The sequence below is a fragment of the Schistocerca gregaria genome, chromosome 2 (assembly GCF_023897955.1).
Source record: "Schistocerca gregaria isolate iqSchGreg1 chromosome 2, iqSchGreg1.2, whole genome shotgun sequence".
In the NCBI taxonomy this organism is placed as follows: Eukaryota; Metazoa; Arthropoda; class Insecta; order Orthoptera; family Acrididae; genus Schistocerca; species Schistocerca gregaria.
The window spans coordinates 197,725,958-198,014,315 of NC_064921.1; the positions used below are offsets into that span (position 1 = coordinate 197,725,958).

A 288,358-nucleotide genomic window follows, 5' to 3' on the forward strand; every position below is an offset into this window, starting at 1 on the left:
GCTTCGGGCCTTGAAACCTCTTCCCGCGTCTTGGACGTCCTTCTCGGCTGGAGGAGGTCGTTGTGGCCCGACTACGAATTGGACACTGCCGGTTCAGCCATCGCCATCTGCTGAGGGCTGCGGTGGCGCCGTTCTGTCTGTGTGGGCAATTGCTGACGGTCCACCGCATTTTAACGTCCTGTCTGGATTTTACTACACTGCGTCTTGATCTTGGCCTGCCATGTACTCTGGATGCCATTTTAGCGGATGACCCAGGAGCTGCTGCTCGCGTTCTTCATTTTATGAACTTGACACGCCTGTCTAAGGACGTTTGATTATGCTGTTGCTTTTTAATCCTATGCCTGTTAATACATCTTTTATAGTGTTGTCCCTTTTAGTTGCTGTTTTAACCTTGTGCTTCGCGGTGTATTCCTAACTTAGTCCGGGCGCTAATGACCATTGTAGTTGTGCGCCCTAAAACCACAAAAAAAAAAAGATATATTTAGTGTTTGTGTCATATATGTTGCACTTTTACCATCAGCACAAAGTATACATGTGGTGGAGATGGACTGTGTGAGGAAGAGGACGTCCATACATTTGTTTCATAACCTGTCACCTCCACCCTATCGAGTAACCGAGAAGAAAGTAAATAGAGTTAACTTGTGTACAATCAGTATTAGAGTCTTAGAAAATTGTGAGAATTTTAAAAATAATTTAGTTTCGTGACTGAAACACAGTTAAAGCTTTTGGCTTTTACCCCTCCAGAGGTAATTAATCCCAGGTTGGGAACCACTGCTTTGGATTCTTACAGCCAACTGTTGTCTACAATTATTTACCTCCAAATAATTCACAATAGAAATACAATAACTTTTTTCATAACTCAGTATTAACTGCGACTTTCTGGAGAACCATGCTTGCAGAAAATTTTCGTCTTCTTTCCATCAAGTTGAGACATCAAAAAATCTTTGGGTTCATGTGTACCTAACCACTTAATTTCTAGCTTCTCTTTGAAGTTTGATAAATTAAATGGCATTTTTAGTAAGCAATGTAGGCCTACTTTATTAATTTTAAAAGAGTATTTGAGTTTCAACCACACATCTCCCTAATATAGAACATAATGAGTAATGTCTCTGTTTGCTGTTTGTGACTTTTCTCATTGACAAATGGCTATAAAGGGGAAATGAGTGCAGTAAGCCACATGACACCGACTACAGGTTAGTGTGTTAAATGATGCAGGTGAAAATTCGGGCTGAGGGCCCAAGCCAACTGGCACCAAATGCTGTGTGGACGTGAACAGGTGGGAGAGTGGTAACGTGACAGACAGTAGGGTACGCTGGGTTGCGGAGGGGGGGGGGGGGGGGGAAGAGGGCTATGCGTTAGCTGGTTTGCCCCCTGGGCCACAGGTGGCCCTAAATTATGCATCAGCAAGGGGCGAGGTGGAGAAAGGAAAACAGCTTGGTCATGTCACTAAGAGAGCAAGTTTGGAAGCCTGGAGCTCAAGTTTGGAAGCCTGGAGCTCAAGCTACCTAACAGTGACCCTTAGTATTAGCTGAATGGGGTGGGGAAGGAAAAAAGATTCATCACATTGGAGCTTATGCTCGGGAGGGGTGAGGGTAGAGTAGTGGCAAGACCTAGCCCAGCTACTGGCAGCTCAGAGTATGGTGGAGTCGGGTACCTCTGGCCCTAAAAATGAGGCACCCTGCTAGCAATTTTACTTACTATTTTCTGTTTGCCTGTCAGTGTCTCAATGTTTCAGTGAGTGGTCACCTTTCTCCTAACCTATACAGTCGAATTTTATATGTGTGTCTCTGCCGCTCAGTACCTACTCTATGTGGTGAGCAGTAGTCTACCCTACTTCATGTCATTACTTGCAGTAAATTATTTTTAGTGTGTATTGAGCAGCATTAACTTAAAGTCTGTCTCTCACTTGGGAGCTTTAGGATTCCTATTCTTTTCTAGCCATTCAGATTCAATTTTTCTGCTGCTTCTACAAACAAGTGAAGCCATACACTGGATCTTTTCATTTGAAAAGGAAACAGACAGTTTAATTCTCAATACAGATGCATTAGATTCAGTTGTGCAGACAACTGCATAAGCTGCCAACAGACATTAGTTTTAAAAGTACAGCTTACAAAATACATGTTATTAAATTGATTAGAGCATAAAAAGTAGTAGTACTGCTGATGGTATCTCTAGTAGAATATTGAAATATTGTGTTCCTGTGATGGGGTTAACTGTAAGTTGTCTTTGTGATCAGTCAAGGACTCGTGGCACATTTACTGACATTCTTGAATATGCTATAGAAACACCCATATAAAAAAACGGAGATTAGCAACCCACTTGTAATTACAGACCTGTTCAGTGCTTCCAGTCTTCAAAAATGTATGAGAAAGTTGCCTCATTCAACTAAGCCAAACTTTTTAACTACCAGTCAATTTTACTTTCATAAAGGATTCTCACAGCTGTGCAAAACATCATCAGTGAAGAGCATATTTCACCAATGCAGTTGCTTGTGACACCAAATACAACCCAACTTCGAACATGACCCCCCCTGAATAATGGTGGACACTTTCTCCATATCTGGGTCTCCTCCTTAATTTAGTGATGCATGCTGTACTCAGTAAAACAGGTATTTTCTCCAAATATGTCTGCACCTCAGAGATATAGTCTACAACATATTTCATTGGCAGAGGTGAGCTGTCTGTTCATAGAACTGCAACAGATAGATGTTGGAAGTTAGCCCTTAAAGATGATTGAGATGGAAGATTCTTGTTATTTTTAAGGGTCAGCTTGCCTTTTTCAATAAAAGCTGATTGACTATACTGAAATGTGTCAGCTACGTATTTGACTTTTTGCTAGTGTTCAGCATCATCCAGAGCCAAGAAACAGGTGCACCAAGGCTATTTCTTTAAAGGGCTGAATGCAGGTAGAAGCTTTCAGAAATACTTTCTTAACATAGGAAATGATACTGTTACCTCAGTAAAATTATTTCTGGTTTCCTCTATAGACGGTATAGGACATGGGGAAGGCAGCTGCTATGGATCACTCTGGACTAGAATTCTGTCTGTATTGATCGCACTTCAAACATAGAGGTAGCATAGTATGTCATGAACAGCAAAAAGTTCTCACCCCTATGTTCTCATGGCCATAGGATTGTAGAGCATCCCTGACAGTGTCGGGCACAATATTGTGACTTGTCTGCTCCAATTCTTTACAAAGGAGTATGTGAGATTTACCTGGTGCAACAGAATCTAAGTTCCCACGACGACATTAGTTATAAATCTGCCGCAGCTGTTACTGCTCTTGTCTACTGAAAATCAAATTTAATGGTTGCCAATGTCTGTTTTTGTATCAGCAATTTCGTTTTTATACAACTGTTTCAAATAATTTTTACACATTGTCGACTCATCTGGTATACTGCGGCCACTGAAGTTTAAAAGGAGGGTGCTTTAGCACATTCCATGGTACATTAACTGATACTAAAGACTCATATAAGTCTATATTAGGGCTATCCACATCACTACTTGTCATAGAGAAAACTGAAGGCTGAATCTGAATCTGTTGTTTGCTCTACTTTCTAGTGACGCTTGTAAAATGAGCTACAAATCTTTGTGATAAAGCAAATATGACTTTAGCCCACCTGGCTAACCGTGCAGTCTAACGCACTGCTTCCCCAGCACGAGTCCGCTCAGAGGATTAGTGTCGAGGTCCGGTGTGCCAGCCAGCAGGTGGATAGTTTGTAAGGCAGTTTTCCATCTGCTTCTGCGAAGGCTAGCTGGTTCCCCTTATTCTGCCTCATTTACACTATGTAGGCAATTGCTGCGCAAACACTGTCTCCACCTACATAATTACTCTACCACACAAACATTATGGGGTATAGGACTTTCCGGGGGAGGGGGTGGGGGGGATGACCACTGTTGGCCAAACTACTCAATAACCTTGGGTTCAGTGTAGGGTGGTGGTGGGATTGGTGGAGTGCTGTGACCTGTTGTGAACCACTGAGGTCTATAGCAGGATGAAGCCTCTCCATCATTTCTAGGTCCCTGATTTAATACATAATACACACAAATATCTTTCTATCATGGCTTACCTAAAATTAAAACATACAAACACCAAGAACATTTTTTTTTTTCAGGTAACTTCAACAACATCAATCTATTTGCAGAAATGCATGATACAGACTTTGCTGTCTTACAGTACATTCATTCACTACCATTTTTGACTACGGATCATCTTCACAGTGCTAGCACAAAACCGGAACAAAGTGAAAACTGTAAAACTCTAAACACATTACATTTTCATGAGAATTATCCGTCAGAAAAATTAAGTGTACTTACGAAAAATATTCATTGTAACAATTTCAAATGGCCTACATGCAATTTGACCAGAAAATTGTACACCATTGCTGACTTGAAGGCATATGAAAATTTATACTTAGTGCCATAATAAAGGGTTAACCAATCAGAAAAAGATGTTGAAAACATAAAAACCTATAAGATTAGTAACTGCACAGCAACAATGCTCAGGCAGAACAAGAACCAGTTGCCTAAAATGCAAGAGTTAAATGCTGTGATACAAAGTCAAACATCATAGGTCAAAGAACAAGTTACGAAGTATGTGTACACAATAGTATAGCCACAAGAGATATACACGCACTCACATTACAGTAAAAGAAATACAGTAACATAAGATACATTTGTACATGACTTTTTAATGTTCTATACAATATTATGTAATTTAATAGTCACATATTATTATTATAATTGTCTCATGATAAAAAGAAACCAATCATTTGGTGAAAACTACCACATATGAAAATATGCATCTATATGTACAATATTATGTAACATCACATTCACATGATGCTATTGTAATGTCACATCACATTATAATGTCACATGAGAGAAACAAACTGGCCATTTGGTAAGAACTACAACATATGAAAATATATGTAGACATAAGAGACAATCCAATTGCCAGCAGCAGCAAAACAATTTGAATGTCATACCCATATCAGAGGTTCGAGAATACAAATAGTGTAACCAAATGAGGAACTGCATACAACAACAATTTGGTGAGAACTACAACATGAGAAAAATATACGTAGACATGTAATGTTGAAACATTATGCGAGACAATACCACTAAAAACAAAGAGCATAAAAGCAAAACAGCCGGAACAATTCCAACACTGAGTTCATATCAGTTTCGCGTTTGGGTCAGTAGATAACATGCCATTTATGTTAATGTCAGGGACACCTGTTGGGGTCTGGTGCCCAAAAAGACGTCAGATCTTCGTCCAGACTTGGGAGGGTGAAGTATTGCACCCAATGGTCTACATGTACCTCTCCCGTACCTCTCCCAACACTCCTGTTTGCATTGTTTTATAAGCTGGTGAACATAAGCACAGAACCTAGAGGCTGTTAGGTGCTCTAGAGAAGGGTGCTGCTTATGTCGCTGTAGAGCTTGCCAATGCTCCTTAATTGCCTTCGCGGCTTCTGGCGACCACCAAAGGACTGTCTTTCACTGCAGACACCCTAAAGAACGAGGGATGGCGTTTTGCGCTGCAGAAATGATTGTTGTAGTAACCTGTTCAACGACAATGTCGATGATGCCATGTGAGGGAGATTCAGCAGCAACAGCAGAGGTGAAAGTTTCCCAGTCCGCCTTGTTTAAAGCCCATCTGGGCAGGCGTCCATGGGCCTGATGCTGGGGAAGTGACAGGAAGATGGAGAAGTGGTCCCTACCACACAGGTCGTCATGTGCTCTCCAGTGTATAGATGGGAGAAGGCCAGGACTGCAAACCAAGAAATCAATGGCCAAATATGTGCCATGTGCCTCACTGAAATGTAGGGGGTACCTATATTTAAGAGGCAGAGGTCGAGTTGTGACGGTAAATTTTCCACCTCTCTACCTCGGCCAGTAAGCATGGCGCCACCCCACCACACAAGGAGTTATGGGCGTTAGAATGTCCCAAAAGCAGGAAAGGTTTAGGGAGTTGATCAATCAGTGCAGCTAATATGTTCAGGTGTACTGCACCATCTAGAGGAAGATATACATTGCAGACAGTTATTTGCTCTCCTGACAACCACAGCGTCAAGAGGGGTTTGAAGGGGCACAGGTTCACTACATACTCAGTTCAGGACATAGACGCAAACTCCACCCAAAACTCTGTTATAATCGCTACAGTTCCTGTAATATCCCTCATAGCCACAGAGGGCAGGGGCCCGCATTGCCGGGGACCAGGTTTCTTGGAGGGCAATGCAGAAAGCAGGTGTAAAGCTTAACAGTTGCTGTAGCTCAGCCAGGTGGTGGAAAAAACTGCTGCAATTCCACTGTAGGATTACATGATTGTGAGACTGGGAAGGCATGAAACACTCAAAGAGGTACTCTACACCTCAGGGTCACCTGCTGCCACCGGTACCTGTGCGATCAACATCTGTTGTGTCCGAGGGCCTAGCAAAATATAAGTCCTCAGCGGGTGCCAGAATCTCCACCACATCCTCAGACACAGAGCTTGTAGGTAGTGGTGGTGTGGGTGCCACCGCAGTGTCTTGGTCCTTGGGGTTTTTTTTTCTCTTTAGGTTTCTGTCATTGCTCCTTAGGTTTGTCAAGCTGGAAGGGCTTCACTGATTCAGTCTCAGGGACTGAGAGGGACCATGAAGCCCTACAACCAGCTACCTGTGGTTGCTTCAGCCACTGGAGGGTGTCAGCTTTGCCATTGGTAGGAACCTGGGAAGGGAGTGACCCAAGGGATCCCTTCCTGGCAAGAGGAGCCGCTCCAGCTGAGAAGTGGGGACTGACACCCCCGATAGTTGGGGGGTGTTGCTCCTGCAGTAGGTTGTGCAGGAGCAACAGAGAGGGAAGTACCTCCCACCATCAAGGGGGCAGGTGGAATCTGATGGCTCTAAGAGCCAACTGTACGCAGTGGAATGGAAGATGGTAGAACCATTGTCGTAGCAACTGTGTAGGTTGACATGATATGCACAGGCTGAAGCCTCTCATATATTCTCTTAGCCTCAGTGTAGGTCAGTTGGTCTCGGGTCTTGTATTACATTATTTTTCTTTCCCCCACCCCTTAGCAAACAAGCTAAGAAGTCCATTACAGTCAACAGCGCAGAAAGCACAGAGGATGGAGGAAAATGCACCCAGGAGGATGACCTCTCACAACAGCTGGAGAGTGAACAGAAGTGCAGATCAACGTCAACGAAGGATGCAAGAGCTCTCAGCACATGATAAACACTATGCACCATGTAAGGGATTCTTCCCCAATTGGCTCACTCTTCGAGAAAATTTTGAAAAATGGAGGTCGAACCCTACTGGGGACCATCACTTAAATGCCAAAACAAGTGATTGTCCTTTTAGTCACCTCTTATGACAGGCAGGAATAACTTGGCCCTATTCTAACCCCTGGACCCGCAGGGGGTAGGGGGCTGGGAGAAGTTTGAGGATACACACAGTGTAACAATTTGATACACCAAAAGTAAAATCATTCTAATTGTGCCATTGTTTTTGTTGTGGTCATCAGTCCTGAGACTGATTTGGTGCAGCTCTCCATGCTACTCTATCCTGTGCAAGCTGCTTCATCTCCCAGTACCTACCGCACCCTATATCCTTCTGAATCTGCTTTGTGTATTCATCTCTTGGTCTCCCTCTTTCCCTCTTCGATTTTTACCCTCCACACTGCCCTCCAGTACTAAATTGGTGTTTCCTTGATGTCTCAGAACATGTCCTACCAACCGATCCCTTCTTCTAGTCAAGTTGTGCCACAAACTCTTCTTCTCCCCAATTCTATTCAATACCTCCTCATTAGTTATATGATCTTCTCATCTATCTAATCTTCAGTATTCTTCTGTAGCACCAATTTTTGAGAAAGCTTCTGTTCTCTTCTTGTCTAAACTATTTATCATCCATGTTTCACTTACATACATGGCTACACTCCATACACATACTTTCATAAACAACTTCCTAACACTTAAGTCAATACTCTATGTTAACAAATTTCCCTTCTTCAGAAATGCTTTCCTGCCATTGCCAGTCTACATTTTATATCCTCTCTACTTCGACCATCATCAGTTATTTTGCTTCCCAAATAGCAAAACTCCTTTACTACTTTAAGTGTCGCATTTACTAATTCAATTCCCTCAGCATCACCCGACTCAATTGTGTCATACAAAACTGTAATTATTTATTTATTGTACTGCAACATGTGTGATTTGACATATCAATCAGTAATCAGTTTTATTGAACTAAGTACCATTAATCTTAAAACTGGCATATGCCCAAAACGCCTTATATTAGTCTAGAGCAGCAATAAGAAAAATCTATCACTGAATTTAACTACCAGGAAATATGTACGCATTTGTCACTGTAACAAAATGACCCTAGTTGAGAAATTATTCCTGCACCATAAAAGTATAAGAGCTTAAAAAGGGGGGGGGGGGGGGGGGGATGTGAGTAATACGATATCTATATCTCCATGGCCTATCCCTTACTTATGCTGGCCACACAAACTGCAGCCAGTCCTCAGCCTCACTTATTCCTGCCTTCCACACCTTCCTGTCAGCTGCATCTTCATCTCCCAGACCCAGTATCTTCATGTCTTGTACGGTATTATCCTTCCATCTCATTACCAGGCGTCTTAGTGGTCTCGTACCTTCAGTTCCACCATCCATCACTCCCTTTATTAATGTGTCATCTCTCCTCCTCACATGTCTGTACCACCTCAGTCTTTCAGTTTTTGCACTCGCTATTATGTCAGGTAGTGTGTATAACTGTCTTTAGTTCTCTGTTTTTCCTTATTCTCCAGTGTTCATTTTCTTTCACTGATTCCTATATTTTTCTCAGAACTTTATTTTCAAAAGTGATGAGCTTTTTTTCTGTTTTCTTTTTCTTGCCAGGGTCCGTGTCTCACTTGCGTAGCACACTATTGGTTTTAATGATAGCTCAGGATATTCTTATTTTTGCCTTCCTAGATAGTAACTTAATCTTATGATGTTACATATAGCTCCTAGACATCTTCCCCTAGCTTGAATTCTCATTACAATCTCTTGTTCAATAAGATTTTGTTCATTGATGTTGATAACGAGGTACATGGCTCGAGGCTCCTGTATTGTTAGATTCCTGATTGTTAGATGGTTTGGTCCTAATTGAATTCTTCTTCCTGTTACCATGAACTTTATTTTATTTTCATTTATGCTTGGACCTACTTTCTTAGCTTCTTCCATCAGTACAGTTCCCATTTTCTCCAGATCTTCCATGCTCTTTCCTATCGTCCCAACATCATCCTGAAAGCCAGAATATTTATAGTTTCCTCTACGGGGACTCCTGCACATTCTTGTGTTGCTCTCATCATGGTGCTGTTGAGTTCCAAACTCAACACGACTGGTGATATAATATCTCTCTGTCTCATTCCTGTTTTTACCTCAGATGTTTCTGAGAACTCCTCCTGTCTTTCACTCTACACTTTGATTCCAGCACACACATTTTAGTATCCCATATTCTGCCATTATCCTACAATCTCCTCTCTCACTATGCTGTCATATGCTTTATTGAAGTCTGTCCCCTGGTATATATATTGCTTAATATTTGTAAAATGCATATGATCCCCTTGTAGTATTAGGTACCTAATGACAATATGAAACACACATTAAAAGTAATTAAAACATTTGTACATCATGAAAATCCAAACATTTAAAAAACAGATGTTAGGATGAGGTGAAGTCCATGGCATAACTAATGGCAAGCAATGATCAGCCAGAAATTATGACCATAGACCTACTATCAATATAAATCCCTCCAGGCAATACCAGCATCACATGGTGTGGAATGACTGCTAGTAAGACACACGCAAAGTGAATGCAGTATTAGTGATCATGCTGTCTGTGCATAAAATGGGGAAGGCATGCAATCTATCTGAGTTTCACTGAGGGCAGATTGTAATGACCCAGAGGGCCAGCATGGACATTTCGGCAGCAGAAAGAGTTGGTGGGTGTTTGAGGAGTACTGTGGTGAGTGTCTTCAACATGTTCTGATGAATAACGATACCTTCATCATCATATGATGGGAAGGTGTGAATCTGTCATCCTCCAGGGGAAAAGCTCTGTGACACCTATACTATGGGACAGAGACAAGCCGGCAGCAGCTCACAAAAAATCCTTCATAATATTAAGTGTATATCGAGCACCCGCAGATAACTTTAATATGTTTGTAAACCACCTTGAAGCTGTACTGGCACATTTAACAATCAAAAACAAAGAAATAGTGGTTGCTGGTGATTTCAATGTAGATTTCCTTAGAGACTCTCCCAATAAGAATTTGTTTGAGTTAGTAACACTATCATTCAACTTAAGTACCACTGTAAAGTTGCCCACTAGGGTAACCAAAGGCTCACAAACAGCCGTTGATAATATCTTTATAGAAAAGTCCAATGAACAAAATTATATTACAAAACCAATAGTCAATGGCCTCTCAGACCATGACATGCAGTTCCTTCTGTTAAATGTTAATACTGTACAGGATATAAAATCTGTTAAATCTGAGCTCAAGGGGGTAATCAATAAGCCAAAAATTGATTATTTGAAGACACTCCTCAGAGACATTCACTGGACTGGTGTTTACAGTGTTCAGGTCATAAATGAAAAATATAATGCTTTTGCTAATAAAGTGCTTACTTTATTCAAACAATGTGTTCCCCCAAAACTTACCAAGGTTAGAGTAAAGTCTACAAAGAAGCCATGGATTACTCAAGGAATAAGGGTATCTTATAAAACAAAAAGAAAACTCTACCTGTCAATCCGAAACAGCTCCGATGTTGATGCTATAGCACATTACAAGAAATACTGCAAAATATGAAAGACTGTAATACGGACATCAAATCAAATATATTACAAGGAAAAGATAGTCATATCAGATAACAAAATAAATACAGTATAGGATATAGTGAAGGAGGAGACTGGTAGAGACAGACATGAAGAGGGGCAAATAGCATTAAGAGTAACTGATACATTGGGTGACATATGTGTATAGTGTTGCAGAACTTTTTAACAAACATTTTATAATTGTTACTGAAAATATGGGTTTGTCAGGTTCTGCAGATGCTGCTATGGAATACCTCAGACCAGACGTTTCAAGTAACTTCCGTAATATTAATTTGACTCTCACTACCCCAGCTGAAATAATGTCCATCATAAAATCTTTAAAATCATAGAAAAAGTAATGTATAATTGGCTGTATAACCATCTTATCTCAAATAACATATTCTCAAAGTCACAGTTCAGATTTCTAAAGGGTTCTGATACTGAGAAGGCTATCTACACCTACAGTGAAAATGTGCTTAATTCATTAGACAAAAAATTGCAGGCAACTGGTATATTTTATGATCTGTCAAAGGCATTTGACTATGTAAATCACAATATCCTTTTAAGTAAATTCTAATATTATAGTGTAACAGGAAATGCTGCAATTCAAATCTTATACCTCTGGAAGGAAAAAAAGGGTGTTATTAGGAAAGAGACATGTATCAAGCTATCAGGCATCATCCAACTGGGAACTAATGACGTACGGAGTTCAACAAGGTTCCATTTTAGGGCCCTTACTTTTTCTTGTGTACATCAATGACGTTCCATTGGTAACATTATTGGATGCCAAGTTCGTTTTGTTTGCTGATGGTGGTGGCACATGTCGGCACTAATGATGTGTGTCGCTTTGGATCTGAGGAAATTCTCTCTGGATTCCAGCGGCTATCTGATTTGGTGAAGGCTGCCGGTCTTGCTTACGAGATGAAGGCAGAGCTCACCATCTGCAGCATCGTTGACAGAACCGACTGCGGACCTTTGGTGCAGAGCCGGGTGGAGGATCTCAATCAGAGGCTCAGACGGTTTTGCGACCCTATTAGCTGCAGATTCCTTGACTTGCGCCATAGGGTGGTGGGATTTCGGGTTCCGCTGAATAGGTCACGAGTTCACTACACTCAGCTGGTGGCTACACGGGTAGCGGAGGCTGTGTGGCGTGGACTGGGCGATTTTTTAGGTTAGAAGGCCTCGGGAAAGTGCGGGATGGGCTGCAATGTAAAAGGGTGCTTGGCAATTACAGGACGTGCTTGGATCAAGGAACAGTCGGAATTGCTTGGATCAAGGAACAGTCAGAATTATAGTTGTAAATTGTTGAAGTTGCGCTGGAAAAGTCCCTGAGCTTCAAGCGCTAATAGAAAGCACAGAAGCTGATATCGTTATAGGTACAGAAAGCTGGCTAAAGCCTGAAATAAGTTCTGCAGAAATTTTTACAAATTCTCAGACAGTGTTCAGGAAAGATAGATTAGGCAGAATTGGTGGTGGAGTGTTTGTGTCTGTCAGTAGTGGTTTATCTTGTAGTGAAGTCGAAGTAGATACTCCGTGTGAATTGGTATGGGTGGAGGTTATACTTAACAGCCGAATTAAGTTAATAATTGGCTCCTTCTACCGACCCCCAGACTCCGATGATACAGTTGCGGAACAGTTCAGAGAAAGTTTGAGTCTCATAACAAATAAATACCCCATTCATACGGTTATAGTTGGTGGGGACTTCAACCTACCCTCGGTATGTTGGCAAAAATACTTGTTCAAAACCGGTGGTAGGCAGAAAACGTCTTCCGAGATTGTCCTAAATGCTTTCTCCGAAAATTATTTCGAGCAGTTAGTCCACGAACCCACGCGAATTGTAAATGGTTGCGAAAACACACTTGACCTCTTAGCCACAAACAATACAGAGCTGATAGACAGCATCATGACTGATACAGGGATTAGTGATCACAAGGTCGTTGTAGCTAGGCTCAATACCATTCCAAATCCATCAGAAACAAACGCAAAATAATTTTATTTAAAAAAGCGGATAAAGTGCCACTAGAAGCCTTCCTAAAAGACAATTTCCATTCCTTCCGAACTGACTATGCGAATGTAGACGAGATGTGGCTCAAATTCAAAGATATAGTAGCAACAGCAATTGAGATATTCATACCTCATAAATTGGTAAGAGATGGAACGGATCCCCCGTGGTACACAACAAAGGTCCGAACACTGTTGCAGAGGAAACGGAAAAAGCATGCGAAGTTCAGAAGAACGTGAAATCCCGAAGATGGGCTAAAATTTACAGATGCGCGAAATTTGGCACGTACTTCGATGCGAGATGTCTTTAATAGGTTCCACAACGAAACATTGTCTCGAAATTTGGTAAAAAATCCGAAGAAATTCTGGTTGTATGTAAAGTACACAAGCGGCAAGACGCAGTCAATACCTTCGCTGCGCAGTGCCGATGGTACTGTTATCGACGACTGTGCCGCTAAAGCGGAGTTATTGAACGCAGTTTTCCGAAATTCCTTCACCAGGGAAGACGAATGGAATATTCCAGAATTTGAAACACGAACATCTGCTAGCATGAGTTTCTTAGAAGTAGATACCTTAGGGGTTGCGAAGCAACTCAAATCGCTTGATACGGGCAAGTCTTCAGGTCCAGCTTGTATACCGATTAGGTTCCTTTCAGATTACGCTGATACTATAGCTCCCTACTTAGCACTCGTATACAACCGCTCGCTCACCGATAGATCTGTACCTACAGATTGGAAAATTGCGCAGGTCGCACCAGTGTTCAAGAAGGGTAGTAGGAGTAATCCATTTAACTACAGACCTATATCATTGACGTCGGTTTGCAGTAGGGTTTTGGAGCATATACTGTATTCAAACATTATGAATCACCTAGAAGGGAACGATCTATTGACACGTAATCAGCATGGCTTCAGAAAACATCGCTCTTGTGCAACGCAGCTAGCTCTTTATTTGCACGAAGTAATGGCCGCTATCGACAGGGGATCTCAAGTTGATTCCGTATTTCTAGATTTCCGGAAAGCTTTTGACACCGTTCCTCACAAGCGACTTCTAATCAAGCTGCGGAGCTATGGGGTCTCGTCTCAGTCGTGCGACTGGATTCGTGATTTCCTGTCAGGAATGTCGCAGTTCATAGTAATAGACGGCAAATCATCGAGTAAAACTGAAGTGATATCAGGTGTTCCCCAGGGAAGCGTCCTGGGACCTCTGCTGTTCCTGATCTATATAATTGACCTGGGTGACAATCTGAGCAGTTCTCTTAGACTGTTCGCAGATGATGCTGTAATTTACCGTCTAGTAAGGTCATCCGAAGACCAGTATCAGCTGCAAAGCGATTTAGAAAAGATTGCTGTATGGTGTGTCAGGTGGCAGTTGATGGTAAATAACGAAAAGTGTGAGATGATCCACATGAGTTCCAAAAGAAATCCGTTGGAATTCGATTACTCGATAAATAGTACAATGCTCAAGGCTGTCAATTCAACTAAGTACCTGGGTGTTAAAATTACGAACAACTTCAGTTGGAAGGACCACATAGATAATATTGTCGGGAAGAGCCAAAGGTTGCGTTTCATTGGCAGGACACTTAGAAGATGCAACAAGTCCACTAAAGAGACAGCTTACACTACACTCGTTCGTCCTCTGTTAGAATGTTGCTGCGCGGTGTGGGATTCTTACCAGGTGGGATTGATGGAGGACATCGAAAGGGTGCAAAAAAGGGCAGCTCGTTTTGTATTATCACGTTATAGGGGAGAGAGTGTGGCAGATATGATACACGAGTTGGGATGGAAGTCATTATAGCATAGACTTTTTCGTCGCGGCGAGACCTTTTTACGAAATTTCAGTCACCAACTTTCTCTTCCGAATGCGAAAATATTTTGTTGAGCCCAACCTACATAGGTAGGAATGATCATCAAAATAAAATAAGAGAAATCAGAGCTCGAACAGAAAGGTTTAAGTGTTCGTTTTTCCCGCTCGCTGTTCGGGAGTGGAATAGTAGAGAGATAGTATGATTGTGGTTCGATGAACCCTCTGCCAAGCACTTAAATGTCAATTGCAGAGTAGTCATGTAGATGTAGATGACACAAACATTGCAATAAATAGCAAATCAAGTGTAGTCTTAGAAAGATCGGCTAATAAAATATTTGTGGACATTAATCACTGGTTCCTAGCCAATTCTTTGTCACTAAACTTTGAAAAAACACACTACATGCAGTTCAGAACTGTAAGGGTTGTCCCACGGGTATATGTCTAACATAGGATGACAAGCAGATAGAAGAAGTGGACAGTGTTAAATTCTTGTGATTACAGCTTGATAATAAATTCAACTGGGAGGAGCACACCACAAAACTGCTGAAGTACCTTAACAAATCTCTATTTGCAATGCGAATTGTGTCAAATATAGGGGATGTAAAAATGAAAAAGCTGGCATTCTATGCTTACTTTCATTCCATAATGTCATATGGGATTATTTTTTGGGGTAATTCATCAAGTCGAGCTAAAGTTTTCCGGGCACAAAAACATGCAGTAAGAGTTATATGTGGTGTGAATTCAAGATCATCCTGCAGAAGCCTATTTAGGGAACTAGGGATACTAACTACTGCTTCCCAATATATTTATTCCTTAATGAAATTTGTCATTAAAAATATATCACATTTTGAAACCAACTTCTCAATTGATGGAATCAATATTAGAAATAAGAATAATCTTCACAAGGATTTAAAGTCACTTAGTCTTGCACAAAAAGGTGTGCATTATTCAGAAACACACATTTTCAGTAACTTGCCAGCAGCCACAAAAAGCTTAACAACCAATGAAATTCAGTTTAAAAGAAGCCTAAAGGATTTACTGGTGACCAACTCCTCCTACTCAATTGATGAATTTCTCAGTAGAACCAACTGATTTGTGTGTATATATAATTCCGCACAATTTCAGTGCAGTAATGTGTTCATTGTAAATAAGTGTGTGTGTGTGTGTGTGTGTGTGGGTGCGTACGTGCGTGTGTGTGTGTGTGTGTGCGTGCGTGCGTGCGTGCGTGTGTGTGTGCGTGCGTGCGCGGTCTATTACACATTTATTACCTTATAAATAAATTTTTAAAAAATCATTTTAAATTCATTGCTTTAGTATGTGTAAAATTATTATTCCATATAGTGTTCATTAAAACAATGATCATTCCACTTGGGACCTGTGGAATGGTATATTAGCTTATTTGTTTGAGTTGTAAATGTTTGTCATGTATTATTGTGTTTCTGACATGTTCTACATCCTGGAGGACCTCCTCACTATGGATGAATTGGAATGAAAGTAAATCTAATCTAATCTATGCTCTGGAGAACTTTCATGTGGGCATCCGTGGGTCCAGAGGACCTCATGCAAGGCGCCATGGCCAGCCAAGGAATATTGTAGACTGTTTGCAGGCTGCACATACACCTCCATGGCAATCATGTTTCCCAGCAGAAGTGATATCTGTGAACAAGATAATGCACTATGTCACAAGGCCTGGAGAGTGATGGAGTGGTTCGAAGAACTCAGTGATGAGTTCCAGTTGATGTGCTACCCCCCCCCCCCCCCCCCCTCCCACCCAACTTGCTAGATCTGAATCCTATTGAACACGTCTTGGACGTGATTGAATGTGGTGTCAGAGCTCATTGTCCCCCTTCACAGAATTAACGGGAATTAGGAGAGTTGAGTGTGCAGATGTGGTGCAAATTCCCTCCAGTGAACCAACCAAGGTCCCATTGCCTCAATACCACAATGGGCCTCCACTGTTATACAAGCCAAAAGTGGACATCCTGGCTATTAGGTAGGTGATCATAATGGCCTGGCTGATCTGTGTATATATTCTTAATCATTTGCAACTGGCATGCACAATCTTTCAAGTATTAGGTTCTGAATAACAGAAATGGTACATATTGAACACTGTAGTATCTCTGCCTGTATAAGATGTAGTGAACAACTCCTCTCTGCAGTATCTTGTAGTATCTCAGCCCGAATAAGATTTAGTCAAAAAATCCTCTCGTAACACATTATGAGAGTACCATTTAAATATGAAATTGAAAGTAGGGATGAAACATCAACATTTACTGCTGAAAACAAGGGTGGAGGGGAGGGGGGGGGGGGGGGGAAGAAATGAACTGGAAATGTGCCTACCTGTCCAAGCAATATCTAAGTAGAAGCTATCAGCAGCTGACAATGATGTGACATTGTGGGGGGTGCGGGGAGGAGTCACTTTATATATTTTTAATTTATGTAGCATATAAATGTAAAAATTTAACTAAGTTGGGAGGGGAGTGTCCAGGGTAGGAGGAGTTAAGAACACAACAACTACTATGGTTTAATCATATTAAGTAACTTACACAAATTGTACATCAGTATGCAATCACTGTACTTATAATATTGCCACTAATACAGCATAGAACACACTGGATGGCAATAATAAAACACAGATCATTAATATGAGATACTACTCTTTAAGAACTATTGACGTAAAGACATACTATCAAAATTGTATAATTAAAAAAATGTAAGGTGGGTGAAAAAGGGAGGGGGACAGGAAATGTAAATTTTAAAAAATATATTTGGGTCATCTTGGACATCTATACATGGTGACTGGTCAGTGACTGTGTTGTTTATTTAGCATTGATCTTGGTCTGAATAGAATTCTGGATATGATGTTGGGAGACTTTCTTGGAGTCTTCTTGTCATTGCTTGTTCTTGTGCTTTGATGTCCCTTTCTTGTCTGAAGTGTAATTTTTCTTTAATCAATCTGGAGCACTATTCTTCTGTTACATCTATGTTATCTCCAACACCGAGTTGTTCAGCTGTATCCTGTGTAGTCCTGCTTGCATTTTCTGGCTCTGTCCTGATGTTCTGGTCTGGCATAGAGGAATATGGACTCGACACTTGCATGTGGAGCCCTGGCTCCTCATCGTTCCTTGAGCTTTTTTCTGAGACCCATGAGTCTCCAATTGGTTTCATGCAGTTCACAATAAATTCCTCTCCTGTGTCAAGGATATATTCCAGTCTCTGTCTTCCTCTACAATTTTTACCCTCTACAGCTCCCTCGGTAAAATGGAAGTCATTCCCTGATGTCTTAACAGCTGTCCTATCATCCTGTCCCTTCTCCTTCTCACTATTCTCCACATATTCCTGTACTCTCCAATTCTGCACAGAACCTCCTGATTCCTTACCTTATCAGACCACATAATTTTCAGCATTCGTCTGTAGCACTACATCTCAAATGCTTCAATTCTCTTCTGTTGTGGTTTTCTACAGTCCAAGTGTCACCAACATACGATGCTGTGCTCAAAACGTACATTCTCAAAAATTTCATCGTTGAGCTATCTATCCTAAATGTGTGGCTAACGCACACAATTTCGTCTGTTCTATGGCGGCCCCGCCAGTCATGATAATTCTGATGATGCTGGTTCTGATAATCACCGATGAACAAGCTGAAACTCTTGCCTTAATAGTTATTAGATGAGGTAACTATATTGTTATTGAGACTATAGAGGTACTTAGCAGAATTTCAAGGCAACTGGGCAAGTGGAACTGGTTCAATATGGAGTTGTAATATTGACCTAAGCTATGGTTACTTGACCGCTAAGGGTTATCTTCAGTCCAAAACGGAAGAACAGGTTTGGTCTGTTGCCAGAGACATGCGGATGAGAGAGTTAGTAGTAGTGCTGGGCAGGAAATCGCTTATCTGTTAGAAATCACAGTGACTGAGAAGTCACAGATATCACAATAACAACTTTATAAAATCTAACTGCGATTTCAGTCACAGTTAGCAGTCGCAAGTAGCATTTCACATTCAACGCCGTGAGCCATCTGCTGGCCGAATTCCATACTGCTTTCTGCGATTTCAGTGCAAAGTCGCAACTAAGAGTCGCAAGTAGCAACTAAAAAGCGCAGTTAGCAGTGCCATCTGTTGAGCAAAGTTCATACTACGCTATTCGCTACCGAGTCAAACTGCGATTTCTGTAACAAATCGCAACTAAGAGTCGCAAGTAGCAAACTGAAAAGCGCATTTAACATTCTTTTCCTACTGCCATCTGTTGAGCGACGGACGTACTTCGTTATGAGAGCCTTGTGCCTCACGAGATCGATATAGTGTGTGTGCACATTAAGGGCTCATTTTTATAGTGGTACAAGTCCATTTTTGTTCATTTTGAGATACAGAGTCGTAAAGTTAAATGAGCGCTGAAAAATCTGCAGTTGAGATACCAGAAATATTCAAGCATTGGCTTCTTGCTAGAGATGAACCTTTATTTATGTTTGTTTAGATCATTAATTTCAGAATCATTATAGTCAGAAAAGTGGAGGTAATGGACTTGTACCACTATTGAAATAAGCCCTTCATATTATATGACGACATGCACATTTAGCATCAGTTATAGTTGGTCAAACACAGCTGTGACTCTGAATGTATTATAATTAATAAGAAGCAACATTGCCTTTTTCTCCTGAAAATATCAAGTAACGTAACAAATGTGTTTGATTATGCTTCCAATATGACCGTTTTGGTTAATACTCCACATGCCTACAGGACTTTGCAATGTTAACATCTGTATAAGAGTAGTTAAATGAAAACAGTGTTAGTGAGTCATATGAATGCCTCACTTTTGTTCCGACACAGTTCCGTTTTACACCTGGTGTTCTACATGGCAACTTCACACACAATTTTTTTTTTTTTTTGGCGACACTACAACCACCAACATAAGAAAGCTTTTCCTGTATTACTTTCAAGTAATGCACTTAATCTATTCCTGATTTAGCTCTAAGATCTGTACTTCCCACTTTCATATCAACAGCCTCAAAATGCGACCTCGGGCTATGTTGTTAGAGATCAGTGTCACACCAAAATTCGGACGATAGCCGGGGGGTGGGGGTGAGGGGGAGGGGGCATGTCACTCTTCAACAAGTGTTTGCCAATAAATAAGTGGCGGAAAATGTACGGGAATAGGACGGCTTAAGATGTGGAAAATAGAGTACATTGCTAATATTTGAGGTAATGAAAGCCACTCAATGGGGTATATTTCACATTTGCGAGAACGATCTCGCTGAAGTAATTAACTCCATGACGAAAACGGTCTAAAGAGCAGTGGGCAATTTCCGCAGAACTGTTGACAATGATATTTTGAGTTATCACTTTACTGAGTGAGTGAAATGTAGTTCAGGTACCTGTGAACATAACAATATTTAGAATTCATTTTCTAAACATGAACTATTATGGTACTGTATGGCTACTTACATATAAATTACACTATTAATATTTTCACAGTTGTTTCTTTAATACATAATTAAAGCCAACGAAAGAACAAACGTAAAACATACTTACTAATGACAGGTTTGTTGAGATGCAGTTTTCTGTGTGGACAGATGTAACTTTTTCATACGGTGCTAAGTCGCAGAAATCGCAGGAGTCACGGAAATCGCAGAAGTAGTAGACCTAGGTTCCTTAACTGCGACAAATCACAGTTAAGAATAACAGATACTGAAAAGTAGCATTCACAGAAATCACTGATATCGGAAAATCGCGGTTTAGCCCATCACTAGTTAGTAGTATGATTTTCCGATAGGTAGCACCTGTGTCTTTAGTATAGATAGGTTAGTTAGTTCATATTCTGGCCACCAGAGGCTCTGTTCTGGTTCGTTTGTTACAGTGAAAAATTGTTTCCTTTACTCCTCAACTTTCGTCTGTAAGAGCACACCATCAAAGGATAGATTGCTGGTAAGCGATCTTTTTTTCACATTTCACACTTCACACCTTTTACAATTTTATCCATAGTCGGTCTAATATTTTTATAAAGTAAACCATATGAACACATTGAGGTAAAAACTTGTTAACATGACATGCAAAAGTGGGCCACTTGAGCCCATTGTTTTTTCTTGTGCTTGGGTTTAAGTAACCCCAAATCAAATTTCTAACTTACAAATGAGATATTACTGTGGGCTCAAATTGTCCATAAAATACTTTAATTTGCAAAACTAGATAACTGTTCGTAAAATATTGAACACCAAAGTCACCAAACACATATCAAGTGCTACACACAACCAAAATTTTACCAAATGGGAGGAGCTTGGAAGCAATGCTTCAAATAGGACTGACTGTTATTTTTTTTTTAAAAAAAAGCATGAAGTAGTGGCAAAGGAGATTAAAAATGGCATTGAATTCTTGCCAGAATGATTAATACAATAAGATTCCAGGCAAAACAAAATTTTGCGCTACTTAGCCACAGGGAAGATGATACCAGAGCCTATAGAGGCAACTTTTTAGAACTGGAGGAAAAAAAAAAAACCAACCGAAGGTATTAGTGAGATGATACTGAGTAAGCTCGACTCTGATGGACTTGTCATTATGAATTGTAGAGGGGAAGCTTACGATAATGCTGCTGCAATGGGCGGAAGACAGACAGGTGTGCAGCAACGAATGAAATAGATCAGTCCTAATGCAGATGAACCTAGTTTGCTTTCATGTGGCTTCGGTAGGGCTGATTTTAGTAACTTATTTCGTCACATTGGATCATTGTTATGCTTCTTTTCAATGTCCTCACACCAATGGAATCTTCTGATTGCTGCTGCAGGCAAGAGTTCGAAGAAGATGCTGGAATGCAGGAGGCAATGAAGTAATCATTACACTAAATCATTACAAAGAAATGTTGACAACGCTAGAAAAGCTAACAGAAATAGACGAAAGCCTGAACTCACAAACGGACGCAGGTATTTTGCTAGTCGCGATACAATCATTTTCGTTTCTACATTTCTTGGGTTGCTGGCAACTGATGCTGCGTGAAGTGAATGGTCCCCATAATTATTTGCAAACAGAGGGTCTTACCTCATATTAGTGGGCTCAGAAAGTAAATGCCTTACAGAAGATGTTGAAAGAGAAACGAAAGGATTTTGTTGGTGAGGCTATAAGTTGGCTAAAAGCATGTGTGAAGAACTTGGCATTTCTGTTGAACTTCCAAGACGGACTAGGAGGAAATACTTTTCTGGCGACGGAAGTAGAGATGAAGACTTTTTGTGCGAAGACAATTTAAAACGAGAACTTGTTTCTTCATTAGAGAGAGTAGCTGCTGAAATTCGAGACAGGTTGCACCAGCTCCAAAATTTGGACCAAAATATGTCTTCTTAAGACCTGCAATAGTGCTGGGCGTCGATGATGGCAAATGCAGCCAAGGTACTCATAGAGAAGAGTTTGAGTGTGTGCGTCTACGAGCTTTCGCAGGTACAACAGACTGTGAGGAAATTATTGTTTCCTGCCCATTGGGTTTATAATGGTTTAGCTTTGAGGCCAAACTTACAGAAGGGTTACCCAATAGTTATAATGCTGTGAATGTGCCTCACAATTTCTGTAAGAAGTTGTAAGAGAACATTCTCTGAATTGAAATCGATCAAAAGTTATTTAAGATCTGCATTGTTCACGTAAGATTAACAAATGTAGCTATTTAGAAAATTTAACAAGAGGTCAAATTGACATCGACGAATGTATCATAGAGTTAGCGTTGCAAAAGACACACACTATAAAACTTTAATTTGAAAAAGACGTTTTATTGGGAATCCATTTGAAATAGTGACAGACTATAAAAGATCTTTTTTCTTTTCAATTCTTTTTCTGCATTTTACAACAGGTAAATTACTGATTCTGTGAATGCCAAGACTTCATGCTGATCCTGGATACATGTTTAGAGTTGTTCATGTATTTGAGGTTCATTGTGAATACTTCCTGCAGTTTACGAAGTGAAGTAACGTCTTACATGCTCACGTCGCGTATCCTTTCTTTAGAGGAAACACAGTCACTTATAGATATCCTAGAAAATTAAAAGGTGTGATTATAATGTTTCATTCAGACACATTTACGTTCAAGCTCATTTTTTAATTTTCTGTTGCTCTATAAACACATCTTACTTCTGAATATACCCTAATTCAAATGGAAGTCAGATCGCTAGATATTCATTCTTGACTCAGAATTTATTGCTAAAAGGTGAATATTTTCATGGTATTTTCACTATGGGATATTATTCATGTATTCAGTTTATTTAAAAACAGGAGTAGGAGGCGTTAAGACTTTAAAATGTATTTGCAGAATACAGACTGTGAAGATCTATACAACACATTTGGTGATAGCGAGAAATGTAATGTATTCCATAATATAGCCTACGCTTGTCTATACAAGCGTTCCAAAACAAGTTTAATACATTTCATTCCGTTTAAAATCTTGAACATGGCTGCCAACACCATTTGTAAAGCGGTAGTATTGGAAAGAATGAAGGAATCGGCCAACCCGTTGCGTAACATAGGGCTAGGTTTCGATAGTTATGAATTTTTTTTTCCCCAGAAGAAGATTGAACCAGCTAGAAATTACACATTGGTTTATAGGAGTGCACACACACACACACACACACACACACACACACACACACACACACACACACACACACACACACACACACACACACACACACACACACACACACAAAAAGCGCACGTGCGCGTTATATAAAGCGTTGGAAAGCTACGTTAGAATAAAGCCGCTTGTCTCTTGTCAAGTCAAAGTTCACCTCAGAATCAACAGAATATCAGATATTCAGATAAAAACAACGTTAAGTTTACAGACAAAACTTGTCAACTGACGAAAGTACTAAGCTCGTAAGTTAAGTAACTTCTGCGTAGAGCAGTGCTGCCAGCTTTAAAAAACCCAAGTCGCTAGATTCAATATCAAAAGTCGCTAGAAAGTCGCTAAAACTGATTTTACTAGGGATGTACTGAAAATTTCGTGCCAGTGGGGGAGGGTAATAAAAATTGTCTCATACATAATTGCTATATTGTCTTAATTAAATGACACATCGCTTATAACAACATACACATAAAATACGCTAACATTTAATTAAACATGTTATCATAATTGATGCCACACATAAATTGTTGTTTCAATCACAGTAATCAAATATACTAGAAATATACAACTATATTTGTAACAACAGAAAGCAAGAAATCAAATTAGGTTACAAAATATATACATACCAGTATGTGAGCTATTCATCGTCATCACTCAGAAGATCGAATAACTCTTCTGTTTCATGCTCTGACAGAACTGTAGTTGATGTAAAGGGTTGAACGTCACTCAAAAGATGATGTTGCAGTTCGACTGGTTTTGTCACAAAAGAGTAACTTTAGTTCATTCCAATAAGCTCCAATACGTCTGACGGTATGTCAAAAGATGCACAGTCTTTATTTTGTTTCTTCAGCTGGTCTCTCAATATGATCAAAGCATTGATTGTCTTTAACGATAATCTGTTGTTTAGCTTTTATAATGTTCATAAAACTGAATATTCTTTCCACTTCTGCATTTGAATGTGGTAGGCATAGAACAGTCATTGCTAGCTGTGAAATCAAAGAAAAATGATTCTCCCCTGCGGCATTTTTATACTGCAAAACCTCACTCTGAAATCGAACGGTGTTAGTAGTGTTATTCCATCTAATGAAGTTGATATTATGCCATTCTTGCAGCATACCGTCTATGAAATCGCCACTAAAACCCATTTCTTTGGCTACATCCGCTACAGCATTATTTTTATTCACTTTTAGTGTTTCTTCAACATTTAGCATTGACTTTTTTTTCAGGATCGTAACGTTACTTGGCAGTCTTCGTTGAATTTCTTTTATGAGTTCCAGACTAAACTGAATGCATCTCTTCAAATTAACTTTATTTTCTGCAGACAAACTTGACTCAGACAATTTCTGTTCAAACATAAAGCCAAGTTTCGGATTTGTGTACATACATTCGCTCGGAACTGGTGTTGTCAACAAATCAACAGTTGGAAAAACTATGTTTTGTCCGAGTGACTGCATGAGAAATACAAGTGTATCTAGTAATTTAGTGGGGTCATTGTCTTCTCCTTCAAAAGCTTTTATTGCTATTTGTATGTCTTTTAAAGCATGTTTAAGGTAAAACATGTAAAGATGGTTTGAGTCGTCACAATACATCTTGTACAAAAGATCGGCAGTGTAACAATTGTCTTGATTTCTTGCATCTGCAGTTTCTACTACAGCGAGTTTGAGAAATGCTGATCTAATAGTTTGGTTGTTTACACTATAGTACTGTATAACGATACCTAGCATTTTAGATATTGATACATCTGTGGATTCATCTATTAGTACACTGTATTTTTGGTTAGCTAGATCTTCAACCAATGATTGTGTAAAATATGGAGCCAAAACTTCAGTTATAATGTTAGTGCACTTTGTACGATTTAATTGCACGTTTTTAGCGCTCTCATCACCGGAAAACACCTTCTTGCACAGTATACCTAAATGATCTACAGCTAAAATAGAACAATGTTCGGCAATAAATAAAGAAAGGGCGCCTTTCGCTCAGCTTGCTATTCTAACTGTAGTTTTCGGAACAATTTTCAGAGGTAAGGTGGTTTGTGTTTTTTTTTAATCTGTTTTTATTTATGCTTAATAGTTTAGAATGCTTTATAATATCACACAATTTAGCATAAAACTCTGTTGCACGTACTTGACATCTTGCCTTGGATAAGTCTCCAATGAATGGTTTCAGCCACTCATTAAATTCAGGTTCTGCTTCCCACGCATCCCGATATATTTGACCGCACTGATTCTTTTTCTGTGGTATATCCATTATGTAATCCACCACGACATAAGTTTCACCAATTTATAAGCACTGAAAATACATTAAAACTCAGGCGAACTAGAGGTCATGAAACAATGTACTCGCTCTGTAACTCGATATCAGTCCTATGGTTCATTGTTTAAAACGTAATAATATCTGAGATACCCCCCACCGAATTGTTCTTGCGTTACCACTGTGCATGTGGTAATAATTTGACTGCGAGTTAACATTTTGAAAAATTAGAGGTTGCCGGACAGAAATGTATTTTATTGTACTTAATATTACGTATGTTTTTTGTCAATTCGAAAAATAAAGGGAGTTCAAAAGTTGAAGAATTATAGATCGATACGCTATCGGCGATAACAGGTTAGTGGGTAATGAATAATGAATTATTGTATAGTCAAGCTTTTCTTACTCTGTAGGCAATTCCCACATTCAGGTTTAGTAAACGCTTAACAATCCTACATGATCTGCTAAGAACTTAATTTAACTTAGTAAATCTAGAACAAAGTCAGTGTAGTACCCATTCTATAGTTAAAGTCTTAGTTTTGTTAATGAAAATACTGGCCCAAAATAGTTTTGATTTGTACTTCAAAAGTCGTCAGTACTCCAAAAGTCGCCAGATAAGTCGCTAAAAAGTTTTTTTTGTCGCTAAGACGAAGGCAAAAGTCGCCATTTCTAGCTACAAAGTCGCTAAATTGACATCACTGGCGTAGAGTGCACTACGTGTGTTCTGCGCAAGCAATGTGCAAAAGCATGCTGAGCGCTTACATAAAGTGAACTGGCAGAAACTGCACGTGACTGGGAGTGAATAATCGTACCAAGTGGCTTATATCTAAAAATTTACGAAGTAATGCTTAATAAACAAATATTGTAAGCCTACCTTTAACAGTGCAATCTAGTACACGATATATTTTACATATTAAATTAAGTTATTTAAAAGCCATTGTCGTAAAGTACGTTACAACAGAAATTCTATAAGAAGCATAACTTCGTTAGAACAATTACAGGCACAATGCATAATTCTTTTTTTTTATCTAGGAACAGAGACTGTTGCTTCAAGAATATGAAAAGTAGTACGTAGTTACCAAATTGATTTAGACTGTAAACAAACACTCTGATGATGTAAAATAAAACATGACATCTAAAAGAGTTATCCGTATTGGATGACTTTAATTATGGTGTGACAACTGGACTGTACTCTAAACATATATTGCTGCATAAGTGACATAAGAGAGTGTGTTTGAGGAAAATGACATCCTCCACACAGAATGCGCAGTTTCTAAACAGCTGTTAGGGCCAAGAGTAAGGAGAACTTGAAGCCACCAACGTATTACTGAGCTGCAGTTGTTCATTCATGGTAATACTGCAGTACGTTCATACTTGCTGTCACTTCCTGGATAACTATTCGTTACTATTATTTTCATCCTAACGTCACGAAAAGTTTACAAGTCAAGGTAGACCCTTGTAAATTGTAGAATTCTCCTGATCCCAACTAATCCTGGTTTAACTGGATCCAGCCCAACAGATAGTGGTAAGCCAACGAACTGGAGTGTGGCTGACCATATGCAGACTAGGTGGGCCTCGTCTAATGGGCAGTAGAAATGCCTGCTGAGGTCATATTGACAAGAGATTATTATGGTCTTAATATACGTAAAAGTATTCCCCAAACTTAAATCACAGCAGCATAATTTATTTCTGTGAAAGCCCATTCCATGTAGGTTCAGATGTTACAATTTATTTACTCTTAATGGATGAATGTATGTATTTCTTTGTTGAAACTGTCTTAAATACATATTTTCCTTTGCTGTTATGAACAAATCGCACAAATAAGTCATATAAATAATCTTCGAAAACGATTTGTTCACCACAATGGAAAGAGTAGAAGACACACACAAAATTATGTTCCTATCTTCTTTTGATAAGCACTTACCAAATATTTAAGTGCTGCACTAAAGGAAATTAGTATAAAAGCAGGGATACCACGAAAGTAGTTTACAGTGTCTGGAACAACATGTATCGAGTTTATTATGAAGGTAGTAGATACATGTAAGACATAAACAATCGCGACGGAATTACATAATTTCTTTCGTAATACGAGTAACAAAATAAGGCTTAGCATCTCTTGGATGTAAATTGGCGTAACGCTCCTCACTGTCGTGTCGTATTATTGCATTGTTACTATTTTTTCCAAACTCTGTTCTTCTTAATTACTCCAGAAATTCTCTTCGGCATTGGTTTGGTTAAGGTTTGTAGCTCTTGCAGTGAAACTGTCCCTCACTCTTCTCATATCACTCATTCCAGCTTACACACGGCCTCTAATTATCTTCTATCGTAATAAACACCTCTTGGAAATATTCCCAAAAGGCTTTTCATGGGTCTCAAATCAGGGGTACGTGTAGGCTTGGGCAGTTCATCGATGTCTTTATCTTCATAACACTTTTTGGTTGTACCATAAACATGCACAATATATCTTGTTGAAACATTAGGATTTCGTCCCTTAGGTTGTCATAAATTCTAACCACTTCCGTCTCCAACATCTCAGTGTACCTGTTACAGTTCATTCTAGTGTCCAGTCAAGTAATACATGATTCACCTTTAGCGCAGAAGGCTGCTTAAGTCATAACTCTTCTGCCACCAAAATTTCTGCCATTGTTACCTGCTGTTCTGTTCCCAGATCACACCAACAACGTTGTAATTCATCCAGCCCATCAAAAACTGAACTTCTTGTCACCAGTGAAGGTCACCTTATTCCATTCTGAAGTCCATGATATATATTTTTAAACAAGTTTCAATCTAGCCTGTTTATGTTTTGGTGTTATTGCAGGTTTCTGCAGTAGTTTCTTGAATGCTAGATATTTGTTATGTCACAAAATTTGCCGTAGATGCCTGACAGTTACTGGCAACTGTAAATTAGCAACAAGTTGAAAAGGATAATGGTTTGTGGTCCTTGCTTTGCCCAAAAGTAACCGTTTCCATGCGTCAGATAATTTTCTACTCTGCCCATGTTTTCCTCTCTGTACATGTCATGCACCCAGTCTAACGAAATTGTCAATCACTGCACTTCAGTGGTTCAACTTCTTGGCGATCTGACGATTAGAGACTTTCATTTGATTGTACACATTGACTTTTGCTTTCTTATTACATGAGAATTGTTTTCAGCGTGGAATTGTCACTTACACTATTAAGAAGTCTCGTAACCGGTTGGCCCTGGCTAGTATTAGTACGCAATCTGCCTGCATATAATAACAATAAAGAATGAAAGGAAATTTTCCGTCATCACAATTGATTAATTAAGTCCCCTGCAACTATAAAAGCTACGAAACAATAAAGCACAAGTGTAACTGTTCTGTGTATGGAAGCGTGATTCAACGTACATGTATCTGGCACAGTTCTTCCTCAATACGACAAGATATTTTAGACACCATTTACAATGAACTAATTGAAAAACCAGAAATACTATAATTGCACGTAGAAACCAGAAATACAAGTCTAATACATGAACACGAGCCAGATGCTTTGTTGACTGAACCTGTGACCAAGAAGCATTGTCATTGAGGAAATGTGAAATAATTTTTTTTTTTTAGCTCCATATATATTGACGAAAAATACACTGTGATCATTGCAACATCTTCCAGCTATACATTACACCAACCGAACAGCATCTACTGTCCCAACAGAACAACAACTGCACACGACATCCTCTCAACAAGTACATCCCACAGCAACCTCTCAAGTACTACTGTCCCAGTGGAGGCGGCGGAATAATAATTTTTGGCGCAATCCCTGTCGCTCTGACTCAGTGTAGCCACCTTTCAAAATATCCAACCGACAATGTCAATTTTCCTAGAAATACCCATACCTTTATGCTGATTTCCACTACTGTATCCTGTCCTGTGAATCCTGTCTCCTGTGCAGAAAGTTCAGGATCTAACATTAGTCATCCACTTACTGGATTTTCAATGGTAGATCTAGGCGACCTGTACAGGGTTAATGGGGACTAAGGAGGACTCGGGGTGCTACACCAGTACCTCTATTCAACAAGTTCGAGGTGCTGAAACAGAAATTGAGCCAGTGGGACTCACTTCACTGGTTTTGGGGAAAGCTGTTTTGTCCAGTGTCAAGAGGTAGCAAACGCAGAAGCGTAAGGATCTGTTAATCGTCGGCAGTTCAAACATATGATGAACGATGGCGTCTCTTAAACTGCGGTCACAGTAGCACCGATGCCAGCCTATTCCGCCGACGGCCGATCTTTTCAAATAAGTGCGCCACTATGAGCGCGGTCACACTATAGCCAATCTCATTGCATGAACGTATAGACTTCGAACGATAATCAGTGAAATTCAGATGTTTATTTTCCTCAGTCACATCAACCGACGTTCTCACATACGTACTATGGGAAACTTGTGAGTTTGAATCAAGAAAGAGTGAGTATATGGCATCCCGAGGATAAAAATATCATAATCGTGATATAGTTAGGAATCTGTGGACCGAAAGTGCAGGTTTAGCGGAAACCACAAGTAGGCAAAATCGTTATCGGAAATCATAGGTGTGAATTATAATCCCACAAAATATATCGTTCAAGTGAGAAGGCTGATGTATCTTATGCTTAAAGTTACTGTGCTGATTCGCTTTATGGTTGTGGTAGGTGGGCATTTGCTGTCTACACATTGTTGTTGTTGTTGTTGTTGTTGTTGTTGTTGTTGTTGTTGTGGTGGTGGTGGTGGTGGTCTTCAGTCCTGAGACTGGTTTGATGCAGCTCTCCACACTACTCTATCCTGTGCAAGCTTCTTCATCTCCCAGTACCTACTGCAACCTACATCCTTCTGAATCTGCTTAGTGTATTCATCTCTTGGTCTCCCTCTACAATTTTTACCCTCCACACTGCCCTCCAATACTAAATTTGTTATCCCTTAATGCCTTAGAACATGTTCTACCAACCGATCCCTTCTTCTAGTGAAGTTGTGCCACAAACTTCTCTTCTCCCCAATCCTGTTCAGTACCTCCTCATTAGTTATGTTATCTACCCATCTAATCTCCAGCATTCTTCTGTAGCACCACATTGCGAAAGCTTCTATTCTCTTCTTGTCCAAACTATTTATCGTCCATCTTTCACTTCCATACATGGCTACACTCGATACATATACTTTCAGAAACGACTTCCTGACCCTTAAATCTATACCCGATGTTAACAAATTTCTCTTCTTCAGAAACGCTTTCCTTGCCATTGCCAGTCTACATTTTATATCCTCTCTACTTCGACCATCATCAGTTATTTTGCTCCCCAAATAGAAAAACTCCTTTACTACTTTAAGTGTCTCAGTTCCTAATCTAATTCCCGCAGCATCACCCGACTTAATTCGACTACATTCCATTATCCTTTTTTTTCTTTTGTTGATGTTCATCTCATATCCTCCTTTCAAGGCAACGTCCATTCCGTAAAAGTGCTCTTCCAAGTCCTTTGCTGTCTCTGACAGAATTACAATGTCATTGGCGAACCTCAAAGTTTTTATTTCTTCTCCATGGATTTTAATACCTACTCCGAATTTTTCTTTTGTTTCCTTTACTGCTTGCTCAATATACGGATTGAATAACATCGGGGAGAGGGTACAACTCTGCCTCACTCCCTTCCCAACCACTGCTTCCCTTTCATGTCCCTCGACTCTTAAAACTGCCATCTGGTTTCTGTACAAATTGTAAATAGCCCTTCGCTCCCTGTATTTTACTCCTGCCACCTTCAGAATTTGAAAGAGAGTATTCCAGTCAACATTGTCAAAAGCTTTCTCTGAGTCTACAAATGATAGAAACGTAGGTTTGCCTTTTCTTAATCTAGCTTCTAAAATAAGTCGTAGGGTCAGTATTGCCTCACGTGTTCCAGTGTTTGTACGGAATCCAAACTGATCTTCCCCAAGGTTGGCTTCTACCAGTTTTTCCATTCGTCTGTAAAGAATTCGCGTTAGTGTTTTGCAGCCGTGACTTATTAAACTGATAGTTCCGTAATTTTCACATCTGTCAACGCCTGCTTTCTTTGGGATTGGAATTATTATATTCTTCTTGAAGTGTGAGGGTATTTCGCCTGTCTCATACATTTTGATCACCAGATGGTAGAGTTTTGTCAGGACTGGCTCTCCCAAGGTCGTCAGTAGTTCTAATGGAATGTTGTCTATTCCCAGGGCCTTGTTTCAACTCAGGTCTTTCAGTGCTCTGTCAAACTCTTCACGCAGTATCATATTTCCCATTTCATCTTCATCTACATCCTCTTCCATTACCATAATATTGTCCTCAAGTACATCGCCCTTGTATAGATTCTCTGTATACTCTTTCCACCTTTCTGCTTTCCCTTCTTTGCTTAGAACTGGGTTTCCATCTGAGTTCTTGATATTCATACAAGTGGTTCTCTTTTCTCCAAAGTTCTCTTTAATTTTCCTGTAGGCAGTATCTATCTTACTTCTAGTGAGATAAGCCTCTATATCCTTACATTTGTCCTCTATCCATGCCTGCTTAGCCATTTTGCACTTCCTGTCGATCTCATTTTTGAGACGTTTGTATTCCTTTTTCCTGCTTCATTTACTGCATTTTTATATTTTCTCCTTTCGTCAATTAAATTCAATATTTCTTCTGTCACCCAAGGATTTCTATTAGCCCTCGTCTTTTTACCTACTTGAACCTCTGCTGCCTTCACTACTTCATCCCTCAAAGCTATCCATTCTTCTTCTACTGTATTTCTTTCCCCCATTCTTGTGAATTGTTCCCTTATGTTCTCCCTGAAACTCTGTACAACCTCTGGTTTAGTCAGTTTATCCAGGTCCAATCTCCTTAAATTCCCACCTTTTTGCAGTTTCTTCAAATTATTACTATTGTTTACTGGCCTTTTCATGCCAGAAGGGCGGTGATTCTGTTACATGAAGCAGTTTGCAAATGTGGGTATTACGCTTGTCCACTTTCAGTGCTTTAAGTGTTCGGAGTATAAATCTAAACTTTATCTTTCATGCATATGATAACTGACAGAGATTGAAAATTAGTTAACGTATGTCTGCACAAGTCCAAATAAATTCAGCAGAACATCGTGTTTGTAATCTTGGTTTTCAGGGCCACCACTAATTATCTTGAGTATGTAAAGCCGAAGACTCATACGTGAAACAGTATCAGATAACGAAAGCTTATTTCGAGTACTTATAGAGGTGCGATATGAGCTCTGTTAAGAAATCCGATACGCCCATTGAAGATGCACAGTTCTAGCTCAACTGAAACTAGATGTGATACTTCGGTATTTGAAATCTGGCGATTGCATCTTTCCAATATTTTGGTGTACACAATGTTCTGAAAAGTACAATTTCAGAGTTTTAGTGTTATATGTTGGATTCTATTTACGATGCCCTGAAGACTAATTTAAAAGCTATTATCTTCAGTCTCGCATCCCAAATACTGTGAAATGCTACATTTATTCAATGCCGCATTTTGAAGGCATGTTTTGTGCAAGTGCAATAAAAAGACACTGTGATATAAATAATTTCCTTTATTGAAAGCTACACTCAGTCTGAAATAATACTGGCACCAGAATCCTTGTTACTTTCTTTCTCAAATTCGCTAAGCAACTGTTTAAAGAGCTCTGAAGTTTTCAGTACTAGAATCTGATTATCTGAATATTCTGCCAGTATTGCACTAATTTTCAATATTGTTACAATAAAGTAAGCTGCTGTGAAATCACAAATCTGTCTTTCATTAATTAAATAATACTTGCTTACTCTCACACAAATTTTATCCATGCATCATATAGCAGAAAACAGCATCTACTTTCACCATGTAACTGAACCTTTATTTGTTCATAACCTCATTGGCAAAACCGGTATACTCTGAAGTCGCACATCATACCACTGTCGTATAATAAATCATATTTGGAACGTGTTTGGGAGAGATACTTAATGCAGTGTATCATTGAAACTACATATTTTCGTAATAAACAGGGTTTACTATTAAAAAATAAAGAACGGTATGTTTGCTTCAAAGGTAGTGGTTCCTTCTGATGCTACTCGATAGTGGGAGAAGGAAAGCAGTGTCACAAAGTTAAAGCGTTTTTTTTAACTTTTGCGGCAATGCTTCATCTCATATATTCCCTTCACTTCCCTTGTCTGGTAGTTTCAATAACTGACGACGCTGCACAGTACCAATACTCGTCACGTTCTTTTAAGACAGATGTACTTTTAAGACAGATGTAGCTTATTTACAGACATTAGCCATATTTAAAAAACTGAAACGCCACACTGCAGTACTCATCTCCAAGCACAGAAGTGTCGTTCTATCCACCCCACCCTTGGAGTTTAAAATCTAACCTACTTCATACACAGAATAGACTCTGGCCAACCTACCCTTCTTGACCCTGCCATGAACTGACAGAGGAATCGAAACACCATTGATAAGCTGTCTACTAATGTTATCGAGCTACCTCTGGCGATGGTATCTGACGACAATAGTCGGTGGCACTGTGTATGTAGTCTTGGAGAAATGGCAGCAAGGCACCAGAAACGGCACCAGGTATACTCAGTGCGTATGCCTGGGGGCCTCATTCAACATATTTAAGAGGCTATTCCAGCAGTCATTGAGGGAACAGTGTGCAACCAACTGCAGATTGTGGTACATGATGAAACAAACTATCCCTGTCGTCTGGGCTCCAAGATCATACTTGGACCATTCCACTGACTGGCAGCAAAGTGTAGGAAAACCAGCCTTGCGCACTGAGTTTCAATGAAGTTCACAATTTGCAGCATTGTCCCCAAAGCTGACCATGGCCCCCTTGGTTCTTACTCAAATAGAAGAATTGAACCAGAGACTTCGAAGGTTCTGTGACAAGCTCAGCTGCGACTTCCTGGACTTGTACCATAGGATTTAGAACTATAGGGCCCTGTTAAGTTAGTAAGGGGGGCAATACACATCAGAGACTTCTATCCAGATAGCTGGAGGGCGTATAAGATATCCTGCGAAACATAACTAAATGCCTACTCTGAAAACTAGCTATAACAGATAGTTTGGAACTCCATTCATGAAGGGAATACACTGGATCTAATGGCAACAAAAAGGCCTGACCTCTTTGAGGACGTTCACATCAAAACTGGTGTCAGTGTCTCAGTTGGAATTGGCCAACTCGTACAAAGTGGTTAGCACACTGGACTCGCTTTCAGAGGATGACGGTTCAAACCCGCATCCAGCCATCCTTATTTAGGTTTTCCGTGATTTCCGAAATCGCTACAGGCAAATGCCAGAATGGTTCCCTTAAAAGGGCTCAGCAGATTTAGTTCTCCATCCTGCCCGAATCTAAGCTTCTCCATCTCTAAAGATCCCGTTGTCGATGGGACATTAAAAACTAATCTTCTTCTCCTCCCATACCAAATAGAACTAACAGCAGACATTTAACGTATACAGATAAGAGCAGCACGCATAGTCACAGATTTGTGATTCTTGAAGTTTTCCCGGCATACTGAATGTTTAATGAGATTTCGGGATTGCAGCCAGATCACATTGACTTCTTGCCACGATATTTCGGTTGGCAATCGTCCAGCCATCTTCAGGTGAGTGTCCATGTGTCCATCACTGGAGACTGCAAGTTCCTGGAGTCCAGTTTATAGCAAAAAATTGGCGCGTAAACGCATGCGCATTGCCTCTGTCACAGGAGCGTCATCTATCTAAATCCGCGCCCTGTGGAGCTACTGTTCTATCTGGGGAGTGCAGGCGCATGCGTAAAGGTGAAAACGACATGTCCGCCCTCTGTCGGAATGCGCGCCCACGTCGCTAAAAACAGACGTCAGATGTCACCAGACGTGCCATTATGAAAAAATCTTTGAAAAACTTCCTTCATACTTTAGAGAGATAAACAATACGAATACTTTAAAAAAGTCTCTTAAAACATTTTTGGTAGAATACTGTCACTATAGTATAAATATCACGTGCATAGCAGAATAACCCAAAATTGGCATAGTTATAGTAAACTGACTAGCCACGATCACAGTATACGGGACTGCTGGAAGCGAAAATTGGACTCACCTGGTCCTTGGCGCATTCAGTTCTGGAAATTAAACCATTATTGTTTACCGTACTATATTATTGCTTTTCGTCGCTTAATTGTCGTCCTCGTATCTACTTTTTATTGATCGCCAATGAGTAGATTCTGGTTCAGTTTTTTGTCTATGATTATGTATAGATGTTTACTTAATGTGAACTCTGAGTCTGCAGGAAATTGCTGAAACGTTCACTGGCGTGGGAATGAAAGAAATCATACATGACTGGATGAAAAGTAATTCCGAAGATGAATTCAGTGTGATATCCAGTATCTGCAAGGATTATTTGTATTCTGAAAGTATGCAATTAAAAAAATCCAAAAAAATTAATGCCTGACGAAAAAAATGTATCGCAAAAAACGACGTCCGACAATTGACAGTTCTGCGTAGCGCTTCTAGATGCTTGGGTATGTGCTTAAAACGCAAGTGACTGAGGGAATTGAAGAAACTGTATCTTACATACTTTCGTTCACTTCAGCAGACGTGTGGTGATGGGTACAAACCACCAGGAAGAGAGACGCAACTCTTCGATAAATTTAAATAAAAAGTAATGTTTCTTTGTTGAAACATTCATTGATAATGCGTCTCCAGTTATTAATCTTTTGAAACTAACCAAAATACATATTTAATGCCAGAAGTAAGAATAATTTATATTTAAATAAATAAATACATAAATTCTGAAAATACTTCATTTTGGAAATATACTTTTTATTCACCTATCCCTGAAATAAGTTACATTGTTTGTCTCTAAATAAATTGGCAACTTTAGTCATGGTTCATGAAAAAAACTGGTGATTTTTCAAACTGGGGAACAATCAAGAATGCGGTGCCGCAAGGTTCGGTCTTCAATCCTCTGCTGTTCTTAATATATATTAATGACTTGCCATTCTATATTCATGAAGATGCAAAGCTGGTACTTTTTGCCAATGATACAAGTATAGCTGTCACACCCAACACACATGAATTAAGTGGTGAAATTGTAAACGATGTTTTTCAGAAAATCATTAAGTGGTTCTCTGCAAATGGGCTCTCATTAAACTTTGACAAAACACAGTATATACAGTTCCACACAGTAAATGGAATGACACCATTAATAAATATAGACTTGGATCAGAAATCGGTAGCTAAGGTAGAATAATCAAAATTTCTAGGTGTATGCACTGATGAGGGGTTGAACTGGAAAAAACACACTGGGGATCTGCTGAAACGTTTGAGTTCAGCTACTTATGCTATTAGGGTCATTGCAAATTTTGGCGATATACATCTGAGTAAATTAGCTTACCACGTCTATTTTCATTCTCTGCTTTCGTATGGCATCATATTCTGGGGTAACTCATTATTGAGTAAAAGACTGTTCATTGCACAAAACCGTGTAATCAGTATAATTTTTGGAGCTCATCTAAGATCATCCTGCAGACACTTATTTGAAGAGCTAGAAATATTCACTTGTAGCCTCACAATATATATATTCACTTATGAAATTTGTTATTAACAATCCGAACGAATTCAAAAGTAATAGCAGTGTACATGGCTAGAACACTAGGAGAAAGGATGGTCTTCACTACTCAAGGTTAAATCTAACTTTGGCTCAGAAGGGGATAGATTACGCTGCCACAAAAGTCTTTGGTCACTTACCTAATAGCATCATAAGTCTGACAGATAGCCATATAGCATTTAAAAGGAAATTAAAAGATTTTCTTAATGGCAACTCCTTCTACTCATTAAATGAATTTTTGGATATAGTAAGTGGGTAATTTCCCATCCACCACCGCAAAAAAAGAAAAAAATTGAGTGTCATGTAATATTTATATTTTGTCTAATGTAATATCTTGTCTAGACACCTTTTATTCACCTGACACGTTCCACATCATTACGAAGTGTCGTATTCATGATCTATGGAACGAGTACTAATCTAATCTAATTTAATCTAACCAAAAATAGAAAAAGTATATAAGTGAACTTACTCAAATCCGTAAAGTGAGTGAATACATTGGTTTAGCTGACGTGGCCTCTGAGACTAATTTCATTGGACAGAGAAAAGCGACTGAACGAAAAACCAATCGACTGACCACTGCTAATTTTGTTTACAATCTTCCCTGTTGGGAAATACTGAGTTCCCTGGCCTGGAAGCCAATGATCATCCCTTTTTTTGCAGTTTGCATGAATCATTCGCTTCACCACGGCAACAGTTAACGAATGCGTAGAGACAGTCTGTCAGTCTTTTCACTTTATTAGTTCGCGTCAAATAACACACGTCATGAAATACGAACTGTAGACGCCACATATAAGATGCTGCCTTAAAAGTGTCGCTCGACTATTTAAAGCCGATGACTGAACTACTTCTTCCAGACCCTAGTCTGAACAGCACCAGCTTACTGTGTTTGTTTGGCGAGGATATGGTAACTCAGTTATGTAAACAGTAAGATGGTCTCTGTTATACTTAGCACACTATATCACTCGTGCGTGGTGCAGTGACTGATGGGGTCAAGCGCGGACGACACAAGGTCGGTTGCTCATTACGATAACTGCTGGCCACTCCCGAGCCATTCATAGTTTGTGGCCGGCAGCATAGGAACAGCTCCTCTGAAGCCGTTGCTGTGCAGTCTGCGACGCAACGCGTTTAGCTGATATTCGGGCCTCTTCGCTCTACCATGACTGTAAGTAAACACCGCTTTGCAAACATTGTGTCAGCGCTATGGGAGACAAGCTGTCAAAGAGATTTGTTGCTTTCGATATGTACACAGTACAACATGACTGCGGTAATTTTTGTTTTTGTGCCAATGAATGTTTTGTTAACAGGTCTCCCTCCTTTCAGAGAGTCTGTTAAGAACTTTCCTGGATGTTTCTATGCGTAATTATCTGGTGATATTGTTTTTCTGTTAGACCTTAAGCCAATAAATGATAATGGTACATGCTAAGAAAATTTATGAACAGAGCACCTTCATCTGTATATTTTCGTCTGTACAGGATGCACGTGCTATGAGTGAAAAATATACCTACGCACTTGTACTCATAAAGTTTTTTTATAAAGTACAAAAATTGCAAAATCACAAATGGCATCTTATTTCTGGAGCATATAAAGTTTCGGATAACGAACCAAAACTATGTAACGATACTGATATTCTGGATTTAGGAGGATGTCTGCGGACTGATTTTGGAACAGCGTAAATATGTAGGAAAATCTGAACACTTTTAAGGAGCTAAAAACTGAAGTATATTATGTGAGCAAATCGTCGTTATAAATAAAAGTCACGGCTCTACGGGAAGTAATCCTACTCGTGCTAAATAACTTAAAAACTTTTAACTACGATGCAAATGGGAATCATAATCAGCTTTCAGATAGACCGTAGGCATATTCCACTTTTTCCGTTAGTGATGCTTTTTCCTGTTGTGTTTCTTCGTGCCTCATTGTTTGGAATTTCATGTTTTCTGGTCTATAAAACATTAATTGCAATCAAAGTAGTAGACTGATGCGATGTGTTATGTTTAAGCATGTTCTGTTTTCCTGTAGTTTACAGTAGATCGTGTTTCGGATCGTTATTTTGTAGTGAGTTAAGACTATTTTGTGAAACTATTTTAGCTCCACTTTTACTTTAGCCTAGTCACTGCACATCCTTTTCTATTATGCATACAATGAAATATTGAATTATGATAACACTTGCAGATTCCCCAACAAGAACTGAAACTCTTTCCAGAATTAGGTTTGGAGCTGAAGAAACTGAATTCCTTTTGTTGTTAATTTTCTTCTTACCAATACCTCACAAACCTATTACAGTAACCTGTAGGCAATATCTAATTTGTATTTTTGCAAGACTTGAGTGTTTCTGTGGTCAAGCTCAAACGCCGAAATCTGCAGCTGTTGGAATACTTTTCTGTCACTGTGTAACACTATAGATTTATACAGACATACTATGAATGTTGAAGAGGTCATCTATAGGCTAATGTGGGAAATAGCTTGACTATCGTTATTTGAATGACTTCACTTTGGGGGACGATAAGTGTTGTGGGATTATTCGAATTCATTCGTCTGATTATGTAAATGTAAACTAGTTTCCCACTACATCACGCATAAAGCACATTGAGTGTAAGTACTAGAGTACTACAATCTTTTTTCCTGGCCTCTTAACTTTTCAAAATCAACAGTGTTCCCACTCCACTTGCAAGCGATGTAGTATAGCTTCGCGGCTCTGGATAGAAGATGTGTTCTGGGAGACTTCAAATATCAGTTCGGCCATCCTCTATGTAAAAAAGATGGCCAGTACTTCCTTCGTCTCCAAAGTCATTCGACTACTGTAAAACGTAGAACCCTAATCAGAGTTATGGTAGTGACGGGGACCATCTGTGGTAGAGGATATGCCGAATGTTTCGAGTAATACGTGAAACTTGTACGTGAGTGCTGCGTATTTTAACCACAGTAGTTCTTTGTTTACAACTGCAGTAATTACATCGCTTTTCACGTGCCAGAGACGGGAAAGGGGAAAATTGTTTTCACGTTTGTTCCTGCCTACGTAAACAGTTTCTCTCTGGACATGGATTCTTACTCAGATCGTTTATTTCCCTGCGCCCATTAAACGTTGTAGGAATTTGTAGTAAAATTTAAAACACTGATCAAATGACTTGGCAGATAACACCGGCAGCTCTGCAGCTCTTCGCTGGCGACGTGACTGGGAGCTGTGTACAGTGAAATTGCGTCACTAGGCAACTGTTGAGAAATACAGGAAAACCTAATCAGCAGTTGGTGCAAAGACTGACGGCTGATCCTTAACATAACCAAATGAAATGTGTTGTGCTTTTACGTGCGAGAAGGTATTACAACTTTGCCGAGCAATCAATACCATACGACTATTGCCAAACTGAGACTCCCTAAATGAGTTCGCTTGATCGAGTTTGCAATTGATCTACTTGATCAACGAAATGTAGGCATCACAAAAGTACAAGCGACTAAAAATATCTTTTCACCCTCTATGTTCAATAGACAACGAACTTGTCATTTTATCCTCCTGTGTCATTTCAGGTCCACGTAGCGCAACGTTTGTACTTCCGCTTTATTAAACATTGTCCAGCGAGAACTTACTGCGGACTGTTAGATGTTTAAAACAGAACGGAAACTTGTTGGGGATCAAGGAAATTCTTGAGATTAATATCTCTATCTCCCGCGTCATTTCTGTCTAATACATCCGTCTTTTTTATGTTGTAACACTGAGATGGGTACCACTAAGTAGTTCAAGGTGTATGTAAACCACAACTTCAGCTGCTGTTAAATGACAGATAATATGGTCGTTTACAAATACTTTAAAGTGCTAACCGCCGTGGTAAACCGATCGAGAAACTGCATAATTTCAGTAAACAATTTCATTGGTTCAGATTAAGCAACGTGTACAATTTTCACTGAAAAACACTTTGAGATATGGAAGTCTAGAGCAGTTAACCAATGTAAAAATGAAGCTAGGTAATTAATAATGTCATTTGGGTTCGCAATAGTTTAATTCTACTATATTCTGTTTTTATCCCGTCGACTTGCGCTACAATGGCAAACTTAATGCACCAGCTTACAAGGGGAAGCTACGACGGCCGGATCACGGATTTACTTCACACTTTGTGCACGTTTAATAGCCCGTTGGGTCAACATAATGTGCAGGTGATAAGGCGTATTACATAGACGATTTCGGGAAAACTGCTACAGATATTTCACACATCAGTGATGTACCGGTGTGTCGCGACGTTGAGCAGTAGATTGCGGCGGCCATGTGGTTAGCGTCGTAGCTTCGTAATCGACGGTTCTCCAGATAAGAGACCCATTCATCCTTTTTTTTAATTATATTTTTTTCAACACTAATCATGATGGCCGAAATATAGAGGATATAAAATGTAGATTGGCTATGGCAAGGAAAGCGTTTCTGAAGAAACATAGAGTATAGATTTAAGTCTCAGGAAGTCGTTTCTGAAAGTATTTGTATAGAGTGTAGCTATGTATGGAAGTGAAACATGGACGATAAATAGTTTGGACAAGAAGAGAATAGAAGCTTTCACAATGTGGTGCTACAGAAGAATGCTGGAGATTAGATGGGTAGATAACATAACTAATGAGGAGGTATTGAACAGGATTGGGGAGAAGAGAAGTTTGTGGCACAACTTGACCCGAAGAAGGGATCGGTTGGTAGGACATGTCCTGAGGCATCAAGGGATCACAAATTTAGCATTGGAGGGCAGCGTGGAGGGTAAAAATCGTAGAGGGAGACCAAGAGATGAATACACTAAGCAGATCAGAAGGGTGTAGGTTGCAGTAGGTACTGGGAGATGACGAAGCTTGCACAGGATAGAGTAGCATGGAGAGCTGCATCATACCAGTCTCTGGACTGAAGACCAGCCTTTAAATCGGCCGCGGTCCGGTAGTATACGTCGGACCCGCGTGTCGCCACTATCAGTGATTGCAGACCGAGCGCCGCCACGCGGCAAGTCTAGAGAGACTTCCTAGCACTCGCCCCAGTTGTACAGCCGACTTTGCTAGCGATGGTTCACTGACTTCTACGCTCTCATTTGCCGAGACGATAGTTAGCATAGCCTTCAGCTACGTTATTTGCTACGACCTAGCAACGCGCCATGATCAGTTTCTATTGATATTGTCAATCATGTACCGTCAAGAGCGACGTTCGTCATTAATGGATTAAAGTTAAGTATTCCACCAGCTACGTCTGTTTTTCTCAATTCTAATTCCCTTGCCATGTTCCAGACCTCACGCCAGCCTGCGTGAGCTAAAACGCGTGCATTTCGGCCTCCTTTAGTTATACGGTTGGCTCTCCTGCCAACCACAACAAGAACTGTGCGTACAAAGCAACTACAGTTAGTAGTGGATAGACATCTGGACCAGATGAGCACCGTCAGATTCTACAGAGATGATGCGAAAGAATTTGTTCCCTTTCTAGCAGCAGTACGTCCTGGTTCGATGGTGCAATGAAGTGCACCTAATGACGGAAATAGTGCAGGTCATCCTCATTTTCAAGAAGAGTCATAGGACATACACTCCTGGAAATTGAAATAATAGCACCGTGAATTCATTGTCCCAGGAAGGGGAAACTTTATTGACACATTCCTGGGGTCAGATACATCACATGATCACACTGACAGAACCACAGGCACATAGACACAGGAAACAGAGCATGCACAATGTCGGCACTAGTACAGTGTATATCCACCTTTCGCAGCAATGCAGGCTGCTATTCTCCCATGGAGACGATCGTAGAGATGCTGGATGTAGTCCTGTGGAACGGCTTGCCATGCCATTTCCACCTGGCGCCTCAGTTGGACCAGCGTTCGTGCTGGACGTGCAGACCGCGTGAGACGACGCTTCATCCAGTCCCAAACATGCTCAATGGGGGACAGATCAGGAGATCTTGCTGGCCAGGGTAGTTGACTTACACCTTCTAGAGCACGTTGGGTGGCACGGGATACATGCGGACGTGCATTGTCCTGTTGGAACAGCAAGTTCCCTTGCCGGTCTAGGAATGGTAGAACGATGGGTTCGATGACGGTTTGGATGTACCGTGCACTATTCAGTGCCCCCTCGACGATCACCAGAGGTGTACGGCCAGTGTAGGAGATCGCTCCCCACACCATGATGCTGGGTGTTGGCCCTGTGAGCCTCGGTCGTATGCAGTCCTGATTGTGGCGCTCACCTGCACGGCGCCAAACACGCATACGACCATCATTGGCACCAAGGCAGAAGCGACTCTCATCGCTGAAGACGACACGTCTCCATTCGTCCCTCCATTCACGCCTGTCGCGACACCACTGGAGGCGGGCTGCACGATGTTGGGGCGTGAGCAGAAGACGGCCTAACGGTGTGCGGGACCGTAGCCCAGCTTCATGGAGACGGTTGCGAATGGTCCTCGCCGATACCCCAGGAGCAACAGTGTCCCTAATTTGCTGGGAAGTGGCGGTGCTCCCTAATTTGCTGGGAAGTGGCGGTGCGGTCCCCTACGGCACTGCGTAGGATCCTACGGTCTTGGCGTGCATCCGTGTGTCGCTGCGGTCCGGTCCCAGGTCGACAGCACGTGCACCTTCCGCCGACCACTGGCGACAACATCGATGTACTGTGGAGACCTCACGCCCCACGTGTTGAGCAATTCGGCGGTACGTCCACCCGGCCTCCCGCATGCCCACTATACGCCCTCGCTCAAAGTCCGTCAACTAAACATACGGTTCACGTCCACGCTCGCGCGGCATGCTACCAGTGTTAAAGACTGCGATGGAGCTCCGTATGCCACGGCAAACTGGCTGACACTGACGGCGGCGGTGCACAAATGCTGCGCAGCTAGCGCCATTCGACGGCCAACACCGCGGTTCCTGGTGTGTCCGCTGTGCCGTGCGTGTGATCATTGCTTGTACAGCCCTCTCGCAGTGTCCGGAGCAAGTATGGTGGGTCTGACACACCGGTGTCAATGTGTTCTTTTTTCCATTTCCAGGAGTGTATTTATAAGCCTAAATTGTTCACGTCATTCTGTCGCAGAATTATGGAACGTGTTTTATGCTCGTGTATTATGACGGTTTTGGAGAATTAAAATCTCCTTTACGAAAACCAACTTGGATTCCGCAAACAGAGATCTTGCGAGACTCAGCTTGATCTTTTCTTCCATGAGATCCACAGGGTTATGGACAACGACGCTCGAGTTGATGCATGCTCCGTAACTTCACGATGGCATTTACCACAGCCCCACACTGCCGTTTAGTGAACAAAATACGAGATTACCCAGTACCGGACCAGATTTGTGACTGGTTTCAAGACTTCCTTGCTGACATAACTCAGCACGTCACTCTCGCCGGAACAATATTGAGTGATTTAAAGGTAAATTCAGGAGTAAAGTGTGATAGGACCATTACTGTTTACACTCTGTATGAATGCCTTAATAAATAAAGTTGGAAGTGCCAGAAGGCTGTTCGCAGAGAGATGCTGCGTGGCAACGACAGAAAACTGTAGCGATCTGCACGAAGGCTAACTTTATTGGTGAATAGTGCAGGGATTGGCAGTTGACCCTCAACGTAAATAAATATAACATATTGCGCACATATAGAAGAATTCAACTATTGAACAATTACGTGGAAAGTACCTCCTGTAAAGTATCTAGAAGCGACCTAAGTTGAATGATCACACAAAACAGGTACCACGAAAAGCAGATTCCAGACTGAGATTCGTAGGAACAATCTAAAAGAAATGTTATTCATTCAAGAAAGCAGTTGCTTACAAAGCACTTGTTCGACTGATTCTTGGATATAGTTAATCAAAAAATGGCTCTGAGCACTATGGGACTTAACTTCTGAGGTCATCAGTCCCCTAGAACTTACAACTACTTAAACCTAACTAACCTAAGGACAGCACACACATCCATGCCCGAGGCAGGATTCGAACCTGCGACTGTAGCAGTTCCAGACTGTAGCGCCTAGAACCGCTCGGCCACCACAGCCAGCTATTGTTAATCAGTCTGGGGCACTTACCGGGTTGGATTAATAGAAGAGATAGAGGAGATCAACCGAAGGGCAGCACGTTTCGTTACGGGATTGTTTGTCCAGCGTGAGAGCGATACGGGGATGTCCAACAAACTCCAGCGGCAGACCACAAGAGGCTTTGTACATTTTGGAGAAGTTTACTTGAAATTCCGAGAGTGCATATTCTGGGAAGAGTCGGACAACAGAGTCTTGACAGATTAAAAATGTATCCCGACAGAGATTCGAACTCGATACCTTTGCCTTTCTAGAAAAATCTAAAGTTTGAAGGTAGAAGAAAGGCTGTAAGGAGAGGTCGTGAGTAGCAGTAGCAGCTCAGTCATTAGAGCAAAAATACCAAGTTCGAGTCTCGGTGCGACACGTAATTTTAATCTGCCAGAAGTTTCGTATCGGCGCATAATCGTCTGCAGAGTCAAAATTTTCGTTCAGCATAGTAATTTCTCCCATATATGTCTCGCGAAATGACCACAACGAGAAAATTAGAGCTAATATAGAGGCATATCTACAATCATTCTTCCCAAAACAATTCGCGAATGGAACTGTGAAGAGGAGGGTGGCGGAGGTGGCGGGAAATCAGTAAGTGGTACCAGAAGTAGCGTCCGCCACACAACGTCAGGTGGCTTGCGGAGCACAGATGTAGAGTCAGTTTTTTACGATAGCTGAAGCCCCAGAATTAAAACGACCAGTATTTTATTTGAACGAACCGTGGTTTCATACACACTAAGCTGTGATTAAATGTTGCAGAGTGATAGTGTGGGAAGAGTTTTATCAAATAGCAGTGCCGGTCGACGTTTCATTGTTGTAAATGCAGAGTTTCATTTCGTGTTCACTTCTGCTGTGTGGCTATAACAGGAGCACGTCGGATTATCTTGTAGGAACGGAGAGGAAAAATATTAAAATTACGTAAAGACAAAGAAAGTCGAACTTTTGGCATTAACTAAGGAGCGCCAACACTCTTCTGTTTATTCAATTGAGAAAATTTTGCAGGAAAAAGGTTCCCGTCCTACTTTATTATACCATCTATACCTAAATGTTATAGAACTGGTCTGGAATCTTACAATAATAAACTTTCCTGAGACTGAGAAGCTTATATCCGCAAATCAGCATCGTTTTACAAAGCATCGCTAGTGAGAAACCCAGCTTGCTCTTTTCTCATACAATATATTGAGAACTATGGATGAAGAGCAACAAGCTAGATTCCGTATTTCTAGATTTCGGGAAAGCATTTTACACGGCGACCCATTGCAGCCTATTAACGAAGGTATGAGCATATGGAACAAGTTCACAGATGTGTGAGTGGCTCAATGACTACTTAAATAATAGAACCTAATCTGGTGTTCTCGACGGCGAGTGTTCATCAGAGAAAAGGGTGTCATCAGAAGTGCCCAGGAAAGTACAATAGGACTGCTGGCGTTCTCTACATGCATAAATTATTTGGCGGATAGGGTGAGCAGCAATCTGCGGTTGTTTGCTGATGATGCCCTAGTGTATGGGAAGGTGTCGAAACTGATTGACTGTGGGAAGACACAAGACGACTTAGACAAAATTTCCAGTTGGTGTCATGAATGGCAGCTAGCCCTAAATTTGGAAAAATATAAGTTAATGCGGATGAGTAAGAAGATTCGTTCTATTTGCGAGTGGAACAGGGAGGGAAATGGCAAGTACCGTAGTGGTACAGGGTACCCTCCTCCACGCACCGTACGGTGACTTGCGGAGTACTATGTAGATGTAAATGGAATAAGATCGGTAGTCGTAATACATAAAGTATCTCGCTCCCTAACAAGACAAAACAACAGGTTATGTGTGTGCTACTAATAAATAAATGCCATATCACCTAACCTGATGCCAGCTTTCTAACGAAAAAGTTTCTTCGGTGACTTGAGTATCAGTTTCTCTGCTTTTGTATTCAAGCCGCTTCAGAAGACTTCACAAGATTGAAGGGCTCTCCTTCCAGACCTTACCACCGGAGGAAAAGTTGAAGTGGGCTGTACATAATCATTTCATCTATCCTGGCCGTTCTGAAACACTCAGTTTCAGTGAAGAAAATGACAGGCAGCTTAGTACTCGGCTCCCAAAATCTTATGTTTTGCACGTGTTCCAAATTGCATGCAGTCACCAAAGGACGTAGCCAGGATATTGTCAAACTGGGCCTTCAATGCAGCTCTTTTCATTTAACATTGAGGCTGCATCTCTGTAGGAATTGGAATCTGTCAGGAAATGATCTAGTACTGATAGTACATATTTTTCCTTTAATTGTGCATGTTTAATCATTTGATAGTGCATGAATGCTCGCATACATTAAGATTTAATTCCTGACTTCAGTTATTACGGCGTTACAAGAGTTTTAATAGGTTCTAGGCGAAAGGGGGAAGTGAGGAATGCACTGCGCAGTCGGCTCGGAAATATTCAAGCAGTCAGCTGAAAAAATCTTTTCCTGGATGACTAGATTGGGCGATATTATGCCATTTGAGCTATTAAAGATAGGATTTTTGGGAAACTTTTTGAAAGAAATGCAACCATCGCGTTTGGGCGATATTTTTGTTGATCAACGCGGTTTTTGGACGACACTGGAAAATCCAAGAGTATTTTTATACACTGATTTTAATTTAACGTTGTTTGTAATGATGTTCATTGCTCCGCTGCCTTGTGAAGTGCTGAAAATTACAACCCCAAAGTTCTACTAGTCTCCAAAAAAGGATTCCAGTGCTAACGTTAAACTGCAGCATATAGTTAGACTGTTATAGCAGTGCAGACATGCTGTATTTTCAACTTACAATAACGCTAGGATCGGTTTTCCACTTCTTTCTTTTCTCATTAGAAACTATCACAACAACAAGCAGCTCAAAAACAATAAATGGGTGCACTTACATTAAATTTTCCAGCAATCAACAGCTCAACATATTAACGAAACACGTGAGTTAGAGCAAGACAACAATGTAGGCCTACAGTAGTTGGTCTTTGCTAAAGTAGGGATGGACGATTGCCGACAGTGCTATTGACATGTCGATAGTTTAAAATATCGATGGCTATGGTTATTATCGAAAGTGCTTATCCACTTTTTCGCCGTATAATTGAAAATCAAAATATGTTTCAGTTTAACTGCACGGCAACAGGTCGTGCATGATTTCATTTTGGTAATGTCCGGAACTCCCAGAGACCCCTTTCGCTACGTCCTTGAGTCACGCCTTGTTGCCAGGAAACCTTCAGCTTTTCCTTTTCGTTTTGCATTGTTTGCTTTGGAAGTCTGCTGTGTTCTTGAAGGTAGCTTCTGTTTTAAAAGTGCACGTTCTTTCACACCAGGTTTACAGGGTTGTTGTTTCCGTAACTTTCAATGTAATTTTTTGTTTGCAACAGTCGCTAGACCACGCGGTCAATTTGCTTTCATTGTTGCCACAGGAGTGATACTTAGACGGACAAGGAAACTGAAAATATGACAAAATCATTCGCCACATTTACAAACCAAAGGTTTGAGGCAGAGGCCATAATTTTTGCTTCATTGTATTTTATCGAATGACCGGTAGAAATGAGAAATGCAGTGCTCAGAGCACACACACACACACACACACACACACACACACACACACAGAGAGAGAGAGAGAGAGAGAGAGAGAGAGAGGGGGATACGATCCCACGCCCGTTTTTTTTTTTCCCCTAAATGCATGGCCATCTGGCGCACTCTGTTCCGCCACGTCCTGCATATACCATAAATCTGGACCAAACCGGTATGGTAAGTAGGCGCGGTCGTCTTTCACGTTCTCGTGTCTACCGTTGCGAAACCTTAACGCAGCAATACCAATGCGTTGCGTTTTCCATAACGCTCGTTACCATACGGTGGGGGGGGGGGGGGGGGGGGGGGGGTACTTAAGCCCGCCCAAATTTTTTTAAAATACAAAATTCGTTGTTGCTGACTTACATTAACAACACTTTTTAAACGGGCACTGATGCGTATAAGTAGGGCCCGGAACCTGAAAATGTCATTTAGGGCACTCTTAGCAATATCATTGCACTTCGAAAGATGTGTACCACCAAGGGGTGTGGGGAAGAGGGTACATTAAAAAAACTTTTAAGACGCAAATTTCGTTATCTGTTTCTTACTTTTACTCGCAACATACTTTTTAAAGAGATATTGATGTATAAGTAAAGCCCTGAACGTGAAAATATGACATTCTTTAGGGAAATTGACTTCTACTACCAAGACTTAATATTTTGGATTAATTAACTAAACACACACAGTTTTTTGTCTTGTTTCTCAAATTTTATTATGGCTGTTGCACAACCTAGGCTTCTGGTTATAAGAACATTTTCAAGTGCAGGCAAAAAAAAGTGTTCACTTGATTTACAATATTTCAACAAGAATCTACAGCTGATTAAATTAAAATGTTTTTCGATTAAGTTTATCTGAAAAATTTGAAACATTTATGGAATCTGTACGAATAATTCACTACAGAGAATAAATATTTTACTTTAAAACTTCGAAAGGTTGGCATGAAGTATGCCCATGGTGCTGCGAGAGTTAAATTCCGTAAAATCGTGCGGATAAATCACCGCCAGATGACCATAGATCCTGCTTCTCCAACTGGGTCTGGACGACTGCCCTCAAAGGGGGAAAAGATGGCTTGAGCTCACTGCCTTTTATAAGTACGGTCGACTGAACCAGGGATTTCTGTCAGTCGGTTACTAAGGATTCTCAACAGTTCGAAATAAAATTGTTGATTCGTATATGCTACCTTAAAAGAAGAAGTGCACTGAAACGCCGATTAAAATGATAAGTTACAATAAATTTTTGGTTGCCCAACAATCTTTATTACCAAAAGTGATTGATTGCCCTTCCCGTACGATGAGGCAAGTATCAATTTTTGTAACTGTGCATCGAACATTTACAATAAACACACAAATGGCACACCAGTCTCGTAGGAAATGGCCTCCTATTTTCACTGCTGCTATACAAATTTAAGTATCTCTAATACAGTTTGAATTATGGGCGAACTACGGAAAATTCTAATCAATTAATGAAAATTGGTAATTAAACATGGGAAACTTACGATCTAAATGTTGTTGACGATTTGTGCTTATGTTGTCGCTACATGCCGCCGTCCTATACGTTTATCTGTCTTGTGTAGTGAATGACGCTGACTTCAACTAAACCTCTGATTCGATCGCCTCTCATTGGCTAAATCAGTGATATATATAAACATGTAAATAGCTAACTCGATTTCTCTCGATGAACGCTTTCGTGTTGTAGTTCGATGTTTTCTTTGGTTAAGTTGTTATAAATGTTCCGGTTATCATGGATAGTGTAAAAAGTTGGTACAAATCCCTTCTAGGCCCAGTAACTAATTGGATACATTACCTGCACAGCCAATCTGTGTAACAGAAGAAGTGCTTGCTGAGCTCTCGAAGTTGGCGTATCGCACTCTGTTGTAAGTTTTCAGGTTTACGCTATGTAGGACGACCAGATTTCAGAGAGAGAAAACCGGAACACTTGTGTTTATACATAACTTCATCACTACACTTAACGCTCACCTTTCTCGTCAGTTATTGCGATATTTTGAAATCGATAATAGGTCTATGCCGGAGCAGCTGAAAACCTACCTTCGATTTTGTGAATTGTAAAGGAAAACGTACGTACATACATTACATAAAAATAAAATTCTTTTCTTCAGAAATAACAAACACTCATGTAGGTTACACTTTTTATAGTAATAGTCAGGATATATTTTCTGCACTGATTAGTCATTTACTAGGTACTTAGCATGGTTTGCTAAACATAAAAATGATATAATATCAGTTATCAGATACAAATTGTGCACTTCATATTAAAATTTAAGATTTCAGTCTGTTAGAAAAGCGTGCAAACATAACAATATTCAATAAACACTGCTAACACATGCCACATTGCTGACATTCTCCACAAAATTAACTTCTGTACGAAACTTGCTGGCAGATTAAAACTGTGTGCCGGACCAAGACTCGAACTCGGGTCGTTTGCCTTTCGCGGGCCAGTGCTCTACCAACTGAGCTACCCAAGCATACCCCATCCTTACAGCTTTACTTATGCCAGTACCTTGTCTCCTACCTTCCAAACATTACAGAAACTCAGTTGGTAGAGCACTTGCCCGCGAAAGGCAAACGACCAGAGTTCGAGTCTCGGTCCGGCACTCAGTTTTAATCTGCTAGGAAGTTTCATATCAGTGCACACTCCGCTGCAGAGTGAAATCTCATTCTGGGGCTTCTGTACGGCTGTAGTCCTGTTAGGAGAAATGGTTTAAGTAAAGTATACTCCTTTGTACCTCCCCTGGTTTTGTTTTTACTTGTCTTGAGGACCATAAAGTGGAAGATCGGCGAGTTAGAGACGGGAGTACGTACTATACGCTTTTCTTTTCAATGCATATCTTACCCTTTCTATAGGCATAAGGCGAGTTCAACCAAATGCGGTAGGCCTATAAGCTGTGAAAATATATATTTCTATAACGTTCTACTTCTAGGAAACTTGTTTTTCTCAAATACTTAATTAAATGAAAAATATTATTGCACGAATTTTGTTTCTCGACTAAAAACCGCGGCAGTTATGTTCCGAATCATTTACTCGGGACACCAGGACATTTACGTGAAATCCGGACTCTCCCGGCAAAACTAGGCCATGTGGTCAATCCAACGTTACGCTTACGCAAATTTCTATAATGCTGGCTACTTGTTGTGATAAGTTCAACTTCCCTCACCTCTGGACCTGGCCAAGTTTGACAACTCCACGTGAGCCGAGCTGCTCTCGCCTCATGCACACCAACTTACTCAGCCTTTCGCCAAACATCAGAGCCGCCGTGTGGCCAGCGAAAGCGCTGCGGCGTGCCAAACAGGCAGCTGCACTCAAACAAAACAAATCACATCAGGGCTCTTTGCTATCTGTCGTGTGATAAGAACTTGATTCACCAGCCACCAACCATATCATACGGGGTACCAATTACTCGCAGGCAGAACTGGAACACCACCAGACTGTGTTTCCAGAAAACGGATAAAATCTCAGCAGATGTAGGGAACACTACAAACACACAAAAGGCGTACTACCTATTCCTTGTTAAAACAGGGCAAAAATTGGTTGTCAGTTTATCATAAGCTTTGAAGAGACGCTGTGCCAAGACATGATTTCTGTTCTGGATTGAAGTTATTTCTGTACACTGTACAAAAAGTTGTGCCAGGGTGACAAGTTGCAGGATCATAGTGCAGTTAGGCCAGTTTTACCCACATTTCCGTTTCTGAAAAAGGACCCCATGTGAAAAAAGCTTTTTAGGATGTACACTACGCTATAGATGTAGCTGAAATTTGGCAGAAGTTCATGCGTGCTCGTTGGGAATATTCTTTACAAATTTTAACAAAACTGAATATAGTCAAGCTGGGACGCCAGTGTGAACTCAATATGGTGATAGAACAACTTAATCTTTTAAGATATGTAGGAGGCTGTACTGACAGCTGTTGAACAGTCATGCTTGCACCAATGATACCTGGATTCTGAGGCAATTCTCAGCTTTTCGTGACAGCTGACTGGTGTGGCAAAGGCTGATAGCCTTAACATTGTCCTCATAATTGAATATGGTCATCTGATTGAGAGATATTCCGAATACTTTAAATGGAGCTCTTTTGTTTCTTTGATGATCTCAGGCACACACATTCTTACCTGTACTGTTGGGTGGAGAACTGTAAGGACTGGCTCCATAGGTGACACACGCACTAGTCAGAAAGCAGATACCCAACTTACTAGATTGCATGTTGTGGGCACTTGAGGACTGTTTGTTGTTGTTGTTGTTGTTGTTGTTGTGGTCTTCAGTCCTGAGACTGGTTTGATGCAGCTCTCCATGCTACTCTATCCTGTGCAAGCTTCTTCATCTCCCAGTACTTACTGCAACCTACATTCCTCTGAATCTGCTTAGTGTATTCATCTCTTGGTCTCCCTCTACGATTTTTACCCTACACGCTGCCCTCCAATGCTAAATTTGTGATCCCTTGATGCCTCAAAACATGTCCTACCAACCGGTCCCTTCTTTTTGTCAAGTTGTGCCGCAAACTCCTCTTCTCCCCAATTCTATTCAATATCTCCTCATTAGTTATGTGATCTACCCATCAGCACCACATTTCGAAAGCTTCTATTCTCTTCTTGTCCAAACTAGTTATCGTCCATGTTTCACTTCTATACAAGGCTACACTCCATACAAATACTTTTAGAAACGACTTCCTGACACTTAAATCTATACTCGATGTTAACATATTTCTCTTCTTCAGAATCGCTTTCCTTGCCATTGCCAGTCTACATTTTATATCATCTCTACTTCGACCATCATCAGTTATTTTACTCCCTAAATAGCAAAACTCCTTTACTACTTTAAGTGTCTCAGTTCCTAATCTAATTCCTGCAGCATCACCCGACTTAATTCGACTACATTCCATTATCCTTTTTTTTTCTTTTGTTGATGTTCATCTCATATCCTCCTTTCAAGGCAACGTCCATTCCGTAAAAGTGCTCTTCCAAGTCCTTTGCTGTCTCTGACAGAATTACAATGTCATTGGCGAACCTCAAAGTTTTTATTTCTTCTCCATGGATTTTAATACCTACTCCGAATTTTTCTTTTGTTTCCTTTACTGCTTGCTCAATATACGGATTGAATAACATCGGGGAGAGGGTACAACTCTGCCTCACTCCCTTCCCAACCACTGCTTCCCTTTCATGCCCCTCGACTCTTATAACTGCCATCTGGTTTCTGTACAAATTATAAATAGCCTTTCGCTCCCTGTATTTTACCCCTGCCACCTTTAGAATTTTAAAGAGAGTATTCCAGTCAACATTGTCAAAAGCTTTCTCTAAGTCTACAAATGCTAGAAACGTAGGTTTGCCTTTTCTTAATCTTTCTTCTAAGATAAGTCGTAAGGTTAGTATTGCCTCACGTGTTCCACTGTTTGTACGGAATCCAAACTGATCTTCCCCAAGGTCGGCTTCTACCAGTTTTTCCATTCATCTGTAAAGAATTTGCGTTAGTATTTTGCAGCTGTGACTTATTAAACTGATAGTTCGGTAATTTTCACATCTGTCAACACCTGCTTTCTTTGGGATTGGAATTATTATACCCTTCCTGAAGTCTGAGGATATTTCGCCTGTCTCATACATCTTACTCACCAGATGGTAGATTTTTGTCATGACTGGCTCTCCTAAGGCCGTCAGTAGTTTTGATGGAATGTTGTCTACTCCCGGGGCCTTGTTTCGACTCAGGTCTTTCAGTGCTCTGTCAAACTCTTCACGCAGTATCTTATCTCCCATTTCGTCTTCATCTACATCCTCTTTCATTTCCATAATATTGTCCTCAAGTACATCGCCCATGTATAAACTCTATATACTCCTTCCACCTTTCCGCCTTCCCTTCTTTGCTTATAACTGGGTTTCCATCTGAGCTCTTGATGTTCATACAAGTGGTTCTCATCTCTCCAAAGGTCTCTTTAATTTTCCTGTAGGCAGTATCTATCTTACACCTAGTGAGATAAGCCTCTACATCCTTACATTTGTCCTCTAGCCATCCCTGCTTAGCCATTTTGCACTTCCTGTCGATCTCATTTTTGAGACGTTTGTATTCCTTTTTGCCTGCTTCGTTTACTGTGTTTTTATATTGTCTCCATTCATCAATTAAATTCAATATTTCTTCTGTTACCCAAGGATTTCTATTAGCCCTCGTCTTTTTACCTACTTGATCGTCTGCTGCCTTCACTGCTTCATCTCTCAAAGCTACCCATTCTTCTTCTACTGTATTTCTTTCCCCCTATTCCTGTCAATTGTTCCCTTATGCTCTCCCTGAAACACTCTACAACCTCTGGTTCTTTCAGTCTATCCAGGTCCCATCTCCTTAATTTAGCACCTTTTTGTAGTTTCTTCAGTTTTATCTACAGTTCATAACCAATAGATTGTGGTCAGAGTCCACATCTGCCCCTGGAAATGTCTTACAATTTAAAACTTGATTCCTAAATCTCTGTCTTACCATTATGTAATCTATCTGATACCTTTTAGTATCTCTAGGATTCTTCCATGTATACAACCTTGTTTTATGATTCTTGAACCAAGTATTAGCTATGATGAAGTTATGCTCTGTGCAAAATTCTACCAGACGGCTTCCTCTTTCATTTCTGCCCCCCAAATCCATATTCACCTACTATGTTTCCTTCTCTCCCTTTTCCTACTGACGAATTCCAGTCACCCATGACTATTAAATTTTCGTCTCCCTTCACTACCTGAATAATTTCTTTTATCTCATCATACATTTCATCAATTTCTTCATCATCTGCAGAGCTAGTTGGCATATAAACTTGTACTACTGTATTACGTGTGGGCTTCGTATCTATCTTGGCCACAATAATGCGTTCACTATGCTGTTTGTAGTAGCTTACCCGCATTCCTATTTTCCTATTCATTATTAAACCTACTCCTGCATTACCCCTATTTGATTTTGTGTTTATAACCCTGTAGTCACCTGACTAGAAGTCTTGTTCCTCCTGCCACCAAACTTCACTAATTCCCACTATATCTAACTTTAACCTATCCATTCCCCTTTTTAAATTTTCTAACCTACCTGCCCGATTAAGGGATCTGACATTCCACGCTCCGATCTGTAGAACCCCAGTTTTCTTTCTCCTGATAACGACGTCCTCTTGAGTAGTCCCTGCCCGGAGATCTGAATGGGGGACTATTTTACCTCCGGAATATTTTACTCTAGAGGACGCCATCATCATTTAATCATACAGTAAAGCTACATGCCCTCGGGAAAAATGACGGCTGTAGTTTCCCCTTGCTTTCAGCCGTTCGCAGTACCAGCACCGCAAGTCCGTTTTGGTTAATGTTACAAGGCCAGATCAGTCAATCATCCAGACTGTTGCCCATGCAACTACTGAAAAGGCTGCTGCCCCTCTTCAGGAACCACACGTTTGTCTGGCCTCTCAACAGATACGACTCCGTTATGGTTGCACCTATGGTACGGCCATCTGTATCGGTGAGGCACGCAAGCCTCCCCACCAATGGCAAGGTCCATGGTTCATGGGGGGAAGGAGGACTGTTTAGGCTAGAAAAACTCCTCGGTAGGATAGATAGGACACAATTGGGGAAAGAGTGAATCACCTATAGTTGTTATAGATGCAGATAAATACCTTAATAGAAAAAAATGAATAAAAATGTTAAATCCACATAATCATTCGAGGAAGGATGCAAAATTACTCTCACTAAATGCATTGTTTCCCAGAACCTCATAATTGGATAAGTACTGATTACCTTAATAACTTTATTTCAGGAATCTGAAGACATGATAACCAGATGGAGAAAGAGCTGGACCGTGTATAAAAATATTTAACTCTTTTACATTATTGTGCTCAACTGAGGGGTATGACTGAACTTATTTTGCTTATGAATGTTCTGTCTCTTCATTTTCTCCCTAAAGTTTCTCTTTGAATTTCTGTTCTTGTCTGGTTATTTCCAGTTCTCCATTTGTTTTCAAACTGATAATTTTCCACAAGTCTTCTGAATATAGATCCAGGCTGAAATAAGTCACGTACGATTTCAGTGTCAAACAGCTGATTCTTCCTAAGATTCAAGGAGATGACAAGACTCAGAATTCAATTTGTCAGTCAGGCATCATTCATTGTGCACATGTAACCTTAAAATATTAATTGTTTCTTCCTTAGAGGGTCAGAAACTGTTTTCAATGTGCTGATATATTCCCTTTGAGATTACTTTTGAAATTCTACTAATTCTTTAGAACTTTTTTAGTGCTGCCACAGGCATGACAACACCATAGATTAGTCATTATCAGCATGAATGTAACTATACTAGCTGACAGTGAGTTGACTACAAGTTGGGGATCTGAATCCTAGAAGAGGGAATGAATCTCAGCGTACAATACAATCTGTGGGAAGCAGGGAGTTTGAACACCATGTTGAGAACAAGCATAGAGGAGCACTCAAAAGCAACCAGTGCAAGTGACTGGCAGCTGAGCACATGTAAACAGGGCACTGCATGAGGTGAAGGCTTGGTACATGGGCATTGGAATCATCATTATAACTCCTGTGCCAGGCCTATCACCACCTGCAGACAAACACCTTGGTCAGCAGCTCTAGCTATGCCACACATCCTCTGTGACAGCGATCTATACTATGCTGCTGTGATAACGATGCCAACTTCTCTGCATCTATCTCAATGTTTGCTTGTGGGGATCCTAAATTCCTTCCATGTTCAAATTCCATGGGCTCCACAGCAGTAGATGTAAGAGCCATACCCACTGCCAACCTATTCTAAGGTCAAAGGTGGGACAGCAGAGAGCACAATGGGGAGGGGGGAGTGGCAGTTGGTGAGCACACTGGCTCACCTGAGAGTTTCCTCTGGAACAATACCTTGACTGACCCCATCATCTAGCTGGCTCGGAGATGGCAGTGTCGAAGGTCGAACAGATTTAAGGTGCACCTGATTGGAATGACAGATCACCTATTTCCACATATTTCCAACCTTTGTGGTACACCACTACACCCAGCAGCTACCCATGTTGCCAGCTACCACAACATGGCTGGTCGTGACAGTCAAGGGAATGCGAGTAAGGTTGCAATAAATCCAAATGATCCTGCAGCTGACGCGCATGCAAATATTCCACCAGACTACACCCTTCAGCCATTGTCACCTGGCACATGGCCAGGAAATTTGACATTGAATCATGCTGAGACAAGATGGACATGTACTTCTTTATTTGGGTGTTGAATGTACACATCAAGCACTCCAACTCAGAATTAGCTGCAGGGAACTGGATGGTAGTCAGCTGCTGGATACTATTGGGAATTCCAAAGTTTTCAAACTCTCGTGATGCAAATTGCTGACCATTATCATATGAGGGTCTGAGGGGAGCCCTAGATTACAAAACCGAGCAACAACCTATGAAAAGTTACCCCTGACATAGTGGTTGATTTACCACAGGTTCAATCACTTCTTGTGTGGAAACATGCTTTGTGTCAGACTCAGACATCATGAAGTCCCTACCCATCAAATAAAAATACAACAGAAGAAAAATAACACAAACAACAACATTAAGGGCAACTGTACACTTACAAATTATTTCTAACTTTTATGCTTAATCATAAGCCATCTTCATTCAGTGCACTGTTTAGCAAAATGGCCATAGTGACAGCACATGTGACACTTAAATGGTGCTGACTGCACATGAGAGCACTATGGCCTAATAGGTTACACTTTGTGCACCTCACCAGGTGCATTTCTGCAAAATCCTCTCTAGTGTTCCCCCACAACTGTGACAGATGAGTGGGTTCCTCAGGCCTCACATACTTCATCCTCAGGCTCCTATGGCTGTATGTTTCTCCCAACCATTCCCCTTGCACAAGAAATAATAGCAGGAAAAACAATCAGTCCACTCACCCCACGTCTATTCTTGATGCTGCAAGTTGGGACTGGTGATGTTTCCCTTGGACCAGCCATCTGTGGCACAACACTTCTGGCACCACTTTTACAGATCAGAGTTGGATGACCTCTAGAATAAGTGGTGGAGCTTGGTAGCTAGTGGTCAGGACGACTTCCAGTTAGCCACCGTAGGCATAGTTGCAGTGGTATGGTAGGTGGATATGAGGTGGTTGTCTGACATCTAGTCATACAGACAGCAATTTCATACACTCATTTATTCTGGATCACTGAAGACAACAGTGCTGGAGTTGGGCATCGCCCTGGATGAGTCCCAGTGGTGCTGGTTGTAGTGAGGAGCCTCAGCTGCATGGTCAGCCATGAAATAAACAGGCCCTTAGGGGAAGCATACCTTCTCAACAGTGTGGTGGTGAGGAACTACTAAGTAAAGGCCCTGGCCCTGCTGATAGGCAGTAGTGGTGGTCCACGGGCAGCCACGAGTGCTGCTGTGTTGGCACATCCCTTGCAGCACAATGTGCCAAGGCATGCAAGTAGTCTATAGCACTGATGGATGCATCAGCATCATGCATCAGTAAAGAGTGCCTGCGCAGGCAGTGATGGACAGGAGCAAGATTTGCCCACATAGGTGATGCTGGATGGCAACAACATTTGTCCATACATGCAGTGAACATGAGCTCACACAGGCAATGATGGCTGGGTGGGTAGGTTGCCCAGGCATGAACGATCGTTCCTGAAGGTAGGTGGCCAAATGGAAATTAGCCAGAATGTGGCTGGCCAGCTGGGAGGTAACACGTCAGCAGCACTCGGACTTAGTGCCGATACCAGGCCTGCAGCTAGAGGAGACAGTGTCTGTTAGTGGCAGCTTGTTGATCCATGTTTTAGTAATGTCAGTTATAGTCTTCCCATCCTACCAGGCTCCTGTCAGTGACTGATGAAACCTTTCTGAAATTGGTGATACATGTGCAAGCCTGATATGCTACTGTTTCTGAAATGGCAGCACTTTTGTGCTCTGTGACAAGAGCACCAAGGCACAACTGTAGAGTTACCACGACATCTTTGCCCCAGCATTTCTGTTGTCAGCAACTTCATAGCTCTTCCTGTGTAGTAACTTAGCCCTTTAGGAATGGTTTTTACAGTGTCAGCATAATCTGCTTACAGCATCTTACACAAAAGCACCTAACTAGTTTCATATTGTGGCTCTTTTCATCATCCTGGTGTGACTTCCTGTGCAAAGTTGGCCTGAGAGAGGTAGAATGGAGGTAATGTTTTCTGAGATGGATATTAGGTTTTAATGTGCTGAATGTAGAATTTAGTTGTATAAGACTAAATGCAGATAATACCACAACTGTTAGCTTATATAGATCTGCAGTTCAAGCAAAGACATTTTTTGAAGGACATGAGCTACTGTTGGGGAAAATAGTAAAATCTGAAAGAAAAGTCATTTTCTGTACAACTTTCAACATAGAAATGGCAAACTTTGATGAATATGTTACAACAACATTTTTAGTGGCTTGAGATCACTAAACTTGTATTGTACAAGCTACAGCCAACACAGAATAATGCTTGCTTTACAAGGGGTACGCATGAACAATTGTTGAAGTCACACACATCAGTCGACAGCAAGACTAGTGCTACATGGATAAGAGAGAACAAGATGAATAATTTTTTTATTTATTGACAGATTAGATAATGTTGGTTGGAATTTTGTATACAATATGCATCTTTGGAAGAGAGGTTTTTAAGCAGCTTGTGATAATTTTCTGAAAAACTCACTGAGTTATAATATTAATGTTATAATCATTAATCAAAAGCAACACAAAGTATAAACTGAAAAGCAAAAGATTAAATTGATTTACAGATGAGCTGGCTATCATTAGGGAGATGCTCATACTGTACAGAATTCTTGTAAACCTGGTCCCAAGCTGAATGACACTACTTATAGACCTTTTTTTTTTTTTTTTTTTTTTAAAAAAAAAAAAAAAAAAAAAAGGCTGACTCCTAGCTGCCAAAAACTTCACTTTGGAATATTACATAGAAGGTGCTCCCAACAAATGCAAAGCTGTGTGGGATATTATCAGTCTAGAAAATTCCCAAACCAACACAGTATTTGGCTCAGAAGAAGGGAATGATTATTTTCTGAAATCAGTGACTGAGCCACATAGGAGGGATGCCTACTATTGGAGAGTTATCACCCACAATGAATTATAAAAACTGTGTCAAGGTTTTCTAACTCCAAAAGTATTTACTGTTATTGGTTCTCAATTTATGTACATAATTTAAAAAGAGATACATTTTCTGCGTCAACCTCTTACTTCATTTTTAACACATTTTTCATGACTTGTTCAAAACTACTTTAAAAAACGAGATAAACATCTGCCTCAAAACTAATGACCAATTACTACTGTTTCTGTTTTTTCCAAACCTTTTGATTCTCTTATGTACAACCAACTAAATAAGTATTCCAAAAATCTTGATCTCTCCAATAGTTAGTTTCCATTCCAATGTGGGGAAAATACTAACACTGTTGTCACTGTAGTCATTAACAAGGTGTTAACTGTATTTGAAAATAAGGATTTGGTATCTCTTGTAATCTGATCTCATAAGCCTATGACTAAGAACTCTTTAAAACCCTGCTTGCCAAACTGGAATTTTATGGCATACACACCCTAACTTTACATACACAACCTAACTTTAGTGGTAATCAGGACATATTTAACAAACAGGAGACAGTTTGTCTCAGGTAAAAATACATGCTCTTCATTGCAGGAAGTTCCACTGAAGTGCTGCAGGGCTCGATCCATGTTCCATTTCTGTTCATCATTGCAGTTAATGAATTACCTTAAAGAATAGGAGCTAATCCAGTTGTGTGTTATGCAGATAAAATAACACTGCTCCACACAGCCCCTATACCATGGAAATTCATCAGGCAACTCAGGAAAATAAGAATTAACATGAAATTGATTTTCTTCTAATGAACTCCTTTGTTATCCTGATAAAACACAGGAACTAATTCTGATGTTAAATAAAACTGTAGAAAGTATAACAGTAAAATTGTTAGGCTTTCACAATTACTCAAAATTAAATTGAGGTGGGACATGCTAGGCATGTCTGTGTCAGAATGGCAGGAGTGTACTACCTCATGTGAAAGCTCACAGATGCAGTTACTAATGAGTATCTGAATATGGCATATTCTGACATTTTCCAGAGACACATTTCCTACAGCATACTGATATGGCAACATACCTGTTGTGCCAGTGAAAAAAAATCAGAATAATGAGCAAAGTAAATCCTAAGGAACATTATCAAGCTCCAGATAATGATTATTGTTAACATTCACATTTATACAGGACTGCTTTATCAAAAGCATCTTGCCCCTCAGGTGACTCGCCACTCTTTGGTGAGTACATGCTTGGTTACCACAGGACCCCAGCTTTTGCAGCACTACTTCCTCTTTTCTGTGCTGCAAACCTCCTCTGATCTTCCATCAGCTGGGCTTTTCAGTGCAGACTCTGCCTGGACTTGGTTTATGATTTTATTCTTGATTTCTGGTTTCACTCTCAGCCCTATCTTCACCTTCCATTAATGATTATGTGGTCCACATTATTGGATTTGACCTGCCATCTTTTCCAAATTTTACAGAAGTGCTTGTCATGCAGGGAAGGTCATCCAATGTGGTGTATACTCCACCTCTATGCCCTTCTATCCTGGCACCCTTCCTTCCTGTCGTCATACACGCAAACCCCAGAACAGTAGCCATCCCATTGTCTGAGGGTCATCAAATACCTGTATGGCAATAGCCCCCTGACCATGCAGGGATCGCACAGTTGGTGCCTACGTTGCACACTCCATGCGTATGCCATGGTGTATATGTCCATCACGACTAGGGCACGGGGCCTCCTGGCAAAGGATTACTGGCCAAGTAGCCATTGCTGTGGCTGAATGGCACCCTCTTCAGTATGGGTGGCACCATGGTGGATAGTTTGCACTTGAAGGGAATTAATCCTTCTCCCACTGGTGGTCACACAGCCACTGCAGGCTCTTCACATGGATGCAATGAAGTGTGATCCCAATGTGCTCCCTCCACTGGGCACACTATGGGAGGAACGCAGGACAAGATGACAAGGTGCAAAATCCCCCCCCTCCCCCAATAGCTAATCTGTATCTGTACTGACAGGGACATCTTTCTTGCCACAAAGACTTTATCTGTTGTTGAACACATTGAGGACAAATGCAGGGAATTTGTAGCCATCTCTAAGATGAAGAGCGGTTTCCTCCTGATTAAAATATCATCTCCTGCCTAGTCACAGGTGCTATGCTCTAGTGAAAAGTTGACTGACATTCCTATGACTGTCATTCAGCACAAGAGTCTTAATATGGTCCAGGGGATCATCTTTCACCATGATCTTCTTTTTCAATCTGATGATGAATTGCGGATCTGTGTAGAGTGATGGGGTGTGCACTTCATCCATCTCGTCCATAGGGAACCAAGGGAAAATAGAGTTGCGACCAGGACCTTCATCTTGGCTTTTGAGGGTGATACATTGCCTGAGAAGGTCAAGGTGATGGTCTACCAGTTTGACAAGAAACCCCATGTGTTCCTCCTCCTATGAGATGCTTCAGCTGTCTGAAGTTCAGACATATGTCTTCCCATTGCACAGCCATCCCTGTCTGCAGGGATTGTGGACATCATCTGCACGCGAACCTTCCTTGTGCCCCTCCCCCCATCTGTGTAAACTGTAGTGAGCTCCACTCACCCTGCTCAGCAGATTGCTCCATTTTTGAGTGTGAAAAGAAAATCCAAGAGTATAAGACCCTGGACAAGCTCACATATCAAGAGGCTAGTTCATGGTCTAGTGGCTAGTGTTGCTGCCTCTGGATCATTGGGTCCCGGGTTCGATTCTTGGTCGTGTTGGGGATTTTCTCTGGCCGGGGACTGGGTGTTTGTGTTGTCTTCATCATTTCAACATCATCATCATTCATGAAAATGACTAGATTGGACTGTGTAGAACATTCGACTGTGTAATAATTGGGACTTTGTACGGGTGCTGATGGCCACGCAGTTGAGTACCCCACAAACCATACATCATCATCATCATCATCATCATCATCATCATCATCATCATCATCAACAAGAGGCCAGGGAAAGTATGAGCATCTTAATGCCACACAAATGACTCAGTCTTATGTTACAGCTGCTAACGTACCTATCAATGGTGCTTTCCTCTGTTGTGTCTCTTACAGTGAGCTCTCAGAATTATTTGCTAATACCTGTCTCACACGTGGTTGGGGGGTCCTTCTGGTGCTTCCACCACACCGCTGACACTTCAGGAACATTGCCTCCCCACCTGCCAGAAACACCAGTCTTCATCCCCCAGCCAGAGGCACCTCATCCTCCTCTGGCATCTCTAGCTAGGGAGAGATCCATTGGTACTCTTTCTTCCATGGCTCCTGCTGGTCCACAGCCAGATGGCAGCAGGTGGCTGAAGGAACCGAAGACTGCTGGCCATTGTACTTCTCATTCTTCTTCTGTCCCTGAAACCAGTTCAGAGGAACCTTCTCAATCTTCATTATATATAAAGTGATACATCTTTGAAGGATATGGCTGTTCAGGTAAGGGTTCATCAGGATTTTACCATCGGTAATTTTTATTTCCCTTCCGACAATGCTGTGTCCCGTTGTTGTAATGAATGCATAACTCTCTCAGCTTCCTCCATCTTTCCTACTCATGGGCAATTTGAGTGGCCATAACGCTTTCTACATCTACATCTACATCTACATTGTTACTCTGCAATTCACACTTAAGTGCCTCACAGAGGGTTCATTGAACCATTTTCATACTACTTCTCTGCCATTCCACTCTGGAATGGCGCTTGGGAAAAAGAAACACCTAAATCTTTCTGTTCAAGCTCTGATTTCTCTTATTTTATTATGATGATCATTTCTCCCTACGTAGATGGGTGTCAACAAAATATTTACGCATTCGGAAGAGAAAGTTGGTGATTGAAATTTTGTAAATAGAACTCACTGCAAAGAAAACTGCATTTGTTTCAGTGACTGCTACCCCACCTTGTGTATCATATCAGTGACACTATCACCCCTATTGCATGATAACACAAAATGAGCTGCCCTTCTTTGCACTTTTTCGATGTCCTCCGTCAGCCCTTCCTGGTAAGTATCCCATAATTCGCAGCAATATTCCAGCAGAGGACAGACAAGTGTAATATAGGCTGTCTCTTTCATGGGTTTGTCACATCTTCTAAGTGTTCTTTGTGGAGTGGTACAATGTTCACTGGCTGTGATAAAGACATCAAGTCGTTACTGGTATAGCTTAATCTTTTTCTCTTGAACTCTGGTGCCACCACACACTTCAGTGTGGCACACAGAACTTATTCAACCATTGATCTCTCCTTTTGTGGCCTGGTCTCCTGAGATCTATCCACTTGGGAGTCGTTGATGACCTTTGTGGTAGTGACCTCTTCCCAATATTATGGTCCCTCCTTCAGCACTATTCCTCTGCAGGATGCCAACCCAGATGTGTTCTCTGTAATGCTGACGGAGGTGGTTTCACCACTGCTCCCCACAACAAGGGAGTTTTGATGTTGTTGTTCAGAAAACAATGGCAGCAATTCTTTTGGCCCCTCTTCCTGGGGATCCCACTGTTGGTGGACCCCAGAGATCTCTGGAGCCATTGGAAAATGTAGGCAGGCTCTCCAATGCCATAAGTAGCACCCTTCACTGGAGCATCTCATTGCCTTTAAGTGACTCTGTGCCAGTGTCTGCTATCTCATAAAATGATGAAGTAAGAATCCTTGGAATGGTACATTTCCACAATTGGGTCACATACCTCTCCATCACAAGTATGGGCAAAAATCAGACACCTTTACAGCTTCCAGTACCCTGTAGGTGTACCATGTATTTCTTTAGATGGTGCTGTTTATACAGATCCTGACACTGTTGCTGAACATTTTGCTGAGAATTATGTTCACGCATTTTAATCTGAGAACTACCATGCCGCCTTTTGGCTCATTATGCAGTGAGTTGAGCGAATGCATTTATCTTTTACTGCCTGCCACCTGGAGCCACATAATGCTTCATTCAGTGAATGGGAACTCTCCAGTGCCCTAGCTCACTGGCCTGATATGGCTCCAGGACCAGACCACATCCACAAAAAAATGAAATAATCATGTTGCATTGATGGCTCAGAGGCCCCATCTGGGGAAGTCCGGCTGCCGGGTTGCAAGTCTTATTACAGGCTATGCCACATTGGGCAACTTGCACACCATTGGAGATGAGATGATAATGAGGACAATACAACAGTCAGTCCACGAGCAGAGAAAATCTCTAACTTGGCTGGGAATCAAACCCAGGCCCCCTGCATGGTAGGCAAACATGTTACCCCTCAGCTAAGCACATGGACACCACATCCACAACCAAATGCTGAGACATTTATCAGTAGACTGTCAGTGTCCCATCCTTGCCCCCTTTAATTGGATCTGAAATGAGGATGAGTTCCTGTCTCAGTGGCGAGAAATCGCAATAATTCTGGCACTGAAACTGCATAAGAACATGCTAGATGGATAGTTATCGCTCAGTCAGCCTTGCTGACATTCTCTGTAAGTTCTTTGGATGGATGGTAGGCAAGCCGCCATGTTGGCTCCTTGAGTCTCAGGGCCTTTTGGCTGCATCTCAGGTAGGTTTTCCCAAAGACTGCTCCACTACTGATAATTTGGTTCAGCTGGAGTCCACCATCTGGACAGCCATTACATGCTGTCAGCACCTCATAGATATCTTTTCAACTTACAGAAGGCTTCTGACACGACAAGGTGTCACCACATCTTCACTATGGTCTTCGGGGTTCACTCCCAATTTTTATCCAGAACTTCCTGTCACACCATACGTTCTGGGTCGGGGGCACCGATTTATATAAAATATTGGGGGTGCCCATACTGGGGGTCATGCCCTGGAAAATTTTCTAAATTTTTGATGAAAAATAGTGTGTTTTAAATTTTTTTAAGCATTTTAGAGTCATATGATAAACATTAGAACTCCAAAAAATGGACTCTCGATAACTCAACACTCCGGGAAACTCAACAAGCCTGATACATGTTTTTGCTTTGAAAAAAGAAACAAAACATAAACACGCATGGTATTTTCATAAAAAGCTAATTTACTTTACAGTAACAATCATGCTCTTAGACTATTACAGAGCAGTGAATATATAGCTTGGAAAAGACTGAAATTATAGTGAAATAGATCCTCAACTATCATTAAAGGAATAAAACATAAAATATTGCTGTTGCACAATAACAGCACTTTGATTAATAAGTGAAATAGCAAATTTAAGCTTACTTTGATAAGGCTCAGGGTTCATTAACTAAAAACAATATCTCAGAGTTAATGCTTTAATACAGTTAATAAAGTTAATACAGTGTGCCTAATACTTTCATCCAAAAAGTATGTAAATAGCGGGTTTTAGTTGGGTCTTAAACCCTAAAAATATTTAAGTATTTGAAAAGAACTGATACAGTACTATAGTAATACGGTACTAAACTGGTACTAATATTTCAAAACTGAAAATTTAACGTTATGTATGTTTTTAATTCTCTATTTTATAAAGATTTTTGATATTGCTCTAAATGCCATTACTAGAGCTAGAGTGTCTTTAGAAAGGTGCAAATGTCGACCGTCTGACTGTATTACTGAATGTGAAGTCATTGATGACTGGTCTGATATCCAATTCATCCAAAAAATTTCATTGAGCGAGGTGGCACAGTGGCTAGCCAACTGGACTCGCATTCGGGAGGACGACTGTTCAATCCCGCATCCAGCCATCCTGATTTAGGTTTTCCACGATTTCCCTAAATTGCTCCAGGCAAATGCTGGGATGGTTCCTTTGAAAGGGGATGGCCAACTTCCTTTCCTAATCCAATGAGACTGATAACCTTGCTGTCTGGTCTCCTCCCCCAAAACAACTCAACAAAAAACATTTCCGTGGGCATGAAAAACAACCAAGTTGTTCAATCGCTTCTGTCCCTTTGTTGATCGGAGATATGACTTCAGACGTCTAAGGTCACTAAATGAATGTTCGGCTGTTGCTGTCGTGATTGGAACTACTTGGAGAAGCTTAATGCACTACATTACCTCACATAACATTTCTCCAAATGCATGCTCTTGTGTAATGTATGTTCTTACATCATGCATGTTTTTTAAGACCAGTTGTTTTTTATTAGTGATATCGGCTAACATATTCAAGTGTAAGCGCAGCCTCTCAATGTCTAGGTCATTTTTGAAAAACTCAGTTGATTTTTACAAATTTGTTTAACCTCTGTTAACTGAAAGCAAGCACCCTTGTTCAACAGCAGTGACCTGTGTGAGTCCAGTAGAAGCAAACCGCTCAGTAATGCAAGATTCAATGTAAATAGCTTAGTATTTAGTATTCCTTTGGGGTTTTGAAAGTGTGCGGTAAGCTGGCTTTGTTATTTTCATACTTCTTTGGTATACTTTGATTCTAAGAAAGCTAAGCATCATCAACTTGTGAAGGGTTTTCTTTTAAACACAATACCCAAAAGTGTTCCAAACTATCATACCTTCCATTCAATATACAAATCATGCCCTCATATATGTTTTCCAGATCAGCAGCACTTGGATGAGGGCATTGAATTTTTTCATTGACATCCTCTACTGGGTTCATTGCATGGCGATAAAGACATAAAAAGACATAAGTCTTCAATTGTAACATTGACTCGAAGTAACACACACGTTTGTAACCTGTCTCTGTTTTGTCCTCTGCAGAAAATATTTCAAAAAACTCTAGAAGTTCTTCAAAGTTTTCAAAATTCTGAAGATACTAGAAGCTTACATGATCTATCAAGTTGGGCAAAGGGGTCATATACCAGTTTGGTCATTATTGCTCTCACAGCGTATGCTTCTGAAAAGTCCCATCATTTTGTTGGATTCCCTTACGGTGTTTATTAAGTTCGTGGCTAAAGTTATAATATCTCTCATAGACGTAAGATGGTGGAGAATGTCTACAATTGCCAAGTATAAACCGTGAGCAGTGCAGTGCACATAACGTGCTTTTGTTTGTTTCATCAACCATAAAAGAAAAATGTTCACTCTTCTTGAATGGAGCCAATACCTTTCTCAACAGAGACTTTGCTGTTAGATCAATGATCTCCTTTTGAATATCATGGGGTGTCCACTTATACCCTGAAAGCCGTAACCTATCTTTAAACTCAGGTATGTCATTCTTTTGGAGTACCAACAATTGAAAAAAAAATTGAGTTTACATCTTCATGCCCCCTAATTGCTAGTCCTTGTCAGCATAGAAATTGCACGGAAGTAAAAATTGTCTCAAGAGCTAAACGGCCTTTCTTCATATCACTATCTAACTGTTCATTCAACTGGAAGGCCACACATTGGTTAGTGATAGAATTTAGTTTCAGAACACCTTCTTTATGCGTAAATGTATTTTCATGAATACGGAATTTTTCCAAAGCCTTTTTCCAGTTAGAAAACCCCACAGAAGTAAATGAAAATTCTTTTTTGCAGAAACTTTTAAGAGATTTTTAGCAGCTGCTTCTTTCCAAGTGTTGCAAAAAACTTTTTTGGTAGATGTTTTATATTCTAGCCACGTATATTTGATCAACCAAGACTTCTGAAATGATCTTCCCTCACTGGATTGTCCAGGTTTTGGCTGTGAACTGTTCTTGCCTGAAGATGACGAAGCGATTGATGACACAGTAATTGTTGGAGGTTGACTTATAGTACCATCAACTTCTAAGTGCACCTTTTTGGTAACAATTTATCCATTTGCAAACTTAATTCGCAATACTCTAACAGACTAAAGTAAAGGAATAAAATATAGTCATATAAAATAGTCCACTAGACACTAAAGTCGGAATACTACACATCTGCTGCATGCACTGAATGAGACTAACCACAGTGAACGACTGTGGCAGCAGTGTGGGCTTTATATAACCACAAAGTTGTAATGTCTCTAAGCGTTAAGTTGACATGAGGCGGAGGGCTCCAGGCTCTTCTGCACCAGACCTTTTGATGTCACTGCGGCCACAGCACTGGTCCGCCAGCACCAGACTTTACGCAGAGGTTTGTGCACTGGGACAAATTCTAAGTGTGCCCACAGGACTGTAACACTATCATGATTCACACCATTCATTTTCAGTTAACCTGCTTACTATCATAACTCATTACGCAATGTATTTTAAAAGGTAACTATCGTCACACAAGGAAAATAAAAAAATCTAACATAATTTTGTGATTTTACAAAGCATAATATAACTAATAATTTTCCTAAGTTATTGGGGGAGGGGGGGGGGGGCACTCTGCTCCTCACCTGCCGAAAAAATTTTTTGAGGGGCTTGGGCCCCCTCAGGCCCCATGGAGTCAGTGTCCGTGTTCTGTATTAAAGTGGCTACTTCACTCAGTACCTCCCCAAACCCCAAATCCAAGAAAATGGGGACCTGTAGGGCTCTGTACTGAGCATACCCCTCTTTCTGGTTGCCATTAATGGTCTAATGGAGGGTGTGGAATCTTTGACACTGCCCTTGCTATATGCTGATGATTTTGCATTTATTATTGATCCCATAGTATGGTTGTTGCTAAGTGTTGCCTACAGGGCACCATACAAAAGGTGCATTTGGGGACACTCTCCAGTGGCTTTCGCTTTTCATGTCACACACTTTTGTCACCATCATATTGCCCACCCATACCCAGAGCTTTACCTAGACTACCTTCTTGTAGTTGAGACACATCACTCTCTGGGACTCATCATTGTTTACCAGTTGAAGCAGCTTCCCCTCTTTCACCAACTTATGTGAAAGTGCTGGTGACACCTCAATACACTTCACTGCCTCAGCAGCGCTAGCTGGGATGCAGATCACTCTACCCTTTTGTGGCTCTACAAAGCCCTGCTTTTGTCCCGTCTTGATTATGGGAGTCTTGCATATGGTTCAGCATCACCCTCAGCTTTGTGGATACTGGATCCTATTCATCATTGTGGGCTCTGACTTGTGACAGGGGCTTTCCAAACTGGCCCTGTGAACAGCTTGCTACCTGTGAACAGCCTGCTAATAGAGGCTGAAATCCCTCCATTACCTATCACACGGCAAGAACAGCTGCTGAATAATACTATACATGTTAGTAGCTTCCCTGAACATCCCAATTACAATGTCCTTTTCCCTGTAAGGGAGCTCCTCCTCACACAATGGCCACCCAGAACTAGGTTTACAATTGCTGAACGCCTCCAGTGTCTCTGTTTGAAACTTCACTTCCTCCACTATCGCCTCTGGTCAGAGAGGCATCATGTCCACCCCCATGGCTTGTACCTCAACCTTGGTTTTGTCTCAAAGTCTCCTTTGGTCCAAAAGATGCCATAGGCCACGTGATTTTTTGTTGCCTGTTCTTGAGAAGTATGTGGGTTCAGAAGTGGTGTTCACTGATGGCTCAACAGTCGATGGAAGAACAGGCTTTGCATACACATGTGCATGGTGCAGTGAATTCCACTCTGCGTCAGATGGCTGCAGTGTCTTTACTGCTGAATTAATGGCCATTAAACTAGCCCTTAGCCATGTTTCTTGCACTGGCAATAATATCCTAATCTGTAGTGACCCCTTTAGCAGCCTGCTGGCCATAGACCAGTGCTTCTCTCCTCACCCACTAGTTATGACTACCCTGGCTCTTGTCTCTGACCTCCATCAATCTGGACAGCTAGTTGTTTTCATTTGGAGCCCAGGTCATGTTGAAATTTTGAAAATGAATGAGCTGACTCTGGAAATGGGGTCCCAGAACCGTACCTTTGTTTGTTTATACACCATTGCTGGGATTATTGAACTCAGAATGATCTGCCCTAATCTCTCCAAACAAACTGAGGACAATTAAGGAGACCACAATCCCGTGGCAGTCTACCTTGCATACTCCTTGCAGGGAATTTGTCCTCTGTCAACTCCTCATTGGCCACACTTGGCTGACCCCTGGCCACATTCTGCACCATGAGGGTCTCTCTCTCTGTCGATGCACAGCCCGACTGACGATGGCCCACTTAGTCATAGACTGCTCTAATTTGGCTGCTTGGAGGTGCATGTTAGTCTTCCTGACAAGCTATGTCTGTTGCTAGCAGAGGACGCCAAATCGGCTCTACTGATGTTAGATATTTTCCCATGAAGGTGGTTTTTATTCATCCATGTTAAGTAGGGATTTTTGGCCTTCGATGATAACTCCTGGTTTGCCACTTGATGGATGAAGGGACTGATGACCTTGCACCTTAGTTCCTTTCACTTCAAACCAACAAATCACAGGTACCTTAAGTTAATTCAACACCAGAGAAAATTTTCACCTTCACAGCCCTAGAGGCAAACTGGAATTTGATGTATTGAGACACGCTTGACAAAGACTGTGGACTCGCATAAAATAATATTCCTAAACTTTTTTTAGTAAGCTTCCAATATCGGTCCTTGCCCCATAATGTTTACAGAGTTAATATTTGTGACAGGTTACTGAAACACCCATTTATAAAATTGTGGGATAGAAGAACTATTGATATAAACATTATCGGTGTTCATTTAAGAATATTTTTAAAAAGGGGAATAGAGATTTTTAGAACTTCCCTGTAAAAATTAATATATTGTATATTAATGTGAAAACCTATTTCACTGTAAGTGGTCAATGGTTAAATGGAAAACGTAATACCATACTTCATTTCATCTCCATTCTTCAGATATTTAGAAAATATTTTTTTCTGAAAAGTGGCAGAAACTGGTAAAGTTTGGGTTAGCTTTTTCCTATTCCTACCTCTGACCTCGGTATTCCATGTCCCATCTCCATTGTTTTCGTGAATTTTTTTCTGACCAAATCAAGAGAATATGCTTGATCAGATTATTTTGTATGTGTGTGTGTGTGTGTGTGTGTGTGTGTGCATGAACGCGTGTAGCCCTTACAGACATCCTACACAAAACAAATACAGCAGAAAGAGCTGTGAGAGTGATAAAAAGTTGAGGAATCAAGAGTGGTGATGGCAACAGGTTGTTTTGACTTGGATAATCTATACATATGAAATGGGTGGGTCAGTTCAACGTCTATAAAGAATACATGGCAAATATTCTTTCACTGCAGGTTTTTGGATATAACATAATTTGCTTTTGCTTAATATGAATTCTCAGACCTACTTTTCAAAGCAGAATGACATCCTTTGAACCAGTTGTTGGTGAATTTTGCCATAGGAGGGGTGAACAATAGCTAATTTACCAACAGACATTTTTTTGTGCTCCTGACACTAATAGACGTGTAGTTTATAGCTGCTTCATTTAACTGATTTGTAGTTTTGAATATGAGTGTGACTTAAAACTTATTTTATTTCCTCTTGTTACACTATGAAAATTTTTCCGGAGGTTTACTTTATTTTTACAAACTGTAACATACTGCCAGTAAGTGCAGAACTATTGATACTGTATACTTGAAGACTTGCAGCAAAAACTGAGATTGGGAGGATAAGATCTATAGTTGCTAAGCATTTTGTTTCTCTGTTACAGGTATAGCTTTTTTTTAATGGTCAGCTTGTACTACTTTTGGTCCTAACAAATTTATTACGTATTGTATTGGAACATATAAAAAATTCTCTTTAATTATAAATTTCCAACTTATGAATCATTCAAGCCATTTGTTTTTTTATATAGTTTAAAACTGTGGTTATATAACAACTTTGTTATTGCTTATACATTTTCTCTTCTTTTTCATTACTGAACTATCAGTCACATTACTAGGTAACTCACAATAATCACTAACATGTCAATTTTAAAATTACAGTTAAAATTGAAACTTTAACTTTTCAATTAAAAATGTGATTTTATAGTTCACTAGAAACATAATAGCTCAAGCACACCTGGCGATTGCTACAGTAAGTCTGTCAAGTAACTGTGGTAGTGTAGACAGGCATGTAACAAACCCACGTAAAAACCAAACAAGTGTACACAAGGGAACAAGACAGGAAGCAAAAATATGAGTGCCAAAGTTGTGGACACACCTTAGCATCTGAGTGATAATCTGCTGATGTTTAAAATTATCACATTTACCTGGTAATTAAATGTCTGTCCAATATGGTATGAATTTTAAGTGTCAACAGCCTTCTCAGATTTGTGTGCATTATAAATATGGTATTACTGAATTAATTATATGGCATTCATGTCATTCTGGTTTTTCAAGAGCGGTTCAGTCTTATGATCAGTGCATTGAAATTATTTCTCCAACTTTTAGATCATTATTTCCTGCAGAAATGTGTTTGTAGAACATGGGTGGAATATAGAAAATGTGAATGAAGATTAAGGTGTAAGAGGAAGAGCAGGGATGAGAAATGAAAAATGCAGATTGAGAGACAGTAGGTGGAGTGTAAATGCCAAAATAGATGAGATAGTGGTTCAGTTGCATGCAAAGACTGCATTTAACTTTATACACAGTCCAGTCACATTAGTGTGACCACCTGTCAAGAGCCTAAACAACAATCTTGTGCAGAGTGAACGTGTAGGAAGAGAGCCAGTAAGATCCTGGAATGTACTAACAGGGATGTGGAGCCATGCTGACTCCAGTGCCATGGCTAGCTGCACTAGATTTCTTTGATGGGGATCCATGGAATGAACAGCCCAAGCATCGAGGTCCCACAGATTCTCAATTGGATTTAAATTTGGTGGCCAGAGGAGTATGGTAAACTCATACTGATGCTCTTCAAACCACACACGTACACTGCAAGCTATTTAACATAATCCATTGTGCTGCTAGTAGATGCAATTATGCCAAGGAAAAATCAAACTGCATATAGGGGTGGATATGGTCCCAAGGATAGTTGTGTACTCATGTTGATCCATTGTGTCTTTCAGAATGGCAAAATCACCCAGGAAAACCCACAAAAAGATTCCCCAGACTGTAACACTCCCTCCTCCAGCCTGGACCCATCTCACGATTGTTGCAGGGTTGTACATGCCAACGACCATCTGTCTGACAGAGCATAACATATGATACTTCTGAAGAAGTCACTTTTGCCACTCAGTGGATGTCCAGTTGCGGTACTGGCAGAATTCTGGCCTTTGTCACTGATGAGCAATCGCCATAGGTGCATGAATCAAGCAACTGGTGCAAGGCCCATATGCAGTAATGTTCACTGAACAGGCACTATTGGTAGCCCCTTGGTTCATGTGGGTGCTCAGTTGCTTGACAGTTGCATGTCTATTTGCCTGTTCTCATCCCTGCAGCTGTCATTCACAACTGACCTCTATGGCCCTTAGAGCAGTACAGTTGCCGTGGTGCAGGTTTTGGTATACTGCAACCGCTGTGACCAGTGAACAGTTAACAGGCTTAGCCATTGCATAAATGCAGCCATCCTTGGCTTGAAAGCTGCTGATCATGTTCCTTTTAGATGTCAGATGCGCTCCATTGTCCGTTTCTGCATTATGACAATGACTGTACCGTTTCCCACATTTCTGTGGCACGCTTTATATACCCTCTACTGCCAGTGCTGCCATCTACCATCTGTGAGTGTTATTGCATGTTGATGTCTCACAAAGGCAGTGGTCACACAAATGTGATGGATCATGTATATACACAGAGCAGAAAGATATAAGTACAGGAACTATCAGGTGAAGGTGTGGGATAGCGGGTGCTGCGCTTTAGTAAGGAAGAAATGAATGAGAAATTGAGGGTGTTTTAAATAGAGAGAGAGAGAGAGAGAGAGAGAATGAGAATGCAGTGTGGGAAGAATCATTGCTTAAATACCTCTGTGCGTACTGTAATAGTCTAATCGTGTCTTCCTGGTTTCTATTGGAGCAATAAGTAGGAGGTTTTAGTATATTTCTGCATTCGTCATTTAATACTGGTCCTTGAAAAGTAAGCTTTCACAGGATAGTTGATACCTGCCATCAACTGTATACTAGTTTATGCTTTTTTAGAATCTCCATGTGTTCTTCCATGGTTCAAACAAATCTTTCTTGTTTTATACAATTTTTATGTTATTAATCATGACTCCATGTGTGTCACCATATCAGGTTATGATCACAATTGAGTAAATTATCCTGCTACAAACACTTTTTTACAATTTTGTAAGGTTATCTGTTGGTGTAAATTAGAAATTTGTTTTTGTACTCATGGTAAGAAAGTAAGACTATGCAAGTATTTACTTGTTTGCCTCATATTTGTTACAGACTACAATGGATCCTGGAAAGAAGCTGATCAACTCAGTAGACAGTTGTGTTGATGACATGCTGAAGGGACTTGTTTCTTGTCACCCAGGACTGGATCTGCATGAGAAGAGGAGAGTAGTACTTGTAAAAGAGGTATATTAGGAAGAAAAAGTGTTTGACTACCTCTGTATAACACTCTATCTTTACAGGAGCTGTTTTATTCAGTTAATGAATTTATAATAATAATAATAATAATAACAATAATAATAATAATAATAATAATAAGGCCTGGGAAAAGAATAGGCCTATGGTATGTTCTGCCAGTCATAAAAGGTGACAAAAAGAACAAACCACTGATAGGGCTAACCCCCCTTTTAGTGTGATTAGTTGGTTCAGGACAGAACTAATGAAGCCTTGGACAAGGGCTGTCATAGTTGGGGATGACGCTTGAAACTTTTGCCCGTCCACAATGGTAATGACACTGCAAGCCACATGGAAAATGATTTAAATCCAAATAGAGGTGTTTTGCAGGATATGCTTCCTGCAACCACTCTAGAAGGAAAACAAAGACAGAGGATGAGATGGTCAGATGAAGTTAACCGACACCCCATGTTCTGTTATTAACAAGCAACAAACATAGAAACCAACACAACTGTATAAAGATCACAAGTATACACAACATTTATTACCAGATACCCAGAATTAAAATTTTTAACAGAACAATGACTAGCTGATCAGATCTGTGTAATAATCAAAAATAACAGGATACCCCAGTCTGAATTAGAAAACATCAAACAACAAGTACAACAAATACTGGAACAAAATAATGTGCAATCAGAAGAAGAAGAAAATACAGCAATGGACTCAAACATCCCAGAGCAAACAAACAAAGAACAACACGCATCAGTTAAACAATCAGAGGAAAACGAAATCTTAAGACAGACACCAGAACAAGCACAAATAGGACACGAAGTGACACATATAGAATACAAAGACACAAATACAGACATTAGATCATTCTTGCATAGATCATCAAATAACCCACATGTTGAAACAACAATAACAACTATCAACACAGTCATACACAACAAAATAAATGAAAATACAACAATGGAAGAGTTACACCTACTGGTTTATATAGGAGCGCTCACTACACTAAATATACACACTAGGCAGAGATCAGAACCAACCAACACACAGAAGAAACCCACAAAGCCAGCATGGCAACACAGGCTACAGATCAGAATAGAAAAACTGAGAAAAGACATCGGACAGCTAACACAATTTATAAGAAATGAAATATCAGACAAAAAACGAAAAAGGTTAGGTAAAATCTCACAACAAGAACTGATAGAGCAATTAGATGAAAAGAAGCAGAAATTACAAGCATTGGCCAAACGACTTAGAAGATACAAAAACAGTGAAAATAGAAGGAAACAAAACCAAACATTCAACACAAACCAAAAGAAATTTTACCACACACATTTTAACACACACATTAAAATAGACAATCCACCAAAAATAACAGACATGGAACACTTATGGAGCAACATATGGTCAAACCCAGTACAACATAACAGGCATGCACGGTGGATACAAGCAGAAATGGACACATACAAGATGATATCACAAATGCCTGAAGTGATAATTTTGCAACATGAAGTCACCCGAACAATTAATTCTATCCACAATTGGAAAGCCCCTGGAAAAGATAAAATAGTAAATTTGTGGCTAAAGAAGTTCACCTCAACACATTCACATCTAACTAAATTATTTAACATGGATATAATACAGGGAAACATTCCACGTGGGAAAAATATATCTAAAAACAAAGATGATGTGACTTACCAAACAAAAGCACTGGCAGGTCGTTAGACGAACAAACAAACAGAAACATACACACAAAATTCAGGCATTCGCAACCAACGGTTGCTTCATCAGGAAAGAGGGAAGGAGAGGGAAAGACAAAAGGATGTGTGTTTTAAGGGAGAGGGTAAGGAGTCATTCCAATCCTGGAAGCGGAAAGACTTACCTTAGGGGGAAAAAAGGACAGGTATACACTCGCACACACACCCATATCCATCCGCACATACAAAGACACCCTAAGGTAAGTCTTTCCACTCCCGTGTATGTTTGTTTGGCGTCTATCGACCTGCCAGTGCTTTCGTTTGGTAAGTCACATCATCTTTGTTTTTAGATATACCGTATTTTCTCGAATCTAAGCCACACTTGAATCTAAGCTGCACCTGAAATTTGAGACTCGAAATTCAAGGGGAGAGAAAAGTTTTAGGCCGCACCTCCAAATCGAAACAAAGTTGGTCCATTTTAATATGAGACTCCATTTAGGTCGAATGAATGACGATACAGCTACAGTAGTTTGGTTTGAGTCGTAAGCTTAGCAGTTAAGTTTTACCAGGTAGCCATTGCTATGCGTCAGACGCTCCATCCATATTTATATGGGTACCCTTCCTTTTTCACGTGCTTTGTCTGGTTTGAATTGATTGCTTATTTTTCTTTGATCTCATAAGTGTCGTTTTCTTTGTTATAGGTGTTAACGTCACTCTAAGCTAAAAATGTATTACTGTACTGTGTCATGCATTGTTTGTCGCATTCTGATAATAAGTGTTTACGGCCTGTCGCCGCTCACGGCATAGCTTTCAATGAGAAAAAAAGAGAGAGGAATTGTCTCATGAGCGAAACAATGGCAAGAGACTGCTATTTATTGTTACTTACACTGCTGGTTTCTTTGATAATGATCAACAAGAACCAAATAACAGTCTGCGTATGATAGAAGATGTTCTGAACAAGAGTTCAGCGAAAAATTTTCTCCGTTTGAAAATATTTGCTGACGCCTCTTTAGCACATTACGTTCTGCACAGAAATTAGTCATCTTAGATTTAAAAATCTAGTCAATTGCCATGCTTAATTTCTGACTGTATCACTATCAGGTATAAGAATAATACGAATATAAACATGACATGATATGTATATTCTTCCGCGTTTGCAGTTGTCTCACTCTAGTTTCTTAGTTTATTAGGCAGACAGGATTTAAATGAGATAGCAGCAAACATGAAAGAATACATGGCAAAATGTTTATATTCGTATTATTCTTATGGTGAAGAGAATACTGCATCTGATTCACAATTCATAAAAGTTCCTATTAGCAAGCATCTCTTCTCACAGGTAGGAAAAAATTCAGAATGTAGAGTTGGCCATACTGACAAACATCCCAAACAGTCTTGCCACTCGGATTTTTGTAGTACATTGAAATGCTGCTACATTCAAAGATGAACAATACGGAATTTGTATTTACTTCATTGGATAATGTATGAAAATGCAGTGGTCGAAACTCGAGGTGGAGAAAAAAGTTCGTCTTCCACCTTTTTTTTAAAATTTATTTACTGATGCAGAGGTTTTGGCGCCAGCAATTATCTTTGTGCCTGCAAAGCAAGCCTGTGTAGTGCTACGTATATTCGACGGCAGAAGTTAGTTGTGGGGGCACCTACCAACATTTTTCAGAACTTCCGCTTACTTTGCACTCTATTTTAAGCTGCAGGTGGTTTTTTGGATCACAAAAACCGGAAAAAAGTGTGGCTTAGATTCGAGTAAATACGGTAAATTATTTAACAGTTACATTGCAGACCAATACACAGTCCCTGATACGCTTACACAAGGAATAACTTATCTGAAACCTAAAGATCAAGAGACACAGCAAACCCAGCAAAATATCGCACCATAACATGCCTACCAACAATATACAAAACATTAACTTCAGTCATTACACAGAAATTAATGACACATACAACACTGAACAAAATTATAACTGAAGAACAAAAAGGCTGCTGCAAAGGAGCACGAGGATGTAAAGGGCAACTGATAATAGATGCAGAGGTGACATATCAAGCTAAAATGAAACAAAGGTCGCTATACTACGCATACATTGGTTACCAAAAAGGTTTTGATAGTGTACCCCACTCATGGTTAATACAAATATTGGAAATATACAAAGTACATCCTAAACTGATACAGTTCCTAAACATAGTAATGAAAAATTGGAAAACCACACTTATATCCAAACAAATTCAAATAATATCACATCACAGCCAATACAGATTAAGCATGGAATATACCAAGGAGACTCATTAAGTCCTTTCTGGTTCTGCCTTGCTGTGAACCCACTATCCAACATGATAAATAATACAAATTATGGATATAATATTACTGGAACATACCACCACAAAATCACAAATTTGCTGTACATGGATGATCTAAAACTACTGGCAGCAACAAATCAACAACTCAACCAATTACTAAAGAGTGAGAATATTAGCATCAGGAAAAGCTTCAAGGCCACCATAATCTGCTTGATTGCCCCACACAACAGAAAGTGTGAGCCAAGTACTACCTCCAAACACTGCCTGTACATCACAGGTAAAGTTCAGATGCAGGCCACGAAACACATTCGGGCCTCCAATTAACTGCTGCTTATTAAATTGACCAGCAATGATATAAATACGGCTTTTGGAACAGACAAATGTAAGAAAATTAGCATAGTCAAGGGAAAACACACTAAACAAGGAGATAACCACAGCGACTGCATAGAAGCAATGGAAAAAAACAGATGCCTATAAATATCTAGGATACAGGCAAAAAATAGGAATAGATAATACAAATACTAAAGAAGAACTAAAAGAAAAATATAGACAAAGACTAACAAAAATACTGAAAACAGAATTGACAGCAAGAAACAAGACAAAAGCTATAAATACTTATGCTATACCAATATTGACCTACTCTTTTGGAGTAGTGAAATGGAGTAACACAGATCTAGAAGCACTCAACACACTTACATGATAACAATGCCACAAATATAGAATACATCACATACATTCAGCAACAGAAAATTTCACATTAAGCAGAAAGGAAAGAGGAAGGGGATTTATCAACATAAATAATCTACATTATGGACAGGTAGATAATTTAAGAAAATTATTTATAGAACGAGCAGAAACTAGCAAAATACACAAAGCAATCACTCATATAAATACATTGGCTACACCATTGCAATTTCATAACCACTTCTACAACTCTTTAGATCACATAACATCAACAGATACGAAGAAAGTAAATTGGAAAAAGAAAACACTACATGGCAAGCACCCGTATCATCTAACACAGCCGCACAGCGATCAAAACACATCCAACACATGGCTAAGAAAAGGCAATATATACAGTGAGATGGAAGGATTCACGATTGCAATACAGAATCAAACAATAAACACCAGATATTACAGCAAGCATATTATTAAAGATCCCAATACCACAACAGATAAATGCAGACTTTGCAAACAACAAACAGAAACAGTAGATCACATCACAAGTGGATGTACAATACCAGCAAATACAGAATACACCAGAAGACATGACAATGTAGCAAAAATAATACATCAACAACTTGCCATAAAATATCAACTAATAAAACAACACATTCCCACATACAAGTATACACCACAAAATGTACTGGAGAATGATGAATACAAATTATACTGGAACAGAGCCATTATAACAGATAAAACAACACCACATAACAAACTTGACATCATACTCACCAATTAAAAGAAGAAATTAACACAACTAATCGAATATCTATACCCAATACAACAAATATACAGAAGATAACAGGAGAAAAAATTGAAAAATACATCCAACTGGCTGAGGAAGTCAAGGACATGTGGCATCAGGATAAAGTTGACATTATACCAATTATACTATCAACTACAAGAGTCATACCACACAATATCCACCAGTACATGAATGCAATACAGCTACATACAAATGTATATATACAACTACAGAAATCTGTAATTATTGATACATGTTCAATTACCCGAAAGTTCCTAAATGCAATGTAACATATACCGTACAGTTAAAAGGAAGTCACGCTTGATCAAGGTCTGCATCACTTTCCATTTTTAACCAGACACAACGTCTGAGAAAGGAAAGTAATAATAATAATAATAATAATAAGAAGAAGAAGAAGAAGAAGAAGACCCAAAATCAGAATATACGTATAGGTATCGGGTGATCATGATTAAAGTGGAGGTCGAATGTGGGTTGTAATTATCATATGGCAGCAAAACTTGGTAGATATTCTAATATGTTAATGCAGAACTGATTTGCTCTGGAACAATATTAGTTCCAATTTTGGCCCTCAAGTGCAAATCTGATGCTGTGAATGCAAGAAAGACATAGAGAAACATTTCCATGTGTAATGGATTAGAAACATGACATGGGCAGGAAAGGTCAAACAAGTGAGAAAGGTATAAAGTTGATTTAATTATTAACTGCCACTTACACTATTTGTTCAATATGAAGACCAGAGTTGTTGACAAAATGCTATAAAGTGCACAATTTTCAACTGGTGGCCAAAATTGGAACTAATTTTTGCCAGCATAAATTGGTTCTGCATTACTGCATTAGCATATCAACTGAGTTTCACTGCTATAAAATAATTACAGCCCACACAGGACCTCCCTGAATAGCTGCCCTTTAATTATAGTCAGTCAGTACATTCATTTAAAGAAATTAGCATGCTCTCTTATGAAATTTTATTGTGGATGATGATGTCCTTGTTATGGTATGACCCTATATTATAATATAAAATACACTGTGGCGCCGATGAGGTCGACACCAGTATCGATCTGAGCATCATCTTTGAAATAAGAAAAATATTATCTTTGTACAGTCCTGCAATCCAGTTCTTTGTAAGCCTTACTTGTGTAAAGAGGTGAATAAATGAACTCCTGATTATAAGGTGTTGTTTGGTGTATCTCACCCGAGCATCCACCTCACTGGTGACCCCTAGTTCTAACGTCTTCTGTTTTCGCCATTTTACTGTGTCCGTGGCCTCTGCATTGGTTATTTTCGAGTGTGTTACATCAATACAACATTCAAACAATGGCTTTGGCTCAACGCCTAACGCTGGATTTTGTGATCGACATGCATCCTGTTGCGGGCAATGTACACCTGCCAGGACTGCAACACGATGCCTCTCACTCATCGATTACGCCGATTTCGCTGGATGTTTTCGTGCCTGCAACAATAAGTGAGGTTAGGAGTGTGCATGACTCCGGCTATCAGATGCCTTTGTTCCCACCACATGTGCCCTCCGTCATCGATGGTGCAGTTACCTCTTATGGATCTCTGTGCAGTGCAGGATCAATGCCGACTTCTACAAATGCTTAATTGGATAACCTGTCACTGCCAGGACAATGGTTTGCCATGCTGCAATCCATGCAGTACCATGCAGATTCCTGCCACGTGGCCGGAACTACTTTGTTCACAGGTCAACCTCCTCAGCATCCGACCACACCCGCACCTGCCTCAGTTCAGCATCAGCACATGCCTTCCTGCTTCAATACCTCGGCATGCAATGGCTTGTTATCTGTGCCTGACCTTCATCTCCGTCCTACTGCTACGCCTCAGTGTTTTGTGCCACGACATTCACCTTATCCGCACACCGTTTTGAGTGAAGTGACTATGAACAGTGAACATTCACACATTCCACCCAATGTTCGACATCATTTTCCTCACTGTGCTTCTCGACAGCCCCCAGCTCCGTGGCCTCCCTGCAACACTGGTGGCTCTGACTCTGATCGCACATAGAGTTTTCCGCAGACTGGCATGCGTTTTCAAATTTTGAACTTTTTCTCACCTGTTGGCTCCCCCTCCGCCGGCTCCAGTCGATCGTCCACAACCGCAATTGACACATTACGGTGTCTCACCCGCGACGGGTCACACTCAACCACAACGTGTTACCTTCACGCTTCCACCCGACCAGCCATCGTTGCTACATACCCTGGAGAGACACTCTCCTGGAGTACTGCAGCAACAACAGCTCGTTTCAGGCAGTACCCAAATGAATTCAACTCACCCTGTTCTTCCGAACGTTCTACAATGCTTGCCGACAAACCTTCACAACTTTGGAGATGGCTACGGGCCCTGGTCAGCAATGATATACTCTCTGATACAGCTCTCCTCGCCATCTGGACAGATAAACTACCTCCCCATATCCGCTTTGCTCTGGCTCAAAGGTCTCCCAAACCTGTCAAGCAATGAATGACAATTGCTGACAAACTACATGATGCATCACTGCTCTATTTCGCCAGCCACCTACCTGGCAAGTCTCAGGTTCAGGCTCCTCGTCCCACACCCGTACACAGCCGGGGCTGCACTGTACCGACTGTTCTGCTCACTCCGGGACGCAGTATACAAACAGCTGGTACGTCACCGGCTCCACCCTTGGTCACGCCCCCTCCTGCAACCGAACCAGCTGTGGCCACTGAACCTCAGCCACCGCCTCTGGCAACAAACTTTCCACAGGAAATGCAGCCGCACTACCCATACTGTTACTTCCACACACGGTTTGGTGAGGCGGCACGGAACTACAGACCACCCTGCTGCTTCTCAAATGCAAATCACAGGTAGGTCCGGGTGCTGCCTGCTGTGCACAACATGACAGGCACCCCCCAATGCTCCATTCTGCCTGGGAACAATCGGATAATTACGGACTACTTTAAGACATTTTGTTGGGATACTTTACCCTAGTGGACACAGGTGCCAATGTTTCGCTGCTGCCTACGTCCTTAGTGTCGTTGAACATCCGCCCTCATCATACTTCACTGCAAGTTGCGAATTCTACTAACTGCAATGCTTGGATTCAACCTCCCACGTCATCTCACTCCCTGCAAACTGCAAACTTGAGTGGACATTTTTAATGTGAAATATTGAGGAACCTGTACTAGGCATTGACTTCTTGCGACACCACAAACTTTCACTGGACCTAGTATGAAACACTGTGTTTCATTACCCATCCAAAACTCATTTCCCCTGTACACCGTCGAGCAAACCCCCCATGACATGTCGGTCTGGGCTCATCTCATCTGTACATGCTCGGCTCAGTCGACGACGTTACAAGAAACAACGCACAAGTGCATGGTTGAGCTTGGAAACGTCGCTCGCCTATGCAAGGAAAACTTCGAGCCCTCCCTCTGGCTCCATGAAACTCAGTTCCAGCTATCCGATGCAGCAAAGTAATTACAGACACTGCAGCAAGGACAAAGCAAGGTCAGTAAGTGTGTCAGCAATCGAGTCTCCGTGTGCTTACCTCCCGCTACCCCTCGCAACTGTGCTATCAAGTCTACCATAATTTGTACTGACAGTTCCACAGGACTACACCCCCCTAACACAGCAGCATTTGAAACACAAGTGCACATGCACGATGAGCGTCACGTAGCGGGTCAGCAACTGGAAGCAGTTAATTCCATAAATTATCTGGGAGTACGCATTAGGAGTGATTTGAAATGGAATGATCATATAAAGTTGATTGTCGGTAAAGCAGATGCCAGAATGAGATTCATTGGAAGAATCCTAAGGAAATGCAATCCGAAAACAAAGGAATTGGTTACAGTACACTTGTTCGCCCACTGCTTGAATACTGCTCAGCAGTGTGGGATCTGTACCAGATAGGGTTGATAGAAGAGATGGCGAAGATCCAGTGGAGAGCAGTGCGCTTCGTTACATGATCATTTAGTAATCGCGAAAGCGTTATGGAGATGATAGATAAACTCCAGTGGAAGACTCTGCAGGAGAGACACTCAGTAGCTCGGTACGGGCTTTTGTTAAAGTTTCGAGAACATACCTTCACCAAAGAGTCAAGCAGTATATTGCTCCCTCCTACGTATATCTCGCGAAGAGACCATACCAACAATCCTTCTTTCCACGAACAATACGAGACTGGAATAGAAGGGAGAACTGATAGAGGTACTCAGGGTACCCTCTGCCACACACCATCAGGTGGCGAGTATGGACGTAGATGTAGATGTAGATGTAGATGTAGATGTAGATGTAGATGTAGATGTATTCCCATACTGACAGCTCCTTCCCCTCCCCTCACGGGCAGCACCTCAAACTATGCAACTTTGGCTCCTGCATGCCACCATGTGACCGCCACTGACAACATAAACAGTGCACTCACATCTAGCGCTTCGCCCACAACCGTGCTGCCACAGGCCGCGCCCTCGGACAATGGACTCACCAACGCTTCACAAGCTCTACCGAGCTCACCCAACCACAGTGTCAGTGCTTCGGGCCAGCGGCCATTATGTTATGTTGACTCCTGGAACACTTCGCTGCCTTGGCTCCCGTCAGATCCACCAAGTGGCTCCAACCTCGCCTTGCCGCGCACTCGGACAATGGACTCACTAACGCTTCACAAGCTCTACCGAGCTCATCCAACCATAGTGTCAGTGCTTCGGGCCAGCGGCCATTATGTCATGTTGACTCCTGGGACACTTCGATGCGTTGGCTCCAGTCAGATCCACCAAGTGGCTCCAACCTCGCCTTGCCTGCCCCACCTGCCTCACATTGTAAACAAACCGCCTCCTGTGCCACCAGCAACATTTCCGTTGTCACCAATGGCACGGTTCACAAGCTTCGCCTCACGCCAGGCACCCTGATCTCCAGTAAACCATGTCAACTTTGTCCTGAGCACCTCTCTGACCTTAAAAAGCAGATTTCTGAACTTCTAAGCTCTGGCGTCATTGAACCCTCTGGTCTACGTTACCATCGACTAAACGTATGAACAATTATGGACACCTACCCCATACCTAACATTGCTGACTTTACCAGTTCCCTCGCAGGTGCAACCACGTTCTCTGTCATTGATTGCAAACTGGCCTACCACCAGATCCCCATGGCTCCTGAAGACATCGAGAAGGCAACAATCACCACCCCAATCGGGTTATTTAAGTTTCGATTCATGCCCTTCGATCTGAAAAACGCAACCCAGACCTGGCACCGCTTCATCAACGAAGTGCTATTTGGACTAAAATTCTGCTTTGCATATCTTGATGACATTCTTGTGTTCAGCTCCTCCATCGAGGACAACATTCGACATGTGCAAACTATTATGGACACTCTTATGGCAGCAGGCATCGAGACCAACCAGGACATATTGCAGCTACATCAACCCGCTGTCACTTTTCTTGGTTTCCGGGTCTCTGCCGACAGCATTTCATCGCACCCTGACATAGTACAAACAATACTAAACCTACCCAGACCTTCATGATTCAAAGAGCTCTGGCGCTTTCTGGGGACGGTTAATTATTATCGCCATCATCTGCCTCGGGCTGCGGAGATTCAGGCTCCACTGACGACACCTTAGCAGGCACCAAGACTTCCGGATCTCAGCCCATTCCATGGATCCCTGCTATGACTGACTCTTTCACTGCTCTCAGAAATCTTCTTGCCGAGGCCTGCACCATTGCGCATCATCATCCCAATGTGCAGCTTTTCATCACCACAGATGTGAGCAATATTGCCACAAGTGCTGTCCTTAGCCATACAGTCTACGCCCAAACCTCGCCTCTGCAGTTCTTCTCGCGCAAGCCCACCAATACACAACAGAAATATTCCGCGTTTGACAGGGAGTTGCTTGTGGTCTACAAAGTGATCAAGCATTTTAAGAGTGACGTGAGGGATGTCCATTTTATATTTTAACAGACCACAAACCCCTGGCTGCAGCCATTTCAAACCCACCAGCTGAATCGCCTCCTCGCTGTTTCAGATACATGGACGTCATATCTGAGTTCACCACCGATGTCAGACACATAAAGGGTGCTGACAATATTGTTGCTGATTTCCTTTCACGATTCGACGCCGTTCATTCGCTGTTGGACCTCTCTGAACTGCCTAACCTCCAACCCACTGACGAGGACACACAAAACCTGATTTCAGACTCTACCACTTTACTACACTTCATCCGCACCACCTTCCCTGGCATTTCTTGTGATATCTGGCGTGACAACAGTATGGGCACATTATGCCCCCTCATTCCAACCATTCTCCGTCAAGCTGTCTTCAACGAACTGCATAATTTAGCCCACCCCGGTGTTTGTGCGTCTGCCCACCTCGTAGTGGAGTGCTTTGTGTGGAGAAATGTCAACAAGGACTCACAGCAATGGGCACGCTCCTGCGTTGCGTGCAATTGCTGCAAAGAACACAAGCACACTTCACCCCCCCCCCACACGTTTTCGATCCCTCCTGGGCGTTTCCAGCATATTCACATGTATCGACCGAACAACTCGCTGGGTCGAGGCTGTCCCCCTCCCCAATATCACCGCAGAAACTGTTGCTTGATCTTTCATCGAGTCATGGGTATCATGTTTCGGATGTCCAGCTATCCAGCTATCATCACGACTGACCAGGGCACGCAATTTGAGTCAGCCCTGTGGAACGAGATTTGTAACATTTGCGGCATCCGGCACATCCATACCACAGCATATGAACCGCAAAGTAACAGGCTAGTCGAGTGCTGGCATTGCACTTTCAAGGTGGCTCTTTGATGCCATGACTCTCTTTGGATGGAGGCCCTTCCCATTGTGCTGCTCAGCATTCATGCAGTCTTTAAGGAAGACCTGAAACGCACGACAGCCAAGTTCGTAAGCGGCCAGAACATTTTCCTCCCTGGCAAACTTGTGAGCTCTTCTGCTTCTCTCCCTCAGTCTGACTTACCTTCATTTGTGGGCTGCGTCAGATGCCACTTCATCAACCTCCACATCCCTCTGCCCGCCAGCCAACCCCCATATACCGGCCCGTACAGAATTCTCCGATGCTCATCCAACACCTATGACATCCAGACAAAAGATTCAGCCGTTACAGTCTCTCTCAACAGACTTAAGCCTGCTCATGTCGAGCCCGCTTCTACCCCCCTTCTGGCCACGACCACACCACTCACTGTCGTGGGGTCATGACGCTCCGACCACTCCCTCCATGTTGGACTTACTCACTCAGTCGAGTGACTTCCAGCTCCAATTGTCGAGCTCTTCTCTGACCTTCACCTCTACTCAGGTCTCACGCAGTCTGTCGAGTGATCACATGCTGCCCACGTCGAGCTTACCTACGATCATGCCCTGGCCGCTGGGCCCTTCTCCAGCCCCTTTGACCTCTCCCCCGTCACTTGCCTCACCCTGTCGAGGTTTTCTCTCGCCCCCCCCCCCCTCCCCCCATCTTGAACGTGCCCTTGCTTGAGGTGTTTGTGCATTTCCCCCTGGACATAATCCAAGGCATCTCTATAATACTACATGATGACACACTGTTCATTGTGTGTTTCCCTTCATCTGGTGCTCGTGACACAACCTCTGCCATTCCCTGCCACCTGGTAAAATGTGTTCCCCTCTCGCCCGACATCGACCTGGACATGCTTCGGGGGGGGGGGGGGGGGGGGGGGGGGGGGTCTACAGAAGTGATATAGAATGTGATTCAGTTGCCCCTAACAGTGGGTTTTATGCAACCCACAATGTATTTAAAACCAAATGTGAGATTTTTATATCTCTCACTTGCTTAGCAGAAACTGTTAGTCTTACAGAAAAATTAACAGGACCTTTTTGTAGTAAATTTAATGTAGTTAAATTTTATATTGGGATATGTTCCATTGGAGGCCAGAGTTGTAGAGTTATTCAAGAAAAACGCATTTGAAAGCCTTTTTTTAAAAAAAAAATTCTCTTGAATAATTCGAAAACAGCATTCTCTAAATTTCCTACAAAAAGCTCCTGTTCATTTTTTTTTTTTGCTTTACGACTAACACTGTGCGTGTAGTGAGCGAGAAAATACGAATATCTTGAACGTGGTATTTGAAGGCAGATTCCATAAAACACATTGGTAGGGGTAGCTGAATCACCCTGTGAAGGATGCTGTAATATATTTCTTGCTTCCTCACCTAATATATTTACATCTGTGTACATACTTTAGAAACCACTGTGAAATGCATGGAAGAGGAAGTTTAACATTGTACTACATATTAAAGTTCTGCCCATTCCAATAGTATATGGAACATGGGAAAGATTGCATAAATGTCTGTGTGTGCACTATAGTTACTCCAACATTGTCTTTGTGAACCCAAGGGGAATGATATTTTGGGGGCTGATGTATATTCATAGAGTCTTCACTTAATACTGGTTCTTAAAACTTGGTAAGTAGACTTACATAGGATAACTGTCATTTACATTAAAATATCTGCCAATTTAGGTTTTCCATCACTTCCATGATGTTCTTCCATGGGTCAGACAAAGGAGATACTAACTGTGCTGCCATTCCTAATACAGATTCCTCACTTTTTAATCCTATTTGGTATGGTTCTCACACACTTGATAAATACTCTAAAATGGGACCCATAAGTGTTTTTTAAGCAGTGTCTTTTGTAGGCTGATTGCCTTTTTCCTCTGTTCTGTCAATGAACTGAAGGCTGCCATCTGCTTTACAATGACTCAGCCTTTGTGGTCATTCCATTTCATATTGATACCAATTGTTAGACCCAGTTACATGTCTGGTATGACTGATTCCAGTTGTGGCTCACTGATATTGCAGTCATGGGGTAGGCCTGCTACAGTCATGGATTCAGTGAAATGCATAATTTTACACTGTTGCACATTCATACCAAGTTGACAAACTTTGCAAAACTTTGAAATCTTATTAGTATCTGTCTGAATATTTGTGCCACTTTTTTCAGGCAATAATTCATAGTAGACAACAGTATCACTGAAAAAGTCAAGGGCTGCTATTCATATGTTTGCCATGTCATTAATGTACAATAAGGTTTGCAATGCACTTCCCTGATGTGTGCTTGAAGTTAGTTCTACATCTGTTGATCACTCTCAGTCCATCATAGTGTGCTGTGTCAGCCCTAACAAAAAACCTTCAGTCTGGTCACAAGTATTGTTTGATACCCATAGGAACATACTTTTTAAAAAAATAAACATTGGTGTGGTCAGCTTTTTGGAAGTGAAGAAATACTGTATTTACTTCATTTCATTGTCTTAATCTGTGGCTTTCTTCAATCACAACTAAACTGTGATCTGAGTCTGTATCTGCCCATGGGTACACCCTACAATCCAATATCTGATTTTGGAATCTCTGTCTGATCATGACGTAATCTAACTGAAATCTTCCTCTATCTACTGACCTTTCCTAAGTATACCTCCTCCTCTTGTGATTCTTGAACAGCATATTTGCTAGTATTGGTTGAAATTTATTGCAGAACTCAATTAGTTTTTCTCCTCACTCATTCCTACTACAAAGTCCACATTCCTCCATAACCCTTTCTTCTACTCCTTCCCCTAAAACTGCATTCCAGTCCTCCATGACTCTTAGATTTTCATCTCCCTTTACATACTGAATTACCAGTTCAGTACATGTGTGGCTTGTGGTGTTGGCATGTATACCTGAACTATAATTGTTTTGTTGGTTTGTTGTCAGTTCTGATGATAATAACCCTATCACTGAACTGTTCACAATAACTCACTTCCTTCACATTCATAACGAATCCTAATCCCATTCTAGCATTTTTAGCTTTAATGTTGATACTCTTCTGACCGGAAACCCTTGTCTTCTTTCCATTTCACTTCACTGACCCCACTATATCTAGATTGAGCCGTAGCATTTCTCTTTTCAAATGTTCCAACTTCCCTACCATGTTGAAACTTCTGACATTCAATGTTCCAACTCGTAGAATATATTCTTAAAAACATAGTAATACCAGTTATATGATATATCATCTGCAACAAAAAATATCACTTACAGCTTGAAAATACTATGATATTGTGATTTTTCTTTTTTTACTTTTCAGTGGGAACAAAGAGGAAATAAAGTTGCTCTGGTCTCTGGAGGAGGTTCAGGACATGAGCCATTCAGTGCTGGTGAGTGCTGAAAGGGATACTACTAATATGGGTAGTTTTCATAAAAAAGGTATGGCCTCCTGTTCTCAGCCAAACAGAATATGGAATTATAGTATAATGTGTTACAGAAGAACGAAATTCTGTGTTACAAATGGAGATAAAAAAATAACTGAAATCAAAAAATGCATGTGTGAAATCTTATGGAACTTAACTGCTAAGGTCATCAGTCCCTAAGCTTACACACTACTTAACCTAAATTATCTAAATTATCTTAAGGACAAACACACACACACACACACACACACACACACACACACACACACACATGCCCGAGGGAGGACTTGAACCTCCGCCAGGACCAGCTGCACAGTCCATGACTGAAGCACCTTAGACCGCTTGGCTAATCCCGCGCGGCAACTGAAATCATCAGATTAACTCAAACCATAGAGTTAATTCATTTAAAGGAAGTGGTATGGTTTTAAAATTTTTTCCAGTGTAAAACTGTATTAAAGTATTCTTGTTTTATGACTAATGTCTGTTTACTGCTTATCTCTTTTTCCTGTGTGTGTGTAGAATTGATAAGGTGTGGAAGTAGCAGACATGAGACATCCATTGTCTAGTATATAATTAACACACAAAATATTGTTTGCATTTGTTTTCTGTGCTCATGTGTATTGCATGACTTGTCCAAATCATTGAAAAATATATGAAAAATATGTTAACAAGATCAGTGCATATAATACTTATTGATGCCCCATTGTATTTAGGTAGATCATTCAGGTGTTGGCTGGCATTATAGAGTGTAATAATCTTATTATATTAAAATATTCAGGAAACAGGAAGTGTCTGTTTCACATTCCAGTCATTTAGATACAGTATTGGTGTTGCTCTGATCCAACATTATTCAAAGATGATTGTTGACATTTTACTGAGAAATGTAGTCACTGCAATGTATGCCTGAACAGTGGTATAGTGATAGATCCTTCTTGACAAAATATACTAACAGCCTTCTGCAGCATCTAAAACTTCCTACGCATTTCCTTCATGGGACAACTATATCGAATAGTATCTTGTTACATTTCTGGACAGTACTGTACAATAATCAGATAAAGTTATGAAAGCATACAATAGAAAACTCTTACCATCTTAAAATAAAATTGTATACAGTGAGAGCGTAAGGATTTTAACTATCTTCCCTCATGTAGTAGCAACAGAACATAGCAGAACATTGTTAGTATTACCTCATTGGTGCTATAAGCAGGTTATCCTCTTAATTAACAAACTGCATGTCGAATAGGCTCAAAGCTTTTCATGTTTTTTGCACATGCAGGAAGACCAATATACACAGTTTGGTTTGTTCCATATTTTCTATTGGGTAATACAAGTTTATAACTGCATTAACTAAAAATTTTCTTCATCATGAGTTCATTTATTTTTGAGGATTGAAGGGAAGCATGTGAATGTGTAGAGAGAATACTAACAAATTTCCAGTCAAGTTGAAAATTCCATTTTCATGTACATCATTTCAACAACTGATCATTCAAATTTGTCACGTACTGCAACAGATGATCTAATGTTTGCTTGCTGCCTTAATTTCAGTCAGCCTTTGTTAAGTATACCGCTTTTGCTGTATGACCTTTATAGTACACTTTTATTTTGAGTGCCCACCCAAGCAATGTATGTAATGTTTGTTTGGTCTTCTTGCTTCTGCCAAATTAGATGTTAAAGGTATTTATGAATGAAATGTCTCATCTCATCCCTTGATTGAACTGAAACAAAGAGTAATGTATCTGTCCTGCATGGGCTTGATCGCTAAAAATATCCATAGAATCATAACAGAATAGGACATCCTGCATCTACACCTACATCTACACTCCACAAACCACATTATGGTGTACTGCAGAGGGTACCATTGTCTTTTTCACCCTTTCCTGTTACATTCACAAATGGTACATTTGAGGAACGGCTGTTGATAAACCTCCATATGTGCTCTTATTGTTCTAATTTCTTGTTGTGATCATTTCACAAGATGTAGGTGGGTGGAAGTAATATGTTTGCCAACTCTTCTTTGAATATCCTGTGTATTTCACTCAGTCAACAAAAATAAAAAATTGGCTTTGCAATGTTAAAGATGATATAAGCCTCTACAAGCTGGTTTTAGGCTGCAGTCTGTGCCAACATGAACTGTTGTATATGAAATAGACAATTAGAACAGTTCAGGAGAGATGCAAATAAATCAATCATGCATTTGACTGAAACAGCAAAATTAATTAGCAGTCAACAACTACTGGGTTATGGGTAATAATTAAATGAGATACTAGGAGAGCTATCTCATGGTGCAAGCTTGATGTTCTTATGGGAATAAAATTAAGGAATACATCAAAATAAAGTTACAGGAAAAGTAATAAAAAGGGGTGCCAGTTTTTTTTTTAAGAAAAAAGAGGGCTGGATTTCACCACCCAGTTACTTAACATCTCTCTCAGCACTTATTCATTAGGACTGCAAACAGATGGTGCATGCACATGTAATGGAAAACAGTGAAGATGCAGAAAAAAATAAATGTGTGTCAATGGGCATGCCAAGTAACTAAAGATGAACTCGGCCACAAACAAGAATACAAAACCAATCATACATAGGTGTCAGATGAAATATGTAACTAGATTGAGGATTTCTTGGTAGGGAGGACAAAACATGTTATCTTGGATGGACAGTCATTGACAGAGGTAAAAATAGCTTCAGGTGTGCCCCAGAGAAGTGTGTTGGGTCCCTTGTTGTTGACACTGTATATTAATGATATTACAGGCAATATTAATAGCTACCTCAGACTTTTCACAGATTATGCAGTTATCCACAAAAAAGTACAGTCTGAGTAAATTTGTACAAATATGCAGTCAGAGCTTGATAATATTTCAAAGTGGTGCAATGGTCTGTAGCATGCTTCAAATGTTTAAAAATGTAAAATTATGCAGTACATAAAATTAAAAAAAAAAAAGTATCCTGTGAATATAATATCAGTGACTCACAGGTAGAATATGTGAACTCATACAAATAGCTCATGCGACCCAGCCTAGAATATTGCTCAAGTGTGTGGGATCTGTACAGAATATGACTGGCAGGGCATATTGAATGTATATGGAGAAGGGCAGCCCGAAAGGTCTTGATTGGTTTATTTGATCCATGGGACTGTGTCACTGAGATGTTGAAAGAACTCAACTGGCAGACTTTTGAAGGTAGACAGAAGCTGTCACGAGAAAGAACTCAACTGGCAGACTTTGTAGGTAGACAGAAGCTGTCACGAGAAAGAACTCAACTGGCAGACTTTGAAGGTAGACAGAAGCTGTCACGAGAAAGAACTCAACTGGCAGCCTTTGTAGGTAGACAGAAGCTGTCATGAGAAAGAACTCAACTGGCAGACTTTGAAGGCAGACAGAAGCTGTCATGAGAAAGACATCTGACAAAGTTTCGAGAAATGGCTTTAAATGATGACTCTATGAAGATGTTAGAACTCCCTAGATTTTACTCCCTTAGGAATTGCGAGGATAAGATTAGATTAATTAAAACATGCACAGATACATTTAAACAATCATTTTTCCCACATTGTGTATGAGAATAAAAAGGGAAAAAGCCCTAACAACTGGGGCAGAGGGATGTACCCTCTGCTATGCACTCCAATGTGGTTTGTAGATTCAGATTCAGATTCTTTATTGGTCATTCAGCATTATTACATGCAATAGACTTCGTCAGTTCACTTAACCTAATATTTTTATTAAATATATTTAACACATTTAACTTAAGTTGATATTGGGTATTTCTAAAAATTCTTCTATTGAATAGAATGGGTTCATTAACAAGAAGCTGTGTAGCTTTTCCTTAAATAATTTGATTGGCATGCTTGTGGCATATTTGTACAATTTGTTATATATTTTAATTGACATGTACTTATGGCTCTTGTTTGTTTTTGCTAATCTATTCTGTGGCAAGATCAGAGAAGTACAGTTTCTTGTATTGTAGTCATGTCTTTGATTCATTACACTTAAATTAGGTAGTTCCACAAGTATGAAGTTAACACTATCAAGAATATATAGATTAATAACTGTTAAAATTCTATATTTAATGAACAATGGTTTACAATGTGTCCTATTATCTACCTTTGCTATTACTCTGATTGCTTTCTTCTGGATCACCAAAATTTCATTTATTTTTTTGCTATTTCCCCAGAGCATTAGCCCATACCTTAAAACAGACTGAAAAAAAGCAAAGTACGCTGTCCTTACATATTCCGATGTCACACAGAACATCAGCCTCTTCAACAGGTATATAACTCTTGACAGCCTAACTGCTATGTGTTCTGCATGAGAGTCCAATGTTAGTTTGTTGTCCAGGATTATACCTAAAAATTTTGCACTTTGTTTTTCTATTTTTGTAGTCTTTGATAGACTGAACCACATGTTCTGGGTCTTTGTCTCATTTAATAGTAGCCCATTTGCATTAAACCATGATGTTGCATTTTCTTTTGCCAAATTCATACTGCTTACAAGTTTATCAAAATCATGGTTTACAGACAGCAGAGTTGTATCATCTGCATACATATATGTCTTTACATTAATATTTGCCGGTAGGTCATTTATATGTATGAGGAATAGAAGTGGTCCTAATTTAGATCCCTGTGGCACTCCGTGTTGAACCTCAAGTGTGTTTGACACATTACTTCCTGAGCTTGCCACTTGCTTCCTATTATTAAGGTATGATTTGACGAGTTTTAAACTTTTGCCACATATTCCATAATATTCGAGTTTAGAGAGTAAAACAGAGTGGTCAACACAGTCAAAGGCCTTGCTCAGGTCACATAAGGTTACCTGTATGTGAGCCTGGTCCTCAAATGCTGCTAAAATGTCACTCACTAAGAGTTCTATGGCATGTATGGTTGACCTTCCTTTCCTGTAACCAAACTGTGATGTACTCAGCATATCATTTAGTTCTAGGTACTCATAGATCTGCTGATACATTATGCCTTCAAAGACTTTGGCTAGTGTTGGAATTAGTGAAATTGGCCTGTAGTTAGCAGGCTCAGCTTTGCTTCCCTTCTTAAAGATTGGAGTCACCTTGGATAGTTTGAGAGAATCAGGAAAGACCCCTTCTCTAAGACACAAGTTTATAGAATATGTTAATGGTGCTGCAATGTAAGGTATTACTTCTTTCAGTAAATTGTTTGACATATCATAAATATCTGTACTATGTGAATTTTTCATTTCTTTGACAATTTTGATAACTTCGTCTTGACATACTTCTTTAAGGTGTTTCAATGAAGGTCCGGCCTGATTATGATTTCGGTTTGCAGTCTTAAGATAATCTATATGCGTCACATTGGGTTTACTGATCAAGTTTTTTATTTCATCTGCACAGCCTACAAAATATTTGTTGAATGTATCTACTGGTATTGGGACTGTCTCATCAAAGTTTCTTATTTGTCCTTTAACAGTCTTAATTATTGTCCAGGCAGTTTTGCACTGGTTTCTACTACTTTTTATGAGATTAGTGTTGTATCTTTGTTTAGCCAATTGTAGCTCTTTCTTATACAATTTTTTTGCGTTGATTTCAAGATCCTTAATTTCTTTAGAATTAATTACTTTGCCTAGGCGCTTTAACAGCATTAGCTTATTTTTTAGAGTCTCCAACTCTTTCGTGTACCACATTTTACCCTTTCTTGTTTTGTGATATTTCTTTGGTACAAGATGAGCTTTTAAAACCCCTATTAAGTAATTGTGGAATGTTTCATACACTAACTGCGCATTAGAGCCACATGTTTGAAATAATTTGTCCCAGTTAGTTATGTTTAGTTGGTGTGTTAGTTTTCCGAGATTGTTTTTTGTTAGTATAAAGGTATTGCATTTTGATATTTTTTGTGTGGCCTTGTTCCCATTCCTTTTCATAATATGTCTTAATTCTACTGTTAGGATAGAGTGGTCAGAGAAAGCAAATTCCTTTACATTGGTGGAGTAAATATCACGAGTACAGTTGACAAAAGCATTGTCCAGGCACGCTTTTAGTCTTGTCGGTTCAGAATTTACATGATGGAAGTTGTGCTGCCTTAGCATGTTTAGTAACTTATTTACACTTGGTTTGTTACATGTTACATCAAAGCCTGAATTAAAGTCTCCCCCAATTATAGTTACATATTGTTTCCACTTTGTTATGTGGCAGAGTATACTGTCTAACTTATCTAAGAAAGTTTTTTCATCTGAGTCAGGGGTATGGTATATACATACTAAGATAAGTTTCATTACATCACATATGATTCCAGCAATTTCAAAGTGTTTCTCTTCACATGCCCAACTAAGATCTAGTGGTCTAAACTCTATTTCCTTTGAAACGAAGATAACAGTACCTCCTTTGCGGTACTGAGATCTGCAAAAACTGTTTCCATGTTTATAGCCTTCTAGTACATAGTATTCAATTTGTCCTGGTTTAAGCCAATGTTCAGATAAACATAGGAAGGAGTACTTATTACATGGCATTGGCCTCCTCCAGTATTTCAACTTTACTTTCAAGACCCTGCATGTTTAAGAATATGATACTACTGTTACTTATCTGTGAGTTTGTAAGCAGTTTTTTCACATTTTTGTCTTCTTTTTGGCTTGAAACCATAAAAAATTATCACTAAGTGGCACAGATGTATTTTTCCTTTGGCTCCTCCTTAAGCTGCACTGTACTGCTACTGTTGCTTCCTTTTCCCTGAGTAGAGATGTAGATGTAGAACTGTTTAGATTGGAACTCTCTCTCCAACATATTCACCTTTTACACCTTTTCCCCTCCACTTTTGTCTCTTCTCTCTCCCTGTACCTACATCTCTTTTTGTTGTGCCTTCTGTACTCTTTTCATCTTGTTGTGCACCACGGAGTCATCTGCCCAAAGACCAGCCTCTCTCTCACTATCCCCTTCTTATGTTCTTCAGCTTCAAGCATGGTAACAGTACAATGGATGCTAAGTGAATTAGTGTTCTTAGTGTTCAGTGTTGTTACTGAGCCTGGTAAGGCATATAAGCAGCATGAACAGTGTCAGATGTTGAGTGAAGGATGCAGAGATGCTGCATAATAATGTGAGACAACAAAAATTATCAGCACATGACAAGCTTTAAAAGGGGTCTCATTGTGGGTCTATTGGGTCAGTTGAGGGCAGGCTCCATCATCATCATCAAGGTTCTGGATGGCCACATGTGACCACCACAAGAGATGATCACAGTGTTGTGAACCAAGTCCATCATACTCCTTCACATATGTGCCTGTCATTTGAGAACAAGCAAAGAATTCCCTTTAACATTATGTGTCATCCTGCACCACTGGTCATAGACTAGCAGTAGCCAGACTAAAAAATTACTGAGTGAGAGGGTGCAGTGATTAGCAGACTGCACTCGTATTTGGGAGGATGATGGTTCAAACCCACATCTGGCCATCCTGATTTAGGTTTTCCATGATTTACCTAAATCTCTTCAGGATGGTTCCATTGAAACGGCATGGCTGACTTCCTTCCCCTTTCTCCCCTAATCCAATGGGACTGATGATCTTGCTGTTTGGTTCCCTCCACAAAATCAACCAACCAACCAACTATAGAATTACTGTCCCATGTGTTGGCTGCCCTTAACACCACAACACTAACAGTTGCATTTGGAGTGGTGGTATCACTGCTGAAGAATGGCATAATATTGTGTTCAGTGATGAATCACAGTTCTGCTCTATCCTGGTGACCATTGTCAAAGAATATAGGGAGATCCTGGGGAGAGGTCCCATTCTTCCAATGTATTGGAGTGGCAATCGCACCATGATGTGGGGAGCCATCACATGATTTCAGGACGTAACGAGTTGTGATTGAGGGAACTCTGTCTGTGTAACTATGTGTCATGGGCATCCTGATTCCTTGAATGTTACCTCTTATGAGACAGTGTGATGGTGCCATTTTTCAGAAGCAGAATGCTTGTCTCTAAGTGGCATGTGTGTCTATGAACTGTCTACATGACGTTGCAGTACTCCCATGGCCAACAAGATCCCCAGGTCTGTCCCTGATAGAAAATGTGTCGATCTAGCTTGGACATCAACTCCATTCCAGCACCAGTATCCAGGATATCAAGGACCAGTTAAACAGTTGCAAGCCAGCTTTTTTCAGGAGAGGCTACTGAGGTCTTATGTCACTATTATCAACCAAATCAATGCATGTATCCATGTCCGAGTGGGGGGTGGGAAGTTGTATTGTCTTACTATTAAATGATCTCATACTACCTAGTTCTTTGTAAATTTGATTTAACCTTGTAATCACTAAACTAATATCACATATGCTTTCACTCCTTGAAGTTTCATTTTGATTTCTCCTCTCCTTCTGAGTAATACACCTTTTTGTCAGGTATTGTAGTTTATGGAATACTTAGGTTCGTGAATGTAAATTCTACATAACTCTAATATTTGTATCAGATACTTTCTTGTTTAGTCAGTATAACAGTGGTCTGTCTAAAGTGAAAATCCAACAATATTATGAAAAGGATAGGTGCTACTCACTATATAGTGGAGATGCTGAGTCGCAGATGGGCACAACAACAAGACTGTCAGAAAGTGGGCTTTCGGCCAACAAGGCGTTTGTCGGAAATATTAGGAGAAAAACAGCTACTTTGAAAACAGCCACTGTTGCTGGTTATAATTTGTTGTCAATATGCTTTACAGAAGTTGCCAATTGTGGCTGCTTTTGGCTGTAAATGTGTAACTTAACTCGGTCTACTTCTCTGAAAACTCTCCTACATGATAGGGCTTATGGAACATAGAGTGCGAGTGAGTGATTGAGTGAACATGATAAGAAAATGAATGAGTGAACATGATGTGCAAATTAACGAATCTGTACTGATTCTTTATTTGAAGTAAGTAAAGCCTATAACAACATTTAAAGAGAGAATTGTCATTTTTTCACAGGTTATGTTGGTGAAGGTATGCTGACAGCAGTATCAGCTGGTTCAGTATTTGCATCTCCACCTGCTTCTAGTGTCTTGCATGCTATAAAGTGTGTCAGTGTTAACAATACAGGTGAGTGTTATGACATATAAATGAAAATCCATTGCACAAAGTAATGCAAAGACTGCTTTTTCAAATTTCACAAATGTCTCCAGTGTTCACTTTCAATCCACATAAACTTTTGCAGACTTTCAAACAAGTAACAAAACTGTGAAGTGCAGGATCAAATGATCATGACTTGAGGTAAAATAATACACTGTTAATAACATGTGAATCCCAAACAGTGGTTTTTAATCTTTTAGATAAAAAGTACTGTTTTACTCAGAAACGAACTACATAGCTGTATATAGTTTTCCTTCATTTACATATAACACCGAGTGTCCTAAAGCCAGAACACATTATCTTTGGAAGAAGACATGGTGCCACATTACTTCTGTTGATGCTGAGTTACATGTATTCTCTGCCATTGCCATGTACCTGCCATGCCACTGTCACATCACTTTTCACACAGCTTTGGTGGGTGCTCTGCCTTAGATCTTCTGGTCACAAACAGTATGAACTTTTTGATCCAGTTTATGTAGAACAAGGAAGCATCAATGATCACAAATGTAAATAAAAATGTAAAGAAAGGCAGGAAGATATTTCTACTTAGTGAATGTGACAGGAAGCAGATTCAGAATACCTTAGCAGCCTTTGAGGAAAGTTGAAGATGCATTGGGGCATGCTGTTAATGGATCCCCTCATCGCCCTGATCTTCACTGTATCTTCAAGCTGATACATGTCACCTTCCAGCTTAGCATGAATAGCCCATTCCATCTCAGATCCTGAAAGTTGGTCTGCTGAGCTAGCCCACCTCAGTCACCTTTGATGAAATGGTTGTAGTTAAAGTGACAGATCATGCATGTTACACTGTCAATGAACTGTGAATTGGGAGAGTTATTGAAAGAATGAGGTGGCACCTAAATCTGTGGTCATTTGGCTTATACAGGTAGCATTTCTAAGAGGATTAATCATATTCTCCAGAAACACAGCGTGAAATGTGTTTTTCGACCATCATCTAACATTTGGATCCTTTTAGCGTCTGTAAAGGATAATCTTGGTTTGTGTTATATTAGTGTGCGCTATATTCATTGCTGTTGTGGCATTACATACATTAGTCAGACTATCAAGACCATGAAGGACTGGTAAATTGTGCGTTTAAGTGTCACACAGGCTTGCAACAGCCAGCCAAATCTGCTATTGCAGAAAGTTGCCTTGGCACATGTCATCCTATGGAATGTAAAACACAGATATTTTGGCATACATTTCCAGCTAATGGAGTAGTGTTATTAAGGTAGCAGCTGGCGTTAAACTAGCAAGTGACTTTATAAATAAAGATGGGGTTACTGTTTCAATTTTGCTTGTAATCTTGATTTTTTACCTGGTCAAAGAACAGAATAGAGGTAATGCTACTTGCTTGTCAGCTGGTAATTAATATTCACTATTTGTGTGTGCTGTGTGTGTGTGTGTGTGTGTGTGTGTGTGTGTGTGTGTGTGTGTGTGTGTGTGTATGTGTATGTGTCAGAGAGAGAGAGAGAGAGAGAGAGAGAGAGAGAGAGAGAGAGAGAGATTCATCTAAATTGTTAATTTGTAGCCATTCAGTCACTGAAAAAATATAGTTTTTGTGAAACTGTTGACATTTTCCTCAACATAGAGAGATACTATGAAAGGAATCAACAGAATACTCAAATAACTAACTCCAATTATGTAATTTTCAGGTGGAGTTTTGGTGATAATTCCAAATTATACAGGTGATTGCTTGAACTTTGGACTAGCTGTGGAATGGGCTAGAAAGAGGGAAATTAAGGTATTTCCGTTAAGAAGTCTTACTGTTGAGTTCCAGTAATATAATGCTTATATAGTATTGATAATTTCTGATAAATTATTAAATTAACTACTGATAATTAAAGGGGAGGGAGAGAACGATACCCAGAGATAGGGCACAGTGTTCTAGTCTTGTCAGAAGCAACTTTGCTGTGTCACATGCCCTCATTTCATGAGCTACAGAGAACTTTGGAAACTGGCTATCTCGAAGTCAAGCAACACTGTACAAGCTCCAATTTCTAGATTTAGATACTGAAATAGATTTTTGACTGCTTGTTATGATGCATGAACTGGTATTGTTCCATGTACACTTGTTATTAGTATGTTTGTCTCCAAAAGTTCTGTGTCATATACTGATATTCATGACATACTCTTCACATTACTTAAATAATGACAAATGTAATGTAGCTTCAACCATTTTAACCCTTATCCATGAAGATGGTCCATGACTGAAACTGGTTGATATTTCTGTTTAAAATAAAAGCAGCTGATGGTCAAACATGCATTTTATACACTCTGGAATAGGCTGAATTGTCAACAGCAAAGTCACCATGACAACCAAATTGTGCAACAGGGTCATCTTACTGGTGAAATGGAGGGCTCTTGGAGCTGCAGCCACAAAAGAGAGCTCTCTTCTGTTCACAATCTCTGCCCAGAGCATACGATAAGTGGCTTGGACTTCTTTACATTTTCACTTTCATTCTCAAGAAAATAAATCAATATGGTTGCTTTTTCCTAAACATGGGTGTATGTTATTTTCAAGTCTGCATCACTTTTAAATGCTACCTGCACACCTGCCCACCAAGTGGATGTACATCCAGCCAAACAATATATGTTATTGAAATGTAGGTTTAGTTTTTTGAATTCTTGAGCTACAGGCAGTGGTAAGTTGGAAGAGGACACCAAAAATGCTTCTCAACTAGGGAACTAAAATACCTAGAGCTGATGATGACTATTACGGAAATTCATAGATACACATTATATGTAGTAAAACACACCAACAACAAAATTTATTTCCTGTATAAATTATATGCAAAAACTCCAGACTGATGACCTCAGATGTTAAGTCCCATAGTGCTTAGAGCCAAAAACTCCAGTCCAGTTTGAAATAAAACAATACTATTTATGTAGACGTCATACTGATTTTCTCCTTTGGTACCGTAAGTACACACCACATGGTAGGTGAATACCAACTAGAGCAATATATGAACACACATATAAACTTAAAGAATAATTAATATTACAACAAAATAAAATAATATAGTGGGAACAAAAGCAAATGTTTGAGTCTTTGTGTCTTACAAGATTTCACTTAATGTCTTCAGGTCAGGTATGTTAGTTGCAGAATTTTTTCTTTGATGTCTTCACTACAGTTCTGACATCCTGAGCCCACACTTTCATGACACAAACTTTGAGATGGTGACATTTATCAAATTTTAGATATTTTGCTGGTGACATCTTCCCTGACAGTAATTCCATTCTTGTCAAATTTCCTCTTCTGGCTAGATACGAATGCTCTTTTCCGGTAAGACACAGTGGGCTGGAATTTGTAGCACTTGACAGCCTGCGCCCTATATAACAGCTTCTGTCAATTTCAGCCATATTAACCTGCATTTCAAATTTCTCGTATGTGATAGTGATGAAAAAATCATCATTGTTCTCATTATCAGTTTTGGCCATTCTGAACAAGTGCAAGCTGTTTCTTCTTTGGTATTGCTAAACTTCATTGGAGGCCATAGACGGTTTATTTTCTTGCTCCGTGTTATGAAGAATGTAATCATTGTCACCCCCCCCCCCCCCCCTTGCCCTCCCCACACACACACACACACACACACACACACACACACACACACACACACACACACGTGCACACACACACACACACACACACACACACACACACACACACACACACACACACACATTGTTTTGCATTTAGAAATTCTATGCAGTAGAACTAGTTGTCAGGCAGATATGATTTTAGTTTATGTTTGAAGTTCTTTGCATCACTGAATAGGTGCTCAAAGAATTTTATGGCTTCTTGTGACACACTAATGCTGAGTGATGGACAGTTTAGGTCTTTTCTCTTTATAGTGTAATCTTTATGGATGTTACCATTGTTTTTGAATTTTGATTTGTTGTTGAAACAAATTTCATAAGTGGGTAAATGTATCGTGATGCTCTCATCAGTATGCCCAACTGTTCAAAGAGCAGTGTGTATTTTTTTGTGTTCAGGATCTCCTTCCAAACCCCTGGATAGATTTCAATCAAATTTGGCATGGAAACAACAGGGTTCATGAGTATCTACACTGTGGGTTTATAGCCTCTTAGCTCCAATAGGAACAGATATACAAGCTAAAGCAGAGTTTTTGCAGCCTCTGCTGTACAGGCATGCCATGCATGACAGGCATGTTCTTGATGAATGGTATCCGCTTGCCTCCACACGGGAAATAAATGTTTTTCCAGTCCCTGACATGTAGGCTGCCCTGCATGCTTTAGTAACATTGGCAACTTCATCAACCTGCATTGCAGAACAACCCACATATCAGGGGCAGAAATGGCTTAAAGCAACTTACTCATAAGCTGCCCTGCACAAGAGGTGTGTTGTGGAAATGGTACAGGCCTGCTTCATCGACCTGTTTTGCAAGGACATAATACAGGGTTGGGATGGACAGAGGTGGGATAGACAGAGAGAAGGGATAGGAGAAGATGGAAAGGGAGAGAGGGGGGATGACGAGGACAGAGAGAGGCAGTAAAGAGATGGAGAGGGAGAGAAGAGGGAATATTGTAGGAACTGAGAGAGGGGGATGGTTGAGAGAGAGGGGGAAAGGGGGAGGGGGGAGGGAGGAAGGGGGAGTAGATGGATAGAGAAGGGAGGAGAAGATGGACAGAGAAAGAGTGGGGAGGAGGAAATTGACATAGAGAGGGGAGGAGAAGATGGGCTATGAGGTTGCAGGAAGGGAGAGATGCAGCAGGCTGGTAGAAGGGTTGGGGCATAATGGGGAGATGGAGATGGAGATGGAAGAGGGACACGAGGAAATAGGAACAGAAAGGGGTAGGAAAATATGGACAAGGAGTAAGGGCCAGGAAGATGTGGTCAGAGAAGGGTGACACAGGAGATGGACAGAGATTGTGTGGATCAGGAGATGAAGAGACAGAGGGTGAATAGAAGATGGACAGTTGAGGTGTGCGTGTGCGCATGCACGTGCGCATGCGCGTGCGCGCGTGTGTGTGTGTGTGTGTGTTTGTTATTGAGTATATTATATAACTGTGAAGAAGGACACACCCAGCAGGTAGTAACAGTTTGTCTTATTTATATGGCTATGGATGCCTCATCAGATCAACTATTCAATGAGTTGTTATCTTTACCCCTTAATTTATTTATATTCAACCTACAATTTTCCATTGCATAAAGATTTAACAGTGAAAGACAATTGAGTTTCTTGTCCATATCTAAATTCGCTTTTATGGTGAGCCACATTACAAACCCGAGGGTATAAATGTGCGCTGCATTGACAATTGCATTATACAAGTTTTATTTTACTGATCTTTTCTGTTGCACCATTTGCCCTTCTTCCTGTACGCCACCACTTTGGTCTTATCATCCCTCCCCCTTACACTAAAAATTCTGTCATCAAACATTTTAATGATTTCCTCAGGTAACCTTCAATATATCTTTTTCTCTTATTGTATGACAGTATTTTCTCTTTCCACTTTTCCCTCATTTCCTGTAATAAATCTTCATATCTGTTTTTCACTACCTCTTTCTGTTGTTAATTTCATTTTTTACTTTCCTGGTTACCTTCTGTGGAATTTTTTTTTTCTTTTTGATGCCTCCATTTAATTCAACAGAGTATGTGAATACTTCACTGTATTCCCTATTCTAGGTGGAGACTATCACTGTGGGAGAAGACTGTGCAATATCAGAACTGAGGAACAGCAAACCTCCAAGGAGTCGTGGTATGTGTGGATTAGTATTCACTTTTAAGGTTAGTTATAAATCAGCATCAGTTCGTTAATAATACCCTAGATTACACTGTACCTACATTTGCTGTATTTAATTTTGCTTCCTGTGTTACTATTTATATATAAAACATCTGACAATACAAATAATAGTTTTTCATCAAGATAAAACTTTTCTAATCTCCTTATTATGCCAGTACCATTGACATTCAATCCCCGAATTATGTTTTGATTTATAGAAATTACAATTTTCTTTCTCCATGACTCCTATTGCTATGGACAATCACATTTCTCTTGAAATATTAAGTAACAATTCAGCAGTTAAGTATTTTCCTCATATTTGGCCTAACTATAGGATAAAACAATGGAATCTCCAAGTAGGAATATCAACAATGTAGGAAAAGGCCGATTTCTACTCATAAAGAAGAAACATTAAGTTGTAGACAAGCACAATTAGGACACTTACATAAAGTGTTTGGCACAGCCTCAGTAAAAGGGACACACACACACACCATTCGTACACACAACCAAGCACACCTCATGCACACATGTCCGCCAACTCCAGCATCTTGAGCCGAAATGCATATGTGATAAGGATCCCATGTATTATTGTTTGTTTTTAGTAGTGAATAATCTAGAGCATTTAATGGGTAATCTTATGGCATCAGTAGAATTCAACTCACACCACTATGCATTCGTTTATGATAATAGTTGGAAAATAAACTGCACATGTGGTAAAAAGTAAGAGCTGCCAATTCTTGTAAATGGGCAAGTTGACACAGTAATTGATACACCTTAGGTGGAATCAACAAGAGGAATAAGACTTTGCACAAATTTGAGTCTGTCACACTGAAAGCCAAAAAATGCTGTCTCTCTCTCTCTCTCTCTCTCTCTCTCTTTTTATTATTATTATTATTATTATTATTATTATTATTATTATTAAAGCTTGCCAATCCTTGGCTGAATCATCATACAGAGGGAAAGTGTGTGGTTGCAACAGTGGAACAGACCCTGTCTATTAATGCAAGCTGACAAAGTAGCCACATTTTAAGTAAGCTATTCAGTCAGGGCTGATAGCATGGCATCCATAATGAATTAAGTTGATGAAACTGCACTTAAGGATTGCACAGGAGGAAACTGTTCCAAACTCCTCGCTAATTGTGTAGTAAATGAGTAATACACAAACCAGATCAAAGTCACACAAATATGGCATTATTCATAACCTCTCAACAACAATGGAGAAGCCTCTCGGGATTCCACTAGAGACAGAACCACTGATGTGGGCAATACAAACTAGAATAACATGGAGAGGGCTAGTCAGCACTTCTCCATGCATATATATACGCAAGTCACCAGCAAACAGTGTGGAAGAGACTGTAGCGTGCAGACGCCTTCCACAGGTGGTCTCCGAGGGCTGGCCTGCACTGGTACAAATGGTGGCCAATTCAAACACATACCTGCAGCAACATCACACTCAGAACACCCACGCTCACATACACTAGTACCAGGATAAAGCAGATAATAACTTTGATACATTGGCAGTTGTGATTATACTACTGCCAGGTTTGCAACTATATTGATACTTATAATTTTTATACGCATTTGTGATAGGTCACTAATAACAGTCACATGATGTTGATTGAACTTGTTTATTACATTGGTGTAGCCATCATGATATCATCAGATACAAAGTTGATGGAAACATTTTAGACACAAACAATGACACACACAAAAAAACACAATGATAAGATAGTAGTGCTAAGTGATAAATGTCAATGACAGTTTGTAAGTATAGTGTAACATAATGTAATAATCCCAGTTGATTGCTGGATGATTAACACTTAACTCTTGAATTGAATTTTCTGAAATGTGTACCACGAGATGCAATTTGTCGAATCCCTATGGTTAAACTGAGATTTAAGGCATACTTTTTGAAATAGTGCTAATGAATGAACAGTCAGAGAAATGAATGTTACATTCTAAAATATTATAGTATCTCCGTAGTGGGAGAAGCTGTGCGGAAAAGGCTATTTTTCATATATAAGTAAATTCTTGAGTTTAAACTTGCCCACAAAAATTGGACTCTATAAATGGGAAAAGAAAGTCTGCAAAATAAATTGACATTCAATGTCAGGGGGAAGTCTGCAAAATAAATTGACATTCAATGTCAGGATGTACATTTTTTCTTTGCTACCACTCAGAACACATTTGATTTGAACTAACACTTTAACTGTTTTATTGGAATACAGATGAAATGAGTATTTGAAAATATTACTGGATACTGAAGGCCCTATTGTTTCATACCTGAAGCTCTGAAATACATTTTACACACACATTCTTCATGATTTACATGGGAATGGCATTTCCCTCCTTTTCCTTCGATCATAAAGTTTTTTCCTGTCAAGGCAGTCACCTGCTGCAACCATTGGTACAGTCTCTATGCTAATTCCTAGAATTATCCCAATACAAGCCCTTGAGTTCATGTGTAATGTAGATATTTTGCATTCTTCTTTCCATGTGAGGAGTAAAAACCATCTTGGCACATTTGTTTCATGAAGTTAGGCCAATTTACAAGTTCATTATCTGATGTTGTACACTACATATGGACTAATGCAACTAATATATACAGTTCTGTAAAATATTGCCATAGGCACATTTTGATGCATTGTTTTGATTCAGGTAAGAAGCCGGATGCATTTTTGAGTGGAGAGTGAATAGTTTTTATTCTCTGCTGTGAGAGTCTTTCCATCAGAATCCTTCCTCATTTAAATATAGCCATTAAAAAAATAAGGTTTTTTGAAGTCACCTAGGTTTCAAAGAGCATCAGCATTTCATGGGTGGTAGCACATGCACCAGTAGTGTAAGCCATCTGGCAATATCCTGCAAATTTTGCAAAAATTTCAGATGTAACTGTTGCTGTTCAACTGCCACTTTTTCTGCTGTATGTTGACAGTCATTGAAATTGAAGTTTGAGAGAAGGATGATGAATCTGTAACAGTTCATGATGCAATGAAGAATATCCCTTCCTGTGTTATATGTTGCCCAATATAGCAGAAGTGTCCTCTCGGTTCAGTTTAAAAACAGATGTATAGGTGAGTAGGCCAAAGAATGTTTTGAGTTCAGTCATATCCACATCTCTCATATTTGTGGTATATGCACTTTTCCACTATACTTGTTCATGCTAAATTTTGAAATTTTTGAATCATAGCATTCTCTCCAGTATTGTGTCATCAGTTAGTAAATTCCAGATTTCATGTTCCACATGATGTCTGAGAGCTCTGGCTGCAGGACATAGGCCAAGAAGCTGCAAGACAATATTGTGGCTTAACTTCCTTGAAAATAGACTTCAGCAAGGATTCCTTGACTACCTGAAACCATTCTTGCAATAGTAATATTCTTTCTGCACAACTGATCCTGCCTCATCTAAGTCAGAAGAAATAGAAGTGTACCCATTGCCCTGAAGTTCTTCCTGTGAATCATACTTTCTTTCACTAGCAGAATTATGATCACTGACATCTTCCTCCAACCACTGACTAACAATTCCATCAAACTTAGGTTCATTAAAATTGACACATTCCTGTAAACACATTTTGTGCTGTACTGAAGAAAACATGTATGTAGTTCACAAGGCACAATCTACAGAACATCACCATGTGTCAACAACAAACAAAGAAGGTGATAATACAATCAACAATAAAATGTGATATAAGGAGAGAAAAGGGTGGGAGGGCATGTACCACCATTGATCTTGGAGAGTGAGTCTGAAAATTCTCACCTGTGCTGATAGACCACACCTCAAGAGTTAAGGGTTAGTCTCCCCCCAGTGATCAATGACTACAGTGTGATTTGGGAATTTATGTACTAGCAAACTGAAGTTTTCTCTGAAGTTTTTGGTTACATCAGGAGGTGAGTCTGGTGGTCAATAGAAGGTTCCAATTACAAATTTAGGTCCACTCTTGATACTTAGTTTTTGCTGAAACAGTCTGATCTGCAGCTTCAATTTCCATCTCTTAGGGGATTTGAGTTTCTTGTTATGACAAAAATACACACCTCCATTTTAAATTAGCCTGTCCCTTTGATATTTATTTAAATTTTTCCCAAAATCTCACTGCTGTCAAGTTAGGGTTTTAACACCTTTCTATATCTAGTACTATGTGAGTTTCACTGCATTTTAGGAATGCTTCAAACTGTGGAACTTCATTGCCAATGCTTTGGCATTAACGACTAGAATTGTAATACTTGACTCAGAACCAAGGGGCCATGATCTGTTCTGGGAACAGTGCTGCAGACTGTAAGCTTTGTTGAAACTCTGTGATCATGATCTGTATTCTCAACCTTCTCTACTAGTATGACATCAGAGTGCATATGACAGCCCTTGTCTGTCCCAACATGCGTCACAATCTCCAGTTGCACCCTGTACCCTCAATGGCTGCTGGAATAGCCTCTTTAACATGTTGAACCATGTTCCAAGTCATACACACTGACTGGTGCTTCTTGCCATCCCTTGCTGCAATTTCCCTGTGGGTCATCATTATTTGCTGTGCACTTGAACTGCTGGCAATTAGTAGATCACTACCCTTTTGCATTTTCCTCCCCTTAACACAGTACATTTTCCAACAGGTGGAGTGAGTCTCATTCGCACAGTTTCACTGGAAGACAGGACATTGAATATGTTGGGTAGGGGGTGGGTGTAACATCCTCAGTTCTTTCTGATCCCCATGTACCCTTTACAGAGTGTCTAAACCTGTTATTGACACACCACTCATGGTCAAGTGATAGACCCTGTACCTCCTGAAGAGGAGACATTATCCACAGAAGAGGATAGTAGATGAGGTACCTTCTTTATCTCTTGTACACGACTCTTTGTAGCCCTGATAACACACCCATTCATAGTAGCTTCCAATTGCTTGACAGTAGTTATGGCAATTTTCGGCTACTTATGAAAAGCAATTAACACATCTTGTGCCTGAGAACAACATACTGAGGGGGCCACATTGTGGCTGATGCAGTACTTTTACAGAACAGTTAACAAAATAACTTTAAACTAAGCTTGCTGATTCACTTTTAATTTATGGGTCTGATATGAGCAATGTTGGTATTTGGATATCTGTATGCTCAGATTCAAATTTTTTGTTTTCTTGAAGCTCTGAACAGTTGCACCTGTAATTAAATTTTCTTCCGAACATGTGGCTGCAGTTTGGTGGACTCCATTGCTGCTGCAGTTATTCTTGTGCTGAAATCTGAGGAACTCCACAAAATTGCAATTTTTTACAAATGAATACAAAGTACTTATTCACTTAATAGCTCCATATACTGTATCCCAAAGTGTGACAACTTCACGATACACTGGTACATAACAGTGAACAGTGCTTGTAAGAACATCTTGAAATCTGACATCTGAAACTGCCAATAGATGAATGAAATTTATGACAATTTTTTAGATGTCTTCTGTTCTGCCTTCCTTCACTCACTCAGCATTGTTGTCATGGCATGTGCATTTACTCGGTGGTGCACCATGCTACTCTAGACAGGGATACTGACTCACGGAGGCTATACAAAGCCTATTCAGGTACCATTCGTGCTAATATTCCAATCGCTGTTCCATCTTGAAGACAGTGCTGCATCCATTCTTATAGGTGTCACACACAAAACAGATGACAAAACCTCCAAACAACTTCCTATTCTTAATCTTGAAACAATTATAAGGCTTGATCCTCATGATGATCATTCATTGGCTCGAGTTACTAATCAACGTGCTGAAGTGGTACATTAAACCACATTTGCCACAGTATTATTATTAGTCTTTTAGAACTGAAGTGATTAATGGCAAAATCAGATATTTGTTATGACAACAAGAAAACTTTGTATAAAATTTACTGTTTTTCTGGATTGTTTTTGTGGTTATGGCCACTATCTTCTGCTCATTGTCCATTAAAAAATATTCTTCCCAGAGTACATCCAATTTTCACAAAGTCAAACTTACTACTTGCACAAGAACATGTCCATTCTCTCCTCCCAAGAACATTCCAGAGATTTCAATGTTAACATTTTCACACAAAAAACTTTGCTTTCAATATAAATTTTATTTGCTATTACCAGTCAGATGTAACTAATTCCACAAACAAATACAAAACATGCACAGTGATGTAGAAATTACATCATTTGGGTACAAACAATTTGTTTATGCATTTTACTTTGATACATGCAGGAATTCTATATAAATAATATTCTAGCTAAGTATGGATGTAAAAAATGTAACTCCAAGAGAAATTTTATTGGCTCTGATTTTATGTATTGTGTATCATTGACAGGTATACTACATCCTCTGTGCAATCATCATCATCATCATCATCATCATCTGAAATCCTAATTTCATCATAATCTTATCATATCTACATAACCTTATCCCACACAGTTTTCTAACTTCAAGACACAGGTGAAAAACACATCAGCTCAACTAAAAGAATGATGATTATCCACTGATTTTACACTATAACAACATGTCTGATTCCTTATCTTCCAGTTAAATCATTTTACCATAATTATAATTTCTTCAAACAAAGATCATAATTATGTAAATGTAACCCAACTACCCAGAAAAATGAATTGACAAAAGCATACAAAACTCCTTCACCATCCAAAATGTATGTCACTTCAGCTAGAAACATAACAAATAAGAAACACATATGTTTAATTAATTTCAAAAGCTACAGATTAGTTCTTATTAGCAAAAAGTTTTTAAATTCTTTAGTAACTGTGAGGTCATATTATGTCAATAAAAGTAGAGTACGACATTATTAACTCTTGATATAACTACAAATCAACAGCATCTGGATAGAGACGATTGTAGGAAATAGCTTTGATAGATTAACGGAATAGATAAAGAACAATGTACCATAGAAAATGAAAAAGAAAAATAGTGCTATGACATATAAAGAGTGTATGCTCTTCTGAACACTTGCAAACTGTGTTTCATTGAAAACATTATTATTTTCATCACCTGCTTATTTTGCAATCTGAATTTTCTTGTAAGTGATTGATTCAACATGGTATTGAACAGACATCTTACAATATATGAATATGACATTGTAAGACTTTTAATTAATTTCATTTCATAACAAAGTTGACCCCTTTAAGTTGAATGTTTGACAAAGTCTTTCTGTTACATCAGTGTTCCTCTGAAAACATTCCTAGCCTTACCAAACTTTTAGCAAAATAGCTACATACATCTGAAATGAAATTTTGATTTCCAGTTTGAGTCATATATATTAATTAATTTTACATTGTTTCATTAGCAAAATATATAATGTACACATCATCCAACATTTCATGTTTGTTTAGATACACTTTCTTTGATAGAGTTTCTCAACATTTTGTTACATTTTCTGTACATTACCTTTGCCAGAAATGATAGGATTTTCATTTATAACATTAAAATAAAAAGGTTTGCTAAGCTTGTCCACTACTACCCACCTTTCATAATTAAAGTTTAGACTTTCAACTTCTTCTGACAAAACGTTTTGGTCTTTTACAACCAAAAGTTTTTCAGATTCCATATAATCATTGTTTTTTGTCAAAATTTCATTACTTTTTCTAATTTGTTTATTGTGCTATCCATCTGGGCTTTTAACTGTTTCTACCCTGATTTGACACTAAATTTTAGTTAATTAATTTCTACTTTAAGTTGTTCTGCTTAAATGCAGCTGCTTTGAATTTAGTTTCTAACCTAGCAATTTGATTTCACTGTTATCACTTTATATTTCCAAAAATTGCTTGGACAATTGCCATTCGACTTACCCTCTCCAGCATTACTTGTTGATTGATTCAGGTCTGATATATTCTCTCCCTCACCTTTGGATGTAATTTTAGTTTTTATTTCTGTGATGGTCATCTTGACACTACAGAATAAGAATACCAAAGCAAGCAGTCCACTGCTCAACTGGCCACAAAATAATATATATCAGGCCTCTTCTGGAAGGCTGGCTGTTAATTTTTTCATTGCCCTCACCAGAATATCCAGTATATTAAAAAAATTCTTCTTTCCTGGAACAGAAAGCAAAATGTGTCAATGCACACATAAAAAAGAATCCCAGAGAACACCAGCTGTTTTTCATAATTTGTTAACAAATAAAGTTAAAAATGTTGACAGAGTATACTTTTAAAAGTAACTTTAGCCATGGCTTATCCAAAAATACCCATATAACTAAGATTTGATGCGAATAATAATGTAAGGAACAATCTTGCTCTAGAAGTAAGTATACTAATTGCAGTACTGTACATTGTTTAAAAAAATGTGATTTGTTGTTGTAAAAATGATCTGCTTTGTTGACAGTGCCCGTGCATGTAAAATAATGTTTTACAGCTAAAACTGAAAATAAAAATCTAAGGCAGTTACACTTCAGTGAACCACAGTTCCTGGCCATTCTTCCAATGAACCTCAGTCTAGCAACTGTCTTTCCTATGGTTTGTTTTATGTGATGTTTCTCCTTTGTCATTCCATAAGTGTGCTTCCAAATATTTATCAGATGTGACTGTTTCCAGTGATTGTTCAGAAATTGTGTAATCATCCAATAATTGGGATTTCTGCCTATATATTCACAGTTTATTATACTTGTTTATGTTGAGGCTCAGCTGCCAATATCTACACCAAGCATCAATCCTCAGAAAGTTTACAGAATTTTGTTACAACTTTATAGCATTGCAATTTTTTTGTATGTAACAGCATCACGTGTTTGCAGCCTCATAGGTCTTCCAGCATTATCCAGTAGGTTATTTATATATATTGTGAACAGTAATGGTCATGTAACACTCCCTTATGGTATGCCTAAAGTTACTTTAACATCTCAAGGGTCCTCCCTGTTAATAATGGCATGCTGTGTTCTGTTTGCTACAAAAGAGATGGAGCAAGATCATTGTCTAGCACAAGACAGTGTTGCTAACTGTCATTCTGCACAAAAAACGCGGCGCGTGCCAAAAAAAGCAAATAAACAGACAGTGAGTACAGTTCCGGTGATACCGCTATCAAATAAATTCACAACACTAGATGAAGATTGTGATAAGACAATAAACAATGATGAACTAAAATCAGTGACAAAATTTCCAATCGAGTGGACAGTCAAGGAAACGTCTAATATGAAAAATAAACCAGTGAACATCAAAAGACAAGTTGCTGTACATGGTGATAGCCACGCCAAGAAAATTGCTGAAAAAATAAATGAACACAGTACGTTATTCACAGCAACAGATATGACGAAACTCAGTGCACCTTTGACTGAGATAATGAAGAACAGCAACTCACTTAATAGTAGTAGTAGTAGTAGTAGTAGTAGTAGTAGAGGGGTTTTGGGTGCACAACAGCAAAGTCTTCAGCACACGTTCAGTAACTTAGTGAGACGGGTGACAAGAAAAATCCCAGAAAAGGAATATAAAATGGAACAGAAAACATGGGTAACAATCGTTGAAAAACATGTGCTCACCCACACCAAAGCGTGGGATGAAGCAGAGCGTCAGAAGTAAAACATGGATAACACAGGAAGAAAATGATAGGGGAAGCTAAAACAATGTAGCAGATTGAAGTGGCTGGCTGAGCACAAGGAAAAAAGGGGAAGAGTCAGCCACTCTGCAGTACACTAAAACCTCCAGCCTAAAATTTTAGGCCAGAGTCCAGACACATCACAAAACTTAAAAACCCTAGACACACACGTCTCATCATTAGCTAAAACAGAAGGCAGATCCCCATCAACTTGTGCTTCTGCCCGTGCATCACGGTATAAAATGCAGTCTGTTAAAATGTGCCCGACAGATATGTGCACACCACAAGCATCACAAAATGGAGGATCCTCCCGCCATAATAAAAAGCTGTGTGTGAGAGGACAGTGCCCGATCCGAAGACATGTGAGCGCCACCTCCTCCCGCCTGAGCAACCGGCAGGAGGAACGCCACGGCCGAGTGGTTGACTTAATCAACCGCAGTTTATTGGCCGTCACCGCCAGCCATTCATCCTCCCACAACTCCATGCACTTCCTGTGGAGTGCAGCGATGACTGACTGCAAGGGAATAGGACACTGGACCACATCCTGCTCTCTGCAGGCCTCCTTGGTAGCGATCGGCCTGTTCATTGCCCCATATGCCGACATGACCAGGCACCCAGCAGAAGGATACTTCTGTACCCCGCTGTTGGAGCAAGTACAGTTGGTTATGTATCAGCTGGACCATCTCCTCAGTCGGGTACAGGTTCTGCAGTGATTGTAAGGCACTAAGAGAATCGGAGCAGAGAAGAAATCGATCGCCCCGAACACGATTCATCTGCTCCAGTGCCTTCAGGATTGTGTGCTATCTAAGAATGATGCCTTCGTAATCAAGGGTGGAAGTAATGATGTATACAGAAATGAGGGTAAACATGTGACCCAGTATTTAAAAACTACATTACTTGATCTGAAAGTTCTGAACATCATAGTTACTAGCTTGCCTCACTAATATGATCTTCAAGACAATTCCATCGTAAATCTGGAGCTTGCAAAAGTAAACAGACAGTTCTACAAAATATGTAAGTCCCATCAAAATGTAACATTTTCGATCTTCCTCATGCAAGAGATTTGTTTACGAAACATGGGCTATATTATAATAAAGTTGCCAAGTCAAACGTTGGCAAAATGCTAGGAAAATTAATACAAAAAGATGACATCGCAAGAAAACCAATTGCCATGCAACCAGTTTCGACCAAGGAAATTGAAAATCACACACATAGTTGCACCCACAGCGCCAGCTCAAACAGAAAGATCACATCCAGAAGATGTGGGGATGCCAGAACCAGCCTCAGAAGCTACAGCAGAGATTGAAATTATCATCAAGAAAACTATACCTAATCATCATCAAGACGCTCACACACAGGGAAACAGGAAAAAAATTTGGCCCAATGCAATGAATCCAGAACAAGCAATCAACACTCAGGTGGACACTCCATTTCTTTATAGTCAAATTAGTTTTAAAAATAAAGACCCTCTGCCTAATAATATATGCAGTAGTAATTTCATTATGCACTTAAACATTAGAGGTCTGTCTGAAGGAATGATCAGGAAGCTTTATGATATAGAAATTTTGCTAGAAAGTGTGAAACAGTCTGTGAAAGTAATATATCTTAATGAACATTGGCTAAAATCTGAAAATATCAATCTCCTGACTAAACTTACAGGTTATAAACTGGCTACCAGCTTTTGTAGGACCAATGAGTATGGAGGCTCTTACATACTAGTTCATTCCTCAGTAGACTATGATATCAGATCGAATTTTAGCCATCTGAGTGAAAAAGGTACATTTGAAAGTTGTTGTATAGAAATCACAGTATATCATATTAATTCTCAGCATATATCACATCCCTGGGTACCATATAAGCTCTGTATCTTTAGATAAGTTTGATACATTGCTACATAAATTAAAAAATGAGAAACTGTACAAGAAAGTGGTTATATGTGCTGACTTCAACATAGATGTAAGGACTGATGACAAATTTTCTTCACACTTAAAGAACCTGGTAGACACAGATGGGCTAAATCTCAATTTTGATCAGTATACAAGAATTACAGCAACCTCTGCAACATGTATTGACAATATTGTAAGTAGTTATAATTATTATGTAAAAGAAAAGTTTCTTTTAGATTTAGTAGTATCAGACCGTAAGTGCTATTTGTATTACTACTGAAACAAAATTCAGTCTGCACAACAAAAAGATGTAGGTATTTCAGTCAAGAAAATATGGAAGTATTTTGTAAAAAACTAAGTCAAACCAAGTGGACAGTCAGAAAACACATTTCCACAAGTGACAATTACCATAACTTTTTAACTGAATTCTTTGATATATTCAATGAATGCATCCCTTTTGTAACAGTGAGGACCAAGTCCCATAAAAGTAGATCATGGGTAACAAAAGGAATTAGAGTGTCTAGTGCTACTAAGAGGAAACTGCATATGGAGGCAAAAGTAACTCAAAGCCATGAATTTCTTAAGTATGTAAGCACATACAAAAAAAACATTTGACAAACTAGTTAAACTGGCAAAATGTACTGTGAATAATAATTTCATTTCAAATGTAAAAAAAAAAAAACAAATCAAAAGCTCTTTGGTCTGCTATAAGAAGTGAAGTTGGCAGTGAGGCAGAGAGAAAATGCCCTTCTAAAATAGTGATAAATGGTAGAGCTGTTACAGAACCCAGTGCCATTTGTGAATCGTTCAATGACTTTTTCATGAACTGTAACAAATTTGGTGATTGTTCACCACCAAAAACAAAGCCCAATATGACAGACAGTAATTGCTCTTGTTTTAAGTTTTCTCATGTTTCCATCTCAGATGTCATCAAAATCATAATGTCCCTAAAAAATTGAAAATCTGTGGGGTGGGATGAGGTCCCCATTGAAATAATAAAAATAGTGTCACAGTATTGCATATCCACTCTCTTTCATAATCAACCAATCTTTTGATGATGGATGTTTCCCAGATCCATTAAAATATGCAGAAGTTCAGCCAGTACGTAAAAAAGGCAAACACGATGAATTGGGCAACTATAGGCCAATATCACTGTTACCAATTTTCTCAAAAATATTGGAAAGAGCTGCATGTGATAAGATCAAAATTCACAATTCATCTAACAGCATTATCTTATGCAATCAATATGGTTTCAGAAAAGGCCACAGCACAATCCATGCAATAAATGAATTAGTCACAAAAGTCAGCAGATGTCTTGATGATAGAATGTATGTGTCAGGAATCTTTTGTGACCAATCCAAAGCCTTCGACACAGTAAATCATGACCTGCTTCTCCAAAAATTGGCACGCTATGGTTTTCAAGACAAATCTCTTAGCAGGATGTCTTCATACTTTCAAACAGAAAAAAAAGAGTATTTATTAACATTAATGGCAAGAAATTTCTCTCCGGCGAGAAGCACACTCAGTTAGTTGTTCCACAAGGTTCAATATTAGGGCCACTACTTTTTCTGTATTATATTAATGATATGCCATGCCAGATCCAATCTGATACTATCCTCTATGCAGATGACTCAACAACTGTAGTCTGTTGTAAAAATGAGGTAGGCCTAATTCGTCATATTGAACAAACATTTGGGGAAGTGGAGGTATGGGTAAAAAAAAAAAAATAACTTGACATTAAATTTTTAAAAAACAGAAATTATTCATTTCACCACAAAACAATCTGCACAGTCTATAGTTGAATTAAGGTATATGGACAAAAAATGAAAGACTGCAGACTGTGTGAAATTCCTCGGCGTATTAGTCAATAAAAACCTGTTATGGAGTCACCATGTGGACAACATACTGGATCAACTGTATAGCCTTGTATATATTATGAATATCTTGTATAGTATTATTGATTTAGCTGTAAGAAAAACTGTATATAATGCATCATTTGTTTCAGTCATTAGGTATAGTATAATTTTCTGGGGGTCTGGAAAAACAAATTTACTTAGAGTTTTTAGACTACAAAAAAGAATCATCTGAGCAATGGGGGGAGCAAAACCAAAGTAAGATTGTAAACATTTATTTGTAAGACTAGATCTAATGAGCATTTCAAGCATATACGTCTACTAGTGGACCTGACAGACATTGTCCTACATGATATTTCAAGTGATTAGGATATTAAACAAAGCATGAAATGAAAGACAAATAATATATAAGTTTCAAATAACTTACGGGTGTGCTCCTGTCGAAATATCAGCGGTGGTCGACGACGTCACCTGGCAGCAAACCCGTAAGTTATTTGAACATTCAATTCGCCGGGAAAAGTTAAGGTCTCACAGTATATAAGTTCATTATTCTTTATTTTGAAATAACATCAAATTTTCTAAAAACAATTCATTATAATCAATAATGTTTGTTTAAATTTATCTTAATGTGGTTGCATTCCTGGTAAATCCAGTGAATTCGAAAATTCAACAGGATAGTTGACTGCTTCGTCAGTATCGGTAACAGTGTCGATTGATTTGAACAATATCGCATTGCCAGGCAATGACTGTTGTATTTTGAAGTTAATAGCATCAACATTGATATTTTTGTGGCTAAAATAGCTAATTCACGAAGCCATGCGTAATTAATATAATTATCTTGTAAATTTGGAAATATGCTTTCAATCAAAGCATCTTTCATATTTTACCACATTGCAGAAACTGTCTGGCAATTTGATGCATTGTGTGTCTCCATGCAATGGTTAAGATTGTTTTATACATGCATTAATTTGATCTGCATATGTAGCACATGGAATGGCTAGCAATGTCTGTCTAAAATCACCGGATAGCAGCAGTAAGGCACCATCAAAAAGCCTGGTGTTACTATTTAGATTTTTCGTCATTCTATCGAGAGCTTCAAGTGAATGCTTGTGGGTCATAGTGAATTCATCCAAGATAATAATTTTGCATTTTTGCAAAACTTTAGCCATATCGGAATGGTGTTTTATGTTGCACATTGCATCTGGATTTGTGTGAATGTTCAATGGCAACTTGAGTCCTGAATGTGCAGTCCATCCGCCATCAAGCAAAGTGACTGCAATACCTGATGAAGCCATTGCTAACGCAATATGATTTTGTGATCAAATGCGCGCAAATATTAGTGAGATGAGAAATGTTTTTCCAGTGTCACCTGGTGCATCCAAACTTTCAACGAAAGTAGTTAAAGAGACCGTATTGAACTCTTGTTTGCACTGAATCTCACTGTTAATGATGTCTGTTGCTGGGCAGTTAGGTGAGGGCACACCAAACTGAATGAGTGGTATATTCGAAATCAGAATGCAAATATCTTCAATCTTTATTAGTGCCTCATTATATATTTCTGGCAAAAAATCGATATTGGGATCTTGATCAGCGATTCGAATGCGATGCAGAATGTCGTTGCTCATGGAATCTTTGTATTCGTCCCAGAGAACAGAAGCTTGAGATGGAAAACACGTTGTCAATAATATGGTGAATAACTGGTGAATTTGATGAGGACAGTAACTCAATGCTGCATCTACAAGTGTAATATACCAATGGTGATCATCTTCCAGCAAATGCAATTCAAGACACGCATCATGATGTGTGTCGTACAAAATGCCATTGACTGTTCGCAAGTATTGGAAGGGCGTCGGTGCAAGAACATTAACTGACAATAAACGCAAGAAGAAACATTCACATTGCTTTGGACGGACTGTGTATAATCAGCCTAATGTATTTCCCACAAATATGCCTTTGTATCCTTCAACCAGAACACCTTGCTTTCATGGTTCCCACATTTTTGACTTTCTGTTCCATATGAAATATTGTGGCACATGTCTTTGCAAATTTACCAGGAATACCAGGTCGGTTGCATAATTCGAAACTCAGTTAATGTGGCTTTTGGGGCAATTGATGCACATTGTAGACCAGTTTCTTCCATGAAATAAACATGCTGTCCATTTTCAAGGTGCACGGCCAAATGTATAACAGCAAGGTCTCTTTTGTGTATTGGAAAACCCAAAATATGCCAAAATGCTTCATTGCTGCTGATGTATCGGCCCATTTGATACTGTGTTATTTCATTGTTTTCGTTAACATTGTGAACAGCAAATACAGCCATCTCACTGCCCTTACGGACATATTTGCATATATATTTTAAAGACTTCACCTAACTGCAGAGCTCAATGTCTAAGTGTGCATTGTAGATTTTACACAGCAATGGTGAATACAGAATCACCCAGTGATTGTCAGTGTCAACTGTTGTACCGTTTGACATGCGTAATTGATGTGATCACAACCATGGTCATTGTCTTTACGACGATACAATGGGTAACCATCGATATTAGTGATTGTATCATTTATACAATTTTTTGGAAAACGTTTCGTACATTTTGCTTTGTCCTTGCACGGCGCCGTCATGTTTATAGCACCGCATGGACAGTGGATCATGTTAGCGGTAACAATCTCATACAATTCTTGATCGATATTCCAATCCGGAATGAACAAATCTGGTCGTCCGTACGCATGCACATAAGTCATGGCGTCTTGAATATATTCTTGCGTAGGACGTGGGCTACCAGTATATGATGATGGAAGAATATATGAAGTACCGATGTCGTTGATATTAGTTATTCCATCTGCGTTACCAACAATATTATCACACGAATGAATCTATTCCTCAGCTCAAAGTTTTGCTTGATTATCCCTGATGTATTGTATTCGCTTGCTTTCAATTTTTGCATACATATCAACGATATATTGATGAAACAGCTGGCGGCATCGGAGAATATTATTGTCTTCATGGGCACAAATCATCAACCGATATGCGTAGAAGTTCATCGTACTCACTTTCTTGCTGCTTTCTGCACCTGCAAAGTAAAAATATAATTCAGACAAAAAGAAATTAATTGTGCATAAAAGTAAAATATTAGGTAATGACGTGTAGATTGTACCTGTTGCTGGATTTCTTTGTTTGATATTTAAATGATATCCATCTTCTCCTCCCCAAAATATCTGTGGATATTGCAAAGCACCGTAAGAGCAATGACTGTCTTCAATCATATGCACTGTGTTATGTCTGCGTTGGATTTGTATATCTCGACGTTCAAATGCATTGTCAACCATAACAACTGCAACTTCATTAATGGTCAGTGCATTATATCGGTCCACGTGCCTGCTTTGATGATGATCATATAGTTGTTTTGCAGTCTGTTTGAAATGGTATTGAACAACTGGACCAACTGGTTGTGATTCTGTAAAAATGGTTCTAAAATATCCACAACTTCTTGCTCCTCTATCTGCTCAGTTGGTTGTACTGGCAGCATGCGTTTATTTGCTGCTCCTCATCACCCATGAAGTAGATTTGCAGAAATTTTGATTCGGTATCAGGCATCGTCATTAAAGAACCAATTTGATGATACACTTGTCCCTGAATCTCAAATGTTGATTGGAAATTGTGACCATCCTCATTCTGAACGGTTTTTGTTGCTCCAAATGATGCCATTTGAGAGCACAAATTGAATTTGTGAATTTTACACACACACACACACACACACACACACACACACACACACACACACACACACACACACACACACACACACAAAATTAGATTGAGATGTAGCTCCAGCCAATAGTGTTTTCAGTGCTTTTGACAGCGAATTCAATGGTGGCAATACAACTTTTCTAGACGCGCAGCAGAAACTGGCTGATTCACCTTTGTATTTGAGTGCATGACAGTGTTGGCATTGCTTGTTCGTAGCACCGATTATAATTTGTGAATACCACGAATAGTCGATGTCCGACTCATATTCAAACGCAAGGCGAAGAAGTGATGCACGTGTCAATGCGCGATACACTTGCAAATTCTGTTGTTCACATGTTCTGAATGTGTCGGTGACTCGTTGATGGGTCAGTCTTTGTCTCAATGCATTAGTTCGAAGGTGTTCATTGGCTTACTCTTGACTTTCATTAGCATGTCTGATTGCAGCCTAGTTTCTTAAACTTTCATTGTCCATCAATTGATCTTCTGCCAATCTATTTAACCAATGGTTCTGGACTAATTGTGAATTCAGAGTTCGTCAACCAAGTTTTCCAGGCCCCACTTGAATGCATACACAAAAATTCATTAAGTCGATCCAGCCGTTTAGTTGCAGTATAGATAAATAACCTAGATACCGACTGCAGCACCATCTGCCGGTCTGATTTGTGAATCTAAATCATCCAGGCCCCCACTTGAATGCATTCACAAAAATTCATTAAAATCGATCTAGCCGTTTAGCTGCAGTATAGATAAATAACCTAGATACTGACTGCAGTGGCATCTGCCAGGCTGATTTGTGAATCTAAACCATCCAAGGCACCACCCAAATGCATACAAAAAAAATTCATTCAAATCGGTCCAGCCATTTATGAGGAGTTCAGTGACATACACACATACAGTAGAATTATGTATATAAAGATGAAACTCTCACTTTCACGAAAAGAAACCCACAACTTTTTGAGGGCAACTGCTTCTTGCATTAATATGATACTAGATATGGAACAAGCTACATGATACCTACCCACCGATTAAAATCATATGAAAAAACCCCATTCTATATGGGCATGAAATTTGTAAATAAAATATGGAAAAGTATGGATGACCCAAATGTAAAAGGTACCAAAAACACCTGGAAAAATATCTGAAAGATAAATGTTAATATAGTGCAGAAGATTTCTTGAATAGCAACAATGCATTATAATTGTAATTAAAATACCTCTTTGAAGATGTTACACCATATGTATTATTAGTTTATTGTCTATTTTTAGTATTATTATATATAGTGTAAAACTGACAAGTCACCTATGTCGCAATCTTTGATTGTATAAGGCATGCTATGTGATAATAAAAATGGAAAATGCTTCAATTTAATCACAAATCTGGTGTGGTATATCCTATTTGTTCATTAAGCAACAGTGAAGAACTTGACTTTTTGGAAATGAAGGAATACAACATTAATCTGGATGCCAGTAGTTACTGCCTTCTAGGTCTTGTGGAGGAACAAAACAAGAATATTTGTTTATGTAATTTACATTAACAGGAGAGAATTTTTGGGCTTCATGAAGATAGTAATATGTTCCAAAATTATACAACAAACTGACATTAATGATATAAGCCTATAGTTGCATGCATCTGTTTGATGATCTTTCAAAACAGAAGTGACATCCATGTTTTTTTTTTCAGTCACTTGAAATTCTTCATTGCTCCTGCTGCTAGAAGTGGAGCAAGTTCTTTTGCCTACTCTATATTGAATGATACATATCTCATTAAGTTGGGTTGTTTTGGCGGAGGAGACCAGGCAGTGAGGTCATCAGTCTCATCGGATTAGGGAAGGACGGGGAAAGAAGTCGGCCGTGCCCTTTCAAAGGAACCATCTGGTCATTTGCTTGGAGCGATTTAGGGAAATCACGGAAAACCTGAATCAGAATGGCCAAGTGGGATTGAACCGTCGTCCTCCCAAATGCGAGTCCAGTGTGCTAACCAATGCACCCACCTCATTCAGTATATCTCATTTCTTCTGTAGAGCAAATTTATTTGAATTTTTATCTTGTAGTCTCTGTGATACCTAACATTTTATTGTTTGTATGACAACTGAATGGAGGAACAGCATGCCAGTCTTCCTCAGTGAAAGAACTTTGAAAAATGGATTTTGTTGTTCAGCGTTCTCTCCATCTTTCGCCATTTAAATGCTTTTGTCAACTATCTGGACAGATGGCTTTGATCGATTTACTGATTTAACATAAGACCTAAACTTCTTAGGATACTTCTGCCAGAGTAGTAGGTTGAATTTTACTTTCAAATTCAATGAATGATTCGCGCATGACTCTCCATACATCAGTTTTGGATTCATTCAGTTTTAGTTTTTCTGTAAGTCTCTTGGAATGATCAAATTTGGTGTGAAACTCTCTTTGCTTTTTGGAACATCTATCTAACTTGTCATATATCCATAACTAGTCTTTTCATTTCTCATAACTTTGTTCAGCACTTAAATGTCTAAAACATGTTGTCCAACACTTTTGAACTTATGTTCCATACTCAGTATTTTTAGTTTAAGATCTGGGTGTTTGAGTTGTTGTTCTGGTAAAATGAAATATATTTCCTGCTGCATTTTCTATGCAGAAATATTTTCCTGTCTTCTTTTACATTTCTATGTGATCACTGATTCGTGCTTTAAGAAAACTGAGTCAAAAAATTTAGACCTGTTTATAACCATCAGAGCTAAGATGTTGATCAACTGCTCAAGAAAGTAATTTTCAAGTAAAGCATTTAGAAGAATTTCACTTCATTCCCCTCCCTACTACCTACTTTAATTATCTGAGTCTTTAGACTGAAATCTCCTCCTAATGCCATGGCGTGAACAGGAGATTTACACATACCCTACTCTACTTCTTTTCTCCATCCAAATTATTTTGCATTTGGAATTTGGATTAACCTACAAATCATTGTAGTATTCACAGCCATAAACATATCTCTACCGTCAGTGTCTAGCCTATCTTTATGGTATACACTTCATTCAGAATTTGAAACTTTACTACTGTTATTATCAATTTCAACCAGTTTTCTGTTCCAAGAACTATGTGAGCATTATTACTGGTCATAAGCAAGACTAGTTTTGGGACCTCTGCAGGATACTCCTCTGCTGTTAACTAATACTGCTTGTTGTTAACATTTTTTTTTTTCTGGTCTGCAATCATGACCATTATTCTCTGAAATGAATGGGGCTGCTGTCCTGCCCTCTCTGAAACCAGAATGAAAAGGATTATTTCATCTTCACTTACTGACTGCAATATCCATTGTTCGTCACATGCTGTGCTCAACATCAAATCTTCACTTCCTCTGACTTTCGATAGCCTACGCTATTGAAATGGTGCAATGATGTCTTATTATTTCCTTTCTGTTCTTCCTTGTTCCTCTTCACAAAAAATCCTTTTTATGTACATGTTAATCTATTTGCAGCTGTAACAGATCTTTATAACAATGGATTGTATGTACTGATGCATGCAACATAAACAGTGTTTGAATAACACGTACTTCTGTCTTTTCCAGATTGGTGGTGCAATGTCAGAAGAAGGAAATACTCTGACTGGAATTAAAAATGAACTAACGAAAGTTGTGAACAGTATGGCAACAATAGGTGTAGCATTATCAGCTTGCAGTTTGCCAGGTAAATACAACAGTTCTTTGAAACAGTTGGACTAATCTAAAGAAGATAGAAATTTTCTAATCTAAAACCAGAATGTCTCCTCAGTTATATTGTGGCCATTAAACACTCATTGAGAAATGTTTCATCCAAGATACGGATGAGGCTCTAATGGCAGCTGTTGGGTCCAGAGGGTGCACCCGACTGCAAATTGTGTTTCATATAGAACCAATGGCACCTGCTGCCAAAGTTCAGATGTCATCCTTGGTTCTTGCAGGTGGATAGCTGCACTAATGAAGACAGACAGGCTTGCACACAGACTGGAAACTGAGCAAGCATTTTTAAGCACTGTACAATCAATTGCACTTAAACCAGAGCTTCAGTGGATTCTATGAGAATCTAAGAAGCAGGTTTTTTTAAACATTAACTATTAAGTGGAGAATTGTAGAACCCCTCCCAACAGTGAAAGCATGCACCACTTGCAATTAGTGGCTACTAGTGTAGCATAGTATGTGTGGTATACATGTGTGGATTTTTAGGACAGAAATTTAAAAAAAGAACAGAAATTTAAAAAATATCTAAAGTTGTTTTACAGATTACTGGATGACGTTGGAAGTTAAAGAAAGTTAACAGGTGCACCTACATAGATACTGGTTAGGATCATATTATTGTGGGCATAATACAACAAAAGGGGAGTAGCTGTATTCACAATGGTGGAATCAAGTCCTCGGCCATAGACTTAAATAAGTGTAGCATTGAATGGTTCTTTGAATGCTATACTTCAGTAATACTGTTGACTTTAAACATACATGATAGTGGTTCCGACAGTGTACAGGATTCCAATGTTTTAACTTCATTAAGCCATTAGAGAGAGTACAAATATAAAAAAAAATGGTAGAAATAACTGGGAAGTAATTTTATGTGAATATTACAGTGTTGATTTCATATTAGTGTAAGGAGACAATTCTGTTTCTTGGGTTAACTGTCTTTGGCCTTTCTGTCTAAGTGCAACAAAATAGCCAAAAGTTTACTTTTAACACTTTTGGTACTCTTAGGAAGCTCTGCCTTTGCTGCTTACCTATCATCCAACTACATTGTATACATGTTTTGTAGATACTATGTCCTTCTAGTTTCTATCCCTACCTTACTCTTCATCTGATGTAATGGATCCAGGTTGACCAAGGTCTGGTAGTATTCTTAACCCATATGCAACACATAGTTTAACTTCACAAAATGAACTTATTATACAAAACTCACCATGCTTACATTAAAAGGCACTCACAAGTTCTGTTTTTTATATTTCATAAGTAGTCTAACACTACATGAAAAGAATAAATTGTTGAAAACTGTTTGTTGCATGTTTGCTATAATGGGAAGAAATGGGTTAAATGTGCTGTTCAAAATGGAGTTTTGGTGTGAAACTAATGACACTTACATACACACCTACAGTTCCTTGGTAGAAAAATGTGATGCAAATGATGTAGTGAGTCTGATGAAGGAATTATTACGGATGCAAAACTCAGATATCCATGGATGCACTGCATGACTCTTTTTCTGTATCATTGTAAGTATCAGAGTTCTCATTTAAGCTGTACATTGTTTGCTTTGTGTGCTGGTCAGTATGTTGAACGTATCTTATGACCTGGTAAAAATCAAAATCATTGTTACATTTTCATATGACCTGGTGTTCTTCTTCTCACCTTTTCAACATTCTACATTTCTTTCATTTTATTTATAAATTTTTAGAGTTTGTTAGCCTCCACGATTGATGTCTAAACTGCTCCCCATGTGAAATGTTTCAGCTATCTGTAGTAAAGATTGAATTTTCATTCTTGATGATAATATTTTTGAAATTTTTTCTCCTTCCCATATGTCTACCTACTTCTTGCTTCTCTCTCTCTCTCTCTCTCTCTCTCTCTCTTTTTCTCTATTATAAACTGTTTTGCCACTGACTTTTATTTGTTATGGTAAACATATTAATATTATTGTAGGTTCTCCACCATTATTTACCTTAGCCCCCGATGAGATGGAATTAGGCCTTGGAGTTCATGGTGAGGCAGGGGCAAGTCGAATAAAAGTATGTATATACAATTCAAGGAACTAATATCAACTGTTTGTATAATAATACAGGTTGCAATACTAAAATTTAGGCAATTTTAAGTAACATTAAATATTACAAAAAATTCTTTTTCTTTATGCATAGGGGGGTCTACAGAGCACAATCATTTAGCTATAACAGTGTACTCCAGTCTCAATCTGAAATGCACCCATATATGACATAATGTATATCTGAAGCCATGTCTGTGAATGCTGCCTCAATGATTATCCTTAATGATGTTACAGTGGAGTATTGAGATTTACTGAAGAACATTTTGACTAGGTTTCATACATAGTAATGCGGAGATTTAAAACATTGCTGTAGGCAAACCACAATTCCATAGGTCAACACATACCAGAATAGACTGATCTTCAATTTTGTACTAAATGACTCGTGGGATGGTGTACAACGTTGCTGTGGATTATATTACATTAAGTGAAATGAAATGGAATTTTCATTCCATGGATCCATATTGAGGAGATCTTTGTGGATGTGGAACATTAATTACATTTTACTTTATGTGATACTAATAACAAAATTATGGTGATAGTAGTAATAGTACTAGTAGCGGTGGTTGTTGTAGCAGTAGCAGCAATAGTATAAGGGTAGTAGTACTTACATACACTACATTTACTGTTCTATTTAGAAATTCACCAATGGAGTTAAAGGAGTTTGGTACAAGTAAGTCTTTCAGGGTTCTCTTAAACTAAACTTTATTTGTAGTTGAATATTTTTCGTGATTGCTGATAACTTACTGGAAATATGTGTTCCTGGATAATGACTGCCATTTTACACTAAAGTAAGTGCTTTAAAGTCTTTTTGTAGATTGTTTCTGTTCTTAGTATTGATTTTGTGAAATGAGCTGCTTGTTGGAAAAAGGGTTGTATTATTTACAACAAATTTCACTAGGAATAAGTATACTGAGAAGCAATAGTTAAGTATACCCAGTTACTTGAACAAACTCCTGTGGATGTATATAAATTCACACCACAGATAATGCATATTACGTACTTCTGAACAGGTAAAACTTTTGGTTAACTGAATAGTTATCTCAAAATATGATACTTTATAACATTATGGAACGAAAGCAAGCAAAGTGTGTCAGCTTTTTTTATTTTTACATCACCTATGTCTGATGAAATTAACACTGAAAATTAGGATTTGTTTAGGCATTTCAGTATTTCATTTGTATGCTCATCCCAACTAAATTTATAATCAAGCTGTAATCCCAGGAAAGCGTATGGTGTCCCAGATACCACTCTTTCTGTCCACAGCCCCTCAACATTTGAAATAACATTCAAATAAACTATTTTTTTTTTACATGCAGAGTTACAAAGTCATGCGTATCCTGGGTACAACACTTAGCACTTGAAAACTGGTGGCAAATTTTGTTCTGGCAACAACAGGGGCATGCTTTCAATCATGTGTGAGCTAGCAAGCAAAGTGTGTCAGCTTTTTTATTTTTACATCACCTATGTCTGATGAAATGAACACTGAAAATCAGGATTTGTTTAGGCATTTCAGTATTTCATCTGTATGCTCATCCAAACTAAATTTATAATCAAGGTGTAATCCCAGGAAAGCGTATGGTGTCCCAGATACCACTGTTTCTGTCCACAGCCTTTCAACATTTGAAATAACATTCAAATAAACTACTTTTTTTTACATGCAGAGTTACAAAGTCAAGCGTATCCTGGGTACAACACTTAGCACTTGAAAACTGGCGGCAAATTTTGTTCTGGCAACAACAGGGGCATGCTTTCAATCATGTGTGAGCTAGCTGTAATTGCTTCAATTAGTTTTTGTATCTAATGTAAAAGTCTTCTCATCAAGAAATAATCTGTTTTGCTTCGTGGCATCATTTTTCAATGAGCACAGGTGCAGTTTGCAGAAATTGACTCAATTTGCCCGAGCAGTCTCTAAGAGAATTTGTTTACTTTCAAGGTGTAGGATTTATATTGAATATCTTCCTTGACACTTCTATACATTGTTGGTTTTCTGATACTGATAATATCTGCCAGTGATCACAACAATTGCCTTGTATTCCCTGAAACAGCACTTGAACTCTTTCAGTGAACTTCTTTTGCAGATCCTTGCAATAATGAGTATTGAGTGTTGCTTCCTTGCCAGTACTCTGGAATTTTCGTCTGACTGCTCTGAAGCTGAATATTTTGTGCATCATAAACTGTGGATTTAGGGAATTTAAAACATTTAATTATGTCCGCTGCTGAGTGACAAAACAAAGGTGTTCAACACTCCTTGTCATTTTATCATACTTTGCACTTAATTTCAACATTTTGGACATCTGATATTGACTGTTTACTAGAAACAATTGGCAATGTGAACCACCAACATTAACATCTGGCAGAGGAATAGTGTGGTAGGAAATTTAAATTTGTATTTTAGTAGTTCATTCTGTAACTATGTTGGTGTGATGTATAGGTGTGTCAACACTACTTATATGTCAAAGAGAAGTAGACCCATTCTAAAACAAACCTTGCAAGTATAGGATGCCATCCTTGTCTTCCCTGGCAGCAGATATTTTAGTGATAAATAAAAATGAAGCTTGAACACTAAAAGAGAAATTAGTAAATAATGAACACAGAAATAACATTTTTATCTGATAGTTTCATTAAAGCCTTTTACTTCATTGAAACAAAGAAACCACATAGCTGAGAACTACATCAATTGAGTGATATTACTTTTATTATGCCATGAGTTCCATAACAATAATGATGTTTTTTCAATGTCAAATAATCAAACAAAATCCCAAAAACAATAAAATTTCAGGACATTATGCATATAATTCTCTGAATAAATGTTAAGAAGATTAAAGCTTAGAAATTTGCAACCACACATTATCTACGTATAAATACAGGTGAACTGGTACAGTTTTGATTTTATTGATACATCTTACATTTGTCAATACACAAGAAACTGTTTACATACTGGCTAGTTCAGCCTAGGATGAAGTGCGTTCTTTTGTGTAATGCTGCCCATAATTTAAATATAATTTTTTGCACAAACAATATAATTATTCATCAATCCATAGTGTAATGGTGGTTTCATCAAAACTTAATAAGATATGAAAAACATGCATGTAATGATATTTGATGTTGTTTTTCTGATATACTTAGCCAGGTGATGTGTAAAATGTATTAATGTATTCAGTATTCTGTAATTGTACAACTTACAATTGTTAGTCTAATTAACTGCAAATTCAAGCAACACTGCCAACGCTTTGATTTTTGTAACTTCATATATAGCACAGCTTCAGTACCCAACAGGTCAGTCCAATGTTTGTTGATTTTGTCCAGAGAGTTGCAAGTCTGTGGTGAAAAGCTCTGGATTATTTATGTGTTCATCTATATTCAAAATTCTTTAAATATGTGAAGCTGTGATATGAATTTGAAGACATGTAGACTATGAAATTTTTATTATAATATGGTGCACTTGGAATGAATTTACGGAACATCAAGTGGGAGTAACTGGTTATGATTATTTATTATTTTACATGAAAAACCTGGGCAATATCTGTGTTACAATCCACAAGCTTATTTCAGTCTACACTGTCAGCCTGGTGCTGTTACCTCTTATTATCTTTCAGATCTCTCAGTGATGTTCATTGGTTTGCTGTACCAGTAAAATCATCTGAATATAATGAAATTAATAAGGTAGCTGTAAGTTATATAGACAGCAATATTTCAAAAACTGCATAGGATACACACAGATCATTCAATTTAAAAAATCATAACTATTGAACAACTTACTGTTGGAAAGAGCAAACTCTCAAGTTTTACATTGTCCCCACTAGGTAGCAATAATGTGCAACCACTTCAGTTCTAGAAAAATCGTTCGGGACATCAGAATGCATTTTGTGTTCTATGTTTTGCACAGTGCAAGTCAGTAATAGCTTTTCACCATGAATTTCATACTAGGTATGGTGTAGATCCTCCTACAGCACAGAGAAGTAGATGATGACATGAACAATTCCGAGAAGCAGGTTGTTTGTGTAAAGGCAAATCACTGGGCTTTCCCCGAGTGTCTGACATAGATACCGAACGCATCCACCATAGTTTCACAAGGAGCCTGCAGAAATCTGTTCGCCATGCAAGCTCAACAGCTCAACATGCCCTCTGATGTCTGTCTGGCATGTGTTGTGTTGACATTTACACATGACACCATACAAAATTCAGCTACTGTAAGCTCTTTGTGAAAGTGACAAACAACATGTGCATTTCTGTAATTTCATTCTTGGCAAGATGTAGGATGACAGTTTTCTTCCATGCTTAGTGTTTAGTAATGAGGCAACATTACAATAAAAAGGAGAGGTGAACCATCATAATCTGAGAATATGGGTTATAGAACAACCACATAAAGTTATACAACAAGAGAGGGACTCTCCAAAATTTAATGTGTTTATGCAGTTTCACAGGAAATGGTTTGTGGTCTATTTTTTCTTTGCCAAGAACACTGTTACAGGAAGCACAAATCTCAAAATGCTTGAGAGCTTTCTTTTCCCACAGTTGGAGACTGATTTGAATGGCTTAATTTACCTACAGGAATCTGGAAGTGCAGGAATTTTTAAATCAAAGGGAACGATGAATTGGTCACATTGGACCTAATGATTCAACCATACTTTAATGGCGTCCAAGGTCACTGGAGCTTACTGTATGTGATTAATTCTTGTGGGGGTATATGAAAGACTCTGTTTATGTGCCTCTGTTACCAACAACAGTGAATGAACGGAGACATCACATAACAGCAGCTGTGGAAGCTACAACTCCAGAAATGCTCACTGCAGTGTGGGAACAACACGAATACTGCATTGACATATACCGTGCATCTCGGAGGGCATGTTGAACACCTATGTAAAGGTATGGGTGGAGGGGGGGGGGGGGGGGTGGACTTTTTGAGATTTTCATTGATCAAAAAACAAAATTCATTGCATATGTTTATTAGTTTCAGAAACATAGACGTGACAAATTGGATGATTATTTTTCATACACCATTTATAATGAGAGAGGATATATGTGGGAGAAACAATTTGTCTAATGATATACAGGGTGTACATAAAGTCTGGAAGCACTTTCAGTTATTTATTGCACAAGAACTAAACATTGTACACATGTTAATTTTAATTTTAAAAACCACATCCTCAGTTGCAAAGTTTAGCTAGATTTACCTAGGTTTCAGTCGGAATAACCCAACCTTCTTCAGAATAAAAGTAACTACCGTTTGCCATAGTGGACATTGTCAAGCTAAAACTACAAATCCATAAATTAACATCAGACTGTAAAAACTTATCTGAAACTGCCTCGGCCCCACTTCGCAACTGCAATGCACCAGCCATGAATGCTGTACTGGAACTCAGTCTGACGATAATTTATGGATTTGTAGTTTTAGCTTGGCGATGTTCACTATGGACAAACGATAGTTACTTTTATTCTGAAGAAAGTTGGGTTATCCCGACTGAAACCTAGGTAAACTTCGCAACTCAGGCTGTTGGTTTATAAAATTAAAATTTATACAGTTGCTGACAAGGCCACAAAATGTTGAAATTATATTGTCCACATGTCATACATATTGCATTTTGAAGAGAAACTCTGAAAATTTTGTACAAACATTCAATATGCGAACCATGAGGGACCCGGCAGACGGCAATACGGTAATCAAATTCTTGCCATACCCGTCCCAGCATGGCTTCGTCGACTGTGGCAGTCATTTCCCGTATTCTCTCCCGGAGCTCTGCTACATCACGTTGTAGAGGCGTTACATACACCAGATCTTTAATTTGTTCCCACAGAAAAAGTCACACAGAGTGAGATCTGTTGCTTTTGTCACACTCCAACATACCAAAAATTCGCTCGGCACCCGAATTCACCTTGTTTGTGACTAGCGCTGACTATCGCTGTGGCGGTATACATGAAAAAAAAAAAAACTTTCAGGATTTCTCTTAAAAATGACATAAGTAGGGTTCCCGTACTTTATGTACTCCCTGTACGTCCCCACAATCATTGTTAAAACTGGCTGTGACAAAGGAAAAAAATACGCAAATTTTTTGTTTGCAAAACATATATAAAAACAAAGATGATGTAACTTACAAAACGAAAGCGTTGGTATGTTGATAGACACACAAACACAACACACACACAAAATTCAAGCTTTCGCAACTCACCGTTGCTTCATCAGGAAAGAGGGAAGGAGAGGGAAAGACAAAAGGATGTGGGTTTTAAGGGAGAGGGTAAGGAGTCATTCCAATCTTGGGAGCGGAAAGACTTACCTTAGGGGGAAAAAAGGATAGGTATAAACTCGCGCGCGCCCACACACACACACACACACACACACACACACACAGATATATCCATCCGCACATATACAGACTCAAGCAGGCATATGTAAAGGCAAAGAGTTTGGGCAGAGATGTCAGTCAAGGCAGAAGTACAGAGGCAAAGATGTTTTTGAATGACAGGTGAGGTATGAGCAGTGGCAATTTGAAATTAGCGGAGGTTGAGGCCTGGTGGGTAGTGAGAAGAAAGGATATGTTGAAGGGCAATCATTGTTTATCAACCCAAGTTGACCACAGGATCAACATAGTTCAGCTTTAACCAACACTTGTTCGACTTTTTTTCACACCAGATCACCAGTTGCTTTCTAGTTCACCTTTATCTCTCCCCATACATTTTTATTTTCATTTTCATTTCAGCCTCATGTAACACTTTCCACATTCTAACACCATGTCACCCTCACAACATCCCCACAGCGACCCCATTAAGTTTTATTTACATTCCCTCCGCAAATATGCCTTCGCCATAGCCAGATTACGCTCCCATATTTTATTTTCTCAGGCTTGTCTGACATTTGGCATTACCCCCAAAGGCCTCACACTTAAAAGTTCCTGTCTCTGGCTGCAACCCTTCTTTCCATCAGTCCCTATACCAGTTCCAAACTGAACAACCCATAGCCCTCACCCACCTAATCCTTCACCTACACATCAACTCAGCCAATGAACACACTCGTCAACTCCTATCCTTAATAAAAGTCCTCAATCTTTCCTCTCCCATATCCACATTGGCTGTTCAGAGCATCCTCCTACAAGCCAACCACAAATTAGAACAGCATGCCACCCTCCACCTCAAAAAACTATCCAATCTCCTGGTTTCCCATCTCCGGAAAGGCAACTCACTCACCCTCCACAATCTTTCCAGCAAACCTCAACCTCCTGTCATTGCACACAGACCCAGTCTCTCCCATCTACTCAATCTCCCACATCCAGCTTCACTCCCCCCAAAACCTCAAAATTCCAATCAACACAATCTGGAACCACAAAACCCTAATTCAGTAGTTAACCTATCCTCCAAACCTCTCTCTCCCAATACGAAAGCTCTGTCCTATCCAAAGGCCTCACCTTTAGCCCTACTCCCAGATTCAACCAAACAGCCCTCATCAAAGATCTACTGTTCTACACTCATACTCTCTGCTGGAAATATCACTTTGCCATGATGAAAAATAATCCTAATCCTACTCCTAATGATCCAACTCCCCAAGACACTATTCAAATTGAACCCTGCCAGGAACAGTTTCATCCTCCGTCACAGCGGGACCCACCTCCTCTTCCTCAAAATCCCACTCTCCAAACCTTCGAGGAATTTCTGACTTCCAGCCTTGCCTCTCAATCCTTCTTGAAAAACCTTAATCCTACTCCCAACATCACCACTGCTGAAGCCCAGGCTATCCATGATCTGAAGACTGCGCGATCCATCGTCATTCTTCCGACGGGCAAGGCTTCCACGACCGTGGTACTTGATCGTCGGGAGTATGTGGCTGAGGGACTGCGTCAGCTTTCAGACAACACCACATGCAAAGTTTTCCAAGGTAATCCCATTCCTGGTGCCCAGGCCAAGCTTCAAGGAATCCTCAGAACCTTGGACCCCCTACAAAACCTTGCACCTGACTCTATCAACCTCCTGACCCCACCGACACCCCGCACCCCTACCTTCTACCTACTTCCTAATGTTCACAAACCCAAACATCCCCTAGCCCCCCACTGTTGCTGGTTACCAAGCCCTCACAGAACATATCTCTGCCTACGTGGATCAACACCTTCAACCCATTACATGCAGTCTCCCATCCTTCATCAAAGACACCAACCACTTTCTCAAATGCCTGGAATTCTTACCCAATCTGTTACCCTCGGAAACCATCCTTGTTACAATTGATGCCACTTCCTTATACAAAAATATCCCACACGTCCAGGGCCTCACTGCAATGGAGCACTTCCTTTCACGCCGATCACCTGTCACCCTACCTAAAACCTCTTTCCTCATAACCTTAGCCATCTTCATCCTGACTCACAACTTCTTCACTTTCGAATGCCAGACACACCAACAATTGAAGGGAACAGCCATGGGTACCAGGATGGCACCCTAGTATGCCAACCTATTTATGGGTCGCTTAGAGGAAGCCTTCTTGGTTACCTAGGCCTGCCAACCCAGTTTGGTACAAATTTATTGAAGACATCTTCATAATCTGGACTCACAGTGAAGAAGAACTCCAGAATTTCCTCTCCAACCTCAACTCCTTTGGTTCCATCAGATTCACCTGGTCCAACTCCAAATCCCATGCCACCTTTCTTGACATTGACCTCCATCTGTCCAATGGTCAGTTTCACACATCCGTCCACATCAAACCCACCAACAAGCAACAGTATCTCCATTATGACAGCTGCCACCCATTCCATATCAAACGATCCCTTCCCTACAGCCTAGGTGTTCATGGCAAACAAATCTGCTCCAGTTCTGAATCCCTGAACCATTACACTAACAACCTGAAAACAGTTTTCGCATCCCGCAGCTACCCTCCCGACCTGGTACAGAAGCAAATAACCAGAGCCACTTCGTGATCCCCTCAAACCCAGAACCTCTCACAGAAGAACCCCAAAAATGCTCCACTTGCGACAGGATATTTTCTGGTACTGGATCAGACTCTGAATGTGTCTCTCCAGCAGGGATATGACTTCCTCAAATACTGCCCTGAAATGAGATCCATCCTTCATGACATTCTCACCACCACCTACTCCTGTCCTGTAACCCTGAAGGTGTACACAATCAAAGGTAGAGCCACGTGTGAAAGCACCCACGTGATTTACCAACTGACCTGCCTACATTGTGAAGCTTTCTATGTGGGAATGACCAGCAACAAAATGTCCATTCGCATGAATGGACACAGGAAGGCAGTGTTGGTAATGAGGATCACCCTGTGGCTAAACATGCCTTGGTGCACGGCCAGCACATCTTGGCATAGTGTAACACCATATGGGTTATCTGGATATTTCCCACTAACACCAACGTATCACAACTCCGGAGATGGGAACTTGCCCTTCAATATATCCTCTCTTTCCGCTACCCACCAGGCCGCAACCTCTGGTAATTTCAACTTGCCCCAACTCATACCTGACCTGTCATTCAACAACGTCTTTGCCTCCGTACTTCGGCCTCGACTGACATCTCTGCCCAAAGTCTTTACCTTTACATATGTCTGCTTGTGTCTGTATATGTGCGGATAGATGTGTGTGTGTGTATGTGTGTGTGTGTGTGTGTGTGTGTGTGTGTGTGTGTGTGCCTGTGTGCGCACACGCACGAGTGTATACCTGTCCTTTTTTTCCCCTAAGGGATTGGAATGACTCCTTACCCTCTTCCTTAAAACCCACATCCTTTCGTCTTTCCCTCTCCTTCCCTCTTTCCTGATGAAGCAACTGTGGGTTGCAAAAGATTGAATTTTGTGTGTGTGTTTGTGTGTCTATCCATACCATTGCTTTCGTTTGGTAAGTGCTGGCAGGTTGATAGACACACAAACATACACACAAAATTCAGCTTTCGCAACCCATGGTTGCTTTATCGGGAAAGAGGGAAGGAGAGGGAAAGACGAAAGGATGTGGGTTTTAAGTGTATGTTTGTGTGCCTATCAACCTGTCAGCACTTTTGTTTGGTAAGTCACATCATCTTTGTTTTATATACAGGGTGTCCCAGCTATCTTGTCCACCCAAAATATCTCTGGAACAATAACAGCTATTGGAAAATGACTTTCACCGGTATCAATGTAGGTCTGGGGCCAATGAATGTACATATTTGGAAACATTCTAAAACGAAAGCATATATATATATATATATATATATATATATATATATATATATATATATATATATATATATATATATATATATATATATTTTAAAAACAAAGATTCCAAGACTTACCAAGCGGGAAAGCGCCGGCAGACAGGCACATGAACAAAACACACAAACACACACACAGAACTACGAGCTTTCGCAACTGGCAGTTGCTTCGTCAGGAAAGAGGGAAGGAGAGGGAAAAATGAAAGGATGTGGGTTTTAAGGGAGAGGGTAAGGAGTCATTCCAATCCCGGGAGCGGAAAGACCTCCCTTAGGGGAAAAAAAGGACAGGTGTACACTCGCACACACACACACACATCCATCCGCACATACTTTCTTTATATATATTATAAAGAAACATTCGACATGGGAAAAATATATTAAAAACAAAGATTCCATGACTTATCAAGCGGGAAAGTGCTGGTAGATAGGCACAATTAAAAAAACACACAAAATTTTGAGCTTTCGCAACCCACGGTTGCTTCGTCAGGAAAGAGGGAAGGAGAGGGAAAGATGAAAGGATGTGTGTTATAAGGGAGAGGGAGAAGTGGAGAGGCAAAGATGATTTTGAATGACAGGTGAGGTATGAGTGGCAGCAACTTGAAATTAGTGGAGATTGAGGCCTGGTGGATAACGGGAAGAGAGAATATATTGAAGGGCAAGTTCCCATCTCCGGAGTTCGGATAGGTTGGTGTTAGTGGGAAGTATCCAGATAACCCGGACGGTGTAACACTGTGCCAAGATGTGCTGGCCGTGCACCAAGGCATGTTTAGCCTTTCACACGTGGCTCTGCCTTTGATCGCGTACACCTTCCGGGTTCCAGGACTAGAGTAGGTGGTTGTGGGATGGTGCATGGGACAGGTTTTACACCGGGGGTGGTTACAAGGGTAGGAGCCAGAGGGTAGGGAAGGTAGTTTGGTGATTTCATGGGGATGAATTAAGCGGTTATGAAGGTTAGGTAGACGGTGGAAAGACACTTTTGGTGGAGTGGGGAGGATTTCATGAAGGATGGATCTCATTTCGGGGCAGGATTTGAGGAAGTCGTATACCTGCTGGAGAGCCACATTCAGAGTCTGATCCAGTCCCAGGAAGTATCCTGTCACAAGTGGGGCATTTTTGGGGTTCTTCTGTGAGATGTTCTGGGTTTGAGGGGATGAGGAAGTGGCTCTGGGTATTTGCTTCTGTACTAGGGTGGGAGGGTAGTTGTGGGATACGAAAGCTGTTTTCAAGTTGTTGGTGTAATGGTTCAAGGATTCAGGACTGGAGCAGATTTATTTGCCACGAAGGCCTAGGCTGAAGGGAAGGGATGTTTGATATGGAATGGGTGGCAGCTGTCATAATGGAGGTACTGTTGCTTGTTGGTGGGTTTGATGTGGACGGATGTGTGAAGCTGGCCATTGGACAGATGGCGGTCAACGTTAAGGAAAGTGGCATGAGATTTTGAGTAGGACCAGGTGAATCTGATGGAACCAAAGGAGTTGAGGTTGGAGAGGAAATTCTGAAGTTCTTCTTCACTGTGAGTCCAGATCATGAAGATGTCATCAATAAATCTGTACCAAACTTTAGGTTGGCAGGCTTGGGTAACCAAGAAGGCTTCCTCTAAGCGACCCATAAATAGGTTGGCATACGAGGGGGCCATCCTGGTACCCATGGCTGTTCCCTTTAATTGTTGGTATGTCTGGCCTTCAAAAGTGAAGAAGTTGTGGGTCAGAATGAAGCTGGCTAAGGTGATGAGGAAAGAGGTTTTAGGTAGGGTGGCAGGTGATCAGCGTGAAAGGTAGTGCTCCTTTGCAGTGAGGCTCTGGACGTGCAGGATATTTGTGTATAAGGAATTCGCATCAATGGTTACAAGGATGGTTTCCCGAGGGGGGGGGGGGGGGGGGGTAACAGACTGGGTAAGAATTCCAGGAGTTGGAGAAAGTGGTTGGTGTCTTTGATGAAGGATGGGAAACTGCATGTAATGGGTTGAAGGTGTTGATCTACGTAGGCACAGATACGTTCTGTGGGGGCTTGATAACCAGCTACAATGGGGCGGCTGGGATGTTTGGGTTTGTGAATTTTAGGAAGAAGGTAGAAGGTAGAAGGTAGGGGGTGTTGGGTGTTGGTGGGGTCAGGAGGTTGATGGAGTCAGGTGCAAGGTTTTGTAGGGGGCCCAAGGTTCTGAGGATTCCTTGAAGCTTGGCCTGGGCATCAGGAATGGGATTACCTTGGAAAACTTTTTATGTGGTGTTGTCTGAAAGCTGACGCAGTCCCTCAGCCACATACTTCCGACGATCAAGTACCACGGTCGTGGAAGCCTTGTCCGCCGGAAGAATGACAATGGATTGGTCAGCCTTCAGATCACGGATAGCTTGGGCTTCAGCAGTGGTGATGTTGGGAGTAGGATTAAGGTTTTTCAAGAAGGATTGAGAGGCAAGGCTGGAAGTCAGAAATTCCTCGAAGGTTTGGAGAGGGGGATTTTGAGGAAGAGGAGGTGGGTCCCGCTGTGATGGAGGATGAAACTGTTCCAGGCAGAGTTCAATTTGAATAGTGTCTTCTGGAGTTGGATAATTAGGAGTAGGATTAGGATCATTTTTCTTCATGGCAAAGTTATATTTCCAGCAGAGGGTATGAGTGTAGGATGGTAAATCTTTGACGAGGTCTGTTTGGTTGAACCTGGGAGTGGGGCTGAAGGTGAGGCCTTTGGAAACGACAGAGGTTTCGGATTGGGAGAGAGGTTTGGAGGAAAGATTAGCTATTGAATTAGGGTGATGTGGTTCCAGATTGTGTTGATTGGAATTTTGAGGTTTTGGAGGGAGTGGAGCTGGATGTGGGAGATTGAGTAGATGGGAGGGACTGGGCTTGTGTGCAATGAGAGCAGGTTGAGGTTTGCTGGAAAGGTTGTGGAGGGTGAGTGAGCTGCCTTTCCGGAGATGGGAAACCAGGAGATTGGATAGTTTTTTGAGGTGGAGGGTGGCATGCTGTTATAATTTGTGGTTGGCCTGTAGGAGGATGCTCTGAACAGCCAATGTGGATGTGGGAGAGGAAAGATTGAGGACTTTTATTAAGGATAGGAGTTGACAGGTGTGTTCATTGGCTGAGTTGATGTGTAGGTGAAGGATTAGGTGGGTGAGGGCTATGGATTGTTCAGTTTGGAACTGGTATAGGGGCTGATGGAAAGAAGGGTTGCAGCCAGAGACGGGAACTTCAAGTGTGAGGCCTTTGGGGGCTAATGCCAAATGTCAGACAAGCCTGAGAAAATAAATATGGGAGTGTAATCTGGCTAGGGCAAAGGCATGTTTGCAAAGGGAATGTAAATAAAACTTAATGGGGTCGTTTTGGAGGTGTTGTGAGGGTGACATGGTATTTGAAGGTGGAAAGTGTAACATGAGGCTGAAATGAAAATGAAAATAAAAAATATACGGGGAGAGATAAAGGTGAACTAGAAAGAAACTGGAGATCTGGTGTGAAAAAAGCTAAAGCTGGGCTATGTTGATCCGGTGAAGAACTTAGCTTGGTAGACAACGATGTGCATAAAGGTGGATATGTGTGTGTTTGGGAGTGTATACCTGTCCTTTTTTCCCCCTAAGGTAAGTCTTTCCGCTCCCGGGATTGGAATGGCTCCTTACCCTCCCCCTTAAAACCCACATCCTTTCATCTTTCTCTCTCCTTCCCTCTTTCCTGATGAAGCAACTGTTGGTTGCAAAAGCTTGAAATTTTGTGTGTGGTTTTTTTTATTGTGTCTATCTACCAGCACTTTCCCATTTGGTAAGTCATGGAATCTTTGTTTTTATATATAAAGCAACATATCTGAATCCAATGTCGTATCAGAATTTGAAAGCAATTGGTGAAGAAAAATTCAGAAACATAAAATTCTGAACATTTTTATTTATATATGAGAAGATTGCACGTATGAGGAAACTGTCCAATTTGCCCATTTTCAAATCTCTAGTGTTTGGCTAAATTGTGCTCTGTAGTTATTATTATTTTTCTTTTTTTGTATTTTAGATGTGTTCAGCTTCAGAGGCAGTAGAAATAATGTTGGATAAGTTGATCACTACTTTATCATTGAAGGAGGGAGATGAAGTTGCAGCTCTGATAAACAACCTGGGAGGATCTTCACACATAGAAGAATGGATCATAGCTAATGAAGTAATTAATCAACTTGGTATGTAGTTTTTTCCTTGTAGTTACAAGGAATTGCTTCTAAATGTCACTGTGCAAAATAATAATAATAATATCAAACTTCATGCATGATTCATTAAGGTCCCAGTTGTAGACAACAAATTGGTATCTTGTGACCTTAGAATAGACAGACATGTTCAGTTATCTGTTTCTTTCATGTGCCCATCTTCCTCATGGGAAGCCTTCAAGCTATGGGTATAATACAGTAGTTGCTATCAATTCAAACTATACAAGCATTCATGGTGGATTACCTTCACTTACTGCAATAAAACAGTACTCTAGGATATGTCACTAAAGTGATAGTTATAGCTTTATTTTCATTTAATTTTGTTCTGTATTCAAAACTGCACTTAATAACAAAGTTTTATTGTTGTGTCTGCATCCTCATACACAGGCTCAAAGAACATAAACGTGAAGCGAATTTATGTTGGTGCACTTATGACATCACTTGACATGCTAGGAATGCAAGTATGTCTTCTCAGACTTGATGCAGAAAACAAAGATAAATGGTTGAGATACTTGGACTGTGAGACAAATGCTCCAGCTTGGCCTGGTACGAAGCTCTCATTACCATCACATTTTAAACCACAAAATAGTGAGTCTGACATTGAGGAACATATTGAGGTAAGTGTTTATTCTTTCTCCCATTGCACTGGTAGAGGAATGCATGGGGTGACTTCCAAAAGTAAGTTATACATGTCATGTCATTTTAAAAGCTTAGTTGAGTACCATAGTGCTCAGAGCCATTTTTTTAAAAGCCTTGCACAACAAGAGTGATGCATTATCAGATGGGAGTTTTGTTGCAGGGACAGGTCTGCTGCAGTAATGATAACAGACCCACTATGGTATGGGAGTGAAACATTATTTTTGCCAAAACATTTAAACTCCATGTCGACAGGGTGTATATGTGGACAAGAAAAAAGGAATTCAGGATTTCTCAGAGACTTCCAGGTTAAAAATACACTTTTCCTGGGTGAAAATACACTTTTTATCATGTGAATACGCACTATACCCTTGGTGCATGTACACTTTTTTTCAGTGTTAAGTGACAGTATATTTTACCTCACAGCTGTAAAACTTATCAATCCTTTCAATGGTAAAGATTTTATACATTGGCGTAGAACTTCCCGGCACTTTAGGAAATAAAACCCAGCAAAAAAAAAAATGCAATATGGAAAGATCTTTGATGTGTGGCAGCACATACACTGCATATTTTTGTATTACAAAAGTATAAATACAAATTCCACTCAGTACAGCATGGTAGCTTCGAAACCACTGAAATCAAGATTGTGATGCCCTTTTTGTCAGCCAATCATAGTTCATGTCAAGTGATCTCGCTGGCAAAGACAGTACAGAGAATAGGACATGTGATGTATTCAGCCAGCAGCAACAAAACTATTTAGTAGGGAAAATACACAATAGAGGAAGTTAATGATTTAAATTAATATACATCACTATAGCTACAAGAAACCTAAGCTTTCACACATAATATTGGTTATCAAAAATTTTTTGCCATTTATTTTTAAGGGTATGGTTAGGCAGGATCCTAAGGGCACACCTTAAATTGTTGTAACTGACTATTTCTGACAAGCACAATTATTGATTTCACTGCTGCGCACCGAATATTTTGTGGGTTGCCTCACTGAATAATTTTTTTTTAAAAAGAATGATTATACCTTTTCCCATTGTTATTGTGTACTTTCTAATCTATGAAAAAAACTAAAATAAATGATGAAAACTAACCTTGAAGTTTGGTCTTTGCCCTTTTTAGATATATCAAACACAAATGTGTCAATAAAATTTTAAGTAATCACATAATGGCTGGCCTTTTGGGCCTAAAATTTTTCTGTGTGGTTTGTCCTTGAAGTATTAAGTTTTGAAGAGATTCAAATGCTCTGTGATGTAAGAGATTCATCGCACAGTTATACATCTTCTCAGACCACCATTCACAATATTTTCCTGAAATGTAAACATTTGATACTTCACACATACTGAAAGCAGTTTGTTGTTATGAAGTATTCAGTGTCGCCTTTGATACATTTTGCTGTCAACAGATGCTTGTTTGTGCAATTTGGTTTTTTGTTGTGAATGGCTCACTTTCTTTGGAATTTAAGTTTTATTTTGGTGTTAAGTAATATTCTGCTGTAGCAGGCTGAATTACAATTTTTTGTTAGAATATCAATTCTTACCAGACAAAATTACAAAAATTTAACTGAATGTGAAAAGAATGAAAAATACCCGGGATTCTAAAAAATTCCTGGGGTTTTCCTGGATGAAAAGATTCCTGGGTTTTTCCTGTATTTCCAGTTGTCCTGAGGCATATAAACCCTGACAGATTCACTGTGAAGTTCTGGCAGTTTATGAGCCAGATGGAATGTTGCATCCACCCATCATAGTGAAATGGTGCCAAAAAATTTGACCAAAGTTGCAGAGACATGGGTGATGTTGATCGGGAAGAAAAGCCATCAACTTTGACATAGACGACAGTGTCCAGGAGTCAAGAAACTGAATGATTAGTAGGATCCTGCCATAGTAATGTGTAATTTACTTTTTGAAGTCTCATCATAATATATGTAAAAATTGCTGCTGCGACATTCCAGCCACAACTAAAATCTCTTACCAGCCAAGAATGAAATTTTTCTATTGATGGAAATACTTGTCTTAGCTTTTCAAACAATTCCTGTTGCTTTGCATGTTTAAGAATTTTGTAACAGTAGATGACATGTATTTAAGTAAATCATATAAATATTTTTAACAATATTATGAACAGGACAGATTGAACTTCACAGTAAAGGCGAAGTGTTAAGTTACAGACACGTATGATGAAAAGGCTGCTACAAATATGTTTTCAGCCAAAGCCTTTTTCAGAAAGAGAAAACACACACACACACACACATTCACACAGGCAAGCGCACCTCACATACCAGCCACTCCAATGTTATCACAATTCGACTCCATAAATCTACTACAGTGGATATTCACTGAAACAAGTATCATAATAATTACTCACATTTTATACTTGATGTTGCCATATTTAGCAGAGATATAGTTTTGACCAACTGATGTACCACACATACAGTATTAACCAGAAGATCATTTCCTATGTCCATGCAGACCAGCCTTCCTGTACCTTTCAGTGCTGTACCCTGTGAGTTACATATAAGAGGCTGTGTGCGCAGTTTATTTGGCATACCTGACATCTTGTGTGTTCCTTGCAGACAGTTCAATTCTTTCAGGCACAAAACTGAGATGGAACAATGTCCCTCCAGTTCTACTGTGCATTGCTGCAGTTCAGCTTTGGTCCCTCAGGAAGTCCAGACCCAGAATGATATCATAGCTAATGCCCACAGAAGGCAGAACTTCTGCACATATTGGTAAGTTTCTACCTCCCATTTGGAAATGCAACAATATGGAGATGAGAGAATTCACACTTTTATCACCCACACCAGCTACAGTGTGGTGGCTTCAAATTCACTGTACTCTGGCTAGCCATGGATGCCTGTGATACTGTATCCTACAACAACTTAAATTATCTTTATTTTATATAGCTGAATAGACAGATGTCTGCCACTGATTCCCTCCCAGGGTGTCCCGTAGTCAAACTTATTGGAAGCATCGCACAGTAGTTGCACCATCCCATGTACCGTTTAATGCGCGCTCTGTGTGCCTGTGGACATCTTTGAACAGCGCACCCATCTTGCTTGCACTTCTGACATTGTGTTTTCATACAGAAATGCTGAATGTGTCCTGGAGTACCACACCTACAACACACAATCTCCACATTAAACACTGCCCAATTCTCCTATGGTCTAGTTACAAAAGCAATTTCAGTCAAAAATAATGCAGTTGGCTCTGCTTTGTCCAGGGTTTTCGGAAACTCCTTCTGTACTTTCCATAACATTTCATTTGGTAGGCCCTGCAAAAATCCATCAAGTGCCCATTGTTGTGCCTCTCACAAAATGGCTTTATTGGCATGACCATCATTTGTTAAGTCATAGTGTTGACATTGATTTGTCTGATGTGGACCACAAAACATTCCATTGATTCTCCCTGCTTCTGCACTACACCATTAAGTTGGACACAATAATATACACCATTACGTTGGTCACAATAATACCGTGAGGTACTGTTTTTCCTGTAATGATCCGCTAACACTTCTTGAAAGTCTGTGAAGGGCTGAGCATCTTGCAGTTTCTCTTTGCACATCATGTATGTGCTGCCATTTCCCACCAGTTTTAAATGAGCTACACTTAAGATCATTACTCCAACCTAATTTCATGGTCATATGCAAATTATCCATGAATACAGAAATATCATCTCCAACTTTAGCAGGAAACATTGCCACCAATGAAGCCATAGGAACACCAAGGATAGGTAAAAAATACGTCCAAAGACGACCCTTCCCTTATGTAACTCTTCAAATGTTTCACTTCTCTACAAAAAACTTCATTGTCAGCTCTAACCTTAGCTACCTCATTTAGTAAATGCTGAATTGTCTTCTGGGCTGTTACTTTTACAGGGACAACAATTTTTCTCAGCACTCCCACCAAAATCAGTAAAATTTGAAAACTGAATAAATCACAGAATAATGTAGATAGAGAGGTACAAATTGACACACATGCTTAGAATGACATGGGGTTTTATTAAAACCAAAAAAATATAAAAGTTCAAAATATGTCCGACAGATGGCGCTTCATCTGATCAGAATAGCAATAGTTATCATAACAAAGTAAGACAAAGCAAAGATGATGTTCTTTACAGGAAATGCTCAATATGTCCACATCATTCCTTAACAATAGCTGTAGTCAAGGAATAATGTGAACATCACTGTAAAGCATGTCTGGAGTTATGGTGAGGCACTGGCATCAGATGTTGTCTTTCAGCATTCCTAGAGATGTCAGTCGATCACGATACACTTGCGATTTCAGGTGACCCCAAAGCCAATAATTGCACGGACTGAGGTCTGGGGCCCTGGGAGGCCAAGCATGATGAAAGTGGCGGCTGAGCACATGATCACCACCAAACGACACGCGCAAGAGATCTTTCATGCATCTAGCAATATGGGGTGGAGTGCCATCTTGCATAAACATCATATGTTCCAGCAAGTGTTTATCAGCCAGGCTGGGGATGATGCACTTCTGTAACATATCGACGTACCTCTCACCCATCACGCTAGCAGTTACAAAACCAAAATCACACAAGGCCCGATAACGATAGATGTGGTAAATCCAACCCATACCTTGACTTTCTCGTCATGCAATGGAGTTTCCATGACAGTTCTAGGATTTTCGGAATCCCAAATTCTGCAGTTGGGGCATTGACAGAACCTCGGAGCGTGAAATGAGCTTCGTCGGTCCACAACACTTTACTCAACCAATTGTCATCTTCTGCCATCTTTTGAAACGCCCACACCGCAAATGCCCTCCGCTTCACTAAATCACCAGGTAACAGTTCATGATGCCAATGGATTTAGTATGGATAGCATCAGAGGGTATGGCTAAGTGCTAACCAAACAGTAGTGTATGGAATGCCGGTGTGACATGCGACTGCACAAGCGCTGACTTCCCCGTGCATAGACGATCCCGCTTCAGTCTTCATTTCTTCCTGAACTGTCTCAGCAGAATTACACCTTGTGCTTGTCGGCCACTACGGGGTTTATCGTCAAAACAACCCGTGGCTTCGAATTTCGAAATCATTCTCACCACAGCTGCGTTTGTCAACAGACCTTTACCTGCTCAAATCCCCTTCCTATGGCAATAGGATTGTAACACTGAACTAGCACATTCCCCATTCTGATAATATAGCTTCACTAAAAGCTCCTTTTCTGGTAACATTAACACACTGCGACTGCTGGCGCATCTGATTCTCTCTCTCATTACAGCTCTTTTTATACACGATTGTCATGTGCAGTCACTGATGTTTCACTGTCCAGCACCATCTGTCGGACATTTTGTGAACTTTGTGTGTCAATTGTTACCTGTCTATCTACATTATTCCGTGGTTTATTAAGTTTTCAAATTTATACTGACTTTTTGATCATCCGGTACTTTAAATGCATTACTCCACACTAATGGTGTAATTTTCATGGGAAGAAAAATTGCAAACTTTTGCTGACCAGTGGGCCAAAGTTACTTGCAAAGGGCCAAAGTAACCTCAACATATAGCAACTCAACTTCATGAAACACGTGTTGCAAGAGTACTATGTGGTGTTCACCCACAATCATCTTGTAGAATCTATTTAGGGAGTTGAGGAATTTTGACTACTACTTATAGTATATTTATTCCCTTATGAAGTTTGTTGTAAGTAATCCACTATGGTTTAGAAGGAACAATGGTGTACATAATTATGATACCAGAAGAAAAAAATGACATTCATTATACCACATTAAGGTTGTCTTAACCAACTAAAAAAGTTTCTCTTCAACAACTCCATCTGTTCCATAGAAGAAAGGTGATTGGTAGGAATTATTAACTCACAATAGTGCTAAAGAAAACTGTAGCCATAATTATGTATGAGCATGTAGTGTGAAAGCAAAATGACTCCTTCCACATCATTACAATTAATCATAAAAATGATACATGTAACATGAAACTGAGTAACTAACAAACCTGTGCTGTCAATCTGGTTTGGAAATTCTTTGGTTTTCTGAATGATTTTTAAAAGCAACTTACTTGACCTTGTAGCATTTGTTGTCTCTCTCTTTGCCCTCCCCCAGTACGACATAAATTGTTAGGCAAACAAACTTGTCTGAAGCCACAATCCATTGCCCATAAAACCAAAATCATCAAGGATAAACATTTTTGCAAAAATTATTTAAAAATTAATATAATTGGTAATTATATTCTGATATTAGCACTGATAAGATGTAATAGTAGTATATTTCTTGCTCTATCTGCTTAACTCCCAGTAACTTTACACATTTAATTACCACAATAATGCGTAATTGAATATCATTAACAGTTACAGGAAAAAGGTTTGATTCTTGGTGATGAGGAAACTTCAATATTCAAGGAGTGCCTGTCAGCTGCTTCAAACGCTATTATCACAGCAGAAAAACATTTAAATGAACTAGATAGTGGATGTGGTGATGGAGATTGTGGATCTACTTTGCGAAGATTGGCAGAAGGTGTGGTAACAAATATAACAGGTGTAATTGAATAATTGTTTCATGCTCATTATCAGCATTTCAAAGTGTATGTGTAAGTGATATCCATTCAAAAAGGTAAAAAAAAATATATAAATATACTGTGTGCCTGCAAGTAAATGAGTAATGCTGAAATAGTGGCACCCTTAGCTGAGATACTAGATTTGTATTTGGGAGAAGCAGAGTTGAATCCCATATGCAGAGATCCTGATTTGAATGTTATGTGGTTTATGTAAATTACTTTATGTGAATGCAGCATTGGTTTTTCCAACAAAGCCATGGCTGATTTACTCCTTCGTTCATGCCTAAGTGAGCTAGCATGCCACTTCTAATAATCCCATTGTCAATAAGACATTGAACCCCCACCTTACTTTCAAGTAATTTGTGGTGGCATGTAACACTTGGTCATTTATGGTCTCTGTCCAAAAGAAATTTGTCTTCTGAACAAGATATAAAACAATGTAGCAAATGATATTTTGTACATAACAGAATATAAATTTGTTTTTCAAACGTGTTTCTTCATTCTCTTTTTGAGATTAAGGGGACATGTTTTCTGTGTAATCACCAAACAGGCTATGCAGCATCACTTACTTTCTGCTACTGTGTGTTGGGGACGGGGTGAAGGGGGGGGGGGGGGGCTAAAAAAAGAGGTAAACAAGAAAAGAAAAAGAACTGTTTAGTGGCTGTCAGCTGAACAGCATGAGAAGAATATCAATAGGTGCTTCATAATTTGTATTTGTTCAGAAGAAATAGTCTCTGGGTACTCAAGAATCTCTGTAACAGGGTAATATAGTGGTTTGGCAGCAACCACGTCATTCATATAGCCAGCAAGGCAACTTTTAAGCTATATATATTATCATTGATATTAATACTCATGCAATGCTGTTAGTGTTACTTTTATTTGGCACACATGCAGTGACAGTTGGTGTGTAAAGGAGAAATGTTGGAAATTCATTGTTGAAAGTGCTGCTAACTTGCTTGCTTGTTAGAACCAGGGGGCAGAATGTAATGCAAAAAGATTGAAATTTGTGTGTAGAAGTGCTTGTTTACATGTATTTTTAATGCGTGTCCTGTAATAGTTGATTTGATTTGCATTTATTTGGTCCTGTTGATTACATATCAAACAAAGGGTGTACTAGTAATAGTCAAGTGAAATAATACAAAATTATGTGACCATTTTATATATGATACAAATACTTATTTTCCATGAACAACTGATTGCAGATAATATTAAAACCTGCATTTTACTGGTGTATGTTCAAGTGAATACTTAAAATACCAGAATGAATCGAAGTACACATTTTTATCACAGTGCCACAAATAATGACATTTACATTTTGTCATTGTGATTTAAATTAAAATACAAAACGTCTATCTTCATCACATAGGTAGTCCAAGTGAATAATTAATAGTGTATAATAAATGGTAGTACACATGTTAAACTATGATATAAATCAATTTACATTTTTATAACTATAATTTATGTTGAAAGTACACATCTCTGTCTTCATGGCTTCAGTAAAGATTTTCTTTCCTGTATTTTTACTCAAAAAGATACCTTATTACTCCAGGAATCCACTCATTTTATAATAAGTTTGCTCTCAGAGCAATGTTTCTAGTTTCCTTTCGAATATCTGCATGTTACCAGTTTCCTCTTTTATACTGACAGGAAGCTTGTTATATACTTTTATTCCTGACTCAGTTACTCTCTTATGGACTTTTGTCAGAGTTGCAGAGCATTGGTGGAAATTTTTCCCCTGTCTTGTGATACGCTTGTGAAAGTCACAGTTTTTCTGGAATAATTCCTTGTTGCTGTATCATCAGTGAATATAGCGGAAAGGCTTACCTTAGGGGGGAAAAGGGACAGGTATACACTCGCGCGCACACACACACATATCCATCCGCACATACACAGACGCAAGCAGACATTTGTAAAGGCAAAGACTTTGGGCAGAGATGACAGTCAAGGCGGAAGTACAGAGGCAAAGATGTTGTTGAAAGACAGGTGAGGTATCAGCGGCGGCAACTTGAAATTAGCGGAGGATGAGGCCTGGCAGATGACGAGAAGGGAGGATATACTGAAGGGCAAGTTCCCATCTCCGGAGTTCTGACAGGTTGGTGTTAGTGGGAAGTATCCAGATAACCTGTACGGTGTAACACTGTGCCAAGATGAGCTGGCCATGGTGCACCAAGGCATGTTTAGCCACAGGGTGATCCTCATTACCAACAAACACTAACTGCCTGTGTCTATTCATGTGAATGGACAGTTTGTTGCTGGTCATTCCCACATAGAAAGCTTCACAGTGTAGGCAGGTCAGTTGGTAAATCACGTGGGGTGCTTTCACACGTGGCTCTGCCTTTGATCGTGTACACCTTCCGGGTTACAGGACTGGAGTAGGTGGTGGTGGGAGGGTGCATGGGACAGATTTTACACCGGGCGCAGTTACAAGGGTAGGAACCAGAGGGTAGGGAAGGTGGTTTGGGGATTTCATGGGGATGAACTAAGAGGTTACAAAGGTTAGATGGACGGCAGAAAGCCACTCTTGGTGGAGTGGGGAGGATTTCATAATGGATGGATCTCATTTCAGGCCAGGATTTGAGGAAGTCGTATACCTGCTGGAGAGCCACATTCAGAGTCTGATCCAGTCCCGGGAAGTATCCTGTCACAAGTGGGGCACTTTTGGGGTTCTTTTGTGGGACGTTCTGGGTTTGAGAGGATGAGGAAGTGGCTCTGGTTATTTGCTTCTGTACCAGGTCAGGAGGGTAGTTGCGGGATGCGAAAGCTGTTTTCAGGTTGTTGGTGTAATGGTTCAGGGTGCAGGACTGGAGCAGATTCGTTTGCCATGAAGACCTAGGCTTTAGGGAAGGGACCGTTTGATGTGGAATGTGTGGCAGCTGTCATAATGGAGGTACTGTTGCTTGTTGGTGGGTTTGATGTGGACGGACGTGTGAAGCTGGCCACTGGACAGATGGAAGTCAATGTCAAGGAAAGTGGCATGAGATTTTGAGTAGGACCAGGTGAATCTGATGGAACCAAAGGAGTTGAGCTTGGAGAGGAAATTCTGGAGTTCTTCTTCACTGTGAGTCCAGATCATGAAGATGTCATCAATAAATCTGTACCAAACTTTAGGTTGGCAGGCTTGGGTAACCAAGAAGGCTTCCTCTAAGCGACCCATAAATAGGTTGGCATACGAGGGGGCCATCCTGGTACCCATGGCTGTTCCCTTTAATTGTTGGTATGTCTGGCCTTCAAAAGTGAAGAAGTTGTGGGTCAGAATGAAGCTGGCTAAGGTGATGAGGAAAGAGGTTTTAGGTAGGGTGACAGGTGATCGGCATGAAAGGAAGTGATCCATTGCAGTGAGGCCCTGGACGTGCAGAATATTTGTGTGTAAGGAAGAGGCATCAATCGTTACAAGGATGGTTTCCTGGGGTAACAGATTGGGTAAGGATTCCAGGTGTTTGAGAAAGTGGTTGGTGTCTTTGATGAAGGGTGGGAGACTGCATGTAATGGGTTGAAGGTGTTGATCTACGTAGGCAGAGATACGTTCTGTGGGGGCTTGGTAACCAGCTACAATGGTGCGGCTGGGATGATTGGGTTTGTGAATTTTAGGAAGAAGGTAGAAGGTAGGCGTGTGGGGTGTCGGTGGGGTCAGGAGGTTGATGGAGTCAGGTGAAAGGTTTTGTAGGGGGCCTAAGATTCTGAGGATTCCTTGAAGCTCCGCCTGGACATCAGGAATGGGATTACCTTGGCAAACTTTGTATGTAGTGTTGTCTGAAAGCTGACGCAGTCCCTCAGATGCATACTCCCCATGATCAAGTACCACAGTCATGGAACCCTTGTCTGCCAGAAGAATGACGATGGATCGGTCAACCTTCAGATCACGAATAGCCTGGGCTTCAGCAATGGTGATGTTGGGAGTAGGACTAAGGTTTTCAAAGAAGGATTGAGAGGCAAGTCAGAAATTCCTGCAAGGTTTGGATAGGGTGATTTGAGGAAGAGGAGGTGGGTCCCGCTGTGACGGAGGACGGAACTGTTCCAGGCAGGGTTCAATTTGGATAGTGTCTTGGGGAGTTGGATCATTAGGAGTAGGATTAGGATCATTCTTCTTCGTGGCAAAGGGTTGCCCAGGCCCTGCCAACCCAAAGTTTGATACAGATTTATTGATGAAATCTTCATGATCTGGACTCACAGTGAAGAAGAACTCCAGAATTTCCTCTCCAAGCTCAACTCCTTTGGTTCCATCAGATTCACCTGGTCCTACTCCAAATCTCATGCCACTTTCCTTTACATTGACTTCCATCTGTCCAGTGGCCAGCTTCACACATCCGTCCACATCAAACCCACCAACAAGCAACAGTACCTCCATTATGACAGCTGCCACACATTCCACATCAAACGGTCCCTTCCCTAAAGCCTAGGTCTTCGTGGCAAACGAATCTGCTGCAGTCCTGCACCCTGAACCATTACACCAACAACCTGAAAACAGCTTTCGCATCCCGCAACTACCCTCCTGACCTGGTACAGAAGCAAATAACCAGAGCCACTTCCTCATCCCCTCAAACCCAGAACGTCCCACAGAAGAACCCAAAAAGTGCCCCACTTGTGGCAGGATACTTTCCGGGACTGTATCAGACTCTGAATGTGGCTCTCCAGCAGGGATACGACTTCGTCAAATCTTGCCCCGAAATGAGATCCATCCTTCATGAAATCCTCCCCACTCCACCAAGAGTGGCTTTCCGCCGTCCATCTAACCTTTGTAACCTCTTAGTTCATCCCTATGAAATCCCCAAACCACCTTCCCTACCCTCTGGTTCCTACCCTTGTAACTGCGCCCGGTGTAAAATCTGTCCCATGCACCCTCCCACCACCACCTACTCCAGTCCTGTAACCCGGAAGGTGTACACGATCAAAGGCAGAGCCACGTGTGAAAGCACCCCACGTGATTTACCAACTGACCTGCCTACACTGTGAAGCTTTCTATGTGGGAATGACCAGCAACAAACTGTCCATTCACATGAATAGACACAGGCAGATAGTGTTTGTTGGTAATGAGGATCACCCTGTGGCTAAACATGCCTTGGTGCACCACAGCCAGCTCATCTTGGCACAGTGTTACACCGTACGGGTTATCTGGATACTTCCCACTAACACCAACCTGTCAGAACTCCGGAGATGGGAACTTGCCCTTCAGTATATCCTTCCTTCTCATCATCTGCCAGGCCTCATCCTCCGTTAATTTCAAGTTGCCACCGCTCATACCTCACCTGTCTTTCAACAACATCTTTGCCTCTGTACTTCCGCCTTGACTGTCATCTCTGCCCAAAGTCTTTGCCTTTACAAATGTCTGCTTGTGTCTGTGTATGTGCGGATGGATATGTGTGTGTGTGCGAGTGTATATGTGTCCTTTTTTTCCCATTAGGTAAGTCTCTCCGCTAGCAGGATTGGAATGACTCCTTACCCTCTCCCTTAAAACCCACATCCTTTTGTCTTTCCCTCTTTCCTGATGAAGCAAATGTTGGTTGTGAAAGCTTGAATTTTGTGTGTATGTTTGTGTGTCTATCAACCTGCCAGTGCTTTTGTGTGGTAAGTCACATCATCTTTGTTTTTAGAGATATTTTTCCCACATGGAATGTTTTCCTAAGAGTCTTAACGGACCTCTGCAGGATGTTCTCTTTGACCCACAGGGGCAACGGTTCACAGAATGTAAAAGGTTAAACGAAGTTGTGCATGATACAAGTTCTCATCTGTGTACATCTGTCATGCTTCATGGACAGAAGCAGTGACATAATCATGAACAGTGGATCAATAAACTGGAATCAGTAGTTGTGAAAGTGATTCAAATTGATATGTAATAAGCAAAGTGTAAACAATACAGCCCTGTGAGGTATTTACTTGTGAATATACTTAAGTTTCATTGCAGCTGTATTGCTTGCATCTCTTTCTTTATTTGTAATTATTGCAAGTATTTTGTGTTCCCACTTCCTCTGCAACTTAAAATATGGAGCTATTGATACAAACTTTCATACTATTGTTGCTCAGCTCATACGAAATTTAAAATGTCTTGGAGTGCACTCTCACCATTTCCTCTTTATAGTTGACCTATCTATTCTCATTAATATATAATACAATGAGGTTAACTTAATATTTCGAACAAGAATACATTTTAAGAGTGTATTAATGGCATGAACCTAAGTACACTAAAAGTAATATTATTAAACAGGTATCCTTGAAGAAATAGAGAAGTCATCCCTCAGTTGTCCAGGAAAGGTATTTCTGCAGTTAGCAAATGTTGCAGAAAGCCGCATGGGAGGCACATCAGGAGCTGTGTATAGTCTAATGTTCATCAGTGCTGGAGCAAAACTTGAAGACAGCTGTCTGAATCATTTCAAGGCATTTGAAGAGGCTTGGAAATGTGCTCTGGAAGGTGTTATGAAGTATAGTACAGCCCGTGAAGGTGACAGAACAATGGTATTTATATCTTAACTAAAAACTGTAGATTGCTTTTAGTTACTGAGACACAACATAAATTGTTATTTTATGAAGTTACGTTATTTCTCTAGCAAATTATGAGACAAGTTGCTAGTCATTACTGTGATAAAATATCAATACTATCAATGAGACTACCCTAACTTTCAGACAACAAGACCTAAATGTGTAAATAAGCTCTTATAGCACAATAATTCTTGACAGTTGTGTTATGATATGTCTTGTTGCAAAATAGTTACAAAATGAATGAGGGAGAAAATGTCTCATTGAAGTGATAAACATTATGAAAAAATTAAATGAGGTAGACTAAATTAATTGCTATTTTGTATAAAAGTAGAAATATACTGTTAATGTATGAAAATTACTAGAGAACATTGCAGCTGGCTTTATCTCCCTTGGAATTTGTCCTTGTATTTCCATTCTCATGGGATGTTTCAAATGCCAACAATTCAGCCAAACCATAATGTTGTGAAAAGATCAAGCAACCTGTGATACATCTTTTTATAAATTGGGTGAAGAATGTTCCATTCCACCTGCATACAGCAATTGCTCTGGCATGCATCTACATGGTCTTCATACAATAAAGGAATATTCAGAAATTAAAGTTAGATAACACAGAGTATGCTCTGAAGCAAAAAACCACTGTCAGACCCCCTCCCCTCCCCCCCTCCCCCCTCCCTCTCCCTTCTACATATATTCACTTCTACCCTTCCACAGACATTCACTTCAGCAATGAAACAGCCTACTCTGAAGTTCCTTATTAACACTCTTGACAATGACAATCACAGATAACACAAACATGTGCAAGTGAAGAATGGAACCATCACCAAAACCTGCAGGTGTACAAAAAGGGAAACAGTAATATCATTCAGTGCTAAATCTTCAATGTCACCACCAAAAGATACACATAAAAGTGCCAATGCCATCAAACCATACACCATTACTAGTGGAGACAGGTAAACTGCTAGAGGACATAGCTAACAAAAGATAAGGGGTGTTAAATCGGTCTCAGGGATCTAGAAAGGCACTCACCCCACCTTGCATTCAGAGTCACCACATCAGTGACACAACATAAGGATAAGGAGACAGTTAAAATCTCATTGATAAAATAATTAAATCAGTTCAGGATTCAAATTGAGAAATTGCATCTCTTGGCACAGGTAGGCCGTTGCATCCTGGTTTCCAAGTGACTCATTTCAAAGACGCTGGCACCACTGTTCTAAGGGTAAAAAGGCCACCACAAAACAGAGGACTTCAGTGAAGAGAGATCTGTATCAGTTGGACCCCATTCTACTACTCCTTCTTTGAAAGGACTTTGATGTTCATGACATGCACTTCAACTCTACTAGTAGGTAGCTTCCTGCTACTGATCTATCAGTATGCTCTCCCACCATCACATTAACTGGCCCTTGTCAACAATTTGCTCTCTAGGAGTCTTGGAATCTATATATATACAACCATTTTCAATAAGCTACCATAAAAATTTAAAAATATTAGCAGTAATTCATGCACTTTCTAATCGAAACTGAAGAATTTCCTCATTGGTCACTCCTTCTATTCTGTTGAGGAGTTCCTTGAAAAATTAAGCTGAGTCCTACATTATATTGTTGACTGCACCTACTTAAACTTATGGCTTGTCCTTTTGTGTTTATAAACATTTCATTTTGTCTGTTATTACTTTTATGTTTTAATTCACATGTTCCATGACCTTGGAGATTTGCTCCTCAATTTGATCCTAAGGAACTAGAGGTGTAAAATAAAAATAAACTACCAATTTACTTAGCAATTGTGTTGTAAATAAATGGCCATACAGTCACATAAAATAGCCTGCAGTATTAACTCTGTATTAAACTGTCTCTTGCTATTTTGCAACACATAAAGTGCTTCTTGTTAGTGTTATAACTGTAATTCAGTCTTTGTGATACTTTTCTATGGAGAGCTGTTTCCCTCCAGTAACTTATTTTGATCTGCATCCATAGCATCAACAATGTATAAAAATTGAATCAATAGATGTCATATAGAAGTTTGTGTCTCACAGTGCAAAATATAAACAACTATTTTGGTTTGATATTGGCAACAAGTGTAGTATGATATGCTCACTCTATAGATATTCCTACTCTAAACTGAACCCACTTGTATATAAAGGGAAGATGTGACTCTACAGGCTTACACCATACATTGCTTTGAAGCCAAGGGAGCTTTGCAAGTTGGACTGATAGGAAATCTAAAGTCAAATGACAGAAAAGGTAAACAGCAATAACAAAATTGATCTACATAAAAGAAAATACCACTTGAACAATTCGGCTTACAAATGAAATGTGACTCCTTTATACTTTAAACGATAATGAGAATGGTTACTGCACCTGTAAATGGTGCAAGATGGTATTTTTTATCAAAACACTTCCACCAGAAGCTAATGTTTTGGTGAAATTCACATGACAGACAATAGCTTCAAGTTTGTAACATCGTGACAACTTCCCCCATTATACTTCCAAGGCTGAACCCTTGGGATTACATGCCTGAGGTGTGCATTGCTACCTGGCCACCTTCACAATCTTCTATGATTATTTTCATTGAGTAGACATATCCTGCACTGCTTGGTAAAGTGAACCAGACTACCTCCATCCAGGCTCCATTCCAAGTGTTCTCTTGCTCACCTACTTTACAGTCCATGTTCTTATGGGGAGGGAGAGGTGGGGTTTGTACTTTTGTTCATAATGGATGCCTTGAGGCTAAACTGATTGTGCAAAGATGGTTGCATTTGTCTGTGTTGATACAGTCCTCAAAGTTCCCACCAGAAAGATAGCACGCAGTTCTGTTGCAATCTGCTTGGGGAACCTGAGAGCCATAATTTGTAGATAGCAGCCATTAGCTGGTGCTTGTGACTGAGCAACTACTATAAGGCAACTCTTCAATGTTTTTTATCTTAAGATAGAAATTGAACATTCAAATGATGTCACTGTAGTTTATGACAATTTGGTGGATATTTACCCATACTGACAACTTTTCCTGCTATAAAGTGAGAATGTGCTCACAGTCTAATCTTGAAATGACCCTTCAAGGCATGTTGATAGCCTGGACATGTATACAAGCAACATTTTCCTGCTTACAGCAATAGAGAATAAGGCTTACTTGTATATCCATTGCAAAAGTGACTTTGTGATGCAATTTTGTGTGGGAAAAACGGTCTAGAGAGTTTCCAAGCAACAAAACACAAACTATGCAAGGCATAAGAGTAATACCAACTAATTTCATCTTTTCAGGAATTTGTATAAAGGTCTGTTCTCATCCTACAAAACACAGGGCAAAGTTGTACCATTCTGCTGAGTACCACTTTACATTAAGATCCAAGGAAGTGAGCAAACAGACATGCCTGCCAGTAAAACCTGCCAAGTGTCCATTATAGTGCAATATTATGTCACTGTTGAATCAACAATTAACGAGATAGTATTATTCCTTTGCATCATAGCAGTAGGGTGAACTGGCACAGACTCATCTCCATGGAGAGTACTGTCTTCTGGTTCATGGGTTTCTACTCTGATAAGGGGACTCACCTAATTATGGTGTGTGAGAAATATGCATTTCAATAGGCCATATATTATGTGAATGTATTTTATACTCTTAACAAGAGGGCACACAAATTTAAATGGAGAGTTGTTTTTTATTTCAACTGGTGACTAGTCGAGTATGGCACATATTTTAAAGTTTTGTTAATTGCTCAGACATCTGAACTTGGAGGCTTTCATGTGCTGAAACACTGCTGGTTCATAATTTTTAGCATAGTGGTTTTTGACATTTTTAATAATTTTTATCTACAGTTTTAAAAACTGAAATATTAAAGTTTTTATTCTGTGTGCCTAAGAAATTTGCTTTACTAGTCTAACTGTTGGGACTATTTTAGTGTAAGTGCCAAAGTTAGATCAAGTCCTCAAAAAGATTATTCATCATCATTGTCATCATCATCAGTTATCAGAATCACCACCACCATTGCCGCTTGGACTAATATTTTTAAGACCTCATATATGGTACTAACTAATTATACAGGGTGAATCACCTAAAATTTGCACCACAAATATTGCGGAAATGGAACGTGCTATTGATGTACGATTTTCATAGAATAGATTGGTAGTCAGAAGCTCATATTGTCAGCCAATAAACAGTTTATAATAATACTTCAGAAGTGTGTTTTTTGTGCAAACATACACTTTTTTAAGTGGAAAAGTGGCTATTGAAATTAATAAACTAAAAGTGTGGTAAATCAGAATGTTAGTGGTGTTTATTGCAGGATTCTAGTGCAAGTCATTTAAGAGATACTGTATTTTGAAAAGTTTCCACACCAACACTTGTTCGTGCCATTCATCCTGTGTATGTTCTATGTGTGATGTTAGGTTTGTGTACAGTATGCTTGTGTATTCCTCAAGTGCATTGCGACTTGCTGGTCAGTTGGGGATGTGACAGCCCAAGCAGTATATCATGAGTGGATGATGGGATTTACCAATCCCGAACTAGCCGATATGCTCATGGTATATGTAGAGAGTAGGAAGAATACAATTTGTTCTTGTACAGTGCAAGCAGCAAGATATACCAACAGACATCAACCATCATGGCACTTATTTATCAACCTCTTCAACTAGTTACTTGAAAGAGGTAGTGTAACACCTGGACAATGTAACTGAAGGAAACAAGTGGTGAAGGAAGAGGGGGAAATTAATGTTCTTGCTGCAATTGCAGTTGATCCGCACATTAGCTCCCATGCAATTGAACGTTAGCTCCCATGCAATTGAACGTTAGCTCCCACGCAATTGAATGAGGTAGTAGCACTAGTCAAGCAAGTGTCCTACGCATTTTCCATCGACATAGGTTCCAAGTCTATAACATCTCTCTCCATCAAGAGCTACATAGGGACAATTACAAGAATGGTGTTAACTTCTGTACATGTGCATTAAGACATGATACTCCAGATGTATCATGTATCTTGTTTAGTGATGAAGTCTCATTTACCAATCATTGCCAGGTAAACCCCAAAACATGCACTATTAGCTTGTTGATAATCCCCATTGGCTTCGTCAGGTGGAACATCAGCATCCATGGGGTGTAAATGTGTGGTGTGGTGGAATAGTGAAACATCAGCTCATAGGCCAGCTTTTAATAGATAGAGCACTGAGTGTGCACAAGTACCATAGCCTCCTAACAGACTATCTTCCACAGAAGCTACAAGATGTTCCTCTGCCGACTAGGAGGAACGAGTGGCCCAACATGGCTGTCCAGACCATAGTGCATAAAGTGCTAAGCATGTCTGCACAAATTGTTTCAAAATCGATGGATTTGATGCAAGGCACCTGTACCTTAGCAGGCCCGTTCCCTAGATTTGATGCCTGTAGACTTTCTTCTGTGAGGAAAGCTGAAAGACGCTGTCTGCAAGCACATACTAATTACACCTGAATGATATGCAATGACGTATTATTGCAGCCTGCTCAGACATCTCCACTGAAATGCTAGCACATGCGTAGTAGTCATTCCATACCAGACTAGAAGCAAGTATTGCCACTGCTGGTGGTCATCTTGAACACAACCTGTGATGGTCTTATTGGTCAGAATCCACATAACTAGTGTATACACTTCTCTTGTTCTTCAGTGTGTGCTACCACAGGTAATGTAAAATTGTTGGTGTGACAACTTTTCAAAATATGAAATCACATAAATGACTTGCACTAGAATCCTGCCAATAACAGGACAGACATTCCCTACTTTTAGTTTGTTGTTGTCAAGAGGCATTGTTCCATTTAAAAAGGTGTAGGTTTGCACAAAAATACACTTTCTCAGTATTATTACAATCTGTTGATTAACAGAGCCCCTAACTACCAATCCATATTGTGAAAACAGCACACCAATAGCACTTTCCATTTCTACAATATTTCCAGTGCAAGTTTTATGTGATTCACCCTATGCAGCTATTTTCAAATGTGTACCCATAACTTTTATAAGCACTTCCCAAATAGCAAATTGCAAATTCACTTTATATGTCTTATTGAAACACCAGAAGTTTTAAGCCTAAAGGAACAGTGATGACTGAACTTATACCATATATTCTATCAGTGCACATTCAGGCTTAAACTTTCGGTGTTTCAATAAGACAAATGTAGTAATATTCAAATTGTTATTTATGACATGCTTATTACAGTTGACAGTAAAAATTTGAAAATAACTATATTAGTTAAAACTCACTGGTATATGATGTCTTAATAAATATTATGGCCTGAGTGGATAAACGTACAAATTTATGGTTCTGTTGTCCTCTGCGAAAAAGATGTATGAGGGAAAAAAAAAAAAAAAAAAAATCTTATTGTGAGACAAGGTGGTCAATACCTTTATGGAAAAATGTTTGTGGTTGTCCATAGAACCATGATTGCACCCAATTATGCCCCTACTCATCCAAACAAATCGACGGCCACAAATGTCTTTCTTCAGGGCTCCAAAAATGTGGGAGAGATGTGTAATGGCAGCCCAGTGAACTTCTGCAGTGCGGTTGAAACAACAGGCACACGAGCTCTGAGAAAGTCATTGATGATCTTTCTCTCTGACCACAAGGGCCTGCTGCTCAATGTTGTTCTGGAACAAGGTGCCAATACCTGTGTAAAATAATTGTTTTACAGGCAACTGCAAACGCTTTTCCATGAAGGCATTGCATGTCTTGTCTCACAGTGGAAGAAATGTATAAACAGTTATGCTGATTATTTTCGAAATAATGAACAGTTTACTTACTTTTTAGGGTTCTATATCTCAACTGCTAAAAACGAAACCCTTACAGGATCACTTTTTTGTCCATTTGTCTGTCTGTTTGTCCAACTGTTAAAAACCCTCTTTCTCAGGGACCAGTTGATGTGTCAAGTTGAAATTTATGTTCCATACTAAGGTGTATTGTCCCTTGGTCGTATAATAAATGTAGGCTTCTAAGGCAGTGCAAATAAAAGATATGACCTTTTATGTCCATACTTTGATACTCACAAACCCACTCATAAAAACCTATAGGTTACTTCCAAATGACCGAGATTCATGAAATTTGGCAAAAATTAAGGTTTCACACTACAAGCAGAGGAAAAAAATCCAAAAAGTGTTGATTTGTAATTAAATAACATGATTTTTTTTTATTGTCTGTTTGTGAAGACCCCGTTTTCTCAGGAACCAAGAGGCAACATCAACCTGAAATTTATGTCACATGGTACTAAGGTCTATGGTGCCTCTTAATGGTGTAAAAAGTTTAAGCTTCCACCTCAATGCAGTCAAAAGATACAGCCATTCATGTCACATATTTGTATATCTTGCCAGTATTGATATTGATTACAGGCAAAACTGGCCAAAATTCCCATTCCTTAGATGGATGAGCTATCTATATTCATAATTAAGTTTGTACAGAACCCTTGGTGTTGAGTCCCACTCACACTTACCCAGATTTTTTTCCGAACTTGTCTGCTTTGCACTATGTCATAGCTTTGATATACATCATCTTGTGTAGAGAACCAAGAAGAAAAACAACTGCTTACAATTGATAAAAGTTATGAATATTGTACTTATTGCTTATCCATAAATCTGTGATGTTCATGTAATATAGTCTTTGCACTTACTGTCTCAAATTACAGCTAGATGCCCTGATACCTGCTTACAATACCTACAGCTGTTGCATGAAAGAAACAAGAAGTGACCAGATAAAAGCACTCATGGCCGCAATTGATGCTGCAGAGCAGGGTTGTTTAAATACACAGTCTATGAAAGCAAGGTTTGTAGATATAAGAAAGTATATTTCTTTTTCCCCCTCTTTTTAAAATTAACTTCATCCCCAAAACAAAATTCTATTGGACATATTGCTTGTAGTCATAAGATTTAGCCGTTTTATATTCAAACATAATAAGAAACACATAAATATGTTCATTAAACACACTGATTGACAAAAATAGTGACACACCCAGAAGACATACTCAGGTGTCAATGTAACTGTATATGTGTGCACACTGTTGGCAGGTATGTAAATGATGCGAGTTAAAATTCTCTGTGAAACGATTCACACAATCATAGTTTTCGGTCATTAAGGCCCCTTTCAGCAGCACACACACATGCACACACACTCACGCAAACGCAAGTGTGTGTGTGTGTGTGTGTGTGTGTGTGTGTGTGTGTGTGTGTGTGTGCGCGTGCGCGTGCGCGTGTGTGTCTACTGCTGACAAAGGCCTTAATGACCGAAAGCTATGATGTGTGAATCTGTGTGTCTGTGTGTGTGTGTGTGTGTGTGTGTGTGTGTGTGTGTGTGTGTGTGTGTGTGTGCGCGTGCGCGTGTGTGTCTACTGCTGACAAAGGCCTTAATGACCGAAAGCTATGATGTGTGAATCTTTTTATTGTGCCTATCGTGACTCAGCATTTCCGCTATACAGTGAGTAGAAACTTTCCTTCTCTGTTTTTGTTACATTCCATCCTGGATTTTCCATTGTTTAATTCTCTGTGAAAGGTAGACTCCCCACCACAATGCTTTAGTGTCATTTGTGTGCAGTGTTGCCAAATCTGACAGTGTGCATAAAGGGGCATGAGAAGCATTGGATATTGAGTGATCGCTGCTATAAAGAACATAGAAATGCCGGGTACTCATAAGAGACCTGACAGTTTGAAAGAAGCACCTTTATGGGTCTCTATTTTGCCAGATGGTCAAATCATGCAACACTCAGATTTGTACGATATTCAGATGTGACTACGGCCTAATGTTGGACTATGTGGGACTGTGTGGGCTGGAATATTTATGAATGTTGAAGATAACCAAGTCACAACCACAAGGGTGGATATTACGGAAAGATAAAAGTCTTTTGACTGTGTGATATGCTTTATTACATGATCTAGATTTCAACCTCAGGCCATTTTCAAGTGTTACAACTGGAATAAATGAATACACAATAAAAATACAAACTGCAGAAAAGTATGGCAGAAGTATAATTAATGTTTAGACTACATGATTTGTTTTCCTCCTAATATGTCAAAAATAAATTGGCTTACAAGGAACACAAATCATTAAAATATATATCTTTGGTTGTGTAAGCCTGATGTTTTGTAAGTAAAAGTGAGAAAGGAAAGAAATACCAAGTTGGAGGGAAGTAGGAGTGGAGGGGTGGAGAAGAACAGAATTGTTATAAAAATTAGATGTGCACGAGGGGGTGGGAGGGGGGGAGGTGGCAGCAAAGTGGAATATGGTGTTCACAACACTAGTGAAAGACATTTTTCCTTTTTCTAAAATATGGGTTCTGCATGCCATATAATGAAAACACTGACATCTTGTATCTACTGCAAAGGTAATGTAAGCAGCCTGTTAACTAAACACTTCCACTACCTTGTTCCCTGACATACCATAGATTACATGGTGCAGACTGTGATGTCTCTGTGACAATCTTTGACGATTATTTCACTTATGTTTATGTTGGTTGCCGCTAGACAGAGTGAAATGAAGTGTAAACCTGTCATTTGGACATCCATTTTATTACACAGCCTTAGCCTGTTAATTAGTCCTGCAAGTCATCACTGCCCAATTGACATATCACAAAAATGTTCTCACTTTTACTTACGAAACATCAGGTTTATATAACCTAAGATGATCTCTGACATGTATGCAACAAAATAAATCATGTAACTGGAACATTAATTATATTTCTGCCCTGCTCTTCTGCTATTTGTACTTTTATTGTGCAATCATTTATTCAAGTTGTAACACTTGAAAATGGCCTAAGGCCAAAATCTAGATCATGTAGTAAAGCATATCATATAATCAAATGATGGTTATATCTTTCCTTAAGTTCCATATGACTGTGGCTGCACATGAAGGAAAAATCAAAAGAAAGGATCATTGTATTGTGCACCAAGCACACTGTAGTACCTTTACATCTGCAGCTGCCTTCTAAGAACAAGTAATGGACACTGCAACATTGTGTCATCCTGCACCATTGGTCAGAGACTAGCAGCAGCTGTAGCAGGGAATTACCATCCCATGCTTAGGCCGTCATTAATGCAACGACACTAGTGGCTTTGTTTGGTGTGATGCTGTGACCAGGAAGTGCGGGCTGCTGATGAATGGCATCACATTGTGTTCAGTGACGAATCACTGCTCTGCACTACCACAGATGCAAGTATGGCAGTGACGTGGGGAAATGTTCCATTCTTCCAATGTTTTGGTGTGGTACTGTGACATTACTCTTGGTGTCATGGTCTGGGGAGCTATTGTGAATAACTTCAGCTCATGACTAGTAGTGATTGAGGGAATCCTGACAGCACAGTGGTATTCATGGCCATCTTGTGACCTAATGTGTCACCTCTGGTTCAACAGGACAATGCTCATTCACACATGGTACATACCTCTATGGACTGTCTGCATAATGATGAGGTACTCCCATCTCCAACAAGATCCCTCCATCTGACCCCAACACAACATGTTGGAGACTGGCTCAGGTATCGGCTCCATCCCAGAGCCCTGGATGCTTCACTTGTTTTGTCAAGCATTGTAGGTTAATCATTATTTTCAGTCTTCTGTTTATGTACATAATTTATACATGAAATTGTAGTTATCAAAAAAGTGGAAAATATGTACTATACAAAGATACATACTACACACAGAACTAAAAGAGAGCAAAGCAAAATAAATCAAGACAATTATTAAACAAGAGAAAAATGGAAACAGGGAGGCACAAGAAACTGACTCAACAGTTGTGGCAGAACCGATGACACATTGAAATCACTGGCCACCTAGATTCAGTAACTACTTTTTACAGCTGAATGCCTCATGTTAACTTACTAATTCGATGAATTGTTCAGTTTATTTTGATACAATCATGCCTAATACTTCTGGTATCACAATTTTAACAGAATATTTGTACACCCATATTTAAACTGGAGAAGGTGGGACACAGCTGGTATGATTTTTATTAAAAATGAAATTCCTCCAGCTGTACTTAAGATTTTATCTTTACTTCCCTACTAGCTTTGACGTAGCGTCAACGCCATCTTCATGCCCGTACACTTTGATGAAATCAGTTGTGTGTGGCTCAGTCTAGAAGTCTGCGATGAGACCAACACGAGCTCCACATGGATGGTGGGCAGTAACTAGCATGAAGTTTAAACCAGTGGGTCAAAGATAGTCTTATCTTTCACCCACTGGTTTAAACTTCACACTAGTTACTGCCCACCATCCATGTGGAGCAAATGCTGGTCTCACTGCGGACTTCAAGACTGAGCCACACACAACTAATTTCATCAAAGTGTACATGCCTGAAGATAGCATTGACACAATGTCGAAACTAGAAGCGAAGTAAATATAAAATCTTAAGTACAGCTGGAGGAATTAAATTTTTAATAAAAATTTTAACAGAAGGTTATGAACAGAATACAATTCCACTTCCTAGTTGTCATATGTACATAATTTCACTTCCCCCTCAAGAAAGCATAATAGAGGCATTCCAGTTTCACTTAAAACATATGTCATGGGAGTTTATGAGATGAATCCTTATATATATGAAACAGTGTGTATGTGTGTATTTATGTACAAGAGGTGTTCAGTAAGTGAGGCAACATATTTTTTTACTTGGCCAATTTTGGTTGGAAAATGCAGAATTTGTTTTGGGACATTGTGCAATATTCTCACTTTGACCCATACAGTTTCATGAATTTCTGATAGGTGGCAGCACTATATGTAGCCTCCAAAATTACATCTGTCATGGAGGTGCGTTCTAACCAGAGAGTTGTTACCGAGTTTCTTTTGACAGACAACAAGAGCATTGCAGATACTCATAGGTGCCTGCAGAATGTCTATTGAGACCTGGCAGTGAATGAAAGCATTGGTGAGTCATTGGTGAGGGGTCTGTCATCATCACAATGAGGTTGTGCAGACCTGTCCAATCTCCGACATACCAACCAGTACACATCTGTGACTCCTGCGATGTTAGAACATGTGAACACTCTCATTTGAAGTGACTGATTGATAACAATCAAATATCTTGCTGCACAATTACACATGTCTACTGGTACTGGTGACACACTCGTCCACCAGTTAGGGTACTCAAAGGTATGCCCTCACTGGGCTCCTCACCACCTAACAGAAGACCATAAAGAACAATGGAAGACCAGATGTGCAGAATTGCTTGCATATTATGTGGCTAATTGTGGGAATTTTTTGTTGAACATCATCACAGGCAATGAAACTTGGGTCATCACCTCAAATTGGAAACAAAACTGCAGTCCAAGGAGAGATGCCACACAACCTCTCCTCCGAAAGAAGAGTTCAGAGATGCAGCCTCTGCTGGTAAAACCATCACAACAGTCTCCTGGGACTCTGAAGAGGTTATTCTGTTTGATATCATCCATCATGATGCAATGATCAACTCTGAAGTGTACTGTGTTACCATCATAAAATTGAAGAAACTGATGTCCTCCCTCATTGTGCCAATGATCAAGTCCAAAGTGTATTGTGCTACCCTCAGGAAATTAAAGAAATGACTTCACCGTGTTCATCAATACAGAAATGGAAACAAATTTCTCCTTCTCTACGAGAATGCTAGGCCTCGCACAAGTCTGTGCACCATAGAGGAGCTCACAAAATACAATTGGACTGTTCTTCCTAATCCACCCTACAGCCTGGATCTCGCACCTTCCGACTTCCCTATGTTTGGCTCAATGAAGGATAAACTCCATGGCAAGCATAAGTAGATGATAGGATGGTTATTGATGCAACAAAATGTTGGCTCTGACAAATAGGGTTTTGTAGCCAAACAAATAGGGATAATTTGACGTATCTGAATCCTGAATAAAACCGACCCACTTTCAGAACAAAAAAAGTATTGCATTACTTGTTGAATGCCCCTCATATGTGTGTGTGTCCAGTGTCTCCCCCTGAGCCACCTGACCAATTTTAACAAAATTTGGTACACATACTGCTTGCTATATGAGAATCAGAAATGTGTGGTTTAGAACCTGCTAGCTCCCATGGAAGCAGAGTATGGGAACAAGGGTTTTTCTGCTCCTGACATGCAGGCTGCCCTGAATGACTAGTGTTGTGTGGGTAGTATGGACATGCCATGCTGGGATTGCACACGCAGATGCGTACAGCTGAGCAGAGAATGAGGGAGTGAGGGAACAGAGAGGGTGGGAGGGTGAGATGGACATACAAAGAGGGGAGGAGACACTTTGTACGGGTAGTATGAGAGCATGCCTTGCAAGGTTTGGACATTTGGATGGGCGCAGCTGACCACGGAGGGTGGGGGGTGGGGGGAGAGATGACTGGTAATAGAGGGGCAAGGAAGAGATACACAGAGAGAGTCATGAGAAGGAGATATTAAGAGAGGTGTGAGGAGGAGATGGAGAGACTGTGAGAGTGAGAAGACAAGATGGACAGAGAGATGGTGGAGAAAGAGGAGCGAGGAGATGTGAGCAATATAGTGTCAAACATGTACATGACCGAAGCTGTGGTGGAAAGGTTAGAACATTAATACTTTTTACATGCAAAAAGTTCCTTAAAACCCTAGTTTAACACAGTTGCACAAAACGTCTGGTAAATGTAACCCAGAGCAACATTTACTTTCAATTTTTCAACAACTATAAACTGTAACTGGCTTGTTTTTCCTTTTTGCTGGTACATGTTCCACACATCCATTTTTGCATGGTAATGCAAGTATGCGGAAAAAGACAAAGCATTTAATTCTGTATTATCACTTATCACTGTATCATTAAGGACCCAAACAAAAATTAAGACTACAAATTAGCAAATAATAATTATGAAAAAGCACAATTTGTAATCAGTAAGTTCTTATTACATTCACAAGCAAAGACTATGATACAATTTTCAAATATTATCTAAATAGTTATTTATAAAGTAGAAAACACAATCATCTTATCTTACAAAACAAAAATTAATGTAATTAAAACAGAAAGCTACAATAAAGCAGAAATACACAGAAATATTTAGGAAATAATCTAATCTACCTCTATTAAAGAATTCACCTAGAGAACAAAAACTTTTTTCAAGCAATAACTCCTCTAGCTTACTTTTAAATACACTCCTGGAAATTGAAATAAGAACACCGTGAATTCATTGTCCCAGGAAGGGGAAACTTTATTGACACATTCCTGGGGTCAGATACATCACATGATCACACTGACAGAACCACAGGCACATAGACACAGGCAACAGAGCATGCACAATGTGTGCACTAGTACAGTGTATATCCACGTTTCGCAGCAATGCAGGCTGCTATTCTCCCATGGAGACGATCGTAGAGATGCTGGATGTAGTCCTGTGGAACTGCTTGCCATGCCATTTCCACCTGGCGCCTCAGTTGGACCAGCGTTCGTGCTGGACGTGCAGACCGCCTGAGACGACGCTTCATCTAGTCCCAAACATGCTCAATGGGGGACAGATTCGGAGATCTTGCTGGCCAGGGTAGTTGACTTACACCTTCTAGAGCACGTTGGGTGGCACGGGATACATGCGGACGTGCATTGTCCTGTTGGAACAGCAAGTTCCCTTGCCTGTCTAGGAATGGTAGAACGATGGGTTCGATGACGGTTTGGATGTACCGTGCACTATTCAGTGTCCCCTCGACGATCACCAGAGGTGTATGGCCAGTGTAGGAGATTGCTCCCCACACCATGATGCTGGGTGTTGGCCCTGTGAGCCTCGGTCGTATGCAGTCCTGATTGTGGCGCTCACCTGCACGGCGCCAAACACGCATACGACCATCATTGGCACCAGGGCAGAAGCGACTCTCATCGCTGAAGACGACACGTCTCCATTCGTCCCTCCATTCACGCCTGTCGCGACACCACTGGAGGCGGGCTGCACGATGTTGGGGCGTGAGCTGAAGACGGCCTAACGGTGTGTGGGACCGTAGCCCAGCTTCATGGAGACGGTTGCGAATGGTCCTCGCCGATACCCCAGGAACAACAGTGTCCCTAATTTGCTGGGAAGTGGCGGTGCGGTCCCCTACGGCACTGCGTAGGATCCTACGGCCTTGGCGTGCATCGGTGCGCGTCGCTGCGGTCCGGCCCCAGGTCGACGGGCACGTGCACATTCCGCCGAGCACTGGCGACAACATCGATGTACTGTTGAGACCTCACGCCCCACGTGTTGAGCAATTCGGCAGTACGTCCACCCGGCCTCCCGCATGCCCACTATACGCCCTCGCTCAAAGTCCGTCAACTGCACATACGGTTCACGTCCACGCTGTCGCGGCATGCTACCAGTGTTAAAGACTGCGATGGAACTCCATATGCCACGGCAAACTGGCTGACACTGACGGCGGCAGTGCACAAATGCTGCGCAGCTAGCGCCATTCGACGGCCAACACCGCGGTTCCTGGTGTGTCCGCTGTGCCGTGCGTGTGATCATTGCTTGTACAGCCCTCTCGCAGTGTCCGGAGCAAGTATGGTGGGTCTGACACACCGGTGTCAATGTGTTCTTTTTTCCATTTCCAGGAGTGTAGTATGATTTATTATTATTATTATTATTATTATTTGTAAGTGACTTGAATATTTTTGTGCTTGTGTATTTTACACCTTTCTGCATCAGAGACAATTGATTCAGATCACAGTGTATGTGACATTGCCTTCTTGTGTTATGATGATGATATGATTAACTAGTTTCATGCTGGAAGGATGTGAAGTATTAATAGAGATACTGTGAGGTAGTAGTTAGTACCCCTATTTGCTTAAAAAGATTATGACATGTGGTTCTTAGTGGCAACCTCTGACTTGCAAAGACTTTTTCGACAGTGTGAATTGCCGAGAAGATTATTCCATAACATATCCAGAGAATGGAAGCAACCAAAGCAGGCAGATTTTGAGATATTGATGTATCTGATTTTGGCAATTATGTAGATGGCAAAATTTGCTGAGTTAAGCCTTTTCAACTTTTGGTGGATATCGCGTTCCCAATTACGCCTGCTATTTACATGAATGCTTAAGAATTTCGCACAGTGTACTCTCTGTATCTGCCCTCTCATGTGCAGTGTTTACCTTGTGTCGACTTTTGTGATCTTAATGGAAATTAATATGATTGATTTTGCCAATGTTTATTGACGTAGAATTTACTATGAACCAGTTGAGAACATCTGCAAGTAATTGGTTGGCATTTAATTCTAAATCAGTGGATGTTTTATTATCTATCATAGTACTCTTGTCATTTGCAAACATTGTAAAGTTGCTTGCTTTGTTTGAGGACAGAGGTAGTTTGTTAATATATATAAGAAATAGCAGCATACCAAGAAGAGAACCTTGTGGAACTCTGTAACATACTGATCCATAGTCAGACTCTACCCCTTCTACCTGTGTGTCATTGCCATCTAACCTCTTTCCTTTTATTTGCCCTCTGTATAGGATTTGAGCTAGTTGCCCATTTGTCCTTGGATTCCATAGTGGCATGCTTTCTCTATAAGTATTCTATAGTTGACACCAGTCGAAGGCCTTAGACAGATTGTAAAATATGCCAAATGGCAATGTATTCTTGCAAAGCTTTCCAAAATGTTATTGGTAAATGAAAATATAGCTTCGGTTGTAGAGATACCTTCTCTGCATTCAAATAGGATTTTACTAATTTTTGCAATGTTTATTAGGTGTTTGACTATCCTGGCATATATTAATTTTTTGAGGACTTCAGAAAATGCAGTCAGTGAAATGGCATATACTTTCATCTTATGTTATTTGAAAGAAGTTTTATTACAGGATGTAATTTGAAAATTTCAAAGTCTGTTGTTTAAATAATTCAAACCTAAACAGTTGATCATCTATTAATAAAGAAGCAAATGCATTGGGTTTACACCAACAAACAGTATTTACATTAACAATACACTAAAGTTGCAAAAATACAACCCATGAGGATATAAAAAATATTGTTGTGTCCTTAAGAAGTGAATATGCTGTCTACAATGGTATTTATACCAGCATACTAACATCTTGTACTGGCTTGATAGTATGAACCTTGAACTGTCTTTATAATGATTTATTGACTCAAGGAATAAGGCTGAACAGAATAAATATGCAGTACTGACATCCATCTACAGAAGTAGAGATAAGCAAAGACCTTAACTGAAAACCCATTTAACTCCTTCTCAGCATTAATAGTGTCCCTCTTACATAAATGGGGTCTCACTTCAGTAGTAAAAGCAGAGGATCCTGCTGACAATTTGCTCTGTAAAAAAGGAACAAATCTTAGAATGTGGGAACATAAAATATGCAATTACAAGAAAATTGATATTTTGTTCTCTCCTCTTTGTAATCTACATAAATATGCTTCAAGTGACTTTGAAGTATTTTTAATAAAACTATAATGCTTCTGATGATAAAGGCATGCTAATCAAGGCCCTAAACTTAACCATACCTGATGACCCAGATGACAGCTGACTCAGCTCACACGTTGGTCATAGCTAAGAGTTTAAGTCTTAATCTCACAAAGACTCATATTATGCACATTCAAACAAGCCATTTACTCTTCTGTTATCACAAATTACTATCAAAAATACAGTCAACAGTCCAATAAACTATTCAGAAAGCTTAGTTAGGCATCTTTTGCACTTAGAAATGTTCTCCACTATATTGCCTCGAAGTTCTGGATTCTAAATTATTTAGGATATTTTCATCCCATTTGTTCTATACAGTTATCTTCTAGAGACAATAAAAGCAAAATAAGTAATACAAGAGGGAGTCAAATAAAACCTTAAATATTTTTGTCATTGAACAAAAAGGGAATATAATTGTATCAATTTTTGACATTTAGCCTCACTGTCATTCGACATAGTTCTTCCACCGCATAGGAAGTGTATGTATTCTTGGAAAAAAATAATTATTTTTATCAGGTGTGCAGCCACCCATGCATCCCCTGCTGCACCTTTTCATCAGAACAACATTTATTGTCTTCCAATGCCACTTTGAATGATCCACAGGTATGTTAATCATTTGGTGCAAAGTCTCTTAAGTATGGCAGATGTGGCAACGTATCAAAGTGCAGGTCATTGACGGTTGCAAGTGTTGCAAGGGCAGCATGAGTCCGAGCATTGTCACGTTTTAAACTGACATCTGTACTCATAAGTCCATGTATCTCTGATCTTATTGCAGCTGAAGCTGATTCTTTAATGTACCGGAATACAATGCACTGATGATGTTTTCCCAGACCATGTAATGTTCTAAGACAACACCTCATTCACGCCAAAAGAGAGTCAGGAAAACGTTTTTTGCCATTGGCTGCATCCAAAATTTCTTGTGTTTTGATGATGAGGAATGGTGCCATTCCTTGCTTGCTCTCTTTGTTTCGTGTTGGTGGTAGTGTATCCGGGTTTCATCTTCTGTAGCAATTCTCGTGAAGAAGCTTCAGAGTACCACAAAATTTCTTCACAGGTGTCTTTCAGTTCTGGAGTGAGCTGGCATGGCACTCATCTTGCGGACACTTTGTAAAACTTAAGCACTTCATGAAATGATTTGATGTGCTGAGCCATGACTGATGTTCAGACCTGGAGCTGTTTCATTCACAGTCATATGGTGGAGTTACATCACAATGGGTCTGAGTGCTGCAAGAGACTCTGGTGTCACATCTCACAGTGCCTGACACGAGCACTGAGCATCTGTCACAGAAGTCATGTCCTCTAGTCCACTCATAAGCTTGTTGCAAGCCGATGGATTTCAATAGGTTTCGTACCTTCACTGCTCAGAACACACATGACAGAACACTGTTCTTCCTTGGTGTATGTCACAAGCAGGGCAGCCACTTTGAACTAGTATTTATGCATCCACCTGCAGGGCATTCCTTATATCATAGGTAACAGGACTAACAACTTATAGAGTGACTATACTAAATGCTGAATTTTTAAGGTTTTCATTTTACTCCCTCTTGTATATTGATACCTCAAAAGAGAGTGGTAAGACTCCTGTGTTAAGTACATGACAGCAAACCCTGATGCATTCTTTTAAAAGATCCTGGAATAGTTACACTGACTTCCCAACACATTTGCTGCTTTATGGCAGTTTCTAATAATAATAATAATAATAATAATAATAACTATAAGTTACAAAATAAACAAAAATGATTTCCAAATTGATACTGTCTCCAAGTCTAGGGCGTTTAGTGGGCTTTTGTAATCTGCTGCAAAAGTTTTCAAGTTACCATAACTGAGAATTCCTGTAACTTTAAAAGAAAATTAAAAACACATGCCACACCTTGTGCAAAGAGCTATGTCCATTGTAGGAAAGCTTGTGATAATACAGTTGTAAGCAACTGTTTCCTACATTTTGAACTTATATAATTGTAATATTTAAATAAATGTTCCCAGAGAAGCCACTAGAGATTTTTTTGTGTAACAATTTTATTATGTTCATAATTTTATCAGGGTTTGTTTCATAAATGGTTCAAATGGCTCTGAGCACTATGGGACTTAACATCTGTGGTCATCAGTCCCCTAGAACTTAGAACTATTTAAACCTAACTAACCTACGGACATAACACACAGTCATGCCCGAGGCATGATTCGAACCTGCAACCATAGCAGTCACGCGGTTCTGGACTGAGCGCCTTAACCGTGAGACCACCGCGGCCGGCGTTTGTTTCATAAACAAACATTGTAGCATTAGTGCTGTTTGACGTATTGGTGGAACTGAAGAATGATACCTTGCAGTTTGCCTGAATGAGATCTTCTGCTAGTGAGGTGAAATATTCATTGAACTTGTTTACAACTGTGTATGGATCTGTGACCTTAGAGTCATTAAGTGTTAGAGAAATGTTTTCCTTTTTAGGTGTTGAACTACAAGTTTCTTTTTTAATAACTTTCCACATAGCTTTCATTTTGTTTGAAGAGTTTCTTATGAAATTGTCATTCCATAATAGTTTTGCCTGTCTAATCACTCTAAGATAAGTTTTTTTGTAGGCTTTACAATAGTCAGAAAATTCTTCAGTGACTATGAATTTTTGGAGCAATATTGGAGAAATCTGTTTCTCTCACTAGAAATTTTGATTCCTTTTGTTACCCACGACTTTCTATTTTGATTGCTTGAAGTTTTTGTTTCAAAAGGAAATGCTGTATTAAAGTAATAAAGGAAGGTGTTATGGAAGTTTAAGACCATATTATCAACAGTTGTTTGCATGTAAACACTGTCCCAGTTTTCCTTAGCTAATAGGAAGTTAAAAATCCTAATATTGCCATCTGAAAAGTTTCTTCTTTGAAATACTTTTTTGGGGCTGATTTTACTATTTTCCATGTCAACGCTCAGTAGCTGAGCATCATGGTCACTGTATCCCATGCTCAGTACTTTGCCAGTGAATTTGTAACAAGTATCAGTTATGAAGATTTGATCAATTATTGAATCAGTATGCTCTGTCGATCTTGTTGGAGAGTGTATTGTGGGGATCATATTTAAGGATTTGGTCATGTTTAACGAATCAAGTTTAGCATTACTGTTTTTTGATAAATCAAAGTTCAAATCACCACAAAGTATTATTCTCATATTTAATGAGCTGACACTATTCAGTAGAACTTCTAATTTGGTCATAAAATTTGGAATATTACTACTTGGTGCTCTGTATACATTTATAATTATATAGTTTAGTTCAGGCAGCTTAACCATAGAAAGCTCAAATTCCTTATCTTCAGATAATGCAATCTGTTCATTTAGGCCCACCTCACTGAATTTTATCTGGTCCTTTACAAATATAATAGTACTGCCATGTGTGGAGAAATTCCTACAATAGGAGCTTGTTAATGAGTACCTTGGAATAGAGGTTGACTGTATTTCTTCTTTAGACAGCCAGTGTTTGGTAATGCATATTACATCTGGATTTATTTGAGACTGAAGTAACACTTCCAGCATTTGAATCTTATTTCTGAATGACTGGACATTATGGTGTAATACAAGAAATGGTGGTCTTTGTGACTTTTCAGTTAAGGCTTTAATTAATTTCTTTTCTAAAGGTATTTCTGACACAGCACTTACCCTAAAAAATTGGTCGAGATTTTATTTTTGTGTGTGGCTTCTTGCATGCAATTTTCAGTAGCAGAGATGGTTTTGAGTGGTTGACACAGTTCTGCTTCCATCAAAGCTTCTGTTTTTGGCCTAAACCATTTTGTAATGTGTGGTTGTTTGGCGATCTTGATACTTGGGGCTGTTTTGTTCAGGATATGATTTCGGAGTTTTTCTACTATTTGATCTTTTCCTAACATATTTAAATGTAGTCCATGAGCTGTATGAAATCTTCTTCCTAAATTGTTTGTATCAATCATCTCTACGTTATGAAATGTAGAACATATTTCTGATATCAGTTTGTTTGCAATGCAAATTTCTTGGTTGACACAGGACCAGGAAGGCAAATCATAACGATGAGGAATGTTAACAATGAGTACATTTGTATGTAATAGGTTTTTTAAGTATTCGTTCATTTCTTTTGCAAACCTTTTTGTTTAATTCCTATATATATCGTTTGAACCACCTAGAAGCACGACAAAATCACAATTACTTAAGTGAGATACATCAGTAGAGTTTGTTAGTTTATTTACCTCACAAAACTGCGCTCCTGGCTTCACAAAACCTGTTACCATTAAATTACATTTATCATTCAATAGTGTTGAAATTCCACGTCCATGACTGTCACCAAGCACACAAATTTTTTTGTTCGGTCAGAGATAAGTTTCGAATTGTGTACACTAAATTGGAGAGAAAACTAATAAAATATGAGACTGAATTTCTGGCCATTATTTATCTTCAGACTTGCAGTCTTCTGATTATTTTAGAGAGAAATGAAAGGGTGCAAACTGTAATAGCTACCACAACAACTTTTACATGTTAATGTATGGCTTCCATGAATCGATGGTGCATTTTGTGTTTACTATATTTTTGAAATAAAAGGTGGGCATCATAGGGTGTTTTTGACAATATAATGAAAAAATAATTGCTACTCGCCATATAATGGAGGTGCTATGTTGCAGAAAGGCACAACAAAATGACTGTCGGAAAGTTAGCTTTTGGCCTAAACGCCTTTCTCAAAAATAAACACACACACACACACACACACACACACACACACACACACACACACACACACACACACACACACACACAACCACATTCTCTGGCAACTGGAGCCAGTCTGGTTCCAGCTGCCAGAGACTGTGGTAGTATGTGTGAGTTGCATTTGCGAGTGCGCGCGCGTGTGTGTGTGTTTTGTCAATTTCTGATAAAGGCCTTGCTGGCCAAAAGCTAACTTTCCAGTAGTCTCTTTGTAGTGCCTTTCTGAGACTCAGCATCTCTGCTATATGGTGAGGTGCAACTATCCTTTTCGTTATATTGTTACATTCCATTCGTTGTTTTTGAATTTTCACACTCATACAAATATATTTGAACTATCCAGTACATTGCTCTGAAGTAAAATTAAGAAACATAAGTTCGAATTATAACATTCTTTTTTGATTGTGCTGGTGTATACTTCTGTTATAGTTCAATTGATTCTGCATTATATTATGTCTGAAATTTTGTTTCCAGAGCTGGCCGTGCAGCTTATGTAAATGAAGCACTTCTCACAGATGTTGATGCAGGAGCTCATGGGGTAGCATTATGGTTGAAAGCAGTTTGCTCTGTACTGATAGAGAAATTGGGAGGAGAGAAAGCTAAATGCCTTTGTAAATCTGGTCACTGATGCAACATATTCTTATCTAATGTTAAAAGTATGATGGTCCTACAGTTTTAACCTTTTTGTACATTTCTTATCTGTTCTGTAACACACCACCACTGTATTAACAAAATATTTTATAATAAAGTGGAACTGAAGTACTTATCACCAATGTCTACACCTTGTGAATTTTTTTTAAGCTGGTGTTCAAGAATATTTCAATCAGTGAGTAGTTATATACGGTCTAACTCAGTATGTACTCACTTCAAACTTCTGTGAGGTGTTGGATTTATTATTAATGGATAATGTTGGTAATTTATAAATTTTTATGTGAGAAATCTGTACCTATTGAGCAGGTTATAAGGTTTTTAAAATACTTTAAAGGAAGGATGTCAAACAGTTGTTTGATAATAGTGCTTGAGTGAATTAACTTTTATGTGTAGTCTAAAAGGGATGCTTAGGCAACTAAGGGCCATCTGTACAAATGTCCATGGAGGAGCGAAATTTTGACAAAAGTTTATGAAATTAAATTCAGCTCAGGAGTTCACTCTGTTATATAACAATTAACTTGACTCAGCAGAATGAGGTTAAAAAGTTCATCTAAATTGGCACAAAACATTGGCAACACTGCTAAAATCAGCTACTGATATGATTACTGCGATTTGACTGCAAATATTAATCTTACATCATACAATGAAGCGCCAAAGAAACTTGTACAGGCCAACAAGGCCTTTGTCAAAAATACACACACACACACACACAAAAATGACAGTCTCTGCCAACTGGAGCCAGTGTGGCTCAAATACAGAGATATGTAAGCAGGCAGAATATGGCACTGTGGTCAGCAATGTCTCTATAAGACAACAAGAGTCTGGTGCAGTTGTTGGATCAGTCACTACTGCTACAATGGAACTTTATCAGGATTGAAGTGTGTTTGAACGTGGTGTTACAGTTGGCACAAGAACGATGGGACTCAGCATCTCTGACGTAGTGATGAAATGGGGATTTTCCTGTACGACCATTTCACGAGTGTACCGTGATCATTAGGAATCCAGTAAAACATCAAATCTCTGACAACACTGCAGCTGGAAAGAGATCCTGCAAGAATGGGACCAACGACGAGTGAAAAGAATTGTTCAACGTGACAGAAGTGCACCCCTTCTGCAAATTGTTGCAGATTTCAATGGTGGGTCATCAACAAATGTCAGCATGCCAACCATTCAATGACACATCACTGATATGGACTTTCGGAGCTGAAGGGCCACTGCACACCCTTGATGACTGCATGACACAAAGCTTTACGCCTCGCCTGGGCCCATCAACAGTGACAGTGGACTCGCAACTGGAAACATGTTGCCTGGTCAGACAAGTCTCAATTCAAATTGTATCGAGCAGACAGACTGTACAGGTATGGAGACAACCCCACGAATCTGTGGACCCTACATATCAGCATGGGACTGTTCGAGCTGGTGGAGGCTCTGTATGGTGTGGAACATGTGCAGCTGGAGTGATATGGGACCCCTGATATATCTAGATATGACTCTGACAGGTTACACACACGCAAGCATCCTGTCTGATCACCTGCATCCATTCTTGTCCATTGTGCATTCCTATGGACAAGGTCAATTCCAGGAGGATAATGCGACACTAGACACTTCCAGAATTGCTTCTGAGTTTTAAGACTTCTGATGGCCACCAGACTCTCCAGACATGAACATTATTGAGCATATCTGGGATGCCTTGCAATATGCTGTTCAGAAGAGATCTCCACCACCTCGTAATCTTACGAATTTATGGACAGATTTAAAGGATTCATTCTGTCAATTTCCCTCCCCCCCCCCCCCCCCCCCCAAGCACTACTCCAGACATTAGTCAAGTCCATGCCACATTGTGCTGCAGCACTTCTGCATACTCACAGGGGCCCTACACGATATTAGGCAGGTGTATCAGTTTCTTTGGCTCTTCATTGTAGATACACAGTAGGAGATGAGGGGGAGGGTTCGAACAGGGACAGGTTTGGGACTTTGGTTTTAAAACTCGGTGATTGGTGTTAGTGATTCAGTTGATTTTTATAAACTTTAAGTTTCACCTGTATATGACTGCCATAGAGAAATTTCTTCATCTGACTTGAATTTAGATACTACAGGTAAGTTAACACGGATTTTACTATCTAAAATAAATAAATAAATGAGAGAGAGAGAGAATTGTACTACTTTTTTTAAGTCAGTATGCAGTAAACTAGTTAAATTTACTGAAGTGTATTTATTACTGTAAATTCCTCATTATTTTATCTTTGGATGTGCTGAAAGTTTTCGTCATTATGTGAATGAAATCCAGTATTTTAGTATGAAATAAAAAAAATTGATAACCAAAGGAGGGTTTGACCACTACTACTACACAGTCCTTCTTTAAAAGTTGATGTTCCTTTACTGTTTACAGTTTGTATTGGGAGCTCATCGTCAATATGCTGTTTGTCTACAAGAAAAAATAGTCAGACAGCCACGATCCAAGGACGCAACAATCTGCTATAGAACAAATGAAAATCGGTAGGGGATTGAGAGAGACAGGAAACATGTATAGAATATCTAAATCAACCTCATAAAGGTATGCTATAGGTCATGATAGTAAATTCAATCATGTTGGGAAATCCAGTTTTCTGTATAATGATTTGCAAGTCTTCAAAAGTGAAGAGAAGTCCATGCTAACTCAGTATCTAATTATAACTTCCAAATTAAATTATGAATTAATACAAATTTGGGCTTGGAAGCTTGCAATGAATCTGCTGTTGTAAACGGAAAATTGCACTCAATATCCAAAGGTTGGACAGCCAATAAAATGGCAAGAGCAAATGAATGAATGGTTTTATGAAACGACAAATGATTGTCACTGATTGGTGCAACTTTCAATAAAAAGACTGTTGGAGAAAATTTTGATAACTTGAGATCTGTTTTTAAAAATACACAATTTTGATCCACATTTCATATATAATTGTGATGAGGTTGCTTTAACTACTGTGCAAACACTATAAAATGTAGTTGTTGAAAGACAAAGGAAGTAAGTGAACCAGGCAATATCATCAAAATGAGGTACATTGGTAACTCTTTGTGCAACAATTGCAGCTAGTGGAACATTCATTCCACCATATTACATTTTTTCCTAGGGTCCGCTTCAAAAAGTAGATGGTCAATGGTTCTCTGCACGTATCTAGAGGTTCTGCAAATCATTCATGATGGAGGAATGCCAATAATTATGTAAATTATTTGTGTCAATTCAAGAAATTTGGTTCTCCAACACCAGCAAAACCAATAATTCTTATATTTGACAAACATGATAGCCACATTCCAAACAAATCCTCAAATATTAGGAAAGAGAATCACATTATTCATCTCACACTGCTTCCTCAATGTAGTCATAAACTTCAGCCTTTGGATGTATCTGTGTTTGGGCCTGTGAAGAAATATTATAACACTGCCTGTGACTCTTGGATGCTGTCCAAGCCATGAAAAACAATGTCTTTGTAAGACAAAACTGTGTTATCAATTAGTGGATTCAAATACCAGCAAACAAAATCAAGATACACAGTCACTCCAAACTGCATTCAAATTGTATCACCTGAGCAGATATGATTAATTCTGAAAGCTCCAGTGAGAAAAAGATGTGAGAAGAGATCAGAAAGGAGCCAGAAGTCACATATTGACAGATACTCCAGAAAAAATCAGCATAAAAGAAGAGCTTTTGAATAGGAAAACGAACAACTGTGCAAAGAAGAATGCTTGAAGAAGAAAGTTGACTTATTCAAATAGCAGTGAAGGCCTGGATGAATTATGAGAAGATTGTAGTGATATTCCCTTTGAAATTCCTCAGATTCAGAACCAGAAGAGGAAATGTCTACAGAAAAGTATGTGCTCATTAGATTTGTCACAAAATTAAATCACATTCATTACATGGGATGCATAATGAACATCTCGATGATGACTGTAAAAATAAATTTTTGAGAAGAAAATGTACAAGTTGTGAGTGTATGCGTCCTGATGTAGATAACATTTTGTATGCCAGCAAGGACGATATTTTCATGTGGTTCTAAGCCCGGTTAAGAAGGAAGTTCTGAAAGACGAGAATTACAACGTTTGAATCGCTTAGAAAATAATCATTGTAGTTTGTATTGGTGCAGTTCATTTTATAACTTTATATGTGATTACTGTGTATTTTCATACGTGAAATTTGTACATGCTCCAAAGTTCCCATCCCACTGTCCCAAGTCTCCTCTGTAGGGGAGACTTGGGACAGAATGGAGGGTGTTATAAATTGTTTTTTATATATAAATATTTAGTTTAGAAATAACTAAGAAACAATATTTGGAATAAAAAGATTTGAAAACAGTTTAAAGGCTTGCCTCAAACAGATTAAAAGGAAAAACGTCCTAACCTTCCCCCTCCTCCCATACTATTATTATTACTGAATATTTTGTGCTGTAAAGGTGGAGGAAAATAAGCATGCACATAGTGAGCACTGCCTATGTTAGTCATCAACATGCAATAACTCTCAGAAATGTCAGGTGGCTGCACTAGTGGTAGAGGGTGTCTAAAGCATTTCGGGGGATGTAAGTACAGTGCAATCATTGTTTTAATGTGGAGAAGCACTGATTTACCTGATGACCATAAGAAGATGATCATTGGCTTTTGGGCAAAGGTGGAAGGATATCTGAAATGGCAAAGTTTATAAACTATTTACAAGCCACCATGGTTAAGGTATACTGTACATGGCAAAATGGCGCTAATCAAAACTGCCGTTGAGGCATTTGTAGTGCACCATGGGCCATAGGTGACAGGGGTGGATGATGGCTGTGGAGATGCACAGGTCAAACAGCTGTGCAACTGTTGAACAATTGACTGCCCAGATTAACCAAGCTGCTACAAACAGTGTCTCCTCAATGAATGTTCAGCAAACATTGCTGTGTATGGGTCTCCACAGCAGGTGGCCTAGTTCATGCACCCATGCTGTCTTCTGTTCACCTGTGATGAAGGCTGTAATTTGCACACCAGCTGTGCAACCGGATGTACACAGAGTGGTGACAGGTGGCGTTTTGAGATGAATCACATTTTATGCTCTATCAGATAGGTGGCCATTGGCATGTATGGTGCAAATTGTCTGGAAGAAAATACCCTACAACAATTTTCAACCGTTTTAGTTCTGAGGAATGTTTTCATGACATTCCCTGGGTGAGCTCGTCATTCTTGAAGGGACAGTGGATCAACACAAATACACTACTGGCCATTAAAATTGCTACACCAAGAAGAAATGCAGAAGATAAGTGGGTATTCATTGGACAAATATATTATACTGGAACTGACATGTGATTACATTTTCACACAATTTGGGTGCATTGATCCTCAGAAATCAGTACCGACAACAACCACCTCTGGCCTTGATATGCCTGGGCATTGGGTCAAACAGAGCTTGGATGGCATGTACAAGTACAGCAGCCTATGCAGCTTCAACACAATACAGCAGTTCATCAAGAGTAGTGACTGGTGTATTGTGATGAGCCAGTTGCTCAGCCACCCTGACCAGACATTTTCGGTTGGTGCGAGATCTGGAGAATGTTCTGGTCAGGGTAGCAGTCGAACATTTTATGTATCCAGAAAGGCCCGTAGAGGATCTGCAACATGCGGTCGTGCATTATCCTGCTGAAGTTTAGAGTTTCGCAGGGATCGAATGAAGGGTAGAGCCACAGGTTGTAACTCTTCTGAAATGTAACCTCCACTGTTTAAAGTGCCGTCAATGAAAACAGGAGGTGACCGAGACGTGTAACCAATGGTACCCCATACCATAATGCCGGGTGATACACACCAGTATGGCGATGACGAATACATGCTTCCAATATGCGTTCACCGCGATGTCACCAAACACGGATGCGACCATCATGATGCTGTAAACAGAACCTGGACGAGGGGGGGGGGGGAAAATTAATAATAAATAATAATAATAATAATAATAATAATAATAATAATAATGACATTTTGTCATTCGTGCACCCAGGTTTGTCGTAGAGTACACCATCGTAGGTGCTCCTGTGTGTAATACAGCATCAAGGGTAACCGCTGTGTGTAATACAGCATCAAGGGTAACCGCTGTGTGTAATACAGCATCAAGGGTAACCGCAGCCGTGGTCTCTGAGCTCATAGTCCATGCTGCTGCAAACGTCATCGAACTGTTTGTGCAGATGGTTGTTGTCTTGCAAACGTCCCCATCTGTTGACTCAGGGATCAAGATGTGGCTGCACGATCTGTGCAGATAAGGTGCCTGTCATCTCGACTGCTAGTAATACGAGGCCGTTGGGATCCAGCACGGCATTCCGTATTACCCTCCTGAACCCACTGATTTCATATTCTGCTAACAGTCATTGGATCTCGACCAACGAAAGCAGCAATGTCGCGATACGATAAACTGCAATCGCGATTGGCTACAATTCGACTTTATCAAAGTCGGAAACGTGATGGTACGCATTTGTCCTCCTTACACGAGGCCTCACAACAACGTTTCACCAGGCAAGGCTGGTCCACTGCTGTTTGTGTATGAGAAATAGGTTGGAAACTTTCCTCATGTGAGCATGTTGTAGGTGTTGCCACCAGCGCCAACCTTGTGTGAATGCTCTGAAAACCTAATCATTTGCATATCACAGCATTTTCTTCCTGTCGGTTAAATTTCGCATCTGTAAAATGTGATATTTGTGGTGTAGCAATTTTAATGGCCAGTAGTGTATGTATATACCTTGGAGACCATGTCCACTCCTATGAGCAGTTTGTTTTTTCTCAGCATGAAGACATCTACCAGCAGAACAATGCAATGTGTCACTTATCTTGCAGTGTCCATGCATGGTTTGAAGAGCACTAAGATGATTTTACTGTGCTCCTTGGCCATCAAATTCCCCGGATTGAAACCCACTCGAGAATCTGTGGCACCACCTTGATTGGGCTGTTTGCACCATGGATCCTCAACCAAGAAACCTAGTGTAGCTGACCATGGCACTAGAATCGGTATGGTTCTACATCCCTGTCAGTGTCCTCCAGAACCTCAATGACTCTCTTCCTGCTTGTCTCACAGCAGTCCGCACTTTGAAAGGTGGTTCTGTGTTTATTCAGACTTTTGACAGGTGGTCACATTAATGTGACTGATCAGTGTATATGTACTGGATAGTCAGAAACAGTCTCAAAGACTTTTAACACTGTTGCAAAGTCGATTGTGCTGAGAAATAACTGTTAATTAAAAATTTGATATGTAGCACTATTTACAAGTTATTTAGCATTGCAGTTAGCCAATCAAGCCATAGTATGTAAAAATTCAAGTGTCCTACCACAGATGGTTTTGGCAAATGTTTTCTTTCAGTTTCTGTAAGCCAATGAATGAGCAGTATCATGTGCTATCATCTACACTACGAGAACAAACTGACGCTAATTTTATGTGGCAGGCTCCCCTGCAACACCCTTACAAACTTTTCAGACTGTTTCTGACCATCCGGTATATACACACACACACACACACACACACACACACACACACACTCTCTCTCTCTCTCTCTCTCTCTCTCTCTCTCTCTCTCTCTCTCTCTATCTCTCTTCCCCTTAAGTACAGTAGGAGTGATGTATTCACAAATTTATTAACCATTTTTTACATTGATAACAACTTCTTTATTATTTACTTATTTTCAACTTATATTTGTACAAAGCAAAAGTGTTTTTTTTATGTCATTAGGTAATGAACTGATGATTGTAGTTGAAACTGACATGATCAACAAAAGTTCACCAGTCAAAGGTAATCCTAGTTCAAAGTAACATATTTCAACATTAAGATTTATACAACACAGATATTGTATTACAGCTCGATCCAAGTTCATTTTCTGTACTAATATAAGATCACTGCTTCATACAATAGGCCCTTGGTCTCCCAGTGGCTTTGTTATATCACTAAACATATTAGACACCCCTTTGGCAATGAAAGGTTGTAAAGCTGGATGATGTGATAAGAGTGTGTGTGTGACTAAGCTATGGTCACAGAGTTACTGCACTGTCTTATAATTTATTATTTTCTCATAACTTTTACAACAAAGTAGCAAAATATGATCCTGCACATAAAGTTATAATTGATATTTTCCATAACAGTGCACGTGCTTCTCCTTTATCGAATATTTTTTAAAATAATGTTTCTATAAATAAGCACTTTGGACTTTCAGCTTTATTGTGTTCGACTGTTCTGCAGTTCAACTTCATGCGTGGTGTCAAATGAATCCAGAGCAGCCCAGGGGGAAAAGAGTTAGCTAGAGCTGCACTGAAATGGGCTCTCTGTTCCATTCCAGATTCACATGTAAAAAGGAAAAAACATGATATTTGTATGATCGGAATAAGAATATGGTAATGAATGTCATGTTACCAGATTCTACACAATGTCATCAAATGGTACTGTTTGAGCAGAAGTTCTTAGTCAAAGGACACTTGCAGAATATGAAGATTGACACAGTGCTATCCATGATAGTTCTATCTGTTTCCAATCAAAGGAGGTTATAACTGGCAGTGCTTTTGTTGTATTTCCAAATAAAATAAGAGCACTGACAATTACAATCTCCTTTGGCTGGAAACAGGTTGTTTATCATTGCCAAATGAATGTCTTGCCTTTAATATGGAAGTACTGGACTTCAAGGGTATTTTAAACCTATAAACAAAGGGACTTCAAAAAGTGAGTTACACATTGTCAATGCAGACTAAGTAACTTTTATTGAATCCTGCACTACACTTCACAGTGATACAGACACATTACACTATTTTTCAACATAGCCACAAAGTCTTTACAAAAAACAGTCAGAATGTTCAACCAACAGACCGATTCCTCGACAACAGAAATCCGCTCCTTGGTGACAGTGCCGTTCAAGAACCAGTGTGTGAATGTCTTCATCATTAGAAAATTTCTTCCTTATCAGACCTGGACTGTATGGAAGATCAGCATCACCCACATCTGTACAGTCTAGGTCAAATTTTTGGCAATGTTTCACTATGGCTGGAAGCGACATTGCATCTGGTCCATATAGTGCCAGAATTTCACAGTGAGTGTGTGCAATTTAGACATTTTGTCCACATGAATTATACTGTCCCATGTATTTCAACTTTGATGTATGTTTCTACTTGTCACACCATTTTACTCACACACTGTGATGCAGGTGTTATCCACATCACAGTAGGACTGTGACTGAAGGAAATCCAAACCATGTACTCTCTTCTGGCAATGCATCACCCTTGTGGTACCATGTTCAGAAAAAGGCTGTATGTAATATCTTGCAAACATAACCATTTATATTTTGAAAGCTGATCAAATACAAGCAAACTGTCTCATTATTGATGGGCTTACAGGTGTAGAGCGAAGTTGTTGATTCCATTTTATGCATAGTATTTTGATCATCCGCCCACTCTTCTTCATGTATTATGTGCACACACTGACTGCATGCTAATCAGTCTGGTAGGAGTTCAGTGTGTGAGCATTCATAACAACATAGCTAACAATACTGAAGAAGACAGCTGGGTTTGTCTTCAATTATTATGCATTAAATGGAATTAAAAACTCTGCTGTTTATCCATATAAAAGAAAATAATCAATTTTTGAAAATATAATGTAATAGGATACATTTTTAAAAAACTACTCACTAAGCAGTGGCAAGAGAAAACATGTATAAAGGTACTCAAATCGGCAAGTGGCTCCTTCTTCTGGCAGAAAGGTTAAAGGGGAAGGAAGAGGGACAAAACAAAATGACTGTTTGGGTTTAGAAAATGGGAAGAGTTTGGAAAAGTTGCTGCCTAGTACCCTGGGCCAGGGGAGACTTATTGGACAGAATGAGAAGGAAAAGACTGATTGTTGGGGACTGCATCAGAAGAGGTGGCCTCACTTGAGAGCATCCAGTTCAAAGCTTGGAACCATCAGGTCTAAAACCAAACTACTCCTGAACAGGCCATGAAGGCCCAATGCTACCATAGGCATCACTGGATGCAGATATGGAGGCGCATGTGGTCAACACAACATTCTCCCAGCCGTACATCAGCTTCCGGGACTGGAGCCGCTACTTCTCAGTCAAGTAGCTCCTCAGTTTGCCTCACAATGGCTGAGTGCACCCCACTTGCCAACAGCACTCAGCTCGGATGGTCACCCATCCAAGTGCTAGCCCAGCCCAACAGCACTTAATTTCAGTGATCTGACGGGAACCAGTGTTACAACTGTGCAAGGCCATTGGCACCTTCAGGTCTATTTCAGGGCAAATAAATCAGTGGCTTCACAAAGTTGTTGATGACCCTAGAGTAGCTTGACCGTATATTTGATTGATGACAGGCATGAAGACTGCACTTGAAGAATGCACAACACTAAAGGAATGCTGCTTGAGCTGGAAGCATTTTTATAACCTCTTTCTAGGTGTGTTACGACAGGAGGCAGGCTGCAGTTATGTAGTCAGCGAAGGAAACACTGTGCTATGTTACTTATCTTCTAGCCACAAACTCAACCACTGAGGGTAGAGTGATGCACTGTAGGGTGCTGTGCCAGCACTATTGCAATGGTCAGTTGCAAAATTGTGTTGGTGGCTGGCGCACATGGGAAAGGAAATTAGTAGTAAATTTTCAGAAGTAAGAAGCACTACTGAGGAGCAAAAGCAAGAGCTGTTAGACATTTTTTTTAAAGTATTGAGAACCATTTACTAATAAGCCTGGGAAAGTAATGAATGAATGTAGAGTTTAATCTCAAAGTGATTGATCACAAATGTTTTAGAATGTAACATTATAGTGTCTTTGACTAGACAAAAGGCAACTGAGGGTAAGCTGTGCAGGATGTTAGATTGAATATTATAGGGAGAGAACTGAGTTGCTACAACAATCCTGTTGTCATTGCTAGGGTAGTACTTGTGGTGTCACCGCCAGACACCACAAGTGCTAGGTGGTAGCCTTTAAATCGGCCGCGGTCCGTTAGTATACGTCGGACCCACGTGTCGCCACTATCAGTGATTGCAGACCGAGCGCCGCCACACGGCAGGTCTACAGAGACTTCCTAGCACTCGCCCCAGTTGTACAGCCGACTTTGCTAACGATGGTTCACTGACTTCTATGCTCTCATTTGCCGAGACGATAGTTAGCATAGCCTTCAGCTACGTTATTTGCTATGACATAGCAATGCGCCATTATCAGTTATTATTGATATTGAATCATATACCGTCAGGACCGACGTTCGTCATTAATGGATTAAAGTTAAGTATTTCACCAGCTACGTCTGTTTTTTCTCAATTCTAATTCCCTTGTCATGTTCCAGACGTCACGCCAGCCTGCGTGAGCTAAAACGCCTGCATTTCGGACTCCTTTAGTAACACGGTGTTGGCTCTCCTGCTAACCACAACAGTACTAGTTGTCATCAGAGACAACCATATTACTGAAACAGAGTAAATAACCAAAATTTGCATGCACTATTAAAGAAGAATGTTTCATGGAGGTGGACAGTCATGTCAAGATGCTTTTAATAAAGTGAAAGAGTCATTTGATGTAAATAGAACGTTATTCCCTCCAAATGTAATTAACCTTTCTGTCTTTCTACTGACAGTAGTTTTTACAGGTATGCATCACAGATTTTCCAGCTGATTAAAGTAAGTGATAGGATAGAACATTGAAACATTTAAGTTGACAGCAGCACACCGTTCACATGCGAAAGGAGTTTTACCATGTTAGAGAAGAAGGCTTTAAGTATTGCATGGAGGCAGAACATGTATGAACTTTTTAAGTTCATATATTTCCTGGTTGGTCATAAAACTATAATTTTTACAGACCATAAATACTTAACCTTCGTGACGAATTGCAAAATGAATCATGGATGATAATAAGATGATAATTATTCATTTAGCAGTATGATATACAGGGTGAGTCAGGACGAAAGGCACATGCTTTGAGGGGAAAAAAACCAACTTCATATAGTTCTATGCCCTACTCCAAATGGTTTCCAAGATAGAACACAAGTAATATCAGTTTTGCCTGTTTTTCGTGGATAACTTGAAATCTGCGCCCTCCAGTGAAAATGTGTCACATTACAAAATTAAACTATATTAAATTTCCTACAAGAAAAGGTCCTATTCATTTTTTGTCTAGGACTAATAGTTTGCACAAAGAGAGCAAAAGAATATCAAAAATCTCACATGGCACACATGGACTGTAGTGTAGATAGTTTTGTAGGCCAACTTGGAGTTGCTTCCCAACTTGATAACAACAAGTGTCTGAAATTTGACTACCTTCCCATCTTTATCATAAATTCCTTCCTCAGGTGAACATTCTCTGAAGAAGTCATTTTAGCTCAAATTGTTAACTTTCTGGGCTTTATACTGTTACATCTATACCTAGTTCCAGTAGTAAACTGCCCTTTAAAATATAGTGCAAATGATTTTACTATCTCAGATTAAATTTCACATCACCCGATTTATATTAGCAACTGAATGGAGTAAGCCATTTGTTAATAATGTTAATAATCCAACTTAAAAATTTTGTGATATGAACTTTGCAGTCATGTTGCACCACATGCTCTTAAAAATTTACTACTCCCCTGTTTCTGACAAGCTATGCAATGTTTATTCATAATGATTACTTAAAATGATAGCTCTACTTGAGAGCAAACCAAAACACTGTTAGCAAAGTGATTAGTTTATATGTAACTTAAATGTAATTTAAATTGCTGTATTGGAAAATTCATTGAAATTGTATATGAAATTAAGTAAAGTTTTCCAAACTGAATATCATAACATGTAGGGCAATGTGTGGCTCATTTTTTTAAGTAAATAAGTAAAATCATCTAATCACTTTCAATTGTTATTTTGTAAATATTACATTTAACAAGGTATTCGACTGTTTAGTTTTATATAAAAGGAAGTGGTGCATGAGCCACGATGTCAGTCTGCATTATTGTGTTACAGAATCTGTTTGCATGAGAGTCTTTCGGAGGCTGTCATACAGCCAATGTATATTCCACCAATGTACGTGATAATTGGTCACAATATAAGACAAAAAATGTGATATATTCTTTGTTACATTTAGAAATGTGTACAACAGCAATACAGAATTCTGGGACTTTCTGAAGCAACAACTCCCGAGGATATGAAAGTTGAGTATCTCATCATATGGAGCGGTTAAGTTATAACGTGAACTTTCATTAGCTGTGATTGAAATGTTCTAGTTTTCACTTGTATTAATACTAATTACAAATGGTGGAGGCCCAAACTATTAAGTTGCTCTGATGGTATGACTGAGAGTTCACTATTACCACTGTCTAACTGTAGACAGAATTAGAGAAATTGTATATTTTTTCTCCCTCAGCATCAGTGGTAAATTAAAATGCTTCCATCCTCTCACGCATTTATGGGTGGACTTTTATGTCCTGAATCAAATTGTTTGTCCCAACTTCTCCTTCACTACTCTGGTACACTGTAAACAGTGACAATGTCCGAATAATAAAGAGAATAAATAAAGTACATTAAATGTGTTCTATCCCGGAAACCACTCGGAACAGGGCTTGCGTCAATATGAAGGTGTTTGTTCAGGATAACTGATACTGTCATCCCTGAAAGTGAGTACCTTTCCTCCTGCCTCACCCTGTAGAAATCCATCACATCAAAGGATCTGAAAACATAGTGGAAGATGCCTTATCAAGATTATCATTAGGTCTAGAAGAACAGAGGAAGAAAACTGAAGTACATGAGCATCTGAGAATGCATTTTTTGAAGGGAGTAAAATATGAAAATGTAGCAGTGTGAATTTCCTAACAGTTACAGTGGCTCTAAAATGAAGATGAATTACTGAGACTCATTAAGTCACATCTAGGAAAGTCAGATTGCAACAAAGTAGAAAAGATCTATACAGTACACCGTATGATTTTATTTAAAATAAGACAAGTGAAGTCAAAGAACTGGGAAATTTGTTAGCCTGAAAAGCTTCGCATTTATGCCATGGACATGTAGAACTCAGTCAGTGTTTAGAAAACATGTTAACGGTGGCAAAAACTCTGCCTATGTTTTGAAAAATCAGAGAAAGTGCAGTGTCAAGCGACCATAGGCCACGAAATCTGCCAGTTCACTTCGCCAACAACATATGAGAAAGCACCACAATATCAAAACCATGAGAAGTTGTCGCTTGTGTAACAGAATAGCTACCAAAACAAATGTCCAATAGTATCATGCAAGTTAAAAAATAAAAAAAGAACCCACTGAAGATAGCACAAAATGTGCCGAAACATGTCTGGGTGAAACAGAACAGCAAAGATGTGTCTTGCATAAGGTGGAATTCCTCTTCCCATCCTGTGTTTAGAGAAGTTGAAGGAAACACTAATTTTTAATATGGCCAAGAAAATACATGAGTGAGTGTGATCCCGTGGTAAATGCCAACAAATGAAAGTGACTAATTGTAATAGTAAGGGGCTAATGTTGAATATTTTACTCAAGGATTTTTGGAGTTGGTATTGGCGATTGAAAGTACCACAATATCCTTTCTTTCAGGAGTGCTAGTTCTGCACGGTTCGCAGAACAGCTTCTATAAAGTTTGGAAGGTAGGAGACGATATACTGGCAGAAGTAAAGCTGTGAGGACGGGGTGTGAGTCGTGCTTGGGTATCTCCGTTGGTAGAGCACTTGCCCGCAAAAGGCAAAGGTCCTGAGTTTGATTCTCGGTCCAGCACACAGTTTTAATGTGCCAGGAAGTTTCATATCAGTGCACACTCCGCTGCAGAGTGAAAATCTCATTCTGGAAACATCCCACAGGCTGTGGATAAGCCATGTCTCCACAATATCCTTTCTTTCAGGAGTGGTAGTTCTACAGGGTTCGCAGGAGAGCTTCTGTAAAGTTTGGAAGGTAGGAGACGAGATACTGGCAGAAGTAAAGCCGTGAGGACGGGGCGTGAGTCATGTTTTGGTAGCTCAGTTGGTAGAGCACTTGCCCGCGAAAGGCAAAGATCCCGAGTTCAAATCTTGGTCCGGCACACAGTTTTAATCTGCCAGGAAGTTTCAATCATTGGAGATATGTTTTCCCTGGGCTTGTGTGTATTTTCAAAATTTGCAAAATTATACGGTTTAAAGAGAGCTACTGCAAAAGCAGTTAGGGGAAGATGGAAAGGGATTACTTTGTAAATGCTGGAAAAACTGGAGCAGTCTTGTCTGATAATGGTGTTCAATTTACTCCCAGCATTTGGAAACAAGGAATGCAAAACCACGAAATGGAAGTAAAATATATTGCAGCTTACAGAGCAGCTAATAATGTAGTGGAGAAATGTACGGTGGAGATTTGCCATTTTTTCAGGACATAGTAATTATCTGGCGTAATTATCTGGCAGACTTCAAAGGTGTAATGAATATTACAGAGCTTGAAAGCAGTGAAATGGTGCCATATGAAGTGATGAAAATAGTGCAAGTGTCAAATTTGTTAAGAGAGAAAGTTCAATTTCTACCTAGAGAAGGCCTCTATTTGTGTGAAATTAAACATGAAATAAGAGAACACAGGCACAGACAAGAAAGAAGAGACATGAACAAAGAAAAAACCTGTAGAGTTTGAAATTGGAGATCTATCTCCAGATAAGACAAAATATAATATCTAAGGAAACTGATTCACAGGTATCAAACTTTTTGAGATTTACATGAGACCTTACTGAGTGTCAAAAACCTACTATCTAATTTTTGAAATTAATTCACTGACTGTGAATTCCTTGACATCAGCTATATTAGGTATAGATCTACTACCCAAAAGTGTCATATAAAAATCTGTGCCAGGCTGGGACTTGAATTTTTCATCCATCATGAGTGGTTGGCTTAACCACTTTAGCTACCTCCGTGGACCAACCCAAACTTCTGTATATGTCACACTGTCTACATCCTTATATCACAGTCCACTATGTTCATCACCCAAATGAAAGTTCTGGTTGGTCTGTGGAACATGCATGGAAAGCTGAAGTGATAAAAGTCACAACTCACGGTAAGTGAAAATCAGGGTTTGAGTCCTTCTCTGGCACAAATTTTCATGTGTCACTACTGGGTAGTACATTTATACCTAATACAGCTGATGTCGAGGAATTCACAGTCAGCAAATTAATTTTGAAAATTTTGTACAGCTTTGAATTATCAACAAAGTCTATTCTTTCAGAAAAAATGTAAGACCTACTATCTAGCTTATCCAAAGTCTAGAAACAAATGTGCTAAGAGACATGTAGAAGATTTGAAATTGTACAAAAATTCCATAAATACTAATAGACCCCACAGTGGGCTCACAACTCTTTTGTATGTGCTTGGCTACCACGGAGCCCCAACTTTGCAGCACTACTTCCCATTCTGTGCTGCAAGCCTTTAATTCCACTATCCCTTTCATCCTCTGCCTTTCTATCAGATGGTCTTTCTGATGTAGACTCCAACTTGGATCTGGTACATGATTTAGGACACTGGTTTTCCATTTCACTACCAGTGCTCTCTACAACTTTTCATTAACAAATACATGGTCCCCATTGCTGGATTTGACCTGCCACCACTTTTCCAAATTCTTCAGAGGTGAGGATTGTGCAGGAAAGTTTGACCACAGTGGTGCCTGTTCCACCTTTGTGCCTTTTCACCTTAGTACCCTTCCTTTACCTTTCCAATAAGGTAGTATGCCCCAAACCGAGCATGGTAGCCATTCCATTGTGCAGGGACTAGCCCCTTGCCCATGCATGTATTGTACTGTCGTTGCCTGAGCTGTTACCTCCCCATGTATGCCAAGGAGTATGTACCTATCTTGACCAGGGTATGGGGACTCCGAGCAACTTCAACTCCTGGCCAGATAGCTGTTGCTGAAACTGGGTGACAGTCATGAGGAGAGCCCTCTTTCAGTGTGGGTGGCACCATGACAGATGACTTGCATATGAAATGGCTGAAGCTTTATCCCACTGGTTGTCACATGGCCACAGCAGTTTCTTCCAAAGGAAAGAACTCATTCAATGCAGAGAGAGATGACCCGAAAATGTTTCCTTCCCTGGCTACACAGAGACGGGAATATCAGACTAAATGACAAGCAGAGAGACACAATCCTAAAGTGTTTCCTTCCCTGGGTATGCAGTGGGAGGAATGTTGGGCTAAGTGACAAGCAGAGAAATATTCCCCCCATTACCTGGTTTATACAAGGATGAATAGGGATTTGTTTTTAATCACGAAGCCTGTACTCTTTGTAGAGACTGTAGATGGCAAGTTTGGTGAAGTTGCAGCCATATACAAATAGAAGAATAGGTCAATTTTGATAAAACAGCATCCTCTGCCCAGTCACGAGCATTGTTTGCTTATGATATGCTGGATAACATTTTGGTGACTGTCACTCACCATAATAGTCTGAACATGGTTCAAGGCATGATATCTTGCAGTCTGATGATGAGCTACAAGCTAACTTGGATCAATGTGGTATACACTTTGTCTATTGTGTCCATAGGGGCCAAAGGACAATATGGTTGCTACCGGGGCATTCATCATGGCCTTTAAGGGTGATCCGTTGCTTGAAAAGATCAATTCAGGCACAGGCCTTTGCGTTGCGATGCCAGCCCAGTCTGTATGGATTGCAGACGAGCAATACATGTGAATGTTCCTTGTGCTTGAACGCCTGTCTGTGTCAGCGCAGAGAGCATCATTCTCCCTGCTCACCAGACTGCACAAAAAAAAAAAAAGAATGTAAGACAATGTGGACATACTGACATGCCAAGATGCCCAAAAAAAAGTATGAGTGACCATGTCCTGCATGCATGACAATGTCATATGCTAGAGCTATGATGAGCTTCTCTGACAATGGTATTCTCCTTCATTATACATCCTACAGCAAGCGCTCAGGGTCTCTCAACCATATCTGCCATCCCTGATGGTTGCTGTCTCTCCTACTGCTTCCTCCAGACCCACTTTGGGAGTAATGGCTCCCCACCCACTGGGGCACCAATTCACATCCCCCAGCCTGAGTTGTATTAGCCCCGTCTGGCTTCTCATGCTATGGAGTGGTCCCTTGGGACACTTCCCTCCAAGGTTTCTGCTGGTCTGCAACCATATACTAGCCAATGGATGAAGGAGCTACAAGCTGCTGGTCATAGGGCTTTATGATGTCCTTCAGTCCCTGAAACTAATTTAGAGAAGCCCTCCCAGTCATCCAAATACCCTAAAGAAAACAAACACACACAAAAAGAATTCTTCCAAAGTAAAGGGAATTCTGGTGGTCAAGCCCCCAATCCCACGTTTTGCTTCTGTGGCCACAGCAACTATCTTGGTGACCCCCGAGACTCCAGATCACACCATGCAACATATGTCAGAACCTATGTGTCTTTGATACTATACCCTCTCAACCAGTAGCAGCAGGTGACCCTGGATCATAGCCTGCCTCCTTGGTCCCTTCACGCCCTCATGGTACACTGACAGCATGATTCTCCAGAGGCATTGCAGTGGTTTTTTTCCACTACTTGGCTGAGCCATGACATCTCTTAAGCTCTCCCCTGCTTTCTGCACTGTCCTTCAGGAAACATGGTTTACAGCAGAGCTGACCCCTGCCATTCGTAGCTACTGGGAATATTTGAAGAATCATGTGGATTATGATAGGTGGAGTTTGTACAGATGTTATGGACTCTGTATATAGGGGAACTTGTGTCTCTTGCTACAACTCTGGGGTACATGGCTGTTTCGGTAAGAGCATTTCAGAATTTTACTATCTGTGATGTTTATCTTCCTCCTGATGGTAGAGTACCTCAGAACACATTGTCTGCATTGCTTGCTCTCAGCTCCTCCCACCTTTCTCTATCTTCAAATCCCATGACCTTCCTTGTGGTGGAACCATGATCAGTGGCCACATTAAAGACACCGTAAACTTACTGGCAGCGCTCAGCCTCTTTCTCTTGAGTACTGGTGCCTCCTCATACCTCAATGTCACACGTGGAATTTACTCTGCCATTGATCTTTTTATTTGCAGTGCTGGTCTTCTCCAATCTTTCCACTGAAGGGTCCACAATGACCTGTATTGTAGCAACAGATTCCCAATCTTCCTGTCCCTCCCTCAGTGTCACTCCCATGGCACATGCCTAGATGAGCTCTCCACTATGCTGACTGGGATGCTTTCACCTCCAATGTCCATCTGAGCTTGCAGCTAAATAGAGGCATTGATGAGGCAGTGCAGAACGCAACGGCAGCTATTCTGGCGGCAGTCGTCTTAGTGATCCTTTATTCTTTGGGATCCCCCATAGGAAGATAGTACCTTGGTGGAACTCAGAAATTGCCAAGGCCATTGGAGATTGTAGATGGGCTCTCCATCACAAGTGACATCCATCAATTAAGCACCTCATTGTCTTTAAATGGCTCCACGCCCAGGTATGCCACCTAAGGGGCTCTGAAAAGGTTCAAAATTGTGAAATGTTCAATTTGTACTTTTCTGCGTTTTAAAAATCTACAGAATTTCCCCTTTCAATTGATGGATAATTAATTCAATTTAGAATACTATAACTATTTTTAAATTTTTTTGAAATATGTTCTGCATGGGCATGACCCACTGTGGTTCTGTTAAACTGCTGTGAAGTGTAGTACTCATGAATCTACATGCTCATCATATACATTTTAGTGATGAGAGAGAAAATAAGTGTTACAAAATAAGTGTTGTCGCTAACCTGTGAGAGTTCAATATACATAGTTTGCTCAATTGTCATGTGTTTCATGTTTGTTTAGTCTTTTGTAATCCTGAAAATATTCGTAGTGAATTCTGTTCAGTGAAGTTTCTGTTTTATTGAAGGATAATCAAGGGGAACCATAAAGTGACTAGAAATCCTCTGAAGTGTTTAAGAAAAGGAGAAATGCTGGAAAGACAAAGGTAGGTGTTATTACTGTAAACAATAAAGACGATAAACAAGTGTGTGAACCTAATCTTACTGGTACACCTGCTAATTACAGTGAAAGTGAGACAGAAAATACTTCACAGAGGAAACTTGTTCCAGTTAGTGAAAAGTGTGAATGTTTTATTCGTGAATCAGATGTGAATGAAATATTTGATACGTCAGTGCTCAACAGTATTTTTAAAAACTGTGCAAGATGTATTCAGTATAGTGAAGTTGGTCTGGAACTCTCTATAATAAATCACACAGGACTTGACAGTGAAATGGAACTGAAGAGTAGTAAGTGTTCATAAGTGACCACATTTTGAACAGATTGCAGTAATTCCAAATGAAGAAAATGGTATAAAAATCTAAGAACACAACATTAGATTTGTTTATGCCTTGCGTGCAATTTATATGGGTCCTATTGCAGGTGCAGTTTTCTGTGGCATGATGAATCTTCCAAATCTCCAACCTAGTTTACAAACTATAATACTACAATAGAGTTATAGGGTCAAAGTAGAAGCTGTCTATAGAATCTATGAAAAAGCTGTGGAAGAGGCAGTAATAGAAAACAGTGGTAATAGACTTGACTGCAGCATTCAATGGTACCTAGCATAAATGGGGATACACATCTCTTTATGGTGTAATATCTACCACAAGTATGTACATAAGGAGAGTTTTATATGCAGCAGTAATATCTAAAAAAAATAAAGGTACACATGAAAATAATTGCATGCCTAACTATAGTGGCAGTAATAGAGGGATGGAAGGGGCTGGTGTTGCTAACATATTTCAACATTCTGTTGCATGTGATATAGTGTGATATGTGAATTACCTTGGTGATGATGGTTCTTAAAGTTTCAAACATGTTTAGGAACTAAAGCCCTATGGTGATGATGCCGTAGTGCAGAAATCTAAGTGCGTTGGACGCATACAGAAACGAATGGGATCAAGACTTAGGCAACTGAAAGCTTCATATAAGAAACAAAAACTCAGTGATGGTAAAGGGAAGGTTAACTGACAGTGTAATTGACAAAATACAGAACTATTATGGAATGGCTATCAGGCAAAATACACACAGTGTCAGTAAAATGAAGAAGGGTGTTTGGGCTCTTTTTTTCATACTTTTTCAACCAATAAATGTCCCGATCATTACTTGTGTCCCAAAGGAGAAAACAGTTGGTGTAAGTATAACAAGGTATTACTAACTACTGAAGTGTACACTCACAAACATAGTCTGCCTGATGCGGTAATGGAGGTGATAAAACCTATATTCAGAGACTTAGCAGCACCCAAACTATTGAAAAATGTGTTCATGGAAAAACTCATGACCACAATGAAAGTGTAAATAATGTTAAGGCAAAAATCAAACAATGGAAAATCCAGGATGGAATGTAACAATACCAGGGAAGGAAAGTTGCTACTCACCATATAGCGGAGATGCTAAGTTGCGATAGGCACAACAAAAAGATTCATACAATTAAAGCTTTCAGCCATTAGGGCCTTTGTCAGCAGTAGACACACATACACGCACGCACACACACACACACACACACGTAAATGCAACTTATACACATGTCTGCAGTCTCAGAGAGCTGAAACCACACTGCTAGCAGCTGCACCAGTGCATGATTGGAGTGGCGACTGGGTGGGGGTAAATAGGAGGCTGAGGCGGGGAGGGGGAGGAATAGTATGGTGGGAGTGGCGGACAGTGAAATATTTCAGTTTAGACGGAGCGCAGGAGAGAAGGTGAGGAGGGGAGGGGGGGGGGGGGTAAGTAGCAGAAAGGAGAGAAATAAAAATAAATAAAAACTGTGTGAATCTTTTTGTTGTGCCTATCTGCTATACGGTGAGTAGCAACTTTCCTTCCCTGGTATTGTAAATAGAGTTATATGGTCAAGAATCCCCAAGACTTTGTTTGTTGGGATAGAACACTTCACTTTTACGTGTATGATGCCACTGCTACTTTTAATGATGACAACATTGTAAGTATTTCAAAATACGAGAATGAAGATAGGTTTCAACGAGGTATGAATGATGCTTGCTTTAGACAAGGAACATCTTTGGGCTGCTGACAGGGCTGTAAACAATGTATAAATACAAGCCAGAGTAAATAGAAGGAGGAAGCTGAAGGAGATGTTTGCAGAAGATGAAGATAATCCATCCTACTGACCTGGGTTGCACCAAAACGTTAATCCAAACTTTGTCACATGATTCCCAAAAGCTTTATTTTTTTATACAAAATACATGTTTTCTCAGGATCTATCAAACCAATTTGCTTCAAATTTTCACGAAATGTTACACAGTATCTTCCACGTAACTTCATACAGCCTTTTGCCAAAATTCTGTATATCATAGAATTTATAAACAAAAAATGGCACAAAGAGTAGTTAATTTTCATTACAAGAGAAAAAATTAATGTCTAACAGCTGAATTCAAATGTTTAAAAATCCCTGTCTTAACTTGTAGCCAATACTCCAATAAATAAGCTGTAAAAATTTCGACTTCCCAGCTCAAATACTTTCTGAGGAAACATATAATTTATAAGCACTATTTTAACATTGGGAAGATAGGCTGGGAACAGTATATTTCAAACATTGGACCACGTACACCTTCATTGGAAGTTTGGACAAATATCAGATGCCTTTATGGAAGCCAGTCCTCAGCAGGTATGCTTATATTTCCTGGAACAGTGCTGCTTTTACTGACCCAGATGGTATAGCCAAACATTTTGCTCTGCATTATCATTGAGTCTCTGTATCTGAGAACTATCAACCAGTGATTCCTGTCCTTAAACAGCAGATAGAGCAACTGCACTTATCTTTCTCTACACACAACCTGGAGCCCTATAATGCACCACTCAGTGAATGGGAATTCTTCAGTGCCCTAACCCTTTGTCCTGATACAGCCCCAAAATGAGACCAGATCCACAACCAAAGTGCTGTACGGAATTAGTGTTTCATTTAGGGGTGAATAGACACTTCAACAAGAACAACAAACAATAAGATCAGCGTTGCCACAGCTTAACAAATAGCTGCTAGTCCTCTAATGTTACATCAATGATCATTTACAACAGGCCAAACAAACCTTACAAACTTTAGAATTCATGTTAATTTAACATGCAGATATAAAAACATATTCAAAACTCACAGTTAGAATATTTGTCAAATTTCAGTACTTATAACCTGCTGAACTACAGTACAGAACTGACAATTTCAAATTTGTCCAATGAGTAATTCTGATAACAGAAAATTATGTTCACAAATAAGAAATATAATAACTTTATGACAATACCCATCTGGCATTGGTCACACTTTTACACAATCATAAATTCTGTTGAAAAGTGACAGTTACTGCACAGTCTCCACAAGTTAAGTAAATTAACACCACAGAAGTCACTGAAGGTTAATACACATACTATATTCCAGTGCTTTCTTCTCCAGTATCATGACATCCTTATTGTGGCAAACATGCTACAGCACAGCGTGTTCAGATTACACCCACACTGTCTTGTTTATCTGCTATGGCAAAACAGCCACAAATGACATCAGCCACAGCTTGCTGTAAATTGCATCCATACAATTGCAGAGTCCATAGCTTATCATTCACCATCAGTGTTGAATTCCCAAGTGTCTTGGTTTCACCAACAGTTCATTACCACAGGGTGCCAAAATTATTAATGCAGAATTCAGACCATCTGGACCCCACCACTCTGCTGTTCTGCCCTTCTCGCTCAGTACTCTCTAACCCTCCACTCCTTGTCGCCAGAGGGCCACTCACCGCCAATTGGCACCCCAGTATCTCTGGCGAGACCAATATCAACCTAAACACTCGCGGCCAGAACACAATCGTGCCAAAAATTGGCACAGTGCTCAAACATCTATCAATGGATTGATGGCATTATCTTCTCACCAACTTTAACTGTATCTGGAGCAAGGGTGAGCTCTCAACTCAATGGAGGGAGAGCATTATTGTCTCAGTACTGAAACCAGGTATGTGTTCCCTAGAGATGACCAGCCATCACCCAGTTACTCTCACCACTGTTCTCTGTAAGTTGCTTAAATGCATGGTGAGCCAGTAGCTGTGTTGGCTCCTTGACTCTCAGGGCCTTCTGGCTTTGTTCTAGGGTAGTTTTCGCCATGGTCGTTCTACTGCAGATAATTTGTTTTGCTTGGAGTCTGCCAACCAGACAGCTTTTGACGGACAACACCTTATTGCTGTTTCCTCAAATTGCAAAAGACTTATCACATGACAACACCCCATCCTCACTACCTTACATCATCTTGTCACTTTTTTCCATGTTCCAGCTGGTGCTTCCCATAGTACAGCCCCTCCTCCTTCCCCCATATACAAGAGAATGGTGTCTGGCAGGGCTGTGTACTAGGTGTCCCTCTCTTTTTAGAAGTCAATCATCTAACAGCATCTACAGGTCTTCAGTATTACTTTCCTTGTGTGCCAAACACTTTGCTTTTACTATTGTTCTTCTTGTGTGGATGTTGCTGAACATTAACGCCATCTGAAAGGTGCAATCATGCCCTCAATCACAGCTTTCCACTTTCTGCCACCAAGATTTGCTTCATCCACAACCAGAACTTTACCTTGATGACCAATTACTCATTGTGGTGGAGACTTATCACTTTTTGGGACTGGTCTTGAATGCCAGGCTGATGTGCCTTCCCCACCTTTGCCAACTTAAGCAAATATGCTGGCTACACCTTAATACATTTTGCTGCCTCAGTAACATCAACCAGGATGCAGACTGCATTGCCCTTCTGCAGCTTTACAAAGCCCTCATCCTGTCCTGTCTTGATTATGGGAGTCTTGCATATGGTTTGGCTTTGCCCTCAGCATTGCAGTCACTGGATCCAATACATCACTGTGGGGTCCGACTTGCAGCTGGAGCCTTCGACTCAATTATGCTATACATGTTTACAGCTTCCCTCAGCATCTAAACTACCATGTCCTTTACCAGGTCCACCACTCACAACATAGACTCAGAAATGGTGTCACAGCTGCAGGTCACTACAGTGTGTCTGTTTTGAACTCTACCCCCCCCCCCCCCTCCCCCCATTGCCTCTTGTCAGGAAGCAACCGCGCGTAGACAGAATGAGATTTTCACTCTGCAGCGGAGCATGTGCTGATATGAAACTTAACTGGCAGATTAAAACTGTGTGCCAGACCGAGACTCGAACCCGGGACCTTTGCCTTTCGCAAACACAGTTTTAATCTCCCAGGAAGTTTCAGCAATCATGTGTGCCCCCATGGCATGTATCCCAACCTTGGATCTGTCTCAATTTATCCTTTGGACTAAAAGATTCAGTTGACCCCATGGTGTTTTGCCACCTGTTCCTTGCTGCCCTTGTTGCATTCCCAGGTTTGGATGTGGTATACACAGATGGCTCAATAGCCAATGGATGAGTCAGTTTTGCATACACACAATCAAGTTGCAATGAACTATGTTCTTTGACAAATGAATGCAGTGTCTTCAGCGCTGAATTGCTTGACATCAAACGAGCCCTTAACCATGCTTGTTTTTGCACCGGCAGACGCTTCTAATCTGCAGCGACTCCCTGAACAGTCTTCAATCTACAGACCAATGCTACTTTCATCACCCTTTAGTCACGACTATCCAGCATCTTCTTTCTGACCAAGCTGGACAGCCAGTCATCTTTGTTTGGACGCCTGGACATGTTGGGATTTCATGGAATGAGCATTCCAACTGCTTGGAAAAGTTGGTTACCAGGATTCCAACTTTGCCATAGGGGTCCTGCAACTGGACCTTTGATTGACTTTACACCATCTTGTTGGAGGGCAATATAAGGAGGCCACGACCATTTGGCAGTCCTTCTACGACCCACAGCCACATTCTCCGATGTGAGGATCCACCTTACTGCCGATGTGGCTCCCATGTCCTACCAGACTGCCCAAATTTGGCTGCTTTGTGGCATTATATTAAACTGCCAGACACACTACCACTGGTAACAGAAAACATTGCCAAAGCAACTGACCTGCTTTTACGTTTCACTCGAGGAGGTTGTTTCTACTTTGGGACACTTTGGGCCTCATAGATTTCCTGAGGGTTTGGACAGGCACCCCTTGCCTACTCTGGCCCAAGCGTACCACTGCAGCCCCCACTTAGCACTCTGGTCTGTCCCCTATCCTTCCCACCTTTTTATTCACCTTTCTCTTTTATGTTCACTGTTTTTAATGCTTTATCTTTCCTAAACTTACATAATCGTGTCTCTGTTGCTTGGGGTAATGGATGGTGAGCTAGTGCTGGTCGGATGCATCTTCCACTGCATACCATGCTCTGCAGACCTCCAAGTGAATTTTGGCATAGTGGCTCACCCACCTTACCTCCTCTCACTGCCCTCCTACTTCTCCTTGATTTTATCTCTGTCTTATTGTATCTTGCTTACAATCACACTTGCCAGGATTTGCCTTTTGTGTCATTCTTCTTAGGATTATTCCTGTTTCAATACATACAGGATGAAGGGGCTGATGACATCGCAGTTTGGTCCCTTTAACTCCAGCAACTAACCAACTAATACTACTGAAAAAGTGATGTCATATTGCTTATGGTTTTCCAATTATATTTAATTATTGTTTTTATATATGTGCAAATTTAATGCTTTGAGAGTAATGACATGCCTAATGGACGAATTTAAGTGACGGGACAGTGATGAATATGCACAAAAAAAAAAAAAAAAAAAAAAAAGTGAAGTGATGTACACAAGAAGGTTTTCCAGAATTCAATTTCTTTTATAACCTAGCACTGAATTCAAGTTTTTGTAACAGTTAGTTACACATGTCACTGCTCATGAAGTAATATCTCATGACTTATGTATCATACTACGGTATAATATTGTAGCTACATTCAGGGACATATGTGGATACTATCTGTGAAGTTTACTGTGAACAGAGTTAGTAGCAAAGAAGCAATACATTTAAATGTCATCTCCTGAACCAACTGTTATATAATGATATAACTTTGCACTTACATTCTATGGTATATGTGCATACTGTCTGTAAAATGTGTGGGAAAGTAGTATACCATAAACATTTTTCCTTTCATCATTTTGTAGGGACTGTCAGTGAGAAAAAATTGCATAAACGTTTGAAATTAGGAGTAAATTTCACACACACACACACACACACACAGACACACACACACACACACACACACACACACACACACACAGGTATCCACATTTATAGTACGTATGAATTTCATGTGTTGTGTAATTAATCTGTTACTACATGTTGTAGTACATGACATAACTATTTTGAATTTTGTTAAAGTGTAATTAATTTACATCACTTTGAAACATAACTATGTGAATACATGAATTACTGTAATTAATACTGGTATATTGGTTGCATACAGTTGTATGGATTTCCATTCCATGTATCTGGGAAGATGACAATTTAACATTCTTTATGTAAAGATAAATGTTAAGTTTCTTCCTGTGAACTTATTATTTGTATTTCCTTTGTTTGTACCTTAGAAGCTTCCATTTTTTAAAGTTTTGTAAATAGTTTAGGAGATAATATCTGTGAGCAAATTTTGCTTGGAGATTTTGTCTTGTAGAGAGCAGCCAGTTGAGTTGAGTATTTCGACAAGTGCTCAAAGTGTGACCCTTGTGAAAATAAAGAAGCAGGTGCAATGGAATACCACATTTCGAATTTTTTTCCACTAGAGAGCACAATTTTGTGGCAGCCAAACTTAGCTGAGCAGAAAGTAATGACCAATCGAAATAGGACCTGACTATCACAAGGAGAAGCAAGAGCCAAGTATGAAGACTCGTAAAACAGGGGTGGAGGATGCGTCGAAGAAAAGGATGTGAACCAAAAATGCCTGGATACTAATTTTTATGGGATAAGTTCAGTGCTTAGCTAATTTAAGAATAGGTTCAGTGATCACTAATGGCTACCTATACCAGGACAGAACAACATTGAGGAATGCAGTAGAAAACTACAAACTTATCCTACAGCTATCAGACTACATCTAAAACACAGGCAGAATTAGCTCCTACACCAATTCAAATGCTGCGCACTAATAGGATCATTTACAGACTGTAGAGCAACAGACCAGTATGTTTCCATTGTGGACATCCCCATGGCCACCTGCTGAAATTAGGTAAACCAAATGAGATCCCAATTTATAGAGATAGGGCTAATACAGATGAAAATCCTCACTAGATGACAGTTTCCAAGATATTAGGAAAGCATAGTGACATTGTTACCTATAACCATTCTGTCCAGGCATTTGTTGATTCCTGGGGTTTTATTTTCTGTGACATAGATGCAACAACATAGTGAACGCATTATTGTGGCAAAGATAGATACGAAGCCCACACCTACTACAGTAGTACAAGTTTATATGCCAACTAGCTCTGCACATGACGAAGAAATTGAAGAAATGTATGATCAAATAAAAGAAATTATTCAGATAGTGAAGGGTGACGAAAATTTAATAGTCATGGGTGACTGGAATTCGGTAGTAGGAAAACGTAGTAGGTGAATATGGACTGGGGCAAAGAAATGAAAGAGGAAGCCGCCTGGTAGAATTTTGCACAGAGCATAACTTAATCATAGCTAACACTTGGTTCAACAATCATAAAAGAAGGCTATATACATGGAAGAAGCCTGGAGATACTGACAGGTTTCAGATAGATTATATAATGGTACGACAGAGATTTAAGAATCAGGTTTTAAATTGTAAGATATTTCCAGGGGCAGATGTGGACTCTGACCACAATCTGTTGGTTATGACCTGTAGATTAAAACTGAAGAAACTGCAAAAAGGTGGGAATTTAAGGAGATGGGACCTCGATAAACTAAAAGAACCAGAGGTTGTACGGAGTTTCAAGGAGAGCATAAGGGAGCAATTGACAGGAATGGGGGAAAGAAATACAATAGAAGAAGAATGGGTAGCTTTGAGGGATGAAGTAGTGAAGGCAGCAGAGGATCAAGTAGGTAAAAAGACGAGGGCTAGTAGAAATCCTTGGGTAACAGAAGAAATATTGAATTTAATTGATGAAAGGAGAAAATATAAAAATGCAGTAAATGAAGCAGGCAAAAAGGAATACAAACGTCTAAAACATGACATCGACAGGAAGTGCAAAATGGCTAAGCAGGGATGGCTAGAGGACAAATGTAAGGATGTAGAGGCTTATCTCACTAGGGGTAAGATAGATACTGCCTACAGGAAAATTAAAGAGACCTTTGGAGAAAAGAGGACCACTTGTATGAATATTAAGAGCTCATATGGAAACCCAGTTCTAACCACAGAAGGGAAAGCAGAAAGGTGTCGCCCTAACCGCCGTCTGCTTCACGTCTGCTGTGCAGCGAGCTACCTTAATTTAAGTATTAACTGTATTTTTCTTACTTGTCACTTCTTCTTCTGTGTGTTTTTTGCTTTTAGGAAGCTTTAATAGTCGAGTGATATTAAGTGTTCCATAGATCTCGTGTCTGTTTTGAATACAGTCAGAGAGTCCCTTTAGTCAGCCATAGTGCTAGTAGTGCTAGTGTTTGTTTTCAATACAGTCCAGAGACAGGTAGTGCTATTTTCCTTGTTTTCTACAAGAAGTGGTTAGCAATCACAGTTTAGTCAATAATCAACCGCCTTTAGTGAATTAGCAGTCTAGTTAAAAGTTGATTAACACTCTATAGTAAACTGATTTCTTAGGATGGATAGGATGTGTGGCTGCTGTGTACGGACGCAGGAGGAGCTGGCCACTCTTCGCGAACAGCTGAGCGTGTTGATGGCCGCGGTCAGCCGTCTTCAGGCTGCTGCCTCGGAGTGTAGCGGCAGTGGGGAGTCTGGTGCGTCGCAAGGTACACCCCAGGTGTTACATGCTTCACCCACTGTCCCTGCTGTCGAGACATCTTCGCGGGTACCGGGCGCGGTTGGGCCACCCTCTCCCCAAGGGGAGTGGCGGGTTCAGCGGCGTTCGCGGCGCACGAGGCGGAGGGTCAATGTGGAGGCTGGCCGTGTGGCATCGCCCGCTCTGCCTGTGAGTGGACATGTGGCTGCTCCTTCAGCAAGGTCCGAGCAGGCACACGGGGGGAGGGGTTTATTAGTTATTGGGAGCTCCAACGTTAGGCGGGTGATGGAGCCCCTTAGGGAAATAGCGAAAAGGTCGGGGAAGAAGGCCAGTGTTCACTCTGTCTGCTTGCCGGGGGGTCTCATCCGAGATGTGGAGGAGGCCCTACCGGCGGCGATAGAGAGCACTGGGTGCACCCGACTGCATATTCTTGCTCATGTCGGCACCAATGACTCCTGCCGTCTGGGTTCAGAGGTCATCATCAGTTCGTACAGGCGGTTGGCGGAGTTGGTGAAGGCGGAAAGCCTCGCTCGCGGGGTGGAATCAGAGCTAACTATTTGTAGTATCGTTCCCAGAACCGATCGCGGTCCTCTGGTTTGGAGCCGAGTGGAAGGCTTAAACCAGAGGCTCAGACGATTCTGCGGAGAGCTGGGGTGCAAATTTCTCGACCTCCGCTATCGGGTGGAGAAATGTAGGGTCCCCCTGAATAGGTCAGGCGTGCACTACACGCCGGAAGCGGCTACGAGGGTAGCGGAGTACGTGTGGAGTGCACATGGGGTTTTTTTAGGTTAGAGAATTCCCTCCCTAGGCCCGACAAGACGCCTCCTGAGACGCGGCAAGGCAGGAGTAGGCAAAATGCAACAAGGAATAACAATATTAATGTGCTAATAGTAAACTGCAGGAGCGTCTATAGAAAGGTCCCAGAACTGCTCTCATTAATAAACGGTCACAACGCCCATATAGTACTAGGAACAGAAAGTTGGCTGAAACCAGACGTAAACAGTAATGAAATCCTAAACTCGGATTGGAATGTATACCGCAGAGATAGGCTGGACAGTGAAGGGGGAGGCGTGTTTATAGCGATAAGAAGTGCAATAGTATCGAAGGAAATTGACGGAGATTCGAATTGTGAAATGATATGGGTGAAGGTCACGGTTAAAGCAGGCTCAGACATGGTAATTGGATGTCTCTATAGGCCCCCGGGCTCAGCAGCTGTTGTGGCTCAGCACCTGAAGAATAATTTGGAAAATATTTCGAGTAGATTTCCCCACCTTGTTATAGTTCTGGGTGGAGATTTTAATTTGCCGGATATAGACTGGGAGACTCAAACGTTCATAACGGGTGGCAGGGACAAAGAATCCAGTGAAATATTTTTAAGTGCTTTATCTGAAAACTACCTTTGAGCAGTTAAACAGAAAACCGACTCGTGGCGATAACATATTAGACCTTCTGGTGACAAACAGACCCGAACTATTTGAATCAGTTAATGCAGAACAGGGTATGAGCGATCATAAAGCAGTTACTGCATCGATGATTTCAGCCGTAAATAGAAATATTAAAAAAGGTAGGAAGATTTTTCTGTTTAGCAAAAGTGACAAAAAGCAGATTACAGAGTACCTGACGGCTCAACACAAAAGTTTTGTCTCAAGTGCAGATAGTGTTGAGGATCAGTGGACAAAGTTCAAAACCATCGTACAATATGCGTTAGATGAGTATGTGCCAAGCAAGATCGTAAGAGATGGGAAAGAGCCACCGTGGTACACCAACCGAGTTAGAAAACTGCTGCGGAAGCAAAGGGAACTTCACAGCAAACATAAACATAGCCAAAGCCTTGCAGACAAACAAAAATTACGCGAAGCGAAATGCAGTGTGAGGAGGGCTATGCGAGAGGCTTTCAATGAATTCGAAAGTATAGTTCTATGTACTGACTTGGCAGAAAATCCTAAGAAATTTTGGTCCTATGTCAAAGCGGTAGGTGGATCAAAACAAAATGTCCAGACACTCTGTGACCAAAATGGTACTGAAACAGAGGATGACAGACTAAAGGCCGAAATACTTAATGTCTTCTTCCAAAGCTGTTTCACAGAGGAAAACTGCACTGTGCTTCCTTCTCTAGATTGTCGCACAGTTGACAAAATGGTAGATATCGAAGTAGACGACAGAGGGATAGAGAAACAATTAGAATAGCTCAAAAGAGGAAAGACCGCTGGTAATGATGGGATACCAGTTCGATTTTACACAGAGTACGCGAAGGAACTTGCCCCCCTTCTTGCAGCGGTGTACCGTAGGTCTCTAGAAGAGCGAAGCGTTCCAAAGGATTGGAAAAGGGCACAGGTCATCCCCGTTTTCAAGAAGGGACGTCGAACAGATGTGCAGAACTATAGACCTATATCTCTAACGTCGATCAGTTGTAGAATTTTGGAACACGTATTATGTTCGAGTATAATGTCTTTTCTGGAGACTAGAAATCTACTCTGTAGGAATCAGCATGGGTTTCGAAAAAGACGGTCGTGTGAAACCCAGCTCGTGCTATTCGTCCACGAGACTCAGAGGGCCTTAGACATGGGTTCACAGGTAGATGCCGTGTTTCTTGACTTCCGCAAGGCGTTTGACACAGTTCAGTCGTTTAATGAAAAAGTAAGAGCATACGGACTATCAGATCAATTGTGGTTGGATTGAGGAGTTCCTAGATAACAGAACGCAGCATGTCATTCTCAATGGAGAGAAGTCTTCCGAAGTAAGAGTGATTTCAGGTGTGCCGCAGGGGAGTGTCATAGGACCGTTGCTATCACAATATACATAAATGACCTGGTGGATGACATCGGAAGTTCACTGAGGCTTTTTACAGATGATGCTGTGGTGTATCGATAGGTTGCAACAATGGAAAACTGTACTGAAATGCAGGAGGATCTGCAGCGAATTGACGCATGGTGCACGGAATGGCAATTGAATCTCAATGTAGACAAGTGTAATGTGATGCGAATACATAGAAAGATAGGTCCCTTATCATTTAGCTACAAAATAGCAGGTCAGCAACTGGAAGCAGTTAATTCCATAAATTATCTGGGAGTAGGCATTAGGAGTGATTTAAAATGGAATGACCATATAAAGTTGATCGTCGGTAAAGCAGATGCCAGACAGATTCATTGGAAGAATCCTAAGGAAATGCAATCCGACAACAAAGGAAGTACGTTACAGTACGCTTGTTCGCCCAATGCTTGAATACTGCTCAGCAGTGTGGGATCCGCACCAGGTAGGGTTGATAGAAGAGATAGAGAAGATCCAACGGAGAGCAGCGCGCTTCGTTGCAGGATCATTTAGTAATTGCGAAAGCGTTACGGAGATGATAGATAAACTCCAGTGGAAGACTCTGCAGGAGAGACGCTCAGTAGCTCGGTACGGGCTTTTGTTAAAGTTTCGAGAACATACCTTCACCGAAGAGTCAAGCAGTATATTGCTCCCTCCTACGTATATCTCGTGAAGAGACCATGAGGATAAAATCAGAGAGATTAGAGCCCACACAGAAGCATACCGACAATCCTTCTTTCCACGTACAATACGAGACTGGAATAGAAGGGAGAACCGATAGAGGTACTCAGGGTACCCTCCGCCACACACCATCAGGTGGCTTGCGGAGTATAGATGTAGATGTAGAAGGTGGAAGAAGTATATAGAGGGTCTATACAAGGGCGATGTACTTAAGGACAATATTATGGAAATGGAAGAGGATGTAGATGAAGATGAAATGGGAGATACGATACTGCGTGAAGAGTTTGACAGAGCACTGAAAGACCTGAGTCGAAACAAGGCCCCTGGAGTAGACAACATTCCATTGGAACTACTGACGCCCTTGGGAGAGCCAGTCCTGACAAAACTCTACCATCTGGTGAGCAAAATGTATGAGACAGGCGAAATACCCTCAGACTTCAAGAAGAATATAATAATTCCAATCCCAAAGAAAGCAGGTGTTGACAGATGTGAAAATTACCGAACTATCAGTTTAATAAGTCACAGCTGCAAAATACTAACGCGAGTTCTTTACAGACGAATGGAAAAACTAGTAGAAGCCGACCTCGGGGAAGATCAGTTTGGATTCCGTAGAAATGTTGGAACACGTGAGGCAATACTGACCCTACGACTTACCTTAGAAGCTAGAATAAGGAAGGGCAAACCAACGTTTCTAGCATTTGTAGACTTAGAGAAAGCTTTTGACAATGTTGACTGGAATACTCTCTTTCAAATTCTGAAGGTGGCAGGGGTAAAATACAGGGAACGAAAGGCTATTTACAATTTGTACAGAAACCAGATGGCAGTTATAAGAGTCGAGGGACATGAAAGGTAAACAGTCGTTGGGAAGGGAGTGAGACAGGGCTGTAGTCTATCCCCGATGTTATTCAATCGGTATATTGAGCAAGCAGTAAAGGAAACAAAAGAAAAATTCGGAGTAGGTATTAAAGTCCATGGAGAAGAAATAAAAAGTTTGAGGTTCGCCGATGACATCGTAATTCTGTCAGAGAGACCAAAGGACTTCGAAGAGCAGTTGAACGGCATCGATAGTGTCTTGAAAAGAGGATATAAGATGAACATCAACAAAAGCAAAACGAGGATAATGGAATGTAGTCGAATTACGTCGAATGATGCTGAGGGAATTAGAGTAGGAAATGAGACACTTAAAGTAGTAAAGGAGTTTTGCTATTTGGGGAGCAAAATAACTGATGATGGTCGAAGTAGAGAGGATATAAAATGTAGACTGGCAATGGCAAGGAAAGCGTTTCTGAAGAAGAGAAGTATGTTAACATCGAGTATAGATTTAAGTGTCAGGAAGTCATTTCTGAAAGTATTTGTATGGAGTGTAGCCATGTATGGAAGTGAATCATGGACGATAAATAGTTTGGACAAGAAGAGAATAGAAGTAGTAAAGGAGTTTTGCTATTGGGGGAGCAAAATGATGATGGTCGAAGTAGAGAAGATATAAAATGTAGACTGGCAATGGCAAGGAAAGCTTTTCTGAAGAACAGAAATTTGTTAACATCGAGTATAGATTTAAGTGTCAGGAAATCTTTTCTGAAAGTATTTGTATGGAGTGTAGCCATATATGGAAGTGAAACGTGGACGATAAATAGTTTAGAGAAAAAGAGAATAGAAGCTTTCGAAATGTGGTGCTACAGAAGAATGCTGAAGATAAGGTGGGTGTATCACATAACTAATGAGGAGGTGTTGAATAGAAGTGGGGAGAAGAGAAGTTTGTGGCACAACTTGACCAGAAGAAGGGATCGGTTGGTAGGACATGTTCTGAGGCATCAAGGGATCACCAATTTAGTATTGGAGGGCAGTGTGGAGGGTAAAAATCGTAGAGGGAGACCAAGAGATGACTACACTAAGCAGATTCAGAAGGATGTAGGTTGCAGTAGGTACTGGGAGATGAAGAAGCTTGCACAGGATAGAGTAGCATGGAGAGCTGCATCAAACCAGTTTCAGGACTGAAGACACCAAGAACAACAACAGCAACAACAACAACAGATGCTTATTGTCAATAGCTGTAGAGGATTTTGTCCAGAGATTCGAGGGCCATGATGCTGATAAATAATATGTCCAGCTGACAGGAACCTGTCTTGCAAGAATAATTATCACTGTCAAAATAAAGTCCTTTGAATTTTTGCTTACCAGAATACAAGCATAATGTTATCCTTGGATCGATCTTCTTGCAAGCATCATGACAAATCATAGACTGTGGAAGATTAGAGCTCTAGATTGATTAAGCTACTTCAAGGAGTTTCCACAGTAGCGATTGTTGTGGACAACTGTTTTCAGTGGAAGATGCACTTCACCCCCTCCCCATGTAATCAATGAGGCAAGTTCTACTTAAACAGGCTGGATGCTCAGTTTAACTGCAAAAGGGCACTTAGCTTCACAAAAGAAATCTATATGCCACCAATGGTCATAACAACTTCAAGTGGACTTGAAAATCTCTAGGTCAACAAGTGCCATTAATATCCACTATGCATACCAAATTGTATGTGCATATGGTCTGCTAGAAACGTCAACTGAGTGCCACAAATGGAGACTTATGGAACAACACCATTATGGACCATCCACAGGAGGAATCTATTATCCAGCCAGCAATATGTCTTGTTGTGACTAAAGGCCAACATTGGTAAGTGTCAGCCTTTCTGCATCAAATGTGAAATGGAAACAAAGCACACCAGACAACCCAATGAGTAACACCAAAACAACACTAGCTATTATCCCTCATCAGTCAGCACCCATCTTCAGTTGAGAAGTGCAAAACATGCTCAACACTACATTTTTCAGCTACCTAACATTCCTTGTTCCTCTCCCATGGTTCTCACAAAGACAAACGGATGTAATGCCATTTCTATATTGATTACTGTCATAAGAAAAGAAATGCCATGAACTGACAACTCTTATTATCCGAAGGAAATGAAGTACTTCTCCACTATGGTCACGTCCACTGGCTATTGGCAGTGTGACTCTGATGATACTGATAAGAAAAAGACTGCCTTCATAACACCTAAAGGCTTCAGTCATGCTGTGTGGTCTGTGCACTGCTCTAGCCACCTATGAAAGACTAGTGTACAAACTGCTTCAACATCTTAAATGTGTGACTTTGCTAGCTGCATGAAATTCTTGTTTTCTTGAATACATTTAAAGAGCATCTAAGTCACTTACAACTGTGCTGAAATGTGCCCATGATACAAGCCTTCATCTGAATCTGAGAAAGGATCTCTATACCAGCCACAGCAAAGCATAGTTTATAGAGAGGTGCTGAATAAAATGCATTTGGGTGTTAAGACAACAGTGCATGACTTCAATGACTACTGTAGCAGAACACTGTCAAGTGATCTTTCACAGAACCTAAAAAAAAAAAAAATCTGGCTGTATGTAAAGGCTGCTAGTGTCATCAAAGTTAGTGTCCTGTCCATAGTGAATGAGACAGCAACCGAAGTTGAGAGTAGCAAAGCAAAAGCTGAAATGCTGAGGTCTAACTCCACTTCCAAATGTCCTTTACATAGGAAAACCCAAGAGAACTGCCCTAATTTAATAGTCATTCCCCTGAAAAGATGAATGAAATAAGTATTAGTGTCTGTGGTGTTTGGAAACAGCTGAAATCGTTAAAACTGAATACAGCTCGATGGCTCAATAGAATCCCTGTCATGTTCTATACTGAGTTTGCACTTAACTATAATGTCTCGTAGATCCCTTGAACGAAAAACCGTGCCCAGTTCTTGGAAAAAGGCACTGGTCACACACGTCTGTATAAGAAGGATAGTATAAGAGATCCACAAAACTATTGTCCAATATCCTTGACACTGACTTGTTGTGAAATTTTAGGGCATATCTGAACTCTAATGTAATGATATATCTTGAACTGAACGTCCTCAATACCAACCAGCATGGGCTTCGAAAATGTCAATCAGGTCAAACCCAACTCACATTTTTCTCACATGACATACTGAAAGCTCTGGATCAAGGCAGTCATATAGATGGCTAAGAATCGGTGACGTCCACACAAAGCATATAAAGAAATTGAATGGAACTGAACAAATCAAGGCAAGCGCAAGTACTCAAATATTTCACCCCGGGCTAATATATTATTGCTACACGCGCCAAGTTGACCGCGCGCTGGTTGATTGGAGCGACAGTACATGTAAAATGCTTTTCCGGCCGCTCACACCAGCCACCACACCGAGTGTCAGTTTAGTTTTCGCATGTAGTGTGTCTAATTGTAGTTCACGTTTCCGACGCTAGACAACTCTGGGAGAACCGAGAATCTAACGTAAAATGAAACTTCGGTGCACTGTCATTCACAGCACCCTTGTTCAACATTTCGTCATTTACAAAGGGACTGTTATGAAAACAAAATTTTCATGCATATTGATGCAATAATATATACACAACTTATTACCGGTACATTACCGTAACGATACATGAATCCCTTATGTACTTTATGAAACGACTGCAGTTGTAGGAAACATTCAAACGTTTGTTACTTCGGCATATTAAAGCGCTAGGTATTTTTTTTGAGCTACGTGCGGAATAAAATAGAAGCAAAAAAGAGCGTCGATGTCTGTTCTGCCAATTGAGATATCAGCCGCTTCTTCCGAAGGTACCGCAAACTAAATTCAAAAGAGGTGCTGCGTCTGTTTTGAAAAGTCTGACTGGTTTTCCATTCACAATTTTACTTCACGCTTTTATCGCTCACTAGCACTTTTAAATCGAATCAAATAAATTTTTATTGTCGTTAAACAACTTAGTGTTGTACAAGGAAAGGCACCAAATCACAATACAATACATACATATAGGTTTTTTTCAAAGGTACCAATTAGTTTTTTTAAAAAATATACAGAAAAGAAAAGTATTTACAGTTATACATCTCCTTGGATCAAATTTTTCACAGAATCTGATACCGCCTATATTTTCACTACATGCTGTAATCATCATACATTCTGGAGGCGTCTCAAGTTTTCTTTGAATTCCAGAATGTTGTAGGTTGTATTCAGAATCTGCCAATTTTTTAGTTTCTTCCTTAGTTGCTGTACTGGCATGCAGTTTGTTGAATAGCTTAATCCCCATGTAGTTATGGCAGTTTTGGGTTTTCTTCAGCCTTACCTGGGACGAGTCAATGTAATTTTTATTTCTTGTGTTGTGTGAATGTACCTCCCCCCTTACTGTGAAGTTAATCTGGTTTTCTTTGATGTCTATCAGACAGTGGTAAAGGTTTAGTCATATTCATTGTACTGTTGTTGAAAGAGAAACTTTGTGTCTTCAACCTTCGGTTTCGAAGGTTTTCGTGTTTCAGTTTCTTCGTCTTAATATCTTTCTTTTGAAATACCATCCCTGAAAGGCATTGCCCAGTGTTCATTACGGCGGAACATTGACTTATGCAAGACGAATCTTCATTTGGTATCATCCGTAACAATAGCTAATGTAAATGTAGAATACATGTTATGACTCGGATTGTAATACAAAATATCATTAATGACCTTTGAAATTAATGACAGGAAAGTGAAAAAAATAATCAGGTCCCACCGAGATTTGAACTCGGATCGCTGGATTCAGAGTCCAGAGTGCTAACCATTACACCATGGGACCTTGACATTGCCTTTGTGTTATATATGTAATCATTATTACTTTTGCTTTATGTGTGTATCCTTAAATTTTTGCGTCAGCTTTAAGGGGTGTTACAAATGTGGCCTTTCAAGTTCTTTCACTTCTACATTTTCATTAGTTATTTCCCACTGTAGCTACTACGATAGTTATTTAGACTTCTGCAGTATATGTCTGTTATTTCGCTATTCGTCTGTACGGTAATTAATGTTCGATATGCTTTTTAATTGTACTTTTTTTACAGACCTGTTGAAGAATCAAATGGTTGCTGTATAGTTCCAAAATAAATATAATATCAGTAAAGAGATCTGTGCTGTGACACACCGGCAAGTATAAAGCAACAACATGAGACTTCTTCGTTGCGTTTTATTTACGACCAGTGATGAATACTTGTAACTACAGAAGATATCGAGGTAACAAAAGCAGCTTATACAGGAAATTCAGAAGGCTTGCCTATAGTTCAAAAACTTGATGAAGCACTTTCAAAAAGCAAAAACCGCAAGGGAAGAGGAAAAGACAGAATTACGTACCGGTAATGCAGCGTTCATAAAATATGGTGTTATGTTTCTGAAGCTTGCTACAAAGAAAAATTCCAGGCACAGGCAAGAATGCCATTGTTGCACGCCACCCCCCCCCCCCTCCATCACTCTAAAAAAAAAAAAACAAAAACGAGGGGATTGCAGAGATATAAGCCTCGTAGATGTGCCATATATGATATATACAAAATAAACTGTAATAGAGTATCAATAATAAATGAAACTTCATTTATGGGAGCAGAATAGTTTAGGGAGGACATGGGGTATCTTTCAATGCAGTGGCGGCTCTATACCATGTGTCACAAAGGTGCGTCACATTATAAAATGGTTGGGCCTAGCCTTGAGTTCACACGAATAAATATGAAGGGCAGAATGTGACTTTAAACATTAATTTATTGACGTTACATCATTCCGTCCATAAATTCATTATGACAGACATCATAAAGTGCCATATTTGGTTTGCAGTACAGATTAAATTTAGTCCGTGTGCTGTTATCGCTCTATACTTGTAGTTTTTTTGTACATTTATGTTTTGTATCAATTTTTTTTTTCCTAGTCAAGGTATCATTGATTTGTCACGCTCCCCCCCCCCCTTCCCCTTCTACCTGAAAATTGTATCTCCTTGTCTTTTACTATCTCCAAATAGCTCATGCTATTGTTTTTCCTTGAAAAACAGTGAACTATGTTAATTTCTGTGTACAGTGGCAGTGAAAAGTTAAGTTTTAGTGAAAACCTGTGAAAGAATCAACCCCTATGTATAAAACAGCTTCATACATCCGAGCGCTTGCCAGTCAAGTTAATGAGTTGAATATTTTACATTAAGCACGTAAAAGAAAACTAAGCTTACGGTAAGTTTGAAATTACGGTTAAAATTTGTTGGAAGTCGTTAGGTGCTCTGATTATCAAATACTGGATGAATATAATCTGGGTAATTTGCAACCGATTTGAAGCAAAAGCTAGTTTTTCACACATCTCAATATTTATGACTTATGTCCTGTATCGTTTGTATCATAATTTTGAAGGGACAGTTAGAAGTTTATGTGGATACTGTATGCAAAGCGCATTGCGAATAGAGTTAGTAATAAAGAGTTCGCAAATTAAAACGTCATACCTGCTGCTGCCGTTGTACTGCATAGACGGCGGAAACGTAGACAGTGATAAATTTTTTCCCTTCATCATTTGCCCCCCCCCCCCCCAAATGGGGAAAAAATTATCTACTACGTTTCTGCCGTCTATGCACTACAACGGCAGCATCAGGCATGAAGTTTTAATTTGCTAACTCTTCAGTACTAACTCAGCGAGAAAAAGCTTCGAAAAGTTTGAAATTACAGTACTTGGAAAGTTTATCGGAAGTCCTTGCGCGCTCTCATTCTCAAATTCTGGATGAATAAAATCCGGGCACTTCCAAAAGTGCCAGCCTCCTTTGTCTACATAGCCTGACATTTTCTCTACATCAGAAACTTCAGTACGGTATCCAGTATACATAAACCATATTTTAAAACACGCAATCGCTCGTTAACAGCGAAGCACTGAAAAAATATTTCCGTTCTTGTATTGAAAACTATAGTACTCCTATATACATTGCCATTTATTACAAGGTCTTCGTCATGGCTGGACAGACTGCGTCAAAGTTACAATCAAGTGATTTACAATATAATGAATTACAGAACAGCTATATTTTCCGATACACGTATACGCTATTAAAGATATTCGGGCACTATATTGTGGTTGTAATCTGCTGCATAAACAAAGGAGAATTTTTGTCGGCCAGAGAGGAGAGGGTCGGAGCCAGTTCCGCTGGCGGAGCAGGGGAACAACGACCTATCCTTTAGGGGAAACAACCCACGCCACCCACTCTTTAAGCGGGTAAGGACTGTCAGCCTACGACCGCATTCTGGATCCTGCGAAAGTATAACTAAAATATGCTCACTTGGGATCGCCAGTATTTTGTGGTGTTGTCAATGTCGCACTCTAACCCCACCATTGACCGTATTTAGTCATTTCAAACTGTGAACATAAAACAACGATCAACACACAACACAAAGCAAAGCGGAGTGCACAAAACATTCGCCAAGGCCACAGGCAATTGTTTAACGATGCTGATAGTACCGTAAACGTGTAGTTTTGGCCCGACCTCTGCCGGTGACTTTAGGAACTATATATACTATATAGTGTCCACATATAACATACTCCGATACGAATGAAACCTCTTCTCGATATGCCACACAACAAAAACAAATTATGCCACAAAACAAACGTCTTCGAGAGTTTATATTTTTTTTATGTTCAGCTGGAAAACAGAGACCACTGAGAAAAAAAAAAACGGAAAAACTGTAAAAACTGTGAAATACAAATAAGAAACCGGTGTTTACTTATTTTTGAAACAGATTAATCCGTCTTTTGTGACAGAGACCAAAATCGTTAACCACTCTTTGCAAATCAATAGTCTTTGTCGCAGTTCTTGTATTTCTGGAATACACGTATAACTCAGGCAGTAATCAGACACTGAATTACTTCATTGAATTGCTTACATGACTTACTACGCGTCGCATACGCGAAAATGTTCTTTCACGTGATGCAGAGAAAGCTGGAATAGCCACTACTATTTGACTTAATTTGTATAAATCATGTTAAGTAAATTTATATTGCTCTAACAACTGGAGCAATGCAAGTAAATTGCCATCCTTCACTCCGTTTTGCTGTTCTTGTCTAACGATAAGGTTTTTTAATATCTTGTGCTTCCAACGATTCAGTTTTCTATGAATAATTTCGTTTACCCATAAAACATTCACTTATTAGGTTTAGGCTATTATATTGAGTCCTTTAATTATTACCTAGTTCAGTATCAATTATACATAAAGCTTTATCAAATACTAAAGATTTGAAGCCAGTTGGTTGTATAGATTACAGGCTGTCTTTATTTCCCCAAGATATTATGGCGACTTTCGAATTAAACTACAAGAAGAGGAATCTGTGGGAATATCAGCACTTATTTTTGCTGGCACATCTACACTTTCTTTCCACACATAAGTGAAATTCGAGTCTGCGTACCGTAGGTACAACCACAACGGAGGGGATCTGTTGAGAGGCCAGACAAACGTGTGGTTCCTGAAGAGGGGCAACAGCCTTTTCAGTTGTTGCAAGGGCAACAGTCTGGATGATTGACTGATCTGGCCTTGTAACAATAACCAAAACGGCCTTGCTGTGCTGGTACTGCGAACGGCTGAAAGCAAGGGGGAAACTACGGCCGTAATTTTTCCCGAGGGCATGCAGCTTTACTGTATGATTAAATGATGATGGCGTCCTCTTGGTAAAATATTTCGGAGGTAAAATAGTCCCCCATTCGGATCTCCGGGCAGGGACTACTCAAGAGGATGCCGTTATCAGGAGGAAGAAAACTGGCGTTCTACGATCGGAGCGTAGAATGTCAGATCCCTTAATCGGGCAAGTAGGTTAGAAAATTTAAAAAGGGAAATGGATAGGTTAAAGTTAGATATAGTGGGAATTAGTGAAGTTCGATGGCAGGAGGAACAAGACTTCTGGTCAGGTGACTACAGGGTTACAAACACAAAATCAAATAGGGGTAATGCAGGAGTAGGTTTAATAATGAATAGGAATATAGGAATGCGGGTAAGCTACTACAAACAGCATAGTGAAAGCATTATTGTGGCCAAGATAGATACGAAGTCCACACCTACTACAGTAGTACAAGTTTATATGCCAACTAGCTCTGCAGATGACGAAGAAATTGAAGAAATGTATGATCAAATAAAAGAAATTATTCAGATAGTGAAGGGAGACGAAAATTTAATAGTCATGGGTGACTGGAATTCGAGTGTAGGAAAAGGGAGAGAAGGAAACGTAGTAGGTGAATATGGACTGGGGCAAAGAAATGAAAGAGGAAGCCGCCTGGTAGAATTTTGCACAGAGCACAACTTAATCATAGCTAACACTTGGTTTCAGAATCATGAAAGGAGGTTCTATACATGGTAGAACCCTGGAGATACTAAAAGGTATCAGATAGATTATATAATGGTAAGACAGAGATTTAGGAACCAGGTTTTAAATTGTAAGACATTTCCAGGGGCAGCTGTGGACTCGGACCACAATCTATTGGTTATGAACTGTAGATTAAAACTGAAGAAACTGCAAAAATGTGGGAAATTAAGGAGATGGGACCTGGATAAACTGAAGGAACCAGAGGTTGTAGAGAGTCTTAGGGAGAGCATAAGGGAACAATTGACAGAAATGTGGGAAAGAAATACAATAGAAGAAGAATGGGTAGCTTTGAGGGTTGAAGTAGTGAAGGCAGCAGAGGATCAAGTAGGTAAAAAGACGAGGGCTAGTAGAAATCCTTGGGTAACAGAAGAAATATTGAATTTAATTTCTGAAAGCAGGAAATATAAAAATGCAGTAAATGAAGCACGCAAAAAGGAATACAAACGTCTCAAAAATGAGATCGACAGGAAGTGCAAAATGGCTAAGCAGGGATGGCTAGAGTACAAATGTAAGGATGTAGAGGCTTATCTCACTAGGGGTAAGATAGATACTGCCTACAGGAAAATTAAAGAGACCTTTGGAGAAAAGAGATCCACTTGTATGAATATCAAGAGCTCAGATGGAAACCCAGTAATAAGCAAAGAAGGGAAAGCAGAAAGGTGGAAGGAGTATATAGAGGGTCTATACAAGGGCGATGTACTTGAGGACAATATTATGGAAATGGAAGAGGATGTAGATGAAGATGAAATGGGAGATACGATACTGCGTGAAGAGTTTGACAGAGCACTGAAAGACCTGAGTCGAAACAAGGCCCCTGGAGTAGACAACATTCCATTGGAACTACTGACGGCCTTGGGAGAGCCATTCCTGACAAAACTCTACCATCTGGTGAGGAAGATGTATGAAACAGGCGAAATAACCTCAGACTTCAAGAAGAATATAATAATTCCAATCCCAAAGAAAGCAGGTGTTGACAGATGTGAAAATTATTGAACAATCAGTTTAATAAGCCACAGCTGCAAAATACTAACTCGAATTCTTTACGGACGAATGGAAAAACTAGTAGAAGCCGACCTCGCGGAAGATCAGTTTGGATTCCGTAGAAATACTGGAACACGTGAGGCAATACTGACCGTACGACTTATCTTAGAAGAAAGATTAAGGAAAGGCAAACCTACGTTTCTAGCATTTGTAGACTTAGAGAAAGCTTTTGACAATGTTGACTGGAATACTCTCTTTAAAATTCTAAAGGTGGCAGGGGTAAAATACAGGGAGCGAAAGGCTATTTATAATTTGTACAGAAACCAGATGGCAGTTATAAGAGTCGAGGCACATGAAAGGGAAGCAGTGGTTGGGAAGGGAGTAAGACATGGTTGCAGCCTCTCCCCGATGTTATTCAATCTGTATATTGAGCAAGCAGTAAAGGAAACAAAAGAAAAATTCGGAGTAGGTATTAAAATCCATAGAGAAGAAATAAAAACTTTGATGTTCGCCGATGACATTGTAATTCTGTCAGAGACACCAAAGGACTTGGAAGAGCAGTTGAACGGAATGGACAGTGTCTTGAAAGGAGGATATAAGATGAACATCAACAAAAGCAAAACGAGGATAATGGAATGTAGGCAAATTAAGTCGGGTGATGCTGAGGGAATTAGATTAGGAAATGAGACACGAAAAGTAGTAAAGGAGTTTTGATATTTAGGGAGTAAAATAACTGATGATGGTCGAAGTAAAGAGGATATAAAATGTAGACTGGCAATGACAAGGAAATCGTTTCTGAAGAAGAGAAATTTGTTAACATCGAGTATAGATTTAAGTGTCAGGAAGTCGTTTCTGAAAGTATTTGTATGGAGTGTAGCTATGTATGGAAGTGAAACATGGACGACAAATAGTTGGGACAAGAAGAGAATAGAATCTTTCGAAATGTAGTGCTACAGAAGAATTCTGAAGATTAGATGGGTAGATCACATAACTAATGAGGAGGTATTGTATACTATTGGGGAGAAGAGGAGTTTGTGGCAGAACTTGATAAAAAGAAGGGACCGATTGGTACGACATGTTTTGAGGCATCAAGGGATCACAAATTTAGCATTGGAGGGCATCATGGAGGGTAAAAATCGTAGAGGGAGGCCAAGAGATGACTACACTAAGCAGATTCAGAAGGATGTAGGTTGCAGTAGGTACTGGGAGATGAAGAAGCTTGCACAGGGTAGAGTAGCATGGAGAGGTGCATCAAACCAGTCTCAGGACTGAAGACCACAACAACAACAACAACAAACAATCACAGAAAAGAACATCGTTGTGGTTGGCAGGAGAGCCAACACAGGGTTACTAAAGGAGGGGAGGCCGAAATGCACGCAGGCTGGCGTGAGGTCTGTAACATGACAAGGGAATTAGAATTGAGAAAAACGGACACAGCTGGTGGAATACTTAACTTTAATCCATTAATGACGAACGTCGCTCTTGACGATACATGGTTTACAATAACAATAGTACTGACTGTGGCGCCTTGCTAGGTCGTAGCAAATAACGTAGCTGAAGGCTATGCTAACTATCGTCTCGGCAAATGAGAGCGTAGAAGTCATTGAACTATCGCTAGCAACGTCGGCTGTACAACTGGGGCGAGTGCTAGGAAGTCTCTCTAGACCTGCCGTGTGGCGGCGCTCGGTCTGCAATCAATGATAGTGGCGAGACGCGGGTCCGACGTATACTACCGGACCGGTGCCGATTTAAAGGCTACCACCTAGCAAGTGTTGTGTTTGGCGTTGACACCACATTCCTCCCCCGCAAATCGGCGTACGGTTTTGGCATAAGGCTTCCGCCCGCCGTGGGGAGGACCCCATGTGACGTATGCGACGAGGTGGGGAGCCTAACAACAGGCGAGGCTGTGCCACCCGCACCCTGCCATTCGGACCGCGGGGAGCTAGGAAACACCTGAAAACCTGCTCCAGGGTGCACGGTAACATGCGGTGTATGCGCCCGTAGAGAGACTGGAGGGGCCGAATGGTCGACCTCCATCGGGCCGGGGCACCCCACGGGCGAAGACGACATATGGTCCGGAGCGGGCAAGAGTTCCATGGCGGAGGACAACTGGTCTCGGGAAGCGCTCGGCGGCGCGTGACCCAGGGAGGCGCCCGGCAGTTGCAGCGACGCGTCCACTGCGGGCGTCGCCGAGGCGGCGGCGGCGGCGGCGGCGGTGGCGGTGGCGGCGGCGCGTCGCCATGGAGCAAAATGGAAGGCAGCGTCGGTAACACCTTGGGCTGAGGCGAGCCAGTAGATTGGTCCCCAGGGCGCTGACCGGTCGGCACCGTCGCTGAAAGCAGATGGGGAGCGGCAGATCCCGTGCGACGACAGAGGCGCAGCTGATTGAGATGCCGACGCACCTCACCAGAGGCCCCCAAAATCAGATACATAGCGCTGCCGAGGCAGTGAAGAATGCGCCCTTCGAGCCAACGCCGTGAACCTCGATAGTGGCAATAGTAGACAACGTCGCCTGGAGCAAAAGCAGGTGTCTGCCGCAGCACAGGAAACTGATACGGCGGATGTAGCAAAGACATCAAGGTTCGATGAGGGCGACCGTGGAGCAACTCAGCCAGCGAGCGACCATCTCGGGGCTGAGAGCGATACGAGGACAAAAAGAGCAATAACGCGTCCTCCCGAGAATGCGACTCTTTCAACTTCAACATCTGTGACTTAAAAGTCCTGACCAATCGTTCAGCGGCACCGTTTGACTGTGGCGAAAACGGCGCCTTGCAGAATGACTGAAATTCTGCGGACGTGAATTGTGGGCCATTGTCGGAAACAATAGTCTGTGGAAGACCTTCAATGCAAAAAGATAGCGGATAACGCTTGGATGGTGGAAGATGATGTCGTGGAAGACATCCGGACAACAAAAGGAATATTACTGAATGAATCTACCACAACCAACCATCGAGCATTCCAGAATGGACCAGCAAAATCGATGTGTAAGCGTTGCCAAGGGGAAGTGGCTTTTGGCCATGCAAAGAATATCCGCGGTGGTGCTGATTGTTGTTCGGCACACACCATGCAAGAAGAGCACATATTCGTAATCGCGGCATCGATTCAGAACTAGGTACAGTGCTGACGAGCAAGTTGTTTCATTCTCACTATACCCCAATGTCCTTGGTGGAGAAGCTGTAAGACAGAGGACTGTAACGAACGTGGTACCACGACCCTGGACTGATCATTATCAGAACGCAACAGCAAAACACCACGTCGTACAAAAAGTCTCTCCTTGTGAGCAAAAAATCGGCGAACCAACGGGGCCCCGATTCGTGACTTTGACAAGGGCCATTGCGTAGCAACAAAACTCAGAACGGGAGCAAGGACTGGGTCGGCAGCTGTGGCTGTAGCTACACGACGAAAATCAGTCGGAAACGATTCGACCACATCATCGGTTTCAGCATCAATGAACATGCAAGCAAGTTCGGAGGAATCGAATGCCCTATCCTCAGCAACAGGCAAGCGGGACAACGCATCGGCGTTTCCGTGCTTAGCAGTGGACCGATACAAGATATCGTAGCGGTACTGCGAGAGGAAAATAGACCAGCGAATGAATTTCTGCGCTGTACGTGGAGGTACAGGCTTGGCCGGATGAAAAAGCGATGTCAAAGGTTTGTGGTCTGTGATTATGGTAAAGTGACGACCATACAAGAAATCATGAAACTTTGTAACACCAAATACGAGAGCCAATGCTTCTTTCTCGATCTGTGAATAATTTATTTGCGCAGACGAGAGCAATTTGGACGCAAAGGCAATAGGGCGATCGTGCGATCCATCTTTGTGCGCAAGCACAGCACCGATCCCGAAATCCGATGCATCCACCATCAACAAAAGGGGCTTCTGGGGATCGAATGGCGTAAGGCAAGTGTTGGAAAGCAACGCCGATTTCAACCGGCGAAAGGCGCGTTCGCACTCCGTCGTCCAGACGAACGGAACACCCTTACGGCCTAAGCGATGAAGCGGAGCTGAAATGGAAGAGACATGCGGCATATAGCGGTGGTAATAGTTTATTTTTCCCAGCACAGTCTTTAGCTGCTGCAAATTCTGCGGTGACGGCAAGTCTTGTATGGCACGAAGGTGCGTGGGACTGGGATGTATGCCTTGGGCATTGATTACATGTCCCAAGTATGGCAAGTCCCGAGCAAAAAACACACATTTGTCCTTCCGCAAGCGAAGACCATTTTGTCGCAAGACCCGAAATAATGTTCTGAGATAGGTCAAATGTTCTTCTTCCGTCTTTCCAGAGATCACAATATCGTCCAGATAATTTGCTGCAGTAGGGACCGACGCACAAACAGTTTGTAGATATTGCTGAAACAATGCAGGGGTGGATGCACACCCGAATAGCAGTCGTTTGAATCGATACAAACCAAGATGCGTGTTAACCACCAAAACGCGCTGGGATTCTTCGTCCACCGGTATTTGCAGGTACGCATCTGCGAGGTCCAACTTCGAAAAATATTTACCCGGGCACAGTTTGTCAAAAAGATCTTCCGGGCGGGGTAAAGGAAAAGTTGCACTAGTTGTGGATTCACTGTTGCCTCGAAGTCCACAAAAGTCTCAACTTTCCGGAAGGTTTTGGCAAAATTACTAAGGATGATGCTCAGAGAGAAGCCTGCACACGGTCAATTACACCTTGTGATTCCAAATCGTGTAATGTTTTTGCGACCTCATCATGCAATGCGTGGGGAACATTGCGCGCTCTGAAAAATTTCGGATGCGCGTTTACTTTCAGTTCCAAATGTGCTTTATAGTTCTTAGCGCAACCGAGGCCCGGTGCAAAAATGTCTGCAAATTCTTCACATAGACGAGAAACACTGTCTGAAGGCACAGTCTGGTTCACTGAGAGAACCTGATTTACTATAGACAAGTTAAACAACTGAAATAAATCGAAACCAAACAAGTTCACTGGAGAAGAAGAACGAAGGACGTAAAATGACACAAGTTTTGTTCGTCCTTTTATGTTGCAAGAAGGCTTCACTGTTCTAACACAGGGATATTTTGTCGTGAATAGCTAGTTAATTGAACATTTGCGGCACGCAACGGAGGTGTTCCCAGCAGTTTGTAAGTGTCTGGATTGATCAGTGAAACTGCAGCTCCGGTATCGAGCTAGAATGGTATTACTTTGCCGTTAATGTCCAAGTCTACAGAAAGTTCATTGTCCTGCTGACGACAAGAGCGACTGTCTCGTGCAACGTGAACGGACACTGGTACATAGTCACTTGCGACTTGACGGGAGTTCCGGCGACGAAGACGCACACTATTTTTGGGACGAACACAGTCACTGTTAGAGATAGTGGCACTGGGTGGAGTGGAATGAACTACATGAATTTCCATGGGCGAAGTTTCGCGAACCTGAGTATCCTTGGTTCGATTCCGATTCCGGCGCGAAGCAAAGGGCCTGGAACGGTTTTGAGCTTCCGATCTGAGCTTTTTCTGGCAAACACTCTGAACATGTCCTTTTTTATTACAATAAAAGCAAATAGCTTGGCGTGAAGGGCAATTCTCACGCGAATGTTTAGTAGCACACCGCGGGCATGATTTGATAACTGCATGTGCATGCCGGCGCGGCAACACGTGGCTGAGAGCCTGGCGGCAGCGGCGCGGCCGGGCGCAAGGGCTGTTTACTGCTCCGTGCGGCTCGCCCGGCGGGCCCGTTAACTTGACACACTGCTGGCGAAGTTTTAAATGATTCCTGAGCAAAGTCAAGTGTGTCCTGCCGATCCAATATGTCCATCACTTGTTGAAGGGAGGGATTTACAAGTTTCAAAATCTGTTCCCTTATACGAACATCAGAAACGTTCTGTGCAATTGCATCACGTACCATAGTATCTGAATAAGTGAGTCCACACTGACACTCAAAAGCACAATCCCTAGTAAGGCCTTGCAAGGTTGCAACCCACTTCCGATTAGTCTGACCTGCCGTACGTTTTGTACTAAAGAAGGTATACCTTTTCGCAACTACATTGACTGATTCTTTGAAATATGCATCTAATGCAGACAAAATTTCTTCGTAGGTCAGAGTTGCTACGTCGCGTCGGGGAAATAATTTGATTATCACACGGTACGTTTGTACCCCGACGGAGGAAAGGAGAAAAGGCTGCCGCTCGTTACCTTGAATTCTGTAGGCGGCGAGATGGAATCCAAATTGGCGTGACCACTACGTCCAGATTCCCAGTGAAGCATCAAAAGGTCGAAAATTGGGTGCAACAGGGTGTTGTGGCTGCGTTAGCGGTGAAGCGGCTGCTGCCGCATCGTTTTGCATTCCACGTTGACCCTGGACGAGCTGTCGAAGGGCATCCAGTAACGCCTGAGTCTGCTGATTCTGTAAGCGATAAAATTCGGACAGTACATCTGGAGATTGTGGCGAAGCCATTACACAAGTAAATCAGGGCAATTTAGATAAGAACACTTTTACTCTCGTCGCCAATGTTGTGGTTGGCAGGAGAGCCAACACAGGGTTACTAAAGGAGGCCGAAATGCACGCGTTTTAGCTCACGCAGTCTGGCGTGAGGTCTGTAACATGACAAGGGAATTAGAATTGAGAAAAACGGACATAGCTGGTGGAATACTTAACTTTAATCCATTAATGACGAACGTCGCTCTTGACGATACAAGGTTTACAATATCAATAGTACTGACTATGGCGCCTTGCGAGGTCGTAGCAAATAACGTAGCTGAAGGCTATGCTAACTATCGTTTCGGCAAATGAGAGCGTAGAAGTCAGTGAATCATCGCTAGGAAAGTCGGCTGCACAACTGGGGCGAGTGCTAGGAAGTCTCTCTAGACCTGCCGTGTGACGGCGCTCGGTCTGCAATCACTGATAGTGGCGACACGTGGGTCCGACGTATACTACCGGACCGGTGCCGATTTAAAGGCTACCACCTAGCAAGTGTGGTGTCTGGCGGTGACACCACAAACATAGTCCTACAAAATAGTTTCATTACTGGCACTACATATGTGTAAATCAATAACCATTTTTGGACTTTATTAAGTACAACAGAGTTAATTTTTCGTCGTATTTTTTACCACATACTAAATATACATTCAATCCACACAATTTCAGCTAAGTACTCTTAATTGAAGCTCATCAGTTCTCTCAAATTTTCCAAGCAAATGCTTTCTCCACGCTGCGCAATTCTTAAATATTACGTATTTGCACGTTGGCTTTAACTTCAGTCTTCTGCTTCAGTATATCAATGCTGCTTCCATTTAATTGTTACCTACTCAGGATTTCCACAAATTCTTCAGTACTAAATTGTTTTATATTTTACGTTTTTGTATGTCATTCGTCCGTAAAACATTTCCTCAAATTCAACACGTCTCTTTAATGCCGCTTTTCGAAGTTCTGTTAATGAGATTACGTAAATTTAATTGAGCCTTCAACAAAAGACGGAACTTTTCTGATTTTTTTTCACATTTCCATGTATTCGAGTTATTTCTATAAGTTTACGCAACAATAAAACGCAAAAATATTTATAAATACATACAGCAAAAATACGATCAGGGATATATGGCAGAAGATGGATGCGAATGTGCTTGGCGTATCTCATAGAAGTAATGTGTATTTGTAATCTGGCTGCCATTACCAACGTGGGTCTCCTACGTGTGTACCACAGCAAGCAGTTTGTCCCGCTGACACTGAGTGGGAGGGCTATTAGACACCTAGAGCTCATAAACACTACACCCACACCGTTTTGAGCGCTGCAAACCCCCGCCGCGACCCCCGGTCATTGGCCTTTTGTTTGGCGGAGGGTGGCGCCAGACACCAGTTCTGACGTCACGCGCACTATCCGAGATATACTGGTCGATAGCTGGCACGTGATTTCGCAGGAAACGTGACGTCACTGATGACGGGGTGCTGGCCGGAGAAACCAGCTGACCTCTTCACGCGACCTTGTGGTGTACAGTGTGTCTGCGGTTCGTCGTATCTGTAGCAGCCGGTAACGAAACCGCGGAAGACTTAACTCTTCTGGTCGAATTAAGGTGACTTCGTGGAATATTTCAAGGGAATTAAAAGACTGCTTAACACAGAAATTTGTTTAAAAATAAACTAAGGAAATTCTAAAATGATGGGGAGTAATAAAAAGGGAATACAACTTCTCCAGAAACAAAAGTGAAAATACGTATCAGAATTGGACTAAATAGAAACAATAGCAACACAAAACTCGAAGCAAAGAAGACAAAAAAAATCAGACTGACACTGTTGAAGACGGCTTTCTTCAACAAATGAATTCAAATGAAATAAAATATTGGATTTCAAGAGGATTTTACTGATAATTACAACTGAAGCACAAGTATTATCAAATTTAGACTGTTAGAACATAGAGAAGAAGAAAGTGGGAACACCTGAAAGGTGCTGCACAAGGATGAGATAAATTGCATGGGCAGAGAAAGAGCGAAATGAAGAAGGAGAGAGAATAGATGAGGAAAAAAGTCTATCGAAAACCAATACTTTAAGGATGTGTGGATTAGTGGGACATCTGTTAAGACACACAATAACAATTCGCTTGGTGCTAGAAGCAGTATAAGAGAGAAGTTTTAGAGACAGGTACACCGAATATAAACTAAAAGATAAGGCTGACTTACCCGGCGATATGTTTGAAAAATCGTATATTAGTAACAAATCCAAGTCAACAACAGACCTGACACAATAAAAAAAAGAATGAGAATGAAAATTAAAAATCCGTATTAATTCTGTTCTTCTTTCCAATATGATAATCCAGTACTTATTTGCAAAATGTGTCGTTTGCTTTTTGTATTCTTCGTATCGCTGTGTTATTATTCTATTTGTGCTATCCAAAACCTTTTAAGGTCTGTCTCGAAATTAAATTTACTCACTAAGTAAAATATGTCATTACTTTTATATAATTCATCCTGGAAGTTAATGGCCTATATGTGGCGTACAAGAAGTCATTGTTCTACTGGACTAGATTATTTAGTTTAAAGGCACCAGCGTTACAGGGAGAGGAGGCACATCTAAGTACAGATAATTGGTTGTCAGATGCGCAGTTTCACTTCACGGAAAGATTATGAACAGAAAATTCAAATTATTTTGTGTGTGTGTGATCCACTGGCAGGACTAAACGATGAGTCAGGGACAGAAAGCATTTACTTTGATTTAAGATAAGCAAATGCTAGTGTCGACAATGCATAATGGCATTAGGGAACAAGGTCAACAATATTTCATTTCATATTTGGAAAGCAGTAGGTTGTCCTTTAGTGCCAATAAATGGGAAGAGTTTTAAATCTGACTGGAATCAAGTAATGTGTGCCATCGGAGAGTGTTCTGGATCTGTTGTTTTTCTTGATATACAGGGTGTAACTGGAGTAAGTGGAGTTATTTATGTTGGGGACTGAGGATGGTGTACCGAACGACATTACATCGGTATTCACGCCATTGGCAGAACAATAATTAGGTTTTTAAGTTGGTTAGTGTCTCCAAGTACACGGGGCAAAAGAAAGCCATTAATGCTTATTTTTCCCTGGCCATCAGCCAAGATGTTGAAGTGTGGACACTTAGACGCAAAACGGTTAGTCTAAATTTACAAGCGTAGTCCACTTAGTGGTGCAGTACAACCATGCAAAATACACTCCTGGAAATTGAAATAAGAACACCGTGAATTCATTGTCCCAGGAAGGGGAAACTTTATTGACACATTCCTGGGGTCAGATACATCACATGATCACACTGACAGAACCACAGGCACATAGACACAGGCAACAGAGCATGCACAATGTCGGCACTAGTACAATGTATATCCACCTTTCGCAGCAATGCAGGCTGCTATTCTCCCATGGAGACGATCGTAGAGATGCTGGATGTAGTCCTGTGGAACGGCTTGCCATGCCATTTCCACCTGGCGCCTCAGTTGGACTAGCGTTCGTGCTGGACGTGCAGACCGCGTGAGACGACGCTTCACCCAGTCCCAAACATGCTCAATGGGGGACAGATCCGGAGATCTTGCTGGCCAGGGTAGTTGACTTACACCTTCTAGAGCACGTTGGGTGGCACGGGATACATGCGGACGTGCATTGTCCTGTTGGAACAGCAAGTTCCCTTGCCGGTCTAGGAATGGTAGAACGATGGGTTCGATGACGGTTTGGATGTACCGTGCACTATTCAGTGTCCCCTCGACGATCACCAGAGGTGTACGGCCAGTGTAGGAGATCGCTCCCCACACCATGATGCCGGGTGTTGGCCCTGTGTGCCTCGGTCGTATGCAGTCCTGATTGTGGCGCTCACCTCCACGGCGCCAAACACGCATACGACCATCATTGGCACCAAGGCAGAAGCGACTCTCATCGCTGAAGACGACACGTCTCCATTCGACCCTCCATTCACGCCTGTCGCGACACCACTGGAGGCGGGCTGCACGATGTTGGGGCGTGAGCGGAAGACGGCCTAACGGTGTGCGGGACCGTAGCCCAGCTACATGGAGACGGTTGCGAATGGTCCTCGCCGATACCCCAGGAGCAACAGTGTCCCTAATTTGCTGGGAAGTGGTGGTGCGGTCCCCTACGGCACTGCGTAAGATCCTACGGTCTTGGCGTGCATCCGTGCGTCGCTGCCGTCCGGTCCCAGGTCGACGAGCACGTGCACCTTCCGCCGACCACTGGCAACAACATCGATGTACTGTGGAGACCTCAAGCCCCACGTGTTGAGCAATTCGGCGGTACGTCCACCCGGCCTCCCGCATGCCCACTATACGCCCTCGCTCAAAGTCCGTCAGCTGCACATACGGTTCACGTCCACGCTGTCGCGGCATGCTACCAGTGTTAAAGACTGCGATGGAGCTCCGTATGGCACGGCAAACTGGCTGACACTGACGGCGGCGGTGCACAAATGCTGCGCAGCTAGCGCCATTCGACGGCCAACACCGCGGTTCCTGGTGTGTCCGCTGTGCCGTGCGTGTGATCATTGCCTGTACAGCCCTCTCGCAGTGTCCGGAGCAAGTATGGTGGGTGTGACACACCGGTGTCAATGTGTTCTTTTTTCCATTTCCAGGAGTGTATATTAGGTCGCAAAGTTTGTGATGTGTTTGTGGGGAGACTGTTCGACGCAGAGAAAAAGCAATAAACACACTGATGTGTGCATGTATTAAAGTACAACAAATAACATTATCTGCCAGTAAACATGAGAGACCCCGCCGGGATAGCAGCGCGCTCTAACGCGCTGCTTGCCGAGCGGTAAGGCGTGCCGGTCCCCGGCACGGATTCGCCCGGTGGATTAGTGTTTAGGTCCGGTGTGCCGGCCATCTTGTGGATGGTTTTTAAGGCGGTTTTCCATCTGCTTCAGCGAATGCAGGCTAATTCCCCTTATTCCCCCTTAGTTACACTATTCTGCGATTACTGCGCAAACACTGTATCCACGTATGTGTACACCATAATTGCTCTACCACGCAACCATTTGGGGTTACACTCCTCTGGTATGAGACGTTCCCATTCCCGGGAGGGTCCACTGGGGGCCTAATCACACAATACCCCAGGTTCGGTGTGAGGCGGCGGTGGGGTGAGTGGACTGCTGTAGTCTGCTGTGGCGTTGTGAACGACTGAGGGCTATGGGGGGACGAAGCCTCAAAAACAAATGCTACAAGGTCAAGTAAATAGTTCAAATGGCTCTGAGCACTATGGGACTCAACTGCTGTGGTCATCAGTCCCCTAGAACTTAGAACTACTTAAACCTAACTAACCTAAGGACATCACACACATCGATGTCCGAGGCACGGATGTCCGTAGCGGTCGCGCGGTTTCAGAGTGTAGCGCCTAGAACCGCTCGGCCACTTCGGCCGGCGGCGAAGCCTCTCCGTCGTTTCTAGGTCCCCGGTTCAATGCACAACTCACAAACATGAGATATGATTAAAAAAAATTGTCTTTGAAGACACAAGTGTCATTGTGAAAGAAGTGAGTGAAAAGCAAATGATCTAGTTAGTAGGACATTCGGTGGCATCAGGACGTGGCATTCGGGGAACAATTTAATTCTGAACTGCAACAAAGCGCGTTGCATTCAGTTTCTGACATGGGATTCTTGTAAAGACGAAGCGCTTTAGTTCCAAAGTGGCCAAACAGTCAGTAAAGTCGGGAAATTTAAAAGTTTGGGACTGAGGATATATGAAAACCTTTCATGGATGTTATCACGTCCATAATTTTGTTCAGAAATTGAATGCTACTATCTTCACCATAAGAATAATCTCCAATGTATCGGGCACTGAAACGCGAGTGCTGCTTTACTTTGCTTACTTTCACTCGTAGTTTTAACTCCACAATCCCTGTGAATATACCCTATGATGGGATTCGTTTTTGACCACAGTAAATCATTCAGAATGAACATCAGCAGTAATTCAGTGAGCATTAGAAGGAGAAACGATTTGAGCTTGGATAACACTTCTTGAAGTATTATAAAGAAAAGTGTGCATTATTCAGCAGATTTTATTTTCAGTAGATGGTTCAAATGGCTCTGAGCACTATGCGACTTAACTGCTGTGGTCATCAGTCCCCTAGAACTTAGAACTACTTAAACCTAAATACCCTAAGGACATCACACACATCCATGCCTGAGGCAGGATTCGATCCTGCGACCGTAGCGGTCGCTCGGATCCAGACTCTAGCGCATAGAACCGCACGGCCACTCCGGGCGGCTATTCAGTGGACTCACAGGAGAACTGAAAATTAGAGATAATCCGCAACTATTCAGACCTAAACTGAAAGGTTAGGTGCCTTGTGGCACATACCTATTGTGTACATAACCTCCTAGCAGAAGCTGAGAACTTTACTCTGTAGTGTGTTATCTACTCATTTACCAGGTGATCAAAAACTCAGTTTAAAAATTTAAAAACTGAATAAATCACGGAATAATGTTGATAGAGAAGATACAAATTGACACACATGCTTGGAATGACGTTGGGTTTTATTAGAACCAACAAAACACAAACGTTCAAAAATTTCCGGCAGATGGCGCTTCATCTGATCAGAACAGAAATAATTAGCATAACAAAGTAAGACAAAGCAAAGATGATGTTCTTTACAGGAAATGCTCAATATGTCCATCATCATCACTCAACAATAGCTATAGCTGAGGAACAATGTTGTGAACAGCACTGTAAAGTCAATACTTTCAGCATTTCACGGCCCTGTCAGCAACTGTATAAATATTAAATTCAAAATTAACAGCCTCATTTGCGGAGTTACCTAGATTTACCTAGGTTTCAATTGGGATAACCCAACCTTCTTGAGAATTACACTTATTAATGTAAGTTCCAGTACAACACTCGTGGCTGCCGCATCGCGGTCGGGAAGTGGGGCTGAGGCAGCTTCAGTTAAGTTTTTAAAATATGATGACACTTGGTGTATTTGTATTTTTAGTTTGACAACGTCCATTATGGACAAACATTAGTAAGTGTAATTCTGAAGAAGGTTGGGTTATCCCAATCGAAACCTAGGTAAATCTTGTAAGTAGGCTGTTTAGGTATGCTTATTGGTAACGCCACATAGCGCTCTGTATGAAAAATCGCTGGCTGTGCTGTGCGCAGTCTGTGGCTAGTTTGCATTGTTGTCTGCCACTGTAGTGTCGGGCAGCGGCAGCTGGATGCTAACAGCGCGTAGTGTTGCGCAGTTTGAGGTGAGCCGCTAGCAGTGGTGGACGTGGGGAGAGAGATGGCGGAGTTTTGAAATTTATAAGAATTGGTGTCATGAACTGCAATATATATTATGACTAGTGAGGTAAATACATTGTTTTTTCTCTATGAAAATCTTTCATTTGCTAACTATGCCTATCAGTAGATAGTGCCTTCCGTAGTTTGAATCTTTTATTTAGCTGGCAGTAGTGGTGCTCACTGTATTGCAGTAGCTTGAGTAACGAAGATTTTTGTGAGGTAAGTGATTTGTGAAACGTATAGGTTAATGTTAGTCAGGGCTATTCTTTCGTAGGGATTTTTGAAAGTCAGATTGCGTTGCGCTAAAAGTATTGTGTGTCAGTTTAAGCACAGTCTTGTATAAATTTTTCTAAGGGGACGTTTCAATCTAGGTAACTCCGCAACTGAGGCTGTTAATTTTGAAAATAGCACTGTAAAGCATGTCCGGAGTTATGGTGAGGCATTGGCGTCGGATGTTGTCTTTCAGCATCCCTAGGGATGACCGTCTATCACGATACACTTGCGACTTCAGGTAACCCCAAAGCCAATAATCGCACGGACTGAGTTCTGGGGACCAGGGAGGCCAAGCATGACGAAAGTGGCAGCTGAGCACACGATCATCACCAAACGACGCGCGCTAGAGGTCTTTCACGCGTCTAGCAATACTTTTTTTTTTTGTTCTCATGGAACCCCATGTCATTCAAAGTATGTGTCTCAATTTTTACCTCTCTATCTACATAATTCCGTGGTTTATTAAGTTTTCAAATTTATACTGATTTTTTGAACACCCGGTATTTTAGGTTTGTCTATAAAATAACTTTCTGCTGCCAATCACGATTTTCATTAACTAACAGCGTGTACGCCAGTCGCACACAGGGAAAATAAAATATCTTTGAACCAAGAGAAAGTGTAACAGCAAATAAACATAGTGAAACAGTTTGCAGTTGCCAATGGCTACACTGTTTCCATGCTTGACGCAATGCTAGGCAAAGTAAAGAGAAATATAGGTACTAAACACACTACAGAAGAAAAAGATAAGGAGAAAAGTGCATCTAACATTCCATACATTGGTAATATTGTTGTTGCGGTTGTGGTCTTCAGTCCTGAGACTGGTTTGATGCAGCTCTCCATGCTACTCTATCCTGTGCAAGCTTCTTCATCTCCCAGTACGTACTGCAGCCTACATCCTTCTGAATCTGCTTAGTGTATTCATCTCTTGGTGTCCCTCTACGATTTTTACCCTACACGCTGCCCTCCAATACTAAATTTGTGATCCTTTGATGCCTCAGAATATGTCCTACCAACCGATCCCTTCTTCTAGTCAAGTTGTGCCACAAACTCCTATTCCCCCCAATTCTATTCAATACCTCCTCACTAGTTCGGTAATCTACCCATCCAATCTTCAGCATTCTTCTGTAGCACCACATTTCGAAAGCTTCTATTCTCTTCTTGTCCAAACTATTTATCGTCCATGTTTCACTTCCATACATGGCTACACTCCATACAAATACTTTCAGAAACGGCTTCTTGACACTTAAATCTATACTCGATGTTAACAAATTTCTCTTCTTCAGAAATGCTTTCCTTGCCATTGCCAGTCTACACTTTATATCCTCTCTACTTCGACCATGTTCAGTTATTTTGCTCCCCAAATAGCAATACACCTTTACTACTTTAAGTGTCTCATTTCCTAATCTAATTCCCTCAGCAACATCCGAGTTAACTCGACTGCATTCCATTATCCTCGTTTTGCTTTTGTTGATGTTCATCTTATATCCTTCTTTCAAGACACTGTCCATTCCGTACATTGGTAGTATATCACAAAAGATTGTGACTGCAGTGCGCAAGTCGCTTTTTCTGAACCACATAATTGTCTCCCATTGCCCCGCATAATTCTGAAATTTGGCTCAAAGTTGACTACAACCTTCCTCTGTAATCGAGCAGTAGCATGGAGCCTGCGATGTCACCCTCGTGCTCGGCGACGCTTGAAACAGCAAGGTGTTGATACAAAAGAAGAAAGACCACGTCTCAGAAGTATATGTGTGGTGTAAGCTGGGTTAATTATGTTACATTGGCACCAGATATCACCAAAATTCTGCCCAAAGCCATTGTGGACGTGTCACACGATCTGAAGGCCGTCACACTCCTCTTACCTAAATTTCACCCCTTCTTTTGTCACCTAAGCTATTGAGGTCACACCGCGACGCCCAGCATTGAAATCATGTGGTGCTCGTAAGGGTAGCCGAAGAAAACATTCCATACACACCACCGCTCAGAATCAGCATAAAAGGAGCGCATGGTGCGACATAAAGGGCATCAATGAAACTACTCTTTTCCCTGACTTCCAAACATTTCGCAATCGAAAGTGACATTTCTGAAACCTGGTAGTCAAGGGAAGGCAGGATTCGGTTACGATTGTGGACGGGGCCGTAATCAGTTACTATGGGTTGCCTTTTACAGTTACACACAATTTACTTTAAACCAGTAATTCCAGACCCAACAATAAATAAAAATACTACACGTTATTAGGGAAGGAATAAAAAACTGTGTAAATAAAAGTGGTTTCAGTGAGTTAAAATTTAACAAATATCCGTTAAATACAGATACAGCAGATAATATTTTAAAAGCAAGCCACTGTGATCTGGACAGAAAGCCTTACACGCCAGGAATGGCAATAAATTAAGAATTGTTTAAAACTCACTGCATCTTACAAATTACAGGTGTTGAAATATTAAAGACAAGTCACCACAAACACAGCAGAAGCCATTAGACGCCATGAATAGCAGTAAATAAGGTTTTAAAGGTTTACTGCGTGAATACAAATACCAAATTAGAATTTTAAGGCAGGTGTCCACAAACGCGACTAAAAACCTTACACGCCAAGAACGGCAATAATAATAAAAAAAATAGAAACCTGCTGTAAAACAGCAAATACAATAGCTAAGGTTAATTAAAAAAACAAGCAACTGATCTCCAAACAGGTGAAATAACATGATGGTAAACTTTGTAACACAACCCTTAAGCCGGCCGCAGTGGTCTCGCGGTTCTAGGCGCGCAGTCCGGAACCGTGCGACTGCTACGGTCGCAGGTTCGAATCCTGCCTCGGGCATGGATGTGTGTGATGTCCTTAGGTTAGTTAGGTTTAAGTAGTTCTAAGTTCTAGGGTAGTGATGACCACAGCAGTTGAGTCCCATAGTGCTCAGAGCCATTTGAACCATTTTTGAACAACCCTTAACATCCACTAAACACTACACTGCTATATTTAGTCTAGAAGGCGACCAGAACTATTAACTAGATATATAATGTTGGCATTACAAAGTATTGTAATAAATAATACAATAATAAAACACAAAGACCAGTACATAAGTTCCTTTAAGGGTACTGCGGCAGATTATACCCGCAGAAGGCGTCGACTAAAGGAGCGTTATACTGAAGTACTGGCCATCAGACCTCCTTTTAGAACACACGTCTTACGAGAACTAAGGGGCCACGGACGGTACTCCAGGGATCGACCTCTAAGAAGATCCGGCAACAAACACTTTCGCGAGCAATGAGGTAGGCAGCAAAGAGTTGCATTCACATCACAAGATCGTAACTCAGACTAGTGGTAGTCTAAAGAATGAGAAACGATAATCTTGCTGAAGCTACCTGACGTCCGATAAACCAAATGCAACGATGGAACAATACGCCAAAGCCGGAACCGGCGGTCTGCACTATGTCCACAGAACACTGTGCGTAGAGCGCCCGGAACGAGAAAGGAATCACTACCACCAGAGTAGAAGAATCACCAATCGGCCCCCACGGCATGTAACTGGGGCGTTAGCGGCCACCAGACAAGATAAATTACCGATGGTTGAACTTAATTGTAACAAGCTGAACGCAGTAAATAGTAGCAAGAAGTCGAGGAAAGCTAATAAGATCCGCCTTCCCCAAACACTCCACTCACTGCTTATATTTCACTAAACATATGGCTAAGATCTAATGACTTATAATATGTCTGTTTCTGTAGGCTTCTGAAGATGACAAATTAATTTGTTGAAAATATTTCTGCAACTGATGACTGATTTTTATTCCGAAATCTCAACTGATCACTGACTTTTATTCTGAGATCTCACACCTACTCCTTATAATCTTGTGCTCTATGAAAAACAAACATTTTTATTACTTTCCTGGGAGACCATCTCATCACCATGCAATATTTTATTAAACTGCTTCTCTCACATAAGCTCTCAAATCTACAGGTCAATGAAGATACTCTATTTATCTTTTCATTTGCTAAGGTGTAAGAATTTCTCTCTCGGGTAGACCTAACTTTCGTGTTTCATACTCTTTACAAAATTCGTCATTATTTGTATACAAATTACTTTAGAACAAAGCACAAGGATAAATTTCAGCCACTGTCACCTACAAAACTAACTGAAGCAAGGTACTGAACTGGTATGACTGAATGATATTTTTATTACATTGTTTCATTCTTGTCATATGTAACATGTAGTTCTGCATGCATAAGCAGCACACTGCGCCTGCTACACATGCTGATTGGGGACCACAGCACAGTTACAACACCTGAAGATGGGCTTATAACAGTCCGAAATCGGTTGTGTGAAAATAAAGAAATTTACAACTGAAGTGGTATTTTCAACTTCTGCTATAATGCTCAGTTGCAGATGTTCTTCAAGCAGGATTGTTTGTAATATTGATGAAACTTGTTAGTATATAGAGGGGTCAAAATTATGCAACAGTTATTTTTTGCATTTATGTAGTTTTAATGGGTAAAACACAGCCCAAAAGATAATCTGACATAATAGATTTAGGGGCAAATCTTCGAAACCATGATACATAAGAACTGTGTTTCACATAAAAGATGCAATGTAATTTACATTTTCGAAAACTGAATAATTAACTTTTATAATAATTTGAAATATTCCACAATATGTCACTACCATTAATTAATTTTTAAAAATGAAAACTTTAGACAAAAATTGAATAAGTTTTCATGCTACATCCATCCTTGTACAATAAATCTGATTTCTGAAATACAATTTTTGGAAAATAAATTGCACTCATTGTGCTCCCAGAGTATTTTCAACAGACCTAATTAAAATATCTAAATATCCATTATTACTATATGGCAGACAACACAATATAAAACAAAACTCGCCAGCATTTGCAAATTGTGGCATGCAGTGCCCTAAATATCACGATTCATATCAGCTGTATATCAGTAAATCAAAAATCTAGGTGAAGAGAATCGATTATGTACTAGTGACTTCAGCTTCATTTTATTGTTTCTCAAGCAGAGAATGACATTGTAATCATTCCACAGAACTAGATCTTCTTAAAAGTTCCTCCAACACCAAATTCAATAAGAAAAATTATAGTAACATAAATAAAGATTAACGATATACTCTAACCTCAACAAAACCATCGATAAATAATTACATTTTGAAGAAAAACCGTAAACTTAGCAGATTTCATTGATGGCTCAAGAACATCTGGGGTTTTAAAAAGAGGTTCTCGAATTCTCAACCTAACCATCCATTAGTTTCCTTTAAAAACATGTAAAATCCTGATGAGTTTGTTTTATATTCCATTGTTCATCATGTGTATTATGTGAAGAAATTTCGCTAATTTTATGAGAAGACTGTTAAAAAACTTTTGTTTTAAGCATTTATTTACAAATTATGATTACTGTATTGATTTTGTTCTATAATAGTAAATTACTTACTATTTTCTTTTAACAAAATATGTGTATTTGAAGTGATAAACTGAAAAACCAAAGAACATAAATTTATAACATAAATAACAATTTAAAGCATAAAACAAAAATAAGTAAAACAAAGATTAAAATAATAATGAACATTTAGATATTTTAATTAGAAATGTTGAAAATACCCCAAGAGTACATTGTGTACAGCTTATTTTCCAAATAGGAATAAGCTTTATTACATAGGGATGGGGTGACATGCATGCTTCTTCAATTTATATTGCAATAGAAGTTATCATTTTTCATCATTAAATAATATTGGTTGAGTATTTTCCAAAATTTAAAATTATTAGAAACATTGATTACACAATTGTTAAGAAAGTTAACTACATTTCAAGTTCTATATGAAACACATTTCTTATACATTATGGTTTCAAAGATATTGCCTCTAAACCCAATATGCCTAATTAGGGTTTGGAGTGTGTTTTACCTTTTAAGGAGGAAATTAAGCGAAAACGATAAAATATGTATTGCCTTATTTAGAATGTTCTACATACCACCCAAGTTTCAACAAGATTATTTATTTGCCTTTGCAAATATTCCACAGTAAGTTTCAATTGTCTTTGTGATCTTCATCAGCACCACAATAAAATTGCCAGTTCTATGTAATTAACATTTTTACAGCTGGAAGGTGTAACTGGTTTAAATACTTTCATTTTTACATCTTGTTTAATGTAGTAACGCATTATTGACTGCGGTATGTGAAATTGAGTTGCTGTTTTGCAAGGAGATACCACAAAAGCAACTGTTAATTTCTCCAGTTGTAGAAAGGTAAGACTGGGGTGAAAGTTATCTCTTAAAAATTTATTTTAGTAAAAGTGGATCTGTAATGTTTATTGTGTTTTGAATTTTGAATTGTCTGTTAGAAGCTAAATTTTGGGCTTACTGTTTGAATGGTGTGCATACCAGACCTTAAAGCTGATAGCTTGTGTAATGCCAACTGTTGGTGGTAAAAGTCAACTGTGAGAATGCTTACAGAAATCTAACTGAGAGAATTCTAAGGAAATCATGCCCTGTATGAAACTTATTGTTATCAAAAAATCTGAATATGAACTTTGACCCCCCCATGAACCATGGACCTTGCAGTTGGTGGGGAGGCTTGCGTGCCTCAGCGATACAGATGGCCGTACCGTAGGTGCAACCACAATGGAGGGGTATCTGTTGAGAGGCCAGACAAACATGTGGTTCCTGAAGAGGGGCAGCAGCCTTTTCAGTAGTTGCAGGGGCAATAGTCTGGATGATTGACTGATCTGGCCTTGCAACATTAACCAAAATGGCCTTGCTGTGCTGGTACTGCGAACGGCTGAAAGCAAGGGGAAACTACAGCCGTAATTTTTCCCGAGGACATGCAGCTTTACTGTATGATTAAATGATGATGGCATCCTCTTGGGTAAAATATTCCGGAGGTAAAATAGTCCCCCATTCGGATCTCCGGGCGGGGACTACTCAGGAGGATGTCGTTATCAGGAGGAAGAAAACTGGCGTTCTACGGATCGGAGCGTGGAATGTCAGATCCATTAATCGGGCAGGTAGGTTTGGAAATTTAAAAAGGGAAATGGATAGGTTACAGTTAGATATAGTGGGGATTAGTGAAGTTCGGTGGCAGGAGGAACAAGACTTCTGGTCAGGTGACTACAGGGTTATAAACACAAAATCAAATAGGGGTAATGCAGGAGTAGATTTAATAATGAATAGGAAAATAGGAATGCGGGTAAGCTACTACAAACAGCATAGTGAACGCATTATTGTGGTCAAGATAGATACGAAGCCCACACCTACTACAGTAGTACAAGTTTATATGCCAACTAGCTCTGCAGATGATGAAGAAATTGAAGAAATGTATGATGAAATAAAAGAAATTGTTCAGATAGTGAAGGGAGACGAAAATTTAATAGTAATGGGTGACTGGAATTCGAGTGTAGGAAAAGGGAGAGAAGGAAACATAGTAGGTGAATATGGATTGGGGCTAAGAAATGAAAGAGGAAGCCGCCTGGTAGAATTTTGCACAGAGCACAACTTAATCATAGCTAACACTTGGTTTAAGAATCATGAAAGAAGGTTGTATACGTGGAAGAACCCTGGAGATACTAAAAGGTATTAAATAGATTATATAATGGTAAGACAGAGATTTAGGAACCAGGTTTTAAGTTGTAAGACATTTCCAGGGGCAGATGTGGACTCGGACCACAATCTATTGGTTATGACCTGTAGATTAAAGCTGAAGAAACTGCAAAAATGTGGGAAATTAAGGAGATGGGACCTGGATAAACTGAAAGAACCAGAGGTTGTACAGAGTTTCAGGGAAAGCATAAGGGGACAATTGACAGGAATAGGGGAAAGAAATACAGTAGAAGAAGAATGGGTAGCTCTGAGGGATGAAGTAGTGAAGGCAGCAGAGGATAAAGTAGGTAAAAAGACGAGGGCTGCTAGAAATCCTTGGGTAACAGAAGAAATATTGAATTTAATTGATGAAAGGAGAAAATATAAAAATGCAGTAAATGAAGCAGGCAAAAAGGAATACAGACGTCTCAAAAATGAGATCGGCAGGAAGTGCAAAATGGCTAAACAGGGATGGCTAGAGGACAAATGTAAGGATATAGAAGCTTATCTCACTAGGGGTAAGATAGATACTGCCTACAGGAAAATTAAAGAGACCTTTGGAGAGAAGAGAACCACTTGTATGAATATCAAGAGCTCAGATGGCAACCCAGTTCTAAGCAAAGAAGGGAAGGCAGAAAGGTGGAAGGAGTATATAGAAGGTTTATACAAGGGTGATGTACTTGAGGACAATATATGGAAATGGAACAGGATGTAGATGAAGACGAAATGGGAGATACGATACTGCGTGAAGAGTTTGACAGAGCACTGAAAGACCTGAGTCGAAACAAGGCCCCCGGAGTAGACAACATTCCATTAGAACTACTGACGGCCTTGGGAGAGCCAGTCATGACAAAACTCTTCCAGCTGGTGAGCAAGATGTATGAGACAGGCGAAATACCCTCAGACTTCAAGAAGAATATAATAATTCCAATCCCAAAGAAAGCAGGTGCTGACAGATGTGAAAATTACCGAACTATCAGTTTAATAAGTCACAGCTGCAAAATACTAACGCGAATTCTTTACAGACCATTGGAAAAACTGGTAGATGCGGACCTCGGGGAGGATCAGTTTGGATTCCGTCGAAATGTTGGAACACGTGAGGCAATACTGACCTTACGACTTATCTTAGAAGAAAGATTAAGAAAAGGCAAACCTACGTTTCTAGCATTTGTAGACTTAGAGAAAGCTTTTGACAATGTTGACTGGAATACTCTTTTTCAAAGGGAAGCAGTGGTTGGGAAAGGAGTGAGACAGAGTTGTAGCCTCTCCCCGATGTTATTCAATCTGTATATTGAGCAAGCAGTAAAGGAAACAAAAGAAAAATTTGGAGTAGGTATTAAAATTCATGGAGACGAAGTAAAAACTTTGAGGTTCGCCGATGACATTGTAATTCTGTCAGAGACGGCAAAGGACTTGGAAGAGCAGTTGAACGGAATGGACAGTGTCTTGAAAGGAGGATATAAGATGAACATCAACAAAAGCAAAACGAGGATAATGGAATGTAGTCAAATTAAATCGGGTGATGCTGAGGGAATTAGATTAGGAAATGAGACACTTAAAGTAGTAAAGGAGTTTTGCTATTTAGGAAGTAAAATAACTGATGATGGTCGAAGTAGAGAGGATATAAAATGTAGACTGGCAATGGCAAGGAAAGCGTTTCTGAAGAAGAGAAATTTGTTAACATCGAATATAGATTTATGTATCAGGAAGTCGTTTCTGAAAGTATTTGTTTGGAGTGTAGCCATGTATGGAAGTGAAACATGGACGATAACTAGTTTGGACAAGAAGAGAATAGAAGCTTTCGAAATGTGGTGCTACAGAAGAATACTGAAGATAAGGTGGATAGATCACGTAACTAATGAGGAGGTATTGAATAGGATTGGGGAGAAGAGAAGTTTGTGGCACAACTTGACTAGAAGAAGGGATAGGTTGGTAGGACATGTTTTGAGGCATCAAGGGATCACAAATTTAGGGTTGGAGGGCAGCGTGGAGGGTAAAAATCGTAGAGGGAGACCGAGAGATGAGTACACTAAGCAGATTCAGAAGGATGTAGGTTGCAGTAGGTACTGGGAGATGAAGCAGCTTGCACAGGATGGAGTAGCATGGAGAGCTGCATCAAACCAGTCTCAGGACTGAAGACAACAACAACAACAATGAACTTTGATGAAAAACTGAATGCCTTTAAGCTCAAGTTGGTCCCTATCGAATTTAATTAAAGAAAGAATTCTTTTTCTATATTATATGGTTTACCTGAGTCACACTGGATAATATCACGCAAACTGCACTTGTAGCCACAGCTTGTCTCGATAACAGTGCTGCAAAATATAAGTACTGAGATATACAAAGGTGTGATGCGTTTTCTAAAAACATTGCTATCATTATTGGTTCATAATTTTTGATAATCGTTTAAAATAAATTGAAAATTAATTGACTCTTGGAATGTGGACAGCGGCTCTGGGTTAAATGAACTATCTAGCAGTCTCTTATCATTTGAATTAATATCATTTTATGAAACCTCAAAAACAGTTAAGCTTTCTCTGAAATCACATAATTATAATCCAAGAATTACAAAAATTAAACTTCACATATATAATCTTTCCTTAAACAATATTCCAATATGTAATTGTGAAATGCATTTCTCTCACAATGGCTGATATATCCTAACAATTGAGTGAAAAGCAAAAAGATCCCTGATCTGAATGTGTGATGAAGCAAGAATGATGCATTATCAAACTGCTGTCCCAAATAAAACAGATTTAATCATTACTATTAATCCATTCTTCACAGAGAATATAATTGTACCAATATAAAAATAAATTCTTTTTTTCTCCGCAGTAAACCTTCCATTAATCCATAATATAAATCTCAAAAATCTCCATTGTTTGTTGCTTACTGCTACTAAACCAAAACTCGGCAGTCCACATCTATACTACTAGCCATTAAAATTGCTACACCAAGAAGAAATACAGATGATAAACGGATATTCATTCGACAAATATATTATACTAGAACTGCCATATGATTAGTACATTTTCACGCAAATTTCGGTGCATAGATCCTGAGAAATCAGTACCCAGAACAACCACCTCTGGCCGTAATAACAGCCTTGTATGCCTGGGCATTGAGTCAAACAGAGCTTGGATGGCGCGTACAGGTACAGCTGCTCATGCAGTTTCAACACCATACCACAGTTCATCAAGACCAGTGACTGGTGTATTGTGACGAGCCAGTTGCTCGGCCACCATTGACCAGACGTGTTTAGTTGGTGAGAGATCTGGAGAATGTGCTGGCCAGGCCAGAACTCGAACATTTTCTGTATCCAGAAAGACCTGTACAGGACCTGCAACATGCGGTCATGCATTATCCTGCTGAAATGTAGGGTTTCGCAGAGATCGAATGAAGGGTAAAGCAACAGGCCGTAACACATCTGAAATGTAACATCCACTGATCAAAGTGCCATCAATGCGAACAAGAGGTGACCGAGACGTGTAACCAATGGCACCCCATACCATCACGCCAGGTGGTACGCCAGTATGGTGATGACGAATAGACACTTCCAATGTGCGTTCACTTCGATGCCGCCAAACACGGATGCAACCATCATGATGCTGTAAACAGAACATGGATTCATCCGAAAAAATAACGTTTTGCCATTCGTGCATCCAGGTTCGTTGTTGAGTACGCGCTCCTGCAGTGTCAAGGGTAACCACAGCCGTGGTCTCCGAGCTGACAGTCCATGCTACCAGAAACGTCGTCGAACTGTTCGTGCAGATGGTTGTTGTTTGGCAAATGTCCCCATTTGTTGACTCAGGGATTGAGACGTGGCTGCACAATCCGTTACAGCCATGCGGATGAGATGCCTGTCATCTCGACTGATAGTGATATGAGGCCGGGATCCAGCACGGTGTTCCGTATTACCCTCCTGAACCCACAGAATCCATATTCCACCAACAGTGAATGGATCTCGACCAACGCGAGCAGCAATGTCGCGATACGATAAACCGCAATCGCGATAGGCTACAATCCGGAAACGTGATGGTACGCATTTCTCCTCCTTACACGAGGCATCACAACAACGTTTCACCAGGCAGCTGTGGTTTGTGTATGAGAAATCGGTCGGAAACGTTCCTCATATCAGCACGTTGTAGGTGTCGCCACCGGCGCCAACCTTCTGTGAATGCTCTGTAAAGCTAATCATTTGCATATCACAGCATCTTCTTCCTGTCGGTTAAGTTTCGCGTCTGTAGCACGTCATCTCTGTGGTGTGGTAATATTAAAGGCCAGTAGTGTAACATCAAACTATCTGTCTGATCTTCTCTTCTCGCAATCAACAGATAGATCTGGCGCCCATCTTTGCAGAGCAAAGATCACCTTTAACTCGTCTCTGCGCGGTGGAGATTCTGTGACGAGTCTGCGCGCACATGTGTAAGAAACTCAAATCTTACGAGCGTGATTCCAGACATCCAAAACAACAAAAGCGTCCTATGATAATTTACACACACAACGCTCACGGGAAGGGGGCGGGACAAATCGAGGAGTAACAACTCTTTATGTATTGTTGTTGTCTCTATTCATAGAGGGAAGCGTGGGAGGGTGGGTGGGTGTGGCCGCGTATGTGTAAGAGGGTCACTCCAAAAGAAATGCAGATTTTTTTAATCCGTCTTTTATTCTACATGTTTGAAAGTTTTACAGTGTGCAGATACATCCTTTAGGAACAATATTTTCATTTCTCCACATAATTTCCATCCCTCTCAACTGCCTTACGCCATCTTGGAACCAGCGCCTGCATACCCACATGGTAAAAATTCTGGACCAACCTGTTGGAGCCACTGTTTGGCAACGTGCACAAGGGAGTCATCATCTTAAAACCTTGTTCCACGTAGAGAGTCTTTCAGTTTCCCAAAGAGATTATAGTCACATGGAGCCAGGTCAGGACTGTAAGGCGGGTGTTTCACTGTTATCCATCCGAGTTTTGTGATCGCTTCCATGGTTTTTTGACTGATATGTGGTCGTCCATTGTCGTGCAACAGCAAAACATCCTGCTTTTGCCGATGTGGTCGAACACGACTCAGTCGAGCTTGAAGTTTCTTCAGTGTCATCACATATGCATCAGAATTTATGGTGGTTCTACTTGGCATGACATCCACAAGCAAGAGTCCTTCGGAATCGAAAAACACCGTAGCCATAAATTTTCCAGCAGAAGGTGTGTGTGGTTTTGAATTGTTTTTCTTGGGTGAATTTGCATGATGCCACTCCGTTGATTGCCTCTTCGTCTCTGGTGAAAAATGATGGAGCCATGTTTCATCACCTGTCACAATTCCTCCAAGAAATTCATCTCCACCATTGTCGTACTGTTCCAAAAGTTCGCTGCATACCGTTTTTCTTGTTTCTTAGTGAGCCGCTGTCAACATCTAGGGAACCCACCTGGCACAAACATTTTTTGACACCAACACTTTCAGTATTCTGCAAACACTTCCTTCCCCTATCCCAACGTAGCGTGACAGTTTGTACACTGTGATGCGTCTGTCAGCAGTCACCAATTCGTTAACTCTGCACATTGTTTGGAGTGTGCGCAGTACGAGGTCTGCTGCTGCGAGCACAATCCTCAATATTGCCGTGCCCGATTTCTTCACGTAACCTGCTTGCCCACCGACTAACTGTACTGCGATCGACAGCAGCAGCTCCATACACCTTTTTCAACCTCTTGTGAATGTTTCCCACTGTCTCGTTTTCACAACACAAGAATTCTATGACACCACGTTGCTTCTGACGAACGTCAAGTGTAGCAACCATCTTGAAGAAATGCTGTGACGGCGCAACTGACGGGAACAGGTTGAACTAAGTTTGAAAACAAGCGGGAAGGATGTAAAACTTACACACATGCATAATGAAAACTGTATTTTTACAAAAATAGTGTGCATTTCTTTTGGAGTGACCCTCGTATGTGTGCATGCATGGGAGTGGGATTCGCAGCACTGCTGCTGCAGGCCTAGTATAGTGCGGGTCTGATAGGGATACAACTCTAAACGTGTTGCGGGAGCACAAGCAGCCCAGCCCCACGTGGCCTCCATCCGCCCCGTTCCGGTGTGAGCCAGACTAGCGCCGTGCCACGCCACGCCGCGTATTAATAACGTTCCACACTTGCGGGGCTCGCTCCGTGTTGTGCCACCACAGATTTTCAGAAGCCAACAGCACAAATCTAGCAGCACTTCTGGTTTTAAGGGTCTGCCACACGAACGATCTTTCGCAAGCGGCATCGCTGCAGTCGGTTTCTCGTCTCGGCCCTGTCAAACACGAACGATTTGTCAAGCAAGTGCGCCGCTGTGTCGAGAATTTTTGCTTTGGAAAATTAACTGCTAAATTTCTGCTTTGGAAAATTAACTGCTATGTTTAGCAGCAGTGCCAGTTGATCTCCGTATCCCCACGAACACGTACAAAAAATAAATTTAAAAATAGGCAAGTGAAATTTATTGAACTTGTTGTGGCAGGAACAGTAAGATAATATACAGAATATATCACCTTTATCACTGACAGCATGTTGGTTTTTAGCATTTGTCCATTGTGCTAAAACAATTAAGGCGCTGAGAACCATTAAGGGCTTAAAGGACACCGTCGTCGATTTTGAGGTTGTAGAATGTATGCAGTCTGCTGACGTCTGTTGATTTATGGCGAATCAGATGTATATACGAACATTTCCGAAAAGCTGTCTCACCGATTTCTGTGATATTCACGTCCATAGGGACGCAAAGCACAAATTTTCATTACATTTCCTGAGTGAAAGTGAAGAAGAATTAAATGATCTACTGAATGGAATGAACAGTCTAATGAGTACAGAATATAGATTGAAAGTAAATCGAAGAAAGGCGAAAGTAGTAAGATGCAGCAGAAGTGAGGACAGCAAGAAACTTAACATCAGAACTAACAGTCATGAAGTAGATGGTTAAGGAATTCTGCTACCTAAGCAGTAAGATAACCAATGATGGACAGAGAAAGATGGACATCAAAAGGAGACTAGCACTGGCAAAAAGGGCATTCCTGGCCAAAAGAAGTCTACTAGTATCAAACATAGGCGTTAATTTCAGGAATAAATTTCTGAGAATGTACTTTTGGAGCACAGCATTGTATGGTAGAGAAACATGGACTGTGGGAAAACTGCAACGTAAGAGAATCGAAGCATTTGAGAAGTGGTGCTACAGACAAATGTTGAAAATTAGTTGGACCGATAGGTTAAGGAATGAGGACGTTTTGCACAGAATCGGGCAGGAAAGGAATATGGAAAACACTGAAAAGGAGAAGGGACAGGATGATGGGACATCTGTTAAGACATCAGGGAATGATTTGCATCGTACTAGAGGGAGCTGTAGAGGTCAGAATCTGTAGCGGAAGACAGAGATTGGAGTACAGTCAGCAAATAGTTGAGGACATAGGTCGCAAGTGCCACTCTGATGTAAAGAGGCTGGCACCGGAGAGGAATTCGTGGCAGGCCGCATCAAAGCAGTCAGCAGACTGATGACTAGAAAAAAAACAAAAAAGAAATGAACGCTCACTGCCTACACTGACGCACATTTGCTCACCAAAGCTGGAAGCACTTTGAAGAATGCCCCACCATAACCTCACGTTTCATGGCGTCAGCATTCCAGTTTGTAAAATGGACGCTAGGGATTTCAGAACTCTGAAATCACTACAAAACCATAAATTCATGTTCGTGTTAACAATGAGCATTTCATAAATTTTACAATGACGAAGTTTTCAACAGGTTGTATGAACTGTTGTTTCAAGTAACATATTTGAGACCCAGGACAAGGATTGGGATTCATTTAAGGAAAACACGTGGAAGTATGGCCCAACTTGATGCGTCATTTATCAATCCCAAACAAATATTTTTATTAATAACAGTTCTATCATAAGCCAACTAACAGTCACCAAGACTCTTGCCAAATACATACAAACAGTGAAGATAATTAAATTAAAATCACAATGCATAAGGACATTTACATTGTACGTAAAATTACAAGTAGTACTCGAAGAACGCGTCAGCTGTGCAATACAACGGTGGCCGATTACAAACAGTTAATTGATTAAGTAAACCTGCGGCGCACTAAGTCCGCGCGACTAGCATCACAGCTGTGGCCTCATTCCAGAACAGGAATTGAAATTCTTCCAATCTATTTGTGGAATACAGCAAACCAGTGCTTAACAGAACTGGTTAAAAACAGTCTTGGTTGCAATTTTAGTTTTTTACTTTTCAACGACGCGTTTCGCCTTATTTAGGCATCTAGAAAAGATAAACTGAAGATGCCTAAATAAGACGAAACGCGTCGTTGAAAAATAAAAAAAACTAAAATTGCAACCAAGATTGTTTTTAACCAAAATAGGAATTGAATATAAGTTCAACAAAGGTTTGAATGTAAGTTCAATAAATAAAAGACATTAAAAAGTTTACATCTCCACTCTCATATAGACAAGAGACGGCCAAGCTGGCATAACGGTTCCCCAGTGTAAAAGCCGAAACAGACAGTAGTACTTCACTGATTGGCCACATGCCTGTTACACATAAATCAACTTAAGTGCTTAAACTACTGGGCCTCTGAAACACTATTATAACGATAATGACAATTAACCCACTTTTATTAAGAAATCAAGAAAATTAGTGTTCAGTCTGCCCAAAGGCTTCCATCATGCCTCCACAACGACCTTACAATTATAGAAGCACTGAGTAAATTACTTCCTAATCCGGCGACACCCTCGCCGTGGCACGGTACCAAAAGAATTACAATAAACTACTCAGGCTGGAACGGGAGACCCCCAGAAGCGGGTGTGACCTGCCAGCACATAGGCCTAGTGAGATGACGGGAAAGTCGTTGAAGCAGAAGGAAAACGTGTCTCTGCCCCGAGCCTGCAGGACAGCAACGCGTCAACCTCTGCCGATACCAAACTGTCAACATATACCGTAGAACAAACAGCAAACAAGTTTGTCAGAAATTAATATACACAGCAATACTTAAATGGGTATTTAAAGATTGTTTTCAAGGAGTCCAACTTCGGTATAGAAGCACTCTACTCATTAGCATTGCAAGTTAACCTTCCTAGCAATAACAAGAAACAATGTATAGAGACCTTTAAAAAAATAATTGCATAATAATTCAAAGAAAATTAAATAAGTCATCGTGTACCTCTGCTGGGGCCTCTTAGGGACTAATAGACACTGTAATTTGGATACGCACCCAATGGCAGAGGTACACGTACACTAATAACCCGAAGGGCTCCACAACACGGAGTAATAGAACCCATTACGTTGTCCTCGATGGTGAGTGTTCATCGGAGGTGAGGGTATCATCTGGAGTGCCCCAGAGAAGTGTGATAGGTCCGCTGTTGTTTTCTAACTACATAAATGGTCTTTTGGATAGGGTGGATAGCAATGTGCGGCTGTTTGCTGGTGATGCTGTGGTGTACGGAAAGGTGTCATTGTTGAGTGACTGTAGGAGGATACAAGATGAGTTGGACAGGATTTGTGATTGGTGTAAAGAATGGCAGCTAACTCTAAATATAGATAAATGTAAATTAATGCAGATGAATAGGAAAAAGAGTCCCGTAATGTTTGAATACTCCATTAGTAGTGTAGCGCTTGACACAGTCACGTCGATTAAATATTTGGGCGTAATATTGCAGAGCGATATGAAGTTGTGGGGAAGGCGGATAGTCGTCTTCGGTTCATTGGTAGAATTTTGGGAAGATGTGGGTCATCTGTAAAGGAGACTGCTTATAAAACACTAATACGACCTATTCTTGAGTACTGCTCGAGCGTTTGGGATCCCTATCACGTCGGATTGAGGGATGACATAGAAGCAATTCAGAGGCGGGCTGCTAGATTTGTTACTGGTAGGTTTGATCATCACGCGAGTGTTACGGAAATGCTTCAGGAACTCGGGTGAGAGTCTCTGGAGGAAAGGAGGCGTTCTTTTCATTAGTCGCTACTGAGGAAATTTAGAGAACCAGCATTTGAGGCTGACTGCAGTACAATTTTAATGCCACCAACTTACATTTCGCAGAATTACCACAAAGATAAGATAAGAGAGATTAGGGCTCGTACAGAGGTATATAGGCAATCATTTTTCCCTCGTTCTGTTTGGGAGTGGAACAGGGAGAAAAGATGCTAGTTGTGATTCGAGGTACTTCCACCACGCACCGTATGGTGGTTTGCGGAGTATGTACGTAGATGTAGATGTAGTAAGAGAGTATGTAAATACAAATACACACATACACACACATGACTCACATATGCGAACCGTTACACTATGTGTGCATCACCTTAGCTGCAGGCTAAATCCAATCACTCGCCCTAGGAAGGGCCATAAGGTTTACAACAAACAGAAATCAAGTACTCAATGATACGAACAATGATTTCAAGTACATTTCGAAACATTAGCTTAGCGCTTACAGAAACCTCCAGCTCGATTCACAGCCCGAAAAGTAGTCACTGGCTGGACTACACCGGGCCAGAGTTAATAACTTTTAAGTACAGTACTTACTGAACAGCCTTCATACATAATTTCAGAAAAATGCCAAGGAGGTCAATAGGTGCCAGATAATACTGCCCTCCTGCTCGAGCTGCTAACAAATTGTTCAGTACATATCGGCGTACTTAACACACCACAAATGACTTCGTAACCAGACTGCACGCTAAACTCGCCTGTAGGAACGGTCAACGCTGCAGGAAAACGTGGGCCCCTGTAGCCCAACGGTCAACGGTTTCAACTCGCCGCAGCCTCCAGGACGTCGAGTACTAACAAGGGAACCTCCCCATCGCACCCGCCTCAGATTTAGTTATAAGTTCGCACAGTGGACAGGCCTTGAGAAACTGACACAAATCAATCGAGAAAACAGGAAGAAGTTGTGTGGAACTATGAAAAAAATAAGCAAAATATACAAACTCAGTAGTCCATGCGCAAGATATGCAATATCAAGGATGTCGTAAACTCGGGAGCGCCGTGGTCCCGTGGTTAGCGTGAGCAGCTGCGGAACGAGAGGTCCTTGGTTCATGTCTTTTCTAGAGTGAAAAGTTTATTTTTTTTTATTTTCAGATAATTATCAAAGTTCAGGCACTCACACATAATCAATTTCGCTCTCCAAAATTCCTGAACATGTTCAGATTTGCTTGGACATATGCAGGATTTGACGGTCTACACACGGAAAATTTTGAAAACGTTAAAAACATGTGTTTTGACAGAGTACGGGGAAAACTGCGCGACTGTTAAACTGTTGCATTCATTTGTTGCAGTTTATGTGAAAAGTCTTATGTCTTCGTCACTTTTTTTGGAGTGATTATCACATTCACAAGAAAACCTAAATCGGGCAAGGTAGAAGAATCTTTTTACCCATTCGCCAAGCGTACAAGTTAGGTGGGACGACAACATATTCCTGTCATGTGACGCACATGCCGTCACCAGTGTCGTATAGAATATATCAGACGTGTTTTCCTGTGGAGGAATCGGTTGACCTATGACCTTGCGATCAAATGTTTTCGGTTCCCATTGGAGAGGCACGTCCTTTCGTCTACAAATCACACGGTTTTGCGGTGCGGTTGCAAAACACAGACACTAAACTTATTACAGTGAGCAGAGACGTCAATAAACGAACAGACAGATCATAACTTTGTGAAAATAAATGAAGTAGACTTTTTACTCGAGGAAAGACTTGAACCAAGGACCTCTCGGTTCCGCAGCTTCTCACGCTAACCACGGAACCACGGCGCTCCTGGACTCACAGTGTCCTTTATGTTGTCTATCTTTCGCATGGACTACTTTGTTTTTTTTTTTTCATAGTTTCACACAACTCCTCCTGTTTTCTCGATTGACCTGTGTTCAGTTTCTCAAGGCCTATCCACTGTGCCAACTTATAACTAAATCTGAAGGGGGTGCGATGGAGAGGTTCCCTTGTCAGAGACACCCGTCCAGCTCCGTGTCCCACACACCAGCCACCACATAACCAAGCAAAGACGATCCGATGAGAGCCGGAATCGAAGGAAGGCGCACAAGTGGCGCCCGTAGGATCGCGCACGCATCCTCGTCGGAGGCCACCATTTTCTTCAAGTCACATTGAAGGGGACCACAGTTTGTTATTTCTGAACAGTTTGTAAAGGCCTTGCAAAAACTGGTCCCAAAATACGTAGATAGAATGGAAATAACGACCTCTAAATACAAAGACTTAACGAAAGTACGATATCAAACACGAAACACACAGATTTAACAAAACTTCTAGATTTCTGGTCTTAAGTGAACCAACAGTGTTATCTGGACTTCAAGCCACAGAACATGTTTAATGAAAATGATGGTAACGAGGACCACGTACTTTTGGGGTAGGTCATAATTGTGTTTGCGATGTATTTAGAATTGGTTCATTATGCTCTGCTTCTAGTTTCGCATTAATTATAAACTACATAACGTTTCATGGGTTAACATTAATAATAATCATCCTAAATATTGATTTAAATTTCGTAACATAAAGTGGGTGGGTGATTTTTTTTAATAGGAAATACAGGATGTTGAGATTTGGTTAAGAAACAAGTCAATCCTATGAGACAGATGGTTTGCCTACGAATTTCATTTTCACAAATATCTATTTTTCTCAAAACTTTGTATCTGTGCTTTGGTTTCTTATGGCTCACAGTGCCTCATTTCTTTTTCATTTATTAATCCTTAAATATTTTTCCATTCATTAATCTTATAATTTAACTGCATGTATTTGCACAGTCTTTTTTGCAATCTCGATGCATGTACAGAAATGCTATCAGTAGCAGCACTGCTGATTACTGTAACTCTACTTATAAATTGTATAAGGGAGAGATGGATTGTATGACGTGACAAGGGACTTGAGTATAGCAGTATACTAGATTTGCCTCAACATTTAAGTTAAAATGTCCGCTTAATATTACGCTAGCCTACTTCATTCTGTTTTAGAAGTTAAAAACTTTAATTATGCGAGTTGCTGTTTCATAAAAAACACAATATCGCCAGATGGATCCCAGTGTATCCAAATACTTGTCAACTTACCATCTCAGACTGTTTGATCATCCTTCATTAATTATAAAATCGAACCTAAGGATCTTATTGAACGTGTGGAAAGAGGAACGAAGAAAAACTATGCAAAAACACTTAATAACTAGACAGATGACTCGCAGCCTGGGAGTCATACTGCCATTCATTGCATGATATTCATCAGATTGCATGAGAATCTAAATTAATTATCCGTCGCTCATGTATAGGGCTTTTTGGAGTAGTTTGAGCAAACTCGTACTGTTCGCACAGTTTAAGTCATAGTTCGGCAAATGTCGAGTTCTGTTCGATTTTCCGACTGGCCTCCGGTCTAGTGACTGTTGTTGGTATTATATCCATGATCTGTCCTGTCGCTCTTGAAGCACTATGGATTTCATTTACGTTTATTGGTAAAAATACCTCTGAAATTATGAAACAGTCTTAGAATGAAACATGCATAAGGTACGAATTTATATGTACAGCTGCCTCATGTATCTACAATACGATTTTTTATGCGTCTGTATTGCAACGCTTCTTCATAGCTCAATAGACAGCCACTATTTTCGCCTACAGGCGTTTGCGCATCGTAGTTGAAAGCTATCAAAAGCTCTTCCAGGTTTCATGGCTGTAGGTGTGTCTTACGTTAATAATAAAGAATAAATGTATTAAAACTTCATGCTTGATGAAATATTTTTTCACGCGACACGGTATTTATGAAGTCATATCTCTTGAACTATGTATCGTGCAATGCTGTAATTGTGTAGGCACATTCAGCAGCATATGTGGATACGATCTGCGAAATATGTTGCGAATAAAGTCAGTAGCGAACGTCATGCATGATGCGGAACGTTTTCACGCATCTCAGTGTTTATGGCGCCATACCTTTCGCTCTATGTGTCATACAACGATATAATTTCGTACCTACATTCAGCGGCATATGTGGACACGGTCTGCAAAATGTGCTTCGAATAGATTTTGTAGCGAAGAAATAATAAATTTAAACGTCATGCATAATGTGGCAGTGTTTCACACATTAAATGTTTATGACGTCATATCTCCTGAACTATATGTAGTACCACGATATAATTTTGTAGGTGCGTTTGGCGGCATATGTTGATATTGCCTGCAAAATTTATTTTGAAATATGTTGGAGCACAGAAATAATAAATTGAAACGTCATGCATGATACGCCAGTTTTCCACGCATCTCATTGTTTATGACGTCATATCTCTTGATCTGTCATAGGTGGTTCTTACCCCGACTGCGACTGCTGCCTGGCAGTAAGAGATATTTGTACCAAAGGTGGTTGAAAACGATCCAGCCGTTTATGAGGAGATGTGGAAAACACACACACACACACACACACACACACACACACACACACACACACACACATAGCTCGTGGTCTCGCGGTCGTGTTCTCGCTTCCCAAGCACGGGGTCCCGTGTTCGATTCCCGGCGGGGTCAGGGATTTTCACCTGCCTCGAGATGACTGGGTGTTTGTGTTGTCCTCGTCGTTACATCATCATTCATGAAAGTGGTGAGTTTGGACTATGCAAAGGTTGAGAATTTGTACGAGCGCCGATAACCACACAGTTAAATAAATATCCCGTCGGGTAGACCGTTCGCCTGGTGCAAGTCTTTCGCGTTGACGCCACTTCGGCGACTTGCGTGTCGATGGGGATGAAATTATGATGGTAAGGACCACACAACACTCAGTCCCTGAGCGGAGAAAAACCCGACCCAGCCGGTAATCGAACCCGGGCCGTTAAGTATGACATTCCGTTGCGCTGACCACTCAGCTATCAGGGGCGGACGCAGCGGAGTTGAGCGCCCCAGAAAACCATTCATCATATTCGTAATAAAACAGGTCACAGTAACGAGAAAAGAGTCTTTTTTCCTCTTGTTAGTTATTGCACTTTTTTAAACATGTTCTGATATTAAACTTCCTGGCAGATTAAAACTGTGTGCCCGACCGAGACTCGAACTCGGGACCTTTGCCTTTCGCGTGCAAGTGCTCTACCATCTCGAGTTCGTGTCTCGGTCGGGCACACAGTTTTAATCTGGTTCAAATGGCTCTGAGCACTATGGGACTCAACTGCTGTGGCCATCAGTCCCCTAGAACTTAGAACTACTTAAACCTAACTAACCTAAGGACATCACACACATCCCGAGGCAGGATTCGAACCTGCGACCGTAGCAGTCGCACGATTCCGGACTGCGCGCCTAGAACCGCGAGACCACCGCGGCCGGCAGTTTTAATCTGCCGGGAAGTTTCGTATCAGCGCACACTCCGCTGCAGAGTGAAAACCTCATTCTGGAAACATCCCCCAGGCTGTGGCTAAGCCATGTCTCCGCAATATCCTTTCTTTCAGGAGTGCTAGTTCTGCAAGGTTCGCAGGAGAGCTTCTGTAAAGTTTGGAAGGTAGGAGACGAGATACTGGCAGAAGTCAAGCTGTGAGGACCGAGCGTGAGTCGTGCTTCAGTAGCTCAGATGGTAGAGCACTTGCCCGCGAAAGGCAAAGGACCCGAGTTCGAGTCTCGGTCGGGCACACATTTTTAATCTGCCAGGAAGTTTCATATCAGCGCACATCTGCGCTGCAGAGTGAAAATCTCATTATGTTTTGATATTGCCGTAAACATTAAATAATATCTACTAGGTATCTATTCAAATGAATTCACCAATAATCGATACAATAACGAAAATTCAATTTAATAAACTATAACAAGTAAATAAATATACGTACAGTGAAACAATAAATGAAAACTTCAAAATGTTCCTAAACTACGTTATGAATCTACCAATTCACCTAATATCGGAGTACTTCTTTGCACAAGGAAGACAGCTAATGTTTCCTAAGGTAGCGCTGAAGGCCTCGGATTGGCTTTGCTGACACGATGCCCAGCGGAGGGAGGCGTGGCTTCGCGTGCTGACACGTGAGGATGGAAACGTACTCGCTCGGCTGAAGAGTGATGGACTCTCCAGGCACGCGACGGCTTAATTTACCTCCAACCTTTAGTTATTCTCAGCGCGCGACTCAAACGATTCACCGACTTAGCAAGATACGTACTATGTTCCTTTTAACACTCTAGGTCCCTGTCGAGGTAAATATGCTGGCCACCCTTGTGGCCGAGCGGTTCTAGGCGCTTCAGTCCAGGACCACGCTGCTGCTACGGTCGCGCGTTCGCATCCTGCCTTGGGCAGGGATGTGTGTGATGTCCTTAGGTTAGTTAGGTTTAAATACACTCCTGGAAATGGAAAAAAAACACATCGATACCGGTGTGTCAGACCCACCATACTTGCTCCGGACACTGCGAGAGGGCTGTACAAGCAATGATCACACGCACGGCACAGCGGACACATCAGGAACCGCGGTGTTGGCCGTCGAATGGCGCTAGCTGCCCAGCATTTGTGCACCGCCGCCGTCAGTGTCAGCCAGTTTGCCGTGGCATACGGAGCTCCATCGCAGTCTTTAACACTGGTAGCATGCCGCGACAGCGTGGACGTGAACCGTATGTGCAGTTGACGGACTTTGAGCGAGGGCGTATAGTGGGCATGCGGGAGGCCGAATTGCTCCACACGTGGGGCGTGAGGTCTCCACAGCACATCGATGTTGTCGCCAGTGGTCGGCGGAAGATGCACTTGCTCGTCGACCTGGGACCGGACCGCAGCGACGCACGGATGCACGCCAAGACCGTAGGATCCTACGCAGTGCCGTAGGGGACCGCACCGCCACTTCCCAGCAAATTAGGGACACTGTTGCTCCTGGGGTATCGGCGAGGACCATTCGTAACCGTCTCCATGAAGCTGGGCTACGGTCCCGCACACCGTTATGTCGTCTTCCGCTCACGCCCCAACATCGTGCAGCCCGCCTCCAGTGGTGTCGCGACAGGCGTGAATGGAGGGACGAATGGAGACGTGTCGTCTTCAGCGATGAGAGTCGCTTCTGCCTTGGTGCCAATGATGGTCGTATGCGTGTTTGGCGCCGTGCAGGTGAGCGCCACAATCAGGACTGCATACGACCGAGGCACACAGGGCCAACACCCGGCATCATGGTGTGGGGAGCGATCTCCTACACTGGCCGTACACCTCTGGTGATCGTCGAGGGGACACTGAATAGTGCATGGTACATCCAAACCGTCATCGAACCCATCGTTCTACCATTCCTAGACCGGCAAGGGAACTTGCTGTTCCAACAGGACAATGCATGTCCGCATGTAACCCGTGCCACCCCACGTGCTCTAGAAGGTGTAAGTCAACTACCCTGGCCAGCAAGATCTCCGGATCTGTCCCCCATTGAGCATGTTTGGGACTGGATGAAGCGTCGTCTCAGGCGGTCTGCACGTCCAGCACGAACGCTGGTCCAACTGAGGCGCCAGGTGGAAATGGCACGGCAAGCCGTTCCACAGGACTACATCCAGCATCTCTACGATCGTCTCCATGGGAGAATAGCAGCCTGCATTGCTGCGAAAGGTGGATATACACTGTACTAGTGCCGACATTGTGCATGCTCTGTTGCCTGTGTCTATGTGCCTGTGGTTCTGTCAGTGTGATCATGTGATGTATCTGACCCCAGGAATGTGTCAATAAAGTTTCCCCTTCCTGGGACAATGAATTCATGGTTTTCTTATTTCAATTTCCAGGAGTGTAGTTCTAAGGCTAGGGACTGATGACCTCAGATGTTAAGTCCCATAGTGCTAAGGGCCATTTGAACCATTTTAAATATGCTGGGAATCACTTTAACACTATGAGAATCTCATCTAAACGTGGAGCCATATCGTAATACAACTGATCGGTTTCCGTCTGCCCTGGTGGCCAGTACAAAAGTGTGTCAGACACATGTCGGGTATCTATACCGCTATCTATCAAATCACAGTACACGCAGCATTGACGGAGTCCGTTGACCAATGAAGCTCTAAGTTCAGCCAGTTCTGTGACGCAACAGCTACTTGCTAGACGGTAACGACAGTAGTAGGGATCAGGGGTACCGTATTCGATCCCAGCAGCTGCTGAAGTTCTCAGAACTGTCATCGGTAATGACAGCCAAAGACTTCCGAAAAAAGGAGTGACCATTGTTCTGTCAACAACCCAAAATGCAGAGGAGCGAAGACTGCAGAGGACACAATAAAGATTCGGGTGCCCCTCTTCTCTTTGAACTACTCTAAGAAGCGAAGAAGCCGGCAATGATCAACGAAATGAGGATGCACAAAGCAATGAAACCACCGAATGAGGAACATGCAGTGTGTATCCACATTAGTATGAAACCTATATTTGAAAAAAATATCGCGATGATCTCGTCATTAGCAAAACGTTCCGAATTAGTCTCCTATTCGGTTACCCGAGAGGGAACTGCGAAGGAGGAGATAACTGTCAAAAAAAGATTGTCTAATCAACGAAATGGTAATATTTTAACGTCAGAAGTCTGGAATGCTATAAGGATAATTCTCATCAGAACCGACACTAAACCAAACCAAACAACAACAGTTTAGGTATACATGCCGACGTCAGAAGCATAAGATGGAGGGATAGAGAAAGTAAATGAGGACAGCGATTATGTAATGTCATACGTAAACGGAGGTGAAAATATAATTGTCATAGGCAACTGGAACGCTGTAGTAGGGGACGGAACAGGAAATAGCTACGGAAGAATATGAGGTCGACAGTAGGAATGAGAAAGCAAAAAGATTAAACGATTTCTGCACTAAATTTCAAATTCTAATAGCGAATACACCATTCAGGCTGTAGATAATGCTACAACGAATACCACAATATACAAGTCAATTGTAGAAAAATGGATGTCCCTATCGATCACAAAGTTGAACGTACAGATACAGGTACATAAAGCTAACAGCGAAAAAAACCTTGGGTAATAAGAGGAATACTTCAGCTGGTCGATGAAAGGAGGAAGTAGAAAAACGTTGAGGCAAAAAGAGGAATAAAGCAATATAAGGCACTACAATCATATCCCTTCGTACCATGAACCAAGCGCCTTCCCGAGTTTGAGTGGCTTGCGTGCTTCAACAATACATACAGCAGCACCGTAGGTGAAACAACAATGGAGATATATCTGTGGACGCACAAGACAAACCTGTGGCTGCTGAAGAGCGGTCGCAGCGTCAACATGACCTTTCTATGTTGCAACTGCGAACGGCAGAAAGCAAAGTGGAACTACAGGTGTTATTTTTCTCGATAGCGTGCAGCTCCACTTTACGCCTTACTGATGGTGGCGTCATCTTGTATAAACAATTCTCGAGGAAAAGAAGTCCCCCATTGGAATCTCCTGGCGATGATTACTCTGCAGGATGTCGTCATCAGCAAAAACAAAACTACTGGTCGGAGCTTGCAATGTTAGATCCATAATCGGGTGGATAGGCTAGAAAATTTCAAAAGGGCAATAGACAGACTGAAGTAAGATACAGAGGAAATTAGTGAAGCGTGGTGGCAGGCAGAACAGGATTGCTGATGTGGTGAGTATGGGATAACCAACACAAAATGAAATTCGAGATTTTCTTCGCTCAGGGCCTGGGTGTTGTGTTGTTCTCATCATCGTTTCACCCTCATCGCCAACGCGCAAGTCGCCCGATGTGGCGTCGACTGAAATAAGGCTTGCACTTGGTGGCCGAACATCCCCGGATGGGGCCTCTCGGCCAACGACGCCATACGCTCATTTCATTTCAGTACCATGGAATTCATTCCATGATGTCTTAATAGATATCCTATCATCTTGTTCCTTCTCCTTGTCAGTGTTTTCCACATACTCCTTTCCTCTCCGATTCTGTGCAGAACCTCCTTATTTCTTAACTTATCAACCCACTTAATTTTCAACATTCGCCTGTAGCACCACACCTCAAATGCTTCGATTCCCTTCTCTTCCGGTTTTCCCTCAAACCATGTTTCACTACCATACAATGCTGTGCTCCAGACATTCTCCGAAATTTCTTTCTCAAATTAAGCGGTATATTTGATACTAGTAGACTTCTCTTGGCCAGGAATGCCCTTTTTGTTAGTGCTAGTCTGCTTTTGATGTCGTCCTTGCCCCTTCCGTCATTTGTTATTTTGCTGCCTAGGTAACAGAATTCCTTAACTTCATCTACTTCGTGACCATCAATCCTGATGGTAAATTCCTCGTTCTTATTTCTGCTACTTCGCATTGCTTTCGTCTTGCTTCGATTTACTCTCAATCCACATTCTGTACTTAGTAGATTGTTCATTCTATTCATCAGATCATGTAATTATTCTTCACTTTTACTCAGGATAGCGATGTCATCAGCGAATAGTATCATTGGTATACTTACACCTTGAATTTTAATTCCACTCCTGAACCTCACTTTTATTCCCATTATTGCTTTTCCTATGTACAGATTGAGCAGTAGGGGGGATGGACCACATTCCTGTCTTACACCCTTTTTAATCCGAACGCTTCGTTCTTGGTCGTCCACTCTTTTGTTCCTTCTTGGCTCTTGTACATATTGTATATTACCCGTCTCTCTCTATAACTTACCCCTATTTTTCTCTGAATTTCGAACATCTTGCACTATTTTACTTTGTGGAACGCTTTTCCAGTTCGTCAAATCTTACGAATGTCTTGACTTTTCTTTAGTCTGCTTCCATTATCTCGTCATAATGACCGCATTATCAAAGTCAAAAAATTTAAAGCTTTCATCCACTGCAGCTGTACAGCTTCATGTGCCTACTAGTTCCGCAGATAAATGAAAAAGATTGGAAGAATTACTCAAAATAAATTATTCAAATAAATAAGGGAGACGAAAATTTGTGATGAGAGACTGGAATTCAAAAGCAGAAAAAGTAAGAGAAGAAAAAGTAGTGGGAATGAAAGGGAAAGGCGCAAGAACATGAGATACAGCTATATAAGCGGGAGAGAGCTAGAGACACCGATAGGTTTCAGATAGACTATGTAACAGTAAGACAGAGCTACAGATACCAGATTTTAAAATGCAAACATTTCAAGGGACAGTTGTGAACTCCGACCATAGTTGGTTGGTTATAATCTGTCGACTAAAACTGAATAAAGTGCAGAAAGGTATGAAATTATGAAGGTGCCAGTTGCCGGCTACGGGCCTCGTTGTGGCTTGTGGAATTAATGTCCGATGTCGTTTAGCGGGTGGACCCTCTGGCAGTCAGAAATTTCCCCATTTACTCAGTTTCCTAATTTAAAGTTAGCGCAACGGATTATAAGAAAAGAGAGCCTCGTAAACTAGTAATGGGTTATGGGATTGCAAAACCAGTAAGTTACAGGGGGCAGGATTATCTAACTACTAAACTGATACGTAGAAAGAGTCCTGTAGCTCCCCTTGTTTATTAGTATTAACGCACTCACGCACATGAGAAACTTCAGGTAACGGGAATGTACATTCAGTAGACCGTCGATATACAGAGAAACATTTGGTTATATGGGTCACACTTTAAGCACTGGAGATGGGCCAATGGGTACTGGGGAAACCTAACAAAAAATATTGTCGCAGAAGAAGCTGAGGAGCACTGTGGTGTAGTGGTTCTGATACCAAACTATTGTATAGAGGGTCGTGAGTTCAAAACTCACCTGGACCGCAAAACTTTCATTTCTATATTCGGTTCGACTACATTCTAGAAGTATCCACAAATGTCGCGAATCATTGTAATGAAGTGTTTCGTAGCTCTATATATACTGTATGTGTTCTGGCCGGAGGTAGTTCGCTCCGCGCTCTTGTATGTGCAAGTGCTCAATAAACATTCGTTAAGCAAAGTTAGTGTTCGTCATTCAAGTAATTACATCTTCTTCTACGTGACGATATTATATCCAGGAACCGCACTCGAATCTCCTTTTACCAACTGCGTAAATAATTCCATGGACCACGTTTTGAGAGGGGATGCTAATCAGGCATGCAAGGGAGTCAATGTTACCCTCTTGACACTGCAATGAGCACTCTCGCACAAAGATTCACTATAGTAAAAACCACTCGCGAACCATGCATAAAAAATGAAATGTTTAAAACGTCACTACTGAAATCAAACGTCGCTATGAAGGCCTGAGAACCAGTCGATCGCTGATCGAATTATAAGCGGCACTGAAATGTAAAACGAACACTCGCCACAATGGTACACGGAATGGTTCCATTTAAATGTAATCACCACACACTTTAAGACATTTATCCCACTGGGGACCAGAAGATCAGTTCCTGTGTTGTAGAAAGCGGTCGGCCGCTGACTACTCCCAACCGCACACACTCTCACACATCCTCGTCCGACTGCAACCGACGTCCACGTAAATTTACCAAATTACCGACTGAAGTCAAGAAACCCGATATGTAATAACAGCTACATAAAAAGAAAGGATAGCTTCAGACTTACAGACTCTTGGAAAAAGGAATGGGAAAACTCAATCAGGAATTATCTCCTTATAACTGACCCCTCAAAAGGACTGAAAGGGTTCGACTTTGCTAGGAAGGACTGGGTTAAGCTCAACCGTACCCGAAGTGGTCACACTAGGTGCAAGGCCACGCTCTGTATATGGGGATTCGTAGATAACTGTGGAGCACCTGAGCAAACTCGGGGACCACATCAGAATAGTGTGCCCTACTGGGAAATTCAGTGGATCAGAAGCCACATCTCGAGCTATGAAATGGATCCAAGACCTGGACATGGATGTGTAACCAACAGCTTCTAGCCTCGCATGATACATATAATATTTCTGTATATCATATCACTTCCATGCATAAGAAATATTTTATTTACCAGTTCATTATTTTAAATATATTTGTATATAAATTTCTTTGCATTGTAATGACAATTTTGGAACATTTGCTGCTGGCATGTCATACGATGAACGAATAAATAAATACTGCAGAAGTCAACTACACCTCCTTGTGACTCCAGTGCCATGAACTTGCAGCTGTGCCCCATGAAATGACTCCAGTCCCAAACGAAAGCTGACTCCAGGCCTGTAAACATGCCATTATTCCCCAAGCATGACTTCATGTCGTTCACTCAGTCCACCTACAAAACCGCGGCTGCATCCTTCCGTGGTGAGCAAGATGTTGACCTCAGGAGAATGACAAGACACTCGTATCATGCACTATAGATTTTGTCACAAGATTTTATTGCAAAAGCAGTACTGTAATGAGACAAGGTGTCATAGTTATACCCTTTCATTATTAACCACTACTCTGATTACTCTAAGAAATCTTTGATTATATTGTATGCATTATTTATGATAAACGTTTTAACTGCCTTTCTAAACAGATAAAAAGTGAAACTGTACGGCTTGAATGGCTGGGAGACGCCGAAGGGCAGGTTCAGCCGCCTAATTGTAAAGGTTTTCCCTATCCTGTTAAGTGTTAAGAGTTGGAAGAGTTGGTGACCGTTATAGCTTGTGTGTGTGTGTGTGTGTGTGTGTGTGTGTGTGTGTGTGTGTGTGTGTGCGCGCCATGTAGTGTCCGGTTCGTGTTGGATGATGATAAAAGAAGAGAGAGGGTGAGACTTGGTGCAGGAACATAGCCTACTTCTCTCAAATAGCACAAAGGGGGGGGGGGGGGGGGCGGCTGAGCTAAGTGTCCCCAATCAGACGGACGGTCACCATCAACAGCGTCACATGCACTCAGTTCATGACACACCACGGAAAGATTTGGAATTTAATCCATGACACTGGCGCAAAGACTGGTGGCCACAAACTTTACGCCAGCACCACTCCTCCCAAAACCTGTCGAATACTGGCAATGAATATTTTATCTACCACCAGGATTCGAAACAGCTTTTCCCCGAGACCAGCGCCACTGCACAGGCATGCGTTAGTGACCTCGGCTACGGAAGCGAGGATCTAAACAGATTTGATTTAATAATTATTTTTATCGACTTGGGCAATTTATCATACAGTTTCATTCCATGTTTGTTGTTGTTGTGGTCTTCAGTCTAGAGCCTGGTTTGATGCAGCTCTCCATGCTACACTGTTCTGTGCAAGCTTCTTCATCTCCCCGTACCTACTGCAACCTACATCCTTCTGAATCTGCTTGGTGTATTCATCTCTTGGTCTCCCTCTACGATTTTTACCCTACACGCTGCCCTCCAATACTAAACTGGTGATCCCTTGATGCCTCAGAATATGCCCTACCAACCGATCACTTCTTCTAGTCAAGTTGTGCCACAAATTTCTCTTCTCCCCACTTCTGTTCAACACCTCCTCATTAGTTATGTGATACACCCACCTAATCTTCAGCATTTTTCTGTAGCACCACATTTCGAAAGCTTCTATTCTCTTTTTCTCTAAACTATTTATCGTCCACGTTTCACTTCCATATATGGCTACACTCCATACAAATACTTTCAGAAAAGATTTCCTGACACTTAAATCTATACTCGATGTTAACAAATTTCTGTTCTTCAGAAACGCTTTCCTTGCCATTGCCAGTCTACATTTTATATCTTCTCTACTTCGACCATCATCATTTTGCTCCCCCAATAGCAAAACTCCTTTACTACTTTAAGTGTCTCATTTCCTAATCTAATTCCCTTAACATCACCCGACTAAATTCGACTACATTCCATTATCCTCGTTTTGCTTTTGTTGATGTTCATCTTATATCCTCCTTTCAAGACACTGCCCATTCCTTTCAGCTGTTCTTCCAGGTCCTTTGCTGTTTATGACAGAATTACAGTGTCATCGGCCAACCTCAAAGTTTTTATTTCTTCTACATGGATTTTAATTCCTACTCCAAATTTTCTTTTGTTTCCTTTACTGCTTACTCAATGTACAGATTGAATAACTTTGGGGATAGGCTACAACCCTGTCTCACTCCTTTCCCAACCACTGCTTCCCTTTCATGACACTCGACTCTTATAACTGCCATCACGATAGAAATCAATATTCTGAGTTTTTTGTTTGTTTTTCCTTAGTACTTGAATGTCCAGCGTGACTCTTGTTCGACGATCATACAAAAACTGTTAGTGAAATACTGAGTAATGTTTCCGGTGATATGCAGTTTGGTAAATGTTCTCATGTGGTGCGGTAAGGATACCCAGTTTTTGAAACAGTTCTCCACGAGCCCAACTACTGCTTATAGTTATTATTCTTACAGCTCTTTTCTACAGTTAGAAATTAGCGTATCCATATTTTTTTTGCCTTCAATATCCAGTGGTGAATAGAGAGCCAGTTGTGTTCCACAGGAACGGTAGTTTCCGATTCCGTGTTGTTTGTGTGTCTGTAGATCGTTTCCTTCGAGGTATCGTTACAACGCTGGTTAAAATTAAGAAACAGCTAATTGCACCTTTTGTATATACACCGTACGGATTTTACGTCCAAATACGTGCAAAAGCACGTCCTCTGGGAGTTTTCTGAAGTGCGCTGCTTCTATACTTTAAACCGTCAAGAATCGGTTCAAACTTGGCACTAAGGTAGATAGATGGATTAACTCAAAACTCAAAATCCAATGATTCTTATTCGTTGTCGAGATACGATGGTTTAAAGTCGAGCTAAATGTTGTGCATAAAATTAATCCTTACTTGAATTGAAACGATTTAAAGTTATTCAGATAAATAAAAATGCACTCTTACGATAAAATTGAAAACTTTCTTTAAAAACTCTACCTTTAGTCGGATTTTATGTGCAAAACCACGTCTTCTGTGCGTTTTTTATGTACCCCATTTATATGTTTCAAATTTATGCGAATAGGTTCAAATTTTATAAGAAGGTAGACAAATTCGTGTAATTAATGATGGTCCTGTTATTTTGTGAAAGCGTTATCCAGTGCCACGATAATAGCAACATGGCTCGGAAGACAACCGAAAAATCCAAACTAGATCAGTCGGCTTCAGAGACAACAAAAATCTACATTCGCGGTAAATGATAACAGCCTAGCAGTTGCAGATAAGGATTTATTGAAATCCTTGACCACGGTTTCGGTACCGGTATATCGAAATATACCTTCATCAGAAGCAAAAATACACTAAAATCGCATCCTGCAGTGGAGAGACATAAAATAATCGTGCCAACTGCGTCGTCAGTAGTTAAAAGTGAAATATCACCCCCATTTGCACAACATAATCATATTGTTTCATGTATCTCCACTGCAGGATGTGATTTTAGTGTATTTTTGCTTCTGATGAAGGTAAATTTAGATATACCGAAACCGTGGTCAAGGATTTCAATAAATCTTTACCCTGCAACTGTTTGGCTGTAATCATTTACCGTGAAGATTTTCGACAGTTGCTGCTTCAGCCATGTCCAAAATTTTGAAAATTTACATTGGTTGTCAAGCTAAGGCGGTCTAACGTCAAATTATGGTACAGTGAAAGCTGGAAACTAGAATCAAAAATGCTCCTGTCATAGCACAAAAGAAGTAGAATTGTCCTGGGCATAGTTAGGGATGAAAACGAAGGGGACTAGTTTTTGAGTTATGTGTCAGCTTCAAAGACATTTAAATCAAAATATCTTGACATACTCGCGCCTTTTTAACGAGTTAATCCTACATCCCCAGCACAGTGAGCTCTCTTAGCTGCAGAATGTTGGCACAGCTGCAACTTCAATTTATAGGCTAAAGCCTGTGATCCTGTGCCCCAAAATCCAGATTATTCGCGATCCATATTAAAGAATATATGTCCCAACTGACTGACTCACTGTCTCATCGTCGCCCAGCCCAAACCGCTAAGGAGAGAAACATGAAATTTACAGAGGGTCTTGATCTTATCCTATAGGCGCCGCTTAAGAAAGAGTTCCATCCCTAAGTGGATGAAATAGGAGATGAAATGTTTTGAAAACATGTTGCTATTAAGGCAATTTTGAAGCTAGACCGACGAAAATTGGTATTTCCTTGATCATACAATGTAGGCTTTCACGGCCGGTATTGTCTTCACTTAAAACTTCCGGGCCGATAAGTCCGTGGTCGATGTATAAAACTCTGCCCTTACACTTCGTCTCCGACTGCGGGAGACATACTCCGAGGTAAAGCGGCGAACTGCGAAGAGAATTCGAGGAAGAGCTGATTATATAGGCAGTGCAGAGGGCGCCACCGTCCTTCACGTGGCGTCGGCTGTGAGACTCTGTAGGGAAGCAGCTTACTCACGCCCTATAAAATTCACAGCAGTCTTTCCAATGTGTGCCGCTGTAACTAGCTCTGACGTCATATATGTTGCGCAATACTTTAAAAATCAAGTAAATAACCTGAAACGTTTCTAGCATGTCAGGAGTAATACTAAGTCAATATGTGTTGAATATCAGTTCAATAACTTTAACTGTTTTCGAAATTTGGACGTTTTTCTGTAAAAATCATTGGCGCTACAGAAAAGAACTAGAAAAATAAAAATTATATTTAGATTCCGTTTGCGTAATAATTTAGTAGAAACAGTATTCTGGATCTCAAAAATTAAAATTTTAGTTGAAATTCATGATTTTCTGGTTTTTGTCTTAAAAATTAAGCAAGATAGATTAATTAGGTGAATAAATGAAGCTAGGATGTTAAATTTAAGTAGAAGGGAGATACGCTACAATCATAAAGATGTGAAAAGTTTCAACTGAATAGCTATAAAACTATAGCGATAGCGTATTTCCAAAGGGCAAGTTCAGAGCTCGTCTACTGCGTGTAGTGTAATTAAATTAATTCTCTCACCCAAAATATTGGGCTTAGCCACGTCAGACTTTTATTATGATTACTTGCCTGTGTGCCGATTGCACATTTAAATTGAGAGCTTCATCGGCCATCAGCAAAGGAAGCAATGATTTATTTAATAGCTTAAAGTGGTGCATTACTAGCCCAGCGACTAGTCGGGACAGTGGATTTAATCAGGCGTTCCCTTAGCCGTCCGCACCGCGGCTTTATATATAAGAATGCTGCGCGAGGGAAAAAGGCCCCAGTTCTCTCCAGACGCTGATCAGCGCACCATCTGTGCCGGGAGTCGAGTCGCGTCGCGTCGGTATCATTGCTATAAACAGCCTCGGATGCCGTAATAAGTTACTCGGGATACGCGTAACCATGAAATCGTTTTCGAGTGAAGTGTTAATTCTGGGATGACTTTAATGATCTATCTTCAGTTTACGTATGTCGTATTTTCACTTGCCGTCGTGGGACAGACATTCTACCATTATTTAGCGTGGCGTATGATGAACAGTATCATCAAATTATGGCGAGCATTCACTTAAACATTTAACTTGAACAGTTATAGTTGCAAGAGCGCATTAGACTGATGAACTGCTCTGGTAGGTGGATTGTGTGGATTCCTTTTGGTCTGTGACTTTCAGAATATAGTGAACCTTTTAGAGTGAATCGTTTTTGATTATGAATCCCAGACAATCTCCTAATTCCTCAGAGCTATAAGTGTATTTATCAGATGAAGAGGGCACTAGGAATTCTAATTACAGACTTCACGTTTTGTTAATCACTTTCTGGTTGCCAATATTGTAGTTAGAGAGTGAGTGTTGAGAACGGCAAACAACAGCATTAATTAAATCATAGGAACATTTCAATAACAATAAATTCCATACGCCGCCCCACATATGGTGCATGTGTCGGGAAATGCATCTTTTCTACATTACAAAACATTTAATGTACAATATTTCCACACCCCACCCCACATATGGTGCATCGTTGGGAAAGATATTTCACAATAATAACCAACAGGATTCCATACGCTGGCCCACAACTCTCTGGTAGTGCCAACATTCTCGATTGAAAGTGCGGTGCAGCGCTGACATCCAGATTTTATTCACCTTCGTCTTTCTGTTAAAATTATTACTATGTTTATCAATCTCAATAGCCTTTCTATACATACGTGCATGGTAATGCGAGGTTTTAGGTATGACATTCGTCTCGTCTCGCTGAATTTTGTTTCCTGATCACCTTCCTGGTAAACATGTCCTGCTACGACCAATGTATCCATGTGACCCAGGCGGCAATTCCTCTTATATTCAATAAGATGGGTGTTCACACTTCTCTTTGTGGTACCGATACATCAGGGGAGAGTTTTATACATCGACCATGGCCAATCAGCTCGGGCGTTTTAAGTGGCATTTCCTTGTTCAGAAATAAAGAAACAAGGGTTTCAGCGTTTTGGAAATTTGATCCCTATGGGGATGAAATAGTGGGTGAAGTCTCATTTTGAAAATAGATCTTTATAAATAACTACTAAATTATTTTTACACCTTCAACTATGCGAAATGGTATTCGACATCCCTACTGCAGAAAGAAACAATACGTGTTTCAGTGCTTTTGGGAATTCAACCCATAAGGAGGGAAATAGGGGATGAAATGTTTTATATTATATTTTATTATGATAGTTTGTTAAAAGCGAAAGCTCTGAAAGTTTTAGTTTGGCTTCTCTGTTAGAAATAAAACACACGGAGTTCTCCTTTTTTTCGAAGTTCAATCCATGAGGGAGCTAAATAGGTACTAAAATATCCCACTGTGAAAGTATTTTTAAATCTAAATCTATGAAAATTGATGTATTAGTTTTCTAGGCTGGAAATGAAAGAAATACATGTTTCACTGCTTTTGGTAAATCACCCCTAAGGACGTAAAATATAGACTGATTCTCAGCATCGCCCAGCCGAAACCGCTAAGGATAGAAACGAAATTTTGATAGGATGTGGATCTTATATAGTAGAAATGATTTAAGAAGGGATAGTTGAAAATTCCATTCCTAAAAAGGGCGAAACAAGGGATGAAAGGTGTTGTTAAAATATGTCGCTATGAAGATAATTTTGAAGCTAGAATTAAGAAAATTGGTATTTGGTTCCTCAGTAGGAAATAAAGAAAGGGTGTTTCAGTATTTTTTGAAACTCGGCCACTGTGGGTATGAAATAATGAGCGAAATTTTATTTTGAAAATCAATAATTATTACAGCGTGTTTGAAGCCACGACAATGAAAATTGATATTTGACTTCTCTGTTAGAAATTTAAAAAAATACGTGTGTCAGTGCTTTTGGAATCCAATACCCTCAGGGAATGAAACAAGGGATGAAAAGTTTATGAAATTAATAAATGAAAAGGATCAGTTTGCTTTTGTTCTACACTAGTACTTTTATTGTTAACCGGTTTTCGGCTTACAAGGCCATCTTCAGACATTTACTGAGCATTATTACCAAAGAAGTGAAATGTTAGCAGACAACATTGGAAGAGAAGTAACACATCTAGACTGAAGTAGAAACATACAGTAAGTAACATCTTCGCAATGAAAAAGTAAAATCTCAACAGTACATAAATAACAATGGAGTAGACTGGAAAACCTTTAGCACAAAATAGGAATTGCATGCCTACATAACAGTTTCTATTAATAAACAAAACTAATAAAATAAAATAAAATTTGTACAAGACAAGGCTGCATCAGGGGGTATGAAACATGGAGAGTGATACACTACCAATTAAAAGAAGAGACGGTTATCAATGTAAATACAGAATACATAAGGAACTTAAGCAATATCAGTAAGATAAACAGAAATTAATAAATGCAGGAAAATGGAGGTGTTTGAGGGAACCTACAGTTTGAGAGTGTGGTGGTACAGCATATTAACATTAACATTATAATCAAAGCAGTGGCTGTCTACAAGTTTTCATCAAATAATTTTTTACTTTGCTCAAACACCTCCATTTTCCTGCATTTATTAATTTCTGTTTATCTCACTGATACTGCTTAAGTTCCTTATGCATTCTGTATTTACATTGATAACTGTCTCTTCTTTTAATTGGTTATGAATCACTCTCCATGTTTCATACCTCCTGATGCAGTCTTGTCTAGTACTAATTTTATTAGTTTTGTTTATTAATAGAAACTGTTACATAGGCATGCTATTCATATTTTGTGCTAAAGGTTTTTCTGTCGACTCCATTGTTATTTATGTACTGTTCAGTTTTTACTTTTTCATTGCGAAGATGTTACTTACTGTATGTTTCTACTTCAGTCTAGATGTGTTACTTCTCTTCCAAAGTTGTCTGCTAACATTTCACTTTTTTGGTGATAATACTCAGTAAATGTCTGAAAATGGCCTTGCAAGCTGAAAACCGGTTAACAATAACAGTAATATTGTAGAACAAAAGCAAACTGGTGCTTTTCATTTATTATAATGTTGTTCTACCAAGAACCGCCGGAAGATTCTGTTAATATGTTTATGAAATTATTTAATTATGAAAGCATTTTTGAAGCTAAATCTTTGAAAAATTGTATTTGGTTCCCATGTTAGAAATGAAAAAAAATTCGTGTTTCACTGTTTCTTGGACACTGAGCTGCTAAGGGTGTGACAGAGGAAGAAAATTTTTAAGAAAGTATTTCGTTAAATCAAAAAACTTTTAAAGCTATGAAAATTGGTATTTCATTTGTCGATTAGATAAAAAGAAATATCTGTTAGGGGACGAAAGTTTCTGCGCAAATATCACCAAAAAACGCAAAAGAGATGATTAAGAAACGCTTTGGACTCCGCATTTTGGGCAGAAATACACTAAGGAAAGACCATTCATCTGTGGCGTTAATTAGCGTGAAAAGTTTGGAAAATGTTGCAGTTTGTGAACAATATAAATATTCGAATAACGAATAACAAAAAAAGGGCTGTGCAGACCTTATACTCTGCGGGAGGGAAGTAGTGGCCGTTAAGCTATTAATATCATATGGCTAAAGAACATGCATGTAAAAGCTATAAAAGTTTTTCGGGTTAGATAAAATTTATGGGGATGGATTTTTTCCTAAGGGGGGGGGGGGGATGTGACATAATGTATCATGTTATTCTGCTTGACACGCTGTATTTTATTACATGACATGGGCACTAATACTAACAAGTGCACTACTGGCCATTAAAATTGCTACAACAAGAAGAAATGCAGATGATAAACGGGTATTCATTCGACAAATACACCCCTGAAATGGAAAAAAGAACACATTGACACCGGTGTGTCAGACCCACCATACTTGCTCCGGACACTGTACAAGCAATGATCACACGCACGGCACAGCGGACACACCAGGAACCGCGGTGTTGGCCGTCGAATGGCGCTAGCTGCGCAGCATTTGTGCACCGCCGCCGTCAGTGTCAGCCAGTTTGCCGGGGCATACGGAGCTCCATCGCAGTCTTTAACACTGGTAGCATGCCGCGACAGCGTGGACGTGAACCGTATGTGCAGTTGACGGACTTTGAGCGAGGGCGTATAGTGGGCATGCGGGAGGCCGGGTGGACGTACCGCCGAATTGCTCAACACGTGGGGCGTGAGGTCTCCACAGTACATCGATGTTGTCGCCAGTGGTCGGCGGAAGGTGCACGTGCCCGTCGACCTGGGACCGGACCGCAGCGACGCACGGATGCACGCCAAGACCGTAGGATCCTACGCAGTGCCGTAGGGGACCGCACCGCCACTTCCCAGCAAATTAGGGACACTGTTGCTCCTGGGGTATCGGCGAGGACCATTCGCAACCGTCTCCATGAAGCTGGGCTACGGTCCCGCACACCGTTAGGCCGTCTTCCGCTCACGCCCCAACATCGTGCAGCCCGCCTCCAGTGGTGTCGCGACAGGCGTGAATGGAGGGACGAATGGAGACGTGTCGTCTTCAGCGATGAGAGTCGCTTCTGCCTTGGTGCCAATGATGGTCGTATGCGTGTTTGGCGCTGTGCAGGTGAGCGCCACAATCAGGACTGCATACGACCGAGGCACACAGGGCCAACACCCAGCATCATGGTGTGGGGAGCGATCTCCTACAGTGGCCGTACACCTCTGGTGATCGTCGAAGGGACACTGAATAGTGCACGGCACATCCAAACCGTCATCGAACCCATCGTTCTACCATTCCTAGAGCGGCAAGGGAACTTGCTGTTCCAACAGGACAATGCACGTCCGCATGTATCCCGTGCCACCCAACGTGCTCTAGAAGGTGTAAGTCAACTACCCTGGCCAGCAAGATCTCCGGATCTGTCCCCCATTGAGCATGTTTGGGACTGGATGAAGCGTCATCTCACGCGGTCTGCACGTCCAGCACGAACGCTGGTCCAACTGAGGCGCCAGGTGGAAATGGCATGGCAAGCCGTTCCACAGGACTACATCCAGCATCTCTACGATCGTCTCCATGGGAGAATAGCAGCCTGCATTGCTGCGAAAGGTGGATATACACTGTACTAGTGCCGACATTGTGCATGCTCTGTTGCCTGTGTCTATGTGCCTGTGGTTCTGTCAGTGTGATCATGTGATGTATCTGACCCCAGGAATGTGTCAATAAAGTTTCCCCTTCCTGGGACAATGAATTCACGGTGTTCTTATTTCAATTTCCAGGAGTGTATATTATACTAGAACTGACATGTGATTACATTTTCTCTCAATTTGGGTGCATAGAATCTGAGAAATCAGTGCAGAGAACAACCACCTCTGGCCGTAATAACGGCCTTGATACGCCTGGGCATTGGGTCAAACAGAGCTTGGATGGCCTGTACAGGTACAGCTGCCCATGCAGCTTCAACACGATACCACTGTACCAAGAGTAGTGACTGGTGTATTGTGACGAGCCAGTTGCTCGGCCACAATTGACCAGACGTTTTCAATTGGTGAGGGATCTGGAGAATGTGCTGGCCAGGGCAGTAGTCGAACATTTTCTGTACCCAGAAAGGCCCGTACAGGACCTGCAACATGCGGTCGAGCATTATCCTGCTCAAATGTAGGGTTTCGAGGGATCGAAAGAAGGGTAGAGCCATGGGTCATAACGCATCTGAAATGCAGCGTCCACTGTTCAAAGTGCCGTCAGTGCGAACTAGAGGTGACCGAGACGTGTAACCAATGGCACCCCATACCATCACGCCAGGTGATTCGCCAGTACGGCGATGACGAATACATGCTTCCAATGTGTGTTCACCGCGATGTCGTCAAACACGGATGCGACCATCATGATGTTGTAAACAGAACCTGGATTCATCCGAAAAAATGACGTTTTGCCATTCGTGCACCCAGGTTCGTCGTTGAGTACACCATCGCAGGCGCTCCGGGGTCTGTGATGAAGCGTCAAGGGTAACCACAGCCATGGTTTCCGAGCTGATAGTGCATGCTGCTGCAAACGTCGTCGAACTGTTCGTGCAGATGGTTATTGTCTTGCAAGCGTCTCCATCTGTTGACTCAGGGATCGAGACGTGGCTGCACGATCCGTTACAGCCAGACGGATATGATGCGTGTCATCTCGACTGCTACTGATACGAGGTCGTTGGGATCCAGCACGGCGTTCCGTATTACCCTCCTGAACCAACGGATTCCATATTCTGCTAATAGTCATTGGATCTCGACCAACGCAAGCAGCAATGTCGCGATACGATAAACCGCAATCGCTATAGGGTACAATCCGACCTTTATCAAAGTAGGAAACATTATGGTACGCATTTCTCCTCCTTACACGAGGCATTACAACAACGTTTCACCAGGCAACGCCGGTCAATTTCTGTTTGTGTTTGAGAAATCCGTTGGAAACTTTCTTCATGTCAGCACGTTGTAGGTGTCGCCATCGGCGCCAACCTTGTGTGAATGCTCTGAAAAGCTAATCATTTGCATATCACAGAATCTTCTTCCTGCCGGCTAAATTTCGTATCTGTAGCACGTCATCGTCGTGGTGCAGCAATTTTAATGGCCAGTAGTATAATATGATACTGCTGAAGAGCATGCATGTAAAAGCTAAAAAATTTTTTGGGTTAGATAATATTTCTAGGGATGGATTTCTTGCCTGGAGGGGGGGGGGGGGCGATGTGGCATTATGTATCATGTTATTCTGATTTTTTTTCCTTTATTGGTATTTTAAACCTGTTTACAGGCAGGCCTGCAGCAGCATACTACGCCGCTCTTCGGCCGCAGAGAAACATACAAGACAGAAATGATGACAATATGAGATAAATAGATGGTGGACATATAAACGGAGATAAACACTTTTTAAAATACATGGAGCCGTTCACAGGTATAGAGTCCAAGATAAAAGCTGTTCAGACACTTGGACACAGACATAGACCAAAAATAGTCACACGTGAACATGGTGCACAAAACGAACAACACTGAACCACTTAAGCACAAAACGATGGCACATACAGAAACACGAGGCGTCGATCTGCGGCGCGCTAATGTTCTCTGAGCGTGTGCGAGTCCGGGGACCTGCCAAGGGAGGGGAGGAGGAAGGGGACTGGGACAGGGAGAGGGGAGGGCAGATGCCATGGGCAAGGGAGATAGGGGGAGGAGAGGAAAAAAGGGGGGAGTCCAGGGGAAGACGGGTGGAGGAAGGGGACGGGGGAAAAGGAAAGAGATGGGAGGGAGCGTGCCAAGAGGAGAGGACACGGGAGTGGGGGTGGGGAGGATCAAAGTTGATAGGAGGGGTAGATGGAGGGGTGGAGGACATCATCAGGGAGGGGGAGCTGGCGGAAGCCACCTTGGGAGAGGGTAAGGAGGGTGGAGAGATGGAGACCAGGTGGGACGTGGGAATACAGGCGCGGCAGCGGGCGGGAGTGGGAGAGGATGGGCGAGACAAGCGGGTGAGGTGGGTCGAGTTTGCGGGAGGTGTACAGGATCCGTATCCTTTCAAGGAAAAGGAGGAGGTGAGGGAAAGGAATGAGATCGTACAGGATCCGCGTGGGGGAGGGGAGACGGATGCGCTAGGCGAGGCAGAGAGCATGGCGTTCAAGGATTTGAAGGGATTTATAAAAGGTAGGGAGGCGGAGATCCAGGCTGGATGGACATAGCAAAGGATAGGGCGGATGAGGGATTTATAGGTGTGGAGGGTGGTAGAGGGGTCCAGAACCCACGTACGGCCTGATAGGAGCTTGAGGAGATGGAGACGGGAGTGTGCCTTGGCTTGGATTGTCTGGAGATAGGGGTCCAGGAGAGGTGACGGTCGAGGGTGACGCCAAGGTACTTGAGGGTGGGAGTGAGAGCGATAGGACGAGCATAGACGGTGAGATAGAAATCAAGGAGGCGGAAGGAAGGGGTGGTTTTGCCTACAATGATCGCCTGGGTTTTGGAGGGATTGACCTTGAGCAACCACTGGTTGCACCAAGCTGTGAACCGGTCAAGTTGGGATTGGAGATGGTGTTGGGAGCGCTGCAGGGTGGGGGCAAGGGCAAGGAAGGCGGTGTCATTGGCAAACTGGTGAAGGTGGACGGGGGGTGACGGCGACGGCATGTCCGCCGTATATAAAAGGTACAGAAGTGGAGATGGGACGGGGCCTTGGGGCACACTGGTGGAGGGAAAAAGGGTGTAGGAATCTGTGTTATGGATGGTGACGTAGGAAGGACGGCAGGAGAGAAAGGAGCCGATCAGAAGGATGTAATTAATGGGAAGGGCGAATGTTTGGAACTTGAAGAGGAGACCAGAATGCCATATGCGGTCATAAGCACGTTTGAGGTCCAGGGAGAGGAAGATTGCAGAGCGATGGGAATTAAGCTGTTAGCAAAGGAGATGAGTGAGGTGAAGGAGAAGGTCGTCGGAAGAGAAGGATGCCCGAAAGCCACACTGGTTAATGGGAAGGAGGTTGTACTGGCGGAGATGCTGGTGGATGCGGCAGGTGAGGATAGATTCCAGGACCTTGCTGAAGACCGAGGTAAGGCTGATGGTATGGTAGGAGGAGACGGCGGTTTACCAGGTTTAAGGAACATCAGGATACGGGAGGTTTTCCACAGATTGGGGTAGTAACCGGTGGACAGGACTACATTGTAGAGCCTGGCCAGGGTGGAGAGGAAAGAGACAGAAGCTTCACGAAAAGGACAGTAGGTGACACGATCGTGACCAGGAGCGGTGTTGCATTTCGTGCAGAGCGTAGCAATGAGATCTTGTGTAGTGATAGGGGCATTGAGTTCCGTGTGTGCAATGTTGTCCAAGTATTGGAAACCAGGTGCGAGTGGAGGGATAGGGGTGTCAGTTCGATCGCAGACATCTGGGAAGAGAGAGTAATCGAACTGGGGATCATCAGGGATGGAAAAGACATAGGAGAGGTAAGAGGTAAAGTGATTGGCCTTACTAAGGGTGTCAGGGAAGGGGTGATCATCATGGAGAAGAGGATAGCAGGGGGAGGGTTTAGTTCCGGTAAGGCGACGGAAGGCTGACCAGAACTTGGACAAGCTTATAGGCAGGGTAGCATTTAAACAGGTGTATGTCTGTCGCCAGTCCCGGCGTTTCTTAGCCGCGAGCAAATTTCGAATGTGTCGCTGGAGTCGCACAGGTGGCGTCGAAGTATGTCGGGGTCACGCCTGTGGAGGATGGCACGGTAGAGACGGCGGGATTCATGGAGGAGGAGGACAGCCTGTGGGGGTAAGGTAGGACGGTGGGTGTGAATGGCGACAGTAGGGACGTGGGCCTCTACGGCCTCAGACAAGGCCTGCTGGAGAAAGGAGGCGGCATGTGTTACATCATCAGGGTGGTGGTAGGTGAAGGGGTGACTATCGACCTGGGTAGAATGTTTATCCCGGTAGGCATTCCAGTCGGCACAGGAATAATCATGGACATACTTTGGGGGAGGGTCATTACGAGGGTCAGGGCGGGGGCGACGACCGTCTGAAACGGTGAGGAGGACAGGGAGATGGTCGCTACCAATAGGCTCCAGGACATCCACTGTTATGCGGCCAAGGAGGTTAGGGGAGGAAAGGATAACATCGAGAGTGGGACGGGTGTGCTGGGGGATGGGAATGAGGTCGCCTTGAAGGGAGGATAGGAACCGATGCCACCGCCGTAACTGGGCGGCGGAACGACTATGGATCTTGAGGTCGGCGGCGATCACGTAGGAGGAGAAGGTACGGTCAATGTGGGAGAGGATGTTGAAGGGAATAGGGGTGTTAGGGCGGACATAGATGGTGGTGCAGGTAACGTTAAGGCTGGGAAGAAGAGACTAAGGATCAAGTGTTCGGTGGGGTCGGGAAGGAGAGGTTGGAGCCGAACAGGGATCTGGCGGTGGTGACCAATGACAACTCCGCCACGCGCAATCGAGAGGGGATTATCAGAATGGTGAAGGAGGTATGGTGAAGTGTGGATGGTGTGGTGGGGTTGGAGGAAGGTTTCATTGAGGAGGAAGGCGTGCACGCGGTGGGTGGCAGGGTGTGCAGGAAGAGGTTCATGTTGGCAGAAAGGGAGTGGATGTTGTTGAAAAGGATACGGTGCTGTCGCACCATGACAGGGATTTAGGCAAAGGTGTCAAAGCGGGAGAAGGTGAAATGGGCCTGGTTGATGGAGTAGGTGGCAGACATTTTCAAGTGGAAAATGGAATGGGCGGCGAGGGAGACCTGTTGGATGGTGTGAGGGCGCTGGAAAGGGTGGACGTTTCGTAGGACAATGGTGGGGGGGGGGACGAAGGGAATTGCCAGGAGGGGCGGGGGCGTCCACAGGACGGACAGGTACGGTGAGTTCAGGAGTGGTCAGAGGGGGTAGGTGGGATGGGGGAGATAGCAGGTATTGCAGGAGGGAGGGGATTGGACGTTAGGGCACTGCTGGAGGAAGTGCGCTTGTCTACAATGCGGGCAGGTGGGAGCCTCGCAGCACTCAGCTGTCAGGTGTGCATTATAGTGCAGACACCTCTGGCAGTGCAGGGATTGGGGAGGGGAATGGGAGGGGTCGACCTTGTAGCGCTGGTGGAAGAGGAGGGCACCCTCCTTCAGGAGACAGTCAATGGAGGGGGCGTCCTCGGAGAAAACCCGCATAAGGTGAGTGGGGCCGGACGAGTTGAAAATGCGGTGGACCACCTGCACCTCCAGCGTGGGATGGACCTTGAGCTCCGCCAACACCCCCTCCTCTGTGATCGATGGGCTGAGCCAAGTGATCATGGCAATGAGGGTCGGCGAGCGACGTGGGGTTTGGGGTTGGCAGGTGGGAGATGGAGCAGAGGTGAGGGAAATATGGGGGCCAAAACGGGTGACGGGAGGCGGGAGAGGATGTCAGTATGGAGGGTAGCGCTGGGGGAGGAAATGAGAACAGAATCCTGTCTGGGAGTGAGGAGAGAGATGGGAGCACCAGGGAAGTGTTGGCAGAGGAGGAGGGAGAGATTCTGGGCCTCAAGAAGGGAAGGATCGGGACGGGAGAGGAGGTATTTGTATAAAGAGGGGGGATTCGGAGGAGGAGGCGGCGGGAGCAGGGCCAGGCGGGGAGACATCCATGGCATCCTGGGGGGGGGGGGGGCGGGGCCTTTTTGGGAGCGGAGGAGGTGGTGGTGCCACTAGGGCGCTTAACGGCGGCAGAAGGGTGGGTGGTGATATGAGGGACGGGAGCTATAGGGAGATGGCGGGAAGGGGAAGGTCCCGGCGTAAACGTAGCAGTCGGCACTGGAGATGGTGACAGTGACGGTGAAGGCGATGGCGACGGCGACGGCGGCGGCGGCGGTGGTGATGGCGAAGGCGATGGGGAGAGTGGGGCATGGGCAGTGGCCCTACGGGCCACCACCCTAGCTGGAGCTGCAGTGACAGGCTGGGGGAGTGGGGGGAAAGGATCAGAGGGAGAGGAGCGGGAGGAAGAAGCTGGAGAGGGGGCGACAAAGAGCGTGGGCGAAGGGAGAGTAAGAAGAGGAGGAATGGAAAGAGGGGGGTGAGACTGGGCACACCATGTAATGGTGGTGGTGGCGGCAGAGGGGGAAGTGTAAACTATGGCTGTGGTGGTAGTGGTCGTAGTGGTCGTAGGGGCTGACATGACGACGAAAAAACTGGGAACAAATGGAGACGAAGACGGAGACAGAAGAAGACGAAGATGGAAGAAGACGAAGACGGAGGTAGACGAAGACGGATGAGGATCCGAGCTGCTGGCGCTGGCGCTGGCGCTGACGCCGACGACGGCTGGCAGGAATGCCGTTGCTGCTACCGCAGATGGGGCCGGGGCCAGGACTGGGACCGGGGGGGCCGCCGCCGCCGCTGCTGCTGAGGGTTGGCTGGCCGAATGGCTGGCTGGACTGCCGCTGCTGGAGGGCTGGCTGGCTGGCTGCTGCCGGCTGGACCGCTGCTGCTGGCCGGGACCGCTGCTGCTGCTGCACGGCTGGACTGCTACTGCACGGCTGGACCCCTGCTGCTCGGCTGGCTGGCTGGCTGGCTGGCACCTGAAACCCTAGCATTTCGATTAGTGCGGAAACTGCACAATCGAAGGGCGGTAACCTTGCGGAATACCGCCAGAGATGATTTTATTCTGATTGACACACTGTATTATATTACATGACATGGGCACTAGTACTAACGAGTAATAAAGTGCGAATATGTCAAGCTGCTCTAATTCAAACGTCTTTGAAGGTGCCTGATCAGTAGAAAAGATAGTAGTTTTCTTTTATATCCCCAAATCTGCTCAAGACATATTCGCCTTTTTTGCGGTATGAAAGGAGCATTTTTCATTCGGATTTGTTGTGTACATAGTTCCGCATAGCCAGCGCATACACAACTTTCCCACAGGAGCGTGCCCCGCTAATAAGCACAACAGCGCGGGTGCAGCCAGTTGCAGCGCTCGCCCGTCTCTGCACTACGAGATGGCGCTGCCTTAGAGTCAGACCAAATTCTGCTTCCGCCGATCCGCGTATTAATATGTAACACAGCCAATGAGATTGCTGCTAACGTAGAACCTTTTCTCTTCATGGATCACACTCGTGCAGTGATACCTGAACGCGCGAGGTATTATAATGAGTGTACAGACCACCGATTAGTCAGTCTGCATTAGTCTCTACGTGTCTGCATTTGTCTGTACCAGTATATAGTCAAGTTTCAGTCTGCACCTAATAAGATTACCATATTCCTGTACTTAGGTATGAAGATAAATGAATAGACACTTTGTCAAGTATCAGAGATATGTGAGAATATGATTAACGTACCCAGACCAAAGGAACTTCAGATTGTCCATTGTAAATAGCATACAGAATCAAGTTAAGTAATGTCTATGCTTTTTATTATTTTAATAAATGTGTGTGAAAATTAATCAAGTTCTGTTTAAATTTGGTCACCGTCAATCTGCTACTTTAAGCGTGCAAGTGGCATTTCTATCATCTGACCTAACGGCAGAAGATAAACACGCCACGATATGACCACGAGACATATTGCTGACACTCGCCTACTTCGTTAGAGCGACAAGTGAAATAATCTGATGGTGTGTGTACTGAAGGTCTTACAGTACGCACACCGCAGGGTTTAATAACGTTCGAACGCTACGTCAGGGGAACCATTTTGACCACTTGTTGAGCTGGTGCCTCGTGAAGTTACTGCTGTTCGCTGGATAGTGTCTACTCTACTGCAGAAACCTTCTACGTAGCTTTCTCCTGCCAGGTTATAGCACCGTTCATTAGACATAACTGTTTGTCTCTCGGAGCTGTCGAGTGCAGACAGCAAACTATGCGCTGGTGGAATTAGGCCACGCCCCAGATGAAGGCGTCGCGCCGCGTCGCATCAGCTGCTGGGCCGGCGCCCGGCTGCCGGGGTCAGGCGACGCAGGCGCGCTGCTCGATACGGGGCGCCGCCGACGCCGGGTAGGCGCCACGGCGGATCGCCTGCTGCCAGCCACGCGTCTCCCTCCGTGTCCGCCGGTCGCCGACCACGCCGCGGGTCGCCCACCGGAGGCGACTCCTCCACTGTCTTCCACCACCATCTGGTCTTCGCTCCACCGGTAAGTGCTACCGACGTCACAGTACTTTATGCTACTGTTTCCATCACACTGCCAGGCAATGCATATCGCCAGTGACTTCGAGGAGATAGATACCCAACTGGAGAAGCAGCTCAGCTGTAAACATCAGGTGTTCTCGCGCTTTCCCTCCATAACTTAATAGTTCTGAGAGCCACATTTGCCACGACCCACAAGAAGCACTTTCTTCCTGTCATCAACTGGTAACCGAGATGGCTAAAATATCTTGGTGCGGTGGCGTTCGATATACGCGGTGAAAAGTATTTAAACCTACAAACTCTGGGAGGTTGTAGGGGACATCAAAACAAATATTTTTTCCTAATGTCATTTTTTTCCTATGAGGATTTTTTAAACCGGTGGAGGCTGTATTACGCTCTTCAGTTGTTAGAGGCCATATTACGATATTCAGTTGTTGCAGGGCATATTACGCTCTTCAGTTGTAGGCTGTTCAGCAGTGTAGTAAGTAGTGCATTTTCTCTGTTTACTAATGGAGCGATACACCTGGAGTGAGTACACTGATGTGGTTGGTGCGTACTACGTAGCGCACCACAACACACGACCTGCACAGCGGGTTTATCAACAACAATATCCTAATCGCCGTATCCCGCATCACACGACCTTTCCTGCTGTGTACCATTGTCTACGTGAGACCGGGTCATTTAGCAGATTACTAGGACAGGGACGCCTTCGCACGGTAAGAACGCTGCAATTTGAGGAATCTGTCTTGCAGCATGTGGAGCGGGATCCTCCAATCAGCACTCGTGCAATTGCACGTAACATGGGGGAGAATCAGACGAATGTAAAAACAGTCCTTCGAGAGCAGTTGTTACGTCCATTTCACTTACAGCGTGTCCACAACCTGGAACCAGTTGATTATCCACCCAGAGCACAGTTTTCGCAGTGGTACCTGGAACAGTGTGAAATGCATCCTACATTTCCATCCTCTGTGTTGTTTACCGATGAAGCAACGTTCGGGCGTGATTGAGTCTTCAACATGCACAATTCGCATGTTTGGAGTGAGGACAACCCACATGCCACAGTTACTAGCGCTCATCAAGTGCGGTTCTTTGTTAATGTGTGGGTCGGTGTGGTTGCGGGCTGTTTAATTGGGCCGTATTGCTACCTAGGGAATTAAATGACAGGCACTATTATAATTTTCTAGCCAGAGCACTGCCAGAATATCTGGAAGGCGTCCAGCTCCCTACAAGACGACACAACTGGGTCCAACATGACGGGGTGCCGGCAAATTTCTGTTATCGTATGGGTCGATTCCTGGACCGTTTTTTCCCAGAAACGTGGATAGGCAGTGGTGGTCCTGTACCATGGCGTGCTCGATCCCCAGGTATGTCCCCTCTGG

General features: G+C 40.9%; 1 protein-coding gene and 1 non-coding gene across 2 annotated transcripts; one reads left to right on the top strand and one right to left on the bottom strand.

The window, feature by feature from the left end:
* Positions 1 to 37,986: 37,986 nt before the first annotated feature.
* Positions 37,987 to 179,714, top strand: LOC126336677 (triokinase/FMN cyclase-like). The gene is made up of 14 exons (XM_050000625.1): positions 37,987 to 38,175; positions 75,650 to 75,781; positions 91,311 to 91,380; positions 100,308 to 100,418; positions 102,104 to 102,192; positions 106,097 to 106,198; positions 126,732 to 126,849; positions 128,817 to 128,902; positions 143,083 to 143,242; positions 143,654 to 143,883; positions 150,221 to 150,386; positions 156,626 to 156,873; positions 164,529 to 164,665; positions 179,416 to 179,714. Exons 1-14 carry the CDS (start codon positions 38,170 to 38,172, stop codon positions 179,567 to 179,569), a joined length of 1,809 nt encoding a protein of 602 aa, XP_049856582.1. The 5' UTR covers positions 37,987 to 38,169; the 3' UTR covers positions 179,570 to 179,714.
* A 38,583-nt stretch (positions 179,715 to 218,297) lies between these two features.
* On the bottom strand, positions 218,298 to 218,369 carry Trnaq-cug (transfer RNA glutamine (anticodon CUG)). The gene has a single exon. It is a non-coding gene; the product is annotated as a tRNA-Gln (tRNA).
* Between the last annotated feature and the right edge of the window lie 69,989 nt (positions 218,370 to 288,358).

What these genes read in the sequence shown, in the direction of transcription:
- LOC126336677 (XM_050000625.1), top strand. An exon ending in CTAGAAAGAGGGAAATTAAG is followed by an intron (nt 102,193 to 106,096) that starts GTATTTCCGTTA and finishes TCCCTATTCTAG; the next exon opens with GTGGAGACTATCACTGTGGG. An exon ending in TTTGCGAAGATTGGCAGAAG is followed by an intron (nt 150,387 to 156,625) that starts GTGTGGTAACAA and finishes ATTATTAAACAG; the next exon opens with GTATCCTTGAAGAAATAGAG.